The 282,335-nt window shown below is 40.8% G+C and overlaps 3 protein-coding genes, 2 non-coding genes and 2 pseudogenes across 10 annotated transcripts; 4 read left to right on the forward strand and 3 right to left on the reverse strand.

Moving 5' to 3' along the window:
- Positions 1-5,067: 5,067 nt before the first annotated feature.
- On the forward strand, positions 5,068-64,034 carry Mtf2 (metal response element binding transcription factor 2). Of its 4 annotated transcripts, XM_045138592.1 has the most exons (16): positions 5,068-5,339; positions 22,088-22,104; positions 22,185-22,286; positions 22,407-22,488; positions 26,431-26,526; positions 26,741-26,841; positions 27,211-27,359; positions 36,174-36,269; positions 38,347-38,415; positions 39,771-39,894; positions 51,515-51,582; positions 53,639-53,809; positions 57,411-57,516; positions 57,656-57,708; positions 57,817-57,921; positions 61,649-64,034. In XM_045138592.1, exons 5-16 carry the CDS (start codon positions 26,451-26,453, stop codon positions 62,004-62,006), a joined length of 1,476 nt encoding a protein of 491 aa, XP_044994527.1. In that variant the 5' UTR covers positions 5,068-5,339; positions 22,088-22,104; positions 22,185-22,286; positions 22,407-22,488; positions 26,431-26,450; the 3' UTR covers positions 62,007-64,034. The 4 variants fall into 4 exon arrangements, with proteins under 4 accessions (XP_044994527.1, XP_044994526.1, XP_044994528.1 ...); XM_045138591.1 differs by having other exon boundaries at positions 22,088-22,286; XM_045138593.1 differs by lacking the exon at positions 22,088-22,104.
- LOC123456155 lies at positions 54,288-54,424 on the forward strand. Its single transcript, XR_006634369.1, has one exon. It is a non-coding gene; the product is annotated as a small nucleolar RNA SNORA29 (small nucleolar RNA).
- Positions 64,035-72,291: 8,257 nt separating the features above from the next.
- Tmed5 (transmembrane p24 trafficking protein 5) lies at positions 72,292-88,374 on the reverse strand. Its single transcript, XM_004653688.2, has 4 exons — positions 87,916-88,374; positions 84,399-84,496; positions 77,198-77,381; positions 72,292-75,114 (listed from the first exon to the last, which is right to left on the reverse strand). The coding sequence occupies exons 1-4, from the start codon at positions 88,369-88,371 to the stop codon at positions 74,896-74,898; spliced, it is 957 nt and encodes a 318-aa protein (XP_004653745.2). The 5' UTR covers positions 88,372-88,374; the 3' UTR covers positions 72,292-74,895.
- Positions 88,375-88,550: 176 nt separating this feature from the next.
- Ccdc18 (coiled-coil domain containing 18) lies at positions 88,551-199,195 on the forward strand. 3 transcript variants are annotated; one of them, XM_045138793.1, is made up of 30 exons: positions 88,551-88,610; positions 89,857-90,027; positions 91,417-91,552; positions 92,376-92,550; positions 94,723-94,884; positions 96,896-97,002; positions 100,977-101,105; positions 103,873-103,969; positions 106,816-106,937; positions 115,722-116,013; positions 123,375-123,496; positions 125,163-125,320; positions 142,786-143,006; positions 145,298-145,408; positions 152,630-152,761; positions 153,656-153,790; positions 153,926-154,003; positions 156,086-156,202; positions 157,499-157,666; positions 159,807-159,949; positions 164,027-164,190; positions 165,697-165,910; positions 168,676-168,775; positions 170,378-170,494; positions 176,520-176,663; positions 180,148-180,351; positions 185,756-185,893; positions 186,865-187,065; positions 193,975-194,442; positions 199,052-199,195. In XM_045138793.1, exons 3-30 carry the CDS (start codon positions 91,419-91,421, stop codon positions 199,064-199,066), a joined length of 4,368 nt encoding a protein of 1,455 aa, XP_044994728.1. In that variant the 5' UTR covers positions 88,551-88,610; positions 89,857-90,027; positions 91,417-91,418; the 3' UTR covers positions 199,067-199,195. The 3 variants fall into 3 exon arrangements, with proteins under 3 accessions (XP_044994728.1, XP_044994729.1, XP_044994730.1); XM_045138794.1 differs by lacking the exon at positions 89,857-90,027 and having other exon boundaries at positions 88,562-88,610; XM_045138795.1 differs by lacking the exons at positions 88,551-88,610; positions 89,857-90,027; positions 92,376-92,550 and having other exon boundaries at positions 91,482-91,552.
- On the reverse strand, positions 103,592-103,695 carry LOC123456132. Its single transcript, XR_006634350.1, has one exon. It is a non-coding gene; the product is annotated as a U6 spliceosomal RNA (small nuclear RNA).
- Positions 199,196-258,756: 59,561 nt separating the features above from the next.
- LOC101615036 lies at positions 258,757-263,213 on the forward strand (annotated as a pseudogene).
- Positions 263,214-268,271: 5,058 nt separating this feature from the next.
- LOC123455961 lies at positions 268,272-271,724 on the reverse strand (annotated as a pseudogene).
- Positions 271,725-282,335: the final 10,611 nt, after the last annotated feature.

Below are 282,335 nucleotides of genomic sequence, written 5' to 3' on the forward strand. Positions count from 1 at the left end.
TTTGTTATTTGAATTTTATTTTACTTGATTTATTCGAGAGATAGCAAGAGGGAGGGAGGGAGAGAGAGAGAATGGGCACACTAGGGGCTTCAGCTACTGCAAAAGAACTCCAGACACATGTGCCACCTCGTGCATTTGACTTATGTGGGTCTTGGGGAATCAAACCTGGGTCCTTTGGTTTTTCAGGCAAATGTCTTAACCACTAAGCCATCTCTCTAGCCCTCTGTTGTGGTTTGATTCAGGTGTGCCCTCCCCCTCCATAAACTTCAGTGTTCTGAATTCTAGGCTCAGATGGAGATTTGGGAATTAACACCTCCTGGAGGGAGTGGGGGGGAAGATTTATGGGTATTATAGCCAGTTTCCCCTTGCCAGTGTTTTCACACTCTCCTATTGCTATGGTCTACCTTATGTTGGCCAGGGGTTGATGTCCACCCTCTGCTCATACCATCATTTTCCCTGCCATCATGGAGCTTCCCCTCAAGCCTGTAAACCAAAATAAACCTCTTTTTCCCACAAGCTGCTCTTGGTTGTGTGATTTCTGCCAGCAATGCGAACCTGACTGCAACAGCAAAGTGGTACCAAGGAGTGGGGATTGCTGCTAGACACCTGACTGTGTGGCTTTGGCCTTTTGGAGCTGATTTTCAGGAGAAATGTGGAAGGATTTGAAACCTTGGCCTAAGAGACGCCTTGCAGTACTGTAAGTACAGCTAGATGGACTATTCTGGTCAGAGTTGAAAGACCTGAATGCAGTAAGAACTATGGACTGTGAGACTTGCCTTATGAGGGTGAGAAAGAGCTTTGCTTGGACTGGGCTAGCAGTTTGTGTGGGAAGCTTGCTGTTATGCCTGGGTCCTGAGAAGTTGTGCAGGGCTGCTTTGCATAGAAATGAACTGGTGTGAGTAGAGGGATATGACACAGAAAAAGAAATATTTGGGTGAACTGCTGCCCATTCAGCTGCAATTGAGAGATTACAATGTTTGAGATTGGCTAGCTGACATGCACTGGGGCAATAGGAAGAATGCAGACTCTTTTGAAGGGGACTGAGTGCTCAAGGAGTGTCCTGTTTTTTAAAGTCTGCTTTATTCCCACCTGGATTAACAAATTGGCACCCTACCTGATATTGTGGAGAATAAGAAATGCATGAAAGAGAGGGTCATTGAGTTTGCAATATGGTTTTGTGTTTTGGGAATGGCCATGGGCAGTGTGAAGCAGGATTGCCTACATGGAGACCCCATGGGGCCATGAGGATGAACCCTGGATTGCAGTGGAGACCCAGTGGATGTGCGGGGACATGAGATGACTGCTAAGGAGAGCTGCCAGCCCTGGATGAAGTTTTCCAGGATTGTGAGTAGCCTAGCTGGAGGGGTGGAATTGGAACTCCAGAGACTTGTTGCTGGTTAGAATTATCAGACTTGAAGAGTTCTCATTGGCTAGAGTTGTTGGAGTTACAGAGTCTGATGTTTGCCCAATTGGTTGAATGTATTGGTTGAATGTTTCTTTGCTATGCCCAATGGCATTTTTTTTGCAGTGTGAATGTTTATTCTGTGCCATTATGGTTTTTTGGGGGAAATTTTGGTATTATGGCTCAGTTAGAAGATCTTGGACTATGGGGATGTATGAACATCATTGGAATTGATAAAAACTATGGGGACTTCTAAAGTTGGATGAATGCACTGCATTTTACATCATGTATGGTTATCAGCTTATAGGAGCCAGGGGCAGAATGTGGCACTTTGATTCAGGTGTCCCCCATAAATTTAGGTGTTCTGGATGCTAGGTTTCCAGCTGATGGGGATTTGGGAATTAACGCCTCCTGTTGGAGAGCAGGCTTATGGGTATTATAGCCAGTTTCCCCTTGCCAGTGTTTGGCACACTCTGCTATTGCTATGGTCCACCTTATGTTGGCCAGGGGGGGACGTCCACCCTCTGCTCATACCATCGTTTCCCCTTGCTATCGTGGAGCTTCCTCTTGAGGCTGTAAGACAAAATAAACCTCTTTACCACAAGCTGCTCTTGGTTGGGTGATTTCTGCCAGCAATGTGAACCTGACTGCAACACTCTCACATCTGGCTTTAAAAAAAATTTGTTTGTTTATTTTGAGACAGAAAGAGGGGGGAGGCACATCAGAGCCTCTAGCCACTGCAAACCAACCCCAGATGCATGCACCACCTTGTGCATCTGGCTTACATGGGTACTGGGGAATTGAACCTGGGTCCTTAGCTTTTGTAGGCAAACACCTTAACTGCTAAGCCATCTCTCCAGCCCAACACTTCTGGCTTTTCCCCAGATGTTGGGGATGCAAACTCAGGTCCTCATGCTGTACAGCGAATGCTGTACCTACTGAGACATCTCCCCAGTCCCTGTCTGTCTGAGCCCATTTGGGGTTGTATCTACTACATGTAAGTCAAAACTTTACTTGATCTTAATATATACAAAGACTTTGAAAATCAATTTTTTTTAGAAACTATGCTATTGATAGGGAGACTGATACTGTTGTTTTGCTAAACTAAATGGGCTGAGCCCCGCAGACTGCCTTCTGAATTTTATGTCCATAAATAATACGGCTCCCAGCTTTGGTCAGAGATGCTTTTAATTTCATTATTTTTTTTATTTGCAAGCAGAAAGAGAGAGAGGAGATGGAGAACGGGTGCACCAGGGCTTCTAGCCACTGCAATCTAACTCCAGATGCATGCGCCCTCTTGTGCATCTGGCTTACGTGGGTACTGAGGAATCGAACCTGGGTCCTTTGGCTTCACAGGCAAGCGCCTTAACAGCTAAGCCATCTCTCCAGCCCCAGAGATACTTTTTGCAGTATGTTGTGATTACTATGTACATTCATAACTGGTCAAAGTGACTGTTGACTGCTCATTCAAAAATGGGATATTTATCTCATCTCCTCCAAGACTCAGGGAACATCACAGAAGAAGGGGCAGAAAAAACGTAAGAAGCTGGGCGTGGTTGCACATGCGTTTAATCCCAGCACTTGGAAGGCAGAGGTAGGAGGATGGCTGTGAGTTTGAGGCTACCCTGAGACTACATAGTGAATTTCAGGACAACCTGGGTTAGAGTGAGATCCTACTTCGGGGGTGTGGGGTGGGGGAAAGCAAGCAAGCAAGAAACCATTGTAATTGAGGGTTTGGGTGATGGCCAAGTCGGTAAAATGCTTTCTGTGCAAGTGTGAGGACCTGAGTCCAGCACCTCTGTAAATGTTGGGCATGGTGGTTTGTGTTTATAATCCCAGTTCTCAGGAGGTGGAGAGGAAGAACCTTGGTGCAGGCTGAGCCCAGATTAGCCAAACTGGTGAGCTCTGAGCTCAACGAGAGATCCTGATTCAATAAAATAAGGTCAAAGTTTGGGTGCATGCACAAGTGCCCACACACATTACGGACATGTATACATGCGCCTGAAACTTGAAAGGTTACAGATACAGTGAAAGTGAAGTAAGAAGACCTAAAATATTAGGACTATTACTTATGCACAGAATGGAAGGGTATCATCAAAGTATTTTTTTGTTTTGTTTTGTTTTTTGAGGTAGAGTCTTGCTCCAGCCCAGGCTGACCTGGAATTCACTATGTATCTCAGGGTGGCCTTGAGCTCACAGTGATCCTCCTGCCTCAGCTTCCCAAGTGCTGGGATTAAAGGTGTGCGCCACCACACCCGGCTCAGTATTTTTTTTTTTTTTTAATTTTTTTTTTTTAATTTTTATTTATTTATTTATTTATTTGAGAGTGACAGACACAGAGAGAAAGACAGATAGAGGGAGAGAGAGAGAATGGGCGCGCCAGGGCTTCCAGCCTCTGCAAACGAACTCCAGACGCGTACGCCCCCTTGTGCATCTGGCTAACGTGGGACCTGGGGAACCGAGCCTCGAACTGGGGTCCTTAGGCTTCACAGGCAAGCGCTTAACCGCTAAGCCATCTCTCCAGCCCAGTATTTTTTTTTTTTTTAAGGCAAGGTTAAAGGTGTGAGCCACTGGGCTCAGGTTATTCATACATGCTGAAGTGGGGCATGGTGGTACACACCTGTAATCCTAGCACTTGGAGTTCAAGGCCAGTATGGGCTACATGAGACCCTGTATAAAAAAAAATTAAAAAAGAAAAAAATTGAGCAATATCGAATAAGACAATACATAAGATTAATGTGTTTATTTGCCAAATTTTGAGAATATAGTCATACACAACCCCTTCTGAAATACAAGCGGTATTTTAAAAGATATATAAGGAGAGACAGAGATAAGATTAGATAGACGGATAAACACATGGTGTTCATAATCCCTGTGACATAATCTGGGACAAAACATAATTCTAAAAGACACGTTTATGAAACTATAAAGGTGGCTGTTAAGAGGTGCTGGGTTCATCTGAACATGGTCAGAAGCATGGGCTCTCACTTTTGTCACTTGAGGGTCTGCCGTCACAAGGTTGAGTCCCATTAGTGTGAAAGTTCTGTATTCCTAAACTGCTTTGCAGAAGAGAGTGCTTGGACTTCATTACAATTAGGAAAGATTGCAAAACACGTAAAAACAACCAAATCCCGTTCATTGTCAAATGGGGGAGGGGGAGTCTGAAATAACTTCCATATCAGTTACTGATAAGTTTGTGGCTGGGAGCGTAACCCGTGATCGAAGATTGGTATCCAGGTTCTCCCCTGCACCAGGATTCTAACAGTAGGCCTGGAGGTGGAGGGGCAGGTAAGATACGGAGCTTTCCTAAAGGTTTTCCCCACCGAGAGATAATCCGCTGGGCAAGATGTTTTGCGGCCTGTCCCATTGCCCGGGGAAATGCTACGCCCACCCGAGGTGGGCACAAGCCTGCTTCTAAAAGACCCAAGCGAAGGGTGAGCCGGGCACCGGCAGCGCAGCAGTCACTATTGTCAGCGCCGGCAGCGGAAGGACTCGGTCCCACCGCAACGTTAAAGAGTCCCTCTTTGTTCGTCCCGGGCTGGGGACGCAGGGCGCGGTGTCCTTCCGCGCCGGCCGCGCAGGCCCCGCCCCTCCGCGGCTCTGGAGCGCTGCCATTCGGCCGCGGAGCCGCTGCGCGCTCCCACAATGCACCGGCGCTCCGCGGGAAACCAAAATGGCGAAGGGCTGTAGCGAAGTGCTCTGTGTTTGAGGCCGGTGTGCGAACGCTCGCTCGTCCCCTCCCCGCCCCCACCAGACCCTCGTCCCCCGAGGGCCTCGGCGTGTGCGTGCGTGCGTGCGTCTGTCTGCGCGGGGTGCCCGGTGGGGCGCGGGTGCCCAGAGAAGTGCCCGGGCTCAGCGGGGAAGCACCCACGGGGGGACGCGATTGGTCCTGTTTTCCTGTATGAAGCGGTTGGCACCACTGAAGTGACCGAATGAGGTGAGAGGACCTTGGCGTTGGGAGGCCGCTTTTCCGGAGGAGGTGGCGGTGGCGGTGGGTGGGTGGCGGTGGGGAGGAAGAAAGGAAGCGAGTCGCGAAAGGGGGGAAGATGGAGGCTCGAGACGGGGGTAGGGACTCTTGTTTGTGGGTGCCCTGCCGCGCGCGCGCGTGGGTGTGGGCAGAATGGCCGGGAAGGAGTCGCCCGCGGAATGTTGCAGAAAACCGGGGCCGAAAAGAAGCCGCAGGGGCGTGGGGGCCCGGGGGTGGCTGGGGGAGTCGGTTGGAGGGACGAGGTAACAACGTTGCGATCTGCGAGGCTGGGCTGGGGGTGGGCAGGAAGGAACCTGGGGGCGGAGGCGGTTGGAGGGGCAGGATGGACCAGGATGGGTATCGGAGGAGGGCTGGGGAGCCCAGTGGAAGGGGTTGCCTGGCACCTTAGGGGGCGCTAGGGGCAGTGGCAGCTGGGAATCAGAGAGCTGAAATTGTGTGGAATTGGAACGGGGCCGGTGTCCGTTGCAAGGGCTGTGGATGGAGTGTGGGGATGACGGGGACCCCGAGGAAGCAAACCCTGGAAGCTGTAAGGTGCGAGTCAGACGAGACGGGAGAGACATGTTTGTCTTTTATTTGGATCGTACTGAGACGTTAAGTCTAGCTCATATCCTTGCTCCAATGTAGATGTGTATTCCTTTCTAATAACCTAGGTATATACGCTTTAAGGGCTTCTTTAAAATCTAAATTTGCCAAGATTTCCTAACAGGATACTAAAGTAGTTGCCAGAACTCTTGACTGTGATTTACAATCTGGTGTCCTAGGTTAGAATATTTCTTTGGAAGCAATTGGAAGGAACAGATGGATTTGTCGGGGGAGTTGAGAACAGTTCTTGAACAATGGGAAGAAAGATTACGGAATGTTACTTTATTCTTTAAGACATTTAGCTTTGGTTAAAGGTGGAAACCATGTTATACTGACTCGAATGTGAAGACCTATGTAAGCCTGTGTGTAACATAAAGGGAAGTACCAAAGCAGGTCACAGAGGTACAAATATGTAAATAGTGGCTGATTTGACACCAGATGGTCTAGTTGTAACTTTCCTTCAGATAGATTTTATGTGATCTGTATACCACCTTGCCTACAGGCTACTTTCAACTCCAATTCCTATGTTTTTCATTTTCTTTTGAATATTGCTTTTTTTTGGTGGAGGTAGGGAATTAAGTATTTGTTGTAGATTAAAATAAAATATATCTAAATTGTTAAATTACCTTTTACGAGGGTGGACAGTGCTTTCAACTGGAACCACTTTGACCAAGGCTTTAGATGCACAGTTACTGAAGCCAAGTTTTTGGTTTGTTTTGCTTTGTTTCATGAAGTAGGATCTAGCTTTGAGCCCAGGCTGGTCTGAAACTGTAGCCCAGGTTGCCCTCAGACTCTGGCAATCCTTCTGCCTGCACTTCTCTAGAGCTGTGATTGCTCTAGAGCTAGGGCATCTGGCTCAACAGTTGAGTTTAAATTTTCCAAAATAAACCATTTTGTTTTCTACTGAGAAAGTTGTTTACCCTCCCAAGTACTTGCAGTGATCATCTGAGAGGGAATGGAAGGTGAAATTATTTGTGATCCTAAATATAAAAAAAAAAGGTTTTGAATTTACACTTCAAAATTTGCTTAGGCTCAGTTTTTTAAATTGCTAAAAATGCTTTATTTGAATTAACAATGCACCTGTTTCCTGATACTGCATATTTTTGTTAACGGACAGTCTTACCTAACAAGGTGAAATCCACACAGAGTTTTAGAACTAGCAGTGGGAAATCCTGTATTTAAATTTTTTCTAGATAAAACAAGTTTGTTTATTATTTTTTTCTTTCTTTCTTTCTTTTTTTTTTTTTGTTTTTTCAAGGTAGGGTCTCACTCTAGCTCAGGCTAACTTGAAATTCACTGTGTAGTCTCAGGGTGGCCTCGAACTCACAGCGATCCTCCTACCTCTGCCTCTGGAGTGCTGAGATTAAAGGCATGCACCACCATGCCTGGCTGAAACAAGTTTATTTAATACATCTTAAGTTATGCATGTTGCAAAGCTTTGTTCAGAAAGGAATTTTATTTTGTGTTCTGCTGTGGGCCATTAGCTTTTTGATGTCATGGATTATAAATGGACCTTTCCATTAGGCTTTGAAAAGATAATCTACTTCATTCATATTTTATTATAATTTTAAAATCTGACCCCAAACTAGACATCATAATAGTGGTAATCTGTCTTAATAGGTGGGGAAATTTGCCTCTGAGGAGTTGTCATGTCCAGTGTCTTTATTCTGAAGTAGACTTAACTGCTGTTTATCTATACCATGCAATATATCCCTTCATAGATTTTTTTGTTTCTTCTGTTCAAGAAAATTTTTTTTGCGTATATGCAGACAAGGTGTACATGTGTAGAGGTTAGAGGTCAGTGTCATATATGTTATTCTATTGTTCTCCACCTAATTCTTTACCTTTTAAAATTTTTTATTTATTCATTTGAGAGAGAGAGAGAGAGAAAGAGGGAGGGAGAGAATAGGCACACTAAGGCCTGCAGCCACTGCAAATGAACTCCAGACACATGCGCCACCTTGTGCATCTGGTTTACCTGGGTCCTGGGGAATTAAACCTGGGTTCTTTGGCTTTGCAGGCAAGTGTCTTAACTACTAAGTCATCTCTCCAGCCCTTCCTTCCTTCCTTTCTTCTTTCCTTCCTTCCTTCCTTTCTTTAAAGAGACTAGAGTTAAATGTCATATGTCTTCCTCTATTGCTCTCCATCTTGTTCATTCTCATTCTGGTTTCTTCATAGTAGTCTCTTCACTCTCTAGCCCAGGCTGACCTGGAACTCTTTGTGTAGCCCCAGGTTGGTCTCCAACTCATGGGGATCCTCCTGCCTCTGGCCCTTGAATACTGGAATTTAAGGTTTGCACCATCACTTCAGGCCTCCTTTTCTTTTTTTGTGAATTTGTTTTTATTGGGGCTTAGAGGTCATGAGATATAAAGGTCACCTTTGGGCATTTCCCCCCAGCCCCCTCCCCCATGCCCCTTTTGAAAGAGAGAATGGGCACACCAGGGCCTCCAGCCACTGCATAGCAAACTCCAAATGCAGGCACCACTTTGTGTGTCTGGCTTACATGGATCCTGGGGAATCCAACTTGGTTTCTTAGGCTTTGCAGGTAAGTGCCTTAACTATTAAGCCATCTCTCCAGCCCTCTTTTTTTCTTTTTTTGACGGGGAGGGAGTAGGGTCTCCTAGACCCTGATCTGGAATTCACTGTGTAGTCTCAGGGTGGTCTTGAACTCACAGCAATCCTCCTGCCTCTGCCTTCTGAGTGTTGGAATTAAAGGTATGAACTGCCACACCTGGTAAGACTGTCTAAAATTAATTATTATTATTATTTTTGTTTTGTTTTTTCGAGGTAGGGTCTTACTCTAGCCCAGGCTGATCTGGAATTCACTATGTAGTCTCAGGGTGGCCTTGAACTCACTGTGATCCTCCTACCTCTACCTCCTGAGTACTGGGATTAAAGGTGTATGCCACCACGCACGCCTGTTTTTTTTGTTTTTTTTTTTTTACTGTATGTATACTATGGCTCAAGTGTGGAGGTCAGAGGACAGCCTTAGGTATCATTCTTTATTCTACCTTGTTTGTTAGCTATGTTTGCTATGGGAGTGCTGAGATTACAGGCACACACTGTGTCATGTCCAACTTTATGCGGATTCTGGGGATTCCTCAGGCTTGCTTGGCAATGAATGCTTTATTCATTGAGCCTTCTCTCCAACTCCACCTTTTTTTTCTTGAGATAGGGACTCCTATTGGACCCAGAGCTTGGAAGTTCTTCTGGCTATTGGGGATCCTAACTCAGGTCTCATGCTTGTGTGGCAAGTACCCTATCCACTGAGCTATCTCCCCAGCCCCAAGAAAGTTTGTTTCTTGGAGTTAAATACAGCATTTGAACCTTAAATTGGAATGTAGAAGTCTCTGTGGGTCTTTAGACTATTTTTGTTATTTATTTATTTGAAAAGGGGAGGAGGGGAGGGAAGGAGGTAGAGAGTGAGAATAGGCTTGCCAGGACCTCTTGCCACCGCAAAGAATTCCAGATGCATGGACCACTTTGTATATCTGGCTTTATGTGGGTAAGGAGGAATAGAACCTGGGCCATCAGGCTTTGAAAGCAAGCACAGTTAACTGCTGAGCCATCCCTCTAGCCTATATATAGTGTTGTGGTTTGATCTACAATTTGCTTATTAACTGGCTTTACGTGAGTACTGGGGATTTGAACCCTGATCCTTAGCTTTGCAGGCAAATGCCTTAACTGCTGAGCCATCTCTCCAGCCCCCATTATCTTTTTTTTTAAAAAAATATTTTTATTTATTTATTTGCAAGCAGACAGACACACACACTCACTCACTGTCAGGGAGAGAGAGAATGGGTACTTCAGGGCCTCTAGCTACTGCAAAAGAGTTCCAGATGCATGTGCCGCTTTGTGCATCTGGCTATGGGACCTGGGGAATCAAACTCAGTCCATTAGGCTTTGCAAGCAAATGCCTTAGTCACTGAGCAGTCTTTCCAGCCCCTATTATCTTCGTATGTATGTAATTCACATGGACCCTTTTAAGGTATTCAGTGATATTTAGTGTATTCATGATTTTTGCAGCTGTGGCTATTATCTAATTTCAGAACATTTCATCATGCCAAAAGGAAAATTTGAATCCATTAGCAATCATTCCTTGTTCCCTTCTCTCCTTAGCCCCTGGCAACCACTAATGCACTTTCTGTGTTTATAAATGTATCTATTCTGGATGTTTCTTGTAAATGGAATTGTATAATATTGACTTTTGTGTCTGGCCTCTTTTACTAATTATAATGTTCTCAAGGTTATTACGTATTATAACAAATTTCATTGTATGAAGTGTATGTGTGTATAAAACATTGCTACTCAGATGGAAAATGGACATTTTGGTTGTTACCTTCCCTTTACTATTACTAATTCTATGAACATTCATGTAAAACATTTTAAGCAACTCTTTTTCAAAGAGATTGCATCATTATATAATCCCTCTAGCAATTATGAGGTTTTTTTCAATTTCTCTACATCCTCACCAATATTTGGTATTGTCTGTCTGTTTTTTTTTTTTTAATTTATTTGAGAGAGAGAGAGAGAGAGAGAGAGAGAGAATGAGAATGAGAATGAGAATGAATGGGCATGCCAGGGCCTTTAGCCGCTGCAAACAAACTCCGGACACGTGTGACATTGCGCACCTCCATCACCGTATGTCTAGAATTACGTGGGACCTGGAGATTCAACTAGAATTACGTGGGACCTGGAGATTCAACATAAGGCAAAAACACCTTAACTGCTAAGCCATCTCTCCAGCCCTGTTTCTCCTCCCCTCCCCCCCAGGTAGGGTTTTACTCTAGTCCAGGCTGACTTGGAATTCACAGTCTCAGGGTGGCCTTGAACTCACAGTGATCCTCCTACCTCTGCCTCCCAAGCACTGGGATTAAAGGTGTGTGCCACCATGCCCAGCTACTTTTTATTTTTAGAGGGAGAGGGAGAGGGAGAGGGAGAGGGGGAGGGGGAGGGGGAGGGGGGAGGGGTGGAGGGAGGGAGGGAGGGAGGGAGGGAGGAAGGAAGGAAGGAAGGAAGGAAGGAAGAAAGAAAAGGCCCCAGCCACTGCAGTTGAACTCCAGATGCTTGCACTGTCTGGTGGGCATGTGCTACCTTGAGCCTGCCTCACCTTTGTCTGTCTGGCTTATGTTGGATCTGGAGAGTTGAATATGGGTCCTTAGGCTTCACAGGCAAGCGCCATAACTGCTAAGCCATCTCAGCCCTTTTTTTGTTTTGTTTTGTTTGTTTGAAATGGGGTCTTGCTGTGTAATCATAGCTGGCCTGGAACCTGAATATAGAGCAGGCTGGCCTTGAACTGGAGGTAATCCTAATGCCTTTGCCTCTCTAGTGTTAGGATTACAGGCATGTGTCACTTCGTCCAGCTTTATATACCTTCTTTCTTTTTCTTTTTTATTTATCTTTCTCCCTGTCTCTCTCTCTCTCTCTCTCTTTTTTGCTTTTCGCTGTCTTGCTCTAGCCCATGCTGACCTGGAATTCACTATGTAGTCTCAGGGTGACCTTGAACTCAAGGCTATCTTCCTACCTCTGCTTCCCGGAGTGCTGGGATTAAAGGTGTGTACCACCACCCTTGGTTGTAATCTGCCTTTTAAAGTAGAATGTTTGGGGTGGGAGAGATGGCTTAGTGGTTAAGGTGCTTGCCTGTGAAGCCTAACGACCCATGTTTGACTCTCCAGATCTCATGTAGCCAGATGCACAAAGGTGAGGCAGGTGCAAGGTCACATATGCCCACTAGGTGGTACAAGTGCCTGGTGTTTGATTTTAGTGGCTCAGGCCCCAGTATGCCAATTTTTTTTTCTCTCTCTCCTACCTCTGTCTTTGGAGTTCTGGGATTAAAGGTGTGTGCCACTGTGCCCAACTATATACCTTCTTTCAAGTACTGTTTAGGTCTTTTGCCCAAACTTAAAGAACTCAAAATTTTTTTTTTTTGTTATTGAGTTGTAAGTATTCACTAATTTTTAAACTTCTGTTTAAGAGAGAGAGAGAAAGAGAGAGAGAGATGTGTGTGTACAAATGGAGAGAATGAGTGCACCAGGTCCTCCAGCCTCTGCATGTGCCACTTTGTGCATCTGGCTTATGTGGGTCCTGTGGAATTGAATCAGGGTCCTTTGGCTTTGCAGGCAGATGCCTTAACTGCTTAGCCATCCCTCCAGCCCGGGAGTTGAGTTTTAAAGGAAGAGTCAGTACATTAAAGGAAGGAGGAATCCAGGACACCATCATTATAAGTAGTAGTTAAGAAAGGAAGCACTTTGACAGTGATGCCAGTTAAAGTAGAAGTACTAGGGGAATCCAGGCATGGAAATAAGTTTGGAAACTTTAAAAAATATATATTTTGTTATACGTGTGTGTGTTTGTGTGTGTGTGTGTGTGTGTGTGTGTGAGAGAGAGAGAGAGAGAGAGAATATGAATGAATGAATGAATATATATGGGTGCGCCAGGGCCTTCACCGGCTGCAAATGAATGTGCCACCTTGTGCATCTGGCTTGCGTGGGTCCTAGGGAATTGAACTTGGGCCCTTTGGCTTTGCACGCATGTGTCTTAATTGCTAAGTCATCTCTCCAGCCCTGGAAATTTAACACAGGGTGAGGTAGCGATCCTTCTACCTTAGCTACCCAAATGTTGGAACTAAAGGTGTGTGCCACCACGCCAGGTGACTCAGGTTTTTTTGCTAGCAATTCATGAATTCCCCATCACTTATTAATAGAAGGTAGTTTATGTAGTCCTGAAGCACTTTTCTAGCACTCGTGTGCTTTTAAAACTTCAAAACTGGTATAATTTTGGTGCTGTCCACACTCCGCTGAGGCCATGCTTTTCTCTCATGATGATGAAGCTTCCCCTTGAGACTGTAAGCCAGGATCCACAACTTTCCTCCCATTCGCTGATGCTTTTGGTCCTCTGTTGCATTTAGCAATGTGAAGGTAACTATAGCAATCAGTTTTTCAAAAAATGGAGAAGGGGAAGGAGTCCTGATGGAGGGAAACTTAATTAAATCATGTCTAGAAGTACACCATTTTATCACTAATAGATGATACCAGTTGGGACTAATACGTAGTGCAATAGGTAAATATTTGTAGATAGGAAACTTGATAGTAGCAGTGAATGACCTTATCACACCACTTGTTGATTCTTGGCCTTCTCTTTTATTTGTGTGACCTTTATTCATAGTTGAGATCCAGTTCACACTTTTCTTTGGATTTTTTTTCCCCCAAGGTAGGGTTTCACTCTAGTCCAAGGTGATCCTCCTCCCTCGTCCTCCTAAGAGCTGGGATTAAAGGCATGTGCCACCATGCCTGGCTTCTTTTTTTTTTTTTTATTTTTTAAAATTAATTTTATTTATTTATTTTTTTTTGTAAGGACAGAGAGACAGACAGAAAGAGAATGCCACGCCAGGGCCTCTAGCCCTGCAAATGAACTTCAGATGCATGTGCCCCCTTGTGCACCTGGCTTATGTGGGCACCGGCGAATTGAACCTGGGTCCTTTGGCTTCACAGGCAAACGCCTTAACTGCTAAGCCATCTCTCCAGCCCTCCCCCCCTTTTTTAAAAAATTCCAAAGTAGAGCTAGTAGCTTGCATCAAGGACACCACAGGTTTATTATTTTGTTTCCTCCTTGGTCTTAGGACCAAAGTCTACAGGATTATATGAAAACTCTGAAATTTCCATTCAGTTCAATCTTCCTGAATTACTAGTGCAAGTCTTGTTTATGTAGTATAATAACTTCACCAGTTTTCACCTTGCTCATGAATGTGTGCATAGTTTGCATTTATCTGTGTTCTCATGAATTATTGGCTTTGCTGACTTTGTTTTTCTCTGTATTGTACATAGTTCTCTTTTTGCTTTTGTTTTGCTTTCTTTTTATTTTCTTTTTTTCCCCCCGAGTTAGGGTCTCACTCTAGCCCAGGCTGACCTGGCACTTACTCTGTAGTCCCAGGCTGGCTTCAAACTCATGGTGATCATTCTAACTCTGCCAAGTGCTAGGATTAAAGGAGTAAGTCATCATGTCCAGCTTCTTTTTATTTTTTGTATTGTTCTTGTGTGGTTACTAGCTACATCAGAACTAATAAGTCAGCAAGTATTTGCAAAATACTGTCACTGTTAACCATTAAACTGTCACTGTGGAGACATTTTCTATTCACAAATAGTTTTATTTTTTTCATTTTTCGATGTAGGGTCTCACAATAGCTCAGGCTGACCTGGTTCACTATGTAATCTCAGGGTGGCCTTGAACTCATGGCAGTCCTCCTACCTCTGCCTCTCTGAGTGCTGGGATTAAAGATATGCACCACCGTGACTGGCTTATTTATTTATTTATTTATTTTTAATTTTTTTGTTTATTTTTATGTATTTATTTGATAGCGACAGACAGAGAGAGAAAGAGGCAGAGAGAGAGAGAATGGGCGCGCCAGGGCCTCCAGCCACTGCAAACAAACTCCAGATGCATGCGCCCCCTTGTGCATCTGGCTAATGTGGGTCCTGGGGAATCGAGCCTCGAACCAGGGTCCTTAGGCTTCACAGGCAAGCACTTAACCACTAAGCCATCTCTCCAGCCCTATTTATTTATTTTTTGAGGTAAGGTCCCCTCTAGCCCAGGCTGGCCTTGAACTCACAGCTGCCCTCCTTCCTTTGCCTCCTGAGTGCTGGGGTTAAAGGCATGTGCTACCATTCCTGGCTATCTGTAAGTAATTTTTAGTTCCCTTGTTTTGTTTTTTTGGTCTTTTTGTGATATTTGTCCTCCCCCCCCCCCCCCCCCCCCCCCCCCGTGCTAAGGACCAAACCCAGGGGCCCTAGGCAAGCGCTCATCCACTGAGCTAAATACCCAACCCCTGTAAATAATGTTTAGATGACCATTAGTACTTTTTGGGGGGAGGGTTCAAGGTAGGCTGTCACTCTAGCTGAGGGTGACCTGTAATTCCCTATGTAGTCTCAGAGTGGCCTTGAACTCATGGCGATCCTCCTACCTCTGCCTCTCAAGTGCTGGGATTAAAGGCATATGCCACGTCACCCAGCAACTATTAGTACTTTGATGAAAGTCTAAGATCTTTTTTTTTGGAGTGTGTTTGTGTGATGTGGTTTGTAATGTGATGTGTGTATGCGGATGCACACATCCCGTTGAGCATATATGAGGAGGCCAAAGGAGACATCGGGTGTCTTACTATTTTCACTCATCTGCCTGTTTCCTTGAGATGGAATTTCTCACTCAATCCAGACCTCCTGTGTTTGTCATTTTTTCCCCCTTAGTCAGCAAACCACAGAGGTTGTCCAGTCTCTAACCTCCATAGGGTTGGGGTTACAGATATTCATGGACATGCCCAGCTGTTTACATGGGTGCTGAAGAATTGAACTCCTGTGGTCATAGGCCATCTCAGGCCCTTGTGCTTGCCAAACAAAACACACACACACACACACACACACATGCACACACAATTGCTCTTGTATATGTATGTGTCCTTTAAAGTATATGTTTTTTATATATATATGTGTGTATATAATATTTTATTGTTATTTACTTATTTGAGAGAGAAAAAAAGCAGATAGAGAGAATGGGTGTGCCAGGGCCTCTAGGTGCTGCAAACAAACTCCAGATATATGCACCAGTTTGTGCATCTGTCTTATGTGGGTACTGGGGAATTGAACCTGGGTCCTTAGGCTTCACAGGCAAGCACCTTAACTGATAAACCATTTCTCCAGCCCCTATATGCATGTTTTTACTGAATAAATAATATTGCTCTATAAACTTTGTTCTGCTTTTTTTTTAATGTTGTGAAGTATAATATTCTGTAAAATTCAGGAGTGGTGATGAGAGTCTTCAGACCAAAGAAGGGGGAATGGCAGGGGAAGGTTAGTCTGAGAACCAAAGGGTGAGGAGTGGAAACATCCACATGGTCTAAGGGCCCACGTATATCCATCCTTTCCCACCTTGGCAGCAGCTAAACTGCAAGGGTGGGAATGTCAAAACCTTACAGGACACACAAACCTCGAATTCTGAGAGATGAACAGCCCAGGAGCCAGAAAAGAGGAAATAAAGCCCACCACCAAAAGCTTCATGAGCAACCAGTCTTTTCATCTTTGTCCAGGGCTGAATGTGGAATAAGTCCTGTTCTGTTTATTTTCTGCATGTCTGTCTGCATGGTGTCATACAAGTGTGTTTGTATGTGTATAGTCATATATGTATGTGGATGTGTACATGTGTGTGGAGGCCAGAAGTATGTCTTCCTCAATTGTTCTCTCCACATTTTTTTTTTTTTTTTTTGTCAAGGTGAGGTCTCATTCTAGCTCAAGCTGACCTGGAATTCACTATGTAGTCTCAGGGTGGCCTCAAACCTATGGTGATTCTACCTCTGCCTCCTGAGTGCTGGGATTAAAGTCCTGTGTTACCACGCCTGGCTTCCTCTCCACATTTTTTTTTAATTTTTTTATTTATTTATTTGAGAGCGACAGACACAGAGAGAAAGACAGATAGAGGGACAGAGAGAGAATGGGCGCGCCAGGGCTTCCAGCCTCTGCAAACGAACTCCAGACGCGTGCGCCCCCTTGTGCATCTGGCTAACGTGGGACCTGGGGAACCGAGCCTCGAACCGGGGTCCTTAGGCTTCACAGGCAAGTGCTTAACCGCTAAGCCATCTCTCCAGCCCTCCTCTCCACATTTAAAAAATGTTTTATGTATGGAGCTGGAGAGATGGTTTAATGGTTAAGGTACTTGCCTAAAAAGGCCAATAACCCAAGTTTGATTTCCCAGTACCCACATAAAGCCAGATGCACAAAGTGGCACGTGCATCTGGAGTTGGTTTGCAGCCCTGGTGTGCCCATTTTCTCTGTCTCTTACCTAGCGTTACAAAATTTTATTTATATGAGAGAGAGAAAAAGACAGAAATTGGGTGTACCAGGGCCTGTAACCACTTAAAATGAACTCCAGATGCATGTGCCACCTTTTGCATCTGGCTTTATGTAGGTACTGGATAATCAAACTTGGGTCTTAGGCATTGCAGGCAAGGGCCTTAATTGCTGAACCATCTCTCCAGCCCTCCACTTTCATTCTTTTTTATGTATTTGTTTTTAATTACATTTTAGAGAATGATCAAGAGAGAGAATTGGCGCGAGGCCACTGCAGTTGAACTCCAGACACTTGCACCACCTAGTGGGCATGTGCGACCTTGCACTTACCTCACTTTTGTGCATCTGGCTTATGTCAGATCTGGAGAGTTGAACATGGGTCCTTAGGTTTTGCTGGCAAGCACCTTAACCGCAAACCCATATCTCTAGCCCCACTTTTATTCTTTTATATGGGTTTTAAAAAAAGATTGTTTAGTTATTTATTTCAATTCAGAAAGAGAGAGAGAGGGCACGCCAGGGCTTCTAGCCACTTCAAATGAACTCTTAAACCCATGTACCACCATGTGCATCTGGCTTATGTGGGACCTGGGTCCTTAGGCTTCACAGGCATGTACCTTAAATGCTAAGCCATCTCTTCATCCCTGATAAGGGGTTTTTGCTGAATTTAGAGCTCACCAATTTGGTTAAACTAGCCAGTGAGTTCCAGGGATGATTCCATGTCTCTCCTATACTGGGATTATAGGCATGCATCACCATGCCCCTTACTTTTTTTTTTTTTTTTTTTTTGGTCGCTTTTTAAAAAATTTTTTATTAGCATTTTCCATGATTATAAAAAAATATCCCTGGTAATTCCCTTCCCCCCACTTTCCCCTTTGAAATTCCATTCTCCATCATATTACCTCCCCATCACAATCATTGTACTTACATATATACAATATCAACCTATTAAGTACCCTCCTCCCTTCCTTTCTCTTCCCTTTATGTCTCCTTTTTAACTTACTGGCCTCTGCTACTAAGTATTTTCCTTCTCACACAGAAGCCCAATCATCTGTAGCTAGGATCCACATATGAGAGAGAACATGTGGCGCTTGGCTTTCTGGGCCTGGGTTACCTCACTTAGTATAATCCTTTCCAGGTCCATCCATTTTTCTGCAAATTTCATAACTTCATTTTTCTTTACCGCTGAGTAGAACTCCATTATATAAATGTGCCACATCTTCATTATCCACTCATCAGTTGAGGGACATCTAGGCTGGTTCCATTTCCCAGCTATTATAAATTGAGCAGCAATAAACATGGTTGAGCACATACTTCTAAGGAAATGAGATGAGTCCTTCGGATATATGCCTAGGAGTGCTATAGCTGGGTCATATGGTAGATCTATGTTTAGCTGTTTTAGGAATCTCCACACTGTTTTCCACAATGGCTGGACCAGATTGCATTCCCTCCAGCAGTGTAGAAGGGTTCCTGTTTTTCCACATCCCCGCCAACATTTATGATCATTTGTTTTCATGATGGTGCATGCCCCTTATTTTGATGGAGGAGTGTTGGAGATTAAAATAGTGATTATGCTTGTGTGTGTGGCAAGTCTTTTACTCACTGAACCATCTCTCTAGCATTAGAGACCCAGGTAGGGTCTCAGTCTAGTCCAGGCTAACCTGGAATTCATTCTGTAGTCTCAGATTGGTCTTGAACTCACAGTGATCCTTCTACCCATGTTTCCTGAGTGCTATGATTGAAATGCTTGCACCACCATGCCAAGCCACTTATCTTCCCCTCCCCCAGGTAGGATCTTATTAGAGTTTAAGCTGACTTGGAATTCACTATGTAGTCTCAGAGTGGCTGGAACTCACAATGCTCTTCCTACATCTGCCTCCTGAGTGCTGGGGTTGAAGGCGTGCTCCATCATGCCTGGCTTCCTTATCTTTTTTTTTTTTTTTTAATTGTATGTATTTGTAAGAAAAGAAAGACGGAAAAGAATGGGTACACTAGGGCAAGCCTCTCACTACTACAGATGAACTCCAGACACTTGTGCCACTTTGTGTATCTGGCTTTCTTTGGGTACTGGAGAATCAAATGTGGGTAGTTAAGACTTTGTTTATTAGTGTCTTTAATGACTGAGCCATCTCTCCAACCCAATTAATTCCTTTTATGAGCACCATTGATTAAAGTGTCTGGTTTTTTTTCCTCCAAGGTACATTTTTGGCACCTTTGTCTAGAACCAGGTGGCTGTTATTACATGGGTGGATTCTGGGTTCTCTGTTGAATACTATTGGTCTGTATACTTACGTGTTTTTGTTCCAGTACCACAATGTTTTGTCACTATTTCTCTGTAGTACAATTTGTAATCAGGCATTATGATACCTTTGCCTGCTGAGGATTATTTTGGCTGGAGTCTTTTGTGCTTTCATGAATTTTGGAATTAAAAAAAATTCTGTGGAGAAAGTCATTGGAATTGAATTTGTAGTTTGCTTTCAGAAATATATTCATTTTATAGTAATTCTACCAATCATGAGCATGGGGAGACTTTTTATATTCTAGCTTTCTAAATTGGGTTAAATAATTTTATTTGTGAGGAGAAAGAGAGAATACGAATGGGTGTGCTAGGACCTCCTGCCACTGCAAATGAACTTTAGTCATATACATGTGCCACTTTGTGTATCTGGCTTTACATGGGTATTGGGGAATCCAACCTGGGCCAGCAGGCTTCGCAATCAAACACCTTTAACCGTTGAGCCATTTCTGCAGCCTAAATTTTAATTATAGCAGCTTTTCACCTCCTTAATTCCTGGTCAGGTTTATTCCTAAGGATAACGTTTTTCTTGTTTTGGGGCTGTGTGTGTATAGGATATTGTGACTTTCTTTTTAATTTGTTCCTCAGCAAATTTGTTATTGATATAAAGGAAAACTACTGATTGTTTTTTCTCTTGCATTTTGAAAACTTCTCCTTCAGGTTTTTTTTTTTTTTAATGAATGAATTTTTTTTCTCAATTTTTATTAACATTTTCCATGATTATAAAAAGTATCCCATGGTAATCCCCCCCCCACCTTCCCCTTTGAAATTCCATTCTCCATCATATTAACCTCCCATCTCAGTCTCTCTTTTATTTTGATGTCATCATCTTTTCCTCTCTTATGATGGTCTTGTGTAGGTAGTGTCAGGCATTATGAGGTCATGGATATCCAGGCCATTTTATGTCTGGAGGGTGCACGTTGTAAGGAGTCCTACCCTTGCTTTGGCTCTTATATTCTTCCGCATTAGACCCTGAGCCTTGGAAGGTGTGATCGAGATGCTACTCAGTACTCCAGTCAGTTCCTTCAGGTTTTTTTTTGATTTTTGCAGTGCTGCTGTGGGTGAAGAATCCCTTCGCTGCAGTTGTGCTCTTGCCAGCTCAGGCAGGGCTGGGGAGTAGCTTTTGCCAGTGAACTGCTGGACTGGCAACTGGGCCCCATTCTGGCTAAATGTATGGTTGCTGGAAACTCTGATTCTGTCCTCCATTTAAAAATAAACAATTTTTTAATATTTGATTTTCATTTATTTTGGGGGGGGAGATAAGCAGATAGAATGAGAGAGAGATATGGGCAGAGCAGGGTCTCCAGCCACTGCAAATGAATTCCAGATGCATGTACCACCTTGTGCATCTGGTTTACGTGGGTCTTGGGGAATCCAACCTGGGTCCTTTGGCTTTTCAGGCAAGTGCCTTAACCACTAAACCATCTCTGTAGCCTCCACCCCCTTTCAATTAGTCTCTCTTTTCTTTTGATATCATCATCTTTTTCTCCTATTATGAGAGTCTTGTGCAGGTAGTACAAGGCACTGTGAGGTCATAGATATCCGGGCCATTTCGTGTCCAGAAGATTGCATTGTAAGGAGTCATACCCTTTCTTTGGTTCCCTCTTGTTTTATTTTTATTAAACTTTTGCATTAATGTAGAATTATTTGCTATGTTATATGTCTATTATGTTTACATAGTGAAACATCTGAATTGATACCATTAAATCAAACATTGCTCTGTTACTTTTAAGAAAATTGGCAGTTTACAAAATTATGCCTATTTACAGTTACTACTAACACATACAGTTTTGCAACATAGCATTTTGGAGATCTTTTGCTTAAAAAGAATAAACACCTAATACTTTTTATTTGGTTTTGTAAAAAAATTGGTGATTTTTAATGCTTTAAAAACTCTTGGGCTTGAGAGATGGCTCAGCAGTTAAAGGTGCTTGCTTGCAAAGCCTAATGACCTGGGTTTGATTCATCAGTACTCACGTAAAACCAGATGCACAAAGTGATGCGTGCATCTGGAGTTTGTTTGAGTGGCTAGAGACCCTGGCATGCCCATTATCTCTCTCTTCCCCTGCCCTACCAATTTCCCTCTCTCTGTCTCTACATGCTTGAAAATAAATAAATCAATAAACTATTAAGAAAAAAATCTCAGCTTTTGTATTAGTATTGTGATAATCTTTCCCATCCTCCACCAAAAATAAATGCAGTAGTGATTCTCTGTAGTGGAGTCATAACTGCCCCTCCAGTTGAATGTGATTACACCTATCTAATGCAAGCTAGTGTATTAACCATATGAAGAGATTAATACCTAAATCTTTAAATTTTTTTTTTTTTTTTTGGCTTTTGTTTTTTGAGGTTAGGTTTTCACTCTGGCCCAGGCTGATTTGTAACTCACTCTGTAGCTCCAGACTGGCCTTGAACTCCTGGCAATCCTCTTACCTCAGCCTCTCAAGTACTGGGATTGAAGGTACCCAGCTTTGCTTTTCTTTTCCACAATGGCCTCACTTGGTGTGATCAGTTGTGAGACTCAAGGTATTTTTTCTTCCTCCCCTTGTGTGTGTTTGTGTGTGTGTGTGTGAGAGAGAGCAGGGGGAGAGGGGGAGGGAGAGAAACAGACAGACTCTCACTGTGTAGCTCAATCTGGCCCAGAACTCCCTAAGTAGCTCATGCTGGCTTTGGAACTTGAGATTCCCCCAGACTGAAACTCTCACACGCTGTGATTTTGAAGGCTATGTCACCAAGACCAGCTTTCTGCTGTTAGTGTGGTGATTACTACCCCAGTATGTTCTGGTGGAGTGGTTGCTGAGTTCTGCCCTCAGTGTAAGCTTTGAGTAAATGTTATCAGTTGTTATTGTATTTGAAGAGTATATGTCATTTGGGGTACCTGTTGTATTTCTCTCAAATTAAGATTTTTAAATCAAAATTTTTTATTAACATGAACTATAACATTGCTATTATCTCTGTCAGCCTTATATTTTGGTCTTTTACTCCCTAAACAGAGACTCTACAGGAGCAGGTAATTCACTGGTCCACAAGCGGTCTCCTTTCCGTCGAAACCAAAAGACCCCAACATCCTTGACCAAGCTGTCTTTACAGGATGGACATAAAGCCAAAAAGCCAGCATGTAAATTTGAAGAGGGTCAGGATGTCCTAGCTAGATGGTCAGATGGCTTGTTTTATCTTGGAACTATCAAAAAGGCAAGTAACCTTAACATTAGATATCTTTGCTGTTTTTGCAATATATAAACTTTTTAATAATTTAAAATTTAATTTCATGTAATTAATTTTAAGAGACAGTCAAATTCCTCTGTATTGCAGATAAACATATTGAAACAGAGCTGCTTCATCATATTTGAAGACAGTTCCAAATCCTGGGTTCTCTGGAAGGACATTCAAACAGGCAGGTGCTACTATTTCTCTTAAACATGATTTATACTAAAATTTGGTTTTCTTCAACAGGGGATTTTCTAGTGTTTAACAGTATTAACTACATTGTATTATAACTCAGTATCACATTTGAAAGAAGTTAAAAAATTACCCTGCAAATATAATTACTACTTTTTCCATATTCCATGAACAAGAGGCTGTAGATAGTAGAACTAAACCATAAGGATCTTTTTCTCTCTGCTTTTCCTGTTCTGTTGACTTTTTTTTTTTTAGGTGTTCTTACAAGTTTAATGTAGATGTTTCTTTTTGTTTCTTCCTTCCCATCCTCTTTTTGCCTTTTATTCATTCCTTTTTCTTTCTTTTTTTTTTTCTTATAAAATTGGCATTAAAGGAGAAAACTAAGAAAAACCAAGGCAGAAAGTTGTAAAAGTGAAGGGGCCTGTCCATTCAGCCTTCCTTCTAGCTTGTCCGAGGAGTGTTTTGTAGTTGATCTTTCTTCATTGGTTTCTTAACAGTGTCGTAGAAAGGATTGGTTGGCATTTAACTCCTTGTAGTACCCAGGAAGTAGTGCAGTAGACTTGTAGTTCCCATGCAAGTGGACAAGCGAATTGGAGAAATGGATTGTGGCAGATGAGTGTAAACTAGTTTTTAAATTGCTTGTCTCTAAGAAACCTGAAATTAAAGGCAGGCTTGGTGGTACATGCCTGTAATCTCAGTCCTCCAGAGACAGGTAGGAGAGGATCACTGAGTTAGGGCCATCCTGGGGGTTACAGAGTGAGTTCCAGGTCAGCCTGGGCTAGAGTGAAACCCTACCTTGAAAACCAAGAAACATGAAATTTCCTTGTGTGTTTATGTAATTTAACAAATAAGGGGATAATTTTATCAGATAAGATTTTTTAAACTTTTATTGATTGATTGATTGATTGAGGTGGGAGAGGGAGAGAGAGACAATATGAAAGAGGCAGAGAAGATGGGCACACCAGGGTTTCTAGTCACTGCAAATGAACTCCAAATGCATGCATCACCTTGTGCATCTGGTGTACGTGGGTACTGGGGAATCAAACCTGGGTCCTTAGGTTTTCTAGGCAAGCACCTTAACCACTAAGCCATCTCTCTAACTCCAATAAGATTTTTTTTTTTTTTTTTGAGGTAAGGTCTTGCTCTAGCCCAGGCTGATCTGAAATTCACTATGTAGTCTCAGGGTGGCATCAAATTCATGGTGATCCTCCTGCCTCTGCCTCCCAAATGCTGTTATCAAAGGTGTGTGCCACCATGCCTAACTAGGTTGTTTTTTTTTCCAAACTGTATATGAATATAGGGAAAACATAAATAAATGTATATTAAATAGGGAGCTATATATTATGTTAAACTATTAAATGAGTTTAAAAGGGCATTTAGGGCTGGAGAGATGGCTTAGCGGTTAAGCGCTTGCCTGTGAAGCCTAAGGACCCCGGTTCGAGGCTTGGTTCCCCAGGTCCCACGTTAGCCAGATGCACAAGGGGGCGCACGCGTCTGGAGTTCGTTTGCAGAGGCTAGAAGCCCTGGCGCGCCCATTCTCTCTCCCCCTCTATCTGTCTTTCTCTCTGCCTGTCACTCTCAAATAAATAAATAAAATAAAATAAAATAAAATAAATGGGTATTTAACACTATTGCTAATTTCATTTTTGTAAAGTGATATATATATTTCTCCATTGCTGGTGGCAGTGTAATTTTTTTTTTTTAAATTAATCAATTTTGCTTTTTGAGGTAGGGTTTCAGTCTAGCTCAGGCTGACCTGGAATTCACTGTGTAGTCTCAAGGGAGCCTTGAACTCATGGTAATCTTCCTGCCTCTGCCTCCCAAGTGCTGGGATTAAAGGTGTGTGCCACCATGCCTGGCAGATTTCTATTTTGGGCATTTTCTTCAGTAGTTGCATTAAATGTATAAAAATGTTTATACTGTTTTCAACAGTTCCACTTCTAGAAGTTTGACCATACAAAATTATACAAAAGAGCTAGATGAAACTTGGCCTTTATTTTGCATACAAGAAAATTGGTATTTCTAGGATAAAAGACTAGGACTTTATAAACATTTAATTTGAGGTGAGGGAGACCATAGGCCACTAAGCTATATAGAATATACTTGTAAAAGTTGATTGAAAAAAGAATAAGTACTTGCATTTCACAAATAAAGGAAGTCCCTAAGTTTCATGTAATGAATACACCCCATTATTAGATCAACATCCCTTCTCTGAAGGATTGCCTTTCTGTACTAGTCCATACAGATGCTGTAGGGGTCACAAGCACTTACTGTTGGTTGGTGCCACTCATCCCTTCTCCAGTTTGAGAAGCCCCGGGCTTGATCTTGTTACTCTACCTGTAGCCATCAAGCTAGAAACTATGGAAGACTTAGTCCTACCTTGTATACTGGAATGTACCAAATTGAGGAGTGAGAATAAGAAAACTAGTCCACAAACAAGTAAAAATACAAAAACTAGTTAAATTCTTACTGTTGTGAACAAATACCAGGCCCAGAAGCACCTTAAGAATAGATTTTATTTGGCTAATGCTTCAAGGGAATATAGGCCACTGTGGCAGGGAAGGCAGGGTAACAGGCATGGGAAGCCAGCTCGTCACATTACAGGCATTGAGGAAAACTAAGAACAAGCCGGAAATGGGGCTGGGCCACCAAACCTTATCTTATCACCTCTTAAAGGTTTCTCAGTTTTTCCAAACAGTACCACTAGCTGGGAACCAAGTGTTTAAACACATGAGTCTTTGGGTGACATTTTACCTTCAAACCACAACACAGACCAGTCAGTAACTTGTATGTCCACAAATAGAGAAAAAATAAAATTAGTATTGTATTTTCTATATGCAGTATTATGCATTTAATAGGTATTATCTTAAAGACTGGCTATATGAAAATACTTTTTTTTGTTTTTTTCTTTTTTAAAATACTTTTGATAGAAGCAATACTACTTTTGTGTTGGTGAGAGGAAGCATCTCATGGAGCAGGTTTAAATCCTAGTTTCAATACTTGCTAACTGAGGTCAGTTACTTTATCTGTTGGAGTGTCATTTCTTAATAAGATATTTACTCAATTAGTTGTAGAGGCTGAGTGTGGTGGTTCATACCTGCAGTTGTAGCACTCAGAAGGCCGAGGCAGGAGGATGGATGAGTTTAGGACAAGCTTGGGCTACAAAGTAGTGAGATCTATATCAACCCTGCCCCTTTCCAAGCTCCCAAATAAATAGCAAAAACAGAAATGGAATTAAACAAAATATTTCAAGTGCCTAACAATGCTTGGCTTCATAAGTATTTGTATGTAATAATACTTATTATTTTGATTATATAAATAGACAAGAAGAGAATATTAGAGATAATTGTGTTGGTACAATTCTGAATTTCTTATTTAGGTAAAAAATAAAATAACTGGCATCCCTAACTGTTGGGATACTTCTCAGTTAGGAAACATTATTGGATACTATATCTAGATTTTAGAGATGAAATAACTGATGTCTAACCTTTTATAAATTAGTTAATGAAAAGAATTACTCTGGAGTCCAGAAGGAAAGGTAGCATATATATGTCTTTCCTTGCCTTTTTCCTTTTGTCTTATGATACTAAGTAGATTTTTAGTCTGCAAAGTAGTATTGGTGTTCACAAAATTTCACTCATCCTCAGCCTCTATTCTTCTTTAAATAAGAGTGGTAATATTTGAAGTGAGTACTTGGGGATGCTGCCTAACTATAAGTTACGTTCACTGCTTAAAAGCAGATTGAAATATGTAGATAGGTATCTGAAGTTAGAGTTAGCCAGGATATAGTTAGGGGGTGGAGTAAGCCTTTTATGTATGGTGGTTTGCCTTGTAGAGCATTATGATTTACTTAACCAACACTGTTCATATAGGCTACTCACTGAATCATAAGCTTGTTACATGGAATTCTCTTTGATGTTTGTTTGAAATGTTTCAGGAGCCACTGGAAGTGGGGAAATGGTCTGTACAATATGTCAAGAAGAGTATTCAGAAGCTCCCAATGAAATGGTTATATGTGATAAGTGTGGCCAAGGTAAATTTGTCTTACTCTTAAGGAGAAGTTTTGTTATATACTGAATGCCTGTGTTGAACCTGCTATAAATACTTTATATTAACTTGAAGCTATCTTCATAAGTTTATTCATCACTTGTATTATAGGAAACAATACTAAAATGCCTTCTTTGAATTATGTTCTACAGTATTTATTAATAAAATAGAATTTGCTTTATGCTCTTTTTGATATTAAGGGTATCATCAGTTGTGTCATACACCTCATATTGATTCGAGTGTGATTGATTCAGATGAAAAATGGCTCTGTCGACAGTGTGTTTTTGCAACAACAACAAAGGTATCTTTTAAGTGTTTTGGGCTAAAGCCCTAAATGGAATTTATAAAGCACTATCATTGTAATGATTGTGATATTGGAAAGTTTGTTGGAATGAAATTAGTAGCTAGCTGTACTTAGAATTATTATTTATTGTTCAGCTTGTAGTTATTCTGTACTTTCTAACAGAAGGGTGGGAGAATTGGGGCAATAATTCCAAAGAAAACAACAAAATAAGTAGATTATTGATCAGTGTGATATGATAGTAAATTAGGTGGAATTTTCTTTCAGAAGTGTGAGACTCATTTTTAAATTTCAGAATTATACATTAGAAAATTTTGTTTAAAATTTCTATCTTCATTCTTTCAATAATGTTTTCCCTCTAATATATAGAGGGGTGGTGCGCTTAAGAAAGGACCAAATGCCAAAGCATTGCAAGTCATGAAGCAGACATTACCCTATAGTGTGGCAGACCTTGAATGGGATGCAGGTCATAAAACCAATGTCCAGCAGTGTTACTGCTATTGTGGAGGCCCTGGAGAGTAAGTAAATACAGTTAATTAATGCCCTTGACTGATTCTTTTTCTTATTGTTGTTGCTTGAGATACAAATTTTCATCTTGTTTTTTGCTCATGTCCATGTATTTTAAAAATTGTGCCTGCTGTGGCAGTGCATGCCCTTAGTCCCAGCACGCAGGAAGCAGAGGTAGGAGAATCGCTGTGATTATGAGGTTAGCCTGGGTTATAGTGAGACCCTATCTTGGGAAAAAAAAAAAAAAAAAAAACAGGAAAAAAAATGGACGAAGAAAAACCAGGTTTGTGATCTTAGCTTTGGGGAGATTGAAACAGGTAGACTCCTGAGGCTTGCTGGCCTGCTCGTCTAGCCTAATGAGACAAGTCCCAGGCCATTGAGAGACACTTTCACAAAACGTGGGCATTGTGGGGGAGGGACTGAGGATGGCTCAGTGGTTAAAGGCAGTTGCTTTACAAGCCTGCTAACTAGTTTGGATCCCTAGCACTCAGGTAAAGGCTGATACAAAATGGTGCATGCATTTGTAATCCCAGTGTACCTATGGCACCCAACATTGTCCTTTGGCCTCCACACCATCTACACATACATACATCCAACACATACTTGCATCCGCATACACACGTGCACATACACGTGCAAATTTTATCAGAAAGCCAGCTGTTCTGGAAGTTTAAAATGGGTTGTAAATATTGGCATACCTTAAAAATGAATTATATACTGGAGTGGTCCACTTTCGAATCTGAAGTTTACTTAGTTAAATATTTAATGAGGGCGGGAGAGATGGCTCAGCAGTTAATGTGCTTGCCTACAGAGCCTAACCTGCTTGAGTTTGATAGTTTGCTTCTCGACGTAAAGCCAGATGCACAAAGTGGTGCATGCATCTGGAGTTTGTTTGCAGTGGGAAGAGGTGCTGGTATTGCCCATACTCTCTCCTCCTCTCTCTGCTGGCAAATAAATAAAACCTTTTTTTCTTTTTGAGAGAGAGATTTTAGTCAAACTGTAGAACAAGGTTTTTTTTTTTTTGTATTTTTTGTTTTTAATTTGGTTTTTCGAGGTAAGGTCTCACTCTATAGCTCATACTGACTTGAAATTCACTGTGTAGTCTCAGGGTGGCCTCACACTCACAGTGATCCTCTTACCTCTGGCTCCTGAGTGCTGGGATTAAAGGCATGTACTACCATGTGTGGCTGAGCCTAAGGTTGGACTTTTAAATAGACTCGGGCTGGAGAGATGGCTTACCAGTTAAGTGCTTGCTTGTGAAGCCTAAGGACCCCGGTTCGAGGTTCGATTCCCCAGGACCCAAGTTAGCCAGATGCACAAGGGGGTGCACGCATCTGGAGTTCATTTGCAGTGGCTGAAGGCCCTGGCATGCCCATTGTTTCTCTCTCTCTCTCTCTCTCTCTCTCTCTCTCTCTCTCTCTCTCTCTGCCTCTCTCTGTCTGTTGCTCTCAAATAAGTAAATAAAAAGAAAAATAAATATATAAATAGACTATTTAGTCTTTGCCATTTGTTATTTATTATGAATATATACACATGCATGTATATTTTTTTCAGAAGACTACCAAAAATTTTTCCTTTTTTTTTTTTTCTTTTGAGGTAGGGTCTCACTTTAGTCCAGGCTGACTTGGGATTGATTCTTTAGTCCCAAGCTATCCTCAAACTCACAGTGATCATCCTACCTCTGCCTCTGAGTGCTGGGATTAAAGGCATGTACCACCATGCCTGGCTTAAATACATTGTGTGTGTGTATGGACACATGGTTACCCACTTGTGTGGAAGTTACAGGACAACTTCAAGATATCTGTGCTGCAAAGAAACCACCAGATTTAGCTGGCCAGATTCTACTGTCTCCACCTCCCATTGTTGTAGTGGGATCACAGATGCATGTGCCACTTTGTTTATATCAAGATTTATATGGGCCGGCAGACTTTGTAAACAAGTACCTTTAACTGCTGAACCATATCTTCAACCCCAATTTTCTGAGCCTTTAAAAAAAAAATTTATTTATTTATTTATTTGAGAGGGAGGGAGGGAGGGAGAGAAATAGAGAAAAAAATGGGCCCACCAGGGCCTCCAGTTGCTGCAAACTCCAGATGCAAACGCCACTTTGTATATCTGGCTTACATGAGTCCTAGGGAATCAAACCTGGGTCCCTTGGCATTGCAGGTATGTGCCTTAACCACTAAGCCGTCTCTCCAGCCTTGAGTTTAAAAAATAATTTATTTGAGAGGGAGAAAAAGAGGCAGATAGAGAGAATGGGTGCATCAGGACCTCCAGCCACTGCAAATGAATTCCAGATGCATGTTCTAGCATGTGCATCTGGCTTTATGTGGGCACTGGGGAATTGAACCTGGGTCCTTTTGGCTTTGCAGGCAAGCACTTTAACTGCTAAGTCATCTCTTCAGCCCTTTTTTGAGTTTATAATTGAAGAAAGATATCATCTAGGTACTAGAAAGCTATAATGTGAGTTTTAAGTAAGTGCCTTGAACCACTGGACCATATAATGGGAATAGTATGTGTAAAGAGACATAACTAGGATACTGATGACTAGGATGCTTGGCTTTAATAAGAGTTCTTGTGCATATGCATGAATGATTATGCGTTTTGTTTTGTTTCGTATTTAGGACTCTGATAGACACCAGAGGTATCCTTAATTACTATTTAGCAAGTTTCTAAAAGGAAATTATTTGATGTTGACCATTCCTAGTTGACAGCATGTCCATTATTAGAGTGTGTGGTTTTATTCATCTTAGCTATTAAATGTTTGCCAAATCAATACAGCATAATGAAGATGGCTTAGTACTTAGGAGCCCTTGCGGTGCAAGCATGAGGACTTGAGTTCAGTCTCCAGTTAAAAAGCTAGACATTACTGCGCATGCCTGTAACTCCAAGAGTGAGGGAGGCAGGACTGGGAGGACTTTCGGGCCTCCTTGGTTCGGCAGTCTATCTGAAAGATGAGTCTCAGCCATACAACATGGAAGAGCAGTAGAGTAGGGTACCTGACATCCTTCGCCCTCCACATGCATGTGCACGAGGGAATGCACAGTGGCAAATACAAGTGTGTATACCACATGCACACGTGCCCAAGAAGAATATTTAGAAATTTAACTTTAGCTTTTCATCACTGTCCCAAAGAATATTTAGAAATTTACCTTTAACTTTTCATCACTGCCCCCAGTTTTGCATGGTTTTTAAGATTTACACATAAGGCAGGCAGTTGTGGGGTGCACGCCTTTAATCTCAGCACTTGGGGGGCAGAGTTAGGAGGATCCCTGTGAGTTTGAGACCACTCTGAGAGTACATAGTAAATTCTAGGTCAGCCTGGCCTAGAGTGAGACCTAACCTCAAATAAATAAATTAGTTAAATTAAGTGAACATGCATAGTTATTGACCTGTTTCCTTTGTTCTTAGCATTTTATTGAAAACTTTACTAAAAATAGGTAAAATAAAGCCAAGCGTGGTGGTGCACGCCTTTAATCCCAGCACTAGGGAGGCAGAGGTAGGAGGATTGCAGTGAGTTTGAGACCACCCTGAGAGTACATAGTAAGTTCCAGGTCAGCCTGGACCAGAGTGAGACCCTACCTTGGGAAAAAAAAAAAAAGAAAAAGAAAAAGAAAAAAGCTAAAATAGGGGCTGAGAGAGCTCAGCAATTATAGGTGCTTGCTTGCAAGGTCCGATGACCTGAGTTTGGTTTGATTCCTCGGTACTCACATAAAGCCGCATGCACAAAGTGGCATATGCATGTGGAGTTTGTTTGCTGTGCAAGAGGTTCCAATGTTCTCATCCTTTACCCCTCTATTAAAAAAAAAAATCATTATTGGGTTTTGTTTTTTTTTTTGGCTTGTGAGGATGCATGGTGTGTACTATGTATGTGCCCATGTAGTGCCCCATGCAATTGCCTGTGGCAGAGGAGTTCCCTGCCTGTGGTGGGCAGAGCATAACCATGGGTGTTCTCTATCACTTTTTTACCAGTTTTTAAGATTTTTTAATTTTTTTAGAGAGAGACAGAGAGAATTGGCACTCTAGGGCCTCAGCCACTTGCAGTTGAACTCTAGATGCTTGTGACACCTAGTGGGCATGTGTGACCTTGTACTTGTATCACCTTTTATGTATTTGGCTTACATGGGTTCTGGAGAATTGAACACAGGTCGTTTGGCTTTGCAGGCAAGCACCTTAACTGTTAAGCCATCTCTCCAGCCCATTTCACCATTTTTTTTTTCCCCCGAGGTAGGGTTTCACTCTGGCTCAGCCTGACCTGGAATTTACTATGTAGTCTCAGGATGGCCTCGAACTCACGGTGATCCTCTTACCTCTGCCTCTCTAGCGCTGGGATTAAAGGTGTGTGCCACCGTGCTTGGCTACCAGTTTTTTGTTTTTTCCTTTTTTGAACTGGAGTCTTACTGATCCTTGAGCTCCCCTTAGGAGCTCCAGATATTATTGGATCTCTGCTCCCATATGGGACTGTGCTTACAGACAGTCATGGTCATGCCCAGCTGTCTATATAGGCAGTGGGGATCAAATTCAAAGCAGTCTCTCAGGCCTTCTATGTCCCTGATGCTTGCATAGAAAGTACTATTAATCAGTGAGCCATTTCTCCAGCCCCTTATAGATACTTGTTGAGGCAGATGATTCCTGAGGCATGCAAGTATAGCTGGGCATGGTGGTACAAACCTTTAATCCCAGCACTTGAGAGGCAGAGGTAGGAGGGTTGCTGTGAGTTCGAGACAACCTTGAGATGCATAGTGAATTCCAGGTAATCCTGGGGTAGAACAAGACCCTACCTCAAAAAAAAAAAAAAAAAAAAAAAAAACAAGTATGGACTGGGAAGGTGGCTCATTGGTTAAAGGTGTTTGATCGCAAAGCCTGTTGGCCTGGGTTTTGATTCACAAGCCACCCAGGAGAGCTGGATGCAGAAAGTGGCACAAGTGTCTGTTGTGTTTGTAGCAATGATAAGCCCTGGTGCACATGCACACGTGTGTGCAAATAATAATAATAATAAAAAGGGGGGCTGGGGAAATGGCTTAGTGGTTAAGGCATTTATCTATGATCCACGTAAGCCGGATGCAAAAGGGGGTGCATGCATGTGGAGTTGGTTTGCAGTGGCTCGAAGCCCTGGCACACCCATTCTGTCTTTCTCTCTGCCTCTTCCCTCCTCCCCCCCTCTCTCAAATAAATAAATAAAAGGCAAGTATGGGAACTGTGTTTGATATTGCCAACTTCTTTTAGCTTTTGCATCCAATAGAATACCCAAATAGTAGCTGGTAGTCTCTTGTCATCTGATAAATTCGTGACTAAATATTTAAATACCATTCTTGTCTTTTCTGTTTTTATTTTATTTTTTTGAGATAGGGTCTATCTCTAGCTCAAACTGATCTGGAACTCAGTATTTAACCCAGGCCAGCCTAGAACCTACCTCAGCCTCCCCAGTGTCTTTGCCAATGTATGGCTTGTAATTAATGTGGATGTGGTTTCTGTGTTGGAAAAAAATACATTATTTGGAAAAATATTACTATTTTCAGATTAAAAATCCAGCTGGGCATGATGGCGTACACCTTTAGTCTCAGCATTTGGGAGGCAGAGGTAGGAGGATTGTCGTGAGTTTGAGGCCACCCTGAGACTACATAGTGAATTCCAGATCAGCCTGAGCTAGAGTGAGACCCTACCTCAGAAAACAAAACAAAACAAAAATCCTTTGCATGGAAATATCCTTAGATGAACATTCCAGTTTTACCATCTTCAGCTGGCTGAATTAGATCTGTCGACTTACTTATGTGCTAAAAAAGAAAGAAATCTGATTTGTCACAAAGCTTTGTGCTTAATAGTCATTTATTTCTAATCACGCTAACCAAGCTTATTGCTATTTAAAAATTTTTATTATTGTTGATTAATAGAAACAAAATAGATACAATGGAATATTTGTGATCTGAAAGCTGCCTAAGGCCAGTTGGGATTTGTGATGAACAGTAGCACCTCTGAGTGTAATTTCTCCTTAGAGAATTGAAGGGGGTGGGGGGAATCTCGGGCTTAGTATCTGCCATGGTTATGTGCTTGTAGACCTAGCTATGCAGGAGGTTAAGGCAGGATGATTTCTTCAGCCCCAGAATTGTGAGACTAGCCTGGGCAACACCACAAGAATCCTAATCAGAAAGGATTTTTTCATTTGGTTTTTTGAGATAGTGTCTCAATCTAGCCCAGGCTGGCCTGGAATTCACTACATATTCTCAGACTATCCTGGAACTCATCAATCCTCCTACCTCTGCTTCCTGAGTGCTGGGATTAAAGGCACATACCACCATACCTGGCCAAAAAGAATTTTAAAGAAGAAGAAACTTGGCATTGTGGTGGTACATACCTCTAATCTTAGCACTTGTGAAGTATAGGTAGGAGGATCAGGAGTTCAAGGCCATCCTCAGCTACATGAAACTTGAAACTTTTTTTTTCCCCCTGAGGTAGGGTTTTACTTTAGCCCAAGCTGACAAAACTGTGTTTTAAAAACAACAATCCAAAAGCTGACAACCAGAAAGAGCACAAGAGGACTGGGGGTTATGACTCAGTGGTAGAGTGTATTCTTAGCACATGTAAAGATCTGGGTTCAATTTCTAGCACTAAAAACAAGGCAGGCATGGTGCTGCACACCTCTAAGCCTTTAATTCCAGTGAACATATAGGAGATGAGTGTGAATTGGAGGCCACCCTGAGACTACATAATGAATTCCAAGTCAGCCTGGGCTACAGCAAGACCCTATCTTGAAAACAAAACAAACAAAAAACAGTAGCAATAGTGTAGGACCCAGGCATTAATTGACTTGAAATAATTGTATGTTTTAAGAGCTTATAACTTCCCATAAATAAAAGAGAAGGGATGAAATGGTTGATATTACAAACTTTTTTAGGAGGATAACATGAACATGAAGTTTAGCAGAAATAGTAATAGTTTAATCAAAATTGTATTTTAATAACTTTTTACCTGTTCAATAAATAGCAAGTTTAGTCTAGCATGATGGTTATATATATCTCTAGTCACAGCCCTAGAGAAGCTAAGAAGGAAGATTGTGAATTGGAGGCCAACTGGAATACATAGTGAGATCCCATTTAAAAATATAGTAAGCCAGGTGTGGTAACTCATGCTTTCAGTCTCAACAGTCAGGAGGTTGATGTAGAAGGATTGCCCTAAGTTCAAGGCCAGCCTAGGTTAGAGTGAGACCCTGCCACAAAAAAACAGGGCTGGAGAGATGGCTTAGTGGTTAAGCGCTTGCCTGCGAAGCCTAAGGACTCTGGTTCGAGGCTTGATTCTCCAGGACCCACGTTAGCCAGATGCACAAGGGGGCGCACTGGAGTTCGTTTGCAGTGGCTGGAGGCCCTGGTGCGCCCATTCTCTCTCTCTCTCTCTCTTTCTCTCTCTCTGCCTCTTTCTCTCTCTGTCTGCTGCTCTCAAATAAGTAAATAAAAATGAATGGAAAAAAAAAAAAGGGGTGGGGAGATGGCTTAGCAATTAGAGCACTACCTTGCAAAGTCTAACGACCTGGGTTTAGTTCCCCAGTACTTATGAAAGCCAGATGCACAAAATGGCACATGCATTTGGAGTTTGTCTATAGTGGCTAGAGACCCTGGCGTGCCCATACGCACTTTCTCTCCCTGGCTCTCTGTCTTTGTCTCTCTCTGCTTCCAAATAAATACAATATTTCAAAACAGAGTCCCTTGAGCACTTTCTTACTCAGGTGGCCTACTGTCCCTCTTGGTAGTGTACTATCTCTTTGCTGTTAAATATCTTTTGGCAGGAGTGGGGTTTTGAGGTAGCTTCTCCCTCCAGCCCAGGCTGACCTGAAATTCACTATATAGTCTCAGGGTGACCTTGAACTCAAAATGATCTTCCTACTCTGTCTCCCAAGTAATGGGATTAAAGGCATGTGCCATGCATTAAAAACAAAAATAACCAAGTAAATATAGTAGTAATTTTAATTTTTTTTATACTTAAATTTTCAAATTTTTATTAACATTTTCCATGGTTATAAAAAAATAATCCCATGGTAATTCCCTCCCCCCCGACACTTTCCCCTTTGAAATTCCATTCTCCATCATATTACCTCCCCATCTCAATCATTGTACTTATATATATACAATATCAACCTATTCAGTACCTTCCTCCTTTCCTTTCTCTTCCCTTTATGTCTCCTTTTTAACTTACTGGCCTCTGCTACTAAGTATTTTCCTTCTCACACAGAAGCCCAATCATCTGTAGCTAGGATCCACATATGAGAGAGAACATGTGGCGCTTGGCTTTCTGGGCCTGGGTTACCTCACTTAGTATAATCCTTTCCAGGTCCATCCATTTTTCTGCAAATTTCATAACTTCATTTTTCTTTACCGCTGAGTAGAACTCCATTGTATAAATGCACCACATCTTCATTATCCACTCATCAGTTGAGGGACATCTAGGCTGGTTCCATTTCCCAGCTATTATAAATTGAGCAGCAATAAACATGGTTGAGCACGTACTTCTAGGGAAATGAGATGAGTCCTTTGGATATATGCCTAGGAGTGCTATAGCTGGGTCATATGGTAGATCAATGTTTAGCTGTTTTAGGAACCTCCACACTGTTTTCCACAATGGCTGGACCAGATTGCATTCCCACCAGCAGTGTAGAAGGGTTTCTGTTTTTCCACATCCCCGCCAACATTTATGATCATTTGTTTTCATGATGGTGGCCAATCTGATAGGAGTGAGATGGTATCTCAATGTAGTTTTAATCTGCATTTCCCTGATGACTAGTGATGTAGAACATCTTTTTAGATGCTTATATAACTCTTTTTTTTTTTTTTTTACAGCTGGTATTTAAAAATGCTGCAGTGCTGCAAATGTAAGCAGTGGTTTCATGAAGCTTGTGTGCAATGCCTTCAAAAGCCAATGCTATTTGGAGATAGGTAAAAGAGCATTTGAAATTTGTTTTTTGGCTTTGTGTAGTTATTATGTGGTTTCAGATTTTCAGAAACAGCTTTAGCAGTATAAAGGGATCAAATTAAAGGCAAAGGATTGAATAATATATGTATATATTTTCATGTTGGTGGATGTTATTCTGGAAAACATTAATTTTTTTAGTTTATTTTTAAAAAAAAATATTTAATTGAGAGAGAGAAAGAGTGGAGACAGACAGAGAATGGGTACTCAGGGCATCCAGCCACTGCAAAAGAACTTCAGACACATGCACCCTCTTGTATATCTGGCTCACATGGGTCCTGGGGAGTTGAACCTAGCTCCTGTGGCTTGGCAGGCAAAGACATTAAAGACTTAGCCATTTTTTATTTCATTTTAAGAGAGAGGGAGAGAGAGAATTGGTGTACTAAGGCCTGAGCCACTGCACTCAGTCTCCAGATGCTTGCTCCACCTAGTGAGCTGTGTGACCTTGGCTTGCCTCATCTTTTGTGTCTGGCTTTCATGGAATCTGGAGAGCCAAACATGGGTCCTTAGGCTTCTCAGTCAAGGGCCTTAACTGCTAAGTCATCTCTCCATCCCTGGAACTTTTAAGTATTGTTGGTGACTACCTGTGCTTCTCACCTTGCCTGGTCCCCCCCCCCCCAAAAAAAAATAAAACGATTCCTTGGGTTGGAGAGATGGCTTAGCAGCTAAGGTACTTGCCTGTAAAGCCTAAGGACCCAGGTTTGATTCCCCAGAACCCATGTAAGCCAGATGTACTTGTACATAGTAGTGCATATGTCTGCAATTTGTTTTTAGTGGCTAGAGGCCCTGGCCCATTCTCTCTCTTAAGTACATGTATGTATGTACTTAAATAATACTTAATACTTAAATAATAAAGGATTTCTTGGGATGGAGAGATGGCTTAGCAGTTAAAGGTGCTTGCTTACAAAGCCTGACAGCCTAGGTTCAGTTCCCCAGTACTCACATAAAGTCAGATTTACAAAGAGGATGGAGTTAGTTTGCCAATGGCAAAAGGTCCTACCATGACCATTCTCTCTGTCTTGTCTGTCTCTCCGCTTGCAAATAAGTAAATTAAAAACAAAATCAAAAATACTTTTTTTAAAAAATGAAGCCAGGTGTGGTGGTGTACATCTTTAATCCCAGTACTCAGGAGACTGAGGTAGAAGGATTGCTGTGAGTTCAAGGTCAGCCTGGGTCTACAGAGTTGAATTCCAGGTCAGCCTGGGCTAGAGTAAGACCCTACCTCAAAAAATAAAAAAAACTATTTGCACACAGTGTGTGGGGGGGAATAAAAGTAAGATTGAGAATGAATGGGCACCCCATGGCATGAGGAATCGAATTCATGTGTAAGGCTTTGCAAGCCAAGGGCCTTAACTGCTGAGGCATCTCCACAGCCACAAAAATGCTTTTTTGGAAGAATTTTACTTATTTGTTTCCTAGAAAATAATTATTTATTTAAGAGTGAGAGAGGGGCAGATAGAAAACGGGTGTGCCAGGGCCTCCAGCCATTGCAAACAACCTCAGATGCATGTGCCACCTTGTTTATCTGGCTTATGTGGGTACTGGAGATTCACATCTGACACCTTAGGCTTTGCAGGCAAGTGCCTTAACAACTCTGCCATCTTTCCAGCCCAAGAAATATTTTTAATCAGTGTCATAATGGAGATTATATTTGAGAGCTGGATTTGGTGGCATACACCTTTAATCCTAGCACTCGGGAAGCAGAAGTAGGAGGATCACCATGAGTTCAAGGCCACCCTGAGACTACATAGTGAATTTCAGGTCAGCCTGGGCTAGAATGAAACCCTACCTCGGAAACCAAAAAACAATCAAATAAATATGTGTGTGTGTGTGTGTGTGTGTGTGTGTGTGTGTGTGTGTGTGTCTGTGTGTGTGTATACATACATACACATATATTTGCAAATCAAGCTATAAATACACACACATATATATTTATAGCTTGATTTGAAGCTCAGTCCTTACATCCACTATGGGTTCTTCATTTGCTGCTGAGTAATTCTTACTTGTCCTTGATTATTCAATATAAATCTTTTCTTTTTTAAGGTTTTATACATTTATTTGCTCTGTCTGCAGTTCTGGACCAGAATACCTCAAACGTCTACCATTGCAGTGGTAAGCATAGACATTTTTTAAAAATTATTTTTATTTATTTATTTGAGATATGAGAGATAAAGAGGCGCAGAGAGAGAGAGAGAGAGAGAAAAAACAAGAGAGAGAATGGATGCGCCAGGGCCTCCAGCTGCTGTAAATGAACTCCAGGCGCATAGCCACCTTGTGCATCTGCTTTACTTGGGTCCTGGGGAATCTAACCTTGGTCCTTTGGCTTTGTAGGTATGTACTTTAACTGCTAGGCCACTTCTCCAGCCCCACATTTTTGGTTTTTTTTTTTTTTTTTAGAAAAGTTAATTATTCCAAAACGTAAAAGCTGAAACTTGACTTGGCTTAAATACAATTTTGTTTATTATGCCTACTTGTATTTTATTTATCCTAAAGGCTTATGCTGTCACTAAAGATTATCCATTTGCATTGCTAAATAATAGGGCTATTCACCATTGAGTAGCCTAAAGGTAGCTTTCAGACACCTTTGAGCATTTATAGCCAGTTCATATTTGTGTTTGTAGTTCTTTATGCCATTAGAATAACCAAAGAAACAGATTTGAAAGTATGATTATGCTTCTGTGTAGTAATTCTTACTTGTGGGGATTGTGTAGAATTTTGAAAAGCTACTAATAAAATACTGTTTACATTTTTTTTACATATATTAAGAACAGAAAATTTAGCTCATGAATCTGATAATATGAAGTATAGTGAAATATAGTCTGCCCTATAGCTTGCTTGTAGTGAAACAAAAAATCTTTTCTTTTCTTTTTTTCTTTTTTTTTTTTTTTGGTTTTTTGAGGTAGGGTCTCACTGTAGCCCAAGCTGACCTGGAATTCACTATGTAGTCTCACGGTGGCCTTGAACTCACATCAATCTTCCTACCTCTACCTCCTGAGTTGTGGGATTAAAGGCGTGCACCACCATGCCTGGCTGCTTTTAAAAAATTTCTTTTTAAATTTTTTATTTACTTGGGGGCGGGGGGAGAGTGGACACACTAGGGCATACTGTACTCTGCAAATGAACTCCAGACGCATTGCCACCTTGTGTATCTGGCCCAGTTGGGTCTTGTGGCTTTTCAGGCAAGTACCTTGAAGTACTAAGCCATCTCTCCAGCCCAAGTGCATTAAGAAGTAATTCAGATATATTTTACTTTGAAATTCTTCAGGACGAGTAAATGTTTAGCTAATGTTTTCCAATTTCTTCATCTATAATGCTTTATTTTATTCTGAATATGACTTAGGATAGTGATCCTCTTCTACTTGCCTAAATACTCACTTTGTTTTATCATACTGCTTATATCAGGAAAGATTTCTTAACAGTAACCAAAAGCATTGTTTTCATATATGTTGATGATTTTTGGATTCCAGGGTAGATATAGCACACCTATGCCTTTACAACCTAAGTGTTATTCACAAGAAGAAATACTTTGATTCCGAACTTGAGCTTATGACATACATTAATGAAAACTGGGACAGATTGCACCCTGGAGAGGTAGGTGGTTTTAGAGTTGCTTCATGTCTTTTTTGTTTCGTTTTGTTTTTGTGAAAAACAAATAAGACAAAAAATCAGACCAATAAAAGGTAGAATTTTTATTTTTAGTTCTGAGAAACCCAGAACTAGCCCTCTTGCCTTGGGATATTTGTAAGTACAGGAAGAAAATTGTTTAATCCTTCTATTTTCTGAAGTAAGAATCATTGTAATTAAAAATAGAACAGTAGAAAAATCCTTTGTACTGGATATCTTTCTCATAGTTTCACTTTCATTTCTTCATTGTAATTCTATAAACCTAGAGATATAGCCAGTACTTTTCTCTGTTAGTACTTATTCCCTTACATATCTCTGACTTCTAGGAATGGCCGGGTCCATTTAGTATTAGAGTAATGAATTAAAGGTTTACTGTCATTCTTACATCTAAATTAAAAAAGAAAATTGTATTTATTTATTTGCAATTAAAGAGAGGGAGAGAGAGAATGATAGAATGAGAATGGGCACTGCAAATGAACTCTAGACAGATGCACCACTTTGTGCATCTGGCTTTACATGAGTACTGGGGAATTGAACCCAGGCCATCAGGCTTTGCAAGCAAGTACCTCAACTCCTGAGCCATCTTGCGTTTAATTTTGTGTCTTGTAAAGTTTATCTTATACTGGTTTCACAGATAGTTCTTTTGAAAAAAGGATACAAGGAGGGGTGTGGTGGCACATACCTGTAATCTCAGCATTTAGATGACTGAGGTAGGAGGATTACAAATTCAAGACCAGACTAGGTGCAGAGTGAGACCCTGCTACAGGAAAAAAAAAAAATGACTAATAATAATAGCAATGCATGTTGAAAAAGTTTTGAAACTATAGAGACTATAAAGTGGAAATTAGAGTATGTTTACTGGCTATTATTTTTGGTATTTTATAGACTTTTAATATATGGCCTTGTAACTACTCAGGTAAAAACTAAAACAATATTTCTATTCAAAAGGGAATTTGGTATGTACATAATAGTCAAGAATTTTCAGTAAAATTGTGCATGCTGATTAGAATTTTCATCTGTAGTATTTAGGCTTGAGGGTTTATAAAGCTCATATTAAATGGGCTGTCAAAGATACTTTTGAGCTTTTGAGATTTTATGAGGCATCATAATCATAATACACCATCCATATAATATCAAATGAATACCTCAGCATCTTAAATATTAAAATCTAGGTTGTTGAAATTCAATTGACATATGATGCTTTGAGTAGTAAATGTTGGACTAGAACAGTAATTCCTGTTTTCTACTACATGGTTTTAAAAATGAAGTTTAAGAGAAAGCAGATGACTTATCCATTGACAAATTTTTTTTGTTTTGTTTTGTTTTTCGAGGTAGGGTCTCACTCTAGCCCAGGCTGACCTGGAATTCACTATGGAGTCTCAGGGTGGCCTCGAACTCCCGGCAATCCTTCTACCTCTGCCTTCCAAGTGGTGGGATTAAAGGCATGTGCCACCATGCCCGGCCATTTGACACATTTTAAATAGACATTAAGTAATAAGAAACAAAGAGACTTTAGTAGTCAACTATGGGTTTTTAAAATTTATTTTATTTTATTTATGTAAGAGTACAAGAGGGAAAGAGGCAGACAGAGGGAGAGAATGGGCTCACCAGGGCCTCCAGCCATTGCAAACAAACTCCATATACATGCGCTACCTTGTGGATCTGGCTTATGTGGGTGCTCGAGAATCGAACCAAAGTCCTTTGCCTTTGCAGGCAAGTGCCTTAACCACTAAGCCATCTCTCTAGCACCCCCCCGCTTTTAATTTTATTTGAGAGAAAGAGAGAATATGAGAATGAGAATGAATGGGTGCTCCAGGGCCTATTTCCCTTGCAGGTGAATGCCAGACACATGCACTACTTTGTGTATCTGGCTTTATGTGGGTACTGGGAAATTAAACCTGGATCAGCAGGCTTTGCAAGCAAGCGTCTTTAGCCACTGAGCCATCTTCCCAGCCTTGTGGTTATTTTTAAAAATTTTTTTTCTTGGAGCTCTCTTCTGAGAGCTTAGATTAGACTTGGGGTCCTCTTGCCTCAGTTTTTAGAGTCCTGGCATTACATGTATGTATGGGTTCTATGGATCTGAACTTGGGCATGTTGGACCAGTACTTTTATCTACTGACCCATCTCTCCAGCTCCTTGCCAAGTTTTTTTTTTCTTTTGACTTCCTTTTTTCCCTACTGAATTGTGTTTGCAAGCAGAGAGAGAGAGGGAGGAGGGAGGAGGGAGGAAGGAAATTTGAATGGGTGTACCAGAGCTTCTTGCCATTGCAAATGAACCCCACATGCTTCTGCCACTTTGTGCATCTGGCTTTATGTGGGTACTGGGAAATCGAACCTAGGTCAATAGGTTTTGCAGGCACGTGCCTTAACTATTGAACTCTCTCTCAAACCCTACATGCCCAGCTTTTTATGTAGGCACTGGGGAAATCAGGCTTGTGTCCTCATGTTTGCACAGTGAGTACTCTTACCCTATGAGCCATTTCCTCAAACTTCAGAGTTCACTTTTAAAGGAATACTCCATTTAGCAGAGACTTTTACTCATTTCTGACTATTAAATGATAAAATACTCAAACTGCTTAAAATCATTATCTTATTAGAACTTTTTATTTTTATTTGTTTAAAAAGTTTTTTTTTGACAACTCCCATAATTGTAAACAATATCCCATGGTAATTCCCTTACTCCCCCCACTTTCCCCTTTGAAGCTTGACTCCCCATCATATCCTCTCCCCCTCTCAATCAGTCTCTCTTTTATTTTGATGTCATGATCTTTTCTTCCTATTATGATGATCTTGTATAGGTAGTGTCAGGCACTGTGAGGTCATGGATATCCAGGCCATTTTGTGTCTGGAGGAACACATTGTAAGGAGTCCTACCCTTCCTTTGGCTCTTACATTTATTCTACCACCTCTTCTGCAATGGACCCTGAGCTTTGGATGGTGTGATAGAGACATTTCAGTGCTGGAGCACTCCTCTGTCACTTCTTCTCAGCACCATGGTGCCTTCTGAATCATCCCAAGGTCACTGCCATCTGAAAAAGAGAAGCTTCTCTAACCAAAAGTGAGAGTAGCATTGATATATGAGTATGAACATTAAGAGAAGTGTTTACTGGGCAGTTTGGTGAGCTTAGTATATACGTATATGTATGTATGTGTGTGTGTGTGTGTGTATGTATGTGTATGTATATATATATACATATATACACACACACACACACACATATTTAGCCAGACACCCCTAGGGCTCATGACTACCCTATTGTATGTTTTCTGTATCAAGGATGTATTTCCTCCCATGGAGTGGGCCTCTAGTCCAATGAGAGGGCAGATGGTTTTCCCCATAACAGATGCACCACTATTGCTCCCATTGGCTCCTTTGGCCTGCCTGGCCAAATACAAGACTTGCAGAATCCACTGTTGAGTATCTGCCCTGGTGATTTCTCTCTCCCACTGAATTGCATGCAGTGTGCATGGCTTTTTTCAGCTTTCTGTCAGCTGGTCTACATAGAGGAGGTTTTCAGTTCAGTTCCAGCAGGATTTCTCAGTGGCCTTGCAGCCCAAGTATGTGGAGTCTTCAGCAATAGGGTCTTACCATCTGTTCCTGGTGGGAAACCAAGAGCCTCAGCAGTAGCCTATAATGTTTTGGGGTTATCAGGGACCTCCCTAGCCAACAACTTACTGGAAGGTATCCCATCCCTGGCACTAAAACTTTTCTAGTAATAATCTGTGGCTCCTGAGTGTTCCATTGTCCAAAAAAGGAGGTTTCCATATGGTTTATTTATATCCTCTTAGATTTTGACTAGCCCTCCCTCCACCTTTTCTTTACTCTTCCCCTGACCTCACTTAGGCCTTTTCACTCTCATTAATCTGTTCTTCTTACATATATACTATACCACCCTACTGAGTACCCCTTCTTCCCTTTCTGTTCCCTTTATAGCTCCTTTCTAGCTTACTGGCCTCTGCTACTGAGTTTGATTCATACTCACATAAAAGTCCAATCATTTGTAGCTAGGATCCACATATGATAGAGTACATGTGATGCTTGGCTTTCTGGGCCTGGGTTAACTCACTAACTATAATCCTTTCCAGATCCATCCATTTTCCTGCAAATTTCATAACTTCATTTTTCTTGACTGCTGAGTAGAACTCTGTTGTATAAATGTGCCACATCATCATTATCCACTCAGTTGAGGGACATCTAGGCTGGTTCTGTTTCCTAGCTACTGTGAATAGAGCAGCAGTAAACATGGTTGAGCAAGTATCTCTAAGGTAGTGAAGTGAGTCCTTGGGATATATGCCTAGGAGTGGTATAGCTGGTTCATATAGTAGATCTATCTATTTTTAGCTGTCTCATGAACCCCCACACTGATTTCCACAATGGCTGAACCAGATTGCATTCCCAACAACAGTGTAGAAGGGTTTCTCTTTTTCAGCAGCCTGGCCAGCATTTATGACTTTTGTTTTCATAATTATAGCCAATCTGTCAGGAGTGAGATGGAATCTCAATGGAGTTTTAATCTGCATTTCCCTGATGACTAGGATTGCAGAACTTTTTGTTAGATGTTTATATGCCATCTGTATTTCTTTTTTTGAGAACTCTCTGTTTAGTTCTATAGCCCTTTTTTTAAAAAAAATTATTTATTTATTTATTTGAGAGCAACAGACACAGAGAGAAAGACAGATAGAGGGAGAGAGAGAATGGGCGCACCAGGGCCTCCAGCCTCTGCAAACGAACTCCAGACGCGTGCGCCCCCTTGTGCATCCGGCTAACATGGGACCTGGGGAACCGAGCCTTGAACCGGGGTCCTTAGGCTTCACAGGCAAGCACTTAACCGCTAAGCCATCTCTCCAGCCCAACAGCCCTTTTTTAATTGGGTTGTTTGATTTCTTATTATTTAATTTTTTGAGTTTTTGTATATCCTAGATATTAATTCTCTGTCAGATGTATAGCTGACAAAGATTTTTTTTTCCCATTCTGTAGGTTGCCTCTTTGCTCTATTCACAGTGTCCTTTGCCATGCAAAAGCTTTGTAATATCATGAGGTCCCAGTGGTTGATCTGTGGTTTTATTGCCTGAACAATTGGGATTATATTCAGAAAGTTTTTGTCAAGGCTGATATGTTGAATGGTTTCCCCTACTTTTTCCTCGAGCAGATTCAGAGTTGCAGGCCTGATATTAAGGTCTTTGATCCATTTGGACTTAATTCTTGTATATGGAAAGAGATAAGTTCTATTTTCATTCTTCTACAGATACATATCCAGTTTTCCCAGCTCAAGAGGCTGTCTTTTCTCCAATGTGTATTTTTGATCTTTCTGTCAAGGATCAGGTAGTTGTAGCTACCCAGACTTATATCTGGGTCCTCTGTTCTGTTCCACTGACCTACATGTCTGTTTTTGTGCCAGTGCCATGCTGTTTTTGTTACTATGGCTCCGTGATATAGGTTACAATCAGGTATGGTGATACCACCAGCCTTATTTTTGTTTCTCAAAATTGTTTTAGATATGAGATTTTTTGTGCTCGAATTGTTTTTCTATTTCTGTGAAGAATGCCATTGGAATTTTGATGAGGATTGCATTAAATGTGTAGATTGTTTTTGGTTAGATTGTCATTTTCACAATCTTGATTCTTCCTATCTAAAAACAAGTGATGTCTTTCCATTTCCTAGTGTCTTCTGCAATTTCTGCCTTGAGTATTTTAAAGTATTCATTGTAGAGGTCCTTCACTTCTTTGTTAGGTTTATTCCAAAGAATTTATTGATGCAATTGTGAGTGGGAGTGATTTTCTGATTTCACCCCCATGTGTTTGTTGTTAGCATATAGGAAGGCTACTGATTTCTGTGTGTTTAGTTTGTATCCTGCTACATGGCTATAGGGGTTTATCAGCTTTGACAGTTTGCTGGTAGAGTCTTTAGGGTCCTTTAGGTATAGAATCATGTCATCTGCAAATAATCATAACTTGATCTCTTCCTTTCCAATTTGTATCCCTAGAAGACTTTTTAGAGCTCAAAGTTAAGTTTTCATTTTATTTATTTATTTATTTATTTGGGTGGTTTTTTGAGGTAGGGTCTCACTCTATCCCAAGTTGACATGGGATTCACTATGTAGTCTCAGGGTGGCCTTGAACTCATGGTGATTTTTATCTATACCTCCGGAGTGTTGGAATTAAAGGAGTGCACTACCACACCTGACCCATTTTTATTTTTATTTTTTGACAATTTTATACACTCGTATATTTTGATCACATTTGCATACCCATTATATTCTTTCTCCTTTCCCACTGCTATACTCCTTCCCAACCATAACTCACTGAATTAAAAGGTAGATTTATTAAGAATAACTCACATTTTATTTCAAATATTTCATTTATTTATTTATTTTATTTATTTATTTATTTATTTTGGTTTTTCGAGGTAGGGTCTCACTCTGGTCCAGGCTGACCTGGAATTAACTCTGTCATCTCAGGGTGGCCTTGAACTCATGGCAATCCTCCTACCTCTGCCTCCCGAGTGCTGGGATTAAAGGCGTGCGCCACCACGCCCGGCTCAAATATTTCATTTATTTGACAGAGGAAGAGGGCAAAAAAGAGTGAATAGGCATACCGGGTGCAAACCAACTCCAGAAGTGTGTGCCCCCTTGTGCATCTGGCTAACATGGGTTGTGGGGAATCAAACCTGGGTCCTTTGGTTTTGTAGGCAAACACCTTAACCGCGAAGCTATCCTTCCAGCCCCTATTTTATTTATTTTTAATTTAGTTTATTTTAGGGAGGGGAGGCCACATATATATATAGAGAGAATGGGCATACCATGTCTCTAAGCCACTGCAGATGAACTCCAGATACATGGACCACCTTGTGCATTTCACTTATGTGGATACTCGGGAATTGAACTTGGGAACTTAGGCTCTGCAGGCAAGTTCCTTAACCTCTAAGTCACCTCTCCAAACCAAGTCATATTTTAAATAATGGCATTTACATTTGTAAAGAGCTCTATAAACCTAAAAGTAAGTATAGTGTGAGTTGGGCATGTAGGTACATATATATTGACTATAATACTCTGGAGGCTGTGACAGGAGGAACATGGATTTAAGACCAACCTGAGCTCCATAGTAAGACTATCTCAAAAACATCCCCCCAGAACAAGTAGTTTACTGTTGGTGGTACATATTTTTCACCCTTATAGTCAGGTGTAAAGCCTATCCTATGACCCCCTTCTAATTTAGATTTGTACTATTATGATTGTATTTTAGTTTGCAGAACACAGAAAGGGAGCCTTTTAATTCCTTGGAGTTAATATGTGCAGTTCTGTGGCTATTAGGTAAGGAGTTCTCAAGGAACTTTTCAAAAAGTTATAAAGAAAAACTATTGATAATAAATCATTTTAACTATCCTTTTTACTGTTTTGTTAAGAAATCTTTTGTTAAATTTTATGGGCTTGGTGTAGACTTGATTTCAAATAAGGTATTGAAATGTGAATTGGTTAAAGTGAAAATTAATTGGGCTTGTAACTGAAGAGCAGTGATAACAACAGTGTTTCAGAAATATCATTTACTTGTTGAGGTGGGGCCACACCAGGACCTTTTGCTGCTGCAGGTGAGCACCACTTTTTGGGTACAACTTAAGTATACTTATTGGCAGGCTTTGCAAGCCAGGTGCCTTTAAATGCTGAGCTATCTTTCTAGCTCCCTGTTTGGGAAGCAGTCCTGTGGGATATTCTAATAGAGGAACATGAGTATTTCATCTTAGTAAAAGATATCAGAATCTAGAGAAAATGTCTATTGACATTCATAATGTCAATAATAATAATGTGAGCTGAAAAAAATCAAATTAAGAACATTTGTAAAGTTGGGTTTGCTTAGGCCTGTCATCTTAGCTACTTGGGAGCTTAAGTCAGGAAGATCACAGGTTCAAGGTGTCTCCCTTGGCTTTAAAGTGAGTTCAAGGCCAGTCAGGACAAGTTAGTGAGACCTTGTATCAAAATTAAATTACAAAAACAAAAAGCTAGGTGTCGTAACACGTGCATATTAGTGCTCAGGAGGCAGAAATGTGAAGATTCCTGCAAATTTGGGGTTAGCTTGGATACATCGGAAGATTTGTTTCATAACACATGTCCCTGAAGTAAAAATTAAAAATAAGGGGCTGGAGGGATGGCTTAGCAATTAAGGCGTTTGCCTGCAAAGACAAAGGACCCAGGTTCAATTCTCCAGGACCCACATTAGCCAGATGCACAAGGGGGCACACGCATCTGGAGTTGGTTTGCTGTGTCTGGAGGCCCTGGCATGCTCATTCTCTCTCACTCTCACTCTCCCTTCCTCCCTCTTTCTCTGTCAAATAGATAAATATAAATAAAAAATAAATAAAAAAATAAGGGCTGGAGAGATGACTTAGCGGTTAAGGCATTTGCCTGCAAAGCCAAAGGACCCAGGTTTGATTTTTAGGACCCATGTAAGCCAGATGCACAAGGTGGCACATGCGCAGGAGTTCGTTTGCAGTGGCTGAAAGCCCTAACTTGCCCATTCTCTGTTCCCTCTAATTGCCTCTTTCCTCTCTCAAATAAACTTAAAAAATAAAAAACTGGGCTGGAGAGATGGCTTAGTGATTACGGTGATTGCCTGCAAAGCTAAAGGACCTTGTTTCCATTCCCATGGAAACCCACGTAAATCAGGTGCACAAGGTGGCGCATGCGTCTCGAGTTTATTTGCAGTGGCTGGAAGCCCTGGCTCACCCATTTTCTCTCTCTTTCTTTCTCTGCCTCTTTCCCTCTCTCAAATAAAGAAATAAAAATAAAAAATCTTTTAAAATAAAAATGTTAAAAGAGGGCTGGTGATGGATGCAATTTAGTGGTGAAGAACTTGCTTAGCATGCTTGAGAACCTATGTTTAATCCATAGTACCTGATAAAAAGGAAAAAAAAATACCCAATAAAATTCTGCTTTGAAATGCAAACACAAACAATACAGCAATCGTTTGATGTGACTTAGAACTTTAATCTAGGGCTGGAGAGATGGCTTAATGGTTAAGGCACTACCTGCAAAACCAAAGAACCTAGGTTTGATTCCTCAGGACCCACATAAACACAAGGTGGCATATGCTTGTTTGTAGGGGCTTGAGGCCCTGGTATGCCCATTCTCTCTCTACCTGTGCCCCTTGTCTCGAAAAAAATAAAAGAACATTAACCTAATCTTAGACTTAAAAAACATGATAGCTACTTTCATATATTTGCCAAACTGTCTTGTAAAAGGGAACATGAGAATTCAAAGGGGTTTGTCTGCCTTTGAATAAGTGACTCCAGCATAAGAGATTGGAGACCTGGTGCAAGGTTGAATTAGAAATAAGGCTTATTTCTTTTCTTTTCAAAGTCTGGTTCAGGCTGAGGAAGTGGGTTAGTGTTTAAAGGCACTTGCTTGCAAAGCCTGGTGGCCTGGATTCAGTTCCCCTGTACCCACCTAAAGCCACATGCACACAATGGCATATGCATTTGAAATTCATTTGTAGTCAGAAGGACCTGGTGCAATAGTTCTCTGTATCTCTGTATGTCTGTCTTGCTGTCAAATTTACAAATATTTTAAAGTCTGGTTCTTCCATTCCTCCTCAAATCAAATTTGTCTGGTTGGGGCTGGGGAAATGGTTTAGTGGTAAGGCACTTGCCTGCAAAGCCAAATGACCTAGGTTGGACCAGGAGCCCACATAAGCCAGATGCACAAGGTGGTGCATGCATCTGGAGTTTGTTTGCAGTGGCTGGAGGTCCTGGCATGCCCATTCTGTGTGTGTGTGTGTGTGTGTGTCTCTCTCTCTCTCTCAAAATAAATCAATTTTTAAAAAATTGTCTGGTTGGGGATATATTAGTTCAGTGAGTAGATCATGTGCTTTCTTGATGTGTGAGGCCTAGGTTTAATTCTCAGAAGTCCCACTTCCTAAATTTTTTATCACAACACACCTCAGGAGTTACAGTGGGAGGAAGCAGTGATTATGAACACCTGACTGACCTGTTTTATACACCCAAGCACCCAACTCATTGGCACAAGGAATGTTGAAAGAATGGATATACTGTCATTTGAGTATGTTTCTGCTCTCTAACTAGCTAGCAGAATTTAAGCCATTTTTTTTAACTTTTTAAAAAGAATTTATGTATTTAATTTATTTATTTGTTTGAGAGAGTGAGAGAATGGGTAGGCCAGGGCTTCTAGCTAGCCTTTGCAAATGAACTCCAGACATATGCACCACCTTGTACATCTGGCTTACCTGGGTACTGGTGACTCGAACCCAGGTCATTAGGCTTCTCAGGCAAGCACCTTAACTGCTAAGACATCTCTCCAGCCCAACTTTTTTTTTTTTTTTAAAGATAGTTCAAGAAGGAGAACCTTCTTTTTTTATTTTATTTTATTTATTTATTTGAGAGCAAGAGACACAGAGAGAAAGACAGATAGAGGGAGAGAGAGAGAGAATGGGCGCGCCAGGGCTTCCAGCCTCTGCAAACGAACTCCATATGCGTGCGCCCCCTTATGCATCTGGCTAATGTGGGACCTGGGGAACCGAGCCTCGAACCTGGGTCCTTAGGCTTCACAGGCAAGCGCTTAACCGCTAAGCCATCTCTCCAGCCCGAGCCCAACTTTTAAAAAATTCTTATTTATTTATTTATTTGTAACCAGAGAGAAGAGAAGAGAGACAGAATGGGCATACCAGTGCCTTTAGCTGCTATAAACAAACTCCAGAGGTATGCACCACTGTGCATCTGGCTTTATGTGGGTACTGGGGGATTGAACCTGGGTCATTAGGTTTTGCAGGCCTGTGCTGTAACTGCTGAGCATTCTCTCCGGCCCCTTGTTTAATTTTTCTTTTTCTTCATGAGGTAGAATTTTGCTGTAGTCCAGGTTGACCTGGAATTCAATGTGTAGTCTCAGGGTGGGTGGCCTTGAACTCACAGCAGTCCTCCTACCTCTGCCTTCCAAGTGCTGGAATTAAAGGTGTGTGCCACAATGCCTAGCTTAACTTTTTTTTTATACTTCCCCTCCCTTTTTAAACTTTCACTGACAGCTTCCATAATTACAGATATATTAAGAGCTCCTATAGTAAATATTAAGATAATTCTAATATTTCCCTAGGTGATAAAGTTTTAAGAAATTGAACGATAACTAAAGACCAAATGTGAGTTTTATAGTGTCTAAGATTTATATTTCCTATACAAACACATCCCTTAATTTATATAATGATTTAGTAATATAATTAGTGTAAATTTTCTGCTCTACTTGCAATGTACAAATAAGTTGAGACCTTGGTATGGTGGCACACACTTTTCATCCCAGCACTTGGGAGGCTAAGGTAGGAAGATCACTGAGTTTTAGGCCAGCCTGGGCTACAGAATGAATTCCAGGTCAGCCTGGGGCCAAAGTGTGATCCTGCCTCAAAAAATAAAATAAGGGAAAATAAATCTTGAGATAGTAAATGGCTCTAGGTAGGTCACATAGTTATGCAGTGATGACCTGGAATAGAACCATCAGTTAGAACACTTGTTTGCATCACATCGCCTCTGTCTAGCACCTGTATATTACTAATGGATGAAATTGTAGTGTGTTAAATTGTTTCTTGATACTTCACAGCTGGCAGACACACCAAAATCTGAAAGATATGAGCATGTTTTGGAGGCATTAAATGATTACAAGACCATGTAAGTTGATTATTTTATGTATTCCTTTGAGGGAGAGAGCAAGCATAGGAATAATGACATTTAAGAATTGTGGGATTGGTGTATGGAACAAGTAAATAACAATTTTATATGTTTTAATGTTCTCTTGGTCAGAGTAAAGCAGGGATTCTAGAGGAGTGGAAAAGGAAAAAGTAGTACTTCAGAAAATGGGTTTGTGGGAGGCATATCAGTGTCTTCTGGGGAAATTAGATCTATTATGTTGAAAAAGCATACTCAGAAATAATTTACTTCTATAATGCAAACTACTAAGGAAAAAGTAAGATCTTGTTAGCTGGCGGGCATATACAAAAGATAGAGGATCTCTTGTATTACGATTAGCCAGTTATTGCCATTATTAGTTACAGTAAAATACTAACATTGGTCTAAAATAATTATTTGATCATGTTTGCCCTATTCATGTACAGATCTTTCTTGTTTTAAGAAATATTTATTTATGAGAGAGAGAATGGGCATACCAGAGCCTCTAGCCACTGCAAACGAATTCCAGATGCATATGCCACCTTGTGCATCTGGCTTTATGTGGGTACTGGGGAATCAAAGCCAGGTCCTTAGACATTGCAGGCAAGCGCCTTAATCACTGAGTCATCTCTTCAACCTGAGATCTTCCTTTTAAAAACAATAGTTTTTTTTAAAAAAAAAATTTATTTGAGAGAGAGACAGAAAGAGAATGAGTGCACCAGGGCTTCATGCTGCTATAAAGGAACTTAAGATGCATGTGCCACTTTGTGCTTCTGGATTTATGTGGGTATTGGGGAGTTGAATCTGGGACATCAGCCTTTGCAAGCAAGTGCCTTTAACTGTTGAGCCATTTCTCCAGTCCAGATCTTCCTTTTAAAAGCCAACATGTCTTCATTTCTTGAAGATATTTTCAAAATGCCACAGAAATGTTATAAATGTGTGTATGTGGACTCTACAGCAAACTTTTGCTTCTAACAAGTTATAGCATTTTCTTATTAATGTTTTAATTAATAGTGACTCTTTAGTTCAAAAAGCTAAAAATTGAGAAATTTTACTGATAAAAATATTGTACAAGACTATTCTTTTAAAAAATATTTGCGAGAAAGAGGCAGATATATATATATTTATATATATATTTAGAGAGAAAGAGAGAATGGGCATTCCAGGGTCTGTAGCCACTGCAAACGAACTTCAGATGCATATGCCACCTTGTGCATCTGGCTTATGTGGGTAATGGGGCATTAAACCTGAGTCCTTAGGCTTTGTAGGCAAGAGCCTTAACCGCTAAGCCATCTCTCCAGCCCCTGAGACAATGAATTCTTAATACCAACCTACAATGCCAGAAAAACATCTGTTCCTGTTATGGTAAAACTGGGAGCTTCCTGTTCCAAAAGTTGGTAAAGGGTTTTGAGGCAAGGAGACTGCTCCAGTAGAGCTAAAGTATGTGGGGATGTTTGAGAATGAAAATCATAAAGGCTAAAGGAAGGGCAAGGACATGTTTTTCAGAGTGTTTATATATCACCAAAATACTTTTCTACTTCCAGCTCTGGACTACAAGATATTTATTTTGTTTTCTGACCTTTCTTTTCCAATTAATTCTGACGAGGTTCTCTCTGTGCATAGATTCCAGAGTCAGGAGTAGTGGTGCATGCTTCTAATTCCATACATGGGAGGCTGAGGTAGGAAGATCATGGGTTCTAGGCCAGTTTGGGCTTCATGAGACCCTGTCTCCAAAACAACTTATAAACATTCCTAGATTCAAGTAATCTTTCACTTCAGCCTCCCAAGTGCTAGGAATATAGGTGCATATCATCACATCTAGCCTAAGAAGCCTTTTTTCTTTTTAAAGGACATAATGATTTCCTACCTTACTGTTTTGCCCTTCTATGATACCTACTGTGGTGTAGCTCTGGGCAGATCAGAATCAAAGAAATCAAGAGGGAAAATGTTTTGATATTGTGTGGGCTTTCATGTATAAAAACCTTATTTCTGAAGTTAGGGTCTAACATGTATATGTGTTCAGTTTTTAAAATTTTAGCTGATTTGTTTTTAAATTTAGGTTTATGTCTGGGAAAGAAATAAAAAAGAAGAAGCATTTGTTTGGATTACGAATTCGTGTCCCTCCCGTGCCACCAAATGTGGCTTTCAAAGCAGAGAAAGAACCTGAAGGAACATCCCATGAATTTAAGATCAAAGGCAGAAAGGCATCCAAACCTGTATCTGATTCAAGGTAAAAGTTGGTCCATGGCATAGTTTTTCTCTTTAGATTATTTATAATTAAAGTCTTGTTATTCAGTCTCATTAGAACATTTGAAGATGTAAGTGGCAGTTTCCTTGATTCATCTTTTCTTCTCCCTGTCGATTTCTTTCTTAGATCAGATGGAAGAGTTAATGCGAAATGTGTACTTGTTTATTTCATGCCTTTGTCCTTCAAGGAACAGGCTATTGGTTTAAGAAAGTAGATTCAATGATAGCCCATTTGTTAGCTTATTTATTTTTCATTCATTATGCTTTGTTATTTAAGTGGTAAGGTTATATTGACCAGACAGATTTTCTTTCTATCTTAGTAGAGTTACATTATATTGGGGAAGACTCATGATAAGTAAGCAAAACATTACTGGTCATAATTGTGCCGTTTAGAATTGGCATACTGGTTTAGTCTACTGGGGTCAGCAGAAATGGAGACTTTGTGTTTAAAAGTGAGGCTTTTTCCTATTTGACTACCACATGTTCTCCTAATTGTAAATTGTGGCTGTGCTTGTGGGATAGATTAAAGGTGCCACAATCTGAAGAGGTTGGGTTTTCCAGTGTCCTTCCTCTGTATGAAATGGGTGGACAGAAAAATAAGTGAGACATAAGGAAAGGCCTTAATTGAACTTAATTGAGAAGGATCTAACAATGTGAGGAATAAAGCAAGAAATACATTGGAAAGCAGAAGTAATGAGCATTGAAAGCCATTATACATAGTGTAGGAATTCACAGAAGATGGTTTGTTATGAATGGGGGACAAGAGAGGAGGATCAGTGTGGAAAAGGTTGGTAGTTCTTGATCATATAGTGTCAGGTATGTCTCAGAAGGATTTTTTCCCCCCTGAGGATACTTAGGCATTTAAATGATGTAAGCAGATTTAATCATCCTCAAAAATGCTATGGGTAGCTGGGCATGGTGGTACATACCTTTAATCTCAGCACTCAGGTAGGTGGATAGCTGTGAGTTCGAAGCCACCCTGAGATTGCATAGTGAATTCCAGGTCAGCCTGGGCTAGAGTGAGACCCTATCTCAAAAAAAAAAAAAAAAAAATCCACTATGAATACTCTTTCCAAAATGGGTAGACAATATAGAGAACAGAATAGGGGGAGGAGAGACCTGAGTTTGTCTGGGTATGATGGGTGCTTATGCAGGAATAGGTGGTAACAGTCAAATGGATTGAATAGATATGAGGTCTGTCTGTTTTTTTTTTTTTTTTGGTATTTTGGTAAGGTGATAGAAACTTTTTCTATTCCTCAAATTTGAGATTCTTACTTGGGTTATCTAAGTGGTGAAGTATAGGTGAGTAAGATTTTTTTTTATTTTAAGGGAGCTGGACTTAGTGGCACATGAATTTAATCCCAGCACTTGAGAGAGAAAGGTAGGATTACAGAGTTCAAGGCCATCCTGAGACTACATAGGTTAGTCTGGACTAGAACAAAATCATACCATGGGGGGAAAAAATGGAGAGGGCTGGGGAGATGGTTTAGAGGTTAAAGGCACTTGCTTGCAAAGCTTAAAGGTCTGGGTTTAATTCCTCAGTACCCACGTAAAGCCAGCCAGCTGCACAAAGTGGCACATGCATCTGGGGTTCATTTGTAGTGGCAAGAGACCTTGCTGTCCCCCTTCTCTTCCCTGTCTGTGCCTCCAGAGTGATGGGATTAAAGGCGACACCACAACTCCTAGATCTCCATTTTTTTTTATTGAAGTTTTTAGATAACTTCTCATAGCACTTTACTTCATGTTGTTAATTTACTTGTATATGTTAACCCTTCACATAGGAAACATCTTTGTTCCTCTATTATTTATTATATTTTCTTTTTATTTTTTGGTTTTGTGATGTAGGGTCTCCTTGTTCTTTTCCTCTTTGGTTCTTCTATTAGAGGTATTCTTGACTATTGTACCTTTTCCCTTTTTGTAGCTTGATATTTGGTTTTATATTGTAGGTTTTTCCAGTTCTTTCTAAATTTTACCAATGATTGAGTCCCTCCGGGTCTAAAAGACTCCTTTCTCTTTTCCATTCTGTTACCCTGAGCTTCATTCTTTCTGGTAGTGTCCTTCAAAAGTTCATGCACATATTCATACATGTGATATATGCATGAATGTATAACTTTGTGTAAAGGCAAGTCCATTGATTGCTACTATTACCTTAATCTAGATTTTTTTCCATAAGGTTAACTACTAATTTTGTAGTTTTTTGTTTTTGTTTTTGGTTTTGTTTTTTTTTTTTTTCTTTTTCAAGGTAGGGTCTCACTCTAACTCAGGATGACCAGGAAATCACTCTATAGTCTCAGGGTGGCCTCAAACACACGGCAGTCCTCCTACCTCTGCCTCCCTAGTGCTGGGATTAAAGGCGTGCACCACCACACCTGGCTTTGTAGTTATTTTTGATACTAAATCCTTGAAACCATATCTGCCAAGTTGTAGCAACCTAAACAAAATTGACTTTTAGAAGTTGTAAAACCTTCTATCCAGTATGGATGTCTAATTTTTGTTGCTTTTAAAATCATTAGGTGCTGTGTATATGCCAGACCTATAGTAAAGAGCATTTTGTTAAGACTAATAATATAAATATCTCAAGTCAAGAAATATTTAAAATTATGTTGTATTATTTATTTAAGTACTTGACTGAACTTACAGATCAGACTTACATTTGATAAACTTTTTTTAGAGAGAGATTTTGCTGTTTTTTCCTTTCTTTTTATTTTTTCCCCGAGGTAGGGTCTTGCTTTAGCCCCGGCTGACCTGGAATTTACTATGTAGCCTCAGGGTAGCCTCAAACTCACAGCAATTCTCCTGCCTCTACCGCACAGTACTGTGATTAAAGGCAGGTGCTACCATGCCCAGCTTAATTTTTTTTTTTTTTTTATGTAGGGTCTCACTCTGGCTCTGGCTGACCTGGAATTAACTTTGTAGTCTCAGGGTACCCTTAAACTCACAGCGATCCTCCTACCTCTGCCTCCCAAGTGCTGGGCGTGCGCCACCACACCCAGCTTTAAATTTTTTTTTTTTTTTTTTTTTTTTTCCGAGGTAGGGTCTCACTCTGGTCCAGGCTGACCTGGAATAAACTCTGTAGTCTCAGGGTGGCCTTGAACTCAAGGCGATCCTCCTACCTCTGCCTCCCAAGTGCTGGGATTAAAGGCATGCGCCACCACGCCTGGCTTAAATATTTTTTTTATTGACATCTTCCATGATTGTAAACAGTATCCCGTTGTAATTCCCTCCCTCAGATTTTCTATTTTTAAAAAATATTTTTTTTTATTTATTTGATAGCAAAAGAGAGGCAGAGAGAGAGAAAGGGAATGGGTACGCCAGGGCTTCCAGCTGCTATAAATGAACTCTAGACACATGCACCACCTTGTGCATCTCACTTATGTGAGTCCTGGGGACTCACACTGGGTCCTTTGGCTTTTCAGGCAGGCTCCTTAACCGCTAAGCCATCCCTCCCTCCAGCCCACATTTGATAAACTTTCTATGTTACAATTAATATAAAAACATACGTATTATCTAACTGCATATGTAAAACCATTGTGTTCTTCTTTTCTTTATGCAGAGTTTAAATATGCAATGGCTTTCTGTTTCAGGGATGTAAGCAATGGGATAGAAAAAAAAGGAAAGAAAAAATCTGTAGGTCGTCCTCCTGGCCCATATACAAGAAAAATGATTCAAAAAACTGCTGAGCCACCTTTGGTAAGAGGTTTTGTTGCATATGTTCTTATTAAGGATCCATGAAATTACTGAGAATCTAATGTTTTATTTTGATTACTGTTGAACTGTGCTTTAAGAATTTCTTTTCTTTTTTTTCTTCATTTTGCTTTTAATTTTCCAGGATAAGGAATTAATTTCAGAGAATCCTACGTTGGATTTACCTTGTTCTATAGGGTAAATAATAAGCTATTTATTTTCTTTCCTAGGATTTTTTAAAAGGGAATTAGTATTTCTATTGTTATGTAACATAGTTGTTATACCATTTAAATTCTTTTGTCTCAGGAGAACTGAGGGAACTGCACATTCATCCAATACCTCAGATGTGGATTTCACGGGTGCTTCCAGTGCAAAAGAAACTACCTCGTCTAGCATTTCCAGGCATTATGGGTAGATATTGCATGTTCTTATTCTCTAATTTTCTTTCCGATTCTTTTTTTTTTTTTTTTGAGACAAGCCCAACAGACTGGCTCTTTTTATTTTTTCCTTTTTATTGACAGCTTTCATACTTACAGACATTAACCATGATAATTGCCTCCCCTCCCCTCCCTCACTTTACCCTTCATAAATCTATACTGCGTCATATCCCCTCCCTCTCTCTTAGTCTCTTGTTAAATTTTATTTTGATATCATCATCTTTTCCTCCTATTATGAGAGTCTTGTGAAGATAATGCTAGGCACTGCGGGGTCATGGATATCGAGGCCAATTTCTGTCTGGTTGATTGCATTGTAAGCAGCCCTACCCTTCCTTAGGCTGATATATTCTTTGCGCCACCTCTTCCATAACGGACCCTGAGCCTCAGAAGGTGTAATAGGGATGTTTCATTGCTGAACATCCTCTGTCACTTCTTCTCAGTACTGTGGTACCTTTAGGGTCATCCCAGTGGTCACCACCATCTGAAAAGAGAAGCTTCTCTAACCCAGAGTGAGAGTAGCATTAATACCTGGGTATGAACATTAAGTAAAGTGGTTACAGGGCAGTTTGGTAAGCATAATATATGCATTTAGCCAGACAGGAGCAGGCATTACAGTCCTGATGCTCATGACCCTACCCCCCCCCCCCCCCATAGGCTTTTGGTACATTTTTTGGTACCAGGCATGTATTTTTTTAAATATTTATTTGAGAAATAGAAGCAGAGAATGGGTGTGCCATGGCCTTCAGCCGCTGCAAACAAACTCCAGATGTGTGTGCCACCCTGTGCATCTGGCTTACGTTAGTCCTAGAGAATCGACCTTTGATTTTTTTTTAGTTTTTCAAGGTAGGATCTTGCTGTAGCTCAGGCTGCCCTGGAGTTCACTGGTAGTCAGAGTGGCCTTGCACTCACGGCGCCTCCCCAGTGCTGGCACTAAAGGCGTGCGCTACCACGCCCGGCTGAACCTTTGGTTTTCTAGGCAAGTGCCTTCACCATTAAGCCATCTCTCTAGCCTCTTTTTGATGTTTCAAGGCAGAGTCTCACTCCAGCTCAGGTTGGCCTGGAATTCACTATGTATTCTCTGGATGGCCTCAAACTCAATGCGATCCTCCAACCTCTGCCTTCTGAGTGCTGGGATTAAAGTAGTGCACCACCATGACCAGCTCTCCAGCCTCTTTTTTTTTTTTAATTATTTATTTATTTTTATTTATGAGAGAGAGGGGGTGGGGGAATATGAATAAATTGGCAGGCCAGGCAGGACCTCAGCCATGGCATTTGCACTCCAGATGTTTGTGCCACCTAGTGGTCATGGGCAACCTTGCTCTTGCCTCACCTTTGTGCATCTTACATGGGATCTGGATAGTCGAATATGGGTGGGTCCTTAGGCTTCACAGGCAAGCACCTTAACTGCTAAGCCATCTCCCCAGCCCTCTTTTTTTTTTTTTTTTAAATGAGAGAGAGAGAGAGAGAGAGAGAGAGAGAGAGGTGGTGTGGCAGGGCCTCCAGCCACTGTAATTAAATTCCAGACACATGTGCCACCTTGTGCACGTGTGTCTTTGTGCATGTGTCTGGCACCTTGTGCGTCTGGCTTTAGGTGAGTTGAACGTGGATACTTAGGCTTCGCAGGAAAGTGCCTTAGCCTCTAAGCTATCTTGCCAGATGTTTATGCCACTTTGTGTGTCTGGTTTTATGTGGGTACTGGAGAATTGAACCCTGGGCTGTCAGTCGTTGCAGGCAAGCACTTAACTGCTGAGCCATCTCTCCAACTGGAAAGATATTTTTACCAAGAGTCCCAAGTCAGGTATTGTCAACAATCTCATCATAACAAGAGATTACACACACTTGTTTACTACAGCAAATATTGAGTAATCACCAACCATACACAGGATAGTGCTTAAATATTGAAGGGAGGGCTGGAGAGATGGCTTAGCGGTTAAGCGCTTGCCTGTGAAGCCTAAGGACCCCGGTTCGAGGCTCGGTTCCCCAGGTCCCACGTTAGCCAGATGGACAAGGGGGCGCACGCGTCTGGAGTTCGTTTGCAGAGGCTGGAAGCCCTGGCGCGCCCATTCTCTCTCTCTTTCCCTCTATCTGTCTTTCTCTCTGTGTCTGTCTTTCTCAAATAAATAAAAAAATTTAAAAAAAATATTGAAGGGAGACTCTAGGTTCCATTATTGTGTTCTGGACCTACGGAAGCAATGAACTGAAACAAGCACACATCAGAAGTCCAAGGGCCTAGAAGGAAGGCAGGGTGCCCTCAGTCCGTCTCTAATTCTGTCACTTGGCCAAATGAAATTTGTTATCCTTTGCATCCCTTTGTTAAGTAAGCTTTGAGCTAGATAATTTTGGGGGTTATTTTATCACCCCCAAAGCATAAAAATATTTAGTACCTTTTAGCACAAAAATGGCTATAATCTTATTTGGGGGAGGGGCCAGATGAGGAGATGGTTCAGCAGTTAGAGCTCCTGCTATGCAAGCATGAGGGCCTTAGGGCTCAGCTAATCCTGAGTTCAATTTTCAAGCACCTACATCAACTGGACCTAGATTCACACATCTGTAATCCCAGGCAGTTGGGGAGCAATGACTGGAGAATTGCTGGGGCTTCTGGAACAACTGGCAGCTCCGGTTTCTATAACAAATTTCATCTGGGGTTGGGGAGATGGCTCAGTGGCTAAAGGTGCTTGCTAGCAAAGCCTGATGCCCAGGTTCGATTCCCCAGTATCTACATAAAGCCAGATGCATAGTGGCACATGTGTCGGCAGTTCCTTTGTAGTGGCTGGAGGCTCTGGTGTGCCTGCTCTCTCTTCCCCCCTTCTTCCTTCATCTTTCTCCTGCCCCTCTCTCCCAGGTGTGGTGGCACACATCTTTAATCCTAGTGCTTGCAAGGCTGAGGTAGGATAGCTATGAGTTTGAGGTCAGCCTGAGGTTAATTACAGTTCAGCCTGGCCTAGAGCAATACCCTATCTTAACAAACAAAATATATTTATTTGAAACAGAGAAAGTGAGTATGGGCACACTAGGGCCTCTAGCAACTGCAAATGAGCACTAAATGCATGTGTGTCACTTTGTGCTTTTGCCTTACATGGTTACTAGGGAATTGAACCCAAATCATTAGGCTTTGCAGCCAAGTGCCTTAATTGCTGAACCATCTCTTTAGCCCATATTTATTTATTTTTTAATTTGCTCTGATTCTTTTTTTGGAGGTAGGGTCTCACTCTAGCCCATGTTGACCTGGACCTCACTCTGTAGTCCCACCCTGGCTCAAACTCATAGTGGTCCTCCTACCTTGGCCTCCTGAGTGCTGGGATTAAAGGTGTGTGTTACCACGCTCAACTCAATTTGTTCTGATTCTCTTAAGCTTAATAGTACATGTTAATGGAAGAAAAGCTCTAGAAGGTTAGCCTCCCCCAAATGGTAACATCTATAGTGAGACAGATGATAGTGATCTTTTTTGCTTTGCTTTGGCTGGTTTTTATATCAGCACATATACTTACTGCAGTGATCACTCAAAACCAGACACATATAGGGAAAGGAAGCTTTAAAAACTTGGTAAAGGCTGGGTGTAGGGACGCCTGTCTGTTATCCCAGCACTGACGATGCTGAGGCAGGAAGATTATAAAATTGAGGCCAGCCTACTCATAGTGACACCCTGACAGAAAAACCAGAAACCAATTTAGCAGATAATTGTGGCCTTTTCTTTCCCATAGGTTATCTGACTCTAGAAAAAGAACTCGCACAGGAAGGTCTTGGCCTGCTGCAATACCACATTTGCGGCGAAGAAGAGGTCGTCTTCCAAGAAGAGCGCTCCAGACTCAGAACTCAGATCTTGTAAAAGACGATGAAGGCAAGGAAGAGTTTCAGTTTGAGGAGTTCAACACTGAGATCCTGAACAACCTAGCAGATCAGGAAGTGCAGCTCAATCACCTGAAAAACTCCATCACCAGTTACTTTGGTGCTGCAGGTAGAATAGCATGTGGTGAAAAGTACCGAGTGTTGGCTCGTCGGGTGACACTTGATGGAAAGGTGCAGTATCTTGTGGAATGGGAAGGAGCGACTGCGTCCTGACTGTAGGCCTGAATGAACATTATGTTCCCTGCACTCATTTAGGTACAGTTCAAGCCCTCAAGGAGTCTGGCTTTTACTGTCTTTATTCTAAATAAACAAAAAAATTCACAAAAGGAGATGGTGATAACTAGCCTTAACATGTACTTGTTGATGTTATGGATATTGTCATAAAAAGATATCTTTTAAAGCGCAAAAGAGAGACTTAATTTTTTAAATCTTAAGATTTGTAGAATGTTTCTAGAATAGGATATTAAAAATGATTCAAACCCATGCATGGTGTTAGATAATTTTTCTAATTATTCCATTAAATCAATTTTTGTGATTAGTGGTTACCAGAGCAAACAGATGATCATGTAGATAGCACAAGTATTTGGAGAAATATTGTGTGTTTTGTTACCAAATGTTGGAAAAATTAATTTCAATGCCCTTTAGATTTCTTAAAGTGCAGTGTATATAATGCCTGCTGAAAGACTGTAAAATACTGAGATTTTCTTTCAAGCAAAGTGTAAAAAATATATTGAGCCTGTAAATTGCTCTGTGACTAGACTTCATTGTCGTCTTAATATATTCTTTGCATGTACATACATATACACACGTGTGTATATGTATGTGTGTGATTATGTGACCTATGCAATACAAATTATGGGAATGGGCAGCTTTGGAGTGTATGTCCCATAATTCTTATTTCAGGAATAGTTGCAGTATTTACACAGCAGCATTTCTTCTCAGGCTTTTATTGGGTGCTGTTGCTTGCTATGTATGAAGAGAAATGTGTCGAACGAGTTAGCGTGTACTGAAAAGGGTGTGAACAACAGTGTTCATGGGCTTTTAGAATGCTTTTCACTTTCAGTCCTTGTAACTCAGCTGTTCAGTACCTAAAACAAATTCAAATAATATCAACATTATCTCCTGCTAGAAGTAACGTGTTCATGGCACATTGATTGTAAATGTCTCTCAGTTTTAACAGTAAGTCTATAGGAGTCCAGTGAAGATTCCTGAAGTGTTTGTAGTAATTGTTAGTCATGTTTGAATAAGTGTAGTATGAACAAAGTATTTTATTGCACAGGGTTAACAAACAGTATGTTGCTAGCCGAGGCTACTGCTGTTTTATTACAACATTACCTCTTGTTTTTATAAAATGTACCAAGATTTAAATTGATAACTTTATTTTACATGTAAAAAAAAGTTTCTTTTATCACCAGTGTTAGAGTTGTCTTCTGTTTCTTTTTGTTTTGTTTGTTTTCTTTCTTAGCCAAAGAGTAAACAGAAGAATATTCTTATTTGGTGGCTATTCATTTTGCTTTTTAAAACGATTGGTGGATTTTAGACTACAAATTTGGGGATTTGCCGCCAAAGTGAAAAATAATGTAAAGTGTAGTGATGACAGAGTGGTAAAAATGTGGGTTAGTACTTATTTATTCCATTAATTGATTATTTGACTGTTTATAAAGAAAGTTGCTTTTATTTCTTTAGACATCTTCAAAAGATGACTTTTTCTTGTCACAGTATAGCCAAAAGAAGCAGAGAACTTCACTGTCCTGCGTCTGGTTCCTGGTTGACCAGGTATAAATGAGCTTTACAAAAGTGCAAATTAAAAACTGTCACTTCTGTTTACCTCCACCAAAACTTGATTTTCCCCTAGCTATTAATTTAAAGTTGCCTTTCCTGCAGCTGCAATATTTTGAATAACACACAGAGTTTGTGTTGATTTTTGAATGTTTGTTTATATCTAGGGGTAATGGAAAATGTAAATCCCGTGTATCTTTATTCACTCCAACTGTATCATATTATTTCATTTCCCCAGACTCTCTTAATTCTAACTGAACACCAGCAGTATTTTAGTAACACTTTCTTTAGCATACTTTGAAGACGATCTATCAAGCTGAACTGTCTTTAGACGTAATTATTGTGAATGTCTGTTTTATTTTATCATGGTGGTTCACATGGCTCTGATGTTCAGTTTGTATTTTTGGAATTGCTTTACTTAGAATTAAAACAGACCAATATTAAATGTGTGTATTTTTTAAAGAGCTAATGAGTTTTGCTTCTGTATTTGCTTGAAAATACACACTGGTGCAGTAATTAGCTGCTTTGATTGAGCTAGGGAGGTAAGGACTTTCCCTTGCTGTCATTTACTGGAGTTAATCCTTGATGAACGTTGCTTTCATTTCCTTCTGTCCCTCATGTGCTATTAATGAATATTGTGTGTTCGTCTCAAATACTTTTTAAAAAACACATTTAGAGCTGGGCATGGTGACACATGCCTTTAATCCCAGCACTTGGGAGGCAGAGGTAGGAGGATCACCATGAGTTTGAGGCTGCCCTTAGACTACATGGTGAATTCCAGGTCAGACTGGTCTAGAGTGAAACCCTACCTTGAAAAAAAAAGCCATTATTTAGGCCAGGTGTGCCAGCACTTGGGAGGCTCAGTGAGGTAGGAGGATCACCGAGGTGGAGGGCAGCCTGAGACTACATAGTAAATTCCAGGGTTAGAGTGAGACCCTACCTTAAGAAACAACAACAATAACAAAAAAACAACAAAAAAATCTATATGTATATATTGATAGATATTGGATGTATCTATGTATGTATGTGTATGTATATATGCGTGTGTGTGTCTGTGTCTGTGTGTGTATCTCCTGCATGTATGATTTATATTCTTACAGCCTGTCCTGCTCCAAACATCAGAGTTCACATAAAAGGATTTATTTTTACTAAAATTTTTTGACCCTATAGAAAGAAGAAAAAAAGTAAACATACTTTATTGTAATCTCATTTTATTTATTTTTAAAAATTTTTTTGTTCATTTTTATTTATTTATTTGAGAGCAACAGAGAAAGAGGCAGAGAGAGGGAGAGAGAGAATGGGTGTGCCAGGGCTTCTAGCCACTGCAGATGAACTCCAGATGCGTGCACCCCCTTGTGCATCTGGCTAACATGGGTCCTGGGGAATTGAGCCTCGAACTGGGGTCCTTAGACTTCACAGGCAAGCGCTTAACCACTAAGCCATCTCTCCAGCCCTTAATCTCATTTTAAATTCAAACAAATACATTTTTGCAACTCCTCTGGTACTAAATGATAGTCATGGATTCTTAAGCACTTAAATGGTCAAACGAAATCAGAACATGATCTGTCAGGATTGTTCTATAAATTCCCCCCTCCTTTGGTTTTGAAATGGGCTTTCACTGTCATTCATATTGTTCTCAAACTCTGCCCGAGTTCAAGTAATCATCCTGCCTTCATTTCCCAAGGGCTGGGCTTATAAGTGTGTGCCACAATTCCCACATAATCTATAAATTCCAGTGTTGGTGTGGTGATGTCAGATGTTGCTATGAGGATGTTAATACAAGTAAATGTCTGTGAGAGTTAAGCATATTTCATCTTTAATTTTTTTTGGGGGGGTGTCAGGTTAATGTCAAAATACTATTACTTGATTTATATCACAGATTTTAGATTTCTATATATTCTGGGGATAGAATTGTGGTTTGTATTTTTTAAATTGTGTTTTAAATTACTTTGTTTTCTACTAGGTGTTTTTAATTTGTTCTGACTTAGCTAATAAGAGTTTGAACGAGAATGTAATGGCTAAAGGAGATGCCCATGCAATTTGAAAATTTTATTTTTTTATTTTAATTAAAATAATTCTTTTTGGGCTGGAGAGCTGGCTTAGTGGTTAAGGTGCATGTCTGCGAAACCTAAGGACCCAGGTTCGAATCTTTAGGTCCCAAACAAGCCAGGTGCACATGGTGGCGCATGTGTCTGGAGTTTGTTTGCAGTGGCTATAGGCCCTGGCTGGCATGCCCATTTCCACTCTGTCTCTCCCCTTCTCTGTCTGTCTCTAATAAATAAATAAAAATAAATCTTTAAAAATAAAATGAAATTAATATAAAAAAATTCTTTTTATTTATTTGCTTTGTTTGGGAGAGAGATAGAGGCAGATAGTGAGAGTGAGAATGGGTGCTCAAGAGCTTCTAACTGTTACAAACAAACTCTACATGCATGTGCCATATTGTGCATTTGGTTTATATGGGTACTGGGGATTTGAACCTGGGTCCTTTGGCTTCACAAGCAAGTGCCTTAACTGCTAAGCCATTTCTCAAACCCTTAGGAAATAATTTTTAAAAAGAGAATAAAAGTCTTCTTTGTGTGAGAAAACTTTTTTCATACATCCAAAGGTTCCTTTAGTTTTATTTATTTATATATTATAATATATATATATACATATACGTAAATATATAATTTATTTATTTTTATAATCAACAACTTCCATGATTGTAAACAGTATCCCATGGTAATGCCCTCTCTCCCCCGACTTTTCCCTTTGAAACTCCACTCTCTATCATATCTCCTCCCCCTCTCAATTCAGTCTCTTTTATTTTGATGTCGTCATCTTTTCCTCCTATTCTGATGGTCTTGTGTAGACACTGTGGGGTCATAGATATCGTGTCTGGAGGAGCACGTTCTAAGGAGTCCTACTCTTCCTTTGGCTCTTATATTCTTTCTGCCACCTCTTCCACAATTTTTTCTGAAGGGATTTTATCTGACATATTCTTTATTTAGAAAAGTGAAAACTTGACAATTGAATGTCAAGTAAGAACTGTATCTGATCTGGGTAGTTTTCTAATTGGTAGCAATTAGAAAGCCAGGATATATGTCTGATAAAAATTTTGACACAGGGGAAGCTTTGTTAGCTAAATAGCTTTCTGAAAGCAAATGGGAGTGCGCGCACACACGTTTTAAGTCATCGTAATAGCATGTGGGTTTGAAGTGATAGCTAGGTGAAGTTTTTACTTTCTTTGCCTGTGTGTGTGTGTAATATGGTGATGGTGGTGCCCTTTGTATACCCCGTGTGCTCTCCTTTGGCAAGGTGTGCTCACCTACATTAGCTGTAGCAGAATATCAGATGTCTTGCTTGCCTACATTACTCTTCTACAAGTTCTTTTTTCTTTTTTTAAAAGATTGTTTCAAAGTACAGTTTCACTCTCGCTCAGGCTGATCCAGAACTCCATCTTGTAGGCCTTGAATTCACAATGATACCCTTATCTCTGCCTCCTGAGTGCTAGGATTAAAGATGTGCATCATCATACCTGGCTTCTACAAGTTTTCTTTTCAACAAGTTATTTTTAGAAACAGGATTTTAAAATACATTTTTTATTTATTTGAGAGAGAGAGAAAGGGCACACCAAAGCTTTCAGCTATTGCAAGTGCACTCCAGACACATGTGCCACCTTGTGCATCTGGATCTGGCTTATGTGGGTCCTGGAGAATCAAACCAGGGTCCTTTGGTTTACAGGCTAGCGTCTAACCGGTAAGCTATCTTTCCAGTCTGAGACAGTATTTTTAAAAATAAATTTAATTATTTGCAAGCAGAAAGAGAGATTGAGAGAAAAGAGACACAGAGAGAATGGGCATTCCAGGGCCTATAGCCATTGCAAACGAACTCCAGACACATGCTCCCCATTGTATGTCTTTCTGGCTTATGTGGGTACCTGGGAATTGAACCTGGGTCCTTTTGCTTTGTAGGCAAGTGTCTTAACCACTAAGCCATCTCTCTAGCCCCAGAGTATTTTTTAAAAATATTTTTCTTTATTTGAGAGAGAGGAAGGAAGGTAGAGAAAATGGGCTTTCCAGCCACTGCACATGGTCTCAGATGCATATGCCACTTAGAGCATCTGGCTTTACATGGGTCTTAGAGAATCGAACTCCAGTTCTTAGGTCTTGTAGGCTAGTGCTTTAACTGCTGAGCCATCTCTCTAACCTTGGATACTCTTGTATCTCCTCGCCCCAGCTCCTGTCACCCTGGGTGCCCTCCTCGGTGGGGTTATGGTGTTCACTAAGGGGTCATGAAAGCCTCAGTCAGTCCCTGATGGGCAGCCAGGGAACAGTGCTCCTACCCACTCAGTGGCTCATACAGTCTTTCTGCCCTCCTTCCACAATGTTCCTAAGCCATAACAGGTCTGTTGGCAGTCAGATTTAATACTGATGAGCTAGAGTTTTGAAATCGTGTGTATGTGTGTGCGCACACATGTGCTGTGGCAGTTTATCAGGTCTCTACCCAGCTGTTTATGTGGGTCCTGGGGATAGAACTCAAGTGGCCTCTCAGACATCCTCTGGCTACCATGTTTGCACAGGACATGCTCTTAACCATTGCGTGATCTTTCCTGCCCATATGTTCATTATATTTGAAGTGTGAATAAACTGGGCCTGCTGATGAACACTTGAGATCTCAGCCACTGTAAGTGAACTCAAATGCCTGTGCCACTGTTTGCATCTGGCTTATGTGGATGCTGGGGCATTGAACCAAGGTCCTTAGGCTTTGCAGGAGAGTGCCTTAACCAGTAAGCCACCTCTCCAGCCCTCATTCTGTTTTTTTCTACTCTGAGTTGTTCTGGAAGAATCTCTTTGCTAGCTCCCTTTGCATTTTTTTTTTCTTTTTTCTGTTTTTCGAGGTAGGGTTTCACTCTAGCCCAGACTGACCTGGAATTCACTGTGGAGTCTCAGGATGGCCTCGAACTCAAGGCAATCCTCCTACCTCTGCCTCCTGAGTGCTGGGATCAAAGGCATGAGACACCACGCCCAGCTGCATTTTCTTTTATTGGAGTTGAGTACGGAAATTGTATTCCTTTGTTGTTGTTGTTTTGAGGTATGGTCTCATTCTAGCCCAGGCTGACCTGGAATTCACTATGTAGTCTCATGGTAGCCTCGAACTCACAGCGTTCCTCCTACCTCTGCCTTCCAAGTGCTGGGAATAAAGGTGGGCGCCACTACGCTCGATGTCCAGAAATTGTACTCTTAGTAAATCCTCAACTTTAATGAATACAATTCAAGTGTCTCTCTCTCTCTCTCTTTTTTTTCCGAGGCAGATTATCACTCTAGCTCAGGCTGACTTGGAATTCACTATGGAGTCTCAGGGTGGCCTCGGACTCTCAGCGGTCCTCCTACCTCTGCCTCCCAAGTGCTGGGATTAAAGGCGTGCGCCACCACGCCCAGCTCATCTCTTTCTTTTTTTTCAGGTAGGTTGTCACTGTAACCCAGTGTAGTAGATAACCACGTCACTGGGATGAACTTCCAGACCAGGCAGTTATGGGAGGAAGGGATTTATTGAAGCAGGGGGTTAGTTCCATAATGGCAGAATAAGCTGGCTTGCTTTCACAGGTCCAAGGAGAGAGAAAAGCCACACCAAAAACGCAAGCAAATACACTCCAGTCAAAGCTCAAGCACTTTGTATATCTTTAGACTAGAATTACAAATCCACCCCTCACTTTAGGGCTGGAACCTAGGACCTGCCCACAGTGACATCCTCTTCAGCCAGGCAGCTGGAGGTTCAAATTACAAGATCTTTTTTTAAAAAATTATTTATTTATTTATTTGAGAGCGACAGACACAGAGAGAAAGACAGATAGAGGGAGAGAGAGAGAATGGGCGTGCCAGGGCTTCCAGCATCTGCAAACAAACTCCAGACGCGTGCGCCCCCTTGTGCATCTGGCTAACGTGGGACCTGGGGAACCGAGCCTCGAACCGGGGTCCTTAGGCTTCACAGGCAAGTGCTTAACCGCTAAGCCATCTCTCCAGCCCCAAATTACAAGATCTTAATATAACTCCTGAATCAATTGGGGGCCATCTATTCAAGAGTCTTAGCTGAGGTGGGCAGTCATAATTGATTGCCCATATGTCATGGACTTCTTTTTTTTGTTTGTTTTTCGAGGTAGGGTCTCACTCTGGCTCAGGCTGACCTGGAATTCACTATGTAGTCTCAGGGTGGCCTCGAACTCACAGTGATCCTCCTACCTCTGCCTCCTCGTTGCTGGGATTAAAGGAGTGTGCCACCATACCTGGCTCATCCTTTTTTTTTTTTTTTTTTTTTTAAGGTAGGGTCTCACTGTACCCCAGGCTGACTTCAAATTCACTCTGTAGTCTCAGTCTGGCCTCGAACTCACGGTGATCCTCCTCAGGAGACAGGTAGGAGGATCGCTTTGAGTTTGAGGCCAGCCTGGTATTACAGCGTGAATTCCAGGTCAGCCTGGGCTAGAGCGAGACTCTTCTTTGAGAAACAAAAACAAAATAATGACAACAGCAAAAGAAAACAAAACAAAAATATATGTCTGGCTAGAAAAATGGCCCAGTGTTTAAAGATACTAGTTTATAAAACTTAATGGCCCACGTTCAGCTCTCTTAACACCCACATAAAGCCAGATAGAAAAAGTGGCTCACGTGCTTGGCAGTCCTTTGCAGTAGCAAGAGACCCTTGTGGGTGGGTAGATGGGAGTGTATACAAAGGTATGGGGGATAAAGAGATGGCTCAGATGTTAAAGGCACTTGGTTGTAAGTCTGAAAGCCTGGGTTCGATTCCCCAGTACTGACATAAAAATCAAATGCACAAAGTAGCAAATACATCTAGAGTTGTTTGCAGTGGCAAGAGGTCCTGGTGTGCCCTTTCTCTCTGATCCCATTTCTCAGCTTGCAAACCGATAAAAATATGTCTGCATCAATATGCTAACGCCTGCTTCAGCTATAAGATATTTTTCCAATATTTTTGTTTCATATTTTTAGCTTCATGGAAAATGAATCTAAAAGAAAAAATAAGATCCTGTGTTGCACATCATTTCTCCAAGGGGTAATATTTTGTATATAGTATAGGATTGAGTCCAGAAAATTAATGTTGATGGATTACATAGTTTATCGAGATTTCACTAATGGGTTCTTATTAGTGTAGGTGCAGTTCTATCACATGTAGATTTGTGCAACTCCAAGGTACAGAAAAAGTTCTACCAACCTGGGAGTGGTGGTGCACACCTTTAGTTTCCAGCACTTAGGAGACAGAGGTAGGAGGATCACCATGAGCTCGAGGCCACTCTGAGACTACAGAGTGAATTCCAGGTCAGCCTGTGCTAGAGTGAAACCCTGCTTTGAAAAAAAAAAAAATACTTTTACCATAAACCATTTTTATACCATCAAGACAAGAGTCTTACCTGACAAGCTGGTAGAAATCTTTAGGCGCCTTCTGCATTCCTTTTCTGGGGTCTGGACTTGTTTGAAGGCTTGTTGAAGGGAGCTCTAATTATTTATTTATTTGATGGAAAGAGGGAGAGAGATGTGAGCGCCCCCTTGTGCATCTGGCTTACGAGGGTCCTGGAGAGTTGAACTGGGATCCTTTGGCTTTGCAGGCAAACACCTTAGCCACGAAGCCATCTCTCCAGCCCACTTTTAATGTGTAAACTACTTTAACAAATGAAGACATATGCTCAAATGAGTTTTGACTTTTTAAGGCCACCTAGCTTGCAGATGTTCAAGGTTAGTTGAAAGAATTCCATATTGTCTTGGTAGCATTTTGTGGGGCTGGCAGGAGATAGGCCAGTGGGTTGTGCTTGCAATAAAAGCATGAGGACCCAATTTTTTTTTTTTTTTCCCCAAAGGATTTTATTTTAAAAAGCCATGGCCTGGAGGGATGGCTTTAGTGGTTAAGACATTTGCTTGTAAAGTCAAAGGACCCACATTCACTTCTCCGGGACCCACATTAGCCAGATGCACAAGGGGGCACATGCGTCTGGAGTTCATTTGTAGTAGCTGGAGGCCGTGGTGCACCCATTCAGTCCCTCTCTCTCCCTCAAATAAATAAGTAAACTTTAAAAAATGTTAAAAATATATGTTTCAAAAAGAGCCAGGTGTCACTTGTAATTTTAGTGTTGGGGAGGAGTGCTGGGGAGGCAGACATACAGGTAGATCCTTGGGGCTCACTGGCCAGACAGTCTGGTCTACTTGGTGAGCTTCATTCCAATGAGAGACCCTCAAATGTTGCCTGAGAAGCAACATCTGAAATTGTTGCCTGGCCTCTGTTTGCTAAGTGTGCACCCACACATAGAATGGGAACAGTTTGCACACAGTATGTAAAAGAGTTCATGGGGTTGGAAAGTGAAAAAGTCCCATGGGAGCTTGGTTAGCACTCCAAACTTTGGGGAGCTGATGATTTTTGCTTCTTTATCTTAAACCTTTTAAAGCTGGCTGTAGAAGCTGAGGCAGGAATGAGTTCAAGGCCAGCCTGGGTAGTGAGTTCCACACATCTGGGCCAGAGTGAGACACTGCCTTGAAAAAATATTATAGGTAAAAATGTATGTTTAGGTAAAATATAGGTAAGTGTATGCATAAACAGAATTCTGAAACAAAAATAGAATCATTCAAAGATACCGAGAGCTATGGGTTTTTGTAATGAAAAAGGAAAAACGAATTTAAGATTGAAATCAAGAAAAAGCTTGGAGTAAACAACAGTTGTAATAATTGTTACAATTGCATGTGACTGTAATTTTTATTAGGTAAGTTCAGCTTAGTACATAATCCATTGCTCATTTAAGACAACTGTTTACAAGTGTACAGCAAGTGTGAGCAACACTATTATACATCATTGAAAAACCATTACATGCTTAATTGATTTGTTTCAAAATCAGGAATAATTTTCACTTTAGGTGTCCAGTTACAGGTACATGTTTTTGCCAACTTTAAGACATAATGTTTAGGAAGGAAAATATTTAGTGAAAAGACATTCTGATTTATCTAACAGTGCTATTTTCAGACCCTCATTGACCTTTGTGTATAGACATTCACATGAAAGAAGAGCACAGAGTGGTCCAAATTCAAGTAAGGACAATGAACTCTAGGCTTTGGTGAAATGCTGTGTTTATGTCAACTTCACCAAATGTGTAGACAAAACCAGCTCTAGAGATGGCTTGCTTAATTTTACAATTGAGAAAGTAACATTAAAAGAACTTACAGAAGCAGATAATATGCCTTTAAAATACTTGTCCTTTGTTTTCAAATTTTGCCTTTTATGGTCAATACAGGATACATGATGCTATCTGTTTTTGCCTATAAAAATAAAATATCCATAATTCTAAATTCCTTGTTTTTCAAATACAGCCACCATTTATATGGTGACATGGTAAGATACTGGTTTAAAATCAGTGGCTCAAATCACATACATACTATGATGTAATAAGTTCAGTGTTAGGTAAGGAATTAGAATACAGTAACAGACACATATAAGAGGTAGAATTATTAATCACAGTTTTGTAGAACAGATGCAGTAGACTATAACTACCCTGCTGTATTAGTTATGGTACCTGTAAGCTTGCTTCTCATGAAATTAGTAGAGGAAAAATAAGTGCTCTTCATAGGCCCTTGTTATACATGAACTACAGGGACTTCTCTTAGACAAGCATTTTCTTGGCCACTTGCTGATCATCTATGTATTTAACTCATTTTTTCAAAGTCTATGAATAGGGATCTAGAAGCTAATTTTCTCCCAAGGGCCTAAGAAGGAGAGCAATGTCTGTGTACCATTGTAAGTATAAATTTTGTAAATTAAGTCAGTATTTCTCTGGGAATTGTTATTGCTTAATTAGAATTCTAGCAATATGGGTTCTATACCCAAATTTGATTGTTAATTGTTTCTAACTCACAGTACACTTATAACATTACTGATGGGTATAACTAAAAATTTTGTTTTATTCATGATGAAATTATCAATACTCGAGTAACATTGTACTGCAAACTGACAAACTAGCGTTTCAGAGAATTTTTATGTATTTATGGCTTATTTACATATTAGGTGATTATAATTTGGGACTGTTTCTAATCCTTCAATATCAGTAAAGTGATCAGAGGTAATTCTAGAAAAGTTATCAAAAACTGTAAATATGTATACCCAATGCTAAACCTTACAGTAGGTACACATTTCATCTAACCTAGCTGAATACTTAAAAGATAATTCAGTAAAACAACTAAAAAAATTTCAAAAATTATCATTTTCACCATAGCCAAATACACTTTCTTTCAGTTAACTGGAAATTACTCTTATAATTTATATTAGGATTGGGATGTTGAGATGAGCCCATCAGATTCAAAATCTTATTTACAGTTCTATTTAGTGACCTTTATTTTGGATCAGGTATTTTCAAATTTATCTCAATTCTTTCTTGATGTTCTTAATAATTTTGAGAACTTATGAAAAGGAACGGCTTATTTACACTAAGAACAGATCAATTCAGCCGTATTTCTTTCACAACTGCTAGTAACAATGTGTTATCAAAGTCAATAACTACAAAAAACTAATAACACTGTTGACAAATAATATAAAAATAAATTTATCTCCCATTTCTGTTAAAATCATACATTTCAGTTAAGGTCTAGACAGAATGCATCCCATTCATAAACACTGAACAACCTTTATATTATCTTCATGTTAGAAAATCTTTATAACTATTTAAAGAGAAATCTTGGCCTAGTTTTTATGAGGAAAGAAAGCCTTTGCAGTTTTAAGAATTATCAAAATGTCAGCTTTTGGAAATGTAGATTACATATATAAAACTAATATTTTTGTTGTTATTTATTTTTTACTATAATATATTTGGTTTTAAAAAGTCGCAAAAGTTATTTCAAAGCTGTGCTTCTATTTTTTATATTAGGAAAGATATGTATGTAAATAGAGAAAGGTTGATAATTAGATGATTTTGAAATGGTTTATAACTAGCTACATTGACAACCTCTGCAATCAACTTGTGACGGCCACATATGCACAGAAACTTCTGGGTACAAGTAAATTGGTGTTTAGGAAGAATATTCATTCACTTAATTCATGTATGATGTTTGTGACCTTTTTTTTTTTTTTTAACTCAGGGATATACACTTGTTAATATGGCTCCATTCACTTAAACTTATATTTTATATGTTTTGCCTATTACATGCATAAGCACAACTGGATCATTAAAATTATTTGTATATAACATGAAGACTTTTATTTTTATTTTAAAATTTTACTTGTTTTACACTTAATGATCTTGACTCTAACAGGTTTAGTTTTCTACCTCAGTTTTCAATGTTAGCTAATCTGCTTTGGAGCACTAGGTTCTACTTTTCCTCTTATCTTCAAATAGACTTTTCAGCATATAAACCTGAATGGCTGACACCACCACCATGACCACTAAATTAACCATGGACCAGAAATTGACTCTATCAAAGTTGCTTTCTTGTATGTTTCGATCACGAGCTTCAAATGCTCTAAGCACAGTTTGTATATTACCACTTTTGCTTAGTCTGGACTTGATGCTGTTGATGGATTCCTGGAGATAAATAAAATAATTTTACTATAAAAGTATGCTAAGACATTTGAAGTTCATTTAAAAATGTTTCATGTTAGTTTTTTAAACCCAGATAAAATCTTTCGATAAACCAGGCATGGTGGCTCATGCCTTTAATCCCAGCACTTGGGAGGCAGAGGTAGAAGGATCACCATGAGTTCAAGGCCACCCTAGGTCATCCTGGGCTAGAGTGAGACCCTACCTCAAAAAACAAAAACAAAAAAAATCTTAATAAGGGATAGCAATAACTTATTAGATTGCCTAGAGAGCCTCTGTAAAGTTATAAAATAGTTCTGATAACTTTAAATTATCACATGTAGTTATTTACCAAGAACAAAGATAAATATGAATTAAAAAGACATAAAAGTGTATGAATGGCATAGCATGGGGTAACTTTAATGTTCTCTTTTTTAGCCCTTATAACAAGACAATGATTCCCAAGTGATTTTAACCTTTAGTTATTTATCCATGCTGCCTAAATCATTGTGTGGTAACAATTAGTTTTTTGAATGTTGGTACAGTCAGTGGAACAACAAAACTTTTAAAATCCCACTAAGTCAAAGTGTCTGTGAACTTAGAAAGTATTTCAATTTCATTTTAGTTTGTCTGAGGTAGGGTCTCACTCTAGCCTAGACCGACCTGGAACTCACTGTGTAGTCCTAGGCTGGCCCTGAACTCTGAGCAATCCTCCTACTTATGTCTCCCAAGTGCTGAGATTAAAGGTGTGTGCTTTTATTATGCCCTACAATTTTTCATTTTTAGATGTGTATGTATATGTATACTATGCAATCAAAAGCATGACCTATAACCAATGTTCAGGTATCACATAAAATACGCCTTCTGGGTTGGAGAGAAAACTCAGGATTAAACAAGCCTTCAAAGGTGCAGTTTGTTTTTATTTTATATTCAAGCGAAGGAATGTGTGTGCACGCACGTGCCAGAATCTTGCCAGTATTACTCCAAATGCCCATCTGGCTATACTTGGGTACCTGGGGAACTAAACATGGGCCAGCAGGCTTTATAATATAAGCAAAAGCTTTAGCTGTTGAGCCATCTCCTCACACCCCTAAAATGCACTTTAAATTGCATAAAGAAATATTTAAAATAGGATTTTGTTGAGATAAATGACTTGAAAAACAGAAAGGGCTCTATGAATGAACATAGGCCTAACTGGGAGTTTTCTTTCTTTCTCTCTTTGTTTTTTTTGAGATAAGGTACACTGTAGCCCAGGCTGATCTGGAATTCACTATGTAGTCTCAGGCTAGCCTCAAATTCATAGTGATCCTTCTACCTTTGCCTCCTGAGTGCTGGGATTAAAGGCGTGCAACACCATGCCTAGCTAAAACTGAGATTTGATGTCAAAATGTTTATGACAGAAGTGTAACAGGAAGGTTTGAGAGAACTCAGTTGGGGACCTGCAGTCATATCAGCAGCACCCACGGTGGATGTGGTAAGACACGTTCATAATCTTTGCACTGAGGAAACAGACAGGAGGATGTCTGGGGCTTGCTGGCCAGCTAGTCTAGCCTAACTTGAGAGTTCCAGGTTCACTCCCCTACTTGTCTCATAAATTAACAAGGTGGAGAGCAACTGAAATCACCTGAAGCTGACTGGCTTCCATAAGTGCTTGCAACATGAAAGAAAATATTTTTCTGAATAATTTAGATGAAAATGCTTAAGTAGCTGGGTGAGGTGGTGCACACCTTTAATCCCAGCACTTGGGAGACAGAGGTAAGAGGACTGCTCAGAGTAAGGCCATTTTGAGACTACATAATGAATTTCAGGTCAGCCTGGGCAAGAGTGAAACTCTACCTCAACCACACACACACACAAATTGTTTAACTGCTTGTCACGAAGAGACTTCTGGCTGGGCATGGTGGCGCACGCTTTTAATCCCAGCACGTGAGAGGCAGACGAAGGAGGATTGCTGTGAGTTCCAGGCCACCCTGAGAATACAGAGTGAATTCCAGGTCAGCCTGGGTTAGAGTGAGCCCTACCTCATAAAACAAAACAAAACAAAAAAATTCTGGAAGCTAATAATTGTCATTTAAAGGGTTATACTAACCAGGATGTCTTCCATTTTCATTTCCAACATATCTGTGCCAGTAATATACTTTTTCCAGTCTTCTTGTTCCTGTGCCTGTTCTCCCATATTATCCAGGATGAGTTCAAAGAAAATTACCTTCTCAGAAATGGTGCTGAATGTATTATCAAAGCAGAACATGTAGTCACCAACTTCAGTCTCAACACTGTTTAAAAAAAAAAGAGAGAAAGCTGGGCATGGTGGTGCACACCTTTAATCCCAGCACTTGGGAGACAGAGGTAGGACTGCTATGAGTTCAAGGCCATCCTGAGACTGTGTAGTTAATTCTAGGTCAGCCTGGGCAAGAGAGGCCCTACCTCAAGAAACAACAACAACAACAAAAAAAAAAAATAGGACACATCTTTAGTTATCTGTACTTCCTATTTGAGATCACAGGAAAAACAAATACAGGTAAAAGGAAAAATGAGATGGAGAATAGTTACTGAAAGATAATTTATAGTTCCTTGAGAAAGAATCAATCTGGAAATATACATTCAAATACTTGCAACTTAGACACACTCGATATTTACTTGGTAAATTATGTTAAATTATCTAATTTTTTGGAGAACAGGATTTAATGCCTAAATGTGTGATGATTCATAGTAAACTTCAATATTTATACATTCTTAAAAGTAATTTTAAGGGATGGAGAGATGGCTTAGTGGTTAAGGTGTTTGCCTGCAAAGCCAAAGGACCCCGTCAATTCTCCAGGTCCCATATAAGCCAGATGCACATGGCACATGCATCTGGAGTTCATTTGCAGCAGCTGGAGGTCCTGGTGCACCCATTATCTATCTCTCTCTGCCTCTTTCTCTCTCTCAAGTAAATAAATAAAATTTTTTAAAGTAATTTTAGGATTGGAGAGATGGCTTAGCGGTTAAGGTACATGTCTGCTAAGCCAAAGGACCCAGTTTCAATTCCCCAGGACCCATGTAAGCCAGCTGCACAAGGTGGCACATGCTTCTGGAGTTTGTTTGCAATAGCTAGAGGCCCTGGTATACCTGTTCTCTCTATATATCTGTGCCCCCCCTCAAACAAAAAAAAATAGAAAATTTAAAAAGTAATTTTAGGGACTGGAGATTGCTCAGTGGTTAAAGGCACTTGCTTGCAAAGCCCAATGGCCTCAGTTTGATTCCTCAGTAGCCACATAAAGCCAGAAGTGCAAAGTGGCTGCATGTGTCTGGAGCTCTTTTGCAGTGGCAGAAGGCCCTGGCTTGCCTCTGCTCATTTTATCTCAAATAAATAAAATATTTTTTAAAGTTATTTTATAATGAGTCTATTATGCAAATTTAACTACCAACCAACCAACCAATCTCCCCTTCATTTGCTTATTAATGTTTTTTTTTCAAAAGCAGCAATTGAGCCAGGAGGCCTTTAATCCCAGCGCTTGGGAGGCAGAGGTAGGAGGATTGCCGTGAGTTCGAGGCCACTCAGACACTACTGAGTGAATTCCAGATCATCCTGGGCTAGAGTGAGACCCTACCAAAAAAAAAGAAAGAAAGAAAGCAAGCAAGCAAGCAATTGAGGGCTGGGGTCCATAGAAGTGCTTACCTTGCAAGCATGAGGATCTGAGTTTGGAGCCTCAGTAGCCTTGTAAAAAGGTGTGGAAGTTTGTGCCTGTAATCCCAGTGCTGGGCAGGCAAAGACCAGAGGATCTCTGGGGCTCACTGGCTAGCTAGTCCTACTAAGTTGATGTGCCCTAAATTCAGTGGGAGAGCTTGTGTAAGGTTGAGAGTGACAGATGAAGACAACTGACATTTGATCTCTGGCCTCAGTCCAGACTGGCACATACACCTGCTCACATGTGTGCCCACGTACATGAACATACATATGTGCATGCACACTATACAAATATACCCACACAAAGGAAGCAGTGATTGCAACAAGGACTTCCAGGCCTCAAAAATTAAATACCTCTTTGTAATATACTTTACAAAGATTTCAGATGAAGTTGCTAGCTGACAATTGGGACTTTGTGCTCAGTGATACTATCTTTACTAAATGGCATTGACATCTAAAGTGAACTTGGGATCTTGGTCTTACTGGACACAGTGGCTCTGTATTCCAACACTCAGGATGCTGAAGCAGGAGTGCTATGATTGAGGTAAGTCTGGGATACATCCTTTAGACCCTGACCCGGGGGAATAAAACTAAAATTTTAGCTTGGCATGGTGGCACATGCCTTAAATCCCATCACTAGGGAGGCAGACATAGAAGGATCGCTGTGAGTTCAAGGCCAGCCACAGACTACATAATGAATTCCAGATCAGCTTGGCTATAGTGAGACCCTACCTCAAAAAAAAAAAAAAAAAAAGAACACCTCCCCCCCCACACACACATTGGTCTTATTACTTTATACTATCAGAATTACTGATTCAGAAAGATGGGGTCTTTGTTGTTCAGCTACAGAACACATCTTTAGCTAGCTTTGGCTGCATGTGACCCATAGGCCATGGGTTTGACATGCCTGATTGACTATGTATTCTCAATGGTCAAGAATTTACCTGTTCAGAAAAGGGTAAATTCTTAAGTTCTACAATGAATTGTGTGTTCTTCTGTGATGGTTAATGTTGACAGAACCTAAAATCACCCAGGAAACTTTCCTGAGTAGATGTGTACAGTAGTTTCTAGATTGGGTTAACTGAGGTAAGAAGATCTACCCTAACTCTTGGTGGCACTATTTCATGGGCTGGGTTTCCAAACTTAAGTAAAAGGAAGTCAGATGTAGTGTCACCTTTAATTCCAGAGGCAGAGGTAGGAGGATCACATAAAGCCAGAAGTGCAAAGTTCAAAGCCAGCATGGGCTACTTACCTCAAAAAATACCAGTCCTCATGGCTCCCTGCTTTCTAACTAGATCCCAAGTGATCAGTTGCTCCTTGCTCCTCCTCCTAACATGCTTCTCCCACCACGCTATAGTCACTGAAATTGTAAGCCAAAACAAAAGCAACATGTTCTTGTATGCAGATCCTAGCTTCAGATTTTTAGATTTTGTATGTTGAAATTTAAGTGTCTATAGAGGCCATGAAGCTAGAAAGGGATCATGGGGTAGGGGTAGAAGGAGGGCATAAAACAGGTGGTATGAAAGTAATAGGGGGATAATAGATTTAAAAAAAAAAATAAGGACAAGAGGATGGGCATGGAGGAGGGGAAAGATGTAACCAAAACTAAGGCTGTATGAAAAATTAATGAAAACACCTAATTACTTTGTAAGCTAATTAAAATATGTTAAAGAATTTGAATGAAAATTCCTGTTGCAGTTCAAATGTGAAATGTCCCCCATGGCTCATGTATTTGGGCACCTAGCCTAAAGCTGGTGGCACGATTTGGTAGGGTGGTGGAACCTTAGCAAGTGGAGTCTTGCTCAGGAAATGCATCACTGGGTGAGCCACGAGGTTTTAGGGCCTGCCCCCTCTTCCTGTTTGTTTTCCCTCCCTCTCCCCCTGCTTTGTGACAGGGGATGCAATCTGACCAGTGGCTGCCTGCTCCTGCTGCCATGGCTTCCTGACCATGATGGAATGTGTCCTGTGGAACTAATCCTTTCATTTCTTAAGCTGCTTCTTGTCAGATGTTTGGTCCCAGAAATGAGGAAAGTACCTCCTTTACATGGTAGCTAAAGCTGCTCCCAGAAGCTCGAAGTTATTAAATGAAATCTCAGTATAGGGTAAGATATGTCTTTATGAGTTGCTGGCCGGGGATACCACAGAGGCCCCTAAAACAATACATGCTACTCCCGTTACCCTTGTTTGTCCACCAAAACTAGATAGTAAGTCTATTGCTGAAGACACCACATGCTTCAGTTGTAAGACAGAAAAATCAAGCTGGAACTGAGCTGACAGCTTCCTCCCTGCTAGGTAGCTTTCATAGTGCCATAGTGAATATGCATGCTGCTGGGAGAGAAGTCATTAACAATCTCATCCAGTGATGATGGATCCTAAGTGCAATACTACCAACTTGCTAGGTAAGATGTGCCCACCAGTACAATAGTAAATAGCATGACTTATGGGGGTAACCAACTGATTTCTGTCTATATTTGAGGGCCACAATACAAGAGGGAATTTATGCCTGGTACGGTAAACCTGGTCAAAAGCCTATACCGATGGAGAGGTCTTAGGCCATAGTGGGGAACTTACTACTGTTGTTCTACTAAATGAACTTGTCAAACAGCCTTATAAATATTTTTATACCAATAGATTAGTAGTACTCTCGGCCTTGGTCAAATAAGTTTCTTTTTGTTCAAAACAGTTTAGGGTTGGAGATCTGCCTCAGATGTTAAGGCGCTTGCTTGCCTGCAAAGCCTAACGACCTAAGGTTCAATTCCCCAGTACCCTCGTAAAGCCAGATGTACAAACTGGTGCATGCATCTGGAGTTTGCTGTGGCTGGAGGCTCTGGTGTGCCCATTCTCTCTGTTTGTCTCTTCTGTCTCTCTTTGCTTATAAATAAATGAATACAAATATTTTTGAAAAGTAACAGATTAATTCAAACATGCATATATGGCCAAAGTGCCAAAACTTGATAACTATGTGTTTAGCTCTACAATGAACATCTACATCACTCCCTACAAGGCTCAGAGAACACTGAAGAAGAGGTGGAAGGAATGTAAGAGCTGGAAGAAGATGGAGAAGAGTGCTGGCGCAGCTGTCTTCTGGCCCTGACACGGACATTCCACTCATGAACTCACAGATCTACCTATGGTTTCATGCACTAGCTTGAACACATTCACATTCCAACAGGAGGGACTCGTGACCCAGAAGAGCCATTAGCAGTTAAGGGGTGCTGAGGGAGGAGGAGTCATTTCTTCAGTGTTTTAACCACTGGTACGTTGCCCATGCTCCAGTAAACACACCCCACCATGTTCATGAAAGCAAGCTTAATTAAACTCTGGACCACAATAAATAAAGTTGTAAGAGAAAAGAAGACATGAAAATTATAAGAGGACTCTGTGAAGGGAAATAGCAAGAATGAGAGGGGAATCAGAGAAGCTATTGGGGGTGAATATGGTCAAAATACATTATATACATGTATGAAAATATCAAAAATTAGCCGGGCGTGATGGCGCACACCTTTAATCCCAGCACTCGGGAGGCAGAGGTAGGAGGATCGCCATGAGTTCAAGGCCACCCTGAGACTCCATAGTGAATTCCAGGTCAGTCTGGGCCAGAGTGAGACCCTACCTTGAAAAACCAAAAAAAAAAAAAAAAAAAAGGAAATATCAAAAATTAAAGTTTGTTTAAATCCAATTTTTATTTATTTACAACTGGAGAGAGATAGAAGTGGAACACAATAGATCCATCAGGGCCACTGCAAGTGAACTTCAAATGCATGTCCCACTTTGTGCATTTGGTTTTATGTGGTTACTGGGTAATTGAACCTGGGTTGTTAGGCTTGTAGGCAAGTGCCTTAACTGCTGAGCCATCTCTCCAGCCCATAAATCCAATATTTCAGGCGAAAACTTTAAAGTTGAACAGTGAGTTGAGCAAAACATGCCAAACAAGTGGAAATCAATGAGTAGTTAAAGTAGGCATCACCCAGGCATGGTGATGCATACCTTTAGTCCCAGCACTTGGGAGGCAGAAGCAGGAGGGCTGCTGTGAGTTTGAGGCCAGCCTTAGATGACAGTGAATTCCAGGTCAGCCTAGGCTACTGTGAGGCCCTACCTTGAAAAACCAAAGGGAAAAAAGGATTCAAGCCAAAATAGGTCAGAAGAGAGAAAGGACACTACATGTTAACAAAGGCAATAGTGTGTTAAGACACAACAGGCTAGAGAGATGGCTCCATGGTTAAGAGCTCTTTCTGTGCAAGCACGAAGGACTAAGAATTCGATCCCAGGACCCACATGAGTAGCTGGGCATGGCCACTCAGATTTGTAACTCCAGTTGCATAGGGGAGAAGAGACCTGAAAATTGCTTAAGTTCACCAAATGAACTGGAAGCTCTGGGATCTGTAGGAGGCTCAGGCTCAAATAAGAGGTGGGAGGGAGGAGAGACATATTAAGGGAAGATGATTTTTTGTTTATCGAGGTAAGGTCTCAGTTTAGCCCAGGCTGCCTTGAACTCACAGCTATAATATATCTGCCTCCCAAGTGCTGGGATTAAAGACGTGCATGACCACAACCTGGCAAAGCTGATTTTTTAAAAAATTTATTTATGTGAGAGACACAAAGGTGCTCCAGGGCCTCCAGCCACTGCAAATGCACTCCAGACACATGTGCCACTTTGTGCATCTGGCTTACATGGGAACTGGGGAATTGAAACTGGGTCTTTAAGCTTTGCAGACAAGAGTCTTAACCACTAAGCCAGTCCTTCAGCCCAAGAGAAGATAGTTTAGGAGATGACCTAATATCAAAGACTTTAAATTATATGAACTTATCTAATTTAATACTGACATTTGACCAGAAGAATTCAAAGAAATTACTCAGCTGACCATGGTGGCTTGTAGTTCCAGGAAGCCTGAGGCAAGTTCCAGACAGGCGACACAATAAGACAGTAAGATTTGTCTTAAGCAAATAAAACAAACACACACAAAAGAAGAGATAGGGCTGGAGAAGTGGCTCAGTGGGTAGAGGCACTTGTTTGCAAAGCCTACTATCCTAGGCTTGGCCCAGGTTCACACACATAAAGCCAAATGCACAAAGTGGTGCATGCATCTGGAGTGTGTCTGCAGTGGCAAGAGGCTCAGGAGCACCCATTCTCTCCCTTTGTGTGTCTCCTTGCGAAAAAAGAGAGGGGCTAGAGTGATATCTCAGTGGTTAAAACCACTTGCTTACAAAGCCTGATGGCCTGGGTTCATTCTCCAGTACCCACATAAAACATATACAGAAACTAGCATGTGCTTCTGGAGTTTGTCTGCAGTGGCCAGAGGCCCTGGTGTGCCCATCCTCCCTCCCTCTCTTTCTACCTTTTTCAAATAACTAAATATTAAAAAAGAAAAGAACAGAGCTGGAGACACAGCTTATCAGTTAAAGTGCTTGCCTGCAAAGCCTAGGACCCAGTTTGATTCCCCAGAACCCATGTAAGCCAGATGCACAAGGTGGTGCATGTGTGGAGTTCATTTGCAGTGGCTGGAGGCCCTAGTGTACCCATATTCATTCATTCATTCTCTCCCTCTCTCTCTGGTAAATAATTTTTCTAAAAAGTGAGGGACACACACACACACACACACACACACACAAATTGATTACTCACGTATGAACCCCATCTGATTTTCTTTGCTCAAAAACTAAGGTTTTCCCTTCTGGAGAGGCAAGATGGAAATCAATATCTAATTCTGCTCCATCTAAAACCTATAGAAGAGAAAAATACACATTACCAACTCTGATGACAAAAGTCATAAGAAGTAGATTATATGATACAAAGATACTCTTTCTAAACATAGAGGGTTAAGAAAGCCACGGAATATCTAGAAAGGAGCTGAAAATTCATTAATTCCATTCCTTTCACCTTTGGAGCTTGACCCTTCCTTATACATTCCTCTTGCTGTCAACTAAATTTAGGCATTATGGATATCATGAAGATAAATCCTTCTAAAACAGTGCCATGGGGCAGAAGAGAAGGCTCAGCAGATAAAGGCACTTGCTTGGAAAGCCTCATGGCCTGGTTGAGATTCCCCAGCACCCACAGAAAGTCAGAGGCACGAGTTGAACATGCATCTTGGGTCCATATGCAGAGGTAAGAAGCCCTATTGCACCCGTTCTTCCATCTCCCTCTTTGCAAATAAATATTTTTAAAAGCAGGGCATGTGGTGCACAGCTTGAATCCCAGTACTTGGGGGGCAGAGGTAGGAAAATAGCCAACCCGAGACTACATAGTGAATTCCAGGTCAGCCTAGGTTAAAGTGAGACCCTTCCTTGAAAAACAAAAACAAAACAAAACCTCTCTGCATTAGAAAAATCCTGACTCTACTAGTTGTCTGGATTTTAACCTTATAACATCCAGTTTCTTCATTAAACAATTAAAGAGACTGTAGTGATAGACATGTGGTCAGATGTGTTTTTACCTCATGAAATGGTCCACCCTATCTCATTTTAATTACTGATCTGTCCTCATTTATACACACAGACACACACACACACACACACACACATACACAGTACTGCCTTTACAGTAATCTTGTTATTTTTGTTTTGAGGCATGATCTCATGTGAGCCAGGCTGGCCTCAAACTCACTATGTAGAGCAGAATGATCTTGATCTTCTGATCCTCCTGCCTCCACTTCCTATGTGCTGGGATTATAGGTGTGCACTGCCACCTCAAGAACCTTACAGTAAAATCAATTTAGCTTTATTTATGCACCGTGTTCCCTGGAATTTACAGTGGACAGTATACACACCTACTTCTAAATACTCAAATTATACATTTTCAAAACAATATCTCTACTCATTTTTGTCTTTTCTGGAATTTGCTTCAGGACTGAAGAGATGGCTTAGCCACTAAGGTGCTTGCCAGCAAAGTCAAAGGACCCATGTTCAATTCCCCAGTACCCACGTAAAACCAGATGTACAGGTGATGCACGCATCTGGAGTTGGTTTGCAGTGGCCAAAGGCCCTAGCATGCCCATTCTCTCTGTCTGCCTCTCTCTATTTCTCTCAAATAAATAACAAATACTAAAAAAAATGTGCCCCATTTCTTGCATTCTTCTCGCAGATTTAATTTTATTTTCTCCAAAAATTCTATCCTGAAACCTAAAGAAGTGATCCTCCTCTAGCAACACTTAGTCATACTTTATTGACACTACCTGTTTAAGTGACACGTGGTGGCTCCCAAAACTGGGAGGCCAAATCAGGATTGTTGTGAAGTTTGAGGCCAGCTTGGGCTACACTGTGAACTCAAGGCCAGCTAAGTTTACATAGTGTCTTATAAAACCAACCAACTAACCAGCCATCCCTCCCCCAAACCAAAACAAAACCTGTTTATAAACTGAAATCTTTAATTAAACTCCCAAGAACAAGAATTTCCTCTTTTTATTGTCTACCTCCCAGCACAATTTTTGACACACATTAACTGTTCCCTAAATGCTGAACTTTTGAATACCTGAATTTCGGAAATGTTAAGTTGTAATCTTAGTTTTACTCACGACATGATTTTAAATACCTTACTATCTGCATACATCTTATCTCTTATACATCTATAAATACTATACCTCTAAAGTTGTTTTGGATAAAAATTCTACATAACTTTTATATTCGCTATACATAAAAGCACCTGGCACCTAAAAAGTTCTTTATATCAATTATTAAAAATAACATTTGAAGAGCCTGGCATGGTGGTGCATGCCTTTAGTCCCAGCACTCAGGAGGCTGTGGTAGGAGAACTGCTGAAGGAGGAATACAGTGAATTTGCGGCCAGACTGCTGCTACAGAATGAGTGCTCATCTAGCTCAGCTTATGCTAGAGTGAGACTCTGCCTTGAAAACAATTCTGAATATAACTACCAAAAAAACCTTAAAGATGAAAACACACTAACACATGTTTTTGTTCAGTATTATATGGAAACATTGAAATTAGCTGTATGCCTTCTAAAAAAAAATCACCCCTTACCAGAATAAGTACATAAACTAAGACAATTCTTTGTAATATATCACACACACACATACACACACACACACATAAAAGAAAAAAATGACATGGGGGAGATGCTGACTGTGATCAATGAAAGAATGGTCATGATTTGTGTTTTTTGTTTGTTTGTTTTTTTTCCGGGATAGGATCTCACTCTAGCCCAGGCTGACCTGGAATTCACTCTGTAGTCTCAGGATGGCCTCGAACTTACGGTGATCCTCCTACCTCTGCCTCCCGAGTGTTGGGACTACCGCCGTGTGCCTCCACAAAGGGTCTTGAATGGTCATTGTTTTAATAAATAATTTGATCTTGGGCCTAAGAATTGTAGCTCATTCATAAGGCTATGGGTTCGATTTCATCAGCACTACAAGAACTGGGCATGGTTAAAAGATACAATTTGTCTTATTTGATTTGAAAATAATGGATACATACTTGGGACAGAAATGTACCATTAAATATGTCAATAGTTCCTTTCGATATTTGTCAAAAGCGGGTTTGAAGATGTTCACAATTCAAAAATTCTTAACTAAGCCAGGTGTGGTGGCACACGACTTTAACTCCAGTACTTGGGAGGCAGAGGTAGGAGGATCGCAATGAGTTCAAGGCCACCCTGAGACTACAGAGTGAATTCCAGGTCAGCCAGGGCTAGAGTGAGACCCGACCTCGAGAAACAAAACAAAACAAAAATTCCTTAACGGAAGAAACACCTTGACGACGTTGAAACGGGGTGAAGAAGGCAAGGGGCTATTCAAACAGGTGTCATCGAGTCGTCCAATGATAAAAGAGAACGTGTACTATTAGTGCTGGGCTGTGAAATTCTCGGAACCGCAGCCCGTGCTCGCTAGAAAAGCCACGGGCCAAGTCAGAAACTAGGAGTAAAAGCCGCCGACATCACCCGGGCTGGCCAGTTTCCAAGCAGAGGAAAGGGGAAGTGTCAAGTCCAGCACCGGCCAAACTTGGACGTCCGGGGCTTCCCCGAGAGCCTGGTCCTCGTGCGCCTGCGCAGAGCAGGCGGGCTCCCCGGGGCGCCCGTCGCCCCCTTCCCCACCTCCGCCGCCGTCCCCGAGAGAGAGAGCTGACGACGAGGTGCGGGCCGGCTCGGCTGCACGGAGGAGGAAGGAGGCCGGCTCATCCTGCGCGCTTACCTGGTACTCGATCTCCAGCGAGGCCTTGGGCGGCATGGGCTGGTAGAAGCACTCCTTGTGCCCGGCCGGCAGGGTGAAGGTGAAGTCGCTGTCCAGCGAGGGCGTGAAGCCCGCCGCCCCCCGCAGCAGCCCGGCGGGCAGAGCGGCCAGGAGGAGCACGGGGAACGACAGCCAGGTCGCGTCGCCCATCCCTGCCTGTCGGGGGTCGGCCTCGGGCTGAAAGCGCCGTAGGAGGGAGGGACCGGCTCTTTCCTCCCTGGACTCCTCCTCGTGGCCGAGAAATTCCCGAGTCCGAAGAAAGTTGAGGCGGTGGCGGCGGCACGCGCTCCCTGGGAACGGGGTAGCGCAGTCCTCCAAAGGGCTGAGATTGCGGGCGGGGCCAATGGCCCCTTTCTGCCTCCTCACGCCCGGCGTGCGCACCGCCCGCCTCAAACCCAGGCGGCCGCAGGTTCCCATGGCTCCCCCTCCCCACAACACACAGCAATAGGCGGTGTCGGTGGAGCATGATGGGAAATGTAGTTCATCCTAAACTCGCCCGGCGGCTTCTGCCGCACTTCCAACCACAATCCCCGGCATGCTTTGCTCCCCGGCGTCGAGCTTCCCCGGCCGCCTGCGCGGGGCGGAGCTGCGGAGGACGGGGGTGCGTCCCAACGGTTCCCGCGGCCGTTCGAACTGGACGCCGCTGCGGCTCGCTGGTTTGTTGTCTTCCCCGTTTGTGTGTGTGTGTGTGTGTGTATGTGTGTGTGTGAGAGTGTGAATGCGAGGCTTCCACGCCGTGTCCTGACTGGGGGTCCCCGGCTGCCGAGCGCACGGGAGTCGCGCGGTGGTCTGCGGTCTCTGCGTCAGCTGCGCCCCGGCTGGTGAGCGGATGCCCGTGGGCGCGTGGGGGAAGGTCTGAGCTCGGGTGGCTGACCGGTTTGGCCTGCGTCAGGCTTTCTCGGTATGGCCGCTGTGCAGTGACACATTTTACCCGAGGGGAAACCAGACCGGGGGTTGGGGAGGTGCCAGGTCTGCCTGTGCCCATTCCAAGCGGGATGTTGGGACCACTGTGTTGCGTCAGTCGAGCATCGTTGATGTGTGAAACTGTTTCCCACATGGGAAGTCTGCACTCCAGCCAGCCATCCTGTCACTTGCGGGGGGAGGGGTGTGTGCTTGTTTGTGGGGTGACTGTGTGTACAACCTGCGGGACGCCTGGTTTATAGGGCCGCACGATGACGTCACGTCACGGCGACAGGTAGGATGGTTCCCGGTGCACACATACATATTTATTAGGGAGAGAGAAGGGGGCGCCAGATAGAATGGCTTACGTGGGTCCTGGGGAACCGAACTTGGGTCCTTTGGCTTTGCAGGCAAGCGCCATAACCGCTAAAGCTATCCTTCCAATCCACCCCCACCCCCTTTTTTGTAACTATCGCAAATGGCTCTCTGGAAACAAAAAGAATCACTGAATTAAAAATTAAAATATAGCCCGGCGTGGTGATGCACGCCTTTAATCCTAGCACTCTGGAAGCAGAGGTAGGAGGATCTGAAACACATAGTACCAAACAGCATTTAGAAAAAAAAAAAAAAAATCCCAACTTAAAAAAAAAATATTTGGGCTGGAGAGATGACTTAGCGGGTTAAGCACTTGCCTGTGAAGCCTAAGGACCCTGCTTCGAGGCTTGATTCCCCAGGACCCACGTAAGCCAGATGTATAGGGGTCACATCTATTCATTTATTTGACAGAGAAAGATGAGAGAGGGGAAAGAGGGAGAATGGGCGCGCCAGGACCTCTAGCTACTGCAAATGAACTCAAGACGCGTGCACCCGCTTGTGCCATCTGGCTAACAGGGGTCCTGGGACTCCAACCTGGGTCCTTTGGCTTTGCAGGCAAATGCCTTAACCACTAAGCTCTCCCTTCATCCCCCAAGTTTTTTTTAACCTGTTTCCTTCATCTTCTAGGGAGTTAGAGATGAGCAGAATGGGGACCTGAGACATTGAGATTTGTCTAGGAAAGTCATTTAATAGCAGAAGCCAAGTTGTGGAAATAAAGCGGGAAAGGCATAGAAGCAGTTTGGCTAAGATTACAAAGCATCTCATTTCATTTCTTGACACACAATTTTTCCCACTAAGGTGAGTTTTTAACCAGCTGAGAAATTTAGAGTGGGGACATAAAGATGTGTACTATTTACCTAAATAGGAAGGGGAGGCAGTTTATTACTTATCTTTTTTTTTTTTTTTTGAGGTAAAGTCTACTCTTGCTCAGGCTGACCCAGAATTCACTATGTAGTCTCAGGGTGGCCCTGGAGCTCATGGCAAACCTCCTACTTCTGCCTCCCGAGTGGGGCCTCCAGCCCAAAAATATTTTTTTAAATGTGAAATACCACAATGATAATATTTAATCAGATGTTCAAAACTTATAAGTTGATTATAAAAATTCTAAGGCCTTGGGCTAGAGGGTTGACTTAACAGTTAAAGCGTTTGCCTACCAAGCCAAAGGACCCACATAAGCCAAATGTACAAGGTGGCACATGCATTTGGAGTTAGTTTGCAATGGCTGGAGGCCCTGTCATGTCCATTGTCTGTCTGTCTGTCTGTCTGTCTCTCTCTCTCTCAAATAAATTTTTAAAAATTAAAAAAAAAAAAGTAAGATATGGACTGGAAACTGAGGTAAGAGGATTGTCATGAGTTCGAAACCACTCTGAGACTACAGAGTGGAATTCAAGATTAGCCTGGGCTAGAGCAATATCTTACCTTGAAAAACCAAAAAAAAAAAAAAATGATAATCATAATAAATAAAAAGAGCGACAGTAAGAATGTAGTTCTGAATAAGTGATTTCAGTGTCTTTTATCATGGAATAAGTGTATACACTTGTTAGGAAGATAACATGTACTTAGGAAAGGGAGGCTATGATGGATGGATTTTAAAATGAAAATTTGATGTGTTAAAGTTGCATTAAACTTTATTTTACAGCTTTATGCTGCAGAGGAGTTCATTGTCACTGTTTTTTCATTTGTTATGAAAGTTTTTTTTTTTTTTCAAGGTAAAATCTCACTCTAGCTCAGCCTGACCTGGATTTCACTATGAAGTTTCAGGGTGGCCTCGAACTCATGGTGATCCTCTTACCTCTCCCTCTCGAGTTCTGGGATTAAAGGTGTGCACCACCATTCCCGGCTGTTATGAAAGATTTTACATTTGTAATAGGAAAATAATGAGTTCAGTTCTGTTACTATGAGAATATTTTGACCTGTACCCCAGAATCTTCAGAAAAATGTATAAGAAGGGCTGGAGAGATGTCTTAGTGGTCAAGGTACTTATCTGCAAAGCCAGAGAACTCGGGTTTAGTTCCCTAGTACCCATGGAAGCCAGATTCAGAAGGTGATGCATGTTTCTGGAGTTTATTTGCAGGGCTAGAGGCCCTTGTGCGTCCGTTCTCTTTCTGTCTTCTTTCTTTCTCTCAAATAACTAAAATATTTTTTCAAAAAAAAATGTACAAAAAAGTTATTTTATTTATTTTTAAGAAATGGAATCTAGTTCATCAGACTACTATAATAAAGACAATGAAGAAGAAAGCTTGCTTGCAAATGTTGCTTCATTAAGACATGAGCTAAAGATAACAGAGTGGAGTTTGCAGAATTTAGGGGAAGAGTTATCCAGGTAACTAAGTAAAATCACATGTAGATTTATTACCATCTTATGAATATAAAGTGTTTAGATTTCATTATATGTCATTTATTTTGCCTCTGGAATAAGATAATTTTATGTGCTTTTTTTTCAATTTTTTAAAATTATTTATTTATTTATTTGAGAGCAACAGACACAGAGAGAAAGACAGATAGAGGGAGAGAGAGAGAATGGGCGTGCCAGGGCTTCCAGCCTCTGCAAATGAACTCCAGACACATGCGCCCCCTTGTGCATCTGGCTAACGTGGGACCTGGGGAACCGAGCCTCGAACCGGGGTCCTTAGGCTTCTCAGGCAAACGCTTAACCGCTAAGCCATCTCTCCAGCCCTTTATGTGCTTTTTAATATATTCAGTATATGAAAATGGGAATATCAGAGAACATGTACATAATGAAGAAAACATCATTAATGTGTAGGAGTCATATAAAAAATGTCTATGTGGGACTTTATTGCTCTTTCATCATTATAGCTGTGTATTCTATTTGAGTTTTTGAGACATGGCACATGTAGTCCAGGCTGGCTGAGGATAACCTTGAAGTCTTGATGTGTCCCCATCACCCAGTGCTGAGGCTTACAGGCATGTTGGCTGTAGCTGTGTTTTGAATTCTAAGTGATCCTAGCATAAAGGCTTAGGACATATCCATACCTAGTATCCAACTGGTAGTGGTTTATTGAATTTGTACTGTAACATTACATTGTGTTCATTACTGTGGATCTAATATCTGTTTAATACATAGAAGTTTGTAATAAAATATCCATGTAAGAACTAAAATATACTTTTTCTTTTTTTTTTTCTAGTGTTAGTCCAAGTGAAAATTCTGATTATGTCTCTAATCCCTCAAGATCAGAAAAGTTTATTTTGGAAGATCTTACACAGCCTTACCACTTGAGACTTTTGAATTACCCATCATATAAGAAAGTTTGTAAACCACCTAGTAGTACTCCTGATTTTCAAAAGAAGCCAAAAGATAAGGTTATTATATTATTTTTAGGCCTGCCTGCTTAAAATAGTTCTTTGAGTGTTTCTTCCAATGCATTAATCATGCTTTCCATAATTTTTTACATAGAGTTCAGGAATTGAAGTATTGGTTCTTTTATGTCCTAACAAGAATATCTTTTGGGGGCTGGAGAGATGGCTTAGCGGTTAAGCACTTGGCCTGTGAAGCCTAAGGACCCTGGTTCTAGACTAGATTCCCCAAGACCCATGTTAGCCAGATGCACAAGGGGCACACCTGTCTGGAGTTCCTTTGCAGTGGCTGGAGGCCCTGGTGCGCCCATTCTCGTTCTCTATCTGCCTCTTTCTCTCTCTCTGTCACTCTCAAATAAATAAATAAAAATGAACAAGAAGTTGTTTAACAAAAAAGAATATCTTTTTGTTTGTTTGTTTGTTTTGAGGTAGGGTCTCACTCTAGCCCAAGCTGACCTGGAATTCACTATGTAGTCTCAGTGTGGCCTGAGCTGACAGCAGTCCTCCTACCTCTGCCTCCTGAGTGCTGGTATTAAAGGCATGTGCCACCACACCTGGCAAGAATATATCTTTTATATATCCCTACTTGCAGACATACATTTATTATCTTTTATACTTAAAATGTCTTCCCAAGTAATTTATAATACCCTTGATATAGTTCTCTGTCCTGTACCTAATTGATGATTAATTCTTAATACATTCTTATCATGTAGCCTTATATGTATATTATAGCTGTGTGATATCTGCTATCCTTTCATTATCTCTAAGATTGTCAGTGATGTTTGAGATTGTTCTCTGATTGGCACTCTCTTATTCTATCATGTTACTTCTCTCCCTATGTTTATCTCTACTCAACCTTTTATCTCTCTTTCCACCCTCTTCCTCTTATTTCCCCACCTACACTTATATGGTTGCAATATATATCACACTATTTTTTTGTTGTTTGTTTTTCAAGGTAGGGTTTCACTCTAGCCCAGGCTGACCTGGAATTCTTGTGTAGTCTCAGGGTAGCCTTGCACTCATGGTGATCCTCCTACCTCTGCCTCCCAAGTGCTATTATTAAAGGCTTGTGCCACCATGCCTGGTCAAGATCACAGTATTTTTGGTAAATTTTGCTTTTTTTTTTTTTTGCTACTTTGCTACAGAAGGTCAACATTTGGGGAATTTTCTTTGTCTTTTCCTCTCTCTTTCTTGCTTTCTTTTCTTCTTTCTTCCCTCCCTCCTCCTCACTCTTTTTCCTCCCCCTCCCCTTTCTTTCTTTTCTGACATTGAACGCACTAAGGTACATCCTTGCTCTTTTTTTTTTTTTTAAGTAAACTATAATGAAGCCATTTGGGCATGTTTTGGAAAATAAATTCAAATTTCATGTCTATAAAGAGCATGAAATTCTAAAATCATTGTTCCTTGTCCTTATTTAAATTATCTTTCTGATTGTTTACATACAATAGTTGAATTTGATTTTGGCATCCCCCCCCCCTTTTTTTTTGAGCAAGGGTCTTGTTCTAGCCCAGACTAACCCCGGAATTCACTAAGTAATCCAGGGTGGCCTTGAGCTCATGGCAATCCTCCTACCTCTGTCTCCAGAGTGCTGGGATTAAAGGCATGTGCTACCATGCCTAGCTAAAATGTTTGGAATTCTTGTCAAAACAAGAGTCTGATCCCTAGTATGTAAAGAGCTTCTAGAGCTGGAGTGATAGCTTAGTGGTTAAGGCGCTTGCCTTCAAAGCCTAAGGACCCAGGTTTGATTCCCTGTACCCACATAAGCCAGATGCACAAGGTGGTACATGCATCTGGAGTTTGCAGTAGCTGGAGGCCCTGGCATGCCCATTCTTTCTCTCTCTCTTTCTCGAATAAATGAATAAAATATCTTAAAGAGATTCTAGGAAGTGAAAAGAAGATGCATAACTCAGTGGGCAGAAGTCATGACTGGAAAAAGAAAAATCTTCAAACAAAGCTAGGCATGGTGGTGCACGCCTTTAATCCCAGCACCTGGGAAACAGAGGCCACCCTGACATGACATAGTGAATTCCTGGTCAGCCTGGGCTAGAGTGAGACCCTATCTAGAAAAATCCAAACCAAAACAAAAACAAAAATCTTCAAACAAATGGAAGCATTCATGCTGTCCGTTTCTATTAACTATATGTAACCTTTTAATCATAGTTCTTTTTTGATTTTCAGGTGTCTTTTTCATCTTCTGCTTCTATGGATCAAGAGATAAAGAGCCTTCGAGAGAAACTTAATAAACTTAGGCAACATAATGCTTGTCTAGTCACACAGAATCATTCTTTAATGACTAAAATAGAATCTGTCCACTTTGAATTAACACAGTCAAAAGCAAAAGTATGTATCAAAAGTGATAAGTAGGCCAACAGAAAACAGTTATAATCATTTTATGATTTATAATTGGAAAATATTCTATTGCCTGTGTTGTAAATAGAAGCTATATGATAGTTGTATATTGACAAGTTATAAAATTTGCATCTGAAGATAATTTAAGAAATGTTTATCACTTTTGCACTTGGGTAAACTAGCTTCTTAAAACCTCACTGTTGGGGGCTGGAGAGATGGATTAGTGATTAAAGCACTTGTCTGCAAAGCCTAAGGACCCAAGTTTGATTCCCCATTACCCACATAAAGCCAGATGCACAAGGTGGTGCATGCAAAGTAAAAATATTAAAATCTCACTGCTGAAAACTTAAAATGTAGAAAGAAGTCACCCAGCACTTTTACTGTATAGAAATCCCCTTAGTATTTTATTACTGAGTTGAATCTAGTCTATTTTGAACAATTTTGATTTTTCCTGTTTTTATTCATATGCAGTCTTTCTTTCTGGGTTTTTTTTTTTGTTTGTTTTTGTTTTGTTTTCTAGGTAGGGTCTCACTCTAGCCCAGGCTGATAGTTTTTCAGAGTGTCCTTGGACTCATGGTGATCCTCCTACCTCTGCCTCCCCAGTGCTGGGATTAAAGGTGTGTGCCACTACACCTGGCTACAATACAACCTTTTCTGATGTGAATTTACACAAAATTTCAATTGACCATTTTTTTGTGAGCATCTTGTTTCATTATGTGATACTATAATAATTTCCCTACTTAAATGTTTTCCTGTTTTTGCTCTATTATTGTCATCATACAAAACAGGAAGAACTAACTAGAAGTGGTGGTATACTCCTGTAATCGTAGCACTTGGGAAGTAGAGACAGCAAGATCAGGAGCTCAGTGTCATAGCAAGCTTGAGGCCAGCCTGGGTTATATAAGATGCTGTTTTAAGAAAAATAATAAAGTAAAAAAAAAAAAAGCACCCCTTCTAAAAACAGGAAAAACTGCACATTGTGGCACATGCCTTTTTATTTGTTTTCTTGTTTCTTTGCTTTTTTTGGTTTTTTGAGGTAGTGTCTCACTCTAGTCCAGGCTGACCTGGAATTCACTATGGAGCTTCAGGGTGGCCTCGAACTCACAGCTGTCCTCCTACCTCTGCCTCCCAAGTGCTGGGATTAAAGGTATGCGCCACCACACCCGGCCTAGCACATGCCTTTTTAATTCTAACACTTGGGAGGCTGAAGTAGTAGGATCAGTGTGAATTGTAGGCCAGCCTGAGACTAGTTCCAGGTCAGCTTGGGCTTGAAAAAACAAGGGAAATATGGTATATCCGTTAGATAGATTGTGGCATTTTTAGTTCTTTTTTTTTTTTTTTTTTTTTTTTTTAGATAAAGCAAGAAAAAACAAAGTAAGATCTATGAGTACAAAGACATAAAGTTGTTGCTTACATGAAAAGTTAATGAGGTTTCACTGATGCCGTGTAATTTAAATCACTTAAAGAGTTTGGGGATTGAGTTCAATAGTAGAACACTCACTTAACAAGCATAGGACCCTGGGTTCTGTTCCTAGAGGTGCAGGGGTGTTATGGGGACGGGAGGGTGGGAGACAAAAAAGTAAAGCATTTAGGACAGATTCTATACATTGTCAGCTTTTAAAACCTGTTTATCCAGCCCTGGGTGTGGAGGTAACATGATTATAATCCAAGCTTTTAGGACTTCTTTTTCCTTGGTGTTTGAAATTCTCAAGTTGATGTATGTCTTTGACTGGGCCTGTATCACTTGTGCTAAGTACATGATTATCCTTTCACAGTGTGTCTTTTGGTGTAGTAAAATTTTCTTATATGTTTTAAAAAAAAATACTTACCTATATATTTATTTTAAAGTTTTAAAAAATATTTATTTGAGAAAGATATAGAGACAAAGAGGAGGGGGTAGAGAGAGAGAGGGTGTGCAAGGGCCTCTAGCCACTGCAAAAGAAACCCACCTTAACTGCTAAGCCATCTCTCCATCCCCTCAAAAGCTGTTCTTATGTTTTAGATGTCTGTGCTTGAGTCTGCTCAACAACAGGCAGCCAACATCCCAATCTTAGAAGAACAGATTATAAATTTGGAAGCAGAAGTTTCAGCTCAAGATAAAGTTTTGAGGTAAGTATACTATTTTTTTTTTTTTGGTTTTTCGAGGTAGGAATTTACTCTATCCCAGGCTGACCTAGGATTCACTATGGAGTCTCAGGATGGTCTCAAACTCACGGCACTCCTCCTACCTCTGCCTCCCAAGTGCTGGGATTAAAGGCGTGTGCCACCATGCCCGACTTGAGGTAAGTATACTTTTTATAGCTTAAATTTTTTATGTTTTAGAGGCAGCGTCTCCCTTTAGCTCAGGTTGACCTAGAATTCTCTCTGTAGCCCAGAACTCACAGCAACCTTCCTACGTAAGCCCTCTGTGCTGGGAATTATAGGCATGTGCCACCAAGCTTAGCTTAGGTTAAAATTTTTTCTTTCCTACTTCTGCTTGTTGTATTTTATTAAATCTTGTTTCTTACCCCCATCCCAGTAAATCTGTAGTGAACTAATAATACTTTATAACTTGCTAAATCTATTTGTAGCCAATTAAAATAACACTTCTTGGCTGTAGGTTACTAGGGACTGACAGTGAATACATATGTATTGTGGGGTTTATTTACATACTTGTATTAAGATGAATAAGTTCATCTCTTGCCCTATACCCTAATACAGACTCAGTACTCCAATGGAGTTTGGGGAATAAAGTACAAGAAATCAGGTACCTTGTCATTTCTTCTTTTCTGTATTGCATAAACTCTGTGGCATTGAGAAACTTACCTGACATCCCCTTTAACTCCTTTATTCGATATTGGAATGAAAACCTTATACGATTATTTGAGGCCCAAGGGTAATAATATATTCTATATATTCCCTGCCTGGCATGTAGGTATCTATTAACTTGACAATGAAGATAATGGAGATATTGCTTCACCTTGAATTATGATTTTGCTTATTCAAGGCCTAGTATTCTAATTTAATGGAATTTTCCCAGCACAATAAAGTTTCCTGGACTTCAAAAATTAAAGTAAAATAAAATACATGGAAAATATACTATTTGAGTTATGTAAGGTTCAGGAGTGATCAAGACCACAGAGACCACTCTGAGGCAAAAAGATGGAAGCTTTTATTTTTTTGGGGGGGTGGACAAGAGCTGCCAGGACTGACTCTCAAGAGTGGAGCAGTCGGTTTGGGATTACAGATAGTGGGCTATATAGAGCTGTTCAGTTGGGGGAAGGTGAAAAAGGGGGAAGTAAAAAGTTTATTTAGGGGAGATCTAAGATAACCAGGGTGTGACACCAGAACTGTAACCTGGAGACCTGAGAGATAGGGAGCAACATAAAGGGGCAGGGAACCTAGACCCGGTCATTGTTAGGCAAGGAAGGCATAATGGCTGGGTGGTTCCTTGAAGAATGTGGCTGAGTCACTCCCTGGTATCTGTCGCCATCCTGCTGTCTTTGGTGACTCCATTTTGGGAAACCCATCCTGATCTAACAAGTTACACTATTTGATTCTCACAGTTACGGATCTAGCAGTGTTAACATCACTTGGGAATATGGTAGCAATGCAACTTCTCAGGTCTTGTCTTATGTTTACTGAATCACAAACTGCAAGATGAGGCTCAGAAATAAGCATTTTAACAAGGTCTGCAGATGATTGTAATATACTAAAAGTATCTTTCAAGTCCATCAGTTTTATGATTTTTTTAAATACCTATACTATAAATTTATTCCTACATAATGTATATGTTTGGTAATTGTGAATTTGTTCATACACTGCCTTTGCTAATATGTGGGAAGGCTATTGATTATTTTGTTTCTCTTCTTTTAAAAAATATTTTATTTATTTATTTGAGAGAGAAAGAAAGAATGGGTGTGCCAGGGCCTCTTACTACTACTGTAGATGAACACCAGACACATGTGCCACCTTGTGCATCTGGCTTACATGGGTATTGGGAATCAAACCTGGATCCTTATGTTTTGCAGACAGGTGCCTTAATATCTATAGCAGACAGCTTCAGGCTCGCTGAGATGAACTTCCTTATCAGGCAGAGTTATGGAGGAAGGGATATTTATTGAAGCTTACAGATCCAGAGGGGGTACCCTAATGGCAGAAGAAGCTGGCCTTCTTTCACAGGACCAAACACAGAGAGAAAGAAGCACAAGCCCAGAAGCCAAAAGCCACACAGCACAGTACACTTCAGGAACTCCAGCTTGGCACACTTTGCATATCTTTAGATTGGAATCTTAAACCCACCACCACACCTTAAGATCCAGCCCAGTGACACCACCTCCAGCCAGGTGGCTGCAGATGCAAACTACAAACTAATAAAACACTGAGTATATGGGGGGGGGGTGGTCATCTATTCAACTACCACAACCTCTAAGCCTCATCTCCAGCCCTGGGAGCTTTGTTACCCAGAGTGACCCAAAACCCCTGGGCTCAAGTGATCCTCTTGTTAAGTAGCTGGGAATAAAGGCCATGCATAACGGGTGCCTGGCTTAATTTGATGTAGGTATTTTGTACCTGAACTAATTATTTTTATCTTTTAAAAATTTTTTTAAACTATTTTCTTTTTTTTTTTAATTTATTTATTTGAGAGCGACAGACACAGAGAGAAAGACAGATAGAGGGAGAGAGAGAGAATGGGCGCGCCAGGGCTTCCAGCCTCTGCAAACGAACTCCAGACGCATGCGCCCCTTGTGCATCTGGCTAACATGGGACCTGGGGAACCGAGCCTTGAACCGGGGTCCTTAGGCTTCACAGGCAAGCGCTTAACCGCTAAGCCATCTCTCCAGCCCTAAACTATTTTCTTTATTTGTAATGAGGGAGAGAATGGGCATGCCAGGGCCTCTAGCCACTGCAAATGAACTTCAAATGCATTCATCACTTCATGCATCTGGCTTTACATGGGTACTAGGGAATCAAAACAGGGTTTTTAGGTTTTGCAGGCAAGCACCTTAACTGCTGAACTATCTCTCCAGCTCTGGACTATTTCTTGTATGTACTCTTATTATAATAATTTTTCACCTTGTCATCAGTTTATCAGGCAGCTTATGATATCTGCAAATAAATAAAATTGGTCTATCTCAGAATTTATACTTCTTACTACTTTTCTATTTTTATTTTTTATATTGGGTTGGCTATCAGAAATATCTTCGAATGTGGGGGTAATAACAGTTGTCCTTGTTTTCTTAAGTATACTTCTAATATGTGAATAAAAAGTATGTTTGTGGGGCTGGGGAAATGGCTTAGCGGTTAAGGTGTTTGCCTGCAAAGCCTAAGGACCCTGGTTTGATTCCCCAGGACCCACATAAGCCAGATGCACAAGGGAGCACATGTGTCTGGAGTTCGTTTGCAATGGCTGGAGGCCCTGACACGCCTATTCTCTTTCTCTGTGCCTCTTCCTCAGTCTCTCAAATAAATAAATAAAATATTAAGAAAACGTATGTTTGTGTTTTTATTTTGAGACAAGGTCTCATACAGTCCAGGCTGCCTCAAACACCCTATGTTGCTGAAGTTGTCCATGAACTCCTGATCCTTTTGCCTCCACCTCTTGAGTGCTGAGAAATACCAACACACATCACCATGCCCAGCACTTGATGAAATATGATGTGAGCTTTTACTTTGGTTGTATTTATCATTTGATAGCAGTATTTTATTCCTTGTAAAAGGTCTTAGTTGGTAAGTTAGGAATATGCCTTTCCCCTTTTATACGTATTTGTTTCTCCTTTTAAAGTTTCAGATTTCTTTTTTTCATTTTTTTAAATTAATTTATTTGAGGGGGAGGGTGGGCGTGCCAGGGCCTCTAGCCACTGCAAATGAACTCCAGATGCATGCGTCACCTTGTGCATCTGACTTATGTGGGTCCTGGGGAGTTGAACTGAGGTCCTTTGGCTTTGCAGGCAAACACCTTAACTGCTAAGCCATCTCTCCAGCCCCAGGTATTTGTTTCTCTTAGCACACTAACTTAAAGTAATAGAATTTCTAGTGTTGCATTATTCTTGTATATCTGTAGTAATCACTTACATAGTCCTTAAATTTTTCTCTTTTTGTAGAGAGGCAGAAAATAAATTAGAGCAGAGCCAGAAAATGGTGATTGAAAAGGAACAAAGTTTGCAAGAGGCCAAGGAGGAATGTATAAAATTGAAGGTGGACTTACTTGAACAAAGCAAACAAGGAAAAAGGTATGTGGGATTTGTTTGTTGGCTTCTTTGTTCTGTGGCGTTGGGAACTTAGGGCCTTGTACGTGCTTTGCAACTGCTGTACCACTGAGCCACATCCCCAGCCCAGGTGGGTTTTTTAAAATTTATTTATTTAGTTATTTATAAGCAGAGAGAGATATAGAAAACAGAGTCAGAGGATAGGTGTGTCAGGGCCTCTAGCCACTGCAAACAAACTTCAGATGCATGCGCCACTTTGTGTATCTGCCTTTATGTGGGTACTAGGGAATTTAACCTGGGTGTTTGGCTTTGCAGGCAAGTGTCTTAACTGTTGAGCAATCACTCCAGCCCCAAGGTGTATGTTTTTAAAGAAAACTCCTTTTTTTGTTTTCATTTTTGTTTTTGTTTTTTGTTTTGTAGGCAAGGTGTTGCCATTTAGTATTTGTTGGCGTCATGCTTACTATAAAATCTGTTCTCAAATTTTCTGCAATCCTCCTGCCTTAGCTTCTTATAGGCATAATCGGCATATGTATTGCCTGGCTCTTTCAAGTGAAGACATCTGAGAGATTTAGCAATAGAATAAATTACTCTGCCTTTTCCATTTTTTTCATTTAAGATTTTCATGTGTGGATTTTGTTATTGGTATTCTGGAGTGATATTAATTTTTTTGTAAGGACTTTTTTTTTTTTTTTCCCCGAGGTAGGTTCTTACTCTAGGCCAGGGTGACCAGGAATTCACTTTGTAGCCTCCTGAGTGCTGGGATTAAAGGCATGCACTACCACTACTGGCCCCTCCCCTAACTGCATGTAGACATTTTCTGTTCATTTTATGTATTCTGTTCTTCTTCTTACATATCTACTATCCCTTTCCTTAAGCCCCCTTCTTACCTCCCTTTTTTCTCATGTCCCCCTTACTAGCTTCCTGGCTTCTACTACTGACTCCTACTCCAGCTTGCTTACAAATCTAAAAACTTGAAGCTTGAATCCACAAATGAGAGAGAACATGTGGCATTTGACTTTCTTTTTATTTTTTGTTAAATCTCAACTACTCCTTTGAAAAATATTTATTTGAGAAAGATAGAGGCAGATAGAGAATGGGTGCACCAGGGCTTCTAGTCACTGCAAATGAACTCCAGACACATTTACCACCTTGTGCATCTGGCTTATGTGGGTACTGGGGAATCAAACTTGGGTCCTTAGGCTTTGCATGCAAGCACCTTGACTGCTAAGCCACTTATCCAGCCCCTCCTTAAAAAAATTTTATTTTGAGACAAACCCTACAGATTTGCCTTTTTTGTTGTTGTTGTTTTTCTTTTTTTTTTTTTTTAATTTATTTATTTAAGAGAGACAGACAGAAAGAGGCAGAGAGAGAGAGAGAGAATGGGCAAACCAGGGCCTCCAGCCACTGCAGACAAACTCCAGATGTGTGCGCCCCCTTGTGCATCTGGCTAACGTGGGTCCTGGGGAATAGAGCCTCAAACTAGGGTCCTTCGGCTTCACAGGCAAGCACTTAAACGCTAAGCCATCTCTCCAGCCCTTCTTGTTGTTTTGCAAGGTAGGGTCTCAACTCTGGCCCAGGCTGACATGGAATTAACTATGTAGTCTCAGGGTGGCCTCAAACTCACAGTGATCCTCCTACCTCTGCCTCCCAAGTGTTGGGATTAAAGGCAAGCGTCACCATGCCCAGTGTTTGCCTTTTTTTTTTAAATTTTTAAGTTAATTGAGAGTGACAGAGAAAGAGGCAAATAAAGAGAATGGGCATGCCAGGTGCCTCCAGCCACTGCAAACGAACTCCAGATGCGTGTACCCCTTTGTGCATCTGGCTAATGTGGGTCCTGGGAAATTGAGCCTTGAACTGAGGTCTTCACAGGTAAGTGCTTAACCGCTAAGCCATCTCTCCAGCCCTGGCCTTTTTTTTTAATGTGTGAGAGAAAGAGAAAGAATTGGCCTGCTAATACAGTTGAACTCTAGACATGTATGCCCCCTTGTGTGCTTGTGTCCCTGTGTATCTGGCTTACTTGGAACCTAGAGAGTCGAACATGGGGCCTTAGGCTTCATAGGCAAGTGCCTTAACTGCTAAACCATCTCTCCAGCCCTGCTTCTTTAAAAAAAAATATTTATTTGAGAGAGTGAGAGAGAATGGGGACGCCAGGGCCATGCATCACCTTGTGCATCTGGCTTTATGTGGGTACTGGGGAATCAAACTTGAGTCCTTTGGCTTTTCCAGCAAAGCAATCTCTCCAGCCTGCATTTGACTTTCTTATCCTGGTTTATCTCATTTAGTATAGTTTTTTCCTGATTCATCCATTTTCCAGCAAGTTTTATAATTGTATGTTTCTTTATAGCTGGATAAAATTCCATTGCATATATCTTCATTCTCTGTTTATCAGTTGATGGGCATCTAGGGTGATTCCATTTCCTAGCTATTGTGAATAGTGCAGCAACATGAGTGGGCCAGTGTAGAGTCCTTAGGGTATATGCGCAAGGGTAGTATAGTTGGGTTGTAGGTTAGGAAATACAGAATCCTTGACAAACTTTGTGTGCCATCCTTGCTCAGGGGCCATGCTACCATCCCAGTGTTGTTCCATTTTTCATGTATATCTTGCTGAAATGAGCATTTTGGTAAATCTTACTCTTCATTTTCCAGTTAAGCCTAATGTTCTTTTTTATTACAAGAAAGTCTGCGTCTTTCTAGTATCCCTTATAATTAAATAAAGATAATAAAGTTTATTTTGAAACTTAATTGTTCAAGTACAGAGCATCCCTTACTTTTATTTGTTGTTTCTGCTTAGAGCTGAGAGACAAAGGAATGAAGCACTGTGTAATGCTGAAGAGCTGAGTAAAGCCTTCCAACAATATAAAGAAAAAGTGGCTGAAAAATTGGAAAAGGTAAGATGCATTTATACCAATTCAGTATCTTGTATTACTGTGCATATTCTAAATATGAAGGTAGGTATAAGTAGAATGTGTTTTATCTATGGCTGAAGGATGTTATTCGTTATAAAAACTAATAAAACTGGGAAATGCTTGCAGTGCTAGGATATCTCAAAGATGGTCATATATCCTCGAATAGTGTTAAGTGGAGAAAAGATCAGATACATCTTCTAGGATGCACACTCATACCTGAAAAAGGTGGCACATGGAGTTGGGAAATGGTTCAGCCATTAAAGGTGCTTGTTTGCAAAGCCTGCTGGCCTCAGTTTAATTCCCCAGTACCCACATAGAACCAGATGCACAAAATAGTGCATGGAACTGGAGCTTGTTATTATTGCAGTGGGAAAGGTTCTGGTATTCATTCCGTCTTCCTCCCTTCCTTTCTATATCTCTTTTCTTTTTCTCACTCATAAATAAATTATATGTGTGTGTGTGTGTGTGTGTGTGTGTGTGTGTGTGTGTGTGTATGTACATATTATATATGTATGGTGAGACAAAATTTTTTTTTGTTTTGTCTTGTTTTTTTTTAATTTAATTTTTATTAACATTTTCCATGATTATAAAAAAAAATTTTAAATATATTTTTTATTCGCACATGCATGTGTGTGTATTGACATGGTCATGCCAGGGTTTCTTTTTCTAAAATTTTAATTAATTTACTTATTTACTTATTTAAGAGAAACAGAAAGGCACAGAGAGAGAATGAGAATGGACATGCCAGGACCTCCAGCTATTGCAAATGAACTTCAGACATATGTGCCACCTTGCGCATCTGGCTAACATGGGTCCTGGGGAATTGAACCTAGGTCCTTTGGCTTTGCAGACAAATGTGTCAATTGCTCCTACCCCCAGGGTCTCTTGATGCAGCAAACACTAGATTTGTGTGTGTGTGTGTGTGTGTGTGTGTGTGTGTGTGTGTGCGCGCCACTTACTGCTTCTGGCTTTTCATAGGTCCATAGGAATTGAACCTCGGCCCAGCTGCCTTTGCAATTAAGTGCCTTTAGCCACTGAGCTTTTTCCTCAGCTCCTAGACTAGTTGTTTTTGAAATACATTGACAAGTGATCAAAGTTAAGGAATTAGGAAAGCATAAGAAAAGCTGAGGTGATTGAAAATTTAAAAAAAGAATGCAAGGGGCTGGAGAGATGGCTTAGTGGTTAGGCACTTGCTTTTGAAGCCTAAGGACCCCAGTTCCAGGTTCAATTCCACGTAAGCCAGATGAACAAGGTGGCACATGCATCTGGAGTTTGCAGTGGCTAGAGGCCCTGGTGCACCCATTCTCTACCTATATGCCTCTTTCTTTCTCTGTCACTCTCAAATAAAAAATAAAAAATAAAAAAATTTAAAAAAAGAATGTAGTTGTCAATACTGGGTGTTGCAAATTTGTCAAGAATGAGACAAAGCCATACAGAACACACAACCTGTCTCTTCTTATTTACTTGAGAGAGAGAATGGGATCACTAGGGCCTCTTGTATCTGCAAATAGAGCAGCTCCAGGTTCAGTGAAAGACTCCCTATCAAGGACACAGTGCAGAATGTAGAGATGGTGAGGAAGGTACCTCATATTCTCCTCTGGCCTCACTCAGCATGAGTGCATTTAGGACACGTGCATATGTGCTCATGCATGTATACATCCCATATGCATGCCAAAAATTTATATATGAAAATGTATACTTCCTGGAATTGCCAATTTTAACTGTGCTCAGCAAAGCACGTTTAATTGTGTTGATACAACAAAGGATAACACTAGAAGTGAAATAATCTAACCTGGGTTTTTGACTTTTATCTGCTTTACATTTGGGGACCTTATTTCAGTAGGAGTATTTTTGTGACTAAAATTTCAAAATTTTGGAACATTTGCACTGAAGCTAGCCTTTGATAAGTTAGGTGCAGAATCTTTATTTGAGTTGTTGCCTTTCACATTTGGTCAGAGCACTTTTGCTTTCTGCTGACAATGTTAGGAGTAGTTGTGTTTGGTCAGCTGGCTGGCCATGGAGCCCCAGTGATTCTCCTGTCTCTGCTCCCCACAGGACTTGAGTTACAGGTGTGTGTGTTGCTATGCCCTGCTGTTTATTGGATATTGGGAAATCCAACTCAGTGTGAATCAGGCCACCTCAGGTCCTCATGCATGCACAAAAAGTGTTCTTGCCCACTGAACCATCTCCCCAGGCCCTGCTTCAGGCTCTTAAAGGATTTCTGGATTAGTAGTAACATTTTCCTAATTTTTTTTTGTTTGTTTTTGTTTTTCTTTTCTAAGGTAGGGTCTCACTCTAGCTCAGGCTGACCTGGAATTCACTATGTAGACTCAGGGTGGCCTTGAACTCTCAGCGATCCTCCTACCTCTGCCTCCCGAGTGCTGGGATTAAAGGCGTACGCCACCACGCCCGGCTTACTTTCCTAATTTTTAAAAATATTTTATTTATTTATTTATTTGTGAGAAAGAGAGGGAGAGAGAATAAGTGCACTAGGGCCTCTAGGCACTGCAAATGAACTTCAGACACATGTGCCACCTTATGCATCTGGCTTTATGTGAGTACTATGGAAATGAACTTGGCTCCTTAGGCTTTGTAGGCAAGTCCCTTAACTGTTGAGCCATCTCCCTAGCCCTTTCCTTCCTGTTTTTTGTAACCACCTAGGAAGTTCACATTTTTCTTTTTTCACTTCAAGACTGAGGATATAAGTGCATGAAATACTTAGTCTTGTCCTGCTTATTTCTGAAAGCACTACTTACATTTTTAGTTTGAAGCAGCATCAAACTTTCGGTTACATTAGTATGTCCACCTAATCCAGTTTGTTGCCTTAGGTTCAAGCTGAAGAAGAAATACTAGAGAAAAATCTTAACACCTGTGAAAAAGAAAATAGAAGGCTACAAGAAAAGTGTAGTCTTTACAAAAGTGAACTTGATATTCTGAAAGAGAAATTAAGGTATAGTATTGTAGAAGAAAGGGCTTTGTGTGTGTGTGTTTGTCTGTCTGAAAATGGAAAGAAAGTGAGACATAAAAACACAAGATTTTGTACATTGTAAAGATGGACTTACGTAATGTAGACTAAGACTCAGGACAAACTTTTTCTTTAAATACAATAAAGTGTGTTAATTCTAACATTTATAAGTATAGAATAATTCTGATGAACATATTTTCTTTGCATATAGAGAGTATCACAGACATTGTATCCTTGGAATATGGCCATATTAGTTAATAAACTTGATTACATAAAAAAATTGGTTATCACTAGTCCAGTCTTGTTTTGTTTTTTTGTAAGTGAAGAAACAGAGGCCAAAGACCAACCATTATATGTCCAATGTCAGAAAAGTAGATCAAAGATGAGAACTGGGTCTTCTGATACAGATGCTAGTATTAAACCTATTTTTGTCACCTCAAACTGACATGTTAAGTGCAGAGAAATCAAAAACATTGCTTTGTCTAATTTAACACATTTTCCTGAAGGTAGTACATTTAGTATTTTTGTCTTGGTAGATTTTTTGAATATATGGCAAAATTATTTCCTAGAATTTAATGCTATCAATAGCAATACATACTTTAAGAAATAAAATACTGCTGATTGCACTCTGATACAATACTTAATCACTTAAATTTTCACCTTATACTTTAACCACTTTTTAATTTATTTTTTAAATTATTTATTAGAGAGAGAGAATGGGAGGGCCAGGGCCTCTAGCCACTGCAAATGAACTCCTTGTGGCACATGCCACCTTGTACATCTGGCTTACCTTACACTTAGGTGTTCTGAATGCTAGTTCCCCAGCTGATGGCAATTTGGAAATTAAATCCTCCTTGAGGCAGTGTATTGTTGGGGGCGGGCTTATGGGTGTTATAGCCAGCTTCTTCTTGCCAGTGTTGGGCACACACTCCTGTTGCTGTTGTCCATCTGATGTTAGCCAGGAGGTCATGTGCACCTTCTGCTCATGCCATCGTTTTCCCCTGCCATCATGGAGCTTCCTCTTGAGTCTGTAAGCCAAAATAAACCTTTTTTTCCCCACAAGCTGCTCTTGGTCAGGTGTTTTCTGCTAGCAGTGTGAAGCTGACTACAACACATGGGTACTGGGGAATCACCTGTATCCTTAGGCATGGCAGGCAAGACTTTTAACCACTAAGCCATCTCTCCAGCCCTTGACCAGTTTTTTCTTTTTTCATTTTTTTTAAAGGTATGAGTCTCGTTCTAGCCCATGCTGGCCTTGAATTTATGGTTATCCTTCTACCTCTGCCTCCCAAGAGCTGGGATTAAAGGCTTGCACTACCACACTCACCTGTCTTATACTTAATAAAATACTTTCTAGGCTGGGAGATTACTTAGGGGTTAAAGGCACATGCTTGCAAAGACTCCTGGCCCAGTTTTGGTTCCCCAGTACCCACATAAAGCCAGATGCACAATGTTGCGTATGTCTGGAGGTCTTGACAGCCACAAGAGGCCCTGAATCATCCATAGTATCTCTCTTCCTCTCTCAAGTAAACAAACATTTAAAAAAAATTTAAGGAATTTTTCTACTTTATTTTACTCCCACTCACCTGGTGTTGGGGTCAAATTCAGAGCCTAGTAGCTGTTATTCAAGTATTCTACCACCAAGCTATCCTGCAAGTCCAGTTATTAGATACTCTTTTCCATTTGTTATTTATTTATTTATTCAGATTTTTTGAAGTAGGGTCTCATTCTAGCCCAGGCTGACCTGGAATTCACTATGTGGTCTCAGGATGAATTTGAACTCACTGCTAACGTCCAACTTGGCCTCCCAAGTGCTGGGATTAAAGACGCCTCTGTTTGTTGTTGAGACAGGGTCATACCATATAGTCCAGGCTTAAACTTGGCAGTTCTCCTGCCTCTTGTTTCCCAAGTGCTGACATTATAAGTATGTTCCTTCATGCTTAGCCTAATTAAACATTTCTTTTTATCTTACTGTTTTATTGACAGTTTTCATATATGTACATAATATATTTTGATCATAATCCTCTCCCATTACTTTCTTTTGTTCCTTCCCCACCTTCTTTCCACTGAATTCCTTGGTGCCAACTAGTCCCTCTTCTACTTTGATTCTTTTTTTTAAATTTTTTTCTATTTTTATTTATTTATTTATTTATTTATTTATTTATTTATTTGAGAGAGAAAGAGAGCCAGAGAGGGTTAGATTTTTTTTCTTAATTTATTTGAGAGATAGAAAGAGGCAGAGAGGCTTATGAGGGTCCTGGGGAATTGAACCTGGGTCCTTTGCCTTTGCAGGCAAGCACCTTAACTGCTAAGCCATCTCTCCAGCCCTCTCTTTTAAAAATATTTTATGGAAGTTGTTAATAAAAATTTGAAAAAAAATATTTATTTGAGAGAGCAAAAGAGGAAGGAAGAGAAAGATAAAGAGAGAATGGGTGCGACAGGGCCTCCAGTCACTGAAAATGAACTGCAGATGTGTGTACCACCTTGTACATCTGGCTTTACGTAGGTATTGAGGAACTGAACATGGGTCCTTTGGCTTTTCAGGCAAGCATCTTAATTGCTAAGCCATTTTTCGAGCCCATTTGATTTTTTTTACCCCTCCATCATACATGATGGGGCCCAGTATTTGGGCAGGTAATGACAGTTGCTGTGAGGTCGTGAATGCAGCCACCACCTTGTGTCTAGAAGATAATATTCCAACATATGTCTCACCATCCTTTTATATACTTTCTATCACTGGTTCCACAGTGTGCCCTGAGTCTTGATGGGTGTAACAGAGATTTCTCATTTAGTGTTGACCACTCAACTATAACTTCTTCCTTGATGAGTTTGCCCAGTTAGACATTTCTTAAATGGCATGGTACTTTTGTATGAAAAGAGAAATAAATTGGCTAGTATATTCCTAAAACTTCATATTAAGTGAGGTCCTTCTAAAGTGTCCATGGTATCTTTCTACATAGTATCTTCCTCTGTGCCGTCAAGAATGTGGCTGACACAGTATTTCTTAGAAGGGATTTTTTTAAAAATTTACTTTTTTGAGAGAGAGAGAAAGAGAGGCAAAGAGAGAAAGAGTGGGGACAGAGGGAGAGAGAGAATGGGTACTCCAGGGCCTTCAGCTGCTGCACATTCACTCCAGACACTTGTGCTACCTTGTGCTTACATGTGTCCTCAGAATTGAACTGGGGTCCTGTGGCTTTGCAGGCAAGTGCCTTAAGCACTAAGCCATCTTTCCAACTGTATTTTTATTTATATTTTTAAAGATTTATTTTATTTTCTTATTAGAGACACAGAGAGAGAGAGAACGTGAGTGCCTCTAGTCACTGCAAATGAATTCCATATGCATGTGCCAACACGTGCATCTGGCTTATGTGGGACCTGGAGAATCGAACCTGGGTCCTTAGGTTTTACAGACATGCACCTTAACTACTAAGCTGTCTCTTCAGCCCCTATTTTTATTATTTTTTTAGATATTCATTTATCTATTTATTTAATTGAGAGAAATAAAATAGGCATGCCAGGGCCTCCTGCCACAGCAAACAAACTCTAGACACATGCACTACTTTGTGCATCTGGCTCTACATGGTAAGTGGGGAATTGAACCTGGGGCATGAGGATATGCTAACAAGCACCTTCAACCACTGAACCATCTTTCTAGCCCATGTCATTCATTTCTCTCTCTCTCTCTCTCTCTTTTTTTTTTTTTTTTTTTTTGATTTTTTGAGATAGGGTCTCACTCTGGTCCAGGCTGACCTGGAATTAACTCTGTCATCTCAGGGTGGCCTTGAACTCATGGCAATCTTCCTACCTCTGCCTCCCGAGTGCTGCGATTAAAGGCGTGCACCACCACACTAGCTTCTTTATTTATTCTTTTTTTATTATTTAACAACTTCCATGATTATAAAAGATACCCCATGCAGGCTGGAGAGATGGCTTAGCAGTTAAGCACTTGCCTGTGAAGCCTAAGGACTCCTGTTCGAGGCTTGGCTCCCCAGGACCCACGTTAGCCAGATGCACAAGGGGGCGCACGCGTCTGGAGTTTGCAGTGGCTGGAGGCCCTGGCGTGCCTATTCTCTCCCTCTCGCTTCCTCCTCCTCTCTCAAATAAATAAATAAAAATAAAATATTTTTTAAAATATTCCATGGTAATACCCTCCTTCCCCCCCCCTTACCCCTTTGAAACTCCATTTTCCATCATACCCCCTCCCCTCAATCAGTGTCTCTTTTACTTTTGATGTCATGATCTTTTCCTCCTCTTATGCAGGTAGTGTCAGGCTCTGTGAGGCCATGAATATCCAGGCCATTTTGTGTCTGGGGGAAGCACATTGTGAGGAGTCCTACCCTTCCTTTGGCTCTTACATTCTTCCCGCCACCTCTTCCACAATAGACCCTGAGCCTTGGAAGGTGTGATAGAGATATGGCAGTACTGAGCATTCCCGTCACTTCTTTCCAGCACCATGATGCCTTCTGAGTCATCCCAAGGTCACTGCCATCTGAAAAGAGAAGATTCTCTACCAAAAGTGAGAGTAGCATTAATATAAGGGTGTGAACATTAACAGAAGTGCTTACTGAGCAGGTTGATAAGCATAGTATATACATTTAGCCAGACAACAGCAGACATTATACCCCTAGGCTCATGACTACCCCTGTTTTAAGTTTTCAGTATCAGGGTTGTATTTCTTCCCATGGAGCAGGCCTCCAGTCCAATTAGAGGGCAGTTGGTTTCCCCCATAACAGACGTGCCCCTATTGCACCCGTTGGCTCATTTGGCCTGGCTGGCCAAATACAAGGCTTGCAGTGTCCACTGTTGAGTACTGGTGGTTTCTCTTTCTCCCAGTGCAGAATGGCTTCTCCCAGCTTTCTGTCAGCTGGTCTACATGGAGGAGGTTATCAGCTCAGGTCCAACGAGATTTCTCAGTGGCCTTGCAGCCCAAGTATATGGAGTCTTCAGCAATACCTATTTTTATTTTGATTTAATTATTTGCAAACAGAGAGAAAGAAGAGAGAATAGGTGTGCCAGGGCTTCCAGCCACTGCAAAAAAACTCCAAGTTCTTGCACCATTTTGTGCATCTGATTTTACATGGGTGCTAAGGAATCAGACTCAGGTTGTTAGGCTTTTCAGGCAAGTGTTTTAACTGCTAAGCCATCTCTCCAACCGTTAAAAGGAGTTTTTATTGTTTATAAGAACTAGAAGTCACTGATGTTATGAGCTCTTAAATTGACTTGCAACTATGTTATACAAGTTTACTTTTGACAGGAATCTTACTACACACACACACACACACACACACACGTATGAATTTCTTTTCTTTTGCTGTGAACAAATACCCTGGCAAAAGCAATTTCTGAACAGAAGGGTTTATTTGGCTTACTATTCACAATTAATAGTCCATCATGATGGGGAAGGCATCATGGCAGAAGTTTGAGGCATCTAAGACACATTCAGTCCATATCCATAGTTAGGAAGCAAAGAATGATCAGTGCTGATATTCAGTTTGCTTTTGTTTTCCTTTTTTTGTTTTGTTTTGTTTTCCTTTTTTTTTTGAGATAGGATCTCACTCAGTAGCCCAGGCTGTCCTGAACTTGTTACGTAAACCAGGAGTCATATAGCTTATGGCTATGGCTATCTGCCTGTCTCAGCCTCCTAAGCACTGAGATCACAGGTCTGAGCTACCAAACTTGGTTGCTTTCTCTTTATTCAGTCCTAAGTCCTGTTACCTCATTTAGTCTAATCTAGAAAATCCTTCTCAGGTATTCACAGATACTTGTTTCCATGATAATTCTAAATCTTTTCAAGTGGTTAACCGGAGATTAACTTCACATACACACACACCCCTGACTTACCACCTAAGTCTTCCCCATAACCATTTGTGTCAGTGAGTTTAAAGTGCTTACTTGTGGGCTGGAGAGATGGCTTAGTGGTTAAGGCATTTGCCTGCAACGTCAAAGGACTTAGATTCAATTCCCCAGAGTCCACACAAGCCAGATGCCAAGGTGGTGCATGTGTTTGGAATTTGTTTGCAATGCTGGAAGCCCTGGTATGCCCATTCTCTCTCTCTACTTCTTTCTCCTTCTCTCTCAAATAAATAAAAATGAAATTGTTAAATTACATTGTTTAAATTAAAGTGCTTAAGGTTTTTTTTTTTTTTTTTGAGGTAGGGTCTCACTGTATCCCACGCTGACCTGGAATTCACTTGTAGTCTCAGGGTGGCCTTGAACTCACAGTGATCCTCCTACCTCTGCCTCCCAAGTGCTGGGATTAAAGGCATGCGCCACCACGCCTGGCTAAAGTGCTTAAGTTTTATATCTAGTTTTCCTTTCCATTTGCTTATACCCGTTTTCCTGGTAATGAAACTACATTGCAGCTCTGAATAGCTTATAATTCTGAAAGGAACACTTGATTTATCTCAGTTGCAGACATGTTAAAAATATGGGAAAATGAACTAGTAAAATACTGTAATAATTCAGCAACTTACTGTGTAGCCTAGGCAGACTTTGAACCCGTGGCAGGTCTTTTACCTTGGTCTCCTGAGTGCTGGTATTACAAACATAATTAATAGTTCCTGGCCCATTATCCTTATTTCCCTGGGATGAATGCCATCTGATCATGATAAATAATCATTTCAATGTACTCTTTACCCCCCTCCCAAGGTAGGGTCTCACTCTAGCCCAGGCTGACCTGGAATTCACTCTGTAGTCTCAGAGTGGCCTCAAACTCACTTCAATTATGCTACTACCTCTGCCTTTGAAGTGCTGGGATTAAAATCATGTGCCACTGTGGTAGTTTGATTCAGGTGCCCCCCATAAACTTAGGTGTTCTGAATGCTAGGTTCCCAGCTGATGGAGATTTGGGAATTAACGCCTCCTGGAGGGAGTGTATTGTTGGGGGCCGGCTTATGGGTATTAAAGCCAGTTTCCCTTGCCAGTGTTTGGCACACCCTCCTGTTGCTGTGGTCCATCTTATGTTGGCCAGAGGGTGATGTCCACCCTCTGCTCATGCCATCGTTTTCCCCTGCCATCGTGGAGCTTCCCCTCGAGCCTGTAAGCCAAAATAAATCTCTTTTTCCCAAAAGCTGCTCTTGGTTGGGTGATTTCTAACAGCAATGCGAACCGGACTGCAACAGCCACCATGTCCCGCTCTTCAATGCACTCTTTTTTTTTTTTTTTCTTTAAAAAAAAAAAAGAAATTATGTTATTTATTGAGAGGGAAAGAAGCAGATAGATAGAGAATGGGTGTGCCAGGGTCTTACTTAAGCTGCTGTAAATGAACTCCAGATGCATGCACCACTTTGTGCATTTGGCTTGCATGAGTCCTGGGGAATCAAACCTGGTTTCTTTGGCTTTGCAGCCAAACACCTTAACCGCTAAGCCATCTCTCCAGCCCAATGTACTCTTGTTTTTTAAAAAAATATTTTTGCCGAGTGTGGTTGTGCACACCTTTAATCCCAGCACTTGGAAAGCAGAGGTAGGAGGATCACCGTGAGTTTGAGGCTACCATGAGACTACATAGTGAATTTCAGGTCAGCCTGGGCTACAGTGAAACCCTATACTTGAAAAACAAACAAACAAACAAAATGATAATTTTTTAAATGTATTTGAGACAGAGAGAAAGACCGAGAGAGTGAGCATGGGCCCACCAGGGCCTTCTACTGCAGATGAACTCCAGACACTTGTTTCTTTATATGTCTGACTTTACGTGAGTACTGGAGAATTGAACCTAAGACAATCAGGCTTTGTAAACAAGTGCCTTTAGCAGCTGAGCCATCTCTCCAGCCCCTTTTTGATGTACTCTTGTGCTCAATTTTCTTGCATTTTGTTAAACAGCCTTTTTGTTTGTTTGTTTTGTGGTATGGTCTCACTCTAGCCAAAGCTGACCTGGAACTCAGTGTGTACTTCTAGGCTGGCCTCAGTCTCACAGCAATCTACCCACCTCAGCTTCCTGAGGCGGGATTAATGGCATGTGCCACCACATCTGGCCAGGAGTTTTTAATTACTTTAAAAAGTTATACTTCAAGCCAGGCATGGTGGCACACACCTTTAATCCAAACACTCAGGAGGCAGAGGAGGGAGGATTGCTGTGAGTTCAATGCCACCCTGAGACTACATAGTGAATTCCAGGTCAGCCTGGGCTAGAGTGAGACCCTACCTCGAAAAACCAAAAAAAAAAAGTTATACTATCTCTTCTCTCCTGCCCCATTCCTCATTGGGGAGTTTTGTTATCTTTTAAAAACTATTTATTTTTTATTTATTTGAGAGAGGCAGAGAGAGACAGAGAATGGGTGTGTCAGGGCTTCTAGCCACTGCAAAAGAACTTCAGATGCATGTCCCACCTTGTGCATCTGGCTTATATGGGTACTGGGGAATCAAACCTGGGTCTTTAGGCTTTGCAGGCAAGTGCCTTAACCATTAAGCTACCTCTATCTCAAGTTGTTATTTTTATCAAGGATACTAGCCTAAAGGTCTCTGCATTTTTCTCTTACCTAGTAAACTTCAAAAAAAAAACTTTTAAAATGTTTATGAGAGAGAGAGAGAGGACAGGCACGCTAGGGCCTCTAGCCACTGCAAACGAACTCCAGAGCCATCGGGTGCATCTGGCTTATAAGTACTGGGAATCAAAACTTGGTCATTAGACTTCACAGGCAAGCATCTCAACCATTAAGCTATCTCTCCAGCCCCCTCAAAAAAAATTTTTTAAGTCAGAGTATCTAAATGTGGTTAATAAAAATGGGTGCATATTTAATTTTCATTTTAATGTTTTTTTTTTCTTTGTAGACATTTAAAAGAAGAAAATAACAATGGAAAAGAAAAAATAAGGATTATGGCAATGAAAAATTCAGAAGTCATGTCACAGTTAACTGAATCTAGACAGAGTATCATGAAGCTAGAGAGTGAGTTAGAGGACAAGGCTGAAATACTGAGAGAAAAAAATTCTCTAATGAATGAAAATCGAGAATTGAAGGTCCGGGTTGCAGCACAGAATGAACGACTAGATTTGTGTCAGCAGGAAATTGATAGTTCAAGAGCAGAACTGAGAAGTTTAGAAAAAGTGATATCTCAGTTGCCAGTAAGTATGTGTGAAAATAGAGGTAGAATACTTGATTACACAAAGAAATGTTATTAGGGAACATCATTTTGTGATTGCTGTACTAGCTTGTTCCTTTCTGCCTGTTTGTGCTTTTAGTCACCAATTTGTCTCAATCTAATACCTACTTAACCCTACACTTCCCTTTCTACTCTTTTACCCTTCCTTATTATCTTAGTTGCTGTGTATAACAATGGAATAGACTTGTGAAAACATGTATTGAAGTAACATTTATATACTTAAACTTTACCCCTTTCAGTTTTGTTACAGTCACCACAATCCAGTTTCACATGTTTCTTTCATCTCCTAAAGATCCCTTATGTTCCTTTGCCAGTAAAGATTCCTCTTTCAGGAAACCACTAATAGTTTCTGCTTCTGTGAATTTGTCTTTTTCTGGACATTTCATATGAATAGTCATAACAATATGCAGGCTTTTGCATCTGGAATTTTGCATTTGCAATGTTTTTGAGACTAGTATATGTTGCAACATCATTACTTCATATCTATTTTTGCTGAATAGTGTCCCATTGTGTGCATATATTTTCTTAATTTTAATTTTGTTTATTTTTATTTATTTGAGAGCTATAGACAGAGAGAAAGAGGCAGATATAGACAGAGAATGGGTATGCCAGGGCCTCCAGCCACTGCAAATGAACTCCAGAGTTGTGCCCCCTTAGCATCTGGCTAACGTGGGTCCTGGGGAATTGAGCCTGGAACCAGGGTCCTTAGCCTTCATAGGCAAGCACTTAACCACTAAGCCATCTCTCCAGGACCCCTTTAAAATAATTATTTATTTGCAAGCAAAGAGAGTGAGAAGAGAGGCAGACAGAAAGAGAATGGGTACGCCAGGGCCTTTAGCTACTGCAGACGAACTCCAGACGCATGTGCCCCTTGTGCATTTGACTTATGTGGGTCTTGGAGAATCAAACCTGAGTTCTTTGGCTTCACAGGCAAATGCCTTAACTGCTAAGCCATCTCTCCAGTCCTGTGCATATTTTTTTTTTATTTACTAATTGATGGGACATTTGGGTTATCGCCACATCTAGGCTGTTAAGAATTATGCTTCTGGGAATATTGACTTAGATGGCCTTTTTATGAACATGTTATGGGTTCGTTTGCCCAGAAGTAAAATTCCTGGATCTTTGGTAAATTTATGCCAAACCAATTTTCAAAAAAGCTGTATTTTACGTTTTTATCAGCAATGTGTGAATGTCAAGTGGTGTCACATTGTGATTTTAATTTGTATTTTTCTGTATTTAAGTATTTGATATGTGTTTATTAAAATGGCCTAGAACTTTAAGTGTCAATATATATCAGTGAGATGAGGAAGAAAGTGAGTGATTATACCTGTGTTAGAAATTTGTCATTGATAGGTGTGAAATAAGGTAAGAATGGGAAAATTGCTTGTCATGGTTGGTTTCACTTATGAATGCATGACAGACTGAATGGTACATTCATTTTTTTTTTTCTTTTAAAATTATTCGTAGTTGTATTTGTGTGTTTGTGTATATGGTACATCAGAGCATAATCTAGGGTTGTTGGTTCTTTCTTTCCACTTTGAGAAAGGTTCTCTCCTGTTGGTTTTTTGGTGCTCAGAATGCCAGACTAGCTGGTGTGCAAGCTTTAGGATTCTTCTGACTCTACCTCCCCTTGCTGTAGGTGTGTTGAGATTACAAACTGTGTGCCACTTTGCAACTTGACTTTTCATGGGTGTTGGGAATTCGAACTCCAATCAACACACTTATAGAACAAGTGCCTTTAACTACTGAACCATATCTCCAGCTGATAGGTGGTAGTTCCTTACCAAGTTTAAATTATTATAATCCATGGACTTAAGCTAAAGAGGCTCTTAGAAATCATCTGATACTATCCTAGTAATGAAATGTAAATACAGGGGCTGGGGAAGTTGCTCAGCAGTTGGAGGCATTTGTTTGCAATACTTGCTGGCCTAGGTTCAGTTCCTCAAAAAATGGCACATGTATCTAATGTTATTTGATTTAGCAGTGGCAAGAGACCCTAGCACTACCCACCCCCACACAATTTTTTTTTAATTTGTAAAATCTTATATTGTATTATTTGTAGTAAACACAGATTTATATTTCTGAAATAAGTTTAAAGGAAGAAAAATCAAATTCCAAATTTAAAATGGTAGATTTCTGTATAGTTCATATACTAAGAAGTTTGTAAGCATTTGAAGTTTCCAGTAAGAAAATTAAATTTTCTCAACATTTTCAAGCAAGGGCTACTAGGTGCAATGTGAAGTGAAAGATATTATAAAAACAGGCCAAGTTAAGTGATTGTACCCTTTAAGAGTTTACAACCACATTTAAAAATACTACAGTAGAACATGCAATATTATACATACATAGGGAGCTGATTATACTGAGGTTCAAATTACTCTTTTTCTTTCTTTTCAAATTTTTATTAACAACTTCCATGATTATAAAAAATATCCCAAGGTAATAGCCTCCCTCCTCCCACTTTCCCCTTTGAAACTCCATTCTCCATCATAACCCCTCCCCATCTCAATCAGTCTCTGTTTTATTTTGATGTCATGATCTTTTCTTCCTATTATGATGGTCTTGTGCAGGTAGTGTCAGGCACTGTGAGGTCATGGCCATTTTGTGTCTGGGGGAAGCACATTGTGAGGAGTCCTACCCTTCCTTTGGCTCTTACATTCTTCCCGCCACCTCTTCCACAATAGACCCTGAGCCTTGGAAGGTGTGATAGAGAAATGGCAGTACTGAGCATTCCTGTCACTTCTTACCAGCACCATGATGCCTTCTGAGTCATCCCAAGGTCACTACCATCTGAAAAGAGAAGGTTCTCTACCAAAAGTGAGAGTAGCAGTAATATAAGGATATGAACATTAAGAAAAGTGCTTACTGGGTAGTTTGATAAGCATAGTATATACATTGAGCCAGTCAGCAGCAGATATTACACTCCTAGGGCTCACGACTATCCCTGTTTTAAGTTTTCAGTATCAGGGATATATTCCCTCCCATGGAGCAAGCCTCCAGTCCAATTAGAGGAGAGTAGGTTTCCATCATGACAGACGTGCCACTATTGCACCTGTGGGCTCATCTGGCCTGGCTGGCCAGATACAAGGCTTGCAGTGTCCACTGTTGATACCTTCACTGTTGATTTCCCTTTCTTACATTGAACTGCATGCAGAATGGCTGCTTCTAGCTTCCTGTCAGCTGGTCTACATGGAGGAGGTTATCAGCTCAGTTCCAGCAGGATTTCTCAGTGGCCTTGCAGCCCAAGTATGTGGAGTCTTCAGCAATAGGCTCTTACCTTCTATTCCTGGTGGGAAACCAAGGGCCTCGGCAATGGCCTGTAATGTTTGGGGGGCATCAAGGACCTCCCTGGTCAACAATTCACTGGAAGATATCCCATCCCTGGCACTGAAAATTTTCTAGCAATAGTCTATGGCTCCTGAGTAGTCCATTGTCCAAAAACATAGGTTTCTATATGATTTATTTATATCCTCTTAGATTTTGAATAGCCCTTCCTCCGCCTTTCCTTTACTCAATCTCTTCCCCTGACCTCACTTTGGGCCTTTTCACTCCCATTAATCTATTCTTCTACTTACATATATATAATACCGTCCTATTATGTACCCCCCCCCCTTCCTTTCTCTTCCCTTTATATCTTTTCTGTAGCTTACTGGCCTTTGCTACTGAGTTTTCTTCCTACTCACACAGAAGTCCAATTATCTGTAGCTAGGATCCACATAAGAGAGAGAAAATGTGACACTTGGCTTTCTGGACTTGGGTTACCTTACTTGGTATAATCCTTTTCCAACTTTTTGACCTTAAGAAAGTCAATGATTTTAATTTTTTTTATTTTTTTGCACGTGTGTTATGGTGTGTGTGTGTATGCCACACAAATTTTTTTTTTTTTTAAAAGCTGAGCATGTGGTGAACGCCTTTAGTCCCAGCACTTGGAGTATGAAGCAGGAGGTTTGCCTTGACTTCCAGGCCAGCCTAGAGCTACAGTGAGTTCCAGATCATCTTTGACTAGACTAAGACCTTGCCTCAAAGCAAGAAAAGAAATCTAAATGCAAAGAACATATAATAATTAGCTCCTAAACTTTTAATGTATTTGGTTTCCTAAGATATTTACCAAGACTTATTATGCTCTTTACTTTTGAGATTGAAACATAATCACATACAGATGAAATTCACTTTAAATTGAAATTCTCATTTGTGCTGTATCAAGAATTATTTTAAGCCAAGCGTGGTGACACACACCTTTAATCCTAGCACTTGGGAGTCAGAGGCAGGAGGATCTCTGTGAGTTCGAGGCCACCCTGAGACTACATAGTGAATTCCAAGTCAGCCTGAGCTAGAGTGAGACCCTATCTTGAAAAACCAAAAAAAAAAAAAAAAAAAAAAAAGCCGGGCGTGGTGGCGCACGCCTTTAATCCCAGCACCCGGGAGGCAGAGGTAGGAGGATTGCTGTCGGTTCAAGGCCACCCTGAGACTCCATAGTGAATTCCAGGTCAGCCTGGGCTAGAGTGAGACCCTACCTCAAAAAAAAAAAAAAAAAAAAAGTTATTTCATAGAAGGTTCTTAAGGTGGTATAATGAAATATGCCTGACCCCAGGTTTTCATGAAGTGCTAGAAATAGCATAGTTTGGAAATGTGAAATTTTTTACTTATGGAAAGTGTGATTCAGCTTTTTTTCCCCTTTGGTTTTTTGAGTTCGTTCTTGCTGTAGCCCAAGCTGACCTGAAATTCACTGTGTAGTCTCAGGCTGGCCTCTAACTCACAGTGATCCTCCTACCTCTGCCTCCTGAGTACTGGGATGAAAGGCATGTGCCACCACACTTGGAAACTTCTGCTACTTTAAGAGTAAGGTTTTTTTTTTATTGTTCTTTTTGTTTGTTTCTTTCTTTCTTTTGAGGTAGTGATGCATGATTTTGGAGTTCAGGAGGGGTGTCCCAGAATTTATGAGCCCTAAGTTTTGTGTTCTGTCCTACTTTGAATAAAGATATAATAGGACTTGGGGCTGGAGAGATGGCTTAGTGGTTAAGGCGCTGCTCTACAAAGCCCAAAGACCCCAGTTCGATTCCTCAGGACCCACATGAGCCACATGAGTTCAAGATGATGCACGTGTCTGGAGCTCATTTGCAATGGCTAAAAGCCCTGGTACACCTATTCTCTCCCTCTCTTCCTCTCAAATAAATAAATAAAAACAACATATTAAAAGATAGCTTTTAAAAAAAAAAAAAGAATGAACAGGACTTGAGAGATGGCTTAGCAGTTAAGCCATTTGTCTGTGAAGCCGAAGGACCTAGGTTCAATTCCTCAGTACCCACGTAAGCCAGATGCACAAGGGGGCACATGTCTGGAGTTTGTTTTCAGTGGCTGGAGTTACTGGCATTCTCTCTGTCTCTCTCTCTCTCTCTCTTTCTGTCAAATAGAGGAAAACAGTGTTAAAAAAAAAAACAAAACAATAAAGACAGGTTCAAGAAGGATAAATGATAAATTACTAACCTTATTTAGGGGAAAATCACAAATTGTAGGGTGTTAATTAAAGGAGATTGAGATTTAAGAGAAACTGAGGCCTTTAAAGAGAGATTAAAGCCACAAACAAGTAGAGGGTAAGAGAAATGAAGCCTTTAAAGAGGAATTGGAGTAGAGCCACAAACGCATGGAAAGTAGAATCTGAGAATTTGTTTAGAGAGACTTAGTAGGAACCCCTATGGCATCTGCCATGTGCTTTTTGTGTAGGGTAGTTAAGAGGACAAACGGTGAAGCTCAAGGATGATTAAGGGGGAGAATATCAAAGAAGAGACCAGGAGATTCAGAGGAGAAATGCATAATAAAGAGAGCTGCACTCATGGTTACCCTGAATTTAATACAGGTAGCAAGCTTGGAGTTAGAGCACCCATGTGGTAAATCTAGAGTAGATTAAGAGACCAGAGGATTATCATGAACGTAATCAAAAAGAGAAATTACCCCAAGCCATAAACAGAAAAGGAAACTTCTCCCAGATGAAGAAACTGTATTATCCTCTCCTCCCCACCTAACCCAGCAGTGGGTGAGGGTGAAGCCAGACTCACGTGTGTCCCTGTGGCAAGAGTGAAGGAGAGAGGGAATCCAAAGAGAATGTCACAGAGCAGGAGGGAGGGACAGGACAGCCACACCTTTATAGCATCAGATTCAGGTATGCAAAGGTATGTGATGGGTTTGTACAATTGGAGGGTGGGCCCCAGATCCAGCCTACCAGTGTTGTTTTATTTATTTATTTACTTATCGGTTTGGTGATAAATTTATTCAGGTTTCCCTTTACGATGATGGCGACAAAAAGCAGATGGGTTACCCACACTACCCATCCCCTGCTGTTTTATTTAGTGGCCATAAGGGGACGCTGTAGATCAATCTCTCTGAGACATGAGTTCCATTCCTGCCAAGAGTTTCATTCTTGTGCCAGTGCAAGGTAGCACACATGGGCTGGCATCTCCTGGTTCCTGTTATGCCTAAACCTCTAACTGAAACTGCCTTAAAAAAAGCTAGCTTTCTCCTATCCTCCTTCAGTAGGGTCTTTCCCTAGCCCAAGCTGACCTGGAATTCACTGTAGCCTCAGACTGGCCTTGAGCACATAGTAGTCTTCCTAACTACCTCCAAGGTGCTGGGATTAAAGGTGCACACCATCACTCCCAATAAGAGTAAGTTTTATAAGGAAAGCATCTTTATGTACTTTCAAGTTTTTCCTTCCCTTGCTTCTTCCCTTCCTTTTTCTCTTAACTTTTTTGTCCATACTTCTTTCCTCTCTCTCTTTTCTCAAAGCAGCAAAATTATTTACTATCCATATTAAAAAAAATTTTGTTTATTTTTTTATTTACAAGCAGAGAGGGAGAGCAAGAGAGCATATGGGATTGCCAGGGCTTCTTGCCACTGTAAATGAATTTCCAGATGCCTGGGCCACTTTGTTTGTACATCTGGCTTTACATGGCTACTAGTGAATTGAACCCAGGTCAGCAGGTTTTGCAACCAAGCAACCTTTAACCACTGAGCTATCTTTCCAGCCCCTTACTATCCATGTTTCAAATATTGCCACTAAGAAATCACATTGCTTAGTGTGTTTTTTGAAAATACTGTGTGTAGGATTAAATTTGCTTTTATTGGAGTATGTTATGAAATGTATCATTGATTTATATGACTCAAGCTTATTTAATTATTATAGTTCAACATTATCTTGATATGTCTTAATGTGCTTACACATTCTGCCCTTCATGTCAAATTGTTTCCAAGAAATTCAGAGTTCTGAGTAAGAAAATAGTTGTATTCCATGAACATATTATAAATTCATAAATGTTTTTAAACTTGCAGCTAAAAAGAGACATGTTTGGTTTTAAGTCATCTATTTCTAAGCACCACAGTTGCTTGTCACGCAAGGAGGAGAACTGCATTGGCTGCTGTGAGGCAAATAAATTGATGATTTCTGAATTGAGGTATGCTTTCAGATTTTGAAGTTTTAGCAAGAAGTTTTTGTTGCTTGTTAAATTAAGATGCTTAATTGAGAACTTTTTTTTTAAAGTTCAAGAATATTGAATATTTTAACAAGTACTGATTGTGCAAATTACAATTTATTCTTTTTAAAAAAGTATTTTAGTTATGTATTTATTTGAAAGAGAGAGAGAAAGAAGCAGAGAGAGAGAGAATGGATACACCAGGGCCTCCTGCCACAGCAAACTAACTCCATATGCATGTGCCACCTTGTGCATCTGGCCTAAGTGGATACTGGGGAACTGAACCTGGGTCTTTAAGCTTCACAGGCAAGCACCTTAAACACAAAACTATCTCTCTAGCCCCCAATTTATTCTTAAGGTTTTACGCTGTTTGTTTCAAATCTATTTTCTAAATAAAAAACAAAACACTACAGGATGCATAATATCCTTTGACCCTTCTGCTAGTCCCATTGTCCCCTTCAAATATCTACCATTATGAGTTAGAATGCATATTTTTCTACCCATGTTGTGTATGTTTACCCTCTCACATACAAATATAAGTATACTGTATGTTTATATTGTTTTCAGTTCTACTCAGTATAATTTTAAAAATCCACCCATGTTGAGCTAGACTAATTGATGAAAGGGTGGGGTTTCTGTGTTACTTTCATAGCTGCATAGGATTCTTTCCTGGACCTGTGTCACAATTGGTTTATTGAGTCTGTAATTGATAATTACCTTGTTTCTAGTTTTCTGTTGTAAACAGAATTGTAATGAACATATTTTTACTTTTTGTTTTGTTTTTCAAGGTAGGGTCTCACTCTAGCCCAGGCTGACCTGAAATTCACTACGAAGTCTCACGGTGGTCTCAAAAGAGTGGCCTCAAAGGCAATCCTCCTATCTTTGCCTCCTGAGTGCTGGGATTAAAGGCATGTGCCACCATGCCTTGCTGAGTTACAATGAACAGCTTTACATCTAGTTTCTTGTGCATATCTATGAAGGTTTCTTTAATATATACTCCTAGAAATGAAATTAGGTTCTAGGGTACCTGCAATTTCAATTTTCCTGCTTTCTTTCATGTTTAGAAAATGGCTGGACCAGTTTGCAATGTGGCTAGTGATTTTTAAAAATTTTTTTAATTTTAATTTTTTGTTTTTTTCTCAGTTTTTATTAACATCTTCCATGATTATAAAAAATATCCCATGGTCATACCCTCCCTCCCCCCACTTTCCCCTTTGAAATTCCATTCTCTGTCATATCCCCTCCCCATCTCAATCACTCTCTCTTTTATTTTGATGTCATGATCTTTTCCTCCTCTTATGATGGTCTTGTGTGGGTAGTGACAGGCACTGTGAGGTCATGGATATCCATGGCTAGTGATTTTTAAGAATTTCCATGTCCTAGCTGGGCATGGTGGTGCACAATTTTAATCCCAGCACTCGGGAGGCAGAGGTAGGAGGATCGCCGTTCAAGGCCACCCTGAGACTACATAGTGAATTTCATGTCAGACTGAGCTAGACTGAGACCCTACCTCGGGGCGGTGGGGGATAAGAATTTCCATGTCCTGCATAAGAGATGACTGGTATTTGATACTTTAAACCAACTTTAAAGCTAAATGCAATATAATTTTATAATATAACAATATAATTTTTGGCTTCTTTTGTGCTAGGATTAAGCTTGCAATAAAAGAAGCAGAAATTCAAAAGCTTCATGCAAATCTGACTGCTCAGTTATCTCAGAATCTTATTGTTTGTAATGATAGCCAAGAAAGTGGCAAAGCAAATATTTTGGAAACAGAACCTGTAAAACTAGGTGGTAGTCAAGTAGGTGAGTATATTATATTGAATTGTTGCTTTCATAAATAATAATCAGTTCTTGCTGATGGTATTTTTTGTTTATCTTTGGTATTTTTTTTTTTAATTTTTATTAACATTTTCCATGATTATAAAATATATCCCATGGTAATTCCCTCCCTCCCCACCCCCACACTTTCCCGTTTGAAATTCCATTCTCCATCATATTACCTCCCCATTACAATCATTGTAATTACATATATACAATATCAAACTATTAAGTATCCTCCTCCCTTCCTTTCTCCACCCTTTATGTCTCCTTTTCAACTTACTGGCCTCTGCTACTAAGTATTTTCATTCTCACACAGAAGCCCAGTCATCTGTAGCTAGGATCCCCATATGAGAGAGAACATGTGGCGCTTGGCTTTCTGGGCCTGGGTTACCTGACTTAGTATAATACTTTCCAGGTCCATCCATTTTTCTGCAAATTTCATAACTTCATTTTTCTTTACCGCTGAGTAGAACTCCATTGTATAAATGTACCACATCTTCATTATCCACTCATCTGTTGAGGGACATCTAGGCTGGTTCCATTTCCCAGCTATTATAAATTGAGCAGCAATAAACATGGTTGAGCATGTACTTCTAAGGAAATGAGATGAGTCCTTTGGATATATGCCTAGGAGTGCTATAGCTGGGTCATATGGTAGATCAATCTCTAGCTGCTTTAGGAACCTCCACACTGTTTTCCACAATGGCTGGACCAGATTGCATTCCCACCAGCAGTGCAGAAGGGTTCCTTTTTTTCCACATCCCCGCCAACATTTATGATCATTTGTTTTCATGATGGTGGCCAATCTGACAGGATTGAGATGGAATCTCAATGTAGTTTTAATCTGCATTTCCCTGATGACTAGTGATGTAGAACATTTTTTTAGATGCTTATATGCCATTCGTATTTCTTCCTTTGAGAACTCTCTATTTAGCTCCTTAGCCCATTTTTTGATTGGCTTGTTTGATTCCTTATTGGTTAACTTTTTGAGTTCTTTGTATATCCTAGATATTAATCCTCTATCAGATATATAGCTGGCGAAGATTTTTTCCCATTCTGTAGGTTGCCTCTTTGCTTTTTTCACTGTGTCCTTTGCGGTGCAAAATCTTTGTAATTTCATTAGGTCCCAGTGGTTAATCTGTGGTTTTATTGCCTGAGCAATTGGGGTTGTATTCAGAAAGTCTTTGCCAAGACCAATATGTTGAAGGGTTTCCCCTACTTTTTCCTCTAGCAGTTTCAAAGTTTCCGGTCTGATGTTAAGGTCTTTAATCCATTTGGACTTAATTCTTGTGCATGGCGAGAGAGAAGAATCTATTTTCATCCTTCTGCAGATATTTATCCAGTTTTCAAAACACCATTATCTGAAAAGGCTGTCTCATCTCCAATGAGTATTTTTGGCGTTTTTATCGAATATCAGGTGGCTATAGCTACTTGGGCTTACATCTGGGTCCTCTATTCTGTTCCACTGATCTACATGTCTGTTTTTGTGCCAGTACCATGCTGTTTTTGTTACTATGGCTCTGTAGTATAGGTTAAAATCAGGTATGGTGATACCACCAGCCTCTTTTTTGTTGCTCAGTATTATTTTAGATATTCGAGGTTTTTTGTGATTCCAAATGAATTTTTGGATTGTTTTTTCTATTTCCATGAAGGAAGCCTTTGGAATTTTGATAGGTATTGCATTAAATGTGTAGATTGCTTTAGGTAAGATTGCCATTTTCACGATATTGATTCTTCCAAGCCAGGAACAAGGGATGTTTCTCCACTTTCTAGTGTCTTCTGCAATTTCTCGCTTGAGTGTTTTAAAGTTCTCATTGTATAGATTCTTTACTTCCTTGGTTAGGTTTATTCCAAGGTATTTTATTTTTTTTGATGCAATTGTGAATGGGAGTGATTCTCTGATTTCATCCTCTGTGTGTTTGTTGTTAGCATATACGAAGGCTACTGATTTCTGTGTATTTATTTTGTATCCTGCTACATTGCTGTAGGTTTTGATCAGCTCTAACAGCTTGCTAGTAGAGTCTTTAGGGTCCTTTATGTATAGAATCATGTCATCTGCAAATAATGATAACTTGATTTCTTCCTTTCCAATTTGTATCCCTTTTATGTGTGTCTCTTGCCTTATTGCTATGGCTAAGACTTCCAAAACTATATTAAATAGAAGTGGAGACAGTGGACACCCTTGTCTTGTTCCTGATTTTAGTGGAAAAGCTTCCAGTTTTTCCCCATTTAGTAATATGTTGGCTGTAGGCTTGTCATAAATAGCCTTTATTATATTGAGATATGTTCCTTCTATTCCCAGTCTCTGTAGGACTTTTATCATGAAGGGATGTTGGATTTTGTCAAATGCTTTCTCTGCATCTAATGAGATGATCATGTGATTTTTGTCCTTCAACCCATTTATGTAATGTATTACATTTATAGATTTGCGTATGTTGAACCATCCCTGCATCTCTGGGATAAAGCCTACTTGGTCAGGGTGAATGATCTTTTTGATATACTCTTGTATTCTGATTGCCAATATTTTGTTGAGAATTTTTGCATCTATGTTCATGAGGGAGATTGGTCTGTAATTTTCTTTTTTTGTTCTATCTTTGCCTGGTTTTGGTATCAGGGTGATGCTGGCCTCATAGAAGGAGTTTGGTAGGATTCCTTCTTTTTCTATTTCCTGGAAAAGCTTAAGAAGCAATGGTGTTAGCTCTTCCTTAAAAGTCTGGTAAAATTCAGCAGTGAATCCATCCGGGCCTGGGCTTTTTTTAGTTGGGAGATTATTGATAACTGCTCGGATCTCCATGTTTGTTATAGGTCTATTTAAGTGATTAATCTCATTTTGATTTAATTTAGGTAGGTCATATAGATCAAGGAAATCATCCATTTCTTTCAGATTTTCATACTTTGTGGAGTATATGCTTTTATAGTATGTCCCTATAATTTTTTGAATTTCTCTGGAATCTGTTGTGATGTTACCTTGTTCATCTCTGATTTTATTAGTTTGTGTCTCTTCTCTCTTTCTTTTGGTCAGATTTGCTAAGGGTTTATCAATCTTGTTTATCCTTTCAAAGAACCAACTCTTTGTTTCATTAATTCTTTGGATTGTTCTTTTTGTTTCTATTTCATTAATTTCTGCCCTAATCTTTATTATTTCTTCCCATCTACTACTTTTTGGTTTGCCTTGTTCTTCTTTTTCCAAGGCTTTAAGGCGAAGCATTAGGTCGTTTACTTGCGACCTTTCTAATTTCTTAATATAGGCACTTAAGGCTATAAATTTACCTCTTAGAACTCCCTTCATTGTGTCCCAGAGATTTTGGTATGTTGTGTTCTCATTATCATTTGACTCTATAAATTTTTTGATTTCCTTTTTGATTTCTTCATTGACCCACTCATCATTTAGTAGTGTATTGTTTAGTTTCCATGATTTTGTGTATGCTCTATAGCCTTTCTTGCTACTGATTTGTAGTTTAATTCCATTGTGGTCAGATAGAATGCAAGGAATTATTTCAATTTTCCTGAATTTGTTAAGATTTGCTTTGTGTCCTAATATATGGTCTATTTTAGAGAATGTTCCATGTGCTGCTGAAAAGAATGTATATTCTGCAGCCTTTGGATGAAATGTCCTGTATATATCTGTTAGGTCCATTCCTTCTATGACCTCATTTAGTCCAGATGCCTCTCTGTTTATTCTTTCCCTGGATGACCTGTCAATTGATGAGAGTGGTGTGTTAAAGTCACCCACCACCACTGTGTTTGGTGTTATCTGTGACCTTAGTTCTAATAGTGTTTGTTTGACGAATTTGGGAGCCCCCATGTTAGGTGCATATATGTTTAGGATTGTAATGTCCTCCTGTTGGAGTGTGCCCTTAATCAATATAAGGTGACCTTCCTTATCTTTTTTGACTAACGTCGGACTAAAGTCTACCCTGTCTGATATTAGGATAGCAACCCCTGCTTGTTTTCTAGGCCCATTTGCTTGAAACACCGTCTTCCATCCTTTCACCCTAAGATAATGTCTATCCTTTGTAGAAAGGTGAGTTTCTTGGAGACAACAAATTGTAGGATCCTGCTTTTTAACCCAGTCTGCAAATCTATGTCTTTTCGTTGGGGCATTGAGACCGTTGATATTAAGAGATATTACTGAAAGGTGTGTATTTATGTTTGCCATTTGTGTGTGTGTGTGTGTGTTACTTGTTCTACCTGTGCTCTCTTCTGTTAACTGGTATTTGAGTATAGCTGGTTTTTTCTAGGTTCCTTATATGTGTGCTTTTCCTTTTGTTCAGCATGGAGGATTCTATCAAGTATTTTCTGTAGAGCTGGTTTTGTCTTCAGATACTCCTTTAACCTGCTTTTGTCATGGAATGTCTTTATTTCTCCATCTATTTGGATGGATAACTTTGCAGGATAAAGTAACCTTGGTTGACAGTTGTTATCTTTCAGAACTTGGAATATATCACTCCAAGCCCTTCTGGCTTTAAAAGTTTGTGTTGAATAATCTGCTGTAATCCTGATGGGCTTGCTTTTGTAGGTAACTTGATTTTTCTCTCTAACTGCTTTCAATATTTTTTCTTTGGTTTGTGTGTTTGGAAGTTTGAGTGTAATGTGGCGAGGAGAGTTTCTTTCTGGGTTTTGTCTGGCTGGGGTTCTAAAGGCTTCCTGTATCTGTATTGGCACCTCTTTCCCAATTTGGGGAAAATTTTCCTCTATGATTTTGTTGAAGATGCCTACTATGCCTCTGGAGTGGAGTTCTTCTCCTTCTACTATGCCCTGAATTCTTACATTGGATGTTTTCATAGTGTCCCGAATATCTTGAAATTCCCACTCATACTTTTCTATAAGTTTGTCTTTCTCTTTGTTGGACTGCATTAGGTCTGCCACCTGATCTTCTAGCTTAGATATTCTGTCCTCTCCCTCATCCATCCTACTGGTGAGATTTTCTACAGAGTTTTTTATTTCATTAACTGTGTTCTTCATTGCTAGTAATTCTGACTGGTTTTTCTTTATTATTTCTATTTCCCTATTTTTGTCTTGTATTGCCTTCTTTATTTCATTAAATTGGTGTCCTGCCTCTTCTTTGATTCCTTTGATTTCCTCTTTGATTTCCTCTTTGATTTCTTCTTTGATTGTTTTCATGTGTTCTTTGACCTCTTTGAACATATTTATAATTATTCTTTTGAACTCTTTCTCAGGCATTTCCTCTAACTCTTTCTCACTGGAGGACATTTCTGATGCATTAATACTTTTAGGTGGATTTATATCGTCTTGCTTTTTAGTGTTTCTTGTGTTATAATGTATATATTTTTGCATCTTGGATTAAGTTAATGCTTGGATTTTCTAGCTAGCTGTGTATTCTTAGCTGTATCAATTGATTTGATGTAATATATTTTCAGGGTAGGACCTTAAGGTATTAGGTGTGGCTCTTAAGACTCTCAGAGTATCTACAAAGATGTTCTTAGGGGTTGAGTTTCCCTGCTATAGGAGTATTCAAGCAGGCTGAGTGGAATAAAATACTGGTAGATTCTAAAATTTAACTAAACACTGTACACATTCAATCAAAAACAGCCCCGAGTATGTATGCAAGAGTAGTTATTATAATGACCAGATCCTCTATCAACAAAGAGGTTTAGATTTCTGGTCTGTTGAGGTATCCAAGTCAGCTTGTGACCAAGTGAGACCCTTCCCTGGTGCAATCCCAGTTACCTTGGATGATTGTGGTCTCAGTCAAGTTGCTGCCTGGGTCGTCGGGCTGCTGTTCTGATTTCTGGAGCTGGGCACTTGCTTTTCCTACGGGGCAAACTGAGCCGCTGCTGCTGCCTCTGCTGCTGTTGTAGCTGCCACCACCGGAGCCACCACCGCTGCTGAAGCTGCCGCTGCCGTGTCCACCGCCGCTGCTCACCCCGAAGCCGCTGCTGCGGGATCTGCCGCCGCTGCCGCTCCTGGGTCCGCTGCTGCTGGGGCCACTGGTACCGGTGCTGGAGCCGCTGAAGTTGCTGCCGAACTCTGCTCCTGCTTGGGTCCTGCTGTCAGCCCAAGTTGGCGTGGCTGGTCCCGGGCCACTGCTGTGTTCGCTGGAGCTGGGTTCAGGTGGTGGGGGAGGGGAGGGAGCCGCGGCTGCTCTGGTTGTATCGCTGTTCCACGTGTGCTTCTACCTCGCAGTCTGCTCTTCCCTCCGTTGCTCGCTGCCGCTCTCCCCTCACGTTTCCCGAGTTGCGGAGAGCGCGGTGTGAGGGGAAAATCCCGCACCTGGCTTGTCCTGCGGCTCGAGCCGAGAGTCCGGCGGCTTTCTGCCGCTGCGTGGCTGCAGCGGGTGGCCGAGCCGCCCCGGAGCCGCTGTTCCCGCCTGTGCAGGCTCTGGATGCTCTGGAACTCTTCTACTTCTCCGCTGCCGCCTCAATTTCCTATACACCTCACTTTTTAGTAAAAGTGTGTATTTTGCTGAGTTTTTTTGGTCTTTTTCCCCCCTAGGCTGCTTTGGCGTGGTACCTACGCCGCCATCTTAACCGGAAGTCCCTATCTTTGGTATTTTATAAAAGGCAGGATCGGTGGCTCAGGCCTTTATTTTATTTTACTTATTTATTTATTTATTCATTTATTACTTGAGAGAAGGGGGGAGAGGCACAGAGAGAGAGAATGGGTGCACCAGCCACTGCAAATGAACTCCAAAAGCATGCGCCCCTTGTGCATCTGGCTTACATGGGTCCTGGGGAATCAAACTGGGGTCTTTAGGCTTTGCAGACAAATGCCTTTACCACTAAGCCATTTCCCCAGCCCTGATGTTATTTTACTCTTGGAAAATGTTCTTATTTTCATTTTTAAAATTTATTTTTTGACAGCTTTATACATGTATATAATGTATTTTGATCATATTCATCCCCCATCACCTCTTATCTCCTCCCCCTCCTGCTAAATCCCTTCTTCTTCCCAAGTAGTCCCTTCTTTCATATCTTGTCTCATGTCTGCTTTCCTCCTTTGTGGTTGAAGCAGGGTCTCAGGGTAGCCCAGGTTGACCTAGAATTCACACTGTAGCTCATGATGGCTGGAACTCATGGTGATCAACCTGCCTTAGCCTGCTGCATACTGCAGTTATAGGTGTGAGCCACCATACCTGGTACACGCATGCACACGTGTGTGCATGTGTGTGTATGTGTGTGTGTATCACTGAATTCACTTTGGATTGCCTGCACGAGCGTAAGTTGGAGGTTATTTACTAGAGCATAGACAAGTTACAGTGGCTATACCACTGAAGGATATGTCTCCTCCTCTCCCAGCAACCTAAATTAATTGCCAGTAGCTCCTCAGGGAGGGGCGGGGCCTCGTAAGCCCTCCTCCATCCTGATGGAGTGTTGAAAGGCCCAGTCTTGCACAGGCCTTGTTCAGATAGCCAGAGCTGCTTTGTGTTATGAGCGCAACAGCCATGTCATGTCCAGAAAACACTTGGAGGTGTCATGTTTAGAGCTAAAGGCCTTTGTTTGTTTGTTTGTTTTGAGGTAAGGTTTCATTGTAGCTCAGGCTGACCTGGAATTCACTATGTAGTCTCAGGGTGGCCTTGAACTCATGGCGATCCTCCTACCGCTGCCTCCCGAGTGCTGGGATTAAAGGCGTGTGCCACTACGCCTGGCAAATCTTTCTGTCTTTTAAATATATTTGTTACAATAGCCAGTTTTTTTCCAGGTCACTGTGAAGATTAGTTACAGTAGCTGAATACAGTATATTTTATTTAATGTTCATTCACATCACTTACAACTATTTTTTCTTTACAAGCACTTAGTTTTCTTGACACTCCTTACTCTCTTCTCCCCCTTCTCCCTGCCCCCATCACCACTCATCTCTTCCCACCATTGTTCTTCCCACTTTGACTTACATCATTTAAATTCTATTACCTTTCCCTATCCCTCTCCCTTGAAGCCTCTTTTTCTCTCTGTCATGGGCCCCTTTCTAGTTTGCAGGCATTTATACACTTGCTTCCACATGAATGCACATTTATAAAGATTTGCATCTAGCATATGCATATGAAAGAGAATATGCAGTGTCTGCCTTTCTGTATCTAGATTACCTCACTTCAAAGTAGTTTTTTTTGTTTTGTTCACTTTATTTATTTATTTATTTGAGAGTGACAGGAAAGAAAGAGGCAGAGAGAGAGAGAGAATGGGTATGCCAGGGCCTCCAGCCACTGCAAACGAACTCCAGATGCATGCGCCCCCTTGTGCAGCTGGCTAACGCGGGTCCTGGAGAATCGAGCCTCGAACTGGGGTCCTTAGGCTTCACAGGCAAACACTTAACCGCTAAGCCATCTCTCCAGCCCCCAAAGTAGTTTTTTGTTTTGCTTGGTTTTTCTGAGGTAGGGTCTCTTACTCTAGCCCAAGCTGACCTGAAACTCACTCTTGTAGTCCCAGGCTGCCCTAAACTCATAGCAATCCTCCTGCCTTAGCCTCCCAGGTGCTGGGGTTAAAGGCATGTATTACATGTCTGGCTGAATTACTTTTAATTTGAATTTGTCTGATGGCTAAGCATGTTGAGCTCTTTTAAAATTGTTTATTGGCCATTTTTAAATTTGAAAGTGTGTAGTGGATGCATCCAAGTGTGTATGTGCAAACTGCATGACTGTACATGTATAGAGACCAAAGAAGAATGTTGGGTGTCCTCTATTCTTCTATATTGTTTCTTTAAGACAGAGTCTTGCTGGCATGGTGGCACACTCCTTTAACCCTAGTACTCAGGAAACCGAGGTAGGAGAATCAGCAAAAAGTTCGAGGCCAGCCTGAGACTACATTGTGAATTGTAAGTCAGCCTGGGCTAGAGTGAGACCCTACTTTAGAAACAAAAAAATCTCTGAACTTCTTACTGTTTTGTTGGTTAGACTGGTTGACCAGCAAGCTCCAATAATCCTTCATTGTGTCTGCCTCCCCCCTTACTGGGGTTACAGGTGTGTGTGACCACACCCAGCTTTTTACATGGGTGCTGGTTTTTATGGTTGGGCCATAAAAAGTATGATGCTAACATAAAAACACGTACAAATCAATGTAGCAAGGTAGAAGGTCCAGACATAAACCCAGGCAGCCACAGCTACCTGATTTTTGGCAAAAATACTCATTAGAGAGAAGACATCCTCTTTAACAAATGATGTTGGGAAAACTGTATATGAACATGCAGAAGAATGAAACTAGGTACTTACCTCTTACCATGTACAAAAAATCAATTCCAACAACAACAACAAAAAAATCAATTCCAAATGGATCAAAGACCTTAACGTAAGTCCTGAAACTGCTAGAGGAAAAAGCAGAGAAAACTTAATAGGTGAGAACTTTCTGAATAAGACTCTGGTTATTCTGGAAATAAGGGACATCATAAAATTATAGTTTCTATATAGTAAAGAAAACAGCTAGCTAAGTGAAGAGACAGTCTACAGGATGGGAGAAAACTTTTGACAGCTAGACATCTGACAGTAGATTATCATTTATAAAATACAAAAACCTAAACACTATGAACACAAATAGCCCAATCAAAACATGGGCTAAGATGCAACACATACACAAATATTTTTTTAAGTTACTCATTGAACTCGGGAAGCAGAGGTAGGAGAATTGCTTTGAATTCAAGGCCACCTTGAAACTATATAGTTAGTGAATTTCAGGTCAGCCTGGACTAGAGTGAGACCCTACCAAAAAAAGAAAAAAATGTTATTCATTGGAGAGCCAGAGATAGCCCAGCAGTTAAGGTGCTGGCTTACAAAGCCTAAAGGCCTGGGTTAATTCAAAACCATATGCACAGAGTGGCACATGCATCTGGAGTTCATTTGCAGCATGCCCTCTCTTTCTTCATTTTCTTTCCTTGCAAATAAACACAAATATTTTAAAAATTATTCATATGAGATCACTCTGATTGTTTTAAGTATTTTATTTCCTAGAGAAAGAAAGAATGAATAGGCATGCCAGGGTCCCTAGTCACTGCAAACAAACTCCACATGTATGTACCAGTTTGTACGTCTGGCTTATATGGGTACTGAGGAATTGAACCTAGGCTTTGCAGGCAAGCACATTAACTGCTAAACCATCTCTCCAGCTCATACGTGATCTATTTTAGTGAAAGTTCCATGGGCTTCCAAGAAGTGTGTGTATTTTGCTGTGTTTGGATAGAATGTTCTGTACATGTCATTTAATTTAGATGTTTATTTTTTGCTTGGCTTTATTATAGCATTATCTTTCTTTTCTTTTTTTCTTTGTTTGGTTTTTCTAGGTAGGGTCTTGCTGTAACTTAGGCTGACCTGGAATTCACTGTGTAGTCTCAGGGTAGCCTTGAACTCATGATCATCATCCTACATCTGCCTCTGAAGTACTGGGATTAAAGGGATGTACCACCACACCTGGCTGGCACTATTTATTTATTTATTTATTTTTGTATTTTATTTTTTTCTTTATTTGAGAGAAAGGGAGAGAGAGAAAGAATATGGGTGCACCAGGGCCTCCAGCCACTGCAAATGAACTCTAGATGCATGTGCCACCTTGTGCATCTGGCTTAAGTGGGTCATGGAGAATTGAACTGAGATCCTTTGCCTTTGTAGGTAAGTGCCTTAACTGCTAAGCCATCTCCAGCCCTATTTATTTATTTTTTGAGATAGGGACTTATGTAGCCCAGGCTGGCCTTGAGCTCACTGAGTAGCCATGGATGACTTTGTCATGATATATCAATTTTTTTTTCAAGATAGGGTCTCTCTGTAACCAAGGCTGACTTGGAATTCACTCTGTATTCTCAGGGTAGCCTCGAACTCACGGTGATCCTCCTACCTCTGCCTCCCCGGTGCAGGGATTAAAGGCTTGTGCCACTACGTCTGGCTTTGTCATTATATTTTATTTTCATTCATTCTCCCTTAGTTCCTTCCTTGTACTCTGCCAACCTGGAACTCGCTCTGTAGTTCCAGGCTGGCCTTGAACTCATAGTGATCCTCCTACCTCTACCTCCCAAGTGCTTGTATTAAATGCTTTATCATTTGTATTCCATTACCTCTCTTTTTACTCTTTCGAGACTTCTTTCTTCCCTCTCATGATCCCTTTTCTAGTTTCATGGCCTAAATACACACATGCACACACACTCATATATGAGCACACATACATAGCCAGGCATGGTGGCGCATACCTTTAATCCCAGCACTCAGGAGGCAGAGGTAGGAGGATTGCCATGAGTTTAAAGCCACCCTGAGTCTACATAGTAAATTCCAGGTTAGCCTGAGCTACAGTGAAACCCTACCTCAGAAAAAAAGAAAAACACAAAACAAAACAAAAAGCATAAGCACATATACATCTGTAATTTTAAGCCTATGTTCCACAGGTAACAGAAAATGTGTTTTTTGAGTTTGACTTATTTTGCTTAACAGTTGTATCTGCTTTGCAATAATTAGTGTAATTTTGTTCTTCTTTATGGTTTAATAAGACTATTTTGTATCTAATACCACTTTTTAATTTTTTTTTTTTTTTTTGAGGTAGAGTCTTGCTGTAGCTCAGGCAGACCTGGAATTCACTATGTAGTCTCAGGGTGGCCTCAAACTCACGGCGATCCTCCCACTTTTTTTTTTTTTTTTTTTTTTTTTTGAGGCAAAGTCTCACTCTATCCCAGGCTGATCTTGACCTCACTTTTTAGTCCAGGCTGGCCTCAAACTTATTGCAATCCTTCTATTTCAACCTCCAGAATGCTGGGATTCAAGACATGAACCACCATGCTCAGTTTATACAACATTTGTTTTTAGTTTATACAACCTTTTGTTTCTTTGTTCATCTGTTGATGGAGGCCTAAGCTTTTATGAGTAGTGCAGCCATAAACATGTATATGCTAGTATCTATGTGTGTGAACTTTTGGTCATTTGACTATAAAATAACTTTCTCTAAGTTCATTTTGGTATACAGAAAAGCACTATATATATATAGATATAATTTATTTGAGAGAAAGAGGTGGAGAGAGAAAATGGGTGCACCAGGGCCTCCAGCCACTCCAAGCGAACTCCAGATGCACACGTCTGCTGCAGCTGGCTTTTGTGGTCCTGGGGAATTGAACCAGGGTTCTTTGGCTTTGTAGGCAAATGCCTTAACTGCTAAGCCATCTCTATTATGTAGAATGTAGAACACTTTTGAAGTATTTCTTGGTCATTTGTATTTCTTCTTTTGAGAATTCTATATTTAGCTCACTAGACCAATTATTTATTATTTATTTATTTACTAGAGACAGAGAGAGAGAGAGAGAGAGAGAGAGAGAGAGAGAGAGAATGGGCACACCAGGGCCTCCAGCCACTGCAAACAAACTCCAGATGTATGTGCCATCATGTGCATCTGGCTCATATGGGACCTGGAGAATCAAACTTGGGTCCTTTTGACTTGCAGGCATCGCTAGAGCAATTATTGACTGATTTGCTTTTTTGTTGGTTAGTTTTTGCAGTTTTTTAATATTGCAAGTATTAATTTCATATCTGATGTGTAGTAAACAAAGAACTCCCCTCCCCACCCCCCATTCTCTAGGCTGCCTCTTTACTCTGGTGGTTGTTTTCTTTGCTGAACTTTTTAATTTTGATACCATTTGTTAGTTTGGGATTATTACTTATACTACTGGACTCCTTTACACAAAGCCCTTTCATTTTCTTTTTTTTTCTTCTTTTTTTCCAGATTGGGTCTCGCTGTAGGCCAAAACTCTTTCTTATACTTGCTTGCATCCTGAAGTGTATCTTTGTTTTCCTCTAGCTATCTCAAAAAGTTTCAAGTCTTACATTAAGATCTTTGATCCATTTTAAATTGATTAATGTGCAAGTGAGGAATAAGGATCTAGTTTGTCCCTCTGCATGTGAAAACCCAATTTTCCCTGCACATTTTTCTTTCTTTTTTATTTTTATTATTTATTATTGACAACTTCCATAATTATAGACAATAACCCATGATAATTCTCCCCCCCTGCCACATTCCCTTTACAACTCCACTGTCCATCATATCCCCTTCTTTCATATCCCTATCAGTCAGTCTTTTATTTTTTCCTCCTATTATAGTGGTCTTGTGTAAATAGTGCTACAAGGTCATGGATATCCAGGGCTTTTTTAATTTTATTTACTTTTATTTTGTCAGCTAGGTCATATGGTCAATCTATTTTTAGCTGTCTCAGAAACCTCCACACTGATTTCCACAGTGACTATACCAGATTACATTCCCACCAACAGTGTAGAAAGGTTCCTCTTTTTTCCACATCCTTGCCAGCATTTATTGTCATCGTTTTCTTGATGGTAGCCATTCTGACAGGAGTAAGAAGTAGTTTTATTTATTTTATTTTATTTTGTTTTTTCAAGGTAGGGTCTCGTTGTAGCCCAGGCTTACCTGGAATTCACTGTGTAGTCTTAGGGTAGCCTTGAATTTATGGCGATCCTCCAACCTCTGTCTCCCAAGTGCTGGGATTAAATGTGTGTGCCACCACGCCTTGCTTCAAAGTAGTTTTAATTTGCATTTCCTTGATAACTAAGGATGTAGAACATCTTTTAGATATTTATATGCCATCTGTATTTCTTCTTTTGAGAACTATTTAATTCCATATCCCCCCCCCCCCTTTTTTTTCAAAGTAGGGTCTCAGTCTAGCTCAGGCTGACCTGGAATTCACTATGTAGTCTGAGGGTGGCCTCGAACTCACGGTGATCCTCCTACCTCTTGTCTCCTGAGTGCTGGGATTAAAGGTGTGCACAACCATGCCCAGCTCCATATCCCATTTTTAACATGGGGTTGTTTCATTTCTTTTTTTTTTTTAATTTTTTTATTAGCATTTTCCATGATTATAAAAAAAATCTCATGGTAATTTCCCCCCACACACACTTTCCCCTTTGTCATTTCTTATTTAGTTTTTTCCATTCTTTACATATTCTGGATATTAATCCTCTGTCAGATGTGTAGCTGGCAAAGATTTTTCTTCCATTCTGTAGGTTGTTTCTTTGCTGTATTCACAGTATACTTTGTTGTATAAAAAGCTTTGTGATTTCATAAGGTCCCAGTGGTTGTTTAGTGGTTTTATTTCCTGAGCAACTGGGGTTATATTCAGAAGGTTATTGCCTAAGCCAAGGTGTTGATAGGTTCCCCTACTTTTTTCTTCAGCAATTTCCAAGGTTCAGGTTTGATATTAAGGTCTTTGATCCATTTGGACTTAATTTTTATGCATGGAAAGAGATGAGGCTCTATTTTCATTCTACAGATGCATATCCCATTTTCCCAACACCACTTGTTGAAGAGGCAATATTTTCTCTAATGAGTATTTTCACCATTTTTGTTGAAGATCAGGTGGCTATAGCTGCCCAGACTTATATCCGGGTCCTCTATTCTGTTCCATTGATTTACGTGCCTGTTTTTGTGCCAGTACCATGCTGTTTTTGTTACTATGGCTCTGTAGTATAGGTTAAAATCAGGCATTGGTGATGCCACCAGCCTTATTTTTGTTGCTCAAAATTGTTATGGATATTCGAGGTTTTTTTAATGCATTCAAATGAATTTTAGGATTGTTTTTTCTATTTCTGTGAAGGATGGTGTTGGGATTTTAATGGGGATTGCATTAAATGTGTACATTGCTTTTGTTAAGATTGACATTTTCACAATATTGATTCTTCTAGTCCAAGAACATGGAATTTTTTGTTCATTTCCTAGTGTCTTTGACAACTTCTGTTTTGAATATTTTAAAGTTTTCATTGTAGAGTTCCCTCACTTCCTTAGTTAGGTTTATTCTAAGGCACTTTATTTAATTATTTATTGACGCAGTTGTAAATGGGATTGATTCCCTGATTTCTCCTTTGCATGTTTGTTGTTAGTATATAGGAATGCTATTGATTTCTGTGTGATTATTTTGTTGGTTGTGTGTCTCTTGGCTAACTGCTATAGCTAAGACTTCCAATACTATATTAAATAAAAGGGGGCAGTGGACACCCTTGTCTCATTCTTGATTTTAATAGAAAAGTTTCAAGTTATTCTCCATTTACTATTATGTTGGCTGTAGGTTTGTCATAAATAACCTTTATTATGTTAAAGCATGATTTTTCCATTCCTAGTTTCTGTAGGACTTTGATCATGAAGGGATGTTGTATTTTGTCAAATACCTTTTCTGCATCTATCTCGATGATGATGTGGTTTTCCCTAAAGTATATTTATATAGTGTATAACATTTATCAATTCATCCCTGCATCTCTGGGATAAAACCTACTTGGTCAGGGTGATGTTTTTGATACAGTTTTATATCCTGTTTACCATTATTTTGTTGAGAAATTTTTTTTGTGTTTTTGAGGAAGGGTCTTGCTGTAGCCCAGGCTGACCTGGATTTCAATATTTAGTCTCAGGGTGGCCTTGAACTCACAGTGATCATCCTACGTATGCCTCCTGAGTGCTGAGATTAAAGGTATGCATCACCACGCCTGGCCTTATTATTGAGAATTTTTGCATCTGTGTTCATAAGGGAGATTGTGGTCTGTGATCAGATAGAGTGAAAGGAAATTATTTCAATTTTCCTGTATTAGGATTTGCTTTGTGTCCTAATATATGGTTTATTTTAGTGAATGTTCCCTGTGCTGCTGAAAAGAATGTGTACTCTGCAGCATTTGAATGGAATGTCCTCTTGATATCTGTTAGGTCCACCTGTTCTGTGACCTCATTAATTCAGATGCATCTATTTATTTTTTACCAGGATGAACTGTCAATTGCTGCAAGTGTGGTGTTAAAGTCATCCATTACAACTGTGTTTGTTATCTGTGACCTTAGTTCTAATAGTGTTTGTTTGATGAAATTGGGAGGCCCCACGTTAGGTGCATATATGTTTAGGATTGTAATGTCCTCCTGTTGGAGTGTGCCCTTAATGAATATAACGTAACCTTCCTTGTCTTTCCTAGCTAATGTTGGTCTGAAGTCTGCCCCCCTGTCAAATACACACACACACACACACACACACACACACACTCACATTGGTTTTCTGAGGTAGGGTTTCACACTAGCCCAGGCTGACCTCTCAGAGTGGCCTCGAACTTGCTGCAATCCACGTACCTCTGCCTCTCAAGTGCTGGTATTAAAGGCATGCATTCCTGGGATTTTGATGGAGATTGCCTTGAATCTATTGATTGATGTCAGTATTATAGCCATTTTCACTTTAATTTTACCAGTCCATTGGAGTTGTTTCCATCTTATAGTCTCTTTAGTTTCTTTTTTCTTTTGTAGGTAGGGTCTCACTCTAGTCCAGGCTGACCTGGAACTCAATATGTAGTCTCAGGGTGGCCTCGAACTTGCTGCAATCCACCTACCTCTGCCTCTCAAGTGCTGGTATTAAAGGCATGCACCACCACACCCAGCTAGTTTCTTTTTTTTTTTTTTTTAATTCAGTCTTTCTTTAGTTTTAATTACAGAAGTCTTTTACCACCTTGGTTAGGTTTATTTCTTGGTATTTTATTTTTAATATTTTATATTTATTTATTTGACAGAAAAAGAGGGGGAGAGAGAAAATGGGCACACCAGGGCCTCCAATACTGCAAACAAACTCCAGACATGTGTGCCCCTTGTGCATCTGGCTAACATGGGTCCTGGGAAATCAGACCTGGGTCCTTTGGCTTTGCAGGCAAATGCCTTAACCTCTAAGCCATCCCTCCAGCCCGGTATTTTATTTTTAATGGAGCCATTGTAAATGGAATTCCCCCCCCCCCCCACATTCTTTCTATGCATGTTCAACATTGGTATGTAGAAAAGCTACTGGGTTTTGTATGTTGGCTTTGTGTCCTATCAGGTTGTTGAAAATGTTTATCAGGACTGCGAGTTTTCTGGTGAACTCTTTAGGGACCTTTAAATATAGGCTGATATAATCTATAAATAGTAATAATTTGATTTTTCCAATCCTATTTTTATTCCTTAAATTTCTTTCTCTTGTCTTAATGCTATAGCTAAGACTGAGCATTATATTGAATAAGAGTGGAGAAAATTCTTACTCTTACCTCATTCCAGATTTTAGAGAATGTGCTCTTGGGTTTTCTATGTTTAGTATAATGTTGGTGATATCCTTGTCTTACATAACCTTTTTATGTTGAACTATATTTCTTCTATTCCTAGTTTGTTTTTTTTTTAGGGCTTTTAAAAACATTTATTTATTTATTTGAGATGGCTTATGTGGGTCCTGGGGAATTGAACTTGGGTCTTTTGGCTTTGTAGGCAAGCACCATAGTCATTAAGCCATTTCTCCAGCTCAGGCTTTTTGTTTTATCGTGAAAGGATGTTCAGTTTCATCAGAGACCTTTTCTGTATCAACTGAAATATTCATGTGATTTTCTTCCTTAAGTCTCCTATGAGTTCTGTTATAATTATTGGTTTGTATTTTTTATTATTAAATTGGAAAGTAAGTTTGTTTATGATTAAGTATTTCAACTATTGAAGTAAACTTTTCAATTCTTAAAGTTTTATTTAGAGCAATTTTTCTTTTGTTCTTATTTGCAGAAAGTATAAAAGATCGAAATCAACATACTGTGAATAAGCAGTATGAAAGAGAGAGGCAAAGACTGGCTACTGGAATAGAAGAACTCCGTGCTAAGCTGACGCAAATAGAAGCTGAGAATTCTGATTTGAAGGCCAATATGGCTCACAGAACTAGTCAGTTTCAGCTGATTCAAGAGGAGCTGCTAGAGAAAGCTTCCAACTCTAGCAAACTCGAAAATGAAGTAAGCTTGGAATTAGATAAGTATATTTACTAAATTTTATGGTAGAAAAGTGGTGTATTATGGTGTTTTGTAAAATTAAAGCCTAGGCTTACAAGGTTTTTGTTTTGGTTTGGTTTTTTGAGGTAGGGTCTCACTCTAGCCCAGGCTGACCTGGAATTCACTATGTATTCTCTCCTACCTCTGCCTCCTAAGTGGTGGGATTAAAGGCATATGCCACCATACCCAGCAACTTACAAGGTTTTTAGAAAGTGACACCTATATAAATTAGGAATTATCTTCTATTTTGTAATTAAATGCTGAACCATCTCCCCAGTCCCTAAGTAATAAATTCTGGGTTTTGTTTTGTTTTTCGAGGTAGGGTCTTGCTCTAGTCCAGGCTGACTACGTGGTCTCAGAGTGGCCTGGAATTTACAGTGATCCTGCTACCTCCCAAGTGCTGGGATTTAAAGGCATGTGTCACTATGCCCAGCTTAAGCTATAAACTCTTAAAGTTATATTTGGAAACATGTTTTAATTTATGTTAAAAGTAGGAAAATGGGGCTGGATAGATGGCTTAGTGGTTAAAGAACTTGCCTGTGAAGCCTAAAGACTCATGTATAACTCTCCAGGTCCCATGTAAGCCAGATGCAGAGTAATGCAAGCATGCAATGTCATACATGTACACAAGGGAGCACATGTGTCTGGAGTTCACTTGCAGTAGTTGGAGGCCCTGGCAAACCAATTCTCTTCATCTCTCTCTCTCTCCTGCCCCATATTAAAAGAGAAAAAAGGTCCATCTATTGGACTTGCCTCAAGAGAGAGAGAGAGAGAGAGAGAGAGAAAGAATGGATGTGCCAGTGCCTACAGCCACTGCAAAGAACTCCAGATGCATGTGCCACCTTATGCATCTGGCTTATGTGGGTCCCAGGGAATTGAACCAGGGTTCTTTGGCTTTGCAGGCAAATGCCTTAACCACTAAGCCATCCCTCCACCACCCCTACCCCCACCCCAGCCCAGTTTGTAAATTTATGTGGATTAAAGATTATTGACTTTTAAGTGGTTAAGGATATGATTTGGTCAGGAAAGTGCTAGTACAAGGGCCTGAGTTGGATCCCCAGCACCCACATAAAAAGCTGGGACTTGTGGTGTGTACCTGTAATCCTGTACTGGGGGCAGAGACAGAAAGATCCCTGAGGGTTGTTAGCTACATGGTCTAAGACAGTTAGTGATAACTGAACACTGCAGGTTCAGTAAGAGACCTAGTATCAAAAAATAAGGTGACATGCCTTTAAGACCTGACAGACCCTGTTCTTCTCCAAGCCCAACACCGTCCCTCTGCCTGGGATTTCCCCCCTGTTAGGTCTGTTCAGTCTTTTATCCCCCAGGGCCCTGGAATAGAGCTCCAAACTAAGCAAAGAAGGGTCTTGGTGGGAGGCTGCTGAGGAGGGACCTGTCCCCTTCCTGCCATTGGCATCCCATACCCATAACCTTCCATCTGGTCAGTGGTGCCTAGCCTCTAAAATTGCTCAAAGATATTGGCTTCATTTTGAGTTGTGTGAGCTTTAGGGACGTCAGCACACAACTGTGCTTCAGATAGAGCCTCGTTGGTCAGGATTGACCCCAGGGCCTGCCACTGAGTCCACTGTCACTGGATTTGCCAGCCTCCACAGGTCTTCAAGCTTCTCTTGGCCACCAGACCTCTCCTGATCTATGTCACCGTGCATCATCTCCCACCTATGCAGAGGAGAGGCTATGTATGGCCAGGGATGGGGTGTCCTCAAGAGTTTCAAAGTGGAAGAAAAAAAGAGTGCCAAAGTGAAGTCATCTCTTGGGGACAGTACTGTGCCTGGAACTTTGTGTTAGGGATTGTAATTTTATTTCCAATGCTGCTATATCCATCAACCACCAGAATTAAACAAACATGTGGGTTTTCTTTTTTTTTTTCCCCCCCCTTTTTTTCTATGAAAGAATTACTTTTGTGACAGCATGGAGTCTCAAATAGTGGGGAAAAAGAAACAACCAACAAGCCTGGTTCGCTCTTGATTTTCCCCTTTTTATTTTCCTTTTGATTAGCATGTATTAATTGTACATAAAAAATAAGGTGTAGAGCAACTGAAGAGAACATCAGACATTGACCTTTGTACACACACAAGATTATTCACTTTACACCCTAAATATCTATTACTATAATTTTGCCCAGTTTGCCTAGCTGCAGTGTATTTAAAGTTTGAAAAGAGAAGTATGTAGTTGATATTAGGATGCAAGTCATTACCTTTAAAAATTAATTATAATTTTTTTCAATATGTTTTCAGATGACAAAGAAATGTTCTCAACTTTTAACTCTAGAGAAACAACTGGAAGAGAAAATAGTTGCATATTCTTCTGTTGCTGCAAAAAATGCAGAGCTTGAACAGGAGCTTATGGTAAAATTCACACCTTAAAATTTTTATTTTTACTTATTTTTTTGAGGCAGAGTTTGGCTGTATAGCCTAGATTCTAGATGTGTGCCCCAATTTTAAGCAAACCTACTTTTTGTTTATTTATTTGCAAGCAGAGAGAGAGAATGGGTGCACTAGGGCCTGTAGCCACTGCAACTGAACTCTAGATATATGCACCACTTTGTGTATCTGGTGCTACGTGGGCACGGGGAATCGAACCTGGATTGTTAAGCTTGTCATGCAAGTGCCTTAACTGCTCAGCCATCTCTCCAGCCCAAATTTACTTTTTGTTGTAAATTTACTGTAACTTTTAGACACTTAACTTAGGTTGCATGTTTGTTTTCATATCATTGTTATATATTAAGTAGGAAATGACTTCCACTAAACTCTTTGGATCATTCCTTTTCCTTACTTATATTTTGTTAATTCGTTAATATAGCACTTTGAACCTAAAGTATGTCCAGTCATATAACCATTTACACAATCTTTTTTTTTTTTTCAAGGTAGGGTCCCACTCTGGCCCAGGCTGACCTGGAATTAACTGTGTAGTCTTAAGGTGGCCTCAAGGTCATGGAGATGCTCCTACCTCTGCCTCCAAATTCTGGGATTAAAGGCATGTGCCACCATTCGCAGCCCATTTAACAGTCTTAGTTCTGCCAATCCATGAGCATGAGAGGTCTTTTCATCTTACAGTGTCTTCTTCAGTTTTTTTTAAATAATTTTTTAATATTTGAGAGAGAGGATGGTCATGCCAGAGCCTCTTGCCACTGCATATGAACTTCAGATGCATGTTTCACTTTGTGCATCTGGCTTTATGTGGGTACTAGGGAATTGAACCCAGGCCAGCAGGCTTTGCAAGCAAGCACTTTAACCACTGAACCACCTCCCCAGTCCCTTCTTCAGTTTATTTATTCAGTGTTTTGTTTTTTAACACATGCATATATGTGTGTATGATGTTTGTATACGTGTTCATGTGTGTGAGTATGGGTGCATATGTGCCACAGTGAATATATTGAAGCCAGAGGAAAATTTTGGGTGTTGGTCGTCACCTACTTTGTTTGATGCTGAGTCTCATTCACTTCTGTGTTTGTCAGGCTAGGTGGTCTACAAGCTTCGAGAAAATTCTATTTCTCACCCCCATCTCATCATAGGCCTGCTGAGATTATAGCCTCCAGTTTTCCCTTTAAACCTGGGGATCTGAACACAGATTCCTTGCAGAGATCCAGAGCCTGTTAGCTAGGTTTGCTTCTAGATTTTAAAAATAAAAAAGGTCCTTTTGAAAATATTGGGAACAGGTTCTCCCCACCTGATTTTTTTTTTTCTCCATAAGTTATGGGTGTATAGAAAGCTGCTGATTTTTGTGTTTCTTTTGCATCCTGCTATTGATGAACATGTTTATCTTATGACGGTCTTTTATGTACAGGTTCATATAGTTGCAAATAGGGTAAGGAACCAATTCTTTGATTCTACACTGTGTGTGTGTGTGTCTGTGTGTGTGGGCGCGCGCGCATGTGCACACACACACACACACACACACACACACACACACACACGTGCGCATGCAAAGGTACTCATGTGGAGGCCAGAGATGAACATGAGATGTCCTCCTCGAGTGCTCTTCTGATTTCTTTGAGATGGACTCTTTCACTGAGCCAGGCAGCTGCCATTTTCAATCAGACTGGCTGGCAGCAAGTCACAGGGTTAGGGTTACAGGTATGCATGGTTATACACAGCTTTTCTGTGTGGTTGCTGGGGATTAAACTCAGGTCCTTAAGCATTTGTGGCAAGTATCCTTACCCACTGAGCCATTTTCCCAGCTCTACGTAGTTTTTTTTTTTTTTTTTCTTTTTTTGGTAGGGTCTCACTTTAGCTCAGGCTGATCTGGAATTCACTACGTAGTCTCAGGGTGGCCTTGAACTCACAGCGACCCTCCTCTACCTCTGCCTCCCAAGGGCTAGAATTAAAGGCATGCACCACCACACCTAGCTTTTCAAAGTTTTTTTAGTTTTTTTTTCTGATTTATTTATTTATTTATTAGAGACACAGAGAGAGAGAAAGAGAGGAAGGAAGGGAGGGAGGGAGGGGAAAGGAAAAGAGTAAGAATGGGCATGCCAGGGCCTCTAGCCACTGCAAACAAACTCCAGATGCATGTGTCACCATGTGCATCTGGCTTACGTGGGTCCTGGGGAATTGAACTTTGGTCCTTAGGCTTTGCAGACAACTGCCATAACTACTATGCCATCTCTCCTTCCCTCTACATAGTATTCTTTCAGTCCCCATTTTATTAATTTTTTTTCATATTTATTATTTCTTGCTGGACCATCAGGCTTTGCAAGTGTCTTTGATCCCTCTTTAGCCCTAGTTCTTTTTTTTTTTTTTTTAGGTGGGGTTTCACTCTATCCCAGGCTGACCTGGCATTCAGTATGTAGTCTCAGAGTGGCCTTGGACTCACAGCAATCCTCCATCCTCATACCTCTGCCTCCTGAGTTCTGGGATTAAAGATGTGTGTTACCATGCCTAGCTTTCCAGACTTTATTCTTTTTTTAACATTTTATTTTTATTTATTTATTCTTGATTTAAGAATTAGGTCCATCATCAGGTTATCTCAGATTTTTCATTCTTTTTTTTGTTTTTCAAGGTAGGGTCTCACTCTAGCTCAGGCTGGCCTGTAATTCACTCTGTAGTCTCAGGTTGCCCTTGAACTCTCAGTGATCCTCCTACCTCCTCTCTGTCTCCCAAGTGTGAGGATTAAGGCCACCATGCCCTTAATTCATTCTTTTCTTTTTATTTATTTATTTTTGTGGTGCTGGGGGATCAAACTCAAGACCTCATGGATGCATAGATAGCACTCTACCAATTTAACTATAACAGTGAGCTATATAATAGTTATCTATCTCTGATTTTGTAATGTAGTCACTCAGAGCTGTAACTTCCCTCTTTAGAACTGGTTTAGCTGTATATCAAAAGTTCTGTTAAATTGTCTTCCGTTTTCTTTTGATTCTAGGAATTTTTAAATTTCCTCCATGATTTTTTTCAGTCATTCAAGGATGAAGTTTGGTCTCCAAGCATTTGTGTAGTGTCCGTGATTGTTCATAAAACTGGTTTCTAGTTGTATTCCACTATGCTCTTACTGTATACACCTAGTTATTTCAATATTTATGCTTGTTAGGACTTGCTTTGTTGCCTAGGTTGTGACCTATTTTAGAAAAGTTTCCTTTAAAGTTGAGTGTGGAGGTGCACACCTTTAACCCCAGTACTTGGGAGGCAGAGATAGGAGGATCTCATGAGTTCAAGGCTAGCCTGAGACTACAGAGTGAGTTCCAGGTCAGCCTGGACTACAGTGAGACCCAACCTTGAAAAATAAAAATTTAAAAAAAAACAAAAGGAAAAAGAAAAGGACACTGCAAGCCTTATAATTGGCCAGCCAGCCCAAATGAGCCAATGGGTACAATAGTGGCACGTCTGTCATGGTGGAAACCAACTGCCCTCCAATTGGACTGGAGGCCTGCTCCATGGGGGGAAACACATCCATGATACTGAAAGCTTAAAACAGGAGTAGTCATGAGCTGTAGGGGTGTAACATCTGCTGATATCTGGATAAATGTATATACTATGCTTATCAAACTTCCCAGTAAGCACTTCTCTTAATATTTATATCCTTATATTAACGCTACTCTTACTTTGGGTAGAGAATCTTCTCTTTTCAGATGGCAGTGACTTTGGGATGACTCAGAAGGTATCATAGTGCTGGGAAGAAGTGACTGGAGTACTGAGTAACATCTCTATCACACCTTCCAACGCTCAGGGTCTAATGCAGAAGAGGTGGCGGAAAGAATGTAAGAGCCAAAGGAAGAGTAGGACTCCTTAAAACGTGCTCCCTCCCGACATAAAATGGCCTGGATATCCATGACCTCATAGTGCCTGACACTACCTACACAAGACCATCATGAGAGGAGGAAAAGATGAAATCAAAACAAAAGAGAGACTGATTGAGATGGGGAGGGGATATGATGGAGAATGGAATTTCAAAGGGGAAAGAGGGGGAGGGTATTACCATGGGATACTTTTTTTTTTTTTTTTTTTGGTTTTCCAAGGTAGGGTTTCACTCTAGCCCAGGCTGACCTGGAATTCACTCTGTAGTCTCAGGGTGGCCTTGAACTCACATCGATCCTCCTACCTCTGCCTCCTGAGTGCTGGGATTAAAGGCGTGCACCACCACGCCCTGCTGTCCATGGGATACTTTTTATAATCATGGAAAATGTTAATAAAAATTGAGGAAAAAAAAAGGTTCCACACATAGGCTGCCAAGAATAGTACGTATTCCATGTTTGTTGGATGGAATAGTCTTTAGATAATCTGTTACATCCATTTGTTTAAGTATGGTACAGTCTGATTTGACTTTGTGGGTTTTTCTTTTTTTCATTTTTGAGACATAGTCTTGTATAGCCCAGACTGGCCTCAATTTCAATATGTAGTTCAGGATGACCTTGAACTCCTGATCCTCCTGTCTCTATCTCTTGAGTAGTAAGACTGCAGGTATGTGCCACCATGCCTGGACAACTTTGTAGTTTTTTGTTGATTTCTAGTTGAAATTACCTATCTAGGGCTAGAAAGATGGTTTAGCAGTTAAGGCACTTACCTGTGAAGCCTTAGGACCCAGGTTCGATTCTCTGGTACCCACAAAAGCCAGATGAACAAGGTGGCATATGTGTCTGGAGGCCCTAGAGTGCCCATTTTCTTTCTCTATCTGCCTCTTTCTTTTTTTATCTCTCTTTAATAAATAAATTAAATTTAAAAAAAAGAAATTACCTATCTAAACATGATAGTGCAATAAATAAATAGGGCTGTAGAGAGGGCTTAGCAGTTGAGACACTTACCTCCAAAGCCTAAGGACCCAGGTTCAACTTCCCAGAGCCCACATGAGCCAGATGCACAAGGTAACACACGTGCATGGGTGATGCATGTACACAAGGTGGTGCATGTGTCTGGAGTTCAGTTGCAGTGGCTAGGGGCTCTGGTACACCAATTTGCTCTCTCTTGCACTGTCTCTCTGTCTCATTAAAAGAATAATAAAATAAATAATAAATTTTTTTAATAACAACTTCCATGATTATAAAAAATACCCCATGGTGATACCCCCCCCACTTACCCCTTTGAAACTCCACTCTCCATCATTCCCCCTCCCCATCTGAGTCAGTCTCTCTTTTACTTTTGATGTCTTGATCTTTTCCTCCTCTTATGATGGTCTTATGCAGGTAATATCAGGCACTGTGAGCCCATGAATATCCAGGCCATTTTGTGTCTGGAGGGAGCATGTTGTATGGAGTCCTGCCCTTCCTTTGGCTCTTAAATTCTTTCTACCACCTCTTCCGCATTAGACCCTGAGCCTTGGAAGGTGTGATACAGATATTGCAGTACTGAACACTGCAGTCATTTCTTTCCATCATCATGGTACCTTCTGGGTCGTCCCAAGGCCACTGCCATCTGAAAAGAGAAGATTCTCAACCAAAAGTGAGAGTAGCATTAATATAAGGGTATGAACATTAACAGAAGTGCTTATTGGGCAGTTTGATAAGCATAGTATATACATTTGGCCAGACAACAGCAGATGTTACACCCCTAGGGCTCATGACTACTCCTGTTTTAAGTTTTCAGTATCAGGGATGTATTCATTTCCTATGGAGCAGGCCTCCAGCCCAATTAGAGGGCAGTTGGTTTCCCCCATAACAGACATGCCACTATTGCACCCATTGGCTCATTTGGCCTGGCTGGCCAATTATAAGGCTTGCAGTGTCCACTGATAAGTATCTTCATTGGTGATTTCTCTTTCTCCCATTGAACTGCATGCAGAATGGCTTCTTCCAGCTTTCTGTCAGCTGTTCTACATGGAGGAGGTTATCAGCTCAGTTCCAGCGAGATTTCTCAGTGGCCTTGCAGCCCAAGTATGTGGAGTCTTCAGCAATAGGGTCTTACCATCTATTCCTGATGGGAAACCAAGGGCCTTGGCAATATTTGGGGGCCATTAGGGATCTCCCTGGCCAACAGCTCACTGAAAGATATCCCATCCCTGGCACAGAAAATTTTCTAGCAACAATCTACAGCTCCTGAGTGTTCCATTGTCCAAAAAGATGAGAGCTAGAGAGATGGCTTAGCAGCTAAGGCACTTGCCTGCTAAGCCTAAGGACCCATGTTCAGTTCCCCAGAACCCACGTAAGCCAGAAACACATGCATCTGGAGTTCATTTGCAGTGGCTACCGGTCCTAGTATGTTCATTTTCTCTCTCAAATAAATAAATAAAATGATAGTGCATCTTTGAAGTATTGTTACCAGGACCTATGGGACCTTTTATTACTTTTAGTGTTTGTTTTATGGAATTGGCAGCTCCAATATTCAGCATATGTTTATAGTGGTCATATCTTTATCACTGTGTGGCGGCCTTCTTTTTTTATTCTGATGTTGGTCTTAGGCTCACAGCTATCAATCTTGAGAGTTATTCTTAGTTGATGAGGCCTGCCCCTGGCCACCAAGGGCAAGACTCCCTTTCCTTTACACACTTTACTTTCTTGGACAATCTTCTTTCTGTTAGCATTGTTAAGCTTGTCAGTGTTTTGCCCTCCTGTTATCCACAATTGCCTCCCCAGGACTGTCTCTCATATGGAGATTATGGCAATTTGAATTTAGGCTCTATGAGTTATGGTGGTTCTGAGCCAGGGAAACTCTTCCACTCCTGACCTGCCAACCCAAGAAGTCACTGTCTCAGCAAGACTGCATTGAAGTCAAGACTTGTGAAAGTTGTGGGCTTGTCCTGTTGGTAGGATTGCCAATTTCTTTTTTATAGGGTTGCCTGGCTTATTGTTTGGATGAGGCCTCCTCTCTCCCCATGCCAGAGAGTTGTGTTGTTGGGAGTTGAATTCATCTTGGCTTCCTACTTTTAGTGTGTCACCCTTCTTTTCCTTAATACTTTTTAGCTGTGCTGTTACTCCTTTTGTGAATTTCCAGTCTTCCTCTTTTTCCCTCTTTCAGTAGAGTGTGCTTTTACTTATCCTGACATTTCTTCAGTCAGATAGATACAGTTTCTATTCTGTCATCTTGTTTGGAAGTCTGGTTCATTTAAATAATAGGCCATGGCAGATTTATTGCTAAGCAATTGGATTTTTATTTAAAATTAGTTTTAAATTATATCCTTTTATCTTCTTTTGTTTCTAGGAAAAAAATGAAAAGATAAGAAGTCTAGAAACCAATATCAATACAGAACATGAGAAAATTTGTTTAGCCTTTGAAAAAGCAAAGAAAATTCACCTTGAGCAGCATAAAGAAATGGAAAAACAGATTGAACGAGTTAAGTAATGTATATTTAGTACTGAAAGGAACCTTGAATATTCCAACTCAAAATACTTTAGGTGTAACTGAGGAAACAAAGACACAGAAAAGTTAATGGCAAGACAATAATTAGAATCTCACTCCTGACTCACTTTCCAATGTTTTATTTTGTGTGTGTTTGTGTTTCATCCTTTCATCTATTTTCATCCTTGTACAGTATATATCCAGTTTTCCCAGCACCATTTGCTGAAGAGGCTGTCTTTTCTCCCATGAGTATTTTTGGCATTTTTGTCAAAGATCAGGTGGTTATAGCTACCTGGACTTACAGTTGCCTTGACCACTAAGCCATCTCTCCAGTCCATTCTTTTTTTCTTTTTTATTTTTGAGGTAAGGTCTCACTGTAGCCCACGCTAACCTGAAATTCACTATGTAGTCTCAGGGTGACCTCGAACTCACAGCATTCCTTCCACTTCTGCCTCCTGAGTGCTGGGATTAAAGGCGTGCACCACCATGCCTGGCTTCAATCTTCTTTTTTTCTTTTTCTTTAAAAAAAAATATTTATTTAATTTGACAGAAAAAGAGGGGCCAGTGGGGAGAGAGGGAGAGAATGGGCACACCAGGGCCTCCAGCCATTGCAAATGAACTCGAGACATGTGTGCCCCCATGTGCATCTGGCTAACGTGGGTCCTGGGAAATTGAACCTGGGGCCTTTGGCTTTTCAGGTAAACACCTTAACTGCTAAGCCATCCCTCCAGCCCCCTCCTTTTTTTTTTTTTTTTTTTTTTTAGTAAGAGAAACTGAAGGAAATTTATATAATGCAAAAGACCATGTATTTCCAAATATATTTGTTTATATTTAAAAGATTTCAAATCTTTTGTAATTATAATATGAAAATCCTATTTTTATATTTAGCTTGAAGCTCAGCTAGAGAAAAAAGACCAACAATTTAATGAACAAGAAAAGACTATGTCTATGCTGCAACAAGATATAATATGTAAACAACATCATCTTGAATCACTGGATAGACTTTTGACAGAAAGCAAAGTGGTAAAGTCAACCTTATAAAAGTGCTATTGTTTCTATACCATAAGTTTACTCATTTGTTAAATAGCAAATATAAAAGGTTAATACAAAAATGCTTATTTGCTACCTTGTATTATTCTTACTCATATGTGTTTTCAGGAAATGGAAAAGGAAAATATGAAGAAAGACGAAGCCCTGAGAGCATTGCAGAACCAAGTGTCAGAAGAAACAATCAAGGCTAGTATGCTGATTGTTATGTTTATTTTACTTAGACAGTTTCTTGCTTTGTAGCCCAGGCTCATCTGGAACTCAGTATGTAGCCAATCTGGCCGCAAATTATTGACCCTCCCAACTAGATTATAGGCTTCACCACTAACTTCTGGCTTTGTTTTGCTTATTAGAGATATTCTTGTGGCTTTCTCCTCCCTATAAATTATCAGACTTGTACACATAAAAGTTAGCTCATAGCTGCAGATTTGACTTGACTCAATGAGCTTTGTTTCAGTAAGGATATTTTCCTCAGTATGAATTATTAATATGAATTAATGGGGTGTCTGGTAGTGTCATTTATAGGTTAGCCTCTTCGCCGTAAAAAGGCTTTCTTAATATTTTGTGTTTTAAAAAATATTTTTATGGGCTGGAGAGATGGCTTAGTGGTTAAGTTGTTCCTATGAATCCTAGGGACCCTGGTTTGAGGCTCAATATTCCAGGACCCATGTTAGCCAGATGCACAAGAGGGCACACGCTTCTGGAGTTCTCCCTCTATATATCTCTTTTTCTCTCTCTGTCATTCTCAAATAAATAAATAAAAATGAACAAAAAAATTAAAATATTTTTATTTTTTATGGGCTAGAGAGATGGCTTAGCAAGTAAGGCACTTTCATGCAAAGCCTAAGGACCCATGTTTGACTCTCCAGGTTCCACGTAAGCCAGACACACAAAGTGACACAAGTGTGCAAGGTTGCACATGTGTACATGCATCTGGAGTTCGATTGCAGGGGCTGGATACCCTGCCTTGCCAATTCTCTCTTTCTCGCTCTCTCATTAAAAAAAAAAAAAAAAAAAAAAAAAAAAAGCCAGTCTGTTGGGATTGCCTCAAAATTTTTTTTAAATGTATTTATGAGAAGAAAAAGAGTGGCTTCCCAGCCTGCTAGGTCCTTTTGCTGCTGCAAACAAACTTGACACATGTGCCACTTTGTGCATCTGGCTTTATGTGTACTGGGTAATTGAACCTGGACTGGTAGACTTTGTAAACAAGTACCTTAACTGCTGAGCCATCTCCCTAACTCCCTCCCCAGCATGTCTTTTTTTTTTTTTTTTTTGAGTCCATGTTGACCTGGAACTTAATTTGTAACCTAGGCTGGCCTTGAACTCATGTAGATCTCCCTACCTCCATAGCCTCCCATGTGCTAGGGTTATAGACATGAACCACCTCACATAGCAAACTAAAATTTTTTACAACTTTAGCTGTGGGCTACAGAAGTAGGGTTACCTGCTTTCCTTTTTTTTGTTGTTGTTGTTTTGTTTTGTTTATTTTTATTTATTTATTTGAGAGCAACAGAAAGAGAAAGAGGCAGATAGAGAGAATGGGCATGCCAGGGCCTCCAGCCACTGCAAACAAACTCCAGACATGTGCAGCCCCCTTGTGCATCTGGCTAACGTGCGTCCTGGGGGATTGAGCCTCAAACCAGGGTCCTCGGGCTTCACATGCACACGCTGAACCACTAAGCCATCTCTCCAGCCCTGCTTACCTTTGTTTTTGAGGCAGAGTCTCACTCTAGCCCAGGCTGACCTGGAATTCACTCGTAGTCCCAGACTGGCTTAGAATTCATGGTGATCCTCCTATTTCTGCCTCCCAAGTGATGGGATTAAAGGTGTGTGCCACCACACCTTGCTTAAACAAATCTTTCTGTAATAGTGTTTTATAACCCAGATGGATGATTTAGTGTTTGAAGCAGTAAGGTAACTTTAGGGGATAAGTATGTAAAACATTAAACATACAAGCATTTATTTAATATATATTAATATATTGTTGGACTGGAGAGATTGCTTAGTGGTTAATGAACAAGTCTGTGAAGGCTAAGGACCCAGGTTCACTTCCCTAGTACACACATGTCAGATGCAGAAGGTGGCACATGCGCCTGGAATTCATTTGCTAGAGGCCCTGGCATGCCCATTCTCTCTCTCTCTCTGCCTCTTTCTCAAATAAATAAATACAATATTTTAAAAATATACATATGTGTGTGTATATACATACATATACATATATATATATATAAATTGATTTTCTATGTTGTATTTTTCATTTTTTATGTTCAGGTCAGACAACTGGATTCAGCATTAGAAATTTGTAAGGAAGAACTTGCTTTGCATTTGAATCAATTAGAAGGAAACAAGGAAAAGTTTGAAAAACAGCTAAAGAAGAAATCTGAAGAGGTAGATTAATATTTCCTTTAATGTCACAAAATTTTCAAGGGAGTATTTAGCCAGACAGTAGCAGACATTATACTCCTAGGGTTCATGACTACCCCTATTGTAGGGTTTCAGTATCAGGGATGTATTCCCTCCCATGGAGTTGTCCTGCAGTCAAATTAGAGGGCTTTCCCCCATAACAGACATGCTAGTATTGCACACAATGAATGGTACATGTGCCTGGAGTTTGTTTGCAGTGGCAAGAGGCCCTGGCATGCCATTCTTGTTCTTATTCTTTCTCTTTCTGCATCAAATAAATGAATAAAAATATTTTTAAAAATGAAAATTGTGTTGCTATTTTGTGGTATGGATTTCTTGGTATTTTTGGTTAGGGTTTTTTTTTTTTTTTTTTTCCATTTCTTTATGAGAGAGAGAGAGAATGGGCATGCCAGGGCCTCCAGCCACTGCAGACAAATGCATCACCTTGTGCATCTGGCTTATGTGGGTCCTGGGGAATCGAACTGAGGTCCTTTGGCTTTGCAGGCAAACACCTTAACCACTAAGCTCTCCAGCCCTTTTTTTGTTTTTGTGCAGTAGGGTTTCACTCTAGCCCAGGATGACCTGGAATTTACTATATAGTCTCAGGATGGCCTCGAATTTAGGGCATACTCCTACCTCTGCCTCCCACATGCTGGGATTAAAGGCATATACCATCATGGCTGGCTTAGATTTTTTTGTCTTGTTTTGTTGTACATAAATATTTTGTATATTTTCTCTTTGTATGTGAAAGAAATGTTTAAACTTTTCCTGCAGAAAAGTTAGTTCTTTATAAAATAGACCACTACAGAAATGTTATCTATAGTTTTGTTTAGAAGTCAAGATATTGATACATATTTTCACTAATTGTTTTTTCCAAGGTAGGGTCTCACTCTAGTCCAGGCTGACCTGGAATTCACTATGTAGTCTCAGGCTGGCCTTGAACTCATGGTGATCCTCCTACCTCTGCCTCCTGAGTGCTGGGATTAAAGGTGTGTGCCACCACAGTAGGCTTCACTAAATTCTTGTTTTTTATTTGACATTTTTAAAATATATTTTTTTAATTTATTTATTAAAGATAGAGGGAAAGAGGTAGAGAGAGACTGGGCACGCTAGGGCCTCTAGCCACTGCAAGCGAACTCCAGATGGATGTGCCACCTGTGGGTCCTGGGGAATAGAACTAGGGACTTTGGCTTTGCAGGCAAGCACCTTAACCACTAAGCCATCTTCTCCTGCCCTTATTTGACATATTTTGCTGTAATGAGGAATATATGGCTTTCTTAGGTATATTGTTTGCAGAAAGAGCTAAAAATAAGAAGTCATAGTCTTCAAGAGACTACTGAGCAAAATGCCGTTCTACAGCATACTCTTCAGCAACAGCAGCAGATGTTACAGCAAGAGACAATCAGAAATGGAGAGCTAGAAGATATTCAAACTAAACTTGAAAAACAGGTAAATATTATTAGTGTGTGTATGGGTGGGTGGGTGCACATGTCCCATAGCGCACAATTAGAGATCACAGGACAACTTTGACACATTTCTTCTTCACTTCCACCATCTTGAGACAGTCTCTTTTGCCCCTGCTGCTGCTTGTAAGATTTGAAATTCTCTTAGCTCCTTCACTTCCCATTGTAGTAAATAGTTGAGATTATAGATGCTTAGGCAGTTTTGTCTGCAGCTTTTACATGGGCACTGAGGCTCAAACTCAGATTTGGCATGCTTGTAAAGGTGCTCCTTTAACCAGCCCCCAGGAGTTATAATTTTATGAAACAGAAAACAATTCTTAGATGATTTTTGTATAGTAAAAATAAAGTCATATTCTTATATAACCTCACCTGTATCTCTATAGAGTTTTTTTTTTTTTTTTTTTTGTGGTATTGGGGATTGAACGTAGGGCCTTACACATACTAAGCAAATGTTCTACCACTGAGCTATGTCCCCAGCCCTTGCCCTGGATCTCTAATGCTATGACCATGTTAATCACTCCACAAATTATTATTTAGGTTTTTATTACTCAGTTTTTCTTCTTCTTGAATCCAAATATAATACCTATCTAAATTATTATGTCTTCTAATGTCTGTTTTGAATTAATACACATGGTATAATCTCTGGAGAAGTGGCAAAGAAATACACTAAAAAAAATCTCAAATGAAAAATAACTTTGCTACCTAGTTCTAAAAATAAGTTATGGTCCTAGGACTGTAGCTCAGTGGCACAGCACTTGCCTAGCATGCAAGAAGCTATTTCAGTCTTTAACACTGCTAAGAAAAATTAAAAAGAAAGACTTTATTACTTAAAATTGAATGATAAGCTTGGATATATATTTATAAATAAATAAATGGCTTCATCAGTTAAGAGTGCTTGCTATGAAGCAGGAAGACCTGCCTCAATCCCCAGCACCCATATTAAAAGCACCTGGTGTGCCCATTATCTCTCTCTATCTCTTTCTCTCAAACAAATATAATAAAGTTTTTTGTGTTTTGTTTTCTTTTTGTTTTTCAAAGTAGGGTCTCACTCTAGCCCAGGTTGACCTGGAATTCATTGAATTCATTATGGAGTCTCAGGGTGGCCTCAAACTCACAGCTATCCTCCTACCTCTGCCTCCCGAGTGCTGGGATTAAAGGTGTGCGCCACCACACCCGGTTTATAATAAAGTTTTTTGAAAATTAAAAAACAAAAGCCATGTATGGCCATTCATGCCTGAATACCTAGTCTTGTATTAGTTGGGGACCAGAGAATTGCTAGGGCTCAGCAGTCTGACCACAGAATGGTTAGTGCAGGTTCAGTGAGAGACTTTCTCAAGGAAATAAAGTAGAAGAATGATTGTTGAGTGAAGCTTTACCCTGGGAAGACATGAACACATTATTATTCATCCCAGTTTAAGGCATAGATAACAGACCAAAGCATGAATGCACCACAACCAGTTTTGGTGAACCAATGAGTTTATTGAGGTTACTTACAGAGCAGGATGCGGGTTTGCTTATAGGCACATGGGTGACTCAAAGACAGCTGCAGTACCCAAAAGTCCACCCCAGCATAGGTGTCAGCTTATAGAAGCTGTGTTTCTGGTGAGCACTGCACATGGCTTGAAGGCAGCTCCACTGGTTGGATAGTCTCTTCTCTAAGCAGTTGTTTATTCTTTATATAATCTTAGGGAAGAGTCTTGCAACCTTTTAAATTTTACCCTTCCCATACTTGTTTTCTTCTTGAGCCCCCCACTGTGAAGGAATGTTTCATTTCTGAGGAATTTGCTATATAACAGTGATGATGTTCTCCTCTGGCTTCTGCACACACACGTGTATACATTACATGCATATGCATACCATATCATGTATACTATGCACAGAAAAAATAAAATAATACAAAAAGCATTTTTCAGGCCAGGCATAGTGGCATATGCTTTTAATTCCAGTAATCAGGAGGCAGAGGTAGGAGGATTGCTGTGCGTTTGAGGCCAGCCTGGGACTATGGGATGAGTTCCAGGTCATCCTGGGCTATAGTAAGACCCTATCTCAAAACAAAAAAATTATTTTTCTTCTGTATAGTGTTGACCTGTAATGTAATTTAAACAGTTTGAAAATTGCTTTACCAGGTATCGAAACAGGAGCAAGAGCTTCAAAAACAAAGGGAAAGTTCAGCTGAAAAGTTGAGGAAAATGGAAGAGAAATATGAAGCAGCTATACATGATACAGATTTAAAAAGGCAAAAAATTGTTGAGTTAACTGGTGCTGCCAGGTAAAGTATGAATATGTTGGGTTTTTTGATTGTCCCATTTATTTATTTACTTACTTATTTAATTTTATTTATTTGCAAGCAGAGACAGAGAGGCAGACAGAGAGAAAATGGGCACACCAGGGCCTGTAGCCACTGCAAACAAACTCCAGACGCATGTGCCCCTTATGTATCTGGCTTACGAGGGTCCTGGGGAATCGAACCTAGGTCTTTTGACTTTCCAGGCAAATGCCCTAACCACTAAGCCATCTCTTCAGCCCCCCATTTTTTAAAATTTATTTTTTATTTATTTATTTGAGAGAGAGAGAGTGTGCATGTGCCAGGGCCTGTAGCTGCTACAAATAAACTCCAAATGCATGTACCACTTTGTGCATCTGACTTATGTGGGTCCAGGGGAATTGAACCTGGGTTCTTTCGCTTTGCAGATAAGCTCCTTAACCACTAAGCAGTTTCACTAGCCTGATCCCCCTCTCCCCCCGCTTTTTTGTTTTATTTTGTTTTGTTTTTCAAAGTAGGGTCTCACTCTAGCTCAGGCCAACCTGGAATTCACTATGCCGTCTCAGGGTGGCCTCAAATTCATGGTGATCCTCCTACCTCTGCCTCCCAAGTGCTGGGATTAAAGGTGTGCAACACCACGCCCGGCTGATCTTCCCATTTTTTTAACAAGTGTTTTCTATTTATTTTTATTTGCAGCATATGGTAATATCCAGTGAGGTTTTGTCTAAGGAATTAATTTCTTCATAGTCTGTATTCCTATGGCATTTTGTTTGTATCTCCCTTATGCATGTGTCTCATTATACCTTTTTTGGTATTATGATATAATACTTTTACCATCTTTACCTTGCAGTAAGGATCATGTAACTTACATTCTCAACAGTTGGAACAATGAACATCTGTCCTTATACCTCATATTCAGGAGCTATTCTATTAAAATTTGAAAATAACATTGAATGTTGCTAGCAAAACTGTCCTTACACAGAGGAAACTTTCAAGGGATCTGGTTGTAAATGGGAGAAAGTGATTTCAAACAGTTTTTCTCAAACTTGATTAGACATAACATATGCGTAGCTTGTAAAAAACTACTGATGCCTAGGCAATACCTTTAGTTAAATCACATCTAAAGATTCTGATTTAATGTGACTGGGCTGGGTCCAATCATCACCATTTAATTGGAACAGAAAGGAACCCAGGGCTGGAGAGATGGCTCAGTCAATAAGACACTTGCACCCAAGTTTTGGGACCCAAGGTTGGGTCCTCAGAACCCATGTAAATGGTGGATATAACAATGTGAGCCTGTAATCCTAGCCCATGGGAGGCAGAGACAGGTCAGTCCTTGGGGCAAGCTGATTAGGTAGGTAGACCCTATCTCAATAAATAAGGTAGAGAATGATTGATATCAACCTCTGGCCTGGATGTGTATACATACATACCCATGCACATATGTGTGCCCACATACATACAAATACACATGGATTCAGAAAACATAAACAGAAAATAATACACATGCTGAGGCCAGAGGAGGATGTCATATATCCTCTATCACTCTTCCACCTTACATCCCTGAAACACACTCTCCCTGAACCTGGAGCTTCCCATTCCTGTATCTTTCTGCCTTCCCTCCTCACCTACCCACCAGCACAGGATTTTCAGGAATGTGTGACCATGCCTGCCTTTTTATGTGTGTGTTGGAGATTGAACGCGGGTTCTCTTTTTTTTTTTTTTTAAGTTAAGGTCTCACTCTAGCCCAGCCTGACCTGGAACTCACTCTGTAGTTCTGCACTGGCCTTGAACTCATGGTGATTCTCCTGCCTCTCCCTCCTGAGTGCTGGGATTAAAGGTGTGTGCCACCATGCCCAGCCTAGAATACTTTTTAATGGAAAACTCACAAAATATAAATATTTTCTCAGCATTTCTTTTTTTTTTTCATTTTTATTTTTTTGGTTTTTTGAGGTAGGGTTTCACTCTAGCCCAGGCTGACCTGGAATTCACTAAGGAGTCTCAGGGTGGCCTCGAACTCACAGTGATCCTCCTACCTCTGCCTCCCAAGTGCTGGGATTAAAGGCGTGCGCCACCACGCCCGGCTTCTCAGCATTTCTTTACTTCTCTGGATAATCGTTGTGTACATTAGTTACTACACCATTCTAAAACATACTGTTGCCTTAAGTAATATAAGCCCTTGAGGCATGTAGAGCTCTGTTATTTGCTAAATGAGTATAGACTACTTGAGTTCTCATATGTAATTTTTCTTCTAATTTCTTTGCTATTAGGACTTAGCACTGACAAGCTTTTAGCTCTTAGCACTGTAGCTCAATCTCTTGATTATTCTTTCTATTATCTGTTTTATATCTATTCTCATTTTAAAAACCATTTAATCAGCTAAAATGGTTACCTGGGATTTTAGAAATATAAGGATCATTATGATGGGGGTGTAGTTCAGTGATAGAATGCTTGCCTGACATGCACAAAGCCAATTTGTCTAATGTAGGAGATTTATATTTGTTTTTATAAAACATAGTTAAGTGTCCATTGAAAAGCTATAGATTTTTCTGGGGCTGGATAGATTGCTCAGTGGTTAAGGCACTTACCTGCAAAACCTAATGACCTGGGTTTGATTTCCCTAGTACCCACACTAAGCCAGATGCACAATGTGGCACATGTATCTGGAGTTTGTTTGCAGCTGCTAGAGGCCCTGATGTGCCCATTCATTCCCTTCCCCTCTCCTTGCAAATAAATAAAAAATACAATAGATTACACATATGTGTGTATATATACATAATTCTGCTTACTGTTTGAGGAATCTTAGTTTTTCTCAAGGTCATTCATGTACTTCAGATTTAAAATCCTCTGGGAAAAAAATCTGAATTTCTAAAATTACTTACTTAGCTTTGGTGTCTACAAATTCATTTTAGGAAAGTTTGAAGACCAAAAGAAAAAAATTGGAAACGTTGGCACACTGAAGCATAAACTCTGCCCACCATTAAAGATAACATTAGCAATTGTGTAAACACTTCAATGTTTTTGGGGATTTAAGACCCCAGCAAACATACTTGAAACTACGTGTCAATGTGTCGTTTTTTTTTTTTTTTGTTTTTTTTGTTTTTTTTTTTTTGTTTTTTCGAGGTAGGGTCTCACTCTGGTCCAGGCTGACCTGGAATTAACTCTGTCATCTCAGGGTGACCTTGAACTCATGGCAATCCTCCTACCTCTGCCTCCCGAGTGCTGGGATTAAAGGCGTGCGCCACCACGCCCGGCCGTTTTCTTTTTTTTAATATAATTTTATTTATTTATTTGAGAGAGAGTAAGAGACAGAGAGAGAGAATGGGTGTGCCAGGGTCTCTAGCCATTGCAAACAAACTCCTGACGCATGTGCCGCATTGTGCCTCTGGCTTACGTGGGTCTTGGGGAATCAAACCGGAGTCCTTTGGCTTTGCAGGCAAATGCTTTAACCACCAAGCCATCCCTCCAGCCCCTCAGTGTGTTATTTTCTCTGTGCTTAGAGTAGCTGCCATATTAGAATAAGCTGCAGGGTGACTGAAAGCTAGAAAACTTGACTCTTTCCCTTTCACTATTAATACTGAGTTATGTTGTTTCAGACAAATTTACTTTATCTTTCAGTTTCTTCATCTATGTGACAGGAAAAGCTGTATAACCTAAGAAGCAATAGTTGCTTTTAAAGCTAATGAAGATGATTACAATATTAAAACCATGAAGAAATATGACTGACTTGTCTGCTTATGAGTAATACGATCTTTATGATGAATAATTGATTATTTGCCCTCTTCATTGCGTGCTTCAGCATGTTCTCAAATATGTATGAAGCTTTATGAAGTTATAGGAAGTTAGATTGAAAAGAATCTTAGCTTGTTTAATAAATATTGGCAAGTAATGTATTTGTACCTAGTGGTGTGCTATGTGTAAAGAAAGATAATCTTTTAGTTAGAAAGGTTTTAAAATATAATAGGTGATTTAAGATTCTTGCCAATACCTTCCTGATAGAATTTGCATGTTTTGTTTTGTGAGATACAAGTCTTATCATCTTCAGGTTTCTAAATTGTCTATTCTGTTGTTTGGTTTCATTAGACAGGTGAAACTGGAGATGGATCAGTACAAAGAAGAGCTGTCTAAAATGGAAAAAGAAATATTGCACCTAAAACGTGATGGGGAAAATAAGTCAATCCGTCTCTCTCAATTAGACATGATTTTAGATCAGACAAGGACAGAACTAGAAAAGAAAACAAGTGCTGGTAAGCACCTGATTAGCTGAGTTGAGCTGTCTGGGTATTTATGTGTAAGTAAAGTGAGAAGTTGAGGTGATGGAAGAAAGGGATGGTGTTCCGTATTTTGCCTTTTATAAATGAAAGAATTTGATAACCTAAAGTATGGTGATTGGCAAAATTCTATCAGATTGGGTATTCTTTTTTGTTGTTGTTTGTTTTTTTGTTTTTCAAGGTGGGGTCTCACTCTAGCTCAGGCTGACCTGTAGTTCACTGTGTAGTCTCAAGGTGGCCTTGGACTCATGGTGATCCTCCTACCTCTGCCTCCCAAGTGCTGTGATTAAAGGTGTGCACCACCACGTCTAGCTGGGCATTTTTTAAAATTTATTTGCATGTGTGTGTGTATATAGAGGTCCATCAATTTCCTATGGGTACAAATGCCTGATGCTTGTGCCACTTTTTGCATCTGGTTTTTGTGGGAGGCCTGGGAATTGAACCTGGGCTGGCAGGCTTTGCAAGGAAATACCTTTAACCACTGAGCCATCTTCCCAGGCCCTCAGATTAGGTACACTTAAATTTTTTTTTTAATTTATTTGCAAGTAGAGAGAGAGAGAGAGGAGACAGACAGACAGAACAGGCATGGCAGGGCCTCCAGCTGCTGTCAGTTAACTCCAGATGCATGTACCACTTTATGTCTTTGCCTTTACATGGGTACTGGAGAATTGAACTGAAGTCATTAGGCTTTGCAGACAAGCACCTTAACTGCTAAGCCATCTCTCCAGCCCTTAGTATTATTTTTTTTTTTCTGGATATTCTTAATTATCATTAGTTACAAAGTTCTTATTTGAAAAGTGATTTAAGACTGGGGAGATGGCTCAGTGGCTAAAGGTGCTTGCATGCAAAGCCTACTGGCCTGGGTTCAGTTCCTCAGTGCCCACATAAAGCAAAATGTACAAAATGGCACATGCATCCAGCCCTGGTGCTCCTCTTGCTCTCTTCAATAAATAGAAATAGGGCTGAAGTGTTGGCTCAGTGGTTAAAGGCACTTGCTGGGCTGGAGAGATGGCTTAGCAGTTAAGCGCCTGCCTGTGAAGCCTGAGGACCCCGGTTCGAGGCTCGGTTCCCCAGGTCCCACATTAGCCAGATGCACAAGAGGGCGCACGCGTCTGGAGTTCGTTTGCAGAGGCTGGAAGCCCTGGCGCGCCCATTCTCTCTCTCCCCCTCTATCTGTCTTTCTCTCTGTGTCTGTCGCTGTCAAATAAATGAATAAAATTTAAAAAAAAAAAAAAAAGGCACTTGCTTGCAAAGCTTGATGGCCTGGGTATAGTACCTAGTACCCACATAAAGTAAGATGGAGAAAGTGGCACATGTGTCTGGAGCTCGTTTGCAGTGGCTAGAGGCCTTGTTGTTCCCATTCTGTTTCTCCTCTCTCTCTCTCCCTTCCTTCTCTCTCTAAAATAGAAGAGTAAAATATTTTTTAAATGAAAATATTTTAAAAGTGGTTTACAAATAGTTATGAAATTATTGTCTTAATAGTGAAGGAGCTAGAAAAGTTACAGCACCACACTGAAACAGAGCTAACAGAAACTTTGCAGAAACGAGAAGCTCTGGAGACTGAACTACAGAATGCTCATGGAGAATTAAAGAGTACTTTACGACAACTACAGGAACTGAGAGATGTTCTACAGAAGGCTCAGTCTTCATTAGAGGAAAAATATACTACTATAAAAGATCTCACAGCTGAACTTAGGTGAGTACTTAACAATAAATGAATGGAGGCTGAGGTAGAAGGAACACTCAGTTTGGGGCCAATCTGCTCTGCAGAGTGAATCGCAAGTCAACCTGGGCTAGAGTGAGACCCTGCCTCAAAACAAAAACAAAAAAAAGAAAAGAAATTACAATTACGGGTATTTCCTTGATTATTCTGAATCCATGGATCAAACAATAAAATTAGTTGTGAAGTCTAAATGTTCCAGCTTCTCAAGTGCTTTTGGCTCATTGTGGTTCATCTTGGCTAGTCCATCCCATTATCCATCTAAGTAAGTGGCTGGTGTTGACTGCTAATACTTCTACTCTCACTGTATGGACAGCTTAAAACTGGTCCAAGTGTTTCTTTTTTAGTAAAGATTGGATAAGCATACAACAGTAGATAAATAGCAAAATAATATTAATAGTAATACTCTACATTAATTTCTTCTTGTAAACCAGCACTATGTCAGTGACTTAACATATGCTCTCACTTCTTTACAACAAACTGCTAGAGTATAGAGTTGCCTTTTGGTGAGATTATTGAGAAATAAAAAAGTTATTAGAGGGCTGGAGAGATTGCTCCATGGTTAAAGGCACTTGCTTGCAAAGTTTGATAGCTTGGGTTCAATTTCCAAGTATAATGTAAAGCCAGATGCATAAAGTTGTGCATGTATCTAAAGTTTGTTTGCAGTGATGGGAGACTCTGGCATGCCCATTTTTATTCATTCTCTCACTCTCTTTGTCTCTGTGTCTTATAAATAAATTAAAAAAAAAAATACCTGAAATAGATAGTGGTGATAGTTACATAGCATTGTGAGTTAGTTAATGCTGCTGAGTTATACACTTCAACAGCGAGGTAGGGTCTCACTCTAGCCCAAGCTGACCTGGAATTCACTATGTACTCTCAGGGTGGCTTTGAACTCATGGTGATCCTCCTACCTCTGCCTTCTGAGTGCTGGGATTAAAGATGTGCACACCATGCCCAGCTTCATGTCTTTTTTTTTAAAGAGGTGGGTTTTTTTGTTCATTTTTATTTATTTATTTGAGAATGACAGAGACAGAAAGAGGGAGAGAGAGAATGGGTGTGCCAGGGCTTCCAGTCGCTGCAAACAAACTCCAAACGTGTGTGCCCACCTGTGCATCTGGCTAACGTGGGTCCTGGAGAATCGAGCCTCGAACCAGGGTCCTTAGGCTTCACAGGCAAGCACTTAACTGCTAAGCCATCTCTCCAGCCCTCATTTTTTTTTAATGTTTTTTTTAATTTTGTTTTATTTATTTATTTATTTATTTGAGAGCGACAGACACCAAGAGAAAGACAGATAGAGGGAGAGAGAAAGAATGGGCGCACCAGGGCTTCCGGCCTCTGCAAACGAACTCCACATGCATGCGCCCCCTTGTGCATCTGGCTAACGTGGGACCTGGGGAACCGAGCCTCGAACCAGGGTCCTTAGGCTTCACAGGCAAGCGCTTAACCGCTAAGCCATCTCTCCAGCCCTTCATGTCATTTTTTTAAAAATATTTATTAATTTATTTACTTGAGAGCGACAGAGAGAAAGAGGCAGATAGAGAGAGAGAATGGGCTCACCAGGACCTCTAGCCATTGCAAACAAACTCGAGATGCGTGCGCCCCCTTGTGCATCTGGCTAACGTGGGTCCTGGGGAATCAAGCCTTGAACCGGGGTCCTTAGGCTTCACAGGCAATCGCTTAACCACTAAGCCATCTCTCCAGCCCATGTCATTTCTTTTTGATACAGGACTTCATGTAACCCAAGCTAGTGTCTAGCTCACTCTGTAGGTAACTAAGGATGTCCTTGAACTTCTGATCCTCCTGCCTCCATCCATGTCTTAGTTGCTAGGATTATAGGCAGGAACTACCACACTCATTTTCTAGAGGATCAAACCCAGGGCTTCATGGTTGCTACTGAGCTACATCCCCAGTCCTATGATGATTTTTTGGTGTGCACATGTGTGCAGTGTGTATGGTATGGTAGATGTATAATATACGCTGTACAGATGTATATTCACATGGAGGCCAGAAAAGAACATTGGGTATCCTCTTCTGTAGCTCATTGACATTGTTTTCTTGAGATGGAACCCATAGCCACCATTTTTGGTCAGTCTGCCAGCAAGCCCAGTTATTCTAGGGTTTCTGCTCCTCACAGTTCTGGAGCTACAGGTGTACATGGCCAAATCCATGTTTTTATATGGGAGCTGGGGATTAAGCTTATGCCTGCTCAGGCCCTCTCAGACCCTCATGCTTATCCATTGAACCATCTCCCCAGACCCTATAATGATTTTCAAGATCATCATTTTCTCAACAACTTTCATATCAGAATTTAGGAATCTTAATTAAAATTTTCTGATGAAATTTATCCAGAGTGATGGAAGCTTGAAAACTCTATCAATATTAAGCATTTTCATAATAAAAAATTATACATAAGGGCTGGAGAGATGGATTAGTGGTTAAGGTGCTTGCCTAAAAAGCCTAAGGACCTAGTACCCAAGTAAGCCAGATGCACAAGGTGGCACATGTGTCTGGATTTTGCTTGCTTGCAGTAGCTAGAGACCCTGGCATGCCCATTCTCTCTCTTTCTCTCTCATAAATAAATAAATACAAAATTATATTTAATCATATTAGGTCTTTTTAATATAAGTTAACTATATCTATTGCTTTTAGTTAGAAAAAGTAACCCAAGTTGCTCTGACTTTTAAAAACTATAGTATTCCTATTGGCTGATTGGACCTTTTTCCTTTAACAAATTGCAGAGATTGCAAGATGGACATTGAAGACAAAAGGCAAGAACTCATTGAACTGGATCAGGCACTTAAGGAGAGAAATTGGGAGCTAAAGCAAAGAGCAGCTCAGGTTAATTTTTTTTTTTTTTTTTTTTTTTGAGGTAGGGTTTCGCTGTAGTCCAGGCTAACCTGGAATTTACTGTGTAGTCTCACGATGGCATTGAACTCAGTGATCCTCCTCCCACTGCTTCCCAAGTGCTGGGATTAAAGGCGTTAACCACCACACCCAGCTAAGGTTAATTTTTTATGAAAAATCAGCTCATATTTTATTGTGAAATTTCATTTTGGGGATTGGTGGTTCAAGGTAGGGTCTCACTATGGCCCAGGCTGATCTGGAACTCACTATGTAGTCTCAAAGTGGCCTCAAATGCACAGCAGTCCTCTTACCTCTATCTCCCAAGTGCTGAAATTAAAGGTGTGTGCCACCACACCTGGCTCATATTTTTAAATTTTACAAGACAGGTTATTTTTTCTTAATTATGTTTTAATGAAATTTTCTACTATGATAAAATTATACAAAGTTTCAGAAGACATTAACATTTAGTAAAATGGATATTTTATAGCATAGTTTTCCTAGGTATTAATATTCTATAAGGTTAGAAATATGTCATTTTTTAAATCTTATGTTTTCACAGCAAGTAGGGTCTGTTTCTTCCTCCTCTTCTGCTTTTTAAAAATATATTTATCTCATTTATTTGAAAGAGAGAGGATGGGCACACCAGGACCTCCAGCCACTGCAAACTCCAGACAAATGTGCTACCTTGTACATCTGGTGTACATGGGTACTGGGAGTAGAACCTGGGTCCTTGGGATTTTTAGGCAAGTACCTTAACTACTAAGCCAACTCTCCAGCCCTCTTCTACTTTTTTTAAAGGCAGTCTTATGATTTTGCCTAGTTGGCCTTGAATTTGCAATATTCTTGTCTCAGCCTCCCAAGTGCTAAGATTATAGATGTATGCCACAATGCCTAGCCAAACTCTCTGGTGCTAAGGAGTGAACCCAGGACCTTAGGGTTTCTAGGCATGCCCTCTATGACTGAACTAGTCCCAAACCCAGCTAGTAGGTTTTTATTTATTTATTTATTTATTTATTTATTTTGGTTTTATTTATTTATTTGAGAGCAACAGACAGAGAGAGAAAGAGGCAGAGAAAGAGAAAGAATGGGCGCGCCAGGGCCTCCAGCCTCTGCAAAGGAACTCCAGACGCATGCGCCCCCTTGTGCATCTGGCTAACGTGGGTCCTGGGGAATCGAGCCTCGGACTTGGGTCCTTAGGCTTCACAGGCAAGTGCTTAACCGCTAAGCCAACTCTCCAGCCCTGAGCTAGTAGGTTTTGAGAATGAGGGTTAATTTAGTAGTTGAGCCTTTGGGTTTCTATCTTAACTGTATATGAGAAAGTAGAATTAAACAAGTTACTCCCAGCTAAATATTAGAGGAACAAAACATTCAGAAAGCATTCGATAATTCTTATTTAAATATATATATATATATATATATATATATATATATATGCCAAACTATTATTTTTTATTTAGGGAAAAAGAAAACACTTTATTTAGGGTAAGCTTATCATTTACTTACCCACTACAAAAAATTTTAAAGCATATTCTAGTGATGGAAATTTTTGCATCAGAATAAAGTTATTTAACAGTTTAATACTACTTTTGTATTTAGGTTACGCATTTGGATATGACCATTCGTGAACATAGAGGGGAAATGGAACAAAAAATAATTAAATTAGAAGGCACACTAGAGAAATCAGAATTGGAACTTAAAGAATGCAACAAGCAGGTAATTATGTAAGAGAAGAATTCAAAAGTCTAATTCATGAAAATGATGAGTGTTGCAGTCAGGTTCACATTGCTGGTAGAAATCACCCAAGTAAGAGCAGCTTGTGGGGAAAAAAAGAGGTTTATTTTGGCTTACAGGCTCAAGTGGGAAGCTCTATAATGGCAGGGGAAAATGATGGCATGAGCAGAGGGTGGACATCACCCCCTGGCCAACATAAGGTAGACAATAGCAACAGGAGAGTGTGCCAAACACTGGCAAGGGGAAACTGGCTATAGTACCCATAAGCCCACCCCCAACAATACACTGCCTCCAAGAGGTATTACTTCCCAAATCTCCATCAACTGGGAACCTAACATGCAGAACATCTAAGTTTGTGGGGGACACTTGAATCAAACCACCACAGTGAGTAAGCTCAAAAACAATGCAAATAAGCCAATGAATGAAGTAAGGAAATTTATTCAGGTCCTACATATGAATTTGAGTAATTTGGTTGAGAAAAGTTGGAAATGAAAATATCAAATTGAAAACAGAGTGAAAAGCATCACCAGTAGGCTAGACTAAAGAGAAATGAAATATTAGGATGTAAGACAAAGTTAAGGAAATACTACTTTCAGATATCAGTAAATTAAAATTTTTGTTTTAGTTATTTATTTGACAGCGACAGACAGAGAAAGAGAGAGAGAGAGGGAGAGAATGGGCATGCCAGGGCCTCCAGCCACTGCAAACAAACTCCATACGTGTATGCCTCTTTGTGCATCTGGCTAACGTGGGTCCTGGAGAATCGAGCCTCGAACCGGGGTCCTTAGGCTTCACAGGCAAGTGCTTAACTGCTAAGCCATCTCTCCAGCCCCAGATATCAGTAAATTAAAATGAGTAGATCAGCATGACTACAACTTTCAAGGATGCTGGTACTAAGCAGGACACTGTAAGAATCCATGGGAGCAGACACAGTAAGAATTAAAGAGAGGGTCTGAAGAGATGGCTCATCAGTTAAGGCCTGCAAAGCTAAAGGACTAAAGTTCGATTCCCCAGGACCCACGTAAGCCAGATGCACAAGGTGGCACATGAACTGGTTTGTAGTGGCTGGAGGCCCTGGTGCACCCATATTCTCTCTCTCTCTCTCTCTCTCTCTCTCTCTCTCTCCTCTCTCTCTCTCTGCTTCTTTCCTTCTCTTATGCTCTCAAATAGATAAATAAATTTTTAAAAAATTAAAGAGAGAAACCCTATTTGATGGAATTATACCATAAAAGTGATTTCATAAGCATAAGAGGAATTTAGAAACCAGACAGATATGACCAGAAGAGAATCTGTCTCTCATATACTATACTTAAAATGCTAATAGCAGAACAACAGCTGCAATAGAAAAATACCAACTCACTAGGGCAAAGCAGCCAAAATAGCATCATACCTCTTAGAAGAAACCCTAAAAGCAGAGCTGGGTGTGGTGGCATATACCTCTAATCCTAGCTCTCTAGAGGCTGAGCAGGAAGATTACCAGACTAAGCCTAGCCATGGCTATATTGCTTGAGCTTTCTCAAAAAACAAAACAAAAATTGGGGCTAAGGATATGCCTCAATGGTCGAGCATTTGCTTTGTTTGCACAAGGCCCTGGGTTCAATCCCCAGAACCCAAAATAAATAAATAATAGAGATTTGTATGTGGCTCCATTGCTAAAATGCTTGCCTAACATGCCTGCGTCCCTGATTTTCATCCCCAGCACTGCATAGACTAGGTCTCATTGCTCACACTTTGTAATCCTAGCACTTGAGGTCTGGGTGCAGGAAGATCGAAAGTCCAAAGTTAGAGCCAGGTGTGGTGGTGCACACCTTTAATCCCAGGACTCGGGAGGCAGAGGTAGGAGGATTGCTGTGAGTTTGAGGCACTGTGAACTTGAGGCCAGCCTGAGACTATGCTAGAGCAAGAAAAAAAAAAGAAAAAGAAAAAGAAGAAGAAGAAATAAATACAAAAAACATAAAAGCCAAACAAATATGGAATTTCATTCTTCAAGCCCTTAAAGTAAATAACAGCCAATCAAGAATATTATATCCAGCCGGGTGTGGTGGCACATGCCTTTAATCCCAGCACCTGGGAGTGAGGCAGAGGTAAGAGGATCACCATGAGTTCAAGGCCACCTTGAGACTACATAGTGAATTCCAGGTCAGCCTGGGCTAGAATGAGACCCTACCTCAAAAAACAAACAAATTAAAAAAATATATATATATATATCCAGCAAAGATATTTTATAAAATTGATGGAGAAGGAAGGTGTTATAAAGCAAGGAATTCATATCCATTGAGACATTATTATAGAAGATATTTAAGGAAATCCTATACATAGACAAGGAAGACATTTTCAATCATGAAAGCATAGGAAAGAATTTCCTGAGAGGAATAAATGGATAAATAACTGTAGCAGGGAATCAGTCATGTCTGATGCAGTAAACCAGCAGATCCAAATACTAGAGGAAAAGAAAAAGAAGCAACAAAGTTATAGTAACAAATAAAGCCCTGTGGATAATAACCCTAAATATGTATGGTTTTAAATGTCAAACTAAAACAGAGTAGGTGATTAAATCAAAAAACAAGATCTTGGGGGACTGAGAGATGACTCAGCAGCTAAGGCATTTGCCTGCAAAGCCTAATAACCTGAGTTTGATTCCCTAGTACCCATGTAAAGCCAGATGCATAATGCGGTGCATATGTCTGGAGTGTGTTTACAGTGGCTAGAGGCCCTGGCACACCCGTTCTCTCTCTCACTCTCTGTACCTGTCTGTCTTGAGTGAATAAAAAAAAAAAAAAAAGGACTGGAGAGATGGCTTAGTGGTTAAGGCACTTGCCTGCAAAGCCTAAGGACCCATGTTTGATATCTCTCCAGATCCCATGTAAGCCAGACACACAAAGGTAGTTCAAGTGCAAGGTCACACATGCACAGTAGTTGGTGCAAGCATCTAGAGTTCGATTACAGTGGCTGAGGCCCTGGAGTGCCAGTTCTGTCTCATACTCTAGTTCTCTCTAAAAATCTATATTAGCCGGGCGTGGTGGCGCACGCCTTTAATCCCAGCACTCGGGAGGCAGAGGTAGGAGGATCGCCGTGAGTTCGAGGCCACCCTGAGACTACAGAGTGAATTCCAGGTCAGCCTGAGCCAGAGTGAGACCCTACCTCGAAAAACCAAAAAAAATAAAAATAAAAATCTATATTAAAAAAAAAGAAAACAAAACAAAAAAATACAATAATAAATAAAGGGAACATCAGAGGCTGACAAATATGCTGGGGAAAGGGAACACTTATGCAACTGTTGGTGGGAATGTAAATTAATTTAGACACTATGGAAATTACTATGAAGGTTCTCCAAAAATTAAAACTAAGGGCCAGATAGATGGCTCAGTGGTTAAAGGCACTTGTTTGTTTGCCAAGCTTGAAAGCCTGATGACCTAGTTCAGTTACCGAGTACCCAAGTCATGATAAATGCACAAAGTGGTGCATATGTCTGGAGTTTGTTTGTAAGGGCAGTAGACCTTGGCGTGCCCATACTCACTCTTTTTCTGTCTGCCTCTTTATCTGTCTCTCTTTTACAAATAAATAAATTGAAACTAAACATAGACCTACTTACCATATGACCCAGTTAGTTACACTACTCCTTGATACTTATCCAAAAGACTCTTAGGTTAACATATCACAGATATACCTGAACATTGATGCCTATTGTAATTCAATGGATAAGTCAGTCAACCTAGGTGTTCATGAACAGAGGAATGGATAAAGAAAATATGATACATAGTTTTTCAATGGAAGTTTATTCAGCTATAAGGAAGGATGAAATATCATTCACAAGAAAATGGATGCAAGTGGAGGTTACCATATTAAGTGAATGAGTCAGACTCAGACAAATATCACTTGTTTTCTTTCATTTGTGGATCTTGGATTTCATATAGCTACATAAAATCATATGACATAAAATTAGAAACAAAGCTTTGTAGAGGAATGAAGTGATAAAGGGCGAGCCAAGCAAGGGGTGGTTAAGGGACTATGTGGGGAAGCATGGTGAAAGTACATTATGTACATATATGAAAATATACATAGTATGTACAATGAATATACTCCAGTGGGAAAAAATCAGAACTTGGGTTAGGGAGACAGCTTAGTAAAAAACAATGCATGTAATAGAAGCTAGGTGTGGTGGATGTGCTTTTACTGTCAGTGCTAGGAGACTGAGACAGGTGGGTTCCTGTTGCTCACTGGCCAGCCAGTTTACTTGGCAATTTCCAGGCCAGGGAGAGATCTATCTCAAAAAAAATAAAGAAGTGGATGAGGCCCGAAATAACACCCAGGGTTGTCTCTGACTTCCACAATACACAAAGTAGAATTTCACTCATCCATAATGAAGAAAGAGCCAGGCATGGTGGTGCACACCTTTAATCCCAGCACTCAGAAGGCAGAGGTGGGAGGATCAGCATGAGTTCAAGGCCACTCTGAGACTACACAGTGAATTCCAGGTCCACCTGGCCTAGAGTGAGACCCTACCTCAAAAAAAAAAAGAAAGGAAGAAGAACAAATTAAACCATCTGTAGGAAAGTGGATAATCATGTTAAGCAAAATGAACCAGAAAGATTAAGTATTGCTTGTTTCCTTCTCATATACAGAATATAAATTTATATTATATATATGACATGAAAATGGAAAAGGAACCATTTAGGACAGGAAGTAGACAAACTGGAAGAACAAGGGAGTGCAAGAGGGGACAATGCAGGATGAATACAAGTGAAGTACAATAATATGTTTATGAAAATTTTATAAAACTCATTCTGTATGCTAACTTAAGGAAGAAATTAATAAATTATAATTTATATTTTCATTTTTACTGTATTTTAAGTATAAACATAGTACTATGAGCATATTATTAAATAGAATTCTCTTTATTTATTTGAGAGTGACAGAGAAAGAGGCTGAGAGAGAGAGAAAGAGAATGGGCATGCCAATGCCTCCAGTCACTGCAAACGAACTCCAGATGTGTGCACCCCCTTGTGCATCTGGCTAATGTGGGTACTGGGGAATTGAGCCTCGAACCAGGGTCCTTAGGCTTTACAGGCAAGTGCTTAACCACTAAGCCATCTCTCCAGACCTAAATAGAATGCTTATACTTCCAAATTGTTTACAAAAAATACCATTTAAAATTTTTTTTTAAATTTATTTATTTGAGAGAGAGAATGGACACACCAGGGCCACCGCATACAAACTCCAGACACATGTGACACTTGTGCTTTGCAAGTATACTGGGGAATCAAAGCTGGATCAGCAGGCTTTGCAAGCAAGCACCTTTAACCACCAAGCCATCTCCCCAGCCTCAAGAAGAATACCTTTGATTTTAGATGTTTTATTTGTATTTGTTCATTTATCTATCTATTTTTCTTAAAATATTTTAGTATTTATTTGAGAGAGAGAAAGAGAATGGGCACACCTGGGTCTCTAGCCACTATAAACAAACTCTAGACACATGTGCCACCTTGTATCCCTGGCTTTACATGGATACTAGGGAATCAAAACTGGATCCTTTGGCTTTGCAGTCCAAGCACCTTAATCATCAAGCCATCTCTCCAGCCCTACCTATTTACTTTTCTTTTTTTGCTCGCTTAAGAGAGGGAGAGAATGGGCACGGCAGGGTCTTCTGCCCCTGCAAACAAACTCCAGATGCATGCACCCTTTTGTGTATCTGGCTTATGTGGGTCCTGGGAAAGCAAACCTGGGTCCTTTGGCTTTGTAGTCACATGCCTTAACCATTAGGCTAGCTCCACAGCCTGTACCTATTTGCTTTTGATATAGGATCTTGTTATATAATCCTGACTGCCCTTAAACTCAGGATCCTCCTTGCCTCGGCCTCCTGAATTATGGATGCACACCTTCACGTTCTGCTTGCTTTTTGATATTTAGATATTTCAGATATTAGTGGTGACATGTGACGTACTTAGAACACAGCTCATGACTGAATATTTCTGGTTATGTTAATAATGCTCATCTGTTTAAAATTCAGATAGAAGGTTTAAATGAAAAATTGCAGAATGCCAAAGAACAGATTCGAGAAAAAGAGTTTATAATGCTACAAAATGAGCAGGAGATAAGTCAACTGAAAAAGGAAAATGAAAGAACACAACAAAGGATGAAAGAAATGGAAACTGTAAGCGAATTATTTTCTGGTAGTGTTTTTCCAAAAGTAGAATGAATCTTTGTAAGAAAATGCTTGGTTTCAACATGTAGAAATTGTGCCAGTTTCTTTAGTCTTAATTTTGTGCCAGATGCTATTAGTTTTATTGATCTTTAAAAGTATTTTATTGTGAGTTGGGTGTAGTGGCACACACCTTTAATCCCAGCACTAAGAAGGTAGAGGTAGGAGGATAGCCTGGGGCTATAGACTGAGTGCCACATCAGCCTTGGCTAGAGTAAGACCCTACCTCAACTGCCCCCCCCCCAAAATATATACATACATGTAAAATTTGTGATTGTTTAGTTAGGGGCAAAGACAATGATTTAATTACCTTTGTATCCCTACATTTGGCCAGAAGTGTTTTGTATTTCAAGGCTTTTGTTTTGTTTTTGAGGTAGGGTCTTACTCTAGTCCAAGCTCATCTGGAATTCACTATGTAGTCTCAGGGTGGCCTTGAACTCTTGATGATCTTCTTACCTCTGCCTCCCAAGTGCTGGAATTAAAGGCATGCATACCATACCTGGCTTCAAGGCTTTTTAAACAATATTTATTTATTTATTTGAGAGAGAGAAAGAAAATGGGTAAGCCAGGACCATAAGTCACTGCAAATGAACTCCAGATGCGTGTGCCCCCTTGTACATCTGGCTAACATGGGTCCTGGGGAATTGAGCCTCTAACCAGGGTCTGTAGGCTTCACAGGCAAGCGCTTAACTACTAAGCCATCTCTCCAGCCCTAGCCCAGCTTTTTAAAATTTTGTTTTAGAATATTTGCATCTTCAAAATCCAAATCTGAACATTTATTTGTGGTTCATGTTTACTCTATGCACATATCCTAAAGATATTTTTATATAATATTTTCAATGTTTATACATCAAACATTTTATTTTTTATTAATTAATTTACTCATTTAGTGTGTGTGTGTGCATACACACTAGGGTCTGTCTCTTGCTGCTGCAAATGAACACTTATACAGCTTCATGTGGGTGGCTGGGAATTGAACCCTGGCCTGTCAGGCTTTGCAAGCAAACGCCTGTAACTGTTGAACCATCTCCTCGATGCCATATATTTTCATAGTGTGCGATTTTCCATGTTTGTCAAGTAGGTGCTTGGAAAATTTTTGGAGTATTTCAGATTTTGGAGTTTTTATTTAAGGGATGCTCACCATGTACTTTGTAGGCCGGATGTTGTGGTGTATGCCTTTAATCCCAGTACTCAAGAAACTGAGGTAGCAGGATCACCATGAGTTTGAGGCCAGCTTGTGCTCCAGACTTGAATTCCAGGTCAGCCTAGGCTAGAGTGAGACCCTGCTTCAAAAAACCTAAAAATATAGAAACATTTAAGAGGGAGGAATAGCCCTGGTGACAAGTTCATAGAGAATAAGGTCTTTACCCCAGCTAATTGGATAATGATAGATTTCAGTTATCTATTCCATGCCAATAAAATCTCCATTGTTATATTTGTTTGCTTATAGTCTTTTTGAGACTGTAGCCCATTCTGACCTTGAATTCACAATCCTCTTGCTTCTGTCTCCAGAGTGCTAAGACTGCAGGCATATGCTAATATAACATATTAAAATCATCATCTTTATTCATTTATTTGGCGTTTCCAAGGCAGGCTCTCAATCTAGCCCAAGCTGACCTGGAACTCACTCTGTAGCTCCATATTGACCTTGAACTCATGGCAATTCTTCTACCTTAGTTTCCTGACTGCTGGTATTAAAAGGCATTCACCACCATGCCTGGCCTAAAATCTTCATTTTTTGACATGGATAATCAAATTTTAACATTTTTTTCATCATAGTACTCTTATGTTTTTCATAAAAGTTACACTCATCATAAAAAAAATATACAGCTTGTCAGCGAAGCTTGGTGGCGCACGCCTTTAATCCCAGCATTCGGGAGGTACAGGTAGGAGGATTGCTGAGAGTTTGAGGTCAGCCTGGCCTAAAGTGAGACCCTACCTCGAAAAACCAAAAAAAAAGAATATATAGCTTGTGTATATTAAAGTCATGCATAATATATCAGTATGAGCTACATGATTGGGAATATAGCTAACTTCATTGAGTACTTGCAGGGAACCCTGGATTTGATCTCCAAAGCCACATAAATTGAGTATAGTAGTGCACACCTGTAATCCTAGCACTCAGGAGGTTGAGGCAAGAGGATCAAAAATCAAAGTCAGTGTGGACTGCATAACCCTGCCCCCCACACAAAAGGATTTCCAAAGCAGAAAGTAATGTCATAATCTATACTCCCAGCACTCAGGAGGCTCAGGTAGAAGTATCTTAAATTCATGGTGAGTCTAGGCAGCATAACAGGATTTTTTTTTTTTTAAATTTATTTGAGAGCGACAGACACAGAGAGAAAGACAGATAGAGGGAGAGAGAGAGAATGGGCGCGCCAGGGCTTCCAGCCTCTGCAAACGAACTCCAGACGCGTGCGCCCCTTGTGCATCTGGCTAACGTGGGACCTGGGGAACCGAGCCTCGAACCGTCCTTAGGCTTCACAGGCAAGCGCTTAACCGCTAAGCCATCTCTCCAGCCCATAACAGGATTTTATCTCTAAAATAATAAAAAGTTGAGAGATGGCTTAGTGGTTAAAGCACTTGCCTGTGAAGCCTAAGGACTCATGTTTGAGTCTGCATGTCCATGTAAGCCAGATGCATAGTGATGCAAGTGCACAGAATTGCACATGCGCACAAGGGGGCACAAGCATCCGGAGTTCAGTTGCACTGGCTGGAGGCCTTGGTGTGCTAATATTCTCTCTCTCTCTCTCTCTCTCTCTCTCTCTCTCTCTCTCTCTCTTTCACACACACACACACACACACACACAAACAAACATATTTAAAAAAAAGCCGAGTGTGGCGGCACACACTTTTAATCCCAGCACTCTTGGGAGGCAGAGGTAGGAAGATCACTGTGACTTTGAGACAAGCCTGAGACTACATAGTGAATTCCAGGTTAGCCTGGGCTAGACAGCGAGACCCTACCTTGAAAAACCAACAAATAAATAAATATATAAAAAGAAAGTTCTAGTAAGATGTGATGGTATATGCCTAATTACGTGCTTCTCGGGAGGAGATATGAGAATCACAAGTTTGAGGCTAGCTTGGGCTACTCAGTGAAACTCTTTCAAAATACACATATTTTTAAATGGGCTGGGGATGTCGTTCAGTGGTAAAGCACTTGTCTAGTGGGTACGAAGCCCTGGGTTTAATCCCCAGTAGTGGATGAAAAGAAAGCTGTAGATTTTTTTAAAAAGTTACAGTGTTGTCATTTTATTATCATTGAAATTTTTTTCTTGACTTTATCAGTTTTACAGTGATAGTCATTTTATATTAAAGTATATGAGGATTTAGGTGTGAGGGGAAAATCACTTGTTTTTAAAAAGACACAAGAAGAAATAGGCTATACTCATACATTTCATTTTGAAACCTACAAATACCTTGTGTTTTTCAGGTTATGAAGGACCAAGAACAGTACATTGCCACTCAATACAAGGAGGCCATAGATTTGGGGCAAGAATTGAGGCTAGCCCAGGAGCAAATGCAGAACTCTCAATCAGAACTGGTGGAGGCTCGCCGTCAGCACGTCCAAGCACAGAGAGAAATAGAAAGGCTTTCTAGTGAGCTGGAGGACATGAAACAACTCTCCAAAGAGAAAGTAATTCCAATTCTCAATTTTTATTATTATGATGTCTTAAATTTTTTAACCTTTTAAAATTGTATTTATATAGTTTTTGTAAAAAGGAGCTGTGCTGGAGTGAATTAATTTAATGGCACTAAATTGTACACTTTAAAATGGTTAAAATAGGGCTGGTATTATGGCTCAGTGGTTAAAGTACTTGCTGAGCAACCTTTAATACTTGAGTCCAGATTCCCAGATCTCTGTAAAAGCCAAGAGCTGTGGCTGGCTTTGCAATCCTAGTGCACCTACAGAGAGAAAAGAAGTGGAGACAGGAGAATTTCTCCAGTTACAAACAAGAGACCTTACTTGAAAAGGAAGTGAAAGGTGAGGACCCATCTGCAAGCTGTCTGCTGTCTTCTGTCTTCCACGTGTGAGCTGTGCACATGTGCACCTACACTCACACACAAGCACACGTACATACACCCAGAAGTACACACATCAAATAATGATTTTTATTTTTTTGTTTTTGTCAAGGTAGTGTTTCACTCTAGTCTAGGCTGACCAGGAATTTACGATGGAGTCTCAGGGTGGCCTCAGACTCTCAGCGATCCTCCTACCTCCGCCTCCCAAGTGCTGGGTTTAAAGGTGTGCGCCACCATGCCTGACCAAATAATGATTTTTTTTTAATGGTTAAATGTAGAGCTAGGTGTGGTACTTCACATCTGCAATCCCATTAGTTGGCTGGCTGACACAGGGGACATCCAGTTTCAGGTTAACCTGCTGTCAAAATAATGGCCTGAGGAAATAGCTCAGTGGATAAAGTGCCTGTGCAAGTGTGAGTACCTGAGTTTGGATCCCCATAAGTTGCCACAGGCCAGTTAGCTTGGTGATCATAGTGGTAAACAAGTGACTCTGCCTCAAACGAGGTGGAAGGTGAGGACCAACCCCCCAGAAAGTTGATCTCTGACCTTCACATATGTGCCCACATTCACATACACACACCAAAAAAGTTAGTTTTGTTATATACATATTACCACTATTTTATTGAAAAAAATTTAACCATATCATGCAATATAATCAGGAATTCCTTAAGAACTGAGCTTTGGCCACACTAATTAATTCTTGATACGTTGAGTTAGAAAGCACTTTTACACTTTCAAGTGAATCTGACATACTAGTTTTTTTTTAAAAAGTCTTTTTCGAAGCCATCTTCTAAATGAAAACTGATTATCAAACATTTTAACTATTTTAAAGTATTGGAGATCAAGTGCTAGTTAAAAAGCAAGGGTATGTATACAAATTTTATTTACCCAGAAGTCAATTTATTTTACAAGTATTTAGGTTGATATATTTGAGTTTATTATGTAGGCCTTGAGAAAATTATGTTTATTAATATTCCATTTTTAAGTTCTTGTGTTTTTTCTTCTTTCTTTTATGTTGACTAATTATCATAGAAATTGAGCTAAAGCTGAGTATGGTGGCTCATGCCTTTAATCCCAGCACTCAGGAGGCACAGGTAGGAGGATTGCTGTGAGTTCGAGGCCACCCTGAGACTACATAGTGAATTCCAGGTCAGCCTGGGCCAGAGTAAGACCCTACCTTAGAAAAAAAAAAAAAAGTAAAAATAAATTGAGTTAAAATATTTTTACCTCAAATTTGGTTAAGCCTGACGATGTATTTTAAAGATTTTTATTTATTATTTGAAAGAGAGGCAGAGCAAGAGACAGAGAATGGGCACGCCAGGGTCTCCAGCCACTACAAATGAACTCCAGATGCATGTGCCACCTTGTACATCTGGCTATATGTGGGTACTGGGGAATGGAACCTGTGTCCTTAGGCTTTTGCAGGCAAGTGCCTAATTAAGCCCTCTCTCCAGCCCCCTATATTTTTATTCACAATTATGGATGAGTAGACTAAGAATATGTAGGAAAGTTTTGTTAGTAATATATCAGATATTTGGGTGTCTATTAAGAAAAAGGAGGCTGTCTACTTTTATATCATTTCTGCTTTTTATCAATAATGTCTAAATATGATTTATTTGATAAGCTAAACTCACTTGTTTAAAAATAAGGTAGTTAAAATATAGAACTATAACAATTGAAAGGGTGTTTTAGGTTGAAAATTTTTAATATTAAATTTTCTTTGAGACACAACAGACTGGCTTGTGTGTGTGTGTGAGAGAGAGAGAGAGAGAGAGAGAGAATGAGAATAAATTGGTGCATCAGGGCCTCCAGGCACTACAATTGAACTACAATTGCCCCCTTGTGTATGTGCATCTTTGTGTCTGGCTTACATGGGACCTGGAGAGTTGAACATGAGTCAAGCTTCGCAGGCAAGTGCCTTAACCACTAAGCTATCTCTCCAGCCTGAAAGTTTTTCTTTTTTTAACTTTTCTTTCCTTTTTTTTTCTTTTTGTTTCAGGATAGGGTCTCACTCTAGTCCAGGCTGACTTGGAACTCACTCTGTAGTTCCAGGCTGGCTTCAAACTTACAATGATCCTCCTACCTCTGCCTCCGACGTACTGGGATTAAAGGTGTGCACCACCATGCCTGGCATCCAGCCTGAAAGTTTTTAACATTATATTTTAATCCCAAATTAAATATAGATTCATGTTTATCTTTTGGGTTGGGCCAAGCCATGATTTTGTTTTGTTTTTCTAGGTAGGGTCTTGCTCTAGCCCTATCTGACCTGGAATTCACTAGTAGTCTTAGAGTGGCTTCAAATTCAGTGATCCTCCTACCTCTGCCTCTGCTCCAGGTGCTGTGATTAAAAGTGTGTGCCACCAAAAAAAAAAAAAAAAAAAAAAAGAATGAAAAAAAGCCAGGCATGGTGGCACACGCCTTTAATCCCAGCACTCAGGAGGCAGAGGTAGGAGGATCACCGTGAGTTTGAGGCCACCCTGAGACTCCATAGTGAATTCCAGGTCAGCCTGGGCTGGAGTAAGACCCTACCTTGAAAAACCAAAAAAAAAAAAAAAAGTGTGTGCCATCACACCTGGCTAAATTATTTTATTGTTATTATTAAAGAGAAAGAGGCAGGTGAAGAGAATGGACATGCCAGGGCCTTGGCCCACTGCATACGAACTCCAGGCACATGCCCCCCCTTGTGTATCTGGTTTATGTGTGTACTGGGGAATTGAGCCTGGGTCCTTAGGCTTCACAAGTGCCTTAACCACTAAGCCATCTTTCCAGCCCTTTGATTTTTTTGTTTTGCTTTATTTTATTTTATTTTATTTTATTTTATTTTATTTTATTTTATTTTATTTTATTTTATTTTATTTTATTTTGAGGTAGAGTCTCATTCTAGCCCAGGCTGACCTGGAATTCACTATGTAGTCTCAGGCTGGCCTCGAACTCATGGCAATCCTCCTAACTCCACCTTCCAAGTGGTGGGATTAAAAGCATGTGCCACCATGCCCAGCACCTTCGATTTAAAAAAAAACATTTATTTATTTGTAAGCAGAAAAAGAGTGTAAGAGGGAAGGCTGTATTGCATGCTAGGACTGCTTGCCACTGCAGATGAACTCCAGGTGCATGTGCCACTTGGTGCATCTAGTTTTACATGGGTAGTGGGGAATCAAATCCAGACTGTGAGGCTTTGCATGCAAATACCTTTAACCACTGAGCCATAACTCCAGCCCACCTTGATTCTTTTTGTATGAGTCATTAGATTATAATTCCATTTAATCTTTCTTATATATGCTGTACTCATATTCTGTCATCTACAGTTTAATTTCTTTAATTTCTTTCAAGTACAGAGAATTAAAAATTATTTTAGGGGCTGGAGAAATGGCTCATGGTTAAGGCACTTGCCTGCAAAGCCTAACAACCTGGGTTCCATTCCTCAGTACCCACATAAAGCCAGATGCACAAAGTGGTGCTTGCGTGTGTTCATTTGCAGTGATTAGAGGATTTGGCAGTCCCATACTCTCTCTCCCTCTTTCTCTGTATCTGATTGCAAATAAATAAATTTTAGAGCCAGGCATGGTGGTATACACCTTTAATCCCAGTACTTGGTAGGTAGAGGTAGGAGGATGGTTGAGAGTTCAAGGCTAGCCTGAGATTACAAAGTGAATTTCAGGTCAGCCTGGACTAGAGCAAGACCCTACCTTGAAAAACCAAATAAATAAATGTTTAAAAGTTGTCCAAGTGGAATATAACATTATATTTTAATGAAATTTTCCATTGTAGTTTACAACTCTTTTTACTGGTTTTAATTGGGACTGGGTGGCAAATGTGTATGACTTATGTGTTTGACTTAGTTTTTATATAAAAACTTTCCCATACATATATCATGATACATTCCAAAGATCCTCAATAGATGTCTGAAACCACAGATGCTACTGAACTATATATATGTAGCACTTACAGCTTCTCTTTGGTACAGGTACTTTGGGACCATTATGAAAATAGTTATTTTGAACACAGACATTATAATACCTTAATAAACCAAAATGGCCATTGACTAATAAGGAAAGTAGCAAATATAGTGTGGTTATTGGAAAAGGGCATGATTCATCATGCTGCTCAGAACAGTCTGCAATTTTATACCTAGAAATTGTTTATTTCTATAATTTTCCCTTTTGTGTTTTGCACTGTGCTTGACTGTAGGTTGCTGAAAGTACAGAAAGGAAAAACATCTTTGACATCAAGAAGAGACTTTTATATATAATAATAAATTGTAATTAAAATTATAAGCACAGGGCTGGAGAGATGTACAAAGTGGCACATGCATCTGAAGTTTGATTGCAGTGGCTGGAGGCCCTGGCATGCCCATTCTCATTCTCTATCTCCCTCTTTCTCTCTCATTTATATAATAAATAAAGTTACAAGCACAACTTGTTTGAACTAGCATAAAGAGGTTTGTATGAAAATGGAAATCATGCTTGACAAGCAAACAGTATCTGGTGAGCAAAATTGCACATGCACACCTGAAAGCAGACTATTAGCAGCCCAAGTTCAACATCCTGTGGCTCTTTATTTCACAAAAAGCATTGGTTAGTGAACTTACAGTAGCAACAAATGTGCTAATAATTTCTAACTGGTTATCTATTTTTTTTTTGTTTATTTTTGTTTATTTATTTGAGAGTGACCGAGAAAGAGGCAGAGAGAGAGAAAGAAAGAGAGAGAGAGAGAATGGGCACGCCAGGGCCTCCAGCCACTGCAAACGAACTTCAGATGCATGTGCCCCCTTGTGCATCTGGCTAACGTGGGTCCTGGGGAATCAAGCCTCGAACCTGGGTCCTTAGGCTCCACAGGCAAGCACTTAACCTCTAAGCCATCTCTCCAGCCCTGGTTATCCATTTAAAAGTGTATCATTTACTAAATTAATTTGAAATGTGTTGACACAAAATTAGCATACTTCCATTAATGCATTGGGTTGGAGTAGGTATAATAACCAAAAAAAATGTACAGATTTTACTCAACATGTCATTTTTAAGGAAGCACATGGAAATCATTTGGCTGAAGAACTGGGGGCTTCTCAAGTACGTGAAGCTCATTTAGAAGCAAGAATGCAAGCAGAAATCAAGAAGTTGTCTGCAGAAGTAGACTCTCTCAAAGAAGCTTATCATCTGGAGGTAAAGTAAACTTTGCTTTATTCCAGTAATTCCCACTGAAGTGAGTTGACCTGTTAGGAAGAATATGACCCTGGCTCTTAAGTGTCCATCATAAAATTACACATCTTCATTATTAACTAAACACACACCTCGTACTTAATAGCTAGTGAGCTAATATGTTGTAGAGTTAAGAGCTTTACTTTCTGAGCAAGGCATCCTGGGCCCAAATCCTGTTTCCTAACCAAACACCTGTAGGACCTTCAGTAAATTACTTCTGTAAGATGTATATAATAATGTCCATCATAGAACTTGGTTAAGGATGTCTTATCATAGTATATAAAATAGTACTTGCAAAAAATGAACAAAATATTCAATACTTGCTATAAATAGTTTCATGCAAGGTAAATTTATAATGCTTTGTAATATCTAGCATCTGCTCTGATATTTAGAGCAGCATTGCTAGCATCTTCTGAAAAAGGCATGGGCCTTCGTGTCAGACAGCTTAGGTTTGCTTTAACCCAGAGCCTTGCCTATGTCCGACAAGGATCTAAATATGACATATGGTTAACTGTTCAGTAAACATAAGACTTCTCTCCCTTTTTTCCTCTAGTTTTCAGTTTATTATGAAATCAGATTTTTTTAAATTTTTTGTTATTTTTATTTATTTATTTGAGAGCGACAGACAGAGAAAGAGGCAGAGAGAGAGAGAAAGAATGGGCATGCCAGGGCCTCCAGCCACTGCAAACGAACTCCAGATGCGTGTGCCCCCTTGTGCATCTGGGTAACATGGGTCCTGGGGAGTCGAGCCTCAAACCAGGGTCCTTAGGCTTCACAGGCAAGCGCTTAACCACTAAGCCATCTCTCCAGCCCAGAAATCAGATATTTTTTATCTGTAAACAGAATTTGCTTTCTTTTAAGAAAAAAAAAATCAGTAGTAGCAAATATTAGAATATTGTTAAAAACAACTCTACCCAATTTTTGCTTTTGTCCAGATGATTTCACATCAGGAGAACCATGCAAAGTGGAAGATTTCTGCCGACTCTCAAAAGACTTCTGTTCAGCAGCTAAATGAACAACTAGAGAAGGCAAAACTGGAATTAGAAGAAGCTCAGGACACTGTAAGCAATTTACATCAGCAAGTTCAAGACAGGAATGAAGTCATTGAAGCTACAAATGAAGCACTCCTTATTAAAGTAAGTAAACATGGGTTGGGCGAGGTGGCACATGCCTTTAATCCCAGCACTCAGGAGACAGAGGTAGGAGGATTGCCGTGAGTTTGAGGCCATCCTGAGACTACATAGTGAATTCCAGGTCAGCCTGAGCTGGAGTGAGACCCTACCTTGAAAAAACAAAAATAAGTAAATAAAGTAAGTAAACATGAAAGTGATGACATATCTATGAAAAAATAAATCACTCATTTTTCCTGTTCTTGTAGGTTTCAGAGGTCTTCATGACCAATTATTGACTTTGAATTTAAAAGCATTTTGTTAGAAGGCAGCTTAGGGGCATTATTAATGTGATATGTATCTCATTATCATAAAATGAAATTATTTAGCTGGGTGTGATGGTTTATGCTTTATAATCCCAGCACTTGGGAGGCCAAGGTAGAAAGATTGCCTGAGCTACAGAGTGAGTTCTAGATCAGCTTGGGCTAGAGTGATAACTTGCCCCAAAAAACCAAAAAACAAAACAAAACAAAAATTATGGGTCTGGAGAGATGGCTAAGTGGTTAAGGCACTTGACTGCAAAGCCTATGGACCCAGGTTCAATTCCCCAGTACCTACATAAGCCAGAGGCACAAGATGGCACATGCATTTGGAGTTCATTTGCAATAGCTAAAGGCCCTGGCATGACCATTCTCTCTCCCTCCCTCCCTCTTTCTCTCTAATAAATAAAATATTTTAAAAGTTTTATAAGTATTTAATTATAATACCAATAATTCATAACATTTACTTTGGCAGATTTTATACCTGTTATATCTAAAAAAGTTGATGTGTTTTCCAAAATCAGTAAAGTTCCTTTAAAAATTATAAAGTAAGGGCTGGAAGGATGGTTTAGCCTAAGGACATAGGTTTGATTTCCCATTACCCATGTAAGCCAGATGCACAAAGTGGTACATGCATATGGAGTTTGTTTGCAGTGGCTGGAGGCCCTGACCCATTCTCTCTTTCCTTGTGTCAAATAAATAAATAAAATATATATTTTTTAATTATAAGGTCATCCAGGCATAGTTGTACACACCTTTAATCCCAGCAATCAGGAGACACAGGCAGGAGATCTCCATGAGTTCAAGGCCACCCTGAGACTACATAGTGAATTCCAGGTTAGCCTACGTCAGAGTGAGACCCTACCTCAAAAAAACAATAAAACATTTTTTTTCATTTTATTTTATTTCTAAGCAGGAGAGAGACAGTCAGAATGGCTACACCAAGGCCTCCAGCCACTGCAAAGGAACTACAGATGCATACACCACTTTGCATCTACCTTTACATGGGTACTGGGGAATTATACTCTGGTCATTAGGCTCTAAAGGCAAGCACCTTAACTGCTGAGCCATCTCTTCAGCCAAAAAAAATTAAGGTAAAAATATAATACTCAGAATTTTTTTTTTTTTTTTTTTACTGGGTTCAAATATAGATATTTTAAAAATAGCCCAGGCTGGGCTGGGGAGATAGCTCAGAGGTTAAAGGCACTTGCTTATGAAGTCTGCTGGCCTGGGTTTGATTCCCCAGTATCCACGGCAAGACAGATGTACAAAGTGGCAAATGGTGTCTGTTGTTTGTTTACAGTGGCAAGAGGCTTTGGTACACCCATGCTGTAACTTTAGCTCTCTTTCTCATTACAAATAAATTAAAATATTTTTTAAAATAGCCCAGGGTACTTATTCACCTCTATTGATCATGAAAATTTTGTGTAGCGTTTGAAATTAATATTATGGACACATAGAGATTAAAAAGTCAATGCTGGGTTAAAAGTGCAATATAATATGTAAGGTAAAGTTAGCAGTGAATTCCTTTAAGAGAAAAAAAAGAGTAGGCCTGGAGAGATGGTTTAGTGGTTAAGGCACATACCTGTGAAACCTAAGGACCCAGGTTCAGTTCTCCAAGTCCCATGTAAACCAGATGCACATGGTGGCACATGCATTTGGAGTTTGTTTGCAGTGGCTAGAGTGGCCCATTCTCATTCCCCTCTCTTTCTCTGTCTCTAATACATAAAAATAAATCTTTAAATAAAGAGAGAGAGAAAAGAACAGACTTGGAGCTGGAAAGATGGTTGAAAGTTAAAGATGCTTGCTTACAAAACTTTACAGCCTGCATTCAATTTCCCAGTGCTCACATAAAGCCAGATGCCCAAAGTGCACATGTGTCTGGAGTTCATTTACAGTAGCGAGAGGCCCTGTCACAGCATACCCATATTCTCTTCCCCTCCATCCCTTCCTCCTTGCAAATAATAAATAAATAAATAAAAATACAAATATAAAAAAGAACAATCTTAATAGTGGTGAAAAAACAAGAGTTTTTTTTTTTTTTTTTTTGGTTTTTCGAGGTAGGATCTCACTCTAGCCCAGGCTGACCTGGAATTCATTATGGAGTCTCAGGGTGGCCTCGAACTCACAGCAATCCTCCTACCTCTACCTCCCGAGTGCTGGGATTAAAGGTGTGTGCCACCACACCCAGCTAAGTGATTTTTTTATGATTGATATTTACAGTACTAGCTACATCTGAATAGACATAATTTAAAATTTAAAAGTATATTAGGAGTTGACAATGTAGCACAATGGCAGTGTGTGTGCTTAACATAGAGGATGCTCTGGATTCAGTCCTCTGTGTTAATTGAATATTTAAACACTATGTATATATGCTTAGGATGAATACACCATTAATACTTTCATGAAAATAATATTCCTGGCTGGAGGGAGAGCTCAGCTGGTAGTGCTTGCCTTGTAGCATGAGGACCTGAGTTCAAACCCCAGAACCCACATCTGTCTTTCTCTCTCTCCCTCTCTCCCTGTCCCTTCCTCTCTCACACACACACCCATAAAACCATTTGTCTTTCTCTAAAGTGAACCCATCTTTGACCAGGCATGGTGGCACACACACCTTTAATTCCAGCATTTGGGAGGCAGAGATAGGAGGACCACTGTGATTTCTAGGCCAACCTGGGACTACACAGTGAATTCCAGGTCAGCCTAGGCTAAAGTAAAACCTTACCTTGAAAAACAACAATGATAATGATATTCTTAGTGTTCTAGAGATTTATAACACTTAGGCAAAATTAAAATTTTCTACATTGTGTTCGTAGTTACCTAGTAGTTATCTCTGCTCATATATGCATGCCACAGCGTATGTGTATGGAGGTCAGAGGACAGCTTTCATTATCAGTCCTTGCCCATCTACCTCATTTTGTTGTTGTTGTTACTTTTATTTATTTGAGAGTGACAGATAGAGAATGGGCACACCAGGGCCTCCAGCCACTGCAAACGAACTCCAGACACATGCATCCCCTTGCGCATCTGGCTAACGTGGGTCCTGGGGAATCGAGCCTCAAACCGCAGTCCTTAGGCTTCACAGGCAAGCGCTTAACTGCTAAGCCATCACCCATGCACCTCATTTTGAAGCAGGGTTTCTGGCTCTGAGTTCCTGCTCTGCTATTCTTTGCTGTGCCTGCCATGAGCTTCTGGGAAATTCTCCTGACTATTTCCCATTTTGCCGTGAGTGTTAGTGTGCTGGGGTTACAGAAACCTGCTATGGCTTCTGTCTTTTTTTTTTTTTTTTTTAAATGATCAATCTCTACCTTTATGTCTGGGTAGTCAGCAGAACCCCGAGATAAATCCTACAGGTTTCACTTCTGATTTGTCAGGCATACATGATAGCACAACACAAACCTCACCCATTCTAAGCCTTTCCCCCTCTTTAGGTTCTCTCAGTCTAAAACTGTCTAAAGAGAAATATAGGCTCTTTGCAGAAGCCAAGGTCACTCGAGGGACTTTCCCAACTTAGATTGGAGAACTGGAACTCCCTCACAACAGCAGTATTTCTGTTTAAAGGGCCATGTTATACACAGCCAAAAGTAGTGACAACTTGAAAACAGAGGCATCATGACTTGGAACAGTATTTCCTTCTTCCAAAAGGTAACAAATGTCAAATAAAGGAAATCCTCCTGTGTAGACTTAAGACCAACAGCAACACTTCGGCAAGCAAGTAGTAGTAGGACTGGTCATGTGACCTTGCCATTACTATCTCTTTCCTGTCTTCATGTATTGGCCTGCAGTTTGGTGGAACAACCTTTCTGGTTCTTGCTCCAGTCCTATGTGATAATCAAGCAGGAGGTTTTACAGAAATGCCCCACCCCATCCAAGCTCCTCCTATAAAGGGAGGGAGTTAAGTGCGAGTCCCAAGGACAAAGAGGAGCTGAAGGGAGTGGGGGGGTCCTAATCCTCTAACAGAAACTGCAACAGTGTGGTCCCGAAAGGCTCCAATTACACAGGAGAAATGGAAGCAGGCAGTTCAGGAACGGACAGGGCTCTCCCTTGGCTCCCCAGAGGCGGGCTGCCACAGTGGGTAAAGCCGTAGCAGGTGAGGGAAGGAAGGGAGAGAGCTGTGGCAAGGACAGGAGCAGCGGCCGCTGCCTTTTTTTTCTTTTTTTTTTTTTTAAGTTGTTGTTTTGAGGTAGGGTCTCGCTCTAGGCCAGGCTTACCTGGAATTCACTTTTATGTCTTAAGGTGACTTTAAATTCGTGCTGATCCTCCTACTTCTGCCTCCTGAGTGCTAGAATTAAAAGAGTGTCATGCTTAGCCAAAAGGTATTTTTATTTATTTATTTGCAAGCAGAGAGACAGAGAATGAGAGAGACAGAGAATGGATTCACCAGGACCTCTTGCCACTGCAAACAAACTCCAGATAGATGCACTGCTTTGTACATCTGGACTTACATGGGTATTAGGGAGTTGAACCTGGGCCATCAGGCTCTATACTACACACAAGTGCCTTTACCTACTGAGCCATCTCTCCAGCCTCTTCTTAAAAAATCTTTTAAAAATATTTTATTTGGGGCTCAAGAGATGCGTTAGCATTTAAGGCGCTTGTGTGTGAAGCCTAAGGACCCTATTGTTATTTATTTATGTGTGTGTGAGAGAGAGAGAATGGGTGTTCCAGGGCATCTAGTCACTGCAAACAAACTCCAGATGCATGCTCTACCTTATGCATCTGACTTACTTGTGCTCTAGGGGAATTGAACCTTGGTCCTTAGGCTTTGCAGGCAAGTGCCTTAACTGCTAAGCCATCTCTCCAGCCCCTCTTCTACCTTTTTTTTTTTTTTTTAATTTATTTGAGAGAGATGCAGAGAGAGAGAGAATGGGCATGCCAGGGCCTCTAGCCACTGAAAACAATCTCCAGATGCATGTGCCACCTGGTACATCTGGCTTATGTGGGCCCTGGGGAATCAAACCATGGTCCTTTGGCTTTGCAGGCAAGCACCTTAACCATTAAGCCAACTCTCCAGCCCTCTTATACTTTTTTTATGCGGGGTCTGGGGATTGAATACAGATTGAGCAATAAGCACTTTATCCACTGTGCCATCTCCCTTGCCCCTAGATTAACTTTTATTAACAAGTTTTATTAGTTTTAAAAATAATTTATTAGAGAGAGAGAAGGTGAATTAAGGTCTGTAGCCACTGCAAGTAAACTCCAGATGCATGTACCACCATGTGCATCTGGCTTACATGGGTTCTGGGGAGCTAAACCTGAGTCTTTAGGCTTTGCAGGCAAACATCTGAGCTGCTAATTCATCTCTCTAACCCTATTAACAGCTTAACAGTTTACCTCGGTACTTACATGGAGGAACTTTCAGGTGCAAAATTTCAATCTTTTTAAAAAAAATTGTTTGTTTGTTTGTTTGTTTATTTTTTTTGAGAGAGAGAATGGGTTTGCCAGAACCTTCAGCCACTGTAAATGAACTCTAAACATATGTACCACCCTGTGCATCTGGCTTATGTGGGTCCTTGGGAATTGAACCTAGGTCCTTTGGCTTTGAGGCAAATGCCTTAATTACTAAGCCATCTCTCCAGCCCCAGATATTAATCTTGGATAGAAATTGCTATTGTCATTAACATTAAAATATTCTATAATGGGGCTGGAGAGATTGCATAGGTTTTGCAGGCAAGTTCCTGAACCACTAAGGACCCAGGTTTGATTCCCCAGGGCCCACATAAGCCAGATGCACAGGGTGGTACATATGTTTAGAGTTCATTTACAGTGGCTGAAGGTTCTGGCAAGCCCATTCTCTCTTTACTTTTCTCTCTCTCTCAAAAAAATAAGCAAACAAACAAATAATTTTTTTTTAAGCCAAATGCACAAGGTGGGCACATGTGTCTGGAGTTTGTTTGGAGTGGCTAGAAGCCCTGGTATGCCCATTTTTTCTCCCTCTTTCCCGCTCTGCCCTCTTTCTCTCTCTCAAATAAAATTTAAAAAATTTTTAACTTTTCAAATAATTAAATTAAATATTCTGTAAGGAAAATCTAATTTTTATGGAATTCATTAGAATATTAAAAACATTTTCAGGAGCTGGAGAAGATGGCTTAGCAATTAAGGCATTTTCCTGCAAAGCCAAAGGATCCTGTTTCGGTTCTCCAGAACCCACATAAGCCAGATGCACAAGGGGGAAAATGCATCTGGAATTCATTTGCAGTGGCCAGAAGCCCTGGTGCACCCATATTCATTCTCTCTCTCTTCCCTCCTCAAATAAATAAAATATAATAAAAAAAAAATTCAGCTAGACATGGTGGCACATGCCATTAGTCCCAGAACTGAGGAGGCAGAGGTAGGAGAATCATGGTAAGTTTAAGGCCACCCTGAGAGTACATAGTGAATTCGAGGTCAGCCTGGGCTACAGCGAGACCCTACCTTAAATGTTTTTTTCAAATGAAACTATCTTACATAGTAGTCTTTGAAAAGTGCTTTAAAAGTCTCCAGAATTATTATAAAAGAATTCTTATCTGAGACACAAAGGCTGACATAGGTGTCTTCTAAGAGTTTATTTTTTATAAGTAGTTAATTCAACAAAAACATATTGAGTATCTACTAAATGTAACCAATTTTTCTGTAGGAATCAGAATTAACCAGATTGCAAGCCAAGATTTCTGGACATGAAAAGATAGATGACATCAAGTTTCTACCACCTCCATTTACATCTCCAACAGAAATTATGCCTGATATTCAAGATCCAAAGTTTGCCAAACATTCTCAGACATCTTTTTTCAAGTGCAGAAAACTGCGTCGCTCTATAAGTGCTAGTGACCTTAGTTTCAAAAGTCATGGTAATGAAGATCTTTCTGAAGAACTGCTGCAAGACTTAAAGAAAATGCAATTAGAACAACCTTCAGCACTAGAAGAAAGTCATAAAGATCTAACCTTTTCTCAAGCAGACCCATTTAAACCTCTTGCATATAACGCAGAAGATGACAGTTCTGAGAATAATGATTTTAGTACTCTTAGTGGAATGCTAAGATACATAAATAAAGAAGTGAGGCTTCTAAAAAGGTCTTCCATGCAACCAGGTGCTAGTTTAACTCAGGTATGTATCTTACAAGTTAGCAGATAGAATAATTTGAACTGGGCAGGTTTGTCACATACCTGCAATCCCACCACTTGTGAAGTGGAAACAGGAGGATGATGAGTTGGAGACTGTCAAAAAAAAAAAAATCACAATTTTTATTCAGTGAATGTCACCTTATTACTTGGAAAAAAAATCATATGTTGGTTGGGTCCAGAAGTATTTCAGGTTTTTCAGATTTTGATAAACTACAAAATTTCTTGGGAAAGGTACCTAAATGAGCAGTTGGGTTTGAAACTGAAATTTAAAATTTAGGTGTCAGGGCTAGAGAGATTGTTTAGTAGTTAAGACACTTGCCTATGAAACCTAAGGACCCAGGTTTGGCTTCCCAGAACCCACATAAGCCAGATGCACAGGATGACACATGTGTCTGGAGTTAGACTGCAGTGGCTAGAGACCCTGACACACTAACTCCCTCCTCCTCCTTGCTCTCTCTCATAAATAAAGTAAAATAAAATAAAATTTAGAGTTCAGAGGCCAGGCGTGGTGGCACACGCCTTTAATCCCAGCACTCGGGAGGATCGCCATGAGTTCGAGGCCACTGTGAGACTATATAGGGATTCCAGGTCAGCCTGGACCAGAGAAAGACCCTACCTTGAAAAACAAAACAAAAAAAATTAGGGTTCAGGTTGGGGAGATGGCCCAGTCAGTAGAGCACTTGCCACATAGAAAACAGAGTTTGGATATCCAGAACCCACATAAATGTTGGGTGGGTGTGTTAGCCTGCCTAGGACTCAGAGGAAGGCAAGACAGGCTGGGGAATCCAGGAGTAAGATAGCTAGCTAGACTAGTCAGAGAGCTTTGGGTTCAAGTGAGAGACTATCTCAATAAATAAGATCAATTGTGATCAAGGAAGACACCTGACATCAACTTCTGGCCTCCACATACACACACATATGCATGCACACATGAACATATACATGCACATATATCACACACACAAAAGTGGAGAGCAATTGAAGACACCCATGGTTAACCCCTGGCCTCCACATGTATGCATGTATGCCCACTGCACACACATGCAAAATTATTTAGATATCATCAGCATATAGATGGTACTTAAAGCCATAATGCTAGATTAAATCAAAGGAATAAGTGGAGGCATAAAAAAAAATTGCTAGAACATTTTCATTTTTTTGTGGGGAAGCTTGAATTAGAGTCTCACTGTAGCTCAGGCTGGCCTCTAACTCATGGTTATTCCTACCTCTGCCTCTTGAGTACTGAGATTAAAGGTATGTGTCACCACACTCAGCTGTATTTTTACTTTGAACATTGAAGAAAATGAAGATTCAGGGAAGGAGGGATGGCGTAGCAAATAAGGTATTTGCCTGCAAAGCCAAAAGACCCAGGTTCAATTCCCCAGGACCCATGTTAGCCAGATGCACAAGGGAGCGCATGCGTCTAGAGTTCCTTTGCAGTAGCTAGAGGCCCTGGCATGCCAAATTCTTTCTCCCCCCCCCCTGCACCCAATAAATAAATTAAAAAATATATTTAAACAAAATGAAGATTTAGCTAACTAAAAAGTAAATCAGAGCTGTTGTGGTGGCACACACCGTTAGTCCCAGCACTCGGGAGGCAGAGGTAGGAGGATCACTGTGAGTTCGAGGCTACCCTGAGACCACATGTGAATTCCAGGTCAGCCTGGACTACAGCAAGACCCTATTTGAAAAAAAACAAACAACAACAACAACAAAAAAAAATCAGTTATACAGGAAAAAACATGTTTTAAGGAGAATGAAAAAGGAAAAAAAGAGTAAGATCAACTGTATCATATGCTGCTAAATGAAATCAAGGTTGAAGCCAGATATAGTAGCATATACCTTTAATCCCAGCACTGAGGAGGCAGAGGTAGGAGAATCACCATGAGTTGGAGGCCAGTATAAGACTACATAGTGAATTGCAGGTCAGCCTGGGCTAGAAGAAGACCCTACCTCAAAAAAAGAAAAAAAAAAAAGTTTGATAATTGACTTCCATGTACGTTAAAGTGGAGGTTGTTGATGACCTTTATGAGAAAAGCTCCAGAGTAATATAGATATGAAAGTCTGATTGCAGTCAATTTATTAGAAACTGGGTAGAGAGGAAATGAAAACACTAAGAATTAACCAGTTCCTCAGATAAAGAGTAAAGAAGATAAGTGAGGTTTTGATATTAAGGGTGCTTTTTGTTTGGTGTGTGTGTGAGAGAGAGAGAGAGAGAGATAAAGGGATAAAATGGCATTTTGTAAACTGAAAGGAATAATTCAGTAGGCAGAAAAACTGTTAATTATTAAGTGCAAAGAGTGGAAGGTGTAAAATCTCTTAGGTCAGGGCTAGAGAGATGGTTTAGCGGTTAAGCACTTGCCTGTGAAGCCTAAGGACCCATGTAAAGCCAGATGCACTAGGTGGCGCATGCATCTGGAGCTTGTTTGCAATGGCTGGAGGCCCTGGCGCACCTGTTCTCTCTCTTTCTCTACCTTTTTGTCTATCTGTCACACTCAAATTAACAAATAAATAAACAACAATCTCTTAGGTCGACTTAAGAAAAAGATCCGTAGAGAAATGGAAGAGTTGGTTTGGGCTAAAAAATGGTGGGGTACAATCCATCCACTATAGTGAGAAAGAAGCAGAATACATGAGTAAAGAAATACAGAAGGTTTATGGAGGGAGAGGAATTTATTGGTTGCCTTTTTTTTTTTTTCTTAGTGAAATAAGCAGGGTTATTGGCTAAGTCAGGTTAAGGTTTAAGATAAGAAAAGCTATGTGAAGTAGTTGACTCGGAGAGTGGAAAATAAGTTGGCACACTGTTAAATTACCAGCCAGGTAGTTTGCCACATGGAATGGCTCTGTAAATACATGACATCTGGCATCATTTGTCCTTATTGTATGCCAGCAGCAGGATATGCTTTCCTCCCAGTTATAGTGACAACCTGAACATGCATCTCTGTTCTCTTCAAGAACTTCTGCTCTAGCTGGGTGTGGTGGCACACACTTTTAATCCCAGCACTTGGAAGGCAGAGGTAGGAGGATCACGGTGAGCTCAAGGCCACCCTGAGACAACAATGAATTCCAGGTCAGCCTGGGCTACAGTGAGACCCTACCCCAAAAAACAAAAACAAAACAAAAAAAAGGAAACGTTGCTCTATTTCAGTGACCCTACAATGTGTAATACTCTATTTTTGGTAATATAGAATATAATATATTTAGGTTAAATTTTGATTTAAAAAATAGTAACAGATAGTGATCATAACAAAGCATAGCATTTACCATATTTTAGACACAATTTTAAATGCCTTACAAAGATTAACTCAATCCTTATAACAACCCTGTGGCAAATACTAATATCTTAGAAGTGATAAATAATAGCATCTACTAGTTCTATTGTAGTAATGCCATTATTTTCTCTATTATGTACGTGAAAACTTTGAGTCCCTGCTCTTACCCACTGTGATATTCTGTCTGCATTGATTGTGTTTATATTTGTTTTTGGCCTTACAACTACTTAGTCAATTAGGGAATATGGATGTAGGAACTAAAAGTTACTACACAACTACTAGAATGTAATTTATAGATACATTAGAGTCATTCTAAAACTTGGAACTGCATTCCTGGGCTGGAGAGATAGCTCAGTGGTTAAGGGCACTTCTGTGCAAGAATGAGGACCTGAGGAGGCCTGAGAGACTGCTCAAGTTTGATCCACAGAACCCACATAAAATAGCTGGACATAGCCATGCACATCTGTAACACATGGGCACATAGATGTGCATATGCTAAAAACATCAATCACAAGCAAGAGTACAAGAAAATACATAGAAATAATGGTATTTTCCAATTCGCAGCTCAAGTCCAAGGTATGAACAAATTAGATTTTTTTTTTAATTTCCTAAGTTTTCCCTCTATTTTCTTTCTTCACTATGTTGTGTTCTTACATGGAAATATTTCTTCTGTCTTTTTAGAAACAAAGCTATGTATTTCAGAGAAAAATGACACAGGGGAGAGAGTATGGGCTTGCCAGGGTCTCTTGCTACTGTAAACATATTCCAGACACATGTGCCACTGTGTATTTGGCTCTACTTGTATACTGAGCAACTGAACCCAGGCTGGCAGGCCTTGCAAGCAAGCATCTTTCACCACGAAACCATCTCTCCAGGCCCTGCTTCATTTTCTTTTAGCTTTTCATATAGCTCTTTGTCCTCCTTTACTGTGTATTGTAGTCAAACCATAATTTAACACTGATAACATTTTTACATCCCCCATTTTTTATATTTTATTTATTTATTTGTATGCAAAGAGAAGAGGGAAAGACTGGGCACACCAGGGCCTTTAGCCACTGCAAACAAACTCCAGGTGTGTGTGCCATTTTGTGCATCTGGTACTGAGCGATCAAACCCAAGTCATTAAGCTTTGCAGGCAAGTCCCTTAACTGCTGAGCCATCTCTCCAGCCCCATGTCCCCTGTTTTGAGCTCAAAATCAAATTTAATCTTGCACATCTGAATACCTGCCAAACCAGAATTACTTGCCTTTTATAGTCATGTGATCTGATTCAGTTGGCATTAATATAATAGTAATAATCTATTATTTTGCTTTATTCTAGGGAGAAAACTTGTAATTAAAGAAGATATCGATGTGATGAAAAATTAAATTGTTGGTACTGTGCTATTTATAATATATATTACATACATGATAGAAGCTGTTATGTTACTGTTTTTTAATAAAGTTTATATTTTATATTTTTAAAGAGAACACTTAGATATGATTACGTTTAGTAAAAACTAACTCAATTTATTATGTGCTTGTTAAAACTTCTGTTTTCTTTTTTTTTTTTTTTAATGTAAAGGCTATTCTTAAAAAACCTAATAAGGGCTGAAGAGATGGCTTAGGAGGACCCATGTTCGACTCTCCAGGTCCCATCTAAGCCAGACACACAAGGTAAAGCAAGCACACAAGGTCATACATGCATGCAAGGTGGCACACATTTCTGGAGTTCGATTACAATGGCTAGAGGCCCTGGTGTGCAAAATTCTTTCCTCACTCTTGCTGTCACTCTCACTTCCTCTCATTAATAAAAAAGAAAAGAAAACTAATCAAAAGTGTGGGAGTGGAACCGGGCGTGGTGGCGCACGCCTTTAATCCCAGCACTTGGGAGGCAGAAATAGGAGGATCACTGTGAGTTCGAGGCCACCCTGAGACTACATAGTGAATTCCAGGTCAGCCTGGGCTAGAGTGAGACCCTGCCTTGAAAAACCAAAAAAAAAAAAAAAAAAAGTGTGGGAGTGGTGGCACACGCCTTACGAGGTGAGGTAGGAGGATCACTGTGAACTTGAGGCCACAAAGAGACTACAGAGTGAATTCCAGGGCAGCCTGGGCTAAAGTGAGGCCTTACCTTGAAAAAATAAAAAACAAAACACCCTAATAAGTATATTGTGTAATTTTACTTAATTACCATATTAGTTTCCATTTTAATATTTAAATTTTTAAGCTAGTAATATTAATTTATAAGTTATTCCATGGCATATTCATAATCACCCTAATAATAGATGATGGCTTTCCTACTTCTCAATGATAAATATATAAAGTGTCTATAGTAGTCCACATATATATTTATGTGAGAGAGAGAGAGAATTGGTATGCCAGGGCCTCCAGCCACTGTAATTGAACTCCACATGTATGTACCACCTTGTGTGCATATGCAACCTTGTGCATGTGTCATTTTTTGCATCTGGCTTATGTTGGATCTGGGGAATCTAACATAGGCCCTTAGGCTTCTCAGAGCAAGCGCCTTTCCACTAAGTCATTTCTCCAGCCAAACACTTTAGTAACTCATTTAATCCTGCTAACAACCCTCAGAGGTAGATATATTATTTTTGTTTTGTAAGAAGAAATCTTTTAACATCTTCTAAACAAGTTGAATTGTTGTTAAGAATATGGGATGGGCTTGGGGTTAGTGCCTCCATTCACACATAGTTAACACTGAGAGCTAAAAATCAAAGCCATTTGATTTGTTGATATACCATCTAAATAATAATAATTCAGGGCTAGAGAGATGGCTTAGCAGTTAAGGTTCTTGTCTGTAAAGTCTAAGGACCCAGGCTTGACTCCTCAGAACCCACATGCACAAAGTGATGCATGTGCTCAGGTGGCACACAGTCATTTGTAGTGGCTAAGGCCATAGCACACCAGTTTCTGTCATTAAAAAAAAAAGAAAAAGAAAAAAGAAAAACATAGTAGTAATTCAGAAATTCTAAAACCAAAAAGTACAGTTTCTGAAATTTTAAAATTCCCAGTATGGGCTTAACAAAAGATTGGTAATGACAGAAAGGTTAGTTGACTGACTGAAAAACAAAAAGAATGTGAGTAAATATGAAAGGAAAATGCAAGATGTGTGGGACAGGGTTGGAGAGATGGCTTAGCAGTTAAGCACTTAGCTGTGAAGCCTAAGGACCCTGGTTTGAGGCTCTATTCTCCAGTACCCACATAAGCCAGGTACACAAAGTGGCACATGCATTTGAAGTTTGTTTGCCGTGGCTGGAGGCCCATTCTTTCTCTCTTTCTGTGCCCTTTTCTCTCTTTCTCAAATAAATAAAAATAAAAAATTTTTTAAAAAGATGTGTGAGAGAGTTCTGAGGTGAGAAGAAATAAAATAGAAATGGAACAGGACAAAACCATTCAGAATTATAGTTGAAAATATCTCAAATCATGTGAGAAAAAACTATAATTTACAGATCTAAGTTCAATGAAATCATAAATAGAAGAAATACAAAGAAAACCCTAGTCAACTAGTAGTGAAACCTGGCAACCATTAATACTGTCTGTCCTAAATCAGATTTTAAAAAAAGACTCATGTAGATCAGTGGTCTAATAGAAGACTGGTTTCTAATCAGAAACATGTTGACATGCTTAAGTACACAAATACCAATAGATGAGGCAATCAGTAAGCTTGAGAAAGCTCCAGGGCTGTATTAATTCAGACTATTATAGACATAAAGAAAAGTGCTATTAACAGATAAAGAAGGATGCTTTGTGATGGTAAATGGGGCCATTCAGTAGGAAGACATACTCCTAAATGTGTGAACACCAAATACCAGACTCAGAACACATGAAAACTAACACAACTAAAAGAAAAAAAAAAATCATAGTCAGAAAGCTTAACCTGTTTTTCAGTAATTTGATAAGAGACCAAAAGTGCAGTAAAGATATTGCAGATTTGAACAACACAGATAAGCAACTTGACTTAACTGACATTTAAAGAGTACTTTAGGACTGGCTTAGTGTTTAAGGTGCTTGCCTGTGAAGCCTAAGGATCCATGTTCAACTCTCCAGATCCCACATAAGCCAGATGCACAAAGGTGAGGCAAGTGCAAGGTTGCACATGCCCACGAGTGGCACGAATGTTTGGAGTTTGATTGTAGTAGCTGAGGCCCTAGCATGCCAATTCTCTTACCTCTCTGGGTAGGGGGATGGGGGGGAGGGACAGTACTTCACCTGCAACCAGGCAGTGCACCTTCTTTTCAAGTGTACATGGGATACTGAGAAACCATGTGATGGGCCACAATATAAATCATTTCAAAAGACCAAGATCATTTTTGCAATATGTTCTCTGATTGTAAAATAATTAAAGTAACAACATATCTACAAAAAAAGCCTTTCAAATGTTAAACAGCTCTACTTTGCATATACCATTCTGATAATTGTTTGTATTTTACTGATAATATGTTATGGACACTTGCAAAGCCTGTCAGCCTGGGTTCAAATCCCTAGTGCCACTGGGCGTGGTGCCACACACCTTTAATCCCAGCACTTGGGAAGCAGAGGTACTACAGATCGAGGCCAGGCTGAGGCTACATAGTGAATTCCAGGTTATCGTGGGCTAGAGCAAGACCCTACCTCAAAAAACCAAGAAAAACATCAGTTCCCCAGTGCCCATGCGATGCCCAGATGCACAAAGTGGTTTCTGCATCTGGAGTTTGTTCATAGTGGCAAGAGGCCTCGGTGCACCTATTCCTTGTCTTCCTGCAAATAAACTAGAAAAAATAGGATTACTATATGATCCAGTTATACCTCTCCTGGACATATATACATATATATCCAAGGGACACTCTTTTCTACCACAGAAGTATTTTCACATCCATGTTTATTACTGTTCTATTCACAATAGCAAGAAACTTGAATCAAATTAGATGTCCAACAACAGGTGAATAGATAAAACAAAATGTGGTAGGCACTGGAATTTTATTCCCCTGTAAGTAAAAATGAAATTGTGAGATATATAGTAAAATAAATAGATCTAAAAAATTTTATATTAAATATGGTAACTCAGACTCAGAAAGAAAAATGCCATTTGTTTTCTCTCACAGGCAGAACTTGGGTTTTAATCTTTATATATATGTATATATGTGAGTATAGGGCATCCACAAGAGGAGGGAACGAGTTTTTGTTTTTGTTTTTTTTAAGATTTTTATTTATTTATTTATTTATTTGAAAGTGACAGAGAGAGAAAGAGGCAGATAGAGAGTGAGAGAGAATGGGCACACCAGGGCTTCCAGCCACTGCAAACGAACTCCAGACGCGAGCGCCCCCTTGTGCATCTGGCTAACGTGGGACCTGGGGAACCGAGCCTCGAACCGGGGTCCATAGGCTTCACAGGCAAGCACTTAACCGCTATGCCATCTCTCCAGCCCTGTTTTTGTTTTTTTATACAGGCTATCCCAGTAGCCTAGGCTGACCCTGGCTACCTCAAACTCGCAGTAATCCTTCTACCTCAGCCTCCCAAGTGCTGGGGTTAAAGGCGTGTGCCACCATGCTGGCTTTACAAGTTTTTAAGGAAGGGTAGAAGGGTAATAGAACACATGTGACATGAAAATGGAAAGGGGACTTCTAGGGGTAGATGGGTACAAGGTAGGGCAGGAAGCTGGGTAGAAGATCAATAAAAACATTATTTATGAATATGCCATGACGAAGACTATTAGCTAATTTTAAAAAGAAACTAAAAGCCCAGGATATATTACAAATAGCCAATAGACACCTGAACATTTTTAAATAATAAAAATAGAAATAGAGCTTATACTTGTAAAACATTAAAGTACTAGAAGAAAATAAAGAAAAATCTTTGTGACTTAAAGTTAGCAAAGATTTGACACAATATAAAAACTCTTACCTAACTGGGTGTGGTGGCACATGCCTTTAATCCCAGCACTGGGGAGGCAGAGGTGGGAGGATTGCTGTGAGTTCAAGGCCACCCTGAGACTACATAGTGAATTCCAGGTCAGCCTGGACTAGAGTGAGACCCTACCTTGAAAAACAAAAACAGGGCTGGAGAGATGACTTGGCGTCTAAACACTTAGCCTGTGAAGCCTAAGGACCCTGGTTCGAGGCTCAATTCCCCAGGACCCACGCTAGCCAGATGCACAAGGGGGTGCGCACATCTGGAGTTCATTTGCAGTGGCTGGAGGCCCTGGCGTGCCCATTCTCTCTCTCACTGCCTCTTTCTCTGTCACTCTCAAATAAACAAAAATTTTAAAAAAGAAGAAAAACAACAACAATAAAACTCTTATCCAAAATAGGAAAAGTTGGTAAGTTAGATTTCATCAAAGAACTTAAGATTTTAAAATAAATTATTAAAGAATTAAAATAAGCACCAGACTGGCAGAAAATATTCATAAATCACAAGTCTGAACAGGACTTGAACCCTGAACATACAGATAACTTAAAACATATGAATAAGAAGGTATACATTTTTAAATGTCCAGACTAATTGGATACTTACCAAATATATACACATGGCAAACAAGTACTTGAGAAGGTACTAAGTATCACTAGTCTTTAGGAGAGAAATGCATACTGATACAATGAACTACCACTACACATCTGTTAGAACATCTAAAACCAAAGAGACCAGTGTATTCAGATTTTGTTAGACAAACAATTTATAAAATGTGTATATATAGAGAAAAATATTATAAAGAATAATAATGGAGGCGGACAGGTCCAAAACTATACTATGTTCTGGGAAGCTGGAGACCCAGGGAAGAAGACTGTTCAAATGAAGGGCAAAAATAGTGTGCTCAAGAATTTCCTCTTGCTCAGAGGGACTGGTCCTTTTTTATTCAGGCATTCAGCTGTCAAGACAATAGCCCACCAGCATTATGGAAGGCAATATGCTTTAATTGGAGTTCCTTGACTAAGATGTAATCTCATAAAAAATATCGTGTAAGGCCGTAGAGATGGCTAAGCAATTAAAAGCATTTGGTCACAAAATCTGATGGCCTGGTTTTGATTCCCTGGGACCCACAGATGCACAAGTGGTGCATGCATCTGGAGTTTGTTTGCAGTGGTTGGGGGTCCTGGTGTGCCAAATTAATCTATCTCTAATAAATAAAGAAAAATGTGGAATATAATATTACACACAAAAATTACCATCATTGCTAGCAGCAGCAATGTGAACAACTAGAGACATAAAATAGCACAGGTACTGTGGAAAATAATCTTTAGAACAGTTTCTTTTAAAATTAACTCTAAATTTACAGCATGACTTGGAAACCCCATGAATAAAATGAAAGATGTTCTCAGGGTGAAAAAGTTTCTAAGTGCCTACAGCGATTTCATTTATAATCATCCCAAAGCTAGAAACAACCCAAATGTCCTTAAACTGGTCAATAAATAGTTCTGTTTGTTTGTTGTTTTTAAAATGTTTTCTTTATTTATTTGAGAGATAGAGAAAGAAGCAGATACAGGGAAAGAAAGCATGGGTGCACAAGGGCCTCTAGCCACTGCAAACAGACTCCAGACGCATGTCTCACCTATGTATCTAGCTTTACGTGGGTGCTGGGGAATTTAACCTCAGTCATTTGGTTTTGCTGGCAATCACCTTAACTGCTAAACCGTTTCTCCAGCACTGTTTATTTGTTTTTTTAAGCAGGGTCTCATTCTAGCCTAAGCTGACCTGGCACTCAATCTGTAGTCCAGGCTGGCCTTGAATTTATGGCAATACTCCTACTTCAGTCTCCTGAGTGCTGGAATTAAAGGTATGCACCACTATACCTAGCATAAATTAGTTCTATATAGTCATACAAACAACACTACACAGCAAGAATAAGAAATGAGAGCTAGGGTGATGGCAGGGATAAAGCATGGCATGAAAAGAAGCTGGACTCTTGAACAGGGGAGCTGACTATAACACCTAACCCATCCCTAATAACATACCTCTGCCAGCAAATCTTTGCCTTGAATTGCCACCAGCTGGGGACCAGCCATTCAGAAGATGAGTTCATGGGGATATCTGACTCAAATCACCACACAAGGCATGTGTGTACACATAGATATCTATGCATACTTGCATGTACCACACACACATCTATGCAAAAAATAGAAATTTCAGCAAACACCTTTTCTACCAGTCCTCAGGAGGCAGAGGTACGAGGATCACCATTAGTTCAATGCCAGCCTGAGATTACATAGTGAATTCCAGGTCAGCCTGGACTAAAATGAGACCTTACCTTGGAAACCCCCTCAAAAAAAAAAAAAAAAAAGAAAAGAAAAGAAAATCCATCAAGAAGTACAAATGGTCCCGTGTGGTGGTGCATGCCTTTAATCCCAACACTTGGAAGGCAGAGATAGGAGGACCACCATGAGTTCAAGGCCACCCTGAGACTACATAGTAAACTCCAGGTCAGCCTAGGCTAGAGCAAAACCCTACCTAAAAAAGGAGTGGGGGAGGCTGGAAAAATGGCTTAGCAGATAAGGTGTTTGCCTGTGAAGCCCAAGGATCCTGGTTCAATTCCCCAGGACCCATGTAAAGCCAGATGCACAAATGGCTGGATACCCTGGCACATCCATTCTCTCTGCCTCTTCCTCTCTCAAATAAAATATTAAAAAACAAAAGCTCTACAGAAAATACTTGAAGGGATCCTTCATGCTGAAGAGAAAGGAAAGCACAGCCATAAGGAAACAGGAAAAAACAGAACATACTCAAATAATAGTTAATACAAGAGAGTAAAGGAAAACCAGGAAGAACTACAAAACAAGAATAATGACAAGGATAAATGCATACCTTTATTATATGTGTGCATATACATAAATACTTGTATTGAGGTGTTAGATAAGTGTTGCAGTCAGGTTCGCATTGCTGGTAGAAATCACCCAACTAAGAGCAGTTTTTTTGGGGGGGTTATTTTGGCTTATAGGCTTGGGGGGGAGGCTCCATGATGGCAGAGAAAATGATGGCATGAGCAGAGGGTGGACATCACCCCCTTGCCCACATAAGGTGAACAACAGAACAGGAGAGTGTGCCAAATACTGGCAAAGGGAAACTGGCTATAACACCCATAAGCCTGCCCCCAACAATACACTGCCTCCAAGAGGTGTTAATTCCCAAATCTCCATCAGCTGGGAACCTAGCATTCAGAACACCTAAGTTTATGGGAGACATCTGAATCAAACCACCACAATAAGTTTTTAAATTAAAGATAAATATCATAAAAGAAAAGGAGGCATAGTGGCACATGCCTGTAATCCAAGCACTCAGGAAGTGGGACAGGAGGATCAGAAGATCCTGTCTCAAAAAGATCCAAAACCAACTGGGCATGGTGGCACACACCTTTAATCCCAGCACTCTGGAGGCAGAGGTAGGAGGATCGCCGTGAGTTCAAGGCCACCCTGAGACTACATAGTGAATTCTAGGTCAGCTCTGAGCTAGAGTGAAACTACCTCAAAAAAAAAAAAAAAAAGGCTGGAGAGATGGCTTAGCAGTTAAGCGCTTGCCTATGAAGCCTAAGGACCCCGGTTCGCGGTTCGGTTCCCCAGGTCCCACGTTAGCCAGATGCACAAGGGGGCGCACGTGTCTGGAGTTCATTTGCAGTGGCTGGAAGCCCTGGCATGCCCATCCTCTCTCTCTCCCTCTATCTGTCTATGTCTGTCGCTCTCAAATAAATAAATTAATTAATTAATTAAAAAAAGGTCCAAAACCTGAGTCCACAGCACAACAGAAAGGGACCAAGGTGAGCACTCAGCATAGGCAAGAGTGAAAGCCATTCCAAAAGGTAATAAAGCCTACTTTCACAAGGCCAGGTACATAGACTGCACTGGAAGTGCTAATCTCACCTTCCATGTCAGGGCGGGTTATATGTTAAATTTGACTGATGTATTCTTGGTTGGCTTTACCATCCTCAAGCTGTGTTTTGGTGATGACTATTAATGCCTTTGACATTTCCTGATTTATAGGGCCTTTGTCTTTTTCTTGTCATTATAGGGGACAGGGTCTCACTCGGCCTCAGGCTGATATGAAACCTATTTCAGACCAGAAATCTTAGCCTCCAAGTTGACAGGATTGAGGATGTGGGGCAACACACACCCTTAGGTACTTTGACATTATTAGATTATCTATTTGTTTTAATCCCCACTCTTGCATAAATACTCTGTGCTGGTTTTGATTGAATGTATATATTGCTCAGTTGAATTTTAGAATTTGCCAATAATGTGCTCCACCCAGCTTACTAGAACACTTTCACAGCAGGCAACACCTAGGGTCACTTCTGATGTTACTCTGGGAGTAATTTAAGAGCCACACCTGGCACCTTAAACTCATACCCTGAAGATATATAAAATTGGATTTACACATCTAAGAATACTGCAGATAATTAGAAAATCCAAGCATCAAATTTTCTCAAGATGCATAAAATCTCTACAAGAAACAAAAAAAATCAAGACAATACAATTCCACCAAAAATTATTAAGCTATCGGAAATGACCTCCAGTGAGACTGATTTAGATGAAATGCCTGATAAAGAAGTCAAAAAAAATAGGGCTGGAGAGATGGCTTAGCGGTTGAGTGCTTGTTTGTGAAGCCAGGGACTCTGGTTTGAGGCTCGATTCCCCAGTACCCACATAAGCCAGATGCACAAGGTGGCACATGCATGTGGAGTTCGTTTGCTGGAGGCCCTGGTGCACCCATTCTCTCTCTCTGCTCTCTGTCTGACACTCTCAAATAAATAAATTTTAAAAATAAAAAAATATAAAATGCAAAAAAATGATTATATTGAAAGATATCAAAGAGAAGAGCCAGGCATGGTGGTGCACACCTTTAATCCCAGCACTCAGGAGACAGAGGTAGGAGGATTGCCATGAGTTCGAGGCCATCCTGAGACTACATAGTGAATTCCAGGCCAGCCTGAAGTAGCAGTGAAACCCTACCTAAAAAAAAAAAAAAAAAAAAAAAAAAAAACTGAAGGAGTCATAAGAGAACACAGGAAACCAATTTAATGAAATAAGGAGATCAATACAATTCATGAGCAAACAAATAGAAATAAAAAATTACCAATCAGAAAGGCAAAACAGAGTAAGTCAAAAGAAAACTTTGTAGAAGGTCTCAACAATAGAAAGGATCTAGAAGAGGACAGAATATCTATACAGGAAGACTAGGCAGATATAATACAGTCCAACAAAGAGAAAGAAACTAATAGGAAGGCAAGAGTAGGAATTTCAAGCCAGGCATGGTAGAGCACGCCTTTAATCCCAGCACTTGGAAGGCCAGAGGTAGGAGGATGGCCATGAGTTCGAGACCACCTGAGACTACAGAGTGAATTCCAGGTCAGCTCTGAGCTAGAGGGAGACCCTACCTCAGAAAACAAAACAACAACAAAAAGAATAGGAATTTGAAGACATTCGTGACACTATTAAGAGATCAAACATAAGAATTCAGAGTATAGTAGAAGGAGAATCTTACTCCAAAGGCATAGTAGACATTTTCTTTTTTTTTTTTAAATTTATTTATTTATTTATTTGAGAGCGACAGACACAGATAGAAAGACAGATAGAGGGAGAGAGAGAGAATGGGCGCGCCAGGGCTTCCAGCCTCTGCAAACGAACTCCAGACGCGTGCGCCCCCTTGTGCATCTGGCTAACGTGGGACCTGGGGAACCGAGCCTCGAACCGGGGTCCTTAGGCTTCACAGGCAAGCACTTAACCGCTAAGCCATCTCTCCAGCCCTATTTTCAACAAAATCATAGAAGAAAATTATGAAATAGGGAAGTGGATGCCAATACAGATACAAGAAGCCTTTGGAATACCAGACAGACAAAATCAGGAAAGAACCTCTCACCACCATATTATAATTAAACTAGTAAACACACAAAACAAAATATATTGAAAGTAGTTAGAAAAACCAAGTCAATGTAAAGACAAACCCAGCAGATTACTCAATGCACATTCTAAAATCCAGAAGGGCTTGAAATGATGTATTCTGAGATGACAACTATCAACAAAAATTACTTTATCCAGCAAAGCTATCCATCCAAATCGACAGAGAAATAAGGACATTCAACAACTAAAGCAGTGGTGTATGCCTTTAGTCCCAGCACTTGGGAGGCAGAGGTAGGAGGATCACCATGAGTCTGAGGCCACCTGAGATTACATAGTGAATTCCAGGTCAGCCTGGGATAGAGCAAGACCCTAACTCAAAAAAACAAATTTTAAAAAAAAAAAAAAAAAAAAAAAAAGCTCTACTGAAAACACTTGAAGGGATCCTTCATGCTGAAGAGAAAAGAAAACACACACATAAGGAAACAGGAAAAAATAAACCATAGTCAAATAATAGTTAATACAAGAGAGCAAAGGAAGAACAGGAAGAACTACAAAATAAAAATGGCAAGGATGAATGCATACTTTTCAATAATAACTCTCAATATCAATGGCCTCAATGCCCCAACCAAAAGACATAGGCTTGCACACTGGATTAAAAGGCAGGATCCTACTATTTGTTGCCTCTAAGAAAATCACCTTTCCATAAAAGACAGACACTATTTTAGGGTGAGAGGATGGGAGACAGTATTTTAAGCAAATGGGTCTAGAAAACCAGCAAGTGTTGCTATTCTAATATCTGATAGTATAGACTTCAGACAAACCTTAATGAGGAAAAATAAAGAAGGTCACTTTATACTGACTAAAGGAACACTCCCAACAGGACATTACAACTCTAAACATATATGCACCTAAATGGGTGTTGCCAGTTTCATCAAACACTATTGGACTTAACGTCCCAGATAACACCAAATACAGTGATAGTGGGTGGCTTCAATATCTCACTCTTATTAATTGACAGGTCACCCCAAAAAGTAAACAGAAGCATCTGGATTGAATGAGTTCATACAACAAATGGACCTAACATATCTACAGAACATTTCATCCAAATGCTGCAAGATACACATTCTTTTCAGCAACACACAGAACACTCTCTAAAATAGACCACTTTTTAGGACACATAGCAAACCTTAACAAATACCAGAAAATTGAAATAATTTCTTGAAATCTATCTGATCACAATGGGATTAAGTTAACAAATCAACAGTAAGCAAAGCTATAGTGCACACACAAAATCATGGAAACTAAAAAGTATACTACTAAATAATGAATGGGTCAATGAAGAAATCAAGAAGGAAATAAAAAATTCATAGAATCAAATGATATTGAGAACACAACATACCAAAACCTTTAGGCCCAATAAGGACAGTCCTAAGAGGAAAATTCACAGCTTCAAGTGCCTATATTAAGAATTAGAGCCAGGTGTGGTGGTGCACGCCTTTCACCCCAGCAGTTGGGAAGCAGAGGTAGGAGGATAACCAAGAGTTCGAGGCCACCCTGAGACTGGACTAAACCAAAACCCTAACTCAGAGAGAGAGAGAGAGGGAGAAAAAGGTCACAAGTCCTTGGAAGGCCATGGAAAAAGAAGAACAAGGCAAACCAAAAATCAGGCATTAAGAAATAATAAAGACTAGGGCAGAAATTAATGAAATAGAAATCAAAAAAAAAAAAAAAAGAAACAATGAAACAAAGAATTGGTTCTTTGAAAGAATAAACAAGATTGATAAACCCACAGCAAATTTGACCAAGAAGGAGAGGAGATACAAATTAACAAAATTAGAGATGAAAAAGTCATCATTGGGCTGGAGAGATGGCTTAGCGGTAAAGCGTTCGCCTGTGAAGCCTATGGACCCCGGTTCGAGGCTCAGTTCCCCAGGTCCCACGTTAGCCAGATGCACAGGGGGGCGCACGCGTCTGGAGTTCATTTGCAGAGGCTGGAAGCCCTGGCGCGCCCATTCTCTCTCTCTCCCTCTGTCTTTCTCTCTGTGTCTGTCACTCTCAAATAAATAAATAAATAAATAAATAAATAAAAAACCTGAACAAATGGCTTCAATAGTGTTTAAAAAAAAAAAGTCATCATTACAACAGATACCAAAGAAATTCAAAACATCATAAGGACATACTTTAAAATATACATATTCCACTAAGTTTGAAAAGCTGGAAAAAAAATGGATAATTTCTTTGATTTATATGACCTACCAAAATTAAATCAAGATGAGATAAACCAAGCCAGGCATGGTGGCACACACCTTTAATCCCAGCACTCAGGAGGCAGAGATAGGAAGATCATTGTGAGTTCGAGGCTACATAGTGAATTCCAGGTCAGTCTGGGCCAGAGTGAGACCCTACCCCAGAAACTGCTTTAGGTGATATGCCTGACAAAGATTAAAAAAAAAAAAAAAAAAAAAAGACTTTGTTCAAAGAAATTAAAGAAGAAATTAAAGGAATCAAAGAACAAACTCCTGAAGAACACAGGAAACCAACTTAATAAGGAAATAAGGAGGTCAATACAAAACATGAGTAAGGAAATAGAAATAATGAAAAAAAATCATAAATACTAGAAAGGAAAAACAGTCAAATAGTAAACTTTAAAAAAAAGTCTTACAAGTAGCCAGGCGTGGTGGTGCACGCCTTTAATCCCAGCACTCAGGAGGCAGAGGTAGGAGGATCGCCACGAGTTCAAGGCCACCCTGAGACTCCATAGTGAATTCCAGGTCAGTCTGGGCCAGAGTGAGACCCTACCTCAAAAAAAACAAAAAAAAGTCTCACAAGTAGAATAGATCAAGGAGAGGATAGAATATCTAAACTAGAAGACCAGATGTCAGATCTAATACAGTCCAATAAAGAGAAAGACAAACTAATAGGAAGGCATGAATGGGAATTTCCAGACATTCTGGACACCATGAAGAGATCAAACATGAAAATTCAGGGCACAGTAAAAGGAGAAGAAATTCACTCCAAAGGCATAACAGGTATTTTCAACAAAATCATAGAAGAAAACTTACCCTAAGGGGGGAAAATAATGCCAATACAGATACAGGAATTCTATAGAATGCCAAATAGACAAAATCAGGAAAGAACCTCTCACCATCATATTATAATTAAAATACCAAGCCGAGCATAGTGGTGCATGCCTTTAATTCCAGCACCCAGGAGGCAGAGATAGGAGGATCACCATGAGTTTGAGGCCAACCTGAGACTACATAGCCTGGGCTAGAGCAAGACCCTGCCTCGAAAATAAATAAACAAGCCGGGTGTGGTGGCGCACGCCTTTAATCCCAGCACTCGGGAGGCAGAGGTAGGAGGATTGCCGTGAGTTCAAGGCCACCCTGAGACTACAGAGTTAATTCCAGGTCAGCCTGGACCAGAGTGAGACCCTACCTCAAAAAGAAAATAAATAAACAAACCAACCAGCAAACTACCAAACACACAAACCAAAGAGAATACATTGAAAGCAGTTAGAGAAAAAAAATCAAGTCATATACAAAGGCAAGCCCATCAGGATCACAGCAAATTACTCAACACAAACTTTAAAAGCCAAAGGGCTTGGAATGATGTATTCCAAGCCCTGAAAGATAACAACTGTCAACCAAGATTACTTTATCCTGCAAAGCTATCCATTCAAATAGATGGAGAAATAAAGACATTCCACAACAAAAGCAGGCTAAAGAAATACATGAAGACCAAACCAGCTGTACAGAATATACTTGAAAGGATCCTGCCTGCTAAAGAGGAAGAAAAGCATACACATAAGGAACCTGGAAAAAACAAACCATACTCGAATAGTAGTTAATATAAGAAAGCAAAAGTAAAACTGGAAGAACTTACAAAACAAGGAAAAATTTTTTAAAAAGATAAAAAAACCAAGATAAATGGCAAAAACAAATACCCACTTTTCAATATTAACTTAATAAACGACCTCAATGCCCCAGCCAAAAGACATAGGTTTGCAGACTAGGTTAAAAAGTAGGCTCCTTCAACTTGTTGCCTTTAAGAAACTCACCTTTCCACAAAAAATGGACACTATCTTAGGGTGAAATGTTGGAAAATGGTGTTTCAAGCAAATGGGCCTAGAAAACATGCAGGTGACTTAACAAATACAGGAAAATTGAAATAACTCTTTGTATTCTATCTGGTCACAATGGGATTAAACTATAAATCAATAGCAAGAAAAGCTATAGAGCAGTCACAAAATCATGCACAGTAAACACACTACTAAATGATGAATGGGTCAATGAAGAAATCAAGAAGGAAATCAAAAATTCATAGACTCAAATGCTAATGGGAACACAACATATCAAAACCTTTGGGACACAATAAAGGCATTCCTAAGAGATGAATTTATAGCTTTCAGTGCCTGTATTAAGTAGCAAGTAAACAACTTAATGCTTCACCTTAAGGCCTTGGAAAAAGAAGAACAAGGCAAACCAAAAATGAGATGGGAAGCAATAATAAAGATTAGGGCAGAAATTAATGAAGTAGAAACAAAAAAAAAAAAAAAAGAATCAATGAAAGAGAGTTGGTTCTTTGAAAGGATAAACAAGATTGATAAACCCGACACAAACTAATAAAATTAGAGATGAAAAAAGCATCATCACAACAGATATCAGAGAAATTTTAAAAAGTCATAGGGACATACTATAAGAACATATACTCCACTAAGTTTGAAAAACTTAAAGAAATGAATGATTTCCTTGATTTATATGACCTATCAAAGTTAAATCAAGATGAAATTAACCACATAAACAGACCAGTAACAAGTATGGAGATCAAAGCATTTATCAAAAATCTCCCAACTAAAAAAAATTCAGGCCCAGATGGGTTCACTGGTGAATTTTACCAGACCTTCATGGAAAAACTAACACCAATGGTTCTCAAACTTTTCCATAATCAGGCATGGTGGCACATGCCTTTAATCCCAGCACTTGGGAGGCAGAGGCAGGAGGAGCACTGTGAGTTTGAGGCCACCCTGAGACTACATATTATGAATTTCAAATCAGCCTGTGCTAGAGTGAGGCCCTACCATAAAAAAATTACCAAAAATAAAAAGCTTTTCCATAAAATAGAAAAAGAATGGATCCTACCAAACTCCTTCTATGAAGCCAGCATCACTCTGATACCAAAACCAGACAATGATAGGACAAAAAAAGAAAATTACAAACCAAAGTCCCTCATGAACATGGATGCAAAAATTCTCAACAAAACATTGGCAAACAGAATACATGAATTTATCAGAAAGATCATTCACCCCTACCAAGTACACTTTGTTCTAGAGATGTAGGGATGGTTCAACATACACAAATCGATAAATGTAATACATTATATAAGTGGACTGAAGGACAAAAAAAAAAAAAAATCACATGATACCTCATTACATGCAGAAAAAGCATTTTACAAAATCTAACCTCCTTTTATGATGAAACTACTGCAGAACCTGTGAATAGAAGGAATATATCTTAACATAATAAAGGCTATTTATGACAAACCTACAGCCAACATAATACTAAATGGAGAAAAACTTGAAGCTTTTCCACCAAAATCAGGAATAAGACAAGGGTGTCCACTGTCCCCACTTTTATTTAATATAGTAGTGGAAATCTTAGCCATAGCAATAAGGCAAGAGACACACATAAAAGGGATAGAAATTGGAAAAGAAGAGATCAAGTTATCATTATTTGCAGATGATATGATTCTATACATAAAGGATACTAAAGACTTACCAGCAAACTGATGGAGTTGATAAACACTTAAACCAATGTAGCAGCATACAAAATAAACACATAGAGATCAGCAGCCTTCCTCTATGCTAACAACAAATGCACAGAGGATGAAATCAGAAAATCACTCCCATTCACAATTGCATCAGAAAATAAATAAATAGAGCTGGGCATGGTGGCACATGCCTTTAATCCCAGCAGAAGTAGGAGGATCACCATGAGTTCGAGGCCACCCTGAGACTACATAGTGAATTCCAGGTCAGCCTGGGCCAGAGTGAGACCCTACCTTGAAAAACCAAAAAGAAATAAATAAATAAAGTGCCTTGGAATAAACCTAACCAAGGAAGTGAAGGATCTTTACAATGAGCACATTAAAACACTCAAAACAGAAATTTCAGAAGACACTAGGAAATGGAGAGACATCTCTTGTTCTTGGATTGGAAGAATCAATATTGTGAAAATGGCAGTCTTACCAAAAGCAATCTACACATTTAATGCAATCCTTCACGGAAATAGAAACAACAATCCAAAAATTCATTTGGAAGCACAGAAAACCTCAAGTATATAAAACAATTTTGAGCAACAAAAATAAGGCTGTTGGTATCTCCATACTTGATTTTAACTTATATTACAGAGCCATAGTAACAAAAACAGCATGGTACTGGCACAAAAACAGACATTAGATCAATGGAACAGAAAGGAGGGCCCAGTTGTAAGTCTGAGAAGCTATAGCCACCTGATCCTCGACAAAAATGCCAAAAATACTCACTAGGGAAAAGACAGCCTTTTCAGCAAATGGTGCTGGGAAAACTGGATATGTATCTGTAGAAGGACAAAAATAGATCCTTATATCTCTCTATGCACAAGAATTAAGTCCAAATGGGTCAAAGACTTTAGTATCAGGCCAGAGCCTCTGAAACAGCTAGAGAAAAAAGCAGGGTAGACCCTTCAACATATTGGCAAAGGCAACAACTTTCTGAATATAACCCCAATTTCCTAGGAAATAAAATCACTAACTACCGGGACCTCATGAAATTAAAAAGCTTTTCTATAACAAAGGACACTGTCACTGTGAACAGAGTAAACAGGCAAGCTGCAGAATGGGAGAAAAATCCTTTCCAACTATACATCTGGCAGAAGATTAGTATCCATGATATTCAAAGAATTCAAAAAACTAAACAATAAGACATCAAATAACCAAATTTTATAAAATGGGCTAGGGAACTAAATAGAGAGTTCACAAAAGAAAAACTACAGATGGCATATAAACAGCTAATAAAATGTTCTACATCCTTAGCCATCAGAGAAATGCAAATTAAAATTACTTTGAGATTTCATCTCACTCTTGTCAGATTGACTATTATCAAGAAAACAAATGAGGGGACTTCGGGTAAGATGGCAGCATAGGAGCCTCACCAAACCAGCCTAGGTAATGATTTAAGCAAAACCATAGCAAAATACACTCATCTTCCCAAAAGTGAAGGTGTATAGGTTATCATCTGCCACAGCAGAGAATCAGGAGAGACCAAGATCTATTGGAAAGGAGGAAATCAGCCAGAAGCCTGCTGAGGTTGCTTGCAGCCCTAACCTGGCCCTGCAAACTGCAGGAGCAGAGACCAAACAAGGGGATTTTCCAACATCATCAGCCTCCTTGCAAAGTCAAGAAACCTGAAAGGAAAATAACAGAGACCAGCTTAGGAGCTACTGAATGGGATGCAGTTGGGACCAGCTGAGCAATTCCAGGCTTCCTATGCTCTCTCATCCCCCAGCCGTCAGAACCACACACCCCCAGAAAACTCATTCAGCCTCTGCTGGCAGGGTACACAGCACAGCTGGTCAGAACACCAGATCCACAGCACAACATGGAGATAGTGAGGTGGGCATTCAGCATTAGTGACATTGAAAGCCACCCAAAAAGGTAAGGAGGCCGACTAACAAAAAAGCAGGTACACAGGCCCACACTGGAAGTGCTAATCTCTCTTTCCATGTCAGAGCATGCTATGGGTTACATATTCTTGGTTGGCTTTACCATTAAGCTCAATTAAGCTGTATTTGTGGGTTAACTATTATTGCTTTTGATGCTTTCAGATCTGTAGGGCATTTGTCTTTTTCTTCTGTCATTGTGGTCAGGGTCTGATTCAGATCCAGGCTGACCTGGAACCCATTTCAGAACAGAAATGTCAACTTCCCAGCTGATAGGATTAAGGGTGTAGAGCCACACACACCCTTAGGGATTTTGGCTTTATAATGTTATCTGTTTATTTTAATCCCCACACTTGCATACTCTGTGCTGGTTTTTATTGACTGTGTAAACTGCTCAGTTGAACTTTAGAATTTGCCAGTAAATTGCACCACCCAGCCCACTAGAATACTTGAATAGTAGGTAAACTCAACACCTAGGATTACTTCTGCAGTTGGCTTGGAGTACAAGAGCTACACTTGTCAACTTAAAGTCCTATGCTGGAGGTATATGAAGTTGGATATCCATGTCTAAGAGCACAGCAGATAATTAAAAACCCAAGCATCAAATCCACTCAGGATGTAAAAATTACTACATTATAATACAAGAAAATACAACCCCACCAGAAATTATAAATCCATCAGAAATGACCCCCAATGAGACTATTTTAGATGAAATACCTGACAAAGATTTCAAAAAAAATAATTTTATCTATACTCAAAGAAACCAAAGAAGAAAACAAAGTAATTAAAGAAGAAAACAAACTCCTGATGGAATCCCAAGAGAACACAGGAACAGCTTAAGGAAATAAGGAGGTCAATACAAGACATGAGTAAGGAAATAGAAATACTGAAGAAAAACAAGGTAAAAATATGAGCATTGGAAAACACAGTAAATCAAACAAAAACTCTGTGGAAAGTCTTACCAATAGAATGGATGAAGGGGAGAAGAGAATATCTAAACTAGAAGACCAGGTAGCAGATCTAATACAGTCCAACAAAGAGAAAGACAAGCTATTAGAAAGGTATGAGTGGGAATTTCAAGATATTTGAGACACTATGAAAAGATCAAACATAAGAATTCAGGGTACAGTAGGAGAAGAATTTCTCCAAAGGCATAGTAGGCATTTTCAACAAAGTCATAGAAAAAAATTTTCCCCAAATTGGGAAAGAAATACCAATGCAATTATAGGAAGCTTTAAGAACACCAAACACAAAACCTAGAAAGAACCTTTCCTTGCCATGTTATAATTAAACTACTAAACACACCAGCCAAAGAAAATATATTGAAAGCAGGTAGAGAGAAAAGCAAGTGACCTATAAAGGCAAGCCCATAAGGATAACATCAGATTATTCAACACAAATTTTAAAAACCAGAGGGCTTGGAATGATGTCTTCCAAGTTGTGAAAGATAACAACTGTCAACCAAGATTACTAAAAAAAAAAAAAAGAAAGAAAAGAAAAAAAAAGAAAGAAAGAAAAAATAGCTATCTATCCAAATTGATGGAGAAATAAGGACATTCCACAACAAAAACAAGTTAAGGGACTTTATGACAACTAAGCCAGCTCTACAGAAAATATTTGAAGGAATCCACGCTGAAGAGAAAGCAAAGCACAGACATGAGGATACATGAAAAAATAAACCATACTCAAATAACAGTTAAAACAAGAGAGTAAAGGGAAAATAGGAAACACTACAAAACAAAAAGAATGGTGAGAATAAATACATAAATTTCAATAATAACTCTTAATATCAATGACATCAATGTCCCAATAAAAAGGCACAGGTTTGCAGACTGGATTAAAAGGCAGGATCTTGCTGTTTGTTGCCTTCAGGAAACTCATCTCTCAATAAAAGATAGACACTATCTTAGGGTGAAAGGATGGAAAACAGTATTTCAAGCAGATGGGCCTAGGAAACAAGCAGGTATTGGTTGCTACCCTAATATGTGGCAGGATAGACTTTAAGCAACATTAGTGAGGAAATATAAAGATGGTCACTTTATACTGATTAAAGGAATACTCTAACAGAAGGACATTACAATCCTAAACATATGTGCACCTAACTTGGGGGCTCCCAATTTCACCAAACACTGTAAGACCTAAGGTCACAGATAACACCAAAAATGATTGTAGTGGGCAACTTCAATACTCCACTCTCTTCAAATGAGAAGTCATCCCAGCAAAAAATAAACAGAGAGATATCTGGATTAAATGATGTCATGAAACAAATGAACCTGATAGATGTCAACAGAACATTCTATCCAAAGGCTGCAAACTATACATTTTTCTCAGCAGTACATGGATCAGTCTCCAAAATAGACCATATACTAGGATACAAAGCAAACCTTAACAAATACAGGACAACTGAAATAATCCCTTGTACTTTATCTGACCACAATGGGATTAAACTACAAATCAGCAACAAGAACAACTACAGAACATAGAGACGCTCATAGAGACTAAACAGTACACTATTGAATGATGAGTGGGTCATTGAAGAAATCAGTAAAACCATAGAATCAAATTATAATAGAATACAACATACCAAAACCTTTGGGGCACAATGAAGGCAGTCCTAAGAGGCAAATTTATAGCTTTAAGGGCCTATATTAAGAAATTAGAGAGTTCACAAATAAACAATTTAATGCTTTACCTTAAGGCCTTGGAAAAAGAAGAACAAGAGCTTCTAGTTAAGATGATGGTGTAGGAACCACACCAAAGCAGCCCAGGGGAGAAAAAGCCACCCCCCCAAAAAAAAAAACCCAGCAAAATACACTCTTCTACTAAAAAGTGAGGTGTGTAAGAAATTACCAATGGCAGCAGAGAAGTAGGAGAGATCCACAGCATCCTGAGCCCACACAGGCCGGCAGAAGCAGCTCCAGCAGCGGCAGCAGCACCAGGTCCACAGGGCCACAGCTGCCAGGCTCGGCTTGAGCCACAGGAAAAGCCAGGTGAGAGGATTTTCCACTCATACCAAAGCTCTTTGCAAACTCAAAAAATGTGAAGGGAGAGCAGCAGTGAACAATGGAGGAGCAGATCATGAGGTAGAGGATCACGTGGACCAGAGAGAGAACTAGAACCACCATTGACAGCCTCCCCTCCCCCACCACCAACGCAAGGGCCAGCAAGCACCAGAGACCAGCGGGAGACCACAGCACCCAGCAACCGCAACGAGAGCAGTGATACAATGACCCAGCCAGCCTACCTGAGCCCACAGTGCACCAAAGAGGGATCCAAGCAGGAGCACAGCATAACTGAAACCAAAATCATCCCAAAAGGTAAATGGGATTACATCAGGTCAGTACCCGCCAAATAAGCCTGGTATATAGGCCTGAACTGGAAGTGCTAATTGCACCTTCTGTATCAGGATAAATTATATGTTAAATCTGATGGATGGTCAGATTTGCCATTCTTAAATAAGCTATACTTTGGGCTTGTTATTTGTTGCTTCCTGGTTTATAGTGGCTTTGTTTCCTCTTGTTTCCTGTTGTACATTAGGCAAGGGTCTCACTTGGTCACAAGCTGACTTGGAACCCTCTACAAACCAGATACCTTAACCTACTAGTTGGTATTAAGGGTGTGAGGCACCACACGCCCTAAGAGACAGTGACTTTGTTAGAGGATCAGGTTGTTATAATACCTACTCTTACATAAATACTCTGTACTGTTTTTCATTTAAAGTGTACATTATTTAGTTAAATTTTAGAATCTGCCTGTATTTTGGTCTACTCAGCCTACTTGAATACTCTCATAGCAGGCAAACCTAGCACCTAGGGTCACATTTGTAGATACTCTGAGAGTCTTGAAAGCCACACCCAGTACCTAAAGCTCCTACCCTGAAGATATATAACATCAGATTGATTGATACATCTAATAATACTGCAGCTAACTAAAAAATTCAAGCATTAAATTAATCCAAGGTGCAAAAATATATATATATTATAACTCAAGAAACACCAAAAATCAAGACAATATAAATCTACCAAAAAGTATTAATGCATCAGAAATGACCTCCAGTGAGAATGAGTTAAAGGAAATGCCTGAGAAAGATTTCAAAAGAATGATTATAAATATGTTCAAAGAAGTCAAAAAAGAAATCAAAGGAATGCAAGAGGAAATCAAAGGAGTCAAAGACGACACAGGACACCAATTTAATGAAATAAACAGGTCAATATAAGACATAAATAAGGAAATAAAAAATAATTAAAAAATCAGTCAGAATTACTAGTAATGAAGAACAAACTTAATGAAATAAAAAAAACTCTGTATAGAATCTCAACAGTAGAATGGATGAAGGACAGGACAGAATATCTAAGCTAGGAGACCAGGTGGCAGATCTAATACAGTCCAACAAAGAGAAAGACAAACTAATAGGAAAGTATGAGTGGAAATTTCAAGATATTCAGGACACTAGGAAAAGATCAAATGTAAGAATTCAGGGAGTAGTAGAAGGAGAAGAATTTCATTCCAAAGGCATAGTAGGTGTCTTCAACAAAATCATAGAAGAAAACTTGCCCCAAATTGGGAAAGAGGTGCCAGTGCAGATACAGGATTCCTTTAGAACACCAACCAGACAAAATCTGGAAAGAACCTCTCCTCACCATGTTATAATCAAACTACCAAATACACACACCAAAGCAAAAATGTTGAACGCAGTTAGAGAGAAAAATCAAGTTACCTACAAAGGCAAGCCCATCAAGAGCACAGCAGATTACTCAACCTAAACTTTAAAAGCCAGAAGGGCTTTGGAGTGATGTATTCTAAGTTCTGAAAGATAACAACTGTCAACTAAGGTTACTTTATCCTGCAAAGCTATCCATTCAAATAGATGAAGAAATAAGGACATTGCATGACAAAAGCAGGCTAAAAGAATATTTGAAGACAAAACCAGCTCCACAGAAAATACTTGAAAGAATCCTCCATGCTGAAGAGAAAGAAAAGCACACATATAAGGAACCTGAAGAAAGCAAACAATACTCAAATACTAGTTAACACAAGACAGCAAAGGCAAAACCAGAAGAACCAGAAAAAAATGGCAAAAATAAATACACACCTTTCAATAATATCTCTTAATATCAATGACCTCAATGCCCCAACCAAACTACATAGGTTTGCAGACTGGGTTTAAAAGCAGGATACTTCAATTTGTTGCCTCCAAGAAACTCACCTTTCTACAAAGGATGGATACTATCTTAGGGTTAAAGGTTGGAAAACAGTGTTTCAAGCAAATGGGCCTAGAAAACAAGCAGGGGTTGCTATACTAATAACAGATAAGGTAGACTTCAGTCCAACATTAGTTAAGAAAGATAAGGAAGGTCATTTTATATTGATTAAAGGCACACTCCAACAGGAGGACATTACAATCCTAAACATATATGCACTTAACATGGGGGCTCCCAAATTCATCAAACAAATGCTATTAGAACTAAGGTCACAGATAACACCAAACACAGTGGTAGTGGGTGACTTCAACACCCCACTCTTATCAAGTCATACCAGGGAAAAATAAACAGAGGGGCATCTGGATTAAATGAGATCATAGAAGAAATGGACCTAACAGATATATATAGAATATTTCATCCAAAGGCTGCAGAATATACATTCTTTTCAGCAGCACATGGAACATTCTCTAAAATAGACCATATATTAGGACACAAAGTAAATCTTAAATACAGAAGAATTGAAATAATTCCTTGCCTTCTATCTGACCACAATGGAATCAAACTACAAATTAATAGCAAGAAAAGCTATAGAGCATACACAAAATCATGGAAACTAAATAGGACACTACTAAATGATGAATGGGTCAATGAAGAAATCAAGAAGGAAATCAAAAAATTCATAGAGTTAAATGATAATGAGAACACAACATACCAAAACCTTTGGGACACAATGAAGGCAGTCCTAAGAGGTAAATTTATAGCTTTAAGTGCCTATATTAAGAAATTAGGAAGGTTGCAAGTAAAAGACCTAATGCTTCACCTTAAAGCCTTGGAAAAAGAACAAGGCAAACTGAAAATCAGTAGATGGGAAGAAATAATAAGATTAGGGCAGAAATTAATGAAATAGAAACACACACACACACACACAAAAAAAAAAAATACAAAGAATCAATGAGACCAAGAGTTGGTTCTTTGAAAGGATAAACATGACTGATAAACCCTTAGCAAATCTGACCAAAAGAAAGAGAGAAGAGACACAGATTAATAAAATTAAAGATGAAAAAGGCAACATCACAACAGATGCCAGAGAAATTCAAAAACTCATAGGGACATACTATAAAAACATATACTCCACTAAGTATGAAATTCTGAAAGAAATGGATGACTTCCTTGATTTATATGACCTACCTAAATTAAATCAAGATGAGATTAATCACTTAAATAGACGTATAACAAGTATGGAGATCCAAACAGTTATCAAAAATCTCCCAACTATGCCGGGCGTGGTGGCACATGCCTTTGATCCCAGCACTTGGGAGGCAGAGCTAGGAGGATCGCAGTGAGTTCAAGTCCACCCTGAGATTACATAGGGAGTTCCAGGTCAGCCTGAGCTAGAGTGAAACCCTACCTTGAAAAACAAAAACCAAACCAAACCAAACAAAAAAAATCTCCCAACTAAAAAAGTCCAGGTCCAGATGGATTCATTGGTGAATTTTACCAGACCTTCAGGGAAGAAATAACACTATTGCTTCTTAAGTATTCCCATAAAATAGAAAAAGAAGGAATCCTACAAACTCCTTTTACAAAGCCAGCATCACCCTGATACAAAAACCAGGCAAAGATAGAACAAAAAAGAAAATTACAGACCAATCTCCCTCATGAACATAGAAGCAAAAATTCTCAACAAAATATTGGCAAACAGAATACAAGAATATATCAGAAAGATCATTCACCCTGACCAAGTAGGCTTTATTCCAGAGATGCAGGGATGGTTCAACATTTGCAGATCGATAAATGTAATACATTATATAAATGGACTGGAGGACAAAATTTACATGATCATCTCATTAGATGCAGAGAAATCATTTGACAAAATCCAACATCCCTTCATGATAAAAGTCCTACAGAGACTGGGAATAAAAGGAACATACCTCAATATAATAAAGGCTATTTATGACCAGCCTACAGCCAACATATTACTAAATGGGGGAAAACTAGAAGCTTTTCCACTAAAATCAGGAACAAGACAAGGGTGTCCACTGTCCCCACTTTTATTTAATATAGTACTGGAAGTCTTAGCCATAGCAATAAGGCAAGAGACACATAAAAGGGATACAAATGGGAAAGGAAGAGATAAAGTTATCATTATTTGCAGATGACATGATTCTATACCTAAAGGACCCTAAAGACTCTACCAGCAAACTGTTAGAACTGATAAACACTTATAGCCATGTAGCAGGATACAAAATAAATTCACAGAAATCAGTAGCCTTCATATATGCTAACAACAAACACACAGAGGATGAAATCAGAGAATCACTCCCATTCACAATTGCATCAAAGAAAATAAAGTACCTTGGAATAAACCTAACCAAGGAAGTAAAGGATCTTTACAATGAAAACTTTAAAATACTCAGCGAGAAATTTCAGGAGACACTAGGAAATGGAAAAACATCCCTTGTCCCTGGATTGGAAGAATCAATATTGTGAAAATGGCAATCTTACCAAAAGCAATCTACACATTTAATGCAATCCCTATCAAAATTTCAATGGCATTCTTCATGGAAATAGAAAAAAACTATCCAAAAATTCATTTGTAATCGCAAAAAAACCTTGAATATCTAAAACAATACTGAGCAACACAAATAAGGCTGGTGGTATCACCATACCTGATTTTAACCTATACTACAGGGCCATAGTAACAAAAACAGCATGGTATTGGCACAAAAGCACATATATAGATCAATGGAACAGAACAGAAGACCCAGATGTAAGTCCAGGTAGCTATAGCCACCTGATATTCGATAAAAAAAAATGCCAAAAATACTCATTGGAGAAAAGACAGCCTCTTCAGCAAATGGTGCTGGGAAAACTGGATATATATCTGTAGAACAATGAAAATAGATTCTTCTCTCTGTCCATGCACAAGAATTAAGTCCAAATGGATTAAAGACCTTAACATCAGACCTGAAACTCTGAAACTGGTACAGGAAAAAGTAGGGGAAACCCTTCAACATATTGCTCTTGGCAAAGACTTTCTGAGTATAACCCCAGTTGCTCAGGCAATAAAACCACAGATTAACCACTGTGACCTCATGAAATTACAAAGATTTTGTATGGCAAAAGACACTCTGAGTAAAGCAAAGAGGCAACCTACAGAATGGGAAAAAAAATCTTTACCAGCTATACATCGGATAAAGGATTAATATCTAGTTTATACAAAGAACTCAAAAAATTAAATAAGGGTCTGGAGAGATGGCTTAGTGGTTAAGCGCTTGCCTGTGAAGCCTAAGGACCCCGGTTCGAGGCTCGATTCCCCAGGACCCATGTTAGCCAGATGCGCAAGGGGCACACACATCTGGAGTTCATTTGCAGTGGCTAGAGGCCCTGGTGTGCCCATTCTCTTTCTCTCTCTCTCAGTCTGTCACTCTCAAATAAATAATAAAATTTAAAAAAAAAACTTTTAAAAAATTAAATAAGAAAGTAAACAAGCCAATTAAAAAATGGGCTATGGGGTCTGGAGAGATGGCTTAGTGGTTAAGTGCTTGCCTGTGAAGCCTAAGGACCCCGGTTCGAGGCTCAGTTCCCCAGGTCCCACATTAGCCAGATGCACAAGGGGGTGCACACATCTGGAGTTCATTTGCAGAGGCTGGAAGCCCTGGCGTGCCCATTCTCTCTCTCTCTCCCTCTATCTGTCTTTCTCTCTGTGTCTGTCACTCTCAAATAAATAAATAAATAAATAAATAAATAAATAAATAAATAAAATTTTTTAAAAATGGGCTATGGAACTAAATAGAGAGTTCTTAAAAGAAGAAATATGGGGGCTAGAGAGATGGCTTAACAGTTAAGTGCTTGCCTGTGAAGCCTAAGGACCCCGGTTCGAGGCTCGATTCCCCAGGACCCATGTTAGCAAGATGCACAAGGGGGCATATGTGTCTGGAGACTGGCTGGAGGCCCTGGTGTACCCATTTTCTCTCTCTCTCTCTCTCTCTCTCTGCCTCTTTCTCTCTCTCTCACTCTCAAATAAATAAAAATTAAAAAAAGAAGAAATACAGATGGTGTATAAGCATCTAAAAAAATGTTTTACATCCCTAGTCATCAGGGAAATGCAGATTAAAACTACATTGAGATTCCATCTCATTCCTGTCAGATTAGCTACCATCATGAAAACAAATGATCATAAATTCTGGCAGGGATGTGGAAAAAGAGGAACCCTTCTACACTGCTGGTGGGAATGCAATCTGGTCCAGCCATTGTGGAAATCAGTGTGGAGTTTCCTAAGACAGCTAAAAATAGATCCACCATATGGCCCAGCTATAGCACTCCTAGGCATATATCCTAAGGACTCATTATCTTAGAATTACTTACTCAACCATGTTTATTGCTGCTCAATTCACAATAGCTGGGAAATTCAACCAGCTTAGATGTCCCTCAACTGATGAATGGATAACGAAGATGTGGCACATCTACTCAGCAGTAAAGAAAAATGAAGTTATGAAATTTGCAGGAAAATGGATGGATCTGGAAAGGATTATACTAAGTGAGGTAACCCAGGCCCAGAAAGACAAGCGCCACATGTTCTCCCTCATATGTGGATCCTAGCTACAGACGATTGGATTTCTGTATGAGTAGGAAGAAAACTCAGTAGCAGAGGCCAGTAAGCTAGAAAAGAGATATAAGGGAAAGAGAAAGGAAGGGAGGGGGTACTTTATAGGATGGTATTATATATATATATAAGTAGAAGAATAGATTAATGGGGATGAAAAGGCCCAAAGAGAGGTCAGGGGAAGAGATTGAGTAAAGGAAAGGTGGAGGGAGGGCTAATAAAAATCTAAGAGGATATAAATAAATCATATGGAAACCTACTTTTTTGGACAATGGAACACTCAGGCGCCATAGATTGTTGGTAGAAAATGTTCAGTGCCAAGGATGGGATATCTTCCAGTGAGTTGTTGGCAAAGGCGGTCCCTGATGCCCCCCAAAACATTATAGGCCATTGCCGAGACCCTTGGTTCCCCACCAGGAATAGATGGTAAGACCCTATTGCTGAAGACTCTACATACTTGGGCTGAAAGGCCACTGAGAAATCCTGCTGGAACTGAGCTGATAACCTCCTCCATGTAGACCAGCTGACAGAAGCTGGAAGAAGAAATTCATGCAGTTCAATTGGAGAGAGAAAACTCACCAGTGAAGATACTCAATAGTGGACACTAACAACTTTATATTTGGCCAGTCAGGCCAAATGAGCCAACAAGTGCAATAGTGGCACATCTGTCATGGGGGAAACCAACTGCCCTCTAATTGGACCGGAGGCCTGCTCCATGGGTGGGAATACATCCCTGATACTGAAAACTTAAAACAGGGGTAGTCATGAGACCTATGGTTGTAATGTCTGCTACTGTCTGGCTAAATGTATATACCATGCTTATCAAACTGCCCAGTAAGCACTTCTCTTAATGTTCATACCCTTATATTAATGCTACTCTCACTTTTGTTAGAAAATATTCTCTTTTCAGATGGCAGTGACCTTGAGATGACTCAGAAGGCATCATGGTGCTAGAAAGAAGTGACCAGAGTGCTGAGTACTATAACATCTGTATCACACCTTGCAAGGCTCAGGGTCTAATGCAGAAGAGGTGGCGGAAAGAATGTAAGAGCCAAAGGAAGGGTTGGACTCCTTACAATGTGCTCCCCACAGGCACAAAATGGCCTGGATATCCATGACCTCACAGTGCCTGACACTACCTGCACAAGACCATCATAAGAGGAGGAAAAGATCATGACATCAAAATAAAAGAGACTGATTGAGATAATTATGATGGAGAATGGAATTTCAAAGGGGAAAGTTGGGGGGAGGGAGGGTATTACCATGGGATATTTTTTATAATCATGGAAGTTGTTAATAAAAAAAATTGAAATACAAAAAGAAAAAGAAGAGCATGCTGGGCATAGTGACACACACCTTTAATCCCAGCACTCAGGAGGCTTAGGTAGGCAGATCACCGTGAGTTTCAGGCCACTCTGAGACTACATAGTTAATTCTGAAATAAATAAGTAAAATAAATAAAATTTTAAAACTTAAAGGCAAGGGCTAGTGAGATGGCTTAGTGATTAAGGTGTTTGTTTGTAAAGCCAAAAGACCTAGGTTTGAATCCCCAGGACCTGGAGTTCATTTGGAGCAGTTAGAGGCTCTGGCATGCTCATCTTGCTCTTTCTCTCTCTTCCTCTCTCTCTTTCTCTCTCATATGTAAATAATAAAAAAAAGGAAAGAATCTAGGCTTTAAAAGAAAGGTAAAATAGCTGGGATTTATTCATTATTTCTTTAGGTAGATCAGGTAAGAATAACGGAGAAATGTTTGACACACTAAAGAATGAGCAGTGTGCAGAACAAAGCTCCTCAGTTTGTCTATGTGGAGAAACTGGTGTCTCTTTAAAATAGCTTTCAATGCCGGGCGTGGTGGTGCATGCCTTTAATCCCAGCACTCGGGAGGCAGAGGTAGGAGGATCGCCATGAGTTCTAGCCACCCTGAGACTCCATAGTGAACTCCAGGTCAGCCTGGGCTAGAGTGAGACCCTACCTCGAAAACCCCAAAAAATTTTAAAAAGCTTTCAAAAATTTCCTTTTTGAGCTGGAGAGATTGCTCAATGGTCAAGACACTTGCCTGCAAAGCCCATGTTTGATTCCCTAGTACCCACATAAAGCCAGATGCACAAAATGGCACGTGCATCTGGAATTCATATGCTGTGGCTAGAGGCCCTGGTGCTCACTCGCTCTCAATCTCTCTCTCTCTCTCCTGCAAATAAATTAAAAAAAAAAAAATTCCACCAGGCATGGTGGCACACGCCTTTAATCCCAGCACTGTGGAGGCAGAAGTAGGAGGATCACCATGAGTTTGAGGCCACCCTGAGACTACATGGTAAATTCCAGGTCAGCCTGGGCTAGAGTGAAACCCTACCTCAAAAAAAACAAACAAAAAAAATTTAAAAAAATTTCCTTTCCTAGTATCATAGCAAAAATGTAGCCAGTCAAATAGGCAAGGAAATTTTCCTTTTTTTTTTTTTTTTTTTGAGGTAGAGTGAGAACCTACCTCAAAAAAAAAAAAAAAAAAAAAAAAAAGGAATAGGGGACTGGCTGGAAAGAAAAATGGGTTCAGTGGAAGAGAAACATGATCAAAAATGGTCAATAGAGTTTCAAAAAGATTATTTACCGTGACCAAGTAGTCTTTATTCCAGAGTTGCAAGAATAGCAAATCAATAGATGCAGCACATAACAGTAGATTCAAAGACAGAAATCACATGTTCATCTCAATAAATGCAGAAAAAAACCTTTGACAAAGTCCAACTTCATGACAAAAGCCTCAAAGAAACTAGGAATAGAAACACAAGCCAGAAGTGGAGGCACACACCTTTAACCCCAGCCCTGGGGAGGCACAGGTAGGAGGATCACTGTGAATTTGAGGCTACTCTGAGACTACATAGTGAATTCCAGGCTAGCTTGGACTACAGTGAGGCCTTATGTCAAAACAAACAAACAAACAAACCGCTTTTCTCTGCTGGCCCCTGAGAGGCAGCCGGCTCCTCCTGGGCCACGGCGTTCACGTCCGCGGCCTTCTGCTACAAGCCCACCCAGCTGCTCACCACTGCACTCATCTTCTTCACTGTTTGGCACATTATAGCATTTGATGGGCTGAAGACCAATTACAAGAATCCTGTAGACCAGTGTAATACTCTGAACCCTCTTGTATTTCCAAAGTACCTCATCCATGCTTATCATAACCTCTCTTACCTTGGCGTCACCCTCTGGTTTGAACTGTATAAAAGACCTGGTGGGCTTGTCAGCTAAAGAGAACCAAACAGCTGAGTCAGTAAATGGGTTAATGAGGGCTGGAGAGATGGCTTAGCGGTTAAGCGCTTGCCTGTGAAGCCTAAGGACCCCGGTTCGAGGCTCGGTTCCCCAGGTCCCACGTTAGCCAGATGCACAAGGGGGCGCACGCGTCTGGAGTTCGTTTGCAGAGGCTGGAAGCCCTGGCGCGCCCATTCTCTCTCTCTCCCTCTATCTGTCTTTCTCTCTGTGTCTGTCGCTCTGAAATAAATAAATAAAAGTGCTTTAAAAAAAAAATGGGTTAATGACCAGTTCTCAAACCAATGAAGTACAAATGGCCAATAATCTTGAAAATCAATCTTCATCTTCAGACATCAAATTAAAGCTTTTCTGAGGGTTGGAGCCATGGTTTAGAGGTTAAGGCACTTGTCTATAAAGCCAAAGGGTTCAGGTTCAATTCCTCGGGACCCATGTAAGCCAGATGCACAAAGGGGCGCACACATCTGGAGTTCGTTTGCAGACTCTTTTTGTCTCTTTCTCTCTCTCAAATAAAATATTTAAAAAAAAACTTCCCTGAGAGTCCATCTGTCCCCAGTCAAAAAGGCTAGCACCAAGAAAACAAATGACCGGTGCTGGTGAGGATATAGGGGGAAAGAGCCTCCTTACACTGCTGGTGGGAATACTGTAGGGTGGCCCCTCCCCTCAAAATGGGTTTTAGAAAAAAAATTGTTGCCGGGCGTGGTGGCGCACGCCTTTAATCCCAGCACTTGGGAGGCAGAGGTAGGAGGATCGCTGTGAGTTCGAGGCCACCCTGAGACTCCATAGTGAATTCCAGGTCAGCCTGGGCTAGAGTGAGACCCTACCTTGAAAAACCAAAAAAAAAAAAAAAAAAAAAAGATAGAAAAAAAATTGTTAATGGGTTTTAGCATCCATATGCAGGAAATACACAACCACTAGAGGGCCCCAGTGGCTTACATGATGACTGAGAAACTGGCCTCTGAATCAGAAAAGACAAGCTTTCTTAGAACATGTCATATAGAATATTCTCTAATATGTGGCATATAGTAATAATAGACACGAAACTTGTTGTAGCTTATGGCCACACATCATTCTATGCAGTGTAAAAAATGTCTTCTCTACTCTTTGTTACAGATCAAAGTGACCAATTCAATTATATTTCTTTTCTAGCCTTTTTTTGGTATGTTTCTGCCAGTTCCTCCTCAGCAGTGAAATTTACCATAGTCTTTAACTGCTGAGCAAGTGTAATCACATCACCTGATTTTTAAAAGACATCAGATGTCTTCCTTTCTGTTTTTATACTTTTTCTTTCCCTATTATATTTTCAAGCATTTTTTTCCTATTTGTATTCCTTTTTTTCCAAATATTTTACTCCTGAAAAGCAGTGTTACAATAAGTGAGGAGGCTGTGCTATATAGAACTCTAGGAATAAGGAAAATGTAACATAGAGGTGCTGGGGAGATGGCTCAATGGTTAAAGGCACTTGCTTGCAAAGCCTGCCAGCATGGGTTTAATTCACAAGCACCCACATAAAGCCAGATGCACAAAGTGACACATGCATCTGATATTCTTTTGCAAGCTAAAGAGACCTTGTCATATACACATGAATATATGAGAATATTTATATGTTTTGGGCTTTTAAAAAAAATTTTATTAGCATTTTCCATGATTATAAAAAAATATCCCATGTTAATTCTCTCCCTCCCCCCTCCATGTTTTGGGCCTTTTAAAAAACATTTTTATTTATTTATAAGCACAGAGAGATAGAAGAGAGACAGACAGAGACAATGGGCATACCAAGGCCTCCAGCTGCTGCAAATGAACTCCATGTGCCACTCTGTGCATCTGGCTTTATGTGGGTACTGAGGAATCAAACCTGGGTCATTAGGCTTTGCAGGCAAATGCCTTAACCACTGAGCAATCTGGCTTAAGTGGGTCCTGGGGAATCGAACTTGAGTCCTTTGGTTTTGCAGGCAAGTGCCTTAACCACTAAGCCATCTCTCCAGCCTGTTTTGGAGGGTTTTTTTTTTTAATGTTTTTATTTTTATTTGAGAGAGAGAAAGAGGCAGACAGAGAAAGAGAGAGAATGAGTATGGGCTCAGCAGGGCCTATTGCCACTGCAAAGGAACTCCAGATGCATGCGTCACTTTGTGCATCTGGCTTTATATGGGTACTGGGGAATCAAACCCAGGCCATCAGGCTTTGCAAGCAAGCACCTTTAACTGCTGCGTCATCTGCCCAGCCCCACCTGTTTTTTGAGGTAGGGTCTCACTCTAGTCAAGGCTGACTGGAACTCACTCTGTAGTCCTAGGCTGACCTCAAACTCACAGGGATCCTCCTACCTCTGCCTCGTGAGTGATAGGATTAGAGGCATGCCACACCATATCTGGCAAATACTTTTTACAAAAGAGAAAAACTCCCAACTTAGAAGTTAGATGGAGGCAACAGTAGACTGTTTGATATAACCCTGTTGTGGGGCTTGTCTTCCACAGCAGGCTTGGATAAATGTGGTTATGGTTTGGATATGGACCGTCTCCACCAAAGGCTTAAGTGCTGAAGGTGTAGTTCCCAATACAGCAGCATTCCAGCCTTATCAATGGCTTCATCTGTTGATGGATTCATAATTTGATAGCGTTATTGGGAGGTGGTGGAAATGTGAGGAGGTGGGCCCCAGTTGGAAGAAGTAGGTCTTGACTGTATGCTTTTGAAGCATCTGTCTTGTTCCCTGCCTCTTGTTTGCCCTGAAGTGAGCTTGCCATGGACTTGCTGCCCAAATCAATGAAGCCAGCTGACCATGGCACCCCTGAAACTGCCAGCCCAAATTAGTCTTTCCTTCTTTCAAATCCTTTTTTTCAGGCACTTGTTACAGTGACAAATAACTGACTAACAGTGGTACTTCATCAGCAGGAGAGAAATGAAATCTCTCAGAGCCTTCCTGGAGAACCATCAGATGGATGATTGGTAATAAAGACCTGGGAATCAGGTTCATAAAAACGCACCACATTAGGCAAACAAGGCAGTATCCGTTAACACTGCACAGAAAAGATCTGAGTCTATGAATGCAAGCCTGATTAGTGACACCCAAAATCATTTAGGGTCATTTTCATGCTTTAAACAATGCCACAAAAAGGTTCTATTGTGACTCCCCCAAAGCTATCTCTAAAGTATCTATTTGTCTTTATGATCTCACCCTGGCTTTTCATCCTTGAACTATCAACTCTTGTTATTGTTGTTGTATTTTTTTTTTTCAAGGTGGGGTCTCACTGTAGCCCAGGCTGACCTGGAACTCACTTTGTAGTCCCAGGATGGCCTTGAACACAGTGAGCCTCCTACCTCTACCTGCCAAGCACTGGGATTAAAGGCGTGCACCGCCACACCTGACCTATATAAACTTCAGCTTCTTGGGACTGGGCGTGCCTGTCTTTGTGATCCCTGAGTATGCACACTAATGCTATGTGCACTTACATGGCACCAGGCACTATTTCTCACATGTCCTGAGAATCCAAAGATGAAAAGACAGAATTGCCTCACCTTAAAAAAAAAAAAAAATCAGGCTGGAGAGATGGCTTAGCGGTTAAGCACTTGCCTGTGAAGCCTAAGGACCCCGGTTCGAGGCTCAATTCCCCAGGACCCACGTTAGCCAGATGCACAAGGGGGCGCACTCATCTGGAGTTCGTTTGCAGTGGCTGGAAGCCCTGGTGTGCCCATTCTTTCTCTCTCTGCCTCTGTCTCTCTCTCTGTCTGTCGCTCTCCAATAAATAAATAAATAAATAAATAAATAAATAAATAAATAAATAAATAAATAAATAAACAAATAAATAAATCAAACTGGTGGGGGCCTGGAGAGATGGTTTAGCCATGAAAGATGCTTTCTTGCAAAGCCTGATGGCCTGGTACCCACATAAAGTCCTGGCATGCCCATTCTATCTTTCTACTTACAAATGAATAAATAAACTTTTAAACTGGTCTAGGTAGAAATATAGTGATGTAAATAAAGTATAAAGCAATACTCTTGTCCTAATTTACTTTTGACAAAGAGGCCTCTCCTCATATTCTGGAATATATTGAACAAATTCAAATAACTATTATCTGTAAGTCAAAGTACTCCTCAAACAAATCATCCTTTGTATGAAGATAGCATCTTACAGTGTATGTCATAGTTCTTTCCTAATTTCTCTTCTTTCCTCACTCTTCAAAAGACTTTCCCAGGGGTTGGAGAGATGGCTTAGCGGTTAAGCGCTTGCCTATGAAGCCTAAGGACCCCGGTTCGAGGCTCGGTTCCCCAAGTCCCACGTTAGCCAGATACACAAGGGGGCGCACGCATCTGGAGTTTGTTTGCAGTGGCTGGAGGCCCTGGTGCGCCCATTCTCTCTCTCTCCCTCTATCTGTCTTTCTCTCTATGTCTGTCGCTCTCAAATAAATAAATAAAAAATGAACAAAAAAAAATTAAAAAAAAATAAAAACTTTCCTGGGTATCTATGGTTCCAAATGTTAGGATGCAAAGGTACTAACATGACTATGCCATGGTTTCTGACTCACCCATTATTTATTTCAAGTCTCTCTCCTCTAAGCCTTTTTTGAGGCAGCCTCTCACTATAGCCCAGACTGCCGTGGAAGTCATTATGTGCCCAGGCTGGACTCAACCCCTTAAACTCACCCTGATCCTCCTACCTCCGCCTCCCTAGTGCTGGAATCTTAGGCAGGCACTGCTGTGCCCGGCTGCTCCTCAAACCTGTGACTCCTCATCTTCCCTCGCTCTGAGGCCGTGCTTGCGATTTAAACTTCCCTGAAGGAGCAGAAGCCACAGGGCAGTACCTGCTTCATCTTCCCACCATCAAATCCACCAACACCCCTGGGTCTGAAGGCACACCCCCCTTCTCTTCACAAGGGAGAGGTACACTCTTGTCGTCCCATGTCCTCCTGCCTGCTTGAGGTTTCACTCCTGCCATTACCTGCTCTTAGTGGTGTGTGTGTGTGTGTGTGTGTGTGTGTGTGATGTTATGTTAGTGTGCAGATGTGTGTGCATCACATGCATGCATGTGCAGGTCAGAGAACTCTGAGTGCCCTTCCCTAGTGTCCACCCCCACACTTCCTCGAGTCGGGGACTCTCCTTCAGCATAGAACAGCGAGCCCCAGAGATTTTCTGGTCTCCACCCTTGACACATCCTCTCTCGCTTCCCTATTCTCAGCATCCTTTCACAGAGAAACTTATCAAGGATTGCCTCCGCTCTCTCCACTTCCTCACGTGTCTTCCTCTGTCAACCCACTCATCGCATGTTCCCTGTGTCTGCTGAAACGGTCGTTTTCATAGCCCTACCAGTGACTTCACCGTGCTGAATACAATTGCAAATCTTAGTCTTCTCTAATGTGACTTTAAAACAATTTGCCAGGGGATGAGGTGATGGCTCAGTGGTTAAAGGCACTTGCATGTAAAGCCTGCTGGTCCAGGTTCAATTCCCTAGCCACCCATGCAAAGGCACTGGCAAGAAATCTTGATGCACATGGACATACACATATGGGCAAATACATAAATAGTATTTGGCACAGATGACCATTTCCTGCTATTTAAAACCCATTCTATTTTTGCTTTCATAAGCATGGAATTGTCCTCTTAGAATTTCCTTTTAAAAAAATATTTATATTTACTTATGTGCAAGGAGAGAGAGAGAGAGAGAGAATGGGTACACCAGGGCCTTCAGTCACTATACAAGAACTCCATGAACTATAAATGAATGCATGTACTACATTGTGCATCTGGCTTACACGGGTCCTGGAGAATCAAATCTGGGTCCTTTGGCTTTGCAAGCAAATGCCTTAACCGCTAAGCCACCTCTCCAGCCCTCATTTGTTTTTATTTCTTAGTTTTCACATGTGAGAGAGAACAGGTGGCACTGTCTTTCTGTGTCTGACTTAATAGAATGTTCTCTTATTCCACCATTTTGCTGCAAATAACAGGGTTTCATTCTTCTTTAGGACAGGATAATACTCATTTGTGTATATTTACCACATTTTTCTTTGTCCCTCTGTCTGTGGACAGGCATCTAGGCTCATTCCACATCTTATTTTGAACAAGGCCATAATTAACATGTATGTACGGGTGTCTCTTTGGGGCAATTTCACAGCCTTTGGAAATGTACCCAGGAGTGAGGTAACTGGATCATGTACATTGCAGTCAGATCCCCATTAATGGTAAAAACCACCCAACAAAGAACAGCTTGTGGGACAAATGGGGCTTATTTTGGCTTACAAACTTGAGGGGGAAGTTCCACGATGGCAGGGAAAATGACGACATGAGCTGAAGGTGGACATCATGCCCTGGCGAACATAAGGTGGACCATAGCAACAGGAGAGTGTGCCAAACACTGGCATGAGGAAACTGGCTATAACACCCATAAGCCCATCTCCAACAATACACTAGCTCCAGGAAGTGTTAGTTCCCAAATCTCCACCAGCTGGGAACCTAGCACCTAAGTTTATGGGGGACACCTGAATCAAACCACCACATTCTGCCCCTGGCCCCCATAAACTGATAACCATACATGATGTAAAATGCAATTCATTTATCCAACTTTAAAAGTCCCCGTAGTTTGTTTTTTCAATACCAATGATATTTGCACATCCCCATAGTCCAAGATCTTTTAATACCAAATAATGACCTCAAAAAAAAAAAATACTCATAGTGGCACAGAATAAACATTCACACTGCAAAAGATGGCATTAGGCATAGCAAAGAACTACTCAAGCAATATATGATTTAAACAGGACAAACACCAAACTCTGTAACTCCAAATCCAACAACTCTAGCCAGTGACAAATCTCCAAGTCTGATCATTCTAACCAGCAACAAGTCTCTGGAGTTTCAATTCCGCCCCTCCAGCTGCTACTCACTGTCCTGGGCAACTTCATCCTGGGACAGCAGCTCTCCTTAGCAGCCATCTCATGGTCCTGGCATCTCCACTGGGTCTCCACTGCAACCCATGGTCCATCCTACTGGCCCCATGGGGTCTCCATGCAGGCATCCAGCAAACCCGCTTCACACTGCCCATGGCCATTCCCAAAACACAAGACCATGTTGCAAACTCAATGACCCTCTTTCCCGCATTTCTTATTTTCCACAATACCAGGTAGGGTGCCAATTTGTTAATCCAGGGGGAAATAAAGCAGACTTTGAAAAACAGGACACTCTGTGAGCACTCAGGCCCCTCCAAAAAAGTCTACATTCTTTCTGTTGCCCCAGTGCAGCTCAGCTGGCCCAATCTCAAAGAATGCAATCTCTCAATTGCAGCTGAATGGGCAGCAGTTCACCCAAAGATTTTTCTTTCTGTGCCATATCCCTCTGCTCACACTAGTTCATTTCTACGCAAAACAACCCTCCACAACATCTCAGAACACGGGCATAAGAGCAAGCTTCTCACTCAAACGGCTAGCCCAGTCTGAGCACAGCTCTTTCTCACCATCACAAGCCAAACCTCACAGTCCATAGTTCTTACTGCATTCAGGTCTTTCAACTCTGACCAGAATAGTCCATCAAGATGTACTTACAGGGCTAGAGAGATGGCTTAGCGGTTAAGCGCTTGCCTGTGAAGCCTAAGGACCCCGGTTCGAGGCTCGGTTCCCCAGGTCCCACGTTAGCCAGATGCACAAGGGGGCGCACGCATCTGGAGTTCGTTTGCAGAGGCTGGAAGCCCTGGCGCGCCCATTCTCTCTCTCTCCCTCTATCTGTCTTTCTCTCTGTGTCTGTCGCTCTCAAATAAATAAATAAATAAATAAATAAATAAATAAATAAAATTTAAGATGTACTTACAGCACTGCTAGCTGTCTCTTAGGCCAAGGTTTCAAATCCTTCCACATTCCTCTTGAAAATCAGCTCCAAAGGGCCAAAGCCACACAGTCAGGTGTCTAGCAGCAATCCCACTCCTCGGTTCCACTTTACTGTTGTAGTCAGGTCTGCACTGCTGGTAGAAATCACCCAACCAAAAGCAGCTTGTGTGACAAAAGAGGTATATTTTGGATTACAGGCTCAAGGGGGAAGCTCCATGATGGCAGAGAAAATGACGACATGAACAGAGGGTAGACTTCACGCCCTAGCCAACATAAGGTGGACCATAGCAACAGGAGAATGTGCCAAACACTGACATGAGGAAACTGGCTATATCACTCATAAGCCCGCCCCCAACAATACACTCCCTCCAGGAAGCATTAATTTCTAAATCTCCATCAGCTGGGAACCTAGCATTCAGAACACCTAAGTTGATGGGGGACACCTGAATCAAACCACCACAATGTATTAGATGTTTGTTTAGTTTTCTTGAGAGACAACTTTCTCCTGTTATAGATGCTATATCCATGCTCTTAACTCCCGGAGTTAACCTTTCATTTTATTCTTTTGGATACTTGTTGTTTAAGGCAGCTGTGAATAGGTCTTCTGGATCATTAGCCTGCCTGTTATACCTGGAGCACTGTGACTCAAACTCCAGGACTTACTACAAAGTTGGAAAGTCAATCTAGTGGGGTCTGATGAGAATTCTGAAACAATAAAATAAAGAGTGTCAGAGCATATTAAAAGTTAATATAATTAAAATTTTGTTCAATTTTGCATTTGCATTACAATTTTATATATATATATATGTATGTATGTATGTATTCTTACTGTTAGTGGTAGTCAAAAAAGACAAAAAAAGGTCACGTGTGGTAGCATGCACTTTAAAAAATTTAATTTAGCTTTATTTTTATTGATAACTTTCATAATTGTAAATGATATCCCATGGTAATTCCCTCCCTTCCTCCACATTCCCCTTTGAAACTCCATTACCATCATATCTCCTTCCTCTCTCAATCAGTCTGTCTTTCATTTTGATGTCATGATTTTTTCCTCCCATTATTATGATGGTCTTGTGTAGGTAGGGTCAGGCACTGTGAGGTCATGGATATCCAGGCCATTTTGTGTCTGTAGGAGCACATTGTAAGGGGTCCTACCCTTCCTTTGGCTCTTACATTCTTTCCTCTTCCTCTTCCGCAATGGACTCTGAGCCTTAGAAGTTGTGATAGAGATATTTCAGTGCCGAGCATCCTTCTGTCACTTCTTCTCAGCATCATGGTGCCTTCTGAGTCATCCCAAGGTCACTGCCATCTGAAAAGAGAAGCTTTTTCAAACCAAAAGTGAGAGTAACATTAATATATGGGTATGAACATTAAGAGAATTTCTTACTGGGAAGTTTGGTGGACATAGTATATACATTTAGCTAGACACCAGCAGACATTACACCCCTAGGGCTTATGACTACCCCTGTTGTAGGTTTTTATCAGGGATGTATTCCCTCCCATGGAGTGGGCCTCCAGTCAAAGTAGAGGGCGGTTGGTTTCCCCCATAACAGATGTGCCACTATTGCACTTGTTGGCTCTTTTGGCCTGGCTGGCCAAATATAAGGCTTGCAGTGTCCACTGTTGAGTATCTTCACTGGTTATTTTTCTCTCTCCCATTGAACTGCATGCAGTGTGGCTTTTTCCAGCTCTCTGTCAGCTGGTTTACATGGAGGAGGTTATCAGCTCAGCTCTAGCAGGGTTTCTCAGTGGCCTTGCAGCCCAAGTATGTGGAGTCTTCAGCAATAGGGTCTTACCAGCTATTCCTGGTGGGAAACCAAGGGTGGCATGCACTTTTAATCCTAGCATTCAGGAGGCAGTGGTAAGAGGACTGCTGTGAGTTCAAGGGCAACCTGTACTACAGAGTGAATTCCAGGTCAGCCTGGGCTACAGTGAGATTCTACCTCAAAAAAAAAAAGTTGTGAATGGCTCAGTTCTTCTTTTTTGGAATGTCTCAAGCTTTATCCAAAGAAAAGCTCATTTTTCCATGCTTTCTGCAGCTCAAGTCCATCACCAACAGTGACACTGGGTACTAGGGAAGCAAACCCAGGCCATCAAGTTTTGCAAGGAAATGCTTTGTAACTGCAGAACTCTATCTCTAGCCCCCAACATTTCGTTTCAGACAAAAGAAATTATTGACTAATTTTTAAATAGTGCTTAGAACATTTCTTTTTTAATTTCTATTTTTCTGGTGGGGTGAGGGGGGAGAGTTTTAATCTAACCTGAAATTCAGTATGGAGTCTCAGGGTAGCCTTGAACTCATGGCAATTCTCCTATCTCTGCCTCCCAAGTGCTGGGATTAAAGGTGGGAGCCACCATATCCAGCACATTTAGTTTTAATTTTAATTTGTTATTTTTTAAAAAAAACACTGTTTAAGCCAGGTGTGGTGGTGCATGCCTTTAATCCCAGCACTTGGGAGGCAGAGGTAGGAGGATTGCCATGAGTTTGAGGCCACCCTGAGACTCCATAGTGAATTCCAGGTCAGCCTGGGCTAGAGTGAGACCCTACCTCGAAAAAAAACAAAACAAAACACTGTTTAGGGCTGGAAAGATGGCTTAGTGGTTAAAGTGTTTGCCTGCAAAGCCAAAGGACCCAGGTTTGATTCCCCAAGATCCTAAGGCAGATGCACAATGGGGCGCATGTGTCTGGACTTCGTTTGCAGTGGCTGGAGGCCCTGGAGTGCCCATTCTCTCTCTCCCTCTCTCTGCCTCTTTCTCTCTCTCTCAAATAAGTAAATAAAAATAAAGTTTAAAAAACCCCACTGTTTAAATATTTTATTTATTTATTTATTTACTTGAGAGAGGGGAGGGGCAGATAGAGAGAGAGAGAGAGAGAGAGAGAGAGAAAATGAGCACCCACAGCCTCCAAGCCACTGAAATGTACTTCAGATACATATCCCTTATGCATCTGGCTTTGTGTGGGTACTTGAACCTAGGTCTTTTGGCTTTTCCAGCAAGCACTTAACCACTAAGCCAACTATCTCTCCAGCCCACATTTTTTAAAACTATTTTTATTTATTTGCATTTGTGTGTGTGTGTGTGTGTGTGTGTGTGTGTGTGTGTGTGTGCATGTGCGTGCATGCATGGGCATACCACAGTCTCTTGCTGCTGCAAACAAAGGCCAGATGTGTCCACCATTTTTTTGTGTCTGGGTTTATGTGGGTTCTGAGCAATTGAACCCAGGCTGCCAGGATTTACAAGTGTCTCATCAGCTCTCCTAATCCTTGAAAATCATGAGAGACTGATTGGTGGGTTGATGGATTTGAGACAGGTTCTTACTGTGTAGCCCTGGCTGGCCTCAAATTCATGACAATCCTCTGGCTTCAACCTCCTCAAGGCTGAGATTACAGGCAGAAGCCGGCACACCCAGCTCATGAGCTTTAAAAGCTGGGAATGGCTAAATGTAAGTCCCATATTGCTGCATCTCCATGTCTGATGTCCTGGCAAGAGTAACTGGAAGGTTGAGCTCAGCTGAAAATGCCAACCAGAGCAAACACAGGTTCTTTTCCAGGCAGTCTGAGAGCAACTGCCCTTCTTACATGACTCAGCCTTCCATCGAGAATGCTCCAAGTGCCACGGGCAGAAACTGCGTAACTTCTTATGGCATTGTGTCTTAGGTCCTGGAGTGTCTGTTATTCAAACACATCACTGATCTTAATGACTCAGCCTAGGTTCAAGGGGAGGGAAAGTAGACTCCATCTCTTGGTAAGAATAATAGAGAAGTTACCATCATTTTCAACCTATATCCAAGGTCTGGTTGGAGAAGATCAAGAACATATAAAACACTGGCTTTGGACATGACGAGAGCTTGCCTCACTGTTCTAAATCTTGGAATGTGTGGAGCTCTCTCTCTCTCTTCCGTGCTTTGGCCTCCTCAGGTTCCCTAATCTGTCCTCTTGCTTTAAATGCTTTTCAAGCTTCTCTCCCTAGACCCTGTGCTCTTGTGCAAACTCTTTGCTTGTATATCCAACTACTGACTCACTGGGGTATCTCACATTCAACATGGCTCAAACCATACTATTAGATTTTGCCCCATACCATGTCTACTTTACACCCAGCCTTCCCTAGCCTAATAAATGGCACGTGTGCACCCTCCATTGCTCAGGACATATCACTAGGGGCCCTACTTCTCTCTTCTCTCGGCACGGCACATTCAGTTCATCAATAACTCATCCATCTGGGAGGTTGAGGGGCAAAGTTCTACTGTGAAGCTCACGGAGATGTCTTTCTAAGAGTTAACAAGACATCTCTAGTACCAAAAGAGATACCAGCAAAAGAAACAAATAAAAAATTAAATGTGTAAGCCAAAGAATACAATTTCTTTGCTTAAACTTCTCTAAAGACTTTCCTTTGGAATTAGACTATAAAACTTCTCATGAATGGGCTGGAGAGGTGGCTCAGTGGTAAAGGCACTTACCTGCAAAGCCTAAGGACCCAGTTTGACTCCTCAGAACCCACATAAGCCAGCTGCACATGGTGGCGCACATGTCTGGAGTTTGTTTGCAGTGGCTAGAGGCCTTGACATACCCATTCTCTCTCTCTAATTAAAAAAAAATGTTTTGCCGGGCGTGGTGGCGCATGCCTTTAATCCCAGCACTCGGGAGGCAGAGGTAGGAGGATCACTGTGAGTTTGAGGCCACCCTGAGACTACATAGAGAATTCCAGGTCAGCCTGAGCTAAAGTGAGACCCTACCTCAAAAAACAAAACAACAACAAAAAAAATTTTTTTTAAATAAATAAAAACTTCTCATGATGAACCTGCATCCAATTCAGTAATATGTCCCATTGGTTACAACCTTCAAAACTCATCTTAAACCTACCTTTTTCTCCCTGTCTCTGCTCCTTTCATTTCAACCAATGCCATTATCACCTCTCACGGGTCCCCCTGATGCACTCCTGACCCCTCACTGCCCTTCCTCTATCCCTCAGCAGCCAAAGGTGCAAATCAAGAAATGTTGATTTACGAATTTATCTCCTACTTCTATTCTTGGCCAAGAATAGAAGTTTCCTCTACTGTTCAATTTGTCTTTGGTCTCACGATTGATTTTGATTCCACAATTCCAAAAGAGAAAAAGGACCCAGCTTGGGACCAAATTTTGGTAATAGATTTGACACTTCAGGTAGAAAATGGTCTGATCAGCTGTACTCCCCAACAGAGAACCTTCCTTTTCCTTTTCCTTTTCCTTTCCTTTCCCCTTTCCCTTTCCTTTCCTTTCCCTTTTCCTTTCCTTCTTTTGTTCTCTTCACTCCTCCCTTTCCCCTTCTCTTTCCCTCCCCTCCCCTCCCACCCTCTTTTCATTTTTTCTTTTCTTTGTGTTTGGGCATGTGTGCAGAGCTCAAAGGACACCGTTAAGGTGCCTGTACACCACCAACTTTAATTATTGAGCCATCTCCCTGACCCCAGAAGACTACTCTTTAAAAGAAAATTATTTATGAGAGACAGAGACAGAGAGCAAGTGGGAGTCCCAGGGCCTCCAGCCACTGCAAACCAACTCCAGATGCATGCGCCACCTTGTGCACCTGGCTTACGTGGGTCCTGGGGAATTGAACCTGAGTCCTTTGGCTTTGCAGGCAAGTGCCTTAACCACTAAGCCATCTCTTTGGCTTACATGTTTAATTTTTTACTTTTTATAATGGTTTTATTTTTGTGAATAAAACCATTTAGCAGCAAAGTCAGGTGTTTGATTTGGTGGTTTGTTTCTGCTATCTGATATAAGGAAGGTAGGGATACTTGCCCAAAAAGACACATGCTGTTTGGGACATGTGGTCCTGGCCCAGTGGTTAAAGGCATTTGGTTGCAAAGGCTGATGTCCTGGGTTCAATTCCCTACTACCCATGTAAAACCCAGTACACAAAGTGGCACAGGCCTCTGAGGTTTATTTGCTGGGGCTAGAGGTCCAGGTGTGCCCATTCTCTCCCTCTCTCGCTCTCACTCTCCTTGTGTGGTGGTTTGAGTCAGGTGTCCCCCATAAACTTAAGTGTTCTGAATGCTAGGTTCCCAGCTGATGGAGATTTGGGAATTAACACCTCCTGGAGGGAGTGTATTGTTGGGGGCGGGCTTATGAGTGTTACAGCCAGTTTCCTCTTGCCAGTGTTTGGCACACTCTCCTGTTGCTGTTGTTCACCTTATATTGGTCAGAGTGTGATGTCCACCCTCTGCTCATGCCATCGTTTTCCCCTGCCATCGTGGAGCTTCTCCTTGAGCCTGTAGGCCAAAATAAACCTGTTTTTCCACAAGCTGTTCTTGGTTGGGTGATTTCTACCAGCAATGCGAACCTGACTGCAATACCTTGTAAATAAATAAATAAATAATTTTTTCAAAGTCAAGTGTTTTTTTTTTTTTTTTTTAAAGTTGTATTTTAAAAATCAAAATCTTGAGCTGGGCATGGTGGCACAAGCCTTTAATCCCAGCACTTGGGAGGCAGAGGTAGAAGGATTTCCATGAGTTTGAGGCCAGCTGAGATTACAGAGAGAATTTCAGGTCAGCCTGGGCTAGAATGAGATTCTCTCAAAACAAACAAACAAACAAAAATCTCAAATTGAAAGCCGGGCGTGGTGGCGCACGCCTTTAATCCTAGCACTCGGGAGGCACAGGTAGGTGGATCGCTGTGAGTTCAAGGCCACCCTGAGACTACATAGTGAATTCCAGGTCAGTCAGCTTTGACTAGAGCGAGACCCTACCTCAAAAAAAAAAAAAAAAAAAAGAAATCTCAAGTTGAAGCTGGACTGGAGAGATGGCTTAGCAATTAAGTCACTTGCCTGTGAAGCCTAAAGACCCAGGTTCAATTTCCCAGTACCCATTTAAGCCACATGCACAAAGTGGCATATGTGTTTGGAGTTCGTTTGCAGTGGCTGGAGGCCCTGGTGTGCCCATTCTCTCTCTGTGCCTCTGCTGCCTCTGCCTCTTTCTTTCTGTCTCTCCCTCTCTCTCAAATAAAGAAATAAAGATTATTTTTAAATGTTGAAGCCTGGCGTGATGGTGGATACCTTTAACCCCGGCCGCCTGGAGGCAGAGGTGGCAGAATTGCAGTGAGTTCCAGGTCAGCCTGGGCTACAATGAGACCCTACCTTGAAAACAAACAAACCAACAACAACCAAAATCAAAGGTTGAGAATTTTGTTCTTCCAGTTCTAATAAAGTTTCTTAAAAAGTAATTTTGTGGAAGAAAAGAAAACTTGAATTTTTACTCCTAGGAAGCCATGGCTCTCAAAAATATCCACCTGAAAATTCTCAGCATTCACTTACCTTAATCCACAGTTTTTATTTTTGTTTTCCTCTCTCTAAGTGATACCTGGCCCTGACAATACAAGGTCAGGATTTAGGAAAACACAAATGTCAATACCTTCTTTCCTCGCGCCTCTTTGTTATAGCCTTAGCAAGTCCTTTCATGCATCTTTATCTATGTTTTAATCTCTGTTCACATCAACAAAGCCAAGATGTTTTGCATTCACTGAATTTACCCTTCTCCAGTCATGTGTTAGTCTCTCTTCCCAACAGCAAAATCGTTTTTGCAAGATCTATTTTTGCAAATCTATTTTGCAAGAATTAAACTCATAATTTCTCTTGGATATACTTGACTTTTCTTTACATTTGAATGAAAAGTCCCATTTGATGTTGATTTGAGCTGAAACATTGTTTTCCTAATTGAACTTTGTATTAGTAGTTTCTAACTATGACTTACATAACATTTTTTGTTGGTTTTTACTGATTCACATATACCACGGTTCAATAGTAGTGCTCTGAGCTAGACATGAATTTATGAAGGTGATAAAAAGAATAAACAGAAAACTAGTTCTGACTGATGAAAGCATCATTTTTTCCTTAGGAAAATGCATATACATATATACACAGTGAAACAGCTTTTAGTCACCAGACCAACTTGTTTAACCAGTTTTTGGGTATTCCAAAAGTGGAAAGCCATGTGCATGTGATATTTTAAGAACTAGATGTATTTCTACGTGACGCAGCATGTCTACAGCTTGGTGAGGACTTTTGACGTTTGAGGAGCCTTCTTACCAACACCTGCGAGTGAGACAAAGCGTGAGAACGGACATGGACATGGACTTGGACGTGGACGTGGACGTGCACAGGACCTGCTCAGCAGCCAGGGAGACCACTATGCAGCCCTTGCCCTGAATGCCAACAGAGCTTTTCAGAGGAAGCCTCTCCGGCTGGAGAGATGGCTTAGCGACTAAGGCATTTGCTTGCAAAACCTAACTATCCAAGGTCCATTCCCCAGTCCCCCCATTAAGCCAGACGCACAAAGTGGCACATGTATCTGGAGTTCATTTGCAGTGGCTAGAGGCACCCCATTTTCTCTCTCTCTGTCTTTCTGCTTCTAAATAAATAAATAATTTAAAAAAAAAGAACAAGTCTCTCACGAAGAGCTCTAACAAATCAATCTTTGTTTAAACTTTTAGTCTGAGCTGAAATCCCATTTTTTCCCCCAGTGCTGAGAACTGAACCCCGGGGCCTTGTACTAGCATTCAACCACTAACTAACTCGTCAACCCCTGAATCTTCTCATTCTTATTCTTTTTTTTTTTTTTGAAAAGCATATGCATTTATTACTATGCAAAGTGGAGGCCAGGGATGGTGGCACACACCTTTAGTCCCAGCACTGGGGAGGCTAAGGTAGGAGGATTGCTGTGAGTTCAAGGCCATCCTGAGACTACATAGTGAATTCCAGGACAGCCTGGGCTAGAGCAAAAAAAAAGAAAAACAAGTACAGTGGGGGCAGAACACAGTGCTGGGACAACCACAGAAGAGTAATTACCCACTAGCTCAACGCAATCCAGATGCTTATGTGCCCTTTCTTCTATAGGGAAGGGGGAGAAGGAGAAATTTCCAGGGAATAGTAAATCACTTGGGGGAACTCATGAGCTTGGAACATATCCAAAGGCCTGGAACAAGGTCTGTTTGGCCCACAAAACAGACGACAGTTGGTAAATGATTCTCTTTGGGAGCAGAATACAGGACAGAAGTGGGTGGAAAGGCCTGTCTAGGTGTGCTGGCTGGCTTCTGTCTTTCTTCAGGTGATATGAGTTTAGTTGATGGAAGTTCAGAGGAAGGACCAGAGATAGCCTTCTACTTTGGTGGGTCCCGACTTTGGGCAGATAAGAGAATTTTGCAGTGTCTTTTTTCTGTACTGGGAAAGAGAAAGAGAGAAATAAGGGAAGGTCAGAGGACACCTTGATTCTGAGGCAGTTTCTAAGGCTTTTAATTTCCTTTCAATCAAATTATTCAGTACTGGGGCACTGAGGATGTACCTCAGTGGTAAGGAGCTTTCTCCCAGTATGCAAGAGATCCTTAATCCCAGGCCCTGCCTAAGGAGGGAAGTTTGGTTTGGGGATACAGCTCAGTGGCAGAGTATGCTTAGCACGTACGAGTCTGTGGCCTCGGTGTCTAGCCCAGGAAGCAGAGGAGTTGGGGATATAGCTCAATGAGAGTCAAAGAAGGCTTGGTCTTGGCTGCACCCCGAAATAACTGCCGATGCAAGCACCTCAGTTTTGCTGAATACCACATCTTGTGTTTCTCAGTTTTGTTCTGTGGCTCGTGACGCAATCCTGCAGTACTACTGAGTCTGCATTTGTTTCTGAGGACGTTCCTTCCTTCAGACTGGAGTCTGGGTATGGCTCCTGCTGAGCAAGAGGCTGAAGGCTCCCGTGTTTCCCAGTGAGCTTGGTCTTTCTCCTTTGCAAAAGCTTCTGCAGTTTGTCTTCAGGACGAGCCTTGGAGTTATACATCTTGAACCCAGACAGATGTGTTCCTGGGCCCAGATTCAGCAATAATCCTAATCTGGAACCTTGACTAATTCATTTGTTGATATTTTATTAATTTATTTGAGAGGGAGGAAGATGGAGAGAGAGAGAATGGGCATACCAGGGCCTTTGGCCACTGCAAACAAACTCCAGATGCGTCTGCCACCTTGTGCATCTGGTTTATGTGGGTGCTGGGGAATCAAACCTAGGTCCTTAGGCTTCACAGGCAAGCGCCTTAATTGCTAAGCCATCTCTCCAGCCCATGACTAACTTTTTAAAAATTATATTTTATTTATTTATTTGAGAAAGACACACAGAGAGACACAGAGAGAGAGAGAGTGAGAACGGGCACCAGGGCCTCCTGCTGCTTCCAACAAACTCAAGGCATATGTACCACTTTGTGTATCTGCCTTTATGTAGGTACTGGGAACCAAAGCCTGGCTGTCAGGCTTTGCAAGCAAGCACCTTTAACCACCAAGCCATCTCCCCAACCCCCTCTCTTCTTTTTTGATGTCATTATATTTCCCCACCTATTATGCAGGTCTTGTGTAGGTAGCATTAGCCACTGTGAGGTCATGAATACCATGGCTATTTTGTGTCTGGAAGACAGTTTTGCAAAGCACTCCTGCTTCCTTTGGCTCTTCCCTTCTTCCCATGCCCTCTTCTACAGTGACCCCTGAGCCTTGGGCGAGTTTGAGTCACCAGAGTGGTCACTGCCATCTGAAAAGAGAAGCTTCTCTAACCAAAAGCGAGTGTAGCATTAATATATGTGCATAAAAATAAGTATTTAGAGGGCATTTTGGCAAGCATTATACATCCAGTTATCCAGACAACAGCAATAGTTTCCCCCCTGAAGGCTTGTGACTTCCCCAGCCATTGTCTTTTGACCAGGTTTTCAGTACCAGGCAGGAATTCCTTCCCATGGAGCAGGCCTTAAATCCAATCTGAAAGCAATTGGTTTCCCCCCTAACTGACATGCCACTGTTGCACCGATAGGTACATTTGGCCTGCTGGCTAGCTATAAAACCTGCAGGGTCCACTGCTGGTTAAGACCATTGATGGCTTTTCTTCCCCAACACACTGCATAGCTCTTTCCAGCATCCTGACATCTAGTCAACGGGGAGAAGGCTTCCAGCTCAGCTCCAGCTTGATTTCTGAGTGTCCTGCGGTCCAAGCATGTGGAGTCTTCAGCAATGGGGCCTTATCATCTAGTTCTTGGTGGGCAACCAAGGACTTTGGCAACAGCCAAAGGGCATTGTTGCCTCCCTGACTAACAACTCCCTGGAAGGTATCCCACCCCTGGCACCGACATTTTCTTGTAACAATCCTGGCATAACTTCTGACATTTCTCATATTTTTATTTATTTATTTATTTGAGAGAGACAGATACAGAGAGAAAGATAGAGGGAGAGAGAGAGAATGGGCGCGCCAGGGCTTCCAGCCTCTGCAAACGAACTCCAGACGCGTGCACCCCCTTGTGCATCTGGCTAACGTGGGACCTGGGGAAGCGAGCCTCGAATCGGGGTCCTTAGGCTTCACAGGCAAGCGCTTAACCGCTAAGCCATCTCTCCAGCCCCATTTCTCATATTTTATAGGTCCCAAGAGGCAGGAGCAACGTTCTGCCAAGACTCCAGCCAGGACTCTACACTAGCTCTTCCCTGCTTCTGCTGGGCTCTGAGCAAGGTTCAAGGGCATGGCATGGCATCTTTCTCCTGGTGATGGCAATAGCAACCTTAGCTGTAAACAAGTATTGACCCTAACCTACTCTACGGGGCAACCTTTTCTTTCAATTGTTCATTCAGCCAAGGACTTAGAACAAGTTTCCTCAGAGAGGCCAAAGCACTAATGTGTGTCCTAAAACACAAGCATTTCTTCACACGCAGACAGCCATGTCCTTAGGCATCAACTCTCCGTTTCTGCTACCTTAAGATAAACTTCCTGCCTTCTCAGACAGACCTATCTACTTTCCCCCAAAATGGCTATCAAAAAGTCTTTTCTTATTTTACTTAGGAAATATAAACATGAGATACCAGGCAACTATCAGTTCCAAATTCGTATATTACTTCCTCCAGGAAGTTTGTGACTCTCATGCAAATAATGCTTTCAGTGGAGAGCGCACACTTTCCCCCAGTGAATTTTCACACTATACACCTTTCTTTTCTTCTATTTGACGGATGTGGGCCTTGTTGGCACAGCACCTCTAATGTGTCCCCAGTCCTGACCGTCTTCAGAAGGCTACCCTAGGCACCTTTGCCCTCAGCTACCCAGCAACTTCCCTTCAGTCTCTTCTTTCCATTAGTCTCAACTCATTCCAGTCCATCTGTCCTCCAACCACCCCTGGGATTACAGCGCTTTGGAGTATACAAATAGCCACCACCTCCCACTTGCACAAGCGGGAACGGCTCTCACATGTAAATGACTTGGCATTTGATGTTTGCTTTGAAGGCAAAATAAGCAAGATTGTTTTGTGAAAATATTTTTAATTATTTTTGTTTATTTTTATTTATTTACTTGAGAGTGACAGAGAAAGAGGCAGTTAGAGAGAGAGAGAGAGAATGGGTGTGCCAGGGCCTCCAGCCACTGCAAACGAACTCCAGATGCATGCGCCCCCTTGTGCATCTGGCTAATGTGGGTTCTGGTGAAGTGAGCCTCAAACCAGGGTCCTTAGGCTTCACAGGCAAGTGCTTAACCGCTAAGCTATCTCTCCAGCCTGAAAATATTTTTTATTAGGCAGAGGTAGGAGGATCACTGTGAGTTCAAGGCCACCCTGAGACTACAGAGTGAATTCTAGGACACCCTGAGCTCGAGTAAGACCCTACCTGAAAAAAAAATTTTTTTTATTGACGACTTCCATAATTACAGACAATAAACCATGGTAATTCCCTTCTCTCCACCACTTTCTCCTTTGCAACTCCACTCCCTGTCACTTCCCCTCCCCCTCTCAATCAGTCTCTATTTTGATGTCATGGTCTTTTCCTCCTATTATGAGTGTCTTGTGTAGGTAGTGTCAGGCACTGTGAGGTCATGGATATCCAGGCCATTTTGTGTCTGGAGGAGTGCGTTGTAAGGAGTCCTACCCTTCCTTTGGTTCTTATATTCTTTCTGCCACCTCTTCCAATATTTCAAAAAATATTTTATTTTTATTTATTTATTAGAGAGAGGTAGAGAGAGGAAGAGAAGGGGTGCATCAGGGCCTCCAGCCGCTGCAAACCAACTCCAGACACACGTGCCACCTTGTGCATCTGGTTTATGTGGGTTCTGGTGAATCAAACCCGGGTCATTTGGTTTTGCAGGCAAACGCCTTAACTGCTAAAAGGATCTCTCTAGCCCAGCAAGATTTTTCAAGTTAACATTTAAATATACTCTTCATTGTCTGTTAATCGCAAACGAAAGAGGATTTTAAAGTTTATTACCACCATTCTCCAGGAGCCCTTCCTCTCTTGCCAAGATTCCTAAAGTGGTTTTCCTACTTCTGCTCTTCCCTACCTGCAATGCGTTCCTCGCGCAGTTTTCCATGTTCTTCCAAAATCATGTGATGTTACTTCCTGTCTAAATCCTCTGATGGCTGCTATTTGACACAGAAATGGACTCAAAGGCCACACTATCTTCCCACTCCTCCCAATTGATCTCCTGACCCTCCTCAGCTACAGCTGACTCTGCTGCAGTCACACCAATGCTTTGCCAGTTGCTGAAATAGATGAGCTCTCCCCTGAATTAGGTCTTTTGAATTGCTTTCCACTGCCTGGAGAGGTTGTTCTCCTGGCTCAGTCTGTGGCTGTTCTTCAGGCTTCAGATTGCCACCTTCCTAGGCGGCCTCGATCCTCCTTGACTACTGCATTCTCATGACGCTCTCACTACCACTTCTCCAGCCCTTTTTTTTTTTTATTTGAGAGCGACAGACACAGAGAGAAAGACAGATAGAGGGAGAGAGAGAAAATGGGCGTGCCAGGGCTTCTAGCCTCTGCAAACGAACTCCAGACGCGTGCGCCCCCTTGTGCATCTGGCTAACGTGGGACCTGGGGAACCGAGCCTCGAACCGGGGTCCTTAGACTTCACAGGCAAGCGCTTAACCGCTAAGCTATCTCTCACTACCACTTCTACAGTCAGAGCAATTGCCATGCTCGTTCCTCTCCCGCCGTGACTGTTGTGTTTCGGAACGCTAATTGCGTCCCATTTGTTTGCTGCCTGGGTCCTCAGTTTGCATGCTGGCTCTCCAGAGGCAACAGCATTGCTCACTTTACTCTCTGTTGGGCTCCTAGCCCTGGCACGATGCCTGGCACATATTAAACAATTAGTAAACATTTGTTGAAGGGACAAAGTCTTGGGATTAGGAAGTAACTCACAAGTCATCTAATTAACTGAGTCCCTTACCTCAATTAAGGGCTTAATTTTCAACCCTGTGTAATGCCGAGGCAGCTTGGATAGTGGAGTTTATGCTGAGGAAAAGCCAAAAAAGAACCCTAGGGAGGGACTGTTGTCCTTTCCTGAAATGATTTTTTTTTTTAAATTTTTTTTGTTTATTTTTATTTATTTGAAAGGGATGGACAGAGAGAGAGAGAAAGAGGCAGATAGAGACAGAATGGGCGCCAGGGCCTCTGGCCACTGCAAACGAACTCCAGACGCGTGCTCCCCCTTGTGCATCTGGCTAACGTGGGTCCTGGGGAATCGAGCCTCCAACCGGGGTCCTTAGGCTTCACAGGCAAGTGCTTAACTGCTAAGCCATCTCTCCAGCCCTCCTGAAATGATTTTACTTGTTCTTACATCAGCTTTGCCTTTGGTCACATAATCACTTATTTATTTGTGTATTTAGGGTATTTTTTTGTTTGTTTCTTTTCTTTCTCTTTTTGTTATTTTTTTTCTTCTTTTTTAATTTTTATTTATTTATTTTTTTAATTTGACAGGGAAAGAGGGAGAGAGGAAGAGAGATAGATAGAGAAAATGGGCATGTCAAGGCCTCCAGCCACTGAAAACGAACTCCAGACACGTGCGCCCCAGTGTGCATCTGGCTAACATGGGTCCTGGGGAATCGAACCTGGGTCCTTTGGCTTTGCAGGTAAATACCTTAACTGCTAAGCCATCCCACCAGCCCAAGTTTTTTTTTTTTTTTTTTTTTTTTTTTGAGTCAGGGTCTTACTATGTATGTTCTAGTTGACCTCAAATTCTTGCTTTTATTCTTTTCCTTTTTTTCGAGGTAGAGTCTCACTCTGGTCCAGGCTGACCTGGATTTAACTCTGTCATCTCAGGGTGGCCTTGAACTCATGGCGATCCTCCTACTTCTGCCTCCCAAGTGCTGGGATTAAAGGCGTGTGCCACCTCGCCCGGCTCTTGTTTTTATTCTAATTTTTATGTTTATTGTTATTATTATTAACAAGATGTTTCATATGAATGCATCATATGTTGATACCTTCTTTTCCCTCATCCCTGCCTCCATTCTGTTGGGGATGCAACCCTGGGGTTGCAAGTATTCCCCATGGGGTTGTGGTTTATGTGTTGTGGGAGCAGCAGTCAGTTATTTTAGGGGAGGGAATGTCTCTGGGCATGATGTCTCAACCTGAGGCTCTTACAGTGTTTCCACCCCCTCTTCTGCAAAATTCCCTGAGCTGTGGTGGATGAGTTTTAAGTCTTCTTCAGTGATGAGCTCTTAGGAGCCTCTAGATCTCTGCTTTGGTAGGTGTTGAGTGTCCTCAGGGTCTGTTTCCTTCACCCTGGTGCTGATTATCAGGTTCACATGGAAGCATCACTCTTGCTTGTCTCCCCAATTCAGCTGTGGCTTGGCTGAAGTGTGAGGGGTGGTTCATCTCCTCTGGTCTCACTACCTTCTGAAAAAGAAGATAAAAAAAAGATGATAAAGAAAAACAGATTCGGGACCAGGGAAGTGACCATTTATTTTAATTTTTGCTTATTTACTTGGGAGAGAGAGAGAGAATGGACTTGTCAGGGCCTCTAGCCACTGCAAACAAACTCCAGATGCATGAACCACCTTGGGCATCTGGTTTACATGGATTCTGGAGAATTGAACCTGGATCCTTAGGCTTCACAGGCAAATGTCTTACTGCTAAGCCATCTCTCCAGCCCTTGTGTTTTATTTTTGTTTTTATTTTGAGGAAGGGTCTCTAGCCCAGGCTGGCCTGGAATATGCTCTATTATCTTAGGCTGGCCTCAAACTCACAGTGATCCTCCTATTTTAGCCTTAGCTAGGATTACAGACCTATGCTACCACACCCAGCTGTGAGTTAGTTATTCTTGGCCAAGCATCTAATCATGCATGTGGCCACTCCCTTGTATGAATAAGTTATAACTGAGTTGGTTCAGGATTAGAGTTCACCACAACCACCACCACCAACAACAACAAAAAAAAAGATTAATGTTCACTAAATTGTTCATGGAATGGTAAACATTTTGTCTATGAAGGTCTCTAATTATCCTTTAATATACCAAGCCATGGACTTTGGACTTTGAATTATCAGTGCATATTGTAAGGTACAGTCTAGTAAAAATTCTTAGTTCAGTCATCTATGTGACTGTATGTATGTATTGTGTTGATCTAAAGTGTATTTCTGATTTGTGAAATAAGCAACAATAAAATGTCTGTAAGCCACTGTCTCAATGAACATTCACTGTCTGAGAAAGGCAAGGGTGGATGTGGAGCTCAGCAGTAGAGTTCATGCTTAGCAAATGCCCTGGATTTAATCCCAGCACTAAAAATAAATAAATAAACAAACAAAATAAAAGTAGGGGAGGAGGACAGAGAGAAAAGAAGCTACAGAAAGAAAAATACCATCCTAGGTTGGCATTCAGGCTGAGCATGGGGTGTGGAGATGATGGTAAAAACTTACTTCCTGGGCTGGAGAGATGGCATAGCAGTTAAGTGCTTGCCTGTGAAGCCTAAGGACCCCGGTTTGAGGCTCGATTCCCCAGGACCTACGTAAGCCAAATGTACAAGGTGGCACATGCATCTGGAGTTTGTTTGCAGTGGCTGGAGGCCCTGGCGCACCCATTTTTTCCCTCTCTCTCTCTCTCTGCCTCTTTCTCTGTCTGTGGCTCTCAAATACATAAATAAAAATGAGTAAAAAAATTAAAAAAAAAAAAACTTCTTGCTGGGCGTGGTGATGCACGCCTTTAATCCTAGCACTCAGAGGCAGAGGTAGGAGGATTGCCTTGAGTTCAAGGCCACCCTGAGACCACATAGTGAATTCCAGGTTTTCCAGGACTAAAGCAAGAACCTACCTCAAAAAAAAAAAAAAAATTTACTAAGTCTTAATAAGTGGTACTACAAATTCCAGAGTATACTTCTATATATTTTTCAGCCTTTAAGCTTGCTGCCACCAAACCTGCTGGGCAAGACACTGAGGAAGTAAAATGAATTCTTTGAACAAACCTGATCATTGTTACTTGTAGAGCATAATCTCTTGTTTATTTCTAGAGAATGTAGTCCCAGATACCAATATTTCTCTCAGTTCTCTTTTTTCTTTTCAATGTTTTTATTAATAACTTCCATCATTGTACACAATGTCCCATGGTAATGCCCTCCCTCCCCCCACTTTCCCCTTTGAATCTCCATTCTCCATCATATCCCCTCCCCCTCTCAATCAGTCTGTCTTTTATTTTGATGTCATGATCGTTTCCTCCTATTATGATGGTCTTGTGTAGGTAGTGTCAGGCACTGTGAGGTCATGGATATCCAGGCCATTTGGTGTCTGGGGGGAGTCAGTTCTCTCTTTCTCTTTTTTAAAGTATTTTTTATTTTTATTTATTTATTAGAGACAGAGAGAGGGAGAGAGAATGACTGCACCAGGGCCTCTAGCCACTGCAAACGAACTCCAGACACATGTGTCTCCTTGTGCAACTGGCTTACTTGGGACCTGGAGAATTGAACCTGAATCCTTATACTTCACAGGCAAGTGCCTTAATCTCTAAGCCATCTCCATCCCTCTCTGCTTTCTTTACTCAGGTCTTTAGAATTAAGAGAAACACTAAGAAAACAAATTTGGGAGGGTCTGTGTGAGTTCAAGGCCAGTTTAGTAGTACAGACTGAGTTTCAGGTCAGCCTGGGCTAGAGTGCAACCCTACTTCAAAAAGAGAAAGAAAGAGCCAGGTGTGGTGGCACATGCCTTTAATCCCAGCACTTGGAAGGCAGAAGTAGGAGGATCACCATGAGTTCAAGGCCACCCTGAGACTACATAGTTAATTCCAGGCCAGCCTGAGCTAGAGTGAGACCCTGCCTTGAAAAACAAAACAAAACAAAACAAAACAAAAATAAAAGGAAAGAAATATGTGTGTGTGTGATCTTCCCTCACTCCCTCTCTCTTTTTCTCTCTGTCTGTTCTCTGGTCCTTCTAACCTTTCCATTCAGTGCCAGCTCCTCTGATGCCTCCCAGCTTCTATCCCTGCCTTGTGTATTTAGTGAGATGCCCCCATCTTCCTGTGTTTTCCCCTTGCTACCTAAAATAGCTCCGTTGGTCGTACTGTTAATAAGCGCAGTGCTGCTGAATCTGAGGGTCGGGTATTTTCGCACAGATGCTCTGGCAAGGCAGCCGTTCCTCCAGAGTCAGTCACCTGGGCTGTGAACTCTGTTTTGCGCCCAGTGCTTTGCTTCACTCACCAATCCCTCCAGGCAAGACAAAAGAAAAAAGGGGGCTGGAGAGATGGCTTAATAGTTAAGGTCTTTTCCTACAAAGCCAAAGGACCCTGGCTCAATTCCCCAGGACCTAGGTAAGCCATATGCTCAAGGAGGCATATGTGTATGGAGTTCATTTGCAGTGCCTGGGGGCCCTGGTGTACCCATTCTCTGTCTCTCTCTAAGCCTCTTTCTCTCAAATATATAAATAAATAACATATATTTCAAAAAGAGAAAAGGAGCATGAAGAAGAATGGAAAGCTGGGAAAAACTGAATTCAAATCTAAAATCTAACCATATTGCTCATTCACTGTTTGAGTTTAAACAAGTTCTGTAAGCTCTCTAAGCCTCCATTTATTTACATATTGATGCCTACTACCTCACAGGACTAACTAAATGAACTAATCTTATATCATAATTCTAGAACAGTGGTATGTGCATAGACACTCCGTGTCTTATGGGTACAGAAAAACATGAAAAACCAGGCATGGTGTTGCATGCCTTTAATCCCAGCACTTGGGAGGCAGAGGTAGGTGGATCTCCATGAGTTCGAGGCCACCCTGACACTACATAGTTAATTCCAGGTCAGCCTGGACCAGAGAGAGACATCTACCTCAAAAAACCAAAAGAAAAAAATAAGAAAGAAATTAAGAAAGAAAAACATGAAGAGACAACTCAGTCGCTGGGGTAGCATTGTCACTTGGTACCCATGAACACAAACAAGGCCCTCATTCACAGTAAGCAATGTGGATGGATTTTCAGTTTTGCTGCTGTTGACTCTGGAATGAACATCCTTATATCTAAGTCTTCGAACACATATTTTATCTTCTCAGGACAAGTTCCCTTTAAGTCAAAGCACTTGTATGCTGTCCTGGTTCTCAGTGCCTATGGCCACAATTCCTTTCTTGACCATGGTATCTCCCCTGCCAGGCAGGTATGCACAGTTCCTTACAAGCCCTTGCACTGGCAGAGTTTCCACTGGCAGTGTGTATCTGCACATCAGTATAGTCTCCAAGTCCACTCTCCCTTTCCTCCATAAGAAGAGATCTTATCTTGGGCTGGAGATATGGCTTAGTGGTTAGGCGCTTGCCTGCAAAGCCAAAGGACCTAGGTTCAATTCCCCACGACCCATGTAAGCCAGATGCACAAGATGGTACGGGCATCTGGAGTTTGTTTGCGGCAGCCGGTGGCCCTGGTGTATCCATTCTCTTGATATGCCTCTTTCTGTCTCTTCAATAAATAAATGAAATATTTTTATCTTTTAAATTTTATTTTTATTTATTAATTTGAGAGAGGGAGATATAGAAATAGGCAGGTAGATACTGCACCAAAGTTCTCGATTTTAGGAGCCCAGCTTTAGTCATTTGAACATGCTTCTAAATAAAACAAAAAACCAAAACTAGACTTTGGATCTATAATAATAGCTCAATAACTTTGTCAAGGAAAGCTCGAATATGCAGTGATGGTTTATGGAAGGGCGTGGCGATTTTAAATTTATATTGTGTGTGAAGTTCAAATAAAGTGATATCTACATTCATGTGATTTACTGGTCAGCATGACCATTAGTTATTGAGTAGAAATTGACTGAACTTTGATTTCCTTTTTTTAAATCGTGTTGCATTTGATTCCTGATAAAATTCCCTCAAATTGAGTTCTTGTTCTTGAATTATGAAATTTATGGTGAGAATGTAAGGGAAGAGGCAACTGAAACATTGTTCCTTATTTACAAACTGCTTGAAATGAATACTTAATTTAAGTTTGCACTTTAAAACCAAACTTAAAACCAAACACTCATTTCAAAGTAGGTTAAGTGACTGTGGTACATGCTTACTAGCTTTGTGAAATTCTAAAGGAATCAAAGAATTCATGATGATTTCAATTTTCTGTAGATTGCTTTTTATACAGTGTTTCTTTCCTATGGATATTGTTCCTTCTTTCCTTCTCCCCGCTCCCCTCCCCTCTCTCTCAATCACAGTGTTCATCGTCATTGACCTCAGCAGCAAATTTAACTTGGATTCATTTAGGATCACAGGAATCAGGGGAAAGTGATTTTAAAGGTGGTTTCTCCAGCACATTTTAAGAAAAGGGACCAAAAGTTATTTTAGCTTCCTCAATAGATTGCATGTTGCTTATTAGGATAATAAATTAATGTTAAATGCAATATATGTCTTATCTTTACTATGGCATCTGTTTAGGAGTTGTTCAAATCACTGCGGTAGGGCTCTGCAAATAAAATCATGTAACCTATTATCATGGATCTAATGTACTGTAACTTTATCAGTGAAAGGTAAAAATCTCAAATAACAAGTACAGACATTGAACAATGACCTATAAAGATTTGTAAAAGTAAAATTTTTCCAATAGATTTCATTCTTGTCATTTTGTAAGATGACCCTGCAGTCCACCTGTTTGTAACTTTTTAAATAAAATAGACATCTGTATTAAAAAAAAAAAGAAAGAAAAAGAAAAAGAAAAAGAAATAGGCAGGTAGAGAGAGAGAATGTGTGCACCAGGGCCCCTAGCCACTGCAAAGTCCAGATGTGTGTGCTCTCTAGTGCATCTGGCTTACATGGGTTCTGGGGAGTTGAACCCGGGTACTTTGGCTTTGCAGGCAAACGCCTTAATCGCTAAGCCATCTCTCCAGCCCTAAAATATATATATTTTTATAAAAGACTCCAGCTTCTCTGGGTACATGATCATGCCCCAGCTGATTACACTCTTCAGCTTCCCTTGTCACTAAATATGTCCATGAAACACGCTCTTACCATCTGATCATGAGATCACAACTTCCATTCCACTTATTCAGAAGAAAACTGCTTGCCCCTCTCTTCTTCCCTTTCCACAGACTGGAATTCAGATCCAACCTGGACCATATAAATAAGGACAGTATCCTAGGGGAGGGACAAAGAGAAAGACCAAATGCTCTGGAGCCTTTGAATCCTTTCATGAAGCCAATCATCCTGGCAGCCTGAAGTATTTACTTTCAGTCTTTCACATGCTAGATCTCTTCACTATAGAATCAGCCTCTATCTTTTTTAAAGATTTTATTTTTATTTATTAGAGACAGAGAGAGGGAAAGAAGAGAGGGGGAGAGAGAGAGAGAGAGAATAGGCATGCCAGGTCCTCTAGCCACTGCAAACAAACTCTAGACTCATGTGCCACCTTGTGCATCTGGCTTATGGGGGACCTGGAGAATTGAACTGGGGTCCTTAGGCGACACAGGCAAGCGCCTTAACTGCTAAGCCATCTCTCTGGCCCCTAGCATGTATCTTAAAATCACAGAGGGTTAAAATATCGTTTTATGTAATCTTAAGGCACATAGGGAGTGCTAATTAGCTTTACACAAGAGCAGGTATTGTATTGCTTTGTGACATCCTGAAAGTCACTTACCTGTTCCAGCATTTCATGAGATATTTACACGAGCATTGGGACATTTCCCTTCACTATAACAGTGTTGTGGTTTCAGTGTCAATCGCTTTATCCTTCCTCTCCACAATAGTTCATCGGTGTTGATGCCCTGTGTATCTTTTCTCACAGCCAGCTGCTGAATTTCAGGCATATGATTAACCTAAGAAGGTTTAAGAAAATGCGTTGGAGTTCTTTTCTTTGTTTATCTTCAAGCCTGAACTTGCAGTTGAGTTTTCTATAAATATTTTTTGTAGGATTACAGGTTAGATTTCTAGATTCAAGTTAGTTGTACAACCCATTATGGAAACTGTAGCCTAATTTTTATAAAAGCCATGCTTTGTATTGCAGTGGGCCCCATGTTGATCACGTCTCTGCTCTGGTCTCTGTGAATGCTCTTACTGCAGTAGAGTACACTGCACTGCATGAACTCTCAGATTTTTATATAAGGAACTCTAGAAGTAAAGTGAATTTTGAGACGATTTTTTCAACCTGTTTCTAAACAGATATTTATTCTTTTCTTTCCTTGAGAAGTAAAGGTTAAATGGCTTTGTGATTGGCACCTTCTTTATGCTGCCCCGTGGTTTCAGAGAGCTTATCGGTGGTTGGCCCCATGAGTTTGAGCAGAACATCATGGCGGTGGGAGTGGGTAACCAGAAAGAACTATTCACCTCATGGCACATAGGCAAGGCCAGGGACAAAATATGCCCAAGGACCCCCCCATCTGGCCAGTGACTTACTTCTTCCAGCTATATCCATCTCCAAAGCTTCCACCCCCCCCCCCAAGAAAAGGCACCATCATCTGTTAAGTGAGAGTATAACTCTTGAGGGCTGAAGAGATGGTTCAGTGGTTAAGGTGCTTGCCTGCAAAGTCTAACGACCTGGGTTTGATTCCCCATGTAAAGCCAGATGCACAGAGTGGTACATGCATTTGGAGTTCTTGGCAGTGGCTAGATGCCCTGGCACACCCATGCATCCTCTGTGTGTGCTCTTCTCTCTGCTTGCAAATGAATAAATAACATTAAAAATATACAACAGTTGAGACTATGGTTGTCACTTAAAATCCAACCCATGGGGCCAGAGAGATGGCTTAGTGGTTAAGGCACTTGCCTGCAAAGCCGAAGGGCAGAGGTTCAATTCCCCAATACCTACATAAAGTCAGTTGCACAAGGTGGTCCAAGCATCTGGAGTTGGTTTGCCTTGGTACCCTGGCCCTGGTGTGCCCATCCTCTCCCTCTCTCGCTCAAACTCAAATAAGTAAACAATATTTTTTAAACAAACCCAATCTGTAACCATAACCATGGTTTTGTGAATTCTCCTCCCTTATCTCCTGCGACCTCTCAGTTTCCCTCCACATACGGGCTGCACACACACTTCTGTCTTCTCTTGACTTTGGTCTGTTGTACATTTTCAGTAGTATCTATGAATCCCTTCCGCACCAACTTTGGATCCTACTACCTACAACCAAATTACCCTCTAAATCCTACAATGTTATTATTATTATTATTATTATTATTATTATTATTATTATTATTATTATTATTATTATTTTGAGGTAGGGTCTCACTCTTGCCCAGGCTGACCTCAGACTCAATCTGTAGTCCCAGGCTGACCTCAAACTCACAGCGATCCTCCTCCATCTGCCCGCTTGGTGCTGGGATGAAAAATGCGCACCACCATCCCGGGGCCTGAATTCTACATTGGAACTCTTAGAACAACCTGGGGCTGGGAGGATCGCTCAGAAGTTCAAGGCACTTGCTGGCAAAGTGTGGAGGCCCCAGTTAAATTTCCAAGTCACGGGTTAGAGGCCAGGGCGGAGGCGGTGCGGCGCGCCCGGGCTCGGTGAGCATCGACGTTAGGCCGGGGTCGTGAGCGACGGCGGCGGCGAGCGGAACTACCGCGAGCGGCTTAATGTAGAAGAAAAATGCGGAAGTCGTCATTTGACAAGTTTTATTTTATAAATGAGTATTTGAAGCTCAGGAATAAGTGAAGCTGAAATTTGAAAAACGAAAGAAAGAAAGAAAGAAAGAAAGAAAGAAAGAAAGAAAGAAAGAAAGAAAGAAAGAAAGAAAGAAAGAAAGAAAGAAAGAAAGAAAGAAAGAAAGGAAGAAAGGAAGAAAGAAAGAAAGAGGGCTGGAGAGATGGCTTAGCGGTTAAGCGCTTGCCTGTGAAGCCTAAGGACCCCGGTTCGAGGCTCGGTTCCCCAGGTCCCACGTTAGCCAGATGCACAAGGGGGCGCACACGTCTGGAGTCCGTTTGCAGAGGCTGGAAGCCCTGGCGCGCCCATTCTCTCTCTCTCCCTCTATCTGTCTTTCTCTCTGTGTCTGTCGCTCTCAAATAAATGAATAAAAAAAAAAAAGAAGAAAGAAAGAAAGAAAGAAAGAAAGAAAGAAAGAAAGAAAGAAAGAAAGAAAGAAAGAAAGCTAATTATCAGACCAGAAGTCCCACTTGTAAAATATTGAGCAATTTGTGTGAAGTGGGGAAGATGAAAGAAGCCGTAATTTGAAACGGAAGAATGAAGAAAAGAAATAAAAATGAAGTTAAGATGAGAAGTAATCTAAGAATCCCATTCTGCGTCCAGAAGTGCTGGTGTCTGGGAAATCTGCAAGACATCCCCCTGCAAGGTCTCGCTCCAGGCAAGATTCCAGACAATCCAGATCAAAGCCCAGGTCCAGATCTGAATCTAGGTCTAGATCCAGAAGTTCTCAGAGGCAGTATGCAAGGTCACGATCTCGATCCTGCTCCCATAGGCGGTTCCGTAGCAGATCTTATAGTTCGCAGACATCTTAGCCACAGCCATCTTCCCATGTCTTGGAGTGTTTGGGTTGAGCTTGTACACCACAGAAAGATCTAAGAGAATTTCTCTAAATGTGGCCCTGTGGCCGATGTGTCCATTGTATATGACCAGCAGTCTAGACACTCAAGAGGATTTGCTTTTGTTTATATTGAAAATGTGGATAATGCCAAGGAAGCTAAAGAACGTGCCAATGAATGGAGCTGGATGGACATAGAATTAGAGTTGATTTCTCCACAACAAAGAGACCCCAACTCCTGGAATTTATGTGAGGAGACCTACCTATGGCAGCTCACGGTCCTCGGGATTATTACCCTAGAGGCTGTGATGATCGAGATTACTATAGAGATCATACAGAGGAGGAGGCGGTGGTGCAGGATGCAGAGCTGCCCAAGACAGGGATCAGATTTACAGAAGGAGATCACTTCTCCTCATTACAGTTGTGGAGGATTCAGATCACGTTCCAGGTCTGGATCCCATTTGCTTTACACTATTAAAGCGTGGAGTTGAAGATTTTCTGAAACCTGCCATAGAGCTGGAATGTTGTTTGTGGACAATATATTTATTGTCTCCTGTTTAAAAAGTGAACAGTGCCTACTGAAGTTAGGTGACTTTTACACCTTTTATGATGCCTAACTTTTGGTGGAGCTGAAATGCTGTTTTCATTCTGCATTTGTGTAGTTCTGTACTTTGTTCAAAGTTAAGTGTTTTCAGAAAGTATGTTTTGCAAAAAGGAGACATAAAGGGAAGAGAAAGGAAGAGAGGAGGGTACTTAATAGGTTGATATTGTATATATGTAAGTACAATGATTGAGATGGGGAGGTAATATGATGGAGAATGGACTTTTAAAGGGGAAAGTGTGGGGGGGGAGGGAATTACCATGGGAAATTTTTTTATAATCATGGAAAATGCTAATAAAAGTTTAAAAAAAAGAAAGTATGTTTTGCCTGTATTTTTTTACGATCTACATTTTGACTGCTGAGAAGTTTCTATTGTACAAAACTTCATTTTTTCCTACTGAAAAAAAAAAAATTTCCAAGTCGCCCATGTAAAGCCAGACCCCGAAAGAGACACAAGTGTCTAGTGGTTTGCAGGGGCAACAGGTCCTGGAGCACTCACACACACGCAGCACGCACACATAGACACACATGTGCGAATGAATAAAGAATTTTAAAAAGGAGCCAGGTGTGGTGGCGCACGCCTTTAATCCCAGCACTCAGGAGGCAGAAGTAGGAGGATCGCCATGAGTTCAAGGCCACCCTGAGACTCCATGGTGAATTCCAGGTCAGCCTGGGCTAGAGCAAGACCCTACTTCAGAAAACAAAAAACAAATAACAAAAAAAAAATTAAAAAAAAAAAACCTGATCACTGCTCCTGCCCTTCTCTCCGAGGGTTTTTTTTTTTTTTTTAAAGCTTTTCTTTTCTTTTTCTTTATATTTTCTTTCTTTATTTGAGAGAGAGAGAGAGAGAGAATGAGCATGCCAGGGCCTCCAGCTACTGCAAATGAACTCCAGATGCATGCACCACCTTGTGCATCTGGCTTACATGGGTCCTGGGGAATTGAACCTCTGTCCTTTGGCTTTGCAGACAAGCACCTTAACTGCTAAGTCATCTTTCCAGCCCCTTTCTTTACTTTTCTTTCTTTGCTTCTCTCTTTCCTTCTCTCTCTCTCTCTCTCTCTCTCTCTCTTTCTGGCAAGCCTAAAAGGCCCCAACAGACTGGCCTTTTTGTTATGAGAGAGAGAGAACTGGCATACTAGGGCCTCCAGCCATGGTAATTGGACTCCAGATACGTGCCGTCTTGTGCGCATGTGCAACCTTGCGCACTTGCATCACCTTGTGCGTCCGGCTTATGTGGCACCTGGAGAGTCGAACACGGGTCCTTAGGCTTTGCAAGAAAGTGCCTTAACTGCTAAGCCATCTCTTCAGGCCCCCTTTCTTTTCTTTTAAAAAACTATCTAGTACAAGGCTGGGCAAGGTGGCACACACCTTTAATCCCAGCACGGGGGAGACAGAGGTAGGAGGATCGCCATGAGTTCAAGACCACCCTGAGACTCCATAGTGAATTCCAGGTCACAGCCTGGGTTAGAGCAAGACCCTGTTTCAAAAACAAAAGAAAAACAACAACAACAAAAAAATAAAATTATTTAGGGGCTGGACAGATGGCTTAGTGGTTGAGGTGCTTGCCTGGGGATTAAATGTAAACCCCAAGACAGAACTCATGTCTGCTTTACTTAAAGAATTGAAATGAAATAAGACTGAGAAGGATTATTTTTGTGAACTATTATATTTATTCTGAAGTCAGGAGGGGTGAGGGAGAGTCCACGGACCAAAGAAAGGGGAATGGCAGGGTAAGTTAGACTGAGGACCCAAGGACGAGGAGCGGATACATCCACACAGTCTAAGGGCCCAGGTTTATCTTTTCCTACCCTGGCAGCTTAGCTGTCAAAACCTTATTGATGGCAAAAACCTCAGATGCTGAGAGATGAATGGCCCATGAGCCGGAAAAGAGGAAAACTCCAGTCTCAAGCCTCATGAGCAGCCAGGTTTTTTACTTTGGGTCTGGGGCCGAATCTGAGACAAGTCAGTCCACCTGGGTGCAGTTTCCGGGAGGGGCTGGGCTTGAACGCACGCACCTGAGTAATTCCAGCTCTGCAGCAGCCTCAGAAGATAGCAGGGTGAATATGTGGGGTGATCTTTCTCCCAAACTCAAGTATTCTTGTTCTCAGACACTCCAGCTTGAGCATTGAATCCGCTGGGCCACCTCTCCAGTTAGATTGGTTTTCCTTGCTGGACTATTTCACGGCAGTTCTTGAGTAATAAAAATGATGTTGTAGCAGGCTGAGCTGATGAGTTACTTTGTAGAGAGAGCTGAGGAGATGGCTCAGTGGAAAGAGCACTTGCTGTGCAGGTGAGTGGACCTCAGGTTGATCTCTAGGACTTGTGTAAAAAGCCAGGCACAGCCAGGTATGCCTGTAACCCCACAGCTGAGGGGACAGATCCAGGAGGATGTCTGGGGCTTCTCCATCAGCCAGGCTAGCTGCAAAACAGGGAGCTCCAAGTTCAGCGAGAGACTGGCTCGAGGAAGTCAAGCAGAACCATGGAGGGCATAGCTGACATCCTCCTCTGGCCCCAGGCAGCGTGTACACATATGTGCATACACAGCACACACTACATACCACACACACCAATAAAATACACACACACACACACAAACAGGCTGGCTAGATAGCTTAGTGCTTAAGGCACCTGTCCACAAAGCCATCGACTCCCCAGGACCCACATAAGCCAAATGCACCTGGTGGTCCATGCATCTGGAGTTTGTTTGCAGTGGCTGCAGGCTCTGGCATGCCCATTCTCTCTTTCTCTCTCTCTCTCACTCTCTACCTGCCTAATTCTGTATCTTTCTCAAATAAATAAATAAAAATAAAATATGTTAAAAAACCCAATAATTACTTTGTAGAGACCTTAGATATATATGCTTAAATATTAGCTGATTTCCCTCTGAACTAGTGAGTTATTAACCTGAAGCTGGAGTGAGATTGGTTTGCACCATGGGGAACTTAATTACTCCCATGACGGCACTGAGCTTCCTTGCTTACCACTTCTTCCCACACCTTTCTTATATTTAAAGCCAAAAAATCATTATTTACTTCATATTTGATATCCTGATATATTTCTCAGGAAACAATTTTCTTTTTAAAAATTATTTATTTGTTTATTGGACAGAGATCGGAGAAAGGGAGAAGCTAGCAGAGAGGAAGAGAGAGAGAAAGGGGAGAGAAAGAGAGAGATAAAATGGGCTCACCAGGGCCTCCAGCCACTGCAAACAAACTCCAGATGCAAACGCCTCCTAATGAATCTGGTTTATGCGGGTGCTGGGGAATCGAACCTGGGTCCTTAGGCTTCACAGGCAAGTGCCTTAAATGCTAAGCCATCTCTCCAACCCAGGAAACAAATTTCTAATCTCATTCTTGTACATGAAACACTGCTTACAGCAACAATACAAAATAGGAATGCCTCGTAAAATGAAACAATTATCTGCCAATCCAATAGCATTTTATGTTTTTTAAAATTATTTATTTGTTTATTTTTGAGGTAGGGTTTTACTCTAGCCCAGGCTGACCTGGAACTCACTCTGTAGTCCCAGGCTGACCTTGAACTCACAGTGCTCCTCCTGTCTCAGCATCCTGTGTGCTAAGATTAAAGGTGTGCACCACCACACCTGGCCCAATAGCACATTAGTATTGAAAAATAATTCCTTCAAATTTGCCTCACAATTATAAAAATGGCCAGTTGTGGTGGCACACACCTTTAATGCCAGCACTCAGGAGCTGAGGAAGGAGGATCACTGTGAGTTCAAGACCAGCCTGGGCTACAGAGTGGATTCCAGGTCAGCCTGGACTAGAATGAGACCCTGCTTCAAAACAACAAGAGCCGGGCATGGTGGCACTCACCTTTAATCCCAGCACTCAGGAGGAAGAGGTAGAAGGATTGCCTTGAGTTCAAGGCCACCGTGAGACTACATAGTGAATTCCAGGTCAGCCTGGGCTAGACCAAGATCCTACCTCAAAATAAAAAAACTCAAAAATTATAAAAATGTTGTAATTAATACACATTTAACTAATTAGCTAACTATTATTACATATGTTGAAAGGGCAACTAATTACTCATATACTTACATTTAAATTTATTGTATTTATTAATTTTCAGAAAAAGGGGGGGAGGAGAGAATGGGCACAACAAACTAGATGCATGCACCACTTTGTGCGTCTGACTTTACATGGGTACTGGGAAATTGAACCCAGGCCATCAGGCTTCAAGCAAGAACCTTTAACTGTTGAGCCATCTCTCCAGCACTCGAAATATTGGGTTGGGGAGATGAATCAGCTCTTAAAAGTGCTTGCTACTTAAGCATGAGGGTCTGTGCTACCAGAGACCACCAAGCTTGTCTCCCCAGAACCCACATTAGAAAAAGAAGCTGGAAGCTGGGAGCTGGAGAGATGGTTTAGCATTAAGCACTTGCCTGTGAAGCCTAAGGATCCCGGTTCGAGGCTCATTTCCCCAGGGTCCAGGTTAGCCAGATGCACAAGGGAGGGGTCACACGTCTGGAGTTCATTTGCAGTGGCTAGACGCCCTGCCGTGCCCATTCTCTCCCTCTCTCTCTCTCTCTCTCTCTCTCTCTCTCTGCCTCTTTTTCTCTCTGTCTGTCGCTCTCAAATAAATAAATAAAAATAAACAAAAAATTTTTAAAGAAGTATATGACATGTGAGGCTGCAGAAAAGAAGCCCCGAATGCAATGGGGAGACACAGGTATTGTTAGGTACTATTTGATAAGTAGGTCCATAGCTGTGGACACAATTAGAGAAGGTGGGTTCGATCTGGTAGTAGTTAACTGGGGAAGCAGGGCTGAGGGACTTAGCAGGGCATGCTCACGTTGCTCTGTCCATCTCTCGGAGACAAAGGTCTTGCTGCCTTTCTCCCTTCTTTTCTGCCTCCCATCTCTCTCTCTTTTGAAACAGTCTCACTATGCTATTCAGGCTGACCACAAACTTGTGATCTTATTACCTTAGCCTCCTGAGCGCTGGAATATGTTATGAAGCAATGTTACAACTGAAAGTTTGTCTTGTAAACTATTATCCCACCTACATTTAATTCTTTTATGTTTAACAATGGTGCTTGCATTTGGCACGAACTTTTCATGAGAAGACATTAAAGGTAATCACACAATCTCGAGATTTTTGTTTGTTGAAATATTGGAAAAGTGTCAGAAATATCACAGAGGCAAATAAAACATAAGGTTAAATCTGAAAAAAAGAGGCTATTCTGGAACCAGAGAGCCCGGGTTTAAATTCAGATTTTGTTAAGTAAAAGTTCATTGAAACTCTGTTTTAATTTCATCATCTACAAAGTGGAGAGCGTTTGTTCACTGAATAAATATTCATTGGTTCCTAGTCATTCCAACTCAAGGAAACATTTTTTTGCATGTGCATGTGTGTCTGTATATGTACATGTGTTTATATGTGTGTGATGTACAAAGTGTGCATGTATGTTCCCATGGGTGTGGCACACATGTGCCTGCGGAGGTCAGAGGACAGCTTCAGGTATCCTCAGGGACTCCATCCATCTCTTTCTGAGGCAGGGTCTCTTATTGGCCTGGAACCCGCCAATTATTCTAGCCTGGCTGGCCATCGAGTTTCAGAGATCCTCCTGTCTCTGCCTCCTCAGTGCTGGCATTACAAGCACACGCTGCCACAGGCCACATCACCACATGGGCACTAGGACTCAAACTCCGCTCCTTACACACTTGACCCGCTGAGCAACCTTCCTCGCTCCCACAAGATACATTCTTTTAAAAAAAATATTAGGGGCTGTAGAGATGGCCTAGCAGTTAAGGCACTTGCCTGTGAAGCCTGAGGATCCATGTTTGATTCTTTAGACCCCACGCAAGCCAGATGCACAAAGGTGACGCAAGTGTGCAAGGTCGCACATGCGCAAAAGGGGCGCACACATCTGGAGTTTGAGTGCAGTGGCTGGAGGCCCTGGCACACCAATCATCTCTCTCACTCTCCCATAAAAATAGCATATATTAATTATGCAAAATGAATTTCCTTGATATTTTCATATATCTGTCTAATGTATTTTGTTCATATTCATCTCCCATAACCCTCTTCATCCCCCCTACTTCCTTTGATCCCCTTCCTCTTTCCAATCAGCAGTCCCTTTTTATTGTCATATTCTTTCTTTTCTCTCTTTCTCTCCCTTTTTTTTTTTTTTGGTTTTTTGATGTAGGGTTTCACTAGTCCAGGCTGTCCTGGAATAATTCACTATGTAGTCTCAGGGAGGCCTTGAACTCATGGCAATCCTCCTACCTCTACCTTCCGAGTGCTGGGATTAAAGGTGTGTGCCTCTGCACCCAGCTTCTCTCTCTTTTTTTCAATATTTTTATTTATTTATTTGAGCAAGAGAGAGAGAGGCAGATAGAGAATGGGCATATTAGGGCCTCCAGCCACTGCAAACAAACTCCAGATGCATGTACCACATCTGGCTTATGTGGGTCCTGGGTAATTGAACTGAGGTCTTTTGGCTTTGCAGGCAAGTGCCTAACCACTAAGCAATCTCTCCAGTGGCTCCTTCCTTCCCTCCTTCCTTCCTTCCTTCCTTCCTTCCTTCCTTCCTTCCTTCCTTCCTTCCTTCCTTCCTTCCTTCCTTCGTAAGGCAATGGGTGAGGGGTTATGTATAGAAACAAGGGTACCTTTACTAGTAATTTTACCACTGAAAACCTCTCTCCCACAGCCAGCAACCATGAACTTCTTCTAGATGCCCCAGGCTGGGTAGGGGTAGGACCATCTGAGCTCCTGGCCCTTCCCCAGCAGTGCTGTAGGCAAACGCTTGGGCAGGTCATGTGTAAACTCTCACAGCCACTGTGATTTCATGAGTATGACAGCCATGCTGTGTTTGGGGGTGAAAGCATCCCATAATGCTCAACCCTTCCTCTGGCTCTTAGATTTTTTTTTCTGCCCCCTTTTCTGTGATGTTCTCAGAGGCTTGGAGAAGGTGATGTAAATGATCCATTTAAGGCTTAGCTCTCCACCGGCAGTTACTCTTAGCACTTTGCTCTGTCCGCGACTCTGCAGTTACAACCTTGCACTGCAGAAGGAATTCTCTCTGACCAAAGCCGGCAGCAGTACTAATGTACAGGCACAAACAGAAATATTTAGGAGACAATTTGACAGGAACATCAAGTTAGCGAAACAGCAGCAATATTTTCCTTATTAGGGTCTATGATATCCCAACCTACAGTGGCAAATTTGAGTTAACTCCTTTGGAGTGGGCTTCAAATCTAATCAAAAACTACTTGGGTCCGGCAAGGTGGAGCACACCTTAATTCCCAGCACTGGGGAGGCAGAGGTAGGAGGATCGCTATGAGTTCAAGGCCACTCTGAGGCTACATAGTGAATTCCAGGTCAGCCTGGGATAGTGAGACCTTACCTCAAAAAACAACAAAAAGGGCTGGAGAGATGGCTTAGTAGTTAAGCACTTGCCTTTGAAGCCTAGGGACCCTGGTTTGAGGCTTGATTCCTCAGGACCCACGTTAGCCAGATGCATAAGGGGGCGCACGCATCTGGAGTTGTTTTTCAGTGGCTGGAGGCCCTGGCGTGCCCATTCTCTCTCTATCTGCCTCTTTCTCTCTGTCACTCTCAAATAAATAAATAAACAACAACAAAAAGTTTAAAAAAACTTTCTAAAAAACAACAAAAAGTTGGTTACCCCCATAACAGACTTGCCACTACTGAAGAAATGTTCCTGAGGCTGATGATCACCAATACCTTTGACTCTAGAATGAGACCCAAGAGCTTAGATTTCTAGAAATGAAGTTTCAGTAAATCATCCTAGGAGGCAAAGGCTCTAGTCAGACAGATGAGATATTGGCTGCAAGCAAGGAAACATTTCTTTTTTTTTTTTTTTTTTTTTTGAAACCAGAATGTTTATTTTGATTGACAGCCGAAATTCCCAAGATGCGTTGGAGGCCGCAGCCACTGCTGGCTTGGGTTTAGGTGCTGTTCCTTCACGGAATCCACGCCTGAATCTCCGAAAGACAATTGATTTTTTTTTTTTAAATTTAATTGTTTGACAGAGAGACGAAGAGCCAGAGAGAAAGAGAGAATGGGTGCACCTGGACCTCCAGCCACTGCAAACAAACTCCAGACACATGTGCCCCCTTGTGCATCTGGCTTACTTGGGTCCTGGGGAATCTAACTGGAGTCCTTAAGCTTTACAGGCAAATGTCTTAACCAGTAAGCCATTTCCCTAGCCCCAAAAGACAATTTTCAGGTGCCTCATTCGCCCAGTTCTGGTAGTGTTTCACCTCTTAGCCTTGGCACCCAGTTATACCTTCTCCTGTGCTTGGCAGGGTAGCCACACTTGCCACCGCTCCACCCTCAGAGGTGGTAGGTCTTACACCACAGCAGGTGTGCGTCTTATTGCCACGCTTTCCAAACGAGGACGTTCCCTTCCTCATCTTGCTTCTGCCCGAAACTTAGTTTTTGTTGGTTAGAGGGTTACAATTACCTGCTCATTGCTGGGATGAACACCTGACCAGAAGCAGTTTATGGGAGTAAAGGGGTTATTTCAGGCTTACAGATTCCAGAGGAACTGCATCAGGGCAGAGAGGCTGGCTCACTTCAGCAGTCCCTGGCTGAGAGAGAACAGCCAGAGCTCAAACTGGCTCAGAGCGTGCCTTATGGCTGGGTTCAAGATTTGTCCCCAGTGGCGCTCCTTTCCCAGAGAAGGGAGCTTAATCAAAAACACCTGATGCACAGGGTGTGGTGGTGCACACCTTTAATCCCAGCACTCAGAAGGTAGAGGTAGGAGGATCGCTGTGAGTTCAAGGCCACCTTGAGACTACACATGTCAGCCTGAGCTAGAGTGAGACCCTACTTTGCAAAACCAAAACCAGAACCAAATCCAAACAAACAAAAAACAAAACAACAACAACAAAAAAAAACCAAGATACTTGAGATGGCTTAGTGGTTAAGGTGCTTGCTTGCAAAGTGAAAGGACCCAGGTTTGATTCCCCAGGACCCAGTAAGCCATATACACAAGGTGGCACATGTGTATGGAGTTCGTTTGTAGTGGCTGGAGGCCATGGTGTGCCTATTCTCTCTCTCCCTCCCTCTCTTTCTTATCTCTATCTCCCTCTTTCTCTCTCAAATAAATGAAATAGTTTTTAAAATATTTGAGTCTGTGGGGCCATTTACATTCAGACCATCGGGACATAGTGTGTGTGTGTGTGTGTGTGTGTGTGTGTGTGTGTGTGTGTGTGGTGGTATGTGTGTATAGTGTGTATGAATGTATGTGTGTAGACAGATGCATTCCTGTATGGAGATAACAGACTGACTGGTGTCCTCCTCTATCACTGATCCATGTTGTTCCCTTGAGATGGAATCTCTCAAAGCTCAAAGCTGCCATTTTATGCTGCTCAGATTGGCTGCATTGAATATTCTGCTCCACTTACCACAGGATGGGGTTGTAAGTGTGTGTGGCCATGACCAAATTTTTACTCAGGCCACCTCAGGTCCTTATGCTTGTGCATCAAGCTTTTTCACCCTCTGAACCACCTCCCCAGGCCTGCTTTGAGACAGAATTTCATGCAGCCCAGGCTGACCTTGAACTCCTGACCCTCCAGACTGTACCTCTCAAGTGCTGGGATTGCAGACAAGTGACGCCACACCCAGATTTTATGCAGTGTAGGGAATTGTACCCCGAGCTTCATGCATGGTAGGCAAGCATTCTGCCAACTGAACTACATTCCCAGACCAAAGCAAAGGAACTCTGAATAGGTAGTCACACATTCCAGTTATAGACTCATGAATAATAGCCAGTCAGGAATGCTTAGTACGTGACTATAATTTCAGCCCGTGGGAGGTTATGGCAGGATAACAACCTGGGCTACAGAGTAAGACCTTGTCTCAAAATGAGACAAATGCATAGTAGCAGGAACAGCTAATGCTGGAATGTCTGAAAATTGAATAATTATTCTACATTGTTTGGTTTAATTTAAGAAGTATCACATTTTTCCCCTTCTCTTCTTTCCTTTCTCTTTCTTTCTTTCTTTCTTTCTTTCTTTCTTTCTTTCTTTCTTTCTTTCTTTCTTTCTTTCTTCCTTCCTTCCTTCTCTCTCCCTCTCCCTCTCTCTCTCTCTCTCTCTCTCTCTTTCTTTGGTTTCTCGAGGTAGGGTCTCATTCTAGCCCAGGCTGACCTGGAATTCACTCTGTATTCTCAGAGTGGCCTGGAACTCACGGCGATCCTCCTACCTCTGCCTCCCCAAGTGCTGGGATTAAAGGTGTGCGCCACCATGCCCAGCTTCTTCCATTCTTTCTTGGCAATTATTACCCGTCCTTTTCCCCACTGGTAGAATTTTGCCTACAATTTAGGCTATTGAATGCAGTAATAAAAAACACTGAAGCCAGGACTTGTAGTTTGAATGGCTGTTTCCAAATAGATTCAGGAGTCTTCTCCCCTCCCCCCCCCCCCCCCCCCCCCCCCCCCAGGTAGGGTCTTACTCTAGCTCAGGCTGATCTGGAATTCTCTATGTAATCTCAGGATGGCCTCAAACTCACAGCCATCTTCCTACCTCTGCCTCCCCAGTATTGAGATTAAAGGCATGCGCCACCATGCCGGGCCTAGAGTCAGGAGTTTTATTAAAGCTTCTTAGATCTGCAGCTGTTTGGCTGGAGGAGGTGTCACTGTGGCTGGACCCTAGGGTCCGGCCCTAAGGTGTGTTTGAGGAATTTCAGTTTAAGATATGCAAAGTGCTTGAGCTGGGCCTGGAGTTACTGCTGTGTGCTTGCTGGTGCTGCTGGTGGTATTTTCTTCTCTTTCTCTCTGTGGGCCTGTGCAAGGGGGCAGCTTCTTCTGCCATTATGGAACTTTCCCTTGATCTGTCAACTTCAGTAAATCCCTTTCTCCTTTTTAAACTGTGTCTGGTCTATAGGTTCATCCCAGCAATGTGAGACTGACCTGCTACACCAGGTGTGGCGGCGCATGCTTTTAATCCTAGCACTCTGGAGGCTGAGGTAGGAGGATTACTGTGAGTTCAAGGCCAGCTTGAGATGTCATGAATTCCAGGTCAGGCTTGGCTAGAGTGAGACCCTATCTCTAAAAACAACAACAACAAAAACCCTCTTGGGGCTGGAGAGATGGTTTAGTGATTAAGGTGCTTGCTTGCAAAGCCAGAGGACCCTGGTTTGGTTCCCTAGGACCTATGAAAGCCAGATGCACAAGGTGGCACATGTATCTGGAGTTCGTTTGCCGCAGTTGAAGGCCCTGAAGTGCCCATTTTCTCTCTCTCTCAAATAAATAACCAAATTTTTTTTAAAAAAGAACTATATGGGATTGATATATTTGAATACTTCTTGTAAGGAGCAAGAGATTTAGAAAAAAAAAAAAAGAAAGAAAGAAAACTCTGAAGTCTAAAATCCTGAAAACCATAATCCTAAAAGATTAAAATCCTGAATGTTGAAATTCCATAAATTTTGTGGGTTAAAAATGAGGCTACATCAAGGGCTGGAAAGATGGCTCAGTGGTTGAAGGTGCTTGCTTGCAAACCTTGACAGTCTGGGTTCAGTTTCCCAGTACCCACATAAAGGCAGATGCACAAAGTGGTGCATTCATCTGGAGTTCATTTGCAGTGGCAAGAGGCCCTGGTATGCCCATTTATTCTGTCTTCACAGATACACAAAATATTTAAATTTTTAATTGAATTTATCTATGAGAGAGAGAGAGATAAACAAAAAGAGGCAGAGAGGGAGAGCAAGAATGGCATGCTAGCCGGGCGTGGTGGCGCACGCCTTTAATCCCAGCACTTGGGAGGCAGAGGTAGGAGGATCATCGAGAGTTCGAGGCCACCCTGAGACTACATAGTTAATTCCAGGTCAGCCTGTACCAGAGTGAGACCCTACCTCGAAAAACCAAAAAAAAAAAAAAAAAAAAAAAAAAAAAAAAAGAATGGCATGCTGAGGCCTCTAGCCACTGCAAATGAACTCTGGATGCATGTGCCACCTTGTGCACCTGGCTTTATGTGGGTACTGGGGAACTGAACCCAGGTCCTTAGGATTTGCAAGCAAATGCTTTATCCACTGAGGAATCCTTCCAGCCCAATAAATAAAATATTTGTAAGGCTTTATCGGGCACATAGAAATCTAAATTCTGGAGATGGGATTAATCATACAATGTGGGAATGATAAAAACTTCAGTTTAAAGATGTGTCATGTGTCTTTGCTCACATTCCTTCTAGCAGACATAATTCCAGGTTTTTGTTTTTGTTTTTGTTTTTGTTTGTTTTTTAGGTAGAGTCTCACTCTAGCTCAGGCTGGCCTGTAATTCACTATGTAATCTCAGGGTGGCCTTGAACTCTTGGAGATCCTCCTACCTCTGCCTCTGGAGTGCTGGGATTAGAGGCTCCAGGAGCTTTCAATGGTTTTAAGCCACATTTGTTTGAAGAAGCCAGTGCAGTGCCCAACTGGCTGGAAAGTGGTTATGTCCATGATGGGACAAGAAGACACAATGGTGTTGCTGTTGGAGCAGTGGCATTGTTTCTGCCAAATTTGTAATCTGTGTATGAGCGTGCGTAGAATAGATTCTTGTTTACCCAAATGACTATAGGCACGAACGATGGGAAAATTTAATAAGGAACATTCATCTTGGCATATAGCAAATCATGGAAGAATTTCATGAAGACTACATTACAGAGCAAATAAATGTGAATATTTTCTACAAAAAGACTCAAGCCCTAGACGAGAATAGCTATCCATTGCAATGCAAGACTTTATAATAATCACAGGAGCCAACTCTTATGGAGGATGTTCCTCTCATTGCTAATAATCTATCCCATAACACATTTTTCATATCACATATTCTTTTTAGTTTTCCAAGGTTTTTCTTTTTAAATTGTCACCATTGTGTGATGTCTCTGTAAGTGGGTAATGGGAAAGCAAACCTGGACCGGCAGGCTTTGCAAGCCAATCCTTGTCCACTGAGCCATCTCCCAACCTAACATTTTATTACTTATATATTTATTTTGGTTTATTGAGGTAGGGTCTTGCTCTAGCTCAGGCTGACCTGGTATTCTCTATGTAGTCTCAGCGATCCTTCTACCTCTGCCTCCCGAGTGCTGGAATTAAAGGAGTGTGCCACCATGCCCGGTTTATTTTTATTTTTATTTTTATTTTATTTGCTTTTTTTAATCTTTCCACAATTTTTATTAACATTTTCCATGATTATAAAAAATATCCCATGGTAATACCCTCCCCCTCCCGCACTTTCCCCTTTGAAATTCCATTCTCCATCATATTACCTCCCCATCTCAATCATTCTACTTATATATATATAATACCAACCTATTAAGTACCCTCCTCCCTTCCTTTCTCTTCCCTTTATATCTCCTTTTTAACTTACTGGCCTCTGCTACTAAGTATTTTCCTTCTCACGCAGAAGCCCAATCATCTGTAGCTAGGATCCACATATGAGGGAGAACATGTGGCACTTGGCTTTCTGGGCCTGGGTTACCTCACTTAGTATAATCCTTTCCAGATCCATCCATTTTTCTGCAAATTTCATAACTTCATTTTTCTTTACTGCCGAGTAGAACTCCATTGTATACATGCGCCACATCTTCATTATCCACTCATCAGTTGAGGGACATCTAGGCTAGTTCCATTTCCCAGCTATTATAAATTGAGCAGCAATAAACGTGGTTGAGCACATACTTCTAAGGAAATAAGATGAGTCCTTAGGATATATGCCTAGGCGTGCTATAGCTGGGTCATATGGTAGATCAATCTTTAGCTGTTTTAGGAACCTCCACACTGATTTCCACAATGGCTGGACCAGATTGCATTCCCACCAGCAGTGTAGAAGGGTTCCTCTTTTTCCACATCCTCGCCAACATTTATGATCATTTGTTTTCATGATGGTGGCCAATCTGATAGGAGTGAGATGGAATCTCACTGTAGTCTTAATCTGCATTTCCGTGATGACTAGTGATGTAGAACATATTTTTAGAAGCTTATATGCCATTTGTATTTCTTCCTTTGAGAATGCTCTATTTAGCTCCATAGCCCATTTTTTGATTGGCTTATTTGATTCCTTATTATTTAACTTTTTGAGTTCTTTGTATATCCTAGATATTAATCCTCGATAGCTGGCGAAGGTTTTCCCCCATTCTGTAGGTTGCCTCTTTGCTTTTTTCACTGTGTCCTTTGCAGTGCAAAATCTTTGTAATTTCATGAGGTCCCAGTGATTAATCTGTGGTATTCTCTATGTAGTCTCAGGGTGGACTCAAACTCACAGCAATCCTCCTACCTTTGCCTCCTGAATGCTGAAATTAAAGGAGTGTGCCACCATGCCCAGCTTATTTTTCTTAATTTTTAAAATTTATACTACTATGCTGTAAGTTCATCTTTACAGCATCAGTTCCAATATTGGAAGCATTTTCAAGAATTTTAGAGAATTCTCATTCATTCTATGCACCATTTGACTCCACAAAGTATGTTAATCATGCTGCTTTGTATGAAAGCACTATGAACATAGATTTAAAATGTTGAAATTTCTTCCAAATACAAAGAGATCTCTTTTTTCTACATATCTATTTGTGAAAGATAAAATTTTAAAGATCTGGGCTGCTTAGGCAACTGCATATGTACTGTTACCCCATTGCAGTTTTTTCCCTTTTTCTTTTCAGAGGTAGCTCATGCTATCCTGGAATTCACTATGTAGTCTCAGGCTGGCCTTTAACTCAGTGATCCTCCTACCTTGGTCTCCTAAGTGCTGAGATTAAAGACATGTGCCACCATACCCAGCTAATAATTTTATTTATTTATTTGCAAGGACAGAGAAAGAAAGGGAGAAAGAGAATGGCCATGTCAGAGCCTTTTGCCACTGCAAATAAACTCCAGATGCATGTGCCACTTTGCGTATCTGGCTTTATGTGTATACTAGAGACTCAAACTTAGGCCATCGGGCTTTGCAAGCAGGTTCCTTTAACTTCAGAGCCATTTCTCCAGCTTTATCACAGGTTTTTGTAAACAATTATTTTTATTTATTTATTTGTAAGTCGGGGTGGGGGAGCAGAGAGAATGGGCATGCCAGGGCCTCCAGCCACTACAAACTCCAGATGCATGTGCCACTATGGGCGTCTGGCTTTATGTGGGTACTGGGGAATCCAATCCTGGTCATTAGGTTTTGCTGGTAATCACCCTAAGTGCTGAGCTATGTCTCTAGCCCCCATCGTTGTTTTTTTTTTTTTTTTTTAAATATTCTATTCTACTTATTTGAGAGAGAGAGAGACAGAGAACAGGCACACTAGGGCCTCTGGCCACTACAAACTCCAGTTACATATGCCACTGTGTACATCTAGCTTATGTAGGTACTGGGGAATCAAACCTGAGTCCTTAGGCTTCACAGGTAAGTGCCATAACCACTGAGCCATCTCTCCAGCCCCGGTCACAGGTGCCCCCCCCCCCATCTGGCCAAGGTAAAGTTTCACTCTAGCCCAAGCTGACCTGGAACTCACTATGTAGTCTCAGGGTAGCCTCAAACTCTCAGCAAGCCTCCTGCTTCTGCCTCCCAAGTGCTCGGATTGAAGGCATGCGCCACCACGACTAGCCCATCAAAGGTTTTGATTAATCGTGACAAAGCATCCAGGTGGTCTGTCACAGTATTTCAGACGACAGGTATGAGATTCAATGCACATACTTACCAACGATGGTGATGTACATTAACACATTGCACTTTTGACCTATTTCTTTTTTATTTTTATTTATTTATTTGGGAGAGAATGGAGGAGAAACAGAAGGAAAGAATGGGTGCTCAGGGCCTCCAGCCACTGCAAACATACTCCAGACGCATGCGCCCTCTTGCGCATCTGGCTTATGTGCATCCTGGGGAGTTGTACCTGGGTCCTTTGGCTTTGCAGGCAAATGCCTTAACTGCTAAGCCATCTCTTCAGCCTTTGACCTCTTTCTTTTTTTTCTTTTTCGAGGTAGGGTCTTACTCTAACTCAGACTGACCTGGAAATCACTTTGTAGTCTCGGGTAGTCTCTCTGTAGTCCTCCTACCTCTGCCCCCCAAGTGCTGGGATTAAAGGTGCGCCCCTCAATGCCTGGCTTGACCTATTTATGAAAATGGTTTATCTGATCATAACTGCTGTACCTGTGCTATTGTTGTTATATACTTATGTTTGCTAAAATACAGATTATTGCCTCTTAATTATATACAGTGATCTATAAACTGTTGTCAAAATTTTAAGTGTCTCTCAAATCCCCCTATAAAAGTATCAATAAATATCTTTTCTGTGCCAGGCAGGGCGGTGCCTGCAGCCAATCCTGAATTTGAATCCAGCCTGGTTACACATTATGGCCTTGTATCCTAGACTTTAGGGATTTTGACATTTGGGTACTTAAACATTTTTGCTAATGGCATCTAGGATTGTGTCTTTTGAGATTATGGCCCAAACTCTGATTATAGGATCAAGAAAAGATAGCCATAGGCAATACTGTGGCAGAATTAGAAGTAGAATGAGCAATTTTTTAAAAATGTTGTTGTTCATTTTTATTTATTTATTTGAGAATGACAGGCAGAGAGAGAGAGAGAGAGAGAGAGAGAGAGAGAGAGAGAGAGAGAGAGAATGGGTGCGCCAGGGCTTCCAGCCACTGCAAATAAACTCCAGATGCATGCACCCCCTTATGCCTCTGGCTAACATGGGTCCTGGGGAATCAAGCCTCAAACTGGGGTCCTTAGGCTTCACAGGCAAGCACAACCACTAAGCCATCTCTCTAGCCCTAGAATGAGCATTTTTAACCCAGAAACAGAATTGAAAGGGCAATAACCCCAGACCTTCCTTCTATCAGTACCATGTATCTTCGAACATGGGTGAAAAGCAGATGTAGTTAATGTAGGGTTGTAATATTAATCTAGCTGGATCAAATAAATTGGAGGCATTCTTGTCCTTGTACATGTGGGGGAAAGGTGGCCAAATAATACAACACAACAGTACTTCTTTGGCTAGCCTCAGGGCTTCACAGTGATACCTCCTGCTCCTGTGTAAGACAGCACCAGACATAGGCAGTCTAGTCATGGCTGAGTAACGCAGAGGGGGGAATACGACCCGAACCTGCCAAACAGCCCAGCTCTCCTGGGGAAGGAAGTACAGACAGGGACAGTAGTTTGCAGCCCACCAGGAGAGTCTATGCGTTCTTACTGCTCTTGTCCACACTTTGTCAGATTGTTCATGGCTCCCAACACTCTGGCTAACTACTTCCCTTCAGTCAACCCAATTTAGGTGCTGGAGTTGTTGTTTGCAACCAGAACAACCTTAACTCCACTTCCCTGAATAGATTTTTCTCACACTCCTTCCTTTTCCCAGTTCTTTTCCCAGGACCCTGCATCAAAATTATGTTTGAGGGGCTGGAGAGATGATGGTTAAGCACTTGCCTGTGAAGCCTAAGGACCCCGGTTCGAGGCTCGACTCCCCAGGACCCACGTTAGCCAGATGCACAAAGGGGCGCATGTGTCTGGAGTTCGTTTGCAGTGGCTGGAGGCCCTGGCATGTCCATTATTTCTCTCTCTGCCTCTTTCTCTGTCTGTCGCTCTCAAATAAATAAAGAAAAAAAAAATATGTTTGAAGCCAGTTGTGTGGCTTACCCCCTTTAAGCACAGCACTCGGGAAGCTAAGACAGGAAGATCACTGTGAGTTCAAGGCCAACCTGTCTAGGTCAACCTGGGCTACAGTGAAACCCAGCCACAAAAAAAAAAAAAAAAAAAAAAAGCAGCTCACCAAGAATGCCACGGTGTTCAACTCATTGAACTTTTGCTATTCTGCTGCACAAACTGCCCTCCCCTTCTTCCTGAAACCCTTACTCAGGAAGATGTCCTTTCTGATACTTTCCATTGTCACCCTGGGTTAGTCTGTTTTCTGTTGCTAATATACTAGGTAAATTAGAAAGGCACAAAGTTCTTTAGGCTCACAGTTCTGGGTGCCAGGTTTGGGAATGGTCTAGTGGCCTTCTTGCTGACAGGGTACCCAGGTAATGCAATTACATGGTAAGAGACAGGGCGTGACGTTGTGTGTGCAAGGCTGGTTTCTCTCTATAAAGCTACCAGGAAGTTATGTCTGGTGGCATGGGTCTGTAATCCCAGCTATTTGGGAGGCTGAATGAAGCAAGAGGGTGTTAAGTTCAAAGCCTGTCTAAGATATAGACTGAGTTCAAAGCCAGGCTGAATGACTTCTCAAAACTGTCTCAAAGCAGACAAAAAGCTACCAGGATTCTTGGGAATCCACTTTACTTTATTCATTGTCACTTCCAAAAGCCTCATCTTTAAATACTATAATTGCAGTAATTTCCCACCCTCTGAAAATCTCACAAGGGGTATTAAATTACAATACATGAAGCCTTGGGGAACATACAAATTATATTTAAAACACAGCACACCAAATACCTGCTATGATTTGAAAAGTCTTCCATTGTGCCTATAGGGACAATCATATAACAATCATGATCCTTAACCACACTGCATTGCATTCTATCGCCTTTGTCTTAATTGCTTGTTTAGATGGCAAGTTCCTCAACAGGGCCAAATTCCCATGTGATTCTCTTGTAAGGTATTACAGTGCCTAGCACACAGGAGACCCAGACGCAGGCTTCCTCACCAGGACATGCCCAGGCTTCCATGCTGGAGGGGTGAGAGACAATGAGCTAAGGCCTTTCTAGATCTGGTGACAACCAGTTGGCTCCCAAATGTGTCAGAATCAAGCCAAAATCAATAAAGTCATCTACCCAACCCACAGTTGACTCAGAAATAAATTCCAGAGAGCCCTCTAATACAGTGGCCTAAGAAGTAATACGTGACTATGATTTTAATCCACTAGCTTCTGGGGTAGCTTGTTAGGCAGCATTTTTGTGGCAATAACTAATTCAATATCTATGGGTTAGAGTTTACCTGAGGACCACAACTTGGTAGCTAGAGAGTGAGTTAAAATTCAAGGACTGCTTTGCTAAGAACATGAAGAGAATTTTCAAAGCTTATTTTATGTGTAGCTGTTTGCACGCAAGGTTGTGTATGTGCGTATGGA

Source organism: Jaculus jaculus, chromosome 19, assembly GCF_020740685.1.
Source record: "Jaculus jaculus isolate mJacJac1 chromosome 19, mJacJac1.mat.Y.cur, whole genome shotgun sequence".
Lineage (NCBI taxonomy): Eukaryota > Metazoa > Chordata > Mammalia > Rodentia > Dipodidae > Jaculus > Jaculus jaculus.

Bases quoted from the DNA above. Each gene is read 5' to 3' on its own strand.
- Tmed5 (XM_004653688.2), bottom strand. From the start codon at position 88,371: ATGGGAACCTGCGGCCGCCTGGGTTTGAGGCGGGCGGTGCGCACGCCG. The intron at 84,497-87,915 runs GTAAGCGCGCAG...TCTCTTCTATAG, and splicing joins CGCTGGAGATCGAGTACCAG to GTTTTAGATGGAGCAGAATT. The intron at 75,115-77,197 runs GTTAGTATAACC...ATTTATCTCCAG, and splicing joins TGAAAATGGAAGACATCCTG to GAATCCATCAACAGCATCAA.
- Mtf2 (XM_045138591.1), top strand. The intron at 26,527-26,740 runs GTAAATTTGTCT...TTTGATATTAAG, and splicing joins ATGTGATAAGTGTGGCCAAG to GGTATCATCAGTTGTGTCAT. The intron at 36,270-38,346 runs GTAAAAGAGCAT...TTCTTTTTTAAG, and splicing joins CCAATGCTATTTGGAGATAG to GTTTTATACATTTATTTGCT.
- Ccdc18 (XM_045138793.1), top strand. From the start codon at position 91,419: ATGGAATCTAGTTCATCAGACTACTATAATAAAGACAATGAAGAAGAA. The intron at 125,321-142,785 runs GTGAGTATATTA...TCTTATTTGCAG, and splicing joins ACTAGGTGGTAGTCAAGTAG to AAAGTATAAAAGATCGAAAT. The intron at 145,409-152,629 runs GTAAAATTCACA...TTTTGTTTCTAG, and splicing joins AGCTTGAACAGGAGCTTATG to GAAAAAAATGAAAAGATAAG.